General features: G+C 40.9%; 13 protein-coding genes, 1 long non-coding RNA gene and 3 pseudogenes across 27 annotated transcripts in view; 10 read left to right on the forward strand and 7 right to left on the reverse strand.

The window, feature by feature from the left end:
• Positions 1-8,764: 8,764 nt before the first annotated feature.
• On the reverse strand, positions 8,765-38,888 carry LOC310726818 (E3 ubiquitin-protein ligase TRIM39-like). Of its 3 annotated transcripts, none has more exons than XM_083542770.1 (7): positions 38,809-38,888; positions 10,515-11,104; positions 10,326-10,421; positions 9,983-10,216; positions 9,743-9,890; positions 9,567-9,593; positions 8,765-9,464 (listed from the first exon to the last, which is right to left on the reverse strand). In XM_083542770.1, exons 2-7 carry the CDS (start codon positions 11,100-11,102, stop codon positions 8,926-8,928), a joined length of 1,632 nt encoding a protein of 543 aa, XP_083398896.1. In that variant the 5' UTR covers positions 11,103-11,104; positions 38,809-38,888; the 3' UTR covers positions 8,765-8,925. The 3 variants fall into 3 exon arrangements, with proteins under 3 accessions (XP_083398896.1, XP_083398894.1, XP_083398895.1); XM_083542768.1 differs by lacking the exon at positions 38,809-38,888 and adding an exon at positions 14,179-14,303; XM_083542769.1 differs by lacking the exon at positions 38,809-38,888 and adding an exon at positions 13,396-13,765.
• On the reverse strand, positions 26,240-31,087 carry LOC310726815 (E3 ubiquitin-protein ligase TRIM39-like). Of its 4 annotated transcripts, XM_083542762.1 has the most exons (8): positions 30,244-30,461; positions 28,677-28,721; positions 27,908-28,497; positions 27,719-27,814; positions 27,376-27,609; positions 27,133-27,280; positions 26,958-26,984; positions 26,240-26,856 (listed from the first exon to the last, which is right to left on the reverse strand). In XM_083542762.1, exons 2-8 carry the CDS (start codon positions 28,717-28,719, stop codon positions 26,330-26,332), a joined length of 1,665 nt encoding a protein of 554 aa, XP_083398888.1. In that variant the 5' UTR covers positions 28,720-28,721; positions 30,244-30,461; the 3' UTR covers positions 26,240-26,329. The 4 variants fall into 4 exon arrangements, with proteins under 4 accessions (XP_083398888.1, XP_083398886.1, XP_083398889.1 ...); XM_083542760.1 differs by lacking the exons at positions 28,677-28,721; positions 30,244-30,461 and adding an exon at positions 30,920-31,087; XM_083542763.1 differs by lacking the exon at positions 28,677-28,721.
• A 3,631-nt stretch (positions 38,889-42,519) lies between the features above and the next one.
• Positions 42,520-47,419, reverse strand: LOC310726825 (E3 ubiquitin-protein ligase TRIM21-like). Its single transcript, XM_083542784.1, has 7 exons — positions 47,201-47,419; positions 44,344-44,927; positions 44,163-44,258; positions 43,820-44,053; positions 43,577-43,724; positions 43,332-43,358; positions 42,520-43,230 (listed from the first exon to the last, which is right to left on the reverse strand). Exons 2-7 carry the CDS (start codon positions 44,923-44,925, stop codon positions 42,686-42,688), a joined length of 1,632 nt encoding a protein of 543 aa, XP_083398910.1. The 5' UTR covers positions 44,926-44,927; positions 47,201-47,419; the 3' UTR covers positions 42,520-42,685.
• Positions 47,420-52,389: 4,970 nt separating this feature from the next.
• LOC310726651 (uncharacterized protein) lies at positions 52,390-68,547 on the reverse strand. The gene is made up of 15 exons (XM_083542394.1): positions 68,443-68,547; positions 65,309-65,877; positions 63,987-64,067; positions 63,644-63,877; positions 63,401-63,548; positions 63,153-63,179; positions 62,486-63,051; positions 57,632-57,731; positions 54,675-55,264; positions 54,486-54,581; positions 54,143-54,376; positions 53,903-54,050; positions 53,729-53,755; positions 52,990-53,627; positions 52,390-52,583 (listed from the first exon to the last, which is right to left on the reverse strand). The coding sequence occupies exons 1-14, from the start codon at positions 68,537-68,539 to the stop codon at positions 53,086-53,088; spliced, it is 3,459 nt and encodes a 1,152-aa protein (XP_083398520.1). The 5' UTR covers positions 68,540-68,547; the 3' UTR covers positions 52,390-52,583; positions 52,990-53,085.
• Positions 68,548-83,667: 15,120 nt separating this feature from the next.
• Positions 83,668-183,694, reverse strand: LOC310726820 (E3 ubiquitin-protein ligase TRIM21-like). Of its 4 annotated transcripts, XM_083542773.1 has the most exons (8): positions 183,571-183,647; positions 86,140-86,183; positions 85,368-85,957; positions 85,180-85,275; positions 84,837-85,070; positions 84,595-84,742; positions 84,419-84,445; positions 83,668-84,317 (listed from the first exon to the last, which is right to left on the reverse strand). In XM_083542773.1, the coding sequence occupies exons 2-8, from the start codon at positions 86,180-86,182 to the stop codon at positions 83,773-83,775; spliced, it is 1,683 nt and encodes a 560-aa protein (XP_083398899.1). In that variant the 5' UTR covers position 86,183; positions 183,571-183,647; the 3' UTR covers positions 83,668-83,772. The 4 variants fall into 4 exon arrangements, with proteins under 4 accessions (XP_083398899.1, XP_083398901.1, XP_083398900.1 ...); XM_083542775.1 differs by lacking the exon at positions 86,140-86,183 and having other exon boundaries at positions 183,572-183,694; XM_083542774.1 differs by lacking the exons at positions 86,140-86,183; positions 183,571-183,647 and adding an exon at positions 88,008-88,105.
• Positions 91,150-96,055, forward strand: LOC310726824 (E3 ubiquitin-protein ligase TRIM39-like). The gene is made up of 7 exons (XM_083542783.1): positions 91,150-91,282; positions 93,411-93,994; positions 94,088-94,183; positions 94,293-94,526; positions 94,622-94,769; positions 94,919-94,945; positions 95,047-96,055. The coding sequence occupies exons 2-7, from the start codon at positions 93,413-93,415 to the stop codon at positions 95,592-95,594; spliced, it is 1,635 nt and encodes a 544-aa protein (XP_083398909.1). The 5' UTR covers positions 91,150-91,282; positions 93,411-93,412; the 3' UTR covers positions 95,595-96,055.
• Positions 100,858-109,792, forward strand: LOC310726861 (tripartite motif-containing protein 16-like). Of its 2 annotated transcripts, none has more exons than XM_083542898.1 (7): positions 100,858-101,008; positions 107,312-107,895; positions 107,989-108,084; positions 108,194-108,427; positions 108,523-108,670; positions 108,877-108,903; positions 109,005-109,792. In XM_083542898.1, exons 2-7 carry the CDS (start codon positions 107,314-107,316, stop codon positions 109,091-109,093), a joined length of 1,176 nt encoding a protein of 391 aa, XP_083399024.1. In that variant the 5' UTR covers positions 100,858-101,008; positions 107,312-107,313; the 3' UTR covers positions 109,094-109,792. The 2 variants fall into 2 exon arrangements, with proteins under 2 accessions (XP_083399024.1, XP_083399025.1); XM_083542899.1 differs by lacking the exon at positions 100,858-101,008 and adding an exon at positions 105,797-105,848.
• Positions 130,669-138,412, forward strand: LOC310726827 (E3 ubiquitin-protein ligase TRIM39-like). Its single transcript, XM_083542786.1, has 7 exons — positions 130,669-130,796; positions 135,838-136,421; positions 136,512-136,607; positions 136,717-136,950; positions 137,046-137,193; positions 137,350-137,376; positions 137,478-138,412. Exons 2-7 carry the CDS (start codon positions 135,840-135,842, stop codon positions 138,020-138,022), a joined length of 1,632 nt encoding a protein of 543 aa, XP_083398912.1. The 5' UTR covers positions 130,669-130,796; positions 135,838-135,839; the 3' UTR covers positions 138,023-138,412.
• Positions 143,196-150,791, forward strand: LOC310726906 (E3 ubiquitin-protein ligase TRIM39-like; annotated as a pseudogene). The gene is made up of 7 exons (XR_014538363.1): positions 143,196-143,338; positions 148,268-148,859; positions 148,941-149,036; positions 149,146-149,385; positions 149,475-149,616; positions 149,764-149,790; positions 149,892-150,791. The product of XR_014538363.1 is annotated as an E3 ubiquitin-protein ligase TRIM39-like (transcript).
• LOC310726652 (E3 ubiquitin-protein ligase TRIM21-like) lies at positions 157,213-161,841 on the forward strand (annotated as a pseudogene). The gene is made up of 7 exons (XR_014538364.1): positions 157,213-157,399; positions 159,476-159,664; positions 160,166-160,236; positions 160,346-160,579; positions 160,878-161,025; positions 161,175-161,198; positions 161,300-161,841. The product of XR_014538364.1 is annotated as an E3 ubiquitin-protein ligase TRIM21-like (transcript).
• LOC310726830 (E3 ubiquitin-protein ligase TRIM39-like) lies at positions 163,538-218,955 on the forward strand. The gene is made up of 8 exons (XM_083542792.1): positions 163,538-163,560; positions 213,756-213,818; positions 216,011-216,594; positions 216,682-216,777; positions 216,887-217,120; positions 217,216-217,363; positions 217,584-217,610; positions 217,712-218,955. The coding sequence occupies exons 3-8, from the start codon at positions 216,013-216,015 to the stop codon at positions 218,248-218,250; spliced, it is 1,626 nt and encodes a 541-aa protein (XP_083398918.1). The 5' UTR covers positions 163,538-163,560; positions 213,756-213,818; positions 216,011-216,012; the 3' UTR covers positions 218,251-218,955.
• LOC310726653 (uncharacterized protein) lies at positions 163,543-178,328 on the forward strand. The gene is made up of 13 exons (XM_083542395.1): positions 163,543-163,630; positions 167,178-167,761; positions 167,843-167,938; positions 168,048-168,281; positions 168,377-168,524; positions 168,751-168,777; positions 168,879-169,418; positions 176,011-176,600; positions 176,694-176,789; positions 176,899-177,132; positions 177,227-177,374; positions 177,524-177,550; positions 177,652-178,328. Exons 2-13 carry the CDS (start codon positions 167,180-167,182, stop codon positions 178,194-178,196), a joined length of 3,267 nt encoding a protein of 1,088 aa, XP_083398521.1. The 5' UTR covers positions 163,543-163,630; positions 167,178-167,179; the 3' UTR covers positions 178,197-178,328.
• LOC310726654 lies at positions 171,760-209,798 on the forward strand (annotated as a pseudogene). The gene is made up of 14 exons (XR_014538365.1): positions 171,760-171,932; positions 192,338-192,909; positions 196,687-196,782; positions 196,892-197,125; positions 197,221-197,368; positions 197,566-197,592; positions 197,694-198,143; positions 202,317-202,407; positions 204,720-205,288; positions 208,004-208,099; positions 208,209-208,442; positions 208,538-208,685; positions 208,890-208,916; positions 209,018-209,798. The product of XR_014538365.1 is annotated as an uncharacterized misc_RNA (transcript).
• LOC310726826 (E3 ubiquitin-protein ligase TRIM39-like) lies at positions 202,936-227,607 on the forward strand. Its single transcript, XM_083542785.1, has 7 exons — positions 202,936-202,950; positions 224,791-225,374; positions 225,467-225,562; positions 225,672-225,905; positions 226,001-226,148; positions 226,285-226,311; positions 226,413-227,607. Exons 2-7 carry the CDS (start codon positions 224,793-224,795, stop codon positions 226,955-226,957), a joined length of 1,632 nt encoding a protein of 543 aa, XP_083398911.1. The 5' UTR covers positions 202,936-202,950; positions 224,791-224,792; the 3' UTR covers positions 226,958-227,607.
• A 20,513-nt stretch (positions 227,608-248,120) lies between these two features.
• On the reverse strand, positions 248,121-250,968 carry LOC310726917. The gene is made up of 2 exons (XR_014533866.1): positions 250,726-250,968; positions 248,121-249,975 (listed from the first exon to the last, which is right to left on the reverse strand). It is a non-coding gene; the product is annotated as an uncharacterized lncRNA (long non-coding RNA).
• A 4,089-nt stretch (positions 250,969-255,057) lies between these two features.
• LOC310726853 (Fc receptor-like protein 5) lies at positions 255,058-270,950 on the forward strand. Of its 2 annotated transcripts, none has more exons than XM_083542888.1 (9): positions 255,058-255,113; positions 259,147-259,182; positions 259,738-260,034; positions 261,627-261,917; positions 262,587-262,862; positions 263,161-263,267; positions 263,524-263,665; positions 263,854-263,970; positions 265,348-270,950. In XM_083542888.1, the coding sequence occupies exons 1-9, from the start codon at positions 255,083-255,085 to the stop codon at positions 265,392-265,394; spliced, it is 1,344 nt and encodes a 447-aa protein (XP_083399014.1). In that variant the 5' UTR covers positions 255,058-255,082; the 3' UTR covers positions 265,395-270,950. The 2 variants fall into 2 exon arrangements, with proteins under 2 accessions (XP_083399014.1, XP_083399015.1); XM_083542889.1 differs by lacking the exon at positions 255,058-255,113 and adding an exon at positions 257,491-257,578.
• An 823-nt stretch (positions 270,951-271,773) lies between these two features.
• sorcs2 (sortilin-related VPS10 domain containing receptor 2) overlaps positions 271,774-288,358 on the reverse strand; it is a 151,815-nt gene continuing 135,230 nt past the window's right edge. Inside the window, exons 14-27 of the mRNA XM_083542625.1 lie at positions 288,144-288,251; positions 283,969-284,089; positions 283,045-283,178; positions 282,817-282,939; positions 281,943-282,114; positions 279,143-279,329; positions 278,743-278,876; positions 277,440-277,563; positions 276,564-276,676; positions 276,271-276,393; positions 275,890-275,989; positions 273,857-273,959; positions 272,856-273,013; positions 271,774-272,712 (exon numbers count right to left, since the gene is read on the reverse strand). Coding sequence (XP_083398751.1) covers positions 272,648-272,712; positions 272,856-273,013; positions 273,857-273,959; positions 275,890-275,989; positions 276,271-276,393; positions 276,564-276,676; positions 277,440-277,563; positions 278,743-278,876; positions 279,143-279,329; positions 281,943-282,114; positions 282,817-282,939; positions 283,045-283,178; positions 283,969-284,089; positions 288,144-288,251 — 1,765 coding nt within the window. The 3' untranslated portion in view covers positions 271,774-272,647. The remainder of the gene's footprint in view (positions 272,713-272,855; positions 273,014-273,856; positions 273,960-275,889; positions 275,990-276,270; positions 276,394-276,563; positions 276,677-277,439; positions 277,564-278,742; positions 278,877-279,142; positions 279,330-281,942; positions 282,115-282,816; positions 282,940-283,044; positions 283,179-283,968; positions 284,090-288,143; positions 288,252-288,358) is intronic.

Genomic DNA, 288,358 nt, shown 5'->3' on the forward strand with positions numbered 1-288,358 from the left:
TCAGACAGACATGAAGAACTTCAGAGTGAATCAAGAATCACATCTAAAAAATTATTAGAGAAATTAAGTGAGAGGGCGCCCTCTGGTGGCCATTCGAAGCATTAAGGAGAAGGGGAGGGACAGGGAAGGAAAGTCTAACAATTTAGATTTCTACACTTTCCACACAGATTTGATGAACAAGGCAGATGATCAGAGGTGCTACATTTTTACCTCCATAACTGAGACTGGGGCTAAATAATGGATAAAGTTTCTCAGTGAAAGTCGAGCAGTGAAAGAGTAGATATGAGACTTTGCATCAACATCATAGAAGAACACTGACCAGTTTCATCAATCTTCTCCAGTTCCTGACTGAGAGTCTACTGAAGCTGAGCCAGAGCTCTCCTAAGAGTCTCCACACTCAGATGAGAGGTCATTGTGATGGAAGTCCAGTCCTGGGTGTGTGGAGTGCTGCACAGTGACGGGTAAATCTACAGTACAGCAGGAGAGAGGAGAAACACCTCAGCATGGGGACCAACCTTCTGTCATGTGCTGCATTGCTATTGAGAAACAGAAGAACTCTGACCTGTAGGAGGTGGAGGTGATACTCAGTGTGTAAGAGCTGCTCCAGATCAGTGTTTCTCCTCTTTAGCTCACTGAGTTCCTGCTCCAGATCTTCAATGACCTATTCAGCCTGCCTCTCTGCTGCTTTCTGCTTCACCTCCATCACCTTAAGCAGCTCAGTCTGGCTTCTCTCAATGCAGCCCATCAGAGCACTGAACATCTTCATAACATCTGATTTCTCCTTCTTTGTGTTTATCTAACAGGAGACAAATCGAGATCAATCATTTCATTTCATTTAGTTACTGTAAAAGACTCCCTTTTTTTACTTCTACAGAGTGTTTGATCTCCTCAATCTTCTTCAGTCACTCCTGGATCTTCTGCTGAGTCTTCACCAGTTCATTCTGAGAAAGAATTGAATCATTCATCCTCTATAGGAACAGTGTTGTGGGTTTCGTGGTCTCTCATAGTACAGAACTGACACACAGAGCACTTGAGATCAGGTGGGTTTTTCTGCAGCTCTGCTGGATTTCATCCGAACTGACTTCTTATATGGATCAGCAAGTCCAGAGATGAACGTATTCACATGTAGATCAGGACAATTGTAGAATTTCACAATTTGGCAGAGGACTAACAATATAGCAGATCGTTGTAAGCATTTATGCATTTTATTGTACCTAAATGTGGTAAATGTTTTTGGCAAAGAGATTTTTGACTTTGCCAATGGTCAAGGTTTTAAAGAACCAATTTTTCAATCAGTATGCAAAGTTATTATTGAGATACAACCTCACTTCCTGTTTGGTGGCTTTAATGTCAGACAATAAGTGACTTATTACAGTCAATCTATTTGGTGTGTTCAAAAATCTAATTATAATTTTGATGCTTGGACAAAAAATTAAAGAAGGAGTTGGAGTAAGAAATGTTTTTGTCAAAATACAAAATGCTGAAAAATCTAATTACATTTACAGCATTTGGCAGATGCCCTTATCCAGATCCAGGAATCTGACAGAATCAGTTTCAGCATACTGAAAGCCTGCACTAAACAGCTGTTTGGAAACCTTCAGCACCTATTCAACATGAGCTTTCAACAAGAAAACATATCAGAGTTGTGGAAAACATCCTGCCTGGGTCATGTAATAGAAAATCCCCTAATACCTAATTCCTTAACTATTACAAACCCATAACCCCTACATCTCATGTAATGTCTCCTAGAGAGACTTGTGCTGCTTCAGCTAAGACCTCAGCTCAGCTCTTTAATGGACACCTTGCAGTTTGCCTACCAACCAAAGGTAGGTTTGGGTGATATTTATATTATACATCAAGAGAAATTATGAATTTCAAACCCAGCCATTAGGGGGGCACAAGCCAGTGCACTCTTAGTGCCGGTCCCAAGCCCGGGTAAATGGGGAGGGTTGCGTTAGGAAGGGCATCCAGCGTAAAACATGTGCCAAATCAAATATGCGTATCACAAATGCGAATTTCATACCGGATCGGTCGAGGCCCGGGTTAACAACGACCGCCACAGGTATCGTTAGCCGACAGGGTACCGGTGGAAATTGGGCTACTGTTGGCCGAAGGAGGAGAAGGAGAGGAGGAAGACGTCTACAGAGACGGCAGGAAAAGGAGAAGTGTAGGAGAGTAGAGGTTCGGGTTGGTACTTTAAATGTTGGTACTATGACGGGTTAAGGGAGAGAGGTAGCTGATATGATGGAGAGGAGAAATGTAGATATGCTGTGTGTTCAGGAGACCAAGTGGAAAGGGAGTAAGGCCAGGAACATTGGAGGTGGGTTTAAACTGTTTTATCATGGTGTGGATGGGAAGAGAAATGGTGTAGGGGTGATTCTGAAGGAAGAGTACAGTAAGAGTGTAGTGGAGGTGAAGAGAGTTTCTGATAGGGTGATGATCGTGAAGGTGGAAGTTGAAGGGATGATGATAAATGTCATCAGTGCCTATGCTCCACAAGTTGGCTGTGAGATGGAGGAGAAGAAAGTGAATTAGATGAAGTGGTAGATGGTGTACCTAGGAAAGAACGATTGGTGATTGGGGCAGACTTTAATGGGCATGTAGGTAAAGGGAACAGAGGTGATGAGGAGGTGATGGGTAGGTATGGTTTTAAGGAGAGGAATGTGGAAGGGCAGATGGTGGTAGATTTTGCTAAAAGGATGGAAATGGCAGTGGTGAACACGTATTTTAAGAAGAAGGAGGATCATAGGGTGACGTATAAGAGTGGAAGAAGGTGCACACAGGTGGACTATGTGCCATGCAGGAGATGCAACCTGAAGGAGATGGGAGACTGTAAGGTGTTGGCGGGGGACAGTGTAGCTAGACAGCATCGGATGGTGGTCTGTAGGATGGTTTTGGAAGCAAAGAAGAAGAGGAGGAAAGTAGGGATTGAAAGAAGAATAAGATGGTGGAAACTGAAGGAGGAAGAGTGTAGTGTGAGGTTTAGGGAAGAGGTCAGACAGGGGCTTGGTGGTGGTGAAGAGGTGCCGGATGATTGGGCAACTACTGCAGGAGTGATGAGGGAGGCAGCTAGAAAAGTACTTGGTGTGACATCTGGAAATAAAAAGCAAGACAAGGAGACGTGGTGGTGGAATGAGGAAGTGCAGGAGAGCATTAGGGAAAAGAGGTTGGCAAAACAGAAGTGGGATCGACAGAGTGATGAGAAAAGTAGGCAGGAGTACAAGGAGCAATTAAGAGGATGAAGAATGGAAAGTTGGTTGGACCAGATGACATTAGAAGCCGGTTAAAAGCGTGGAGATGTTTAGGAGAGATGGCAGTGGAGTTTTTAACCAGATTTTTTAACAGGATTCTGTAAGGGGAAAGGATGCCTGAGGAATGGAGAAGGAGTGTGCTGGTACCGATCTTTAAGCATAAGGGAGATGTGCAGACCTGCAGTAAATACAGGGGAATTAAGTTGATCAGTCACACCATGAAGTTATGGGAAAGAGTAGTGGAAGCCAGGCTGAGAGAAGAGGTGACCATCTGTGAGCAACAGTATGGTTTCATGCCGAGGAAGAGCACCACAGATGCCTTATTTGCTTTGAGGATGTTGATGGAGAAGTATAGAGAAGGACAGAAGGAATTGCATTGTGTATTTGTGTATTTAGAGAAACCGTACGACAGAGTGCCAAGAGAGGAGTTGTCGTATTGTATGAGGAAGTCAGGTGTTTCAGAGAAGTATGTGAGGGTGGTGCAGGACATGTATGAGGACAGTGTGATGGCAGTGAAGTGTGCAGTAGGTACGACAGACTGGTTCAGGGTGAAGGTTGGACTGCATCAAGGATCGGCCCTGAGCCCTTTCCTGTTTGCAGTGGTGATGGACAGGTTGAAGGACGAGGTCAGACAGGAGTTTTCCTGGACTATGATGTTTGCAGATGATATTGTGATTTGTGGTGAGAGTAGAGAGCAGGTTGAGAAGAGCCTGGAGAGGTGGAGATATGCGCTGGAGAGAAGGGGAATGAAAGTCAGTAGGAGTAAGACAGAGTACGTGTGTGAATGAGAGTGATGCGGTTGCAGGGAGAAGAGGCGGAGAAGGTGGAGGAGTTCAGGTACCTGGGGTCAACAGTGCAAAGTAATGGAGAGTGTGTTAGAAAAGTAAAGAAAAGAGTGCAGGCAGGGTGGAGTGGGTGGAGAAGAGTGACAGTAGTGATTTGTGATAGTAGGGTATCTGCAAGAATGAAAGGAAAAGTTTATAGGACTGTGGTGAGACCTGCGATGTTGTATGGATTAGAGACAGTGGCATTGAGTAAAAGACAGGAGGTGGAGCTGGAGGTAGCAGAGCTGAAGATGTTAAGGTTTTCGTTGGGAGTGACGAGGATGGACAAGATTAGAAATGAGTTTATTAGAGTGACATGTAGGATGTTTTGGTGACAAGGTGAGGGAGGCGAGATTGAGATGGTTTGGACATGTGCAGAGAAGGGACATGAATTATATTGGTAGAAGAATGCTGAAGATGGAGCCACCAGGTAGGAAGAAAAGAGGAAGGCCAAGGAGGAGGTTCATGGATGTGATGAGGGAAGACATGCAGGTAGTTGGTGTAAAAGAGGCAGATGTAGAGGACAGGGTGGTATGGAGACGGATGATCCACTGTGGCGACCCCTAATGGGAGCAGCCGAAAGAAGAAGAAGAAGAAGAAGAAGAAGAGAAATTATGAATTTCAGATCCAAATGCAGCTACAGTACACAAGTTATGAGGACACCTGCCCTGTCACCATAATCCCAAATGTTCCTGTAATATTGGTATGTAACCAGGTCAATTGTCCCTTTAAACCACAGGGTTTGTTCATCCCTTTCCTCATCACAGTTTATGAAATGACCTTTTAATCCAGCTTGTTTTTAAGATAGACACAAATGTAAATGTTTCTCTCAACCAGCTCAATGTCCTGACTATGTGTCAGTCTGGTAATAGTGCTGATCGTGGTCCTCTGTCTTGTGTAGTTCTTTTTTAGGAACTCGAGCTGCGCCGCAACTCTTCAGGAATGCGACCGTGTGTTCACACACTGAAATAATGTGTGTAATTATGTCCATATTAGACACGGGCCATCACCGGCAGGGATGACGTTATGACCAGTATCAGTATTTAATCATTATTTAAATGATTGTACTGTCTTAATATATGTATACAGTAAAATTCTGTGTCAAAAGGGCCCAATCTCTTTTTTTGTTCTTTGAATAGACATAGAGTGCTCTTCGAGGAGGGTGCTCTCCCTCATGGCTCTGGCCCCGCTGTTGCTGAGGCAGGCAGCATCAGATGTCGTAGGGCTTGCAGGCAGATCTGGCAGGAGGCTTGGAGACCGGCTTGTTCCTTTCTCCCGCCTCACCTGCCGGGTTTGGAAGCACACTGTTTAGCGTTTTTTTCCCCCTAGTAGAAGAAGCGCTGCGCTCCGCCTCTCTTCATCCAAGGAGGGGGAGTATGGAGACTAGCGAGCACACCGACTCCTCCAGCCTGTGCTGTATAAAAAGCTCCTGGAGTTCGTGAATTGTGCTGCTGTCCGAGCTTAAATTGGCTTGGGCAGATAAGAAGCAGAAGCAGTTTCTAAATGCTCTCTGCGCCCTACAGCACTACCTCTACACGAAGGTCTGCCTTTTCCCTGATCTGCACACTGAGGTGTCCGGATCCTGGGACAGCCCATATGCAGCCCGCTTCTTCACCCCACATTTCTTGCTGTATGCGAATGTAGTGGGGATAAAAGAGAGCGGTTATCGGCAGATGCCTCGGGTTGAAGGGATGCTGCTGACTATTTCTCCCTGAGTGCAGAATCGTCCCTCATGCCGTTGCACTCGACTTCAGCTCTGGTTGCGAAGGGAGATGGATGAGGGGCGGCGTTTCAGCACTAGCTCCCTTGTCACTCCCAGGGCCTGCTCGGCGGGCCCATCCCCAACTTCAACTCACCACCTCCCATCGGGAGGTACAAAAACAGGGCATTGCAACACTGGTGGGAACCTAACAGGCTCTGGTAATGGAACAAGAAGTATACACTTTCCTGAGGAAACAGGCCATCAAGGTGGTCCCTCCATCAGAACAAGAGTCCATGTTCTACAGCTGAAACTTCATAGTTCCCAAAAAGGACGGTGGGTTGCGTCTATTCTGGATCTACGTCAGCTGAAGCACTCACTCGTGAGACTCAGGTTTAGAATGCTGACTCACAAGCAGGTCGTGTATTAAATCAGATCCAAGGACTGGTTTGTCACGGTAGATCTAAAGGATGCAAACTTTTATGTATTCATAGTTCCTTCTCACAAGAAGTTCCTGAGGTTCACTTTCGGGGCTGAAGCTTACCAATATCTGGTTCTTCCGTTTGGAATTGCCCTCTCACCTTCACAAAGTGTGTCAATGCGGCTCTGGTCTACATAAAACTTTAGTGCATCCGCATCCTAAATTATATCAAAGATTGGTTGATATTGGCTAGATTAAAGCAGTTAGCAGTCCGGCATCGAGATGTCATTTTTGCTCACATGAAGGGTTTGGGGTTTCAGCCGAATGACGGGAAAAATGTGCTTTCTCCATTAAAATTACTCCATGCTCCTGCCCGCATTGTCAAGTGCTTGAGCTCATGGCAGCTGTGTCCAGTGTTATCCCACTTGGCCTTCTTTACATGAGACCCCTTCAGTGTTGGCTCAGGACCTATGGGTTCTCACAGGAGGGCAACACCTGATCAAGGTCACATGGCGATACCTACGTGCCTTTAGATATTTGAAGAGATCCCAGTTTTCTATCACAAGGCTTCGTGTTGGCAGTTCCCGGTCACGCATAATGCTAATGACGGATGCGTCCATCACGGGGTGGGGAGCGGTCATTAGTGGGCATTTCAGACAAGGTCAATGGAAAGGGCCAGATCAACTGTGGCACATAAATTGCCTAGAGATGCTGGCTGTGCTTCTAGCATTAAAGCATTTTCTCCCAGACTTTAGAGATCACCTTTTGCTGATCTGTTTGGACAACACCTTGGTGGTCTCGTACATCAACCATCAAGGAGGTCTGCACTGCATTCCCTTTACAGGCTGGTGCAACAGATCCTCCTGTGGGCCCAGGAAAAAATTCCTCTCTTTGAGAGCAGTCTGTTGAGCGAAGCAGCAGACACTGTCAAGGCAGGGGTTGAGACCCGGGAAATGGTGGCTCCAACCTCATGTGGTGGAGCAGATTTGGGGGAATTTGACAAAGCCCAGGTGGATCTGTTCACATTTCGAGAGATATCGCACTGTCCCCAACTGTTCCCCCTTACTCCTCCAACCCCACTGAGGCTGGCCAACATGGCTCAGGCCTAGTCGAGGCTACACCTGTCCACCTTCCCTCTTCATGCTGCTTTCAGGAGTTCTGAAGTGAGTTCGCCATGACAGAGTCCGTCTTCTCCTGGTGGCTCTAAGGTGGCCGGGCAAACTATGGTTCGAGGACCATCCCTGGGAGATTCCTCTGAGGAGGGATCTCCTCTCCCAGGCCAAGGACACCATAGTTCACCCTTGCCCAGAGTTGGGGAGACTGTGGCTGTGGCTGTGGGGAACAGCCCAGAGGTTCCGGTCGCTCCACCAAGGTGGTAGAGACCATTCTTCACCACAGAGCTCCCTCCTCAAGAAGGTCGTATGCCGCGAGATGGCGCCTGTTCTGCACATGGTGTGAGAATCACCATTTGGATGCATGCCTCCATGGCAGGGCAGTCTCTGGGCAAAGACCCTTTCATGACGTGATTTCTTCACAGCACCTGATTGATTGATGCCATCACATTCTTTTATGTCCTCTGGTCTCCCTGCTGGAGCCTCTAAGGCTTGGTCCTCTGGAGTACCCCTCCAAGACATCTGCATTGCTGTTGGCTGGTCCACTCCGCTGACCTTCAATCAGTTCTAAAACCTGGACCTCAGTGCCAGTCTTGGCCCCTCTGTCCTTTGACCTAGCTGTGCCCATACACACTAGTCAGAACTAGTCAGTCTGGCATTAGTGGACACTCGTTCCCAAACCGTTGCGATGCAGCTGTCCACAATAAAAGCTACTCTAAAATGTGCAGTTTAATCACACAGTTTTGAGGAAGTATGCAATTGTCATGTTGACTGCATAAATTTCCACCAGAGCTGTTGCCTGTAAATTGAATGTTCATTTCTCTACCATAAGCCACCTCCAAAGGTGTTTCAGAGAATTCTCATGCAGACCATGTGTAACCACACCAGCCCAGGACCTCCAAATCCAGCATTCCCCTCCAACATTGTCTGAGACCAGCCACCCAATTGTTGCTGCTGCAACAATTGCTTTTCATTCCCAAATAATTTTAGCTCAAATTGTCAGAAACCATCTCAGGGAAGCTCATCTGCATGCTCGTCATCCTTATTAGGGTTTTGACGTGACTGCGGTTTGTCGTCGTAATTGACTTAAGTGGGCCAATGCTCACATTCTATGTTGTCTGGCACTTTGGAGAGGTGTTCACTTCACGGATGAATCCCGGTTTTCGCTGTACAGGGCAAAATGCCTTACCAGATACTGACTGGTTTTCAGTATATATGCACATTTTAGAGTGGTCAGCCTAAAACACACCTGTGCAATAATCATGCTGTCTAATCAGTATCTTGGCATGCCACACCTGTGAGGTGGATGGATTATCTCAGCAGAGGAGAAGTTCTTACTAACACAGATTTAGAAAGATTTGTGAACAATATTTGAGAGAAATAGACCTTTTGTGTACATAGAAAAAGTCATAGATCTTTAAGGTTAACTCATGAAAAATGGGGCAAAAACAAAAGTGTTCATTTATAATTTTGTTTATAATTATGTCAGAGACACTACAGGACCCAACTAGAACAACTAAACATAAACAAGTAAACATGGCATATTCCATTACATTTTATTTGTATTATGCATAAACTTAGACATTTTACCAAACAGATTAGAAATGTAGGATTAGACTTAATGAAGAGGGCAGATGATCAGTGGGGCTGAATTTGAGCCTCCATCATTAAAACAGGGGCTAAAGTATGGATAAAGTTTCTCAGTGAAAGTCTGAGCAGTGAAAGAGTAGATATGAGATTTTGCCTCAACATCATAGAAGGAGACCAGACCCTCCTCATAATCCACAAACACTCCAACCTTCTGAGGAGCCTGTTTTAAGGAGAGGTAGACAGAGGGAGAATCACAAGCCTTATATTCAGTCTTATTCCTCAGAACCACACACCAGTATCCATCTTTAGGTCTGACTATAATCTTCCCTTTCCTGTTAATCGATTCTCTTGTGACTCCTAAATCCCACTGAGTCTTCCCTTTGACCTGCACCTCATAGTAAAATCTCCCTGAGGAGTATCCCTCCTGTCCCAGAACAATGCAGTAGTTAATAAACCTCTCTGGATTATCAGGGAGAGGTTGTCGTTTATCTCCACATGTAACTTGTTTTCCATCATCAGACAGGACGAGATAAGGATGAGTTGTATCAGGATCCAGAGTCACGTCCACTGAGAGACAGAAACACAGCATACATCAGTTTTATCATCACACAGTGTGTAACAGTGAAGAGATTATAGATATAGTCATGTGATCAGTAAGAGCTCACAAACCTGCATATTGTTGAATTCTCTTGAGTTCTGTTTGGAAAATAGTTTTGGAAAATGTTAAATTGAGATTAAATACTTCATTATTATAAATAACATCAAAGTATCTTTATACATTTCAGCTAAATGTAAATATTTCTTAGAATAAATCTTCTCAGAATAAACCCACAGTAAACACTGACCAGTTTCATCAATCTTCTCCATTTCCTGACTGAGAGTCTCCTGAAGCTGAGCCAGAGCTCTCCTCAGAGTCTCCACACTCAGATGAGAGGTAATTGTGATGGAAGTCCAGTCCTGGGTGTGTGGAGAGCTGCACAGTGATGGGCAAATCTACAGTACAGAAGGAGAGAGGAGAAATCCCTTAGCATGGGGACCAACCTGTCATGTGCTGCATTGCTATTGAGAAACAGAGGAACTCTGACCTGTAGGAGGTGGAGGTGATCCTCAGTGTGTAAGTGCTGCTCCAGATCAGTGTTTTTCCTCTTTAGCTTACAGAGTTCCTGCTCCAGATCTTTAATGAACTCTTGAGCCTGTCTTTCTGCTGCTTTCTGCTTCTCCTCCATCACCTTAAGCAGCTCAGCCTGACATCTTTCAGTGCAGCGCATCAGAGCACTGAACATCTTCACAACATCTGCTTTCTCCTTCTCTGTGTTTATCTAACAGGAGACAAATCGAGATCAATCATTTCACATGAATGTATCATGATTCTTCTAATGTGTAGAATAAATGAGGTCTTCTGGAGGTTAGTTACTGTAAGAGACTCACTTTATCGACTTCTATAGAGTGTTTGATCTCCTCAATCTTCTTCAGTCGCTCCTGGATCTTCTGCTGAACTTCTGCTTGAGTTTTCACCAGTTCATTCTGAGAAAAATATGCGTCATGTGTTAAGTCATAAGTCAGATGTTATATTTCTGATCTACAAACATCATCCATCATAAATGTTCAGTCTCTCACCTTCTTCTTAACACTCTCCTCCTCTATAGAAACAGTGTTGTGGGTTTTGTGCTCTGTCTCAGAACAAAACTGACACACACACGTCTGGTCGTCTCTACAGAACAGCTCCAGGGGTCTCTCATGTTTCTGGCAGATGTAGTCCTCCAGGTTCTCCACAGGCTCAATCAGTGTGTGCTTCAAGAGTTTAGCTGTAGTTTTATGAGGCATCAGATGAGTGTTACAGAAAGAAAGGCCACAGTGAAGACAGGATTTTAGAGCCTTCAGCTTGTCCTCAGTGCAGGAGTCACACAGAACCTTCTTACTCTTGGATGGAAGCTGATCTGCAGCTCTGCTGGATTTCACCTGATCTAACTTCTTCAATGTATCAGCAAGTGCAGAGATGAACGTATTCACACGTAGGTCAGGACGATTGGAGAATTTTTCCTTACACACTGGACACTGGCAGTGTGAACTGCTGTCCCAGAACTCTTTTAAACAAATCATACAGAAGTTGTGTCCACATGGAGTAGAGACTGGATCAGTGAACACATCCAGACAGATGGAGCACTGGAGCTGATCTTCACACAGAGCACTGCTGGAGGAAGCCATGGCTGATACAGGAGATACAATTAGAGTGAATTTAGATGGCAGAACACTTTACACATTACAATCCAAAGTGACACAAACTCTATCAGTTATTACTGATTTAAGCAATTGATAAAACTCAGTGAAGTGCTGTTAGAGGAAAACAATCACTAGTGTATGTGATAAAAAGCAGAGTAACTGTTATTATCCCAAAGTTTTCCTTTAAGCGCATGTTCTGTAAGCTTCATTCTTGGAACAAACCATGTATAAAATAAGCTCTGAGATCCATGTAGTGTAAGAACAATAGAACTGCAACTTCAACTTCTGCAGAGACACTACAGTTCCAGTCAGAAAGGTAAATTCATCTAGAGATTGATCTTAATTGTGTCTTTAAGAAGTTCTGCACATTGCTCTCTCTCACAATCTTCTTGACTCTCTCATCAACTGCTCCCACTCCCCTAGGTCTAGCCAAGGTGGGAACGTAACAATCACCATCACCACTGCTCTCCAAGTCCCCCACAACAGATCAACTCCCATTATTCCACAAGCTTCTGCTTTATAAGAACAAAAGTAATCGCAATTACCACCCCCACATACTGTATCTGTCACTCCTGGCCATCAGTCTCAGCGTTCTGAAAGCCTGCACTAAGCAGCTGTGTGGAAACCTTCAGCATAGATGATATTCATATTGGACATCAAAAGAAATTCTGAATTTCAGCTCGAACTGGGGAGTGGTAGCTCAGTGGTTAAGGTGCTGGGTTTCTGCTCGGAAGGTCTGGGTCTAAGTTCCAGTATCACCAAGCTGCCACTCTTGGGCCCTTAAACAAGGCCCTTAACCCAGGGGTGCAGTTTCATGGCTGACTTTGGGCTCTGACCCCAGCTTCCAAACAAGCTGGAATATGTAAAGAAAGAATTCCACTGTGCTGTAATGTATATGTGATAAATAAAGGATATTTGATTCTCACTACAGTACAGGAGTTGTGCGGACAGCTGTCCTGTCACCATAATGTCTCCTTATATTGGTATGTAATCAGGTAAATTGTCCCTGTAAACCACAGGATTTGTTCATCTCTTTCCTCTACACAGTTTATCAAATTACCTTCTAATCCAGCTTGTTTTGAAGAGGGACACCAGTGTAACCAATTTTCTCAACTCAGATTAATAGTGAATGGAGGGTGAGGCCAGGGGAGAAAAGCAGGATGAATTACACACTGGTTGGAGATGAGTCTAATCAGTGTTCTCTGTTGCAGTGAGCAGGGAAAAGGATAAGAGGAGTGAAAGAAGGGGGCTTCTAGAGAGAGACCCCAAGAGATGTGTGTGAGAAAGGGAAAAAACACAATAAAAATACCTTATACAGTCAACCAGGTTGATGACCAGTAGGGCGGCGACCTGTTTTGACTGTATCAGGTATTTTTATTGTGTTTATTGTGAAACAGTTTGTTTTGGGAAAGAACCACAAATGGCTGGAAAAGTCAGGAGTCCCAATACTGTTGTCCATATAGTACTGGGACTCCTGACTTTTCCACACATATGTGGTTCTTTCCCAAACCAAACTGTTATTGTAAAGCTGAAGGCACACAATTGTAAAGGGTGTCTTTGGATGTGGTAGCATGACATTTTCTCTTGACTTGAACCAGGGCCTGCTCTAGATATTTGAAGGACCTATAAAATTTTATATCAGAGCCCCCCAGGCCTCCTTCCTTCCACCGTTCAGAAGAAATAAAAAGCACTTGAAACATATATAATCTCTAAATATTAATTAAACTGTAACTGAGGTCAACATTAAAAAGGAAAAAAAAAAGAAAATGTATGAAAGATCATCTACACAGCTACACTATAAAATAGTAATCTTGCTTTGATAATGTTTTTCTGATTAATATGATAACTTTAGCTTGATATTATAGTTGTATTAGAAATTACTCACATACACACACTGACTAAATCACCCAGGACTTTTAGAAATTTGTTTAGTAGTTTATTTACAGTAACACACTGACCCACTATTTATACTGTCTTGTGTTGTCTTGAACTGTTTGCACCAGGTTGCACACATGCACTTTATGTGGCGAGGACACTTAGCCCTTAGCCCTGTGTTTTCTGTTTTTATGATAATGTGTTTAATGGGTTCTGGAGAAATGTTGTTTCATTTCACTGTGTACTGCGTCAGCAATATATGGTTATAATGACAGTAAAAGCTTCTTGAGTTGACTATTTGGGATAATGAAAATTTTTTTCTCTTCTATACATTAAAATAGGGGTAAAATGAGAAGCCTGTAAAAAAGCAAGCACCGGCTTTGATGAACTAAAAGAACCAAACCTGTTCCAGCATGACAAGGCCCTTGTGCACAAAGCAAACTCCATGAAGATCTGCTTTGCATGAGTTGGAATGGAAGATCTCCTGCTATAGAGCTCTGCCCTCAAACCTATTGAACACTTTTGGGATGAATGTGAACACTGACTGAACCCCAGACTTCCTCACCTACATCAGTTCCTGAATTTACTAACACCCTTGTGTCTGAATGATGTTATTCTGTATGTACTGGTGCTTGTTGTATGTGTGTACTGCATTTTCCCCCTCAGGGTTTGCTATAAATAGACACGGGTCACGCGCACTGGGGTACAGAGTGTCGTCAGGTTTCTGGAGTTTCCCATGTCATAAAGTTCGAAAGAGTTTGGATTCATGTGTTTATTTGTTTATTTCTAATAACTAAGTGATTGTAAATCCTGCACGAAAGCTCGTTCACAATATTTCTAATAAAAACTATCAAACAGAAATGTAATTATCATTATGTAAAAAAAATAAATAAAATGGTGCCGTTAAACTGAATATGAGTTACGTGTTTTATATATATATATATATATATATATATATATATATATATATATATATATATATATATATATATATATAAAAACAGATATAACTGTCTGTTAATTTATATATATATATATATATATATATATATATATAAATATATACACACACACACACACACACACACACACACACACACACACACACTTTTTTGTCTACTTGAACATCATGTAGTTGTTATTTGACCTTTTCCTTTCTCTTTTCTCCTGATCACTGACAGTTTACCTGCTGTGGCTTCAGTTCCCTGAAGAAAGACTGCAAAAGCTTCAAACTGAAGATTGTGTCCTGCTGCAACCTGCTGAATCCTGATCTTCAAACGCATTCACGCTTTCGCATCTGCTGAGAAACATCATTATACCACGCCCCCATTTCTTCTGCTTTGACATATTACAGTTACATATCTTGGCCACAAGAGGGCAGAAAATCGCCGAATTAAATGCACAGACGCATTAATCCAGAGGCGCCACAACGATTTCCCACGAAGGACCAAAAATCCAACCTGCCTGAGGGCCGTGGACCAGAAGTAACGGTTGCATTATACTTATATTATATTAAAATTATTTTCGCCTTTGTATTGACGAGGCTCACACACCGAGTACTGTTATTTATTGTGCTGTTTAACACATTCCTGAACGTTGCATACAATAGCATTATACTGCCATCTAGTGCCCAATTTATCATGGAAAACAAATCAGTACACCTTCCTCTTTTTTTATTTTAACAGTTCATTCTTTATATCTTCATACACAAACAATATTTTGAACCTTCTTTAAAAGTAATAAAAGATAACTTAATATTTCACCATTTAACAAATCTTAGTTATCTCAAAAGAAAATTTGAGATTTAAACAAAAATTCTCCACTTAATATTTGCTTACCCCGACTTCACAGCTACACACTGATTTTCACAGCAGATCTCACACCTGAGATTGGGTGGGTTTTTCTGCAGCTTTGTTGGATTTTACCTGAGCTGACTTCTTAAATGGATCAGCAAGTGCAGATATAAATGTATTCACACGTACATCAGAACGGTTGGAGAATTTCTCCTTGGTTCACTGGACACTGGCAGTGTGAACTGCTGTCCCAGAACTCTTTTAGACAGATCATACAGAAGTTGTGTCCACAAGGAGTAGAGACTGGATCAGTGAAAACATCCAGAAAGATGCAGCACTGGATTCACACAGAGCACTGCTGGGGGAAGCCATGACTGATACAGCAGATACAATGAGTGAAATTGAACCACAGAAAACAGAATAAAAATTTAATGAACACTGAATTGAATATAATCCATAATTCTCATGATGAACTTTTTACAAAATGCATTTCAGAGTGTAAAAGGTCTGGATTATCATATGGGAAGCAGGTTGTGTAATATAATCTATATCTGGTGAAGATTGGACACAATTTGGCAGAAGGGTAACAAAATGGCAGAGCATTGTAAGCATTTTAGCATTTTAATGTACCTTTTAAAATGTAAATGATGTTGGCAAAGAGATTTTTTACCTCACCAAAGGTCATCGTTTTGAAGAACCAGTTTATCAATCAGTATGCAAAGTTATTATTAAGATACGCCCTTACTTCCTGTTTGGTGGCTTTACTGTCAGACAATAAGTGATTTGGCGTGTTAAAACATTTTTTTAATTATAATTTTGGTAAGCCTTACATTACCGATAAAGTCCAAATGTTCTGATGCCTTGACAAAAAATTCAAGAAGGAGTAGGAGTAAGAAACTTACCACCAGACGCTGTTACGGTAAAGGAATCATGAAACCACTAATCTTCATGATGATGTAATTAATAACTGTGGCAACTTCGGCCTCAAAGACCAGGCCAGGCAGACCAGGCAGTCAAAGAGCAGCAAGCAGGCGGCTCTCCGTGCTAGAGTAAAGGCTAACCCTAGACATTCTTCTTTTAAACGTCTGCTCCCTTGACAATAAATTGGATTTCATCTGACTCCTGCGGACCATGCGGGAAGGGCTCAGTGGCAGCAGTGTTTGTTTTCACAGAGTCGTTCCGGAAGCCACCATCCAGCTAGATGGGCTAACCGCGGTTCATGCTATTGCTCATCGCTACTGGTGTTCGTGACTGTAAGATGCAGGCCATTTTTATTTACCACGGGAATCCACCTTTGTTTTCATTGTCGGAGTGCACCTTCCCCCTGGCACTAATGCTAAGGAGGCACTGTGTGAACTCTACAGAGCGCTATTAGCGACCTGCAGAATGCTCACCCCAACGGATTGTTTATTATCGACAGAGCTTTCAATCATGCGAATCTCAGGACTGTGCTTCTTAAAATCCAGCATGTGGATACAGCATGTGGACATTGCAATGACAATGCACCATATCGGCTACTTAGACCACATCTTTGTTATGCCAATTCCAGCATACAGACTGCTCACCAGACGCTCTAAACCGGTTCTAAAACAGGTGAAAAAACCTGGCCAGCAGGAGCCACCTTTGCTCTTCAGGACTGTTTTTAGTGTACTAACTGGGACATATTTATGGAGGCTGCAACCAATGGCGATTCTATTAACTTGGAGGAGTACACATAATCAGTGACCAGCTACATCAGCAAGTGCGTTGATGACGTGACCATCTCCATGAACATCACTACACGCTTCAACCAGAAGCCGTGGATGACCACAAACGTGCATGCGCTGCTGAAACGAAGAGACTACGCCTTCAGAGCAGGGGGCCAGATGGCCCTAAGTACAGAAAGGGCCAAACTGTCCCATGCCATCAGAGAGGTGAAGCGCACTCACGCCAAGAGAATTCACAGCCACTTCCAGGACAGCAGAGACACCTAATGCCTGTCACAGGGAATCCATGCGGTCACGAACTACACCTGCTTCTGACCGCGACGCCTCCCTCCCAGATGCGGTGAACTATGCCTGGTTTGAGGTACAGAACAATGTGGTAGCGAGGAAGACCAACCCCTCTCCCAATGACCAGGTGCTCTGTCTAACCACAGCTAAAGTGAGGAAAACTCTATGCAAAGTTAACCCACTGAGGTCTGCTGGACCAGACAACATTTCTGGCAGAGTGCTCAGGGAATGTGCAGAACAGCTAGCGGATGTCTTTACCAACACCTTCAACATCTTCACAATATATATGCTTCCCTTAGGAAATATTATTAGAAGGCATAGAATTAGCTTTCACTGTTATGTTGATGATACCCAGCTATATATTTCATAAAAACCAGGCAATACAGCTCAATTAGCTCGGATAACTGAGTGTATTAAAGAATTAAAAAACTGGATGACCCATAACTTTCTACTATTAAATTCTGATAAGACGCAGATTTTGCTCATCGGCCCAAAAAACAGTACACAGAAGCACCAGCATTTCAACCTGCATTTAGACGGATGTTCTGTAACTACTTGTTCAAGATAAAAGACCTGGGAGTTATCTTAGACAGAAACTTGTCTTTCAAAAATCATATTAACCAAGTTACAAAAACATGTTTTCTATATCTGATGCAGAAAAGCTCGTCATCATTTTGTCACCTGCAGAAGTTCTCTGTTGACTCTGCCGTTGTTGGTCTGATCACGGATGATTATAACTGGGAGTACAGAGGACTTATACAGAACTTTGTGGACTGGTGCCAACAGGGCTGCCTCTAGATAAATGCGGGGAAAACCAAAGAACTGGTGGTGGATTTCCGTAGGCACAAACACACTTCATCATTACAATCTGTGAACAATTGATGTGAAAGGGCATTGTGAGAGTGGAATCTTACAAATACATGGGTGTTCACCTAAACAGCAAACTGGACTGGACAGACAACACTGAGGTAATTTATAAGAAATGACAGAGCAGACTCTTTCTGCTGAGGAGACTAAGGTCTTTTGGAGGGCAGGGAGAGCTACTGAAGACCTTTTTTGACTCTGTGGTGGCCTCAGCCATATTTTATGGTGTGGTCTGCTGGTGCAGCAGCATCTCTACTGCAGACAGGAGGAGACTGGACAAGCTAATCAGGAAGGCCCGCTTAGTCCTGGGGATTCATCTGGACACTGTACAGGAGGTAGGAGAAAGGAGAACACCATTGCTGTAGAACGTCTCTCACCCCCTGTATGAAACCGTTTCATCATTGAGCAGCTCCTTCAGTGATAAACTGTTACATCCTAAGTGTCTGAAGGACCGTTACAGAAGGACTTTTCTCCCTGCTGCTATTAAACTTTACAATTAAAGCTGCTCCCAATGAACCAGTCACCAAAATACACACTGTTATTATTGTTTATATGTGTAATAACATTACCTGTGGTCAATATTACCTGTAATACATGCAATATTGCCTGCAATACGTGCAATATTACCTGCAATACGTGCAAATAGCTGTACAGTGGGGCTAGAAAGTATTTAGTGAGCCACCAATTGTGCAAGTTCTCCCACTTAAAAAGATGAGAGAGGCCTGTTCATCATAGTTACACTTCAACTATGAGAGTCAAAATTAGAAAAACGAATCCCGAAAATCACATTGTCTGATTTTTAAATAATTTATTTGCAAATTATGGTGGAAAATAAATATTTTGGTCTCTTTTTGGGGGGGTGGCTTGGGGAATGACCTGCAGAGAGCTGGGACCAAAGTAACAAAGGCTGGCATCAGTAACACACTATGCCGCCAGGGACTCAAATCCTGCAGTGCCAGACGTGTCCCCCTGCTTAAGTCAGTACATGTCCGGGCCCGTCTGAAGTTTGCTAGAGAGCATTTGGATGATCCAGAATAGGATTGGAAGAATGTCATATGGTCAGATGAAACCAAAATAGAACATCTTGGTAAAAACTCAATTTGTCGTGTTTGGAGGAGAAAGAATGCTGAGTTGCATTCAAAGAACACCATACCTACTGTGAAGCATGGGGGTGGAAACATCATGCTTTGGGGCTATTTTTTTTTTTCAGGGGCCAGATAGACAGCAGTCTGAAAATGTCATCAATGACTTGTTGACGTGCCAAAGTTTCAGCATGAAGTGCCCTAAGGTCCATCCAGGGTAGTGTGCGAAAAATGGCAAGATGGCCGCTGGCCCGGAAGTGCGCACTGTGGATAACCTGAGACATCCTGACAAACGGAGACAGAGGGAGTGTCACAAGCCTTGTATTCATTCTTATTCCTCAAAACCACACACCAGTGTTCAACTTTAGGTCTGACTATAATCTCTTCTTTACTGTTAATGGACTCTCTAGGGCAGACATTGGCAAACCACGGCCCGCAGGCCACACACGGCCCATTGGGTTTATTAATCCGGCCTGCCGAACGTGACCAAATTCTATTAAAATGGGTACCGGTAAACATTGTTCAATTGACCTTTCCCCTATAATGCCCACATTTCTACTAAAGTTGTCACACTTCAGCTCCATTGACGATGTCCGTGTGCAATACTCTCTTCTTCTCTTAAGAGAGCTTAATCTAATACTCTTTAAAAACTGCGACAGTTTCTGACAAACACCGCGGCTCTATCCTGAGAATTGCCACAACAAAACTTACTCCAGACTTTGATGAACTGGCAAAAAAAGGAGTTTATTGATGCAGGCAGATCTGGCAGAGGGCTTGAAAACGGGCTTGTCCCTTTGTCCCGCCTCACCTGCCAGGTACATTGTTTGCTCTCTGGTTTGGAAGCACGCTGTTTGGCGGTTTCTCCCTCAGTTGACACAGCACTGTGTCTACACTCTTGCTCCAAGAAAGAGGAGAATGAAGACTAGCAAACCCACCATCTCCTCCCAACTTGTGCTGTATGAGGAGCTCCTGGAGTTAGTGACTAATGCTGCTGTCTTGAATTGGCTTGGCCAGACGAGAAGCAGAAGCAGTGGCAGCTAGTCAGCACTACCTCTATGCCGAGGTCTGCCTTTTCTCTGATCTGCACACTGAGGGTCCGTATCCTGGGACAGCCTATATGCGGCCTGCTTTTTCACCCCAGATAACTCGCTGTATGTGAACGTTGTGTACATTGTGCTCGACTTCGGCTCTGGTGGGCGAGGGAGATGGATGAGGGGCGGCGTTTGTTGGTGACTGCCCTGGCTCCAGGCTCACCAGAGGACATTCTAGAGAGACTAATCCCCATAAGAGACCTCCTGGCAGCCTGGAAAGGTCTGCCAAACGTGTCTTAGTGTGTCCTGCGCACTGTAGAACAAGGCTATTCGATTCAGTTCAGGTTTTGTCCACCGTGTTTGGGTTTCTTTTCACTCTGGTGGGATCTTCAGGTTGTGAAGCAGATTCAGGGGAATTTGGCAAAGCCCAGTTGGATCTGTTCGTGTCTCAAGAAATGTTGCACTGTCCCCTATGGTTTACCCTTACTCCTCCAGCCCCACTGTACACCTTTCCCCCGCCATGCTGCTTTCAGGACTTCTGAAGCGAATTAGCCGGCATAGAGTCCAACTTCTTCTTGTGGCTCCAAGAAAACCATGGTTACAGGACCTGGTAGCCCTCCCCGAGCACCATCCCTGGGAGATCCCTCTGAGGAGGATCTCCTCTCCCAGGACATGGGCATCATAGTTCACCACTGCCCAGAGTTGGGGAGACTTTGGCTGTAGCCCATAATGGGCCAGTTGCTCCACCTAGTTGGGAGAGACCATTTTCCACCATAAAGCTCCCTCATCGAGAAGGCTGATGCTGCAAAATGGTGCCTGTTCTGCACATGGTGTGAGCATCACCATTTGGATCCAGTCCACTGCCCATTTGGTTCAGTGCTGGTATTCCTCCAAGGACAGTTTGCCAAAGGGTCGGCTCCGTTCACCCTAAAAGTCTACGCGTCTGTCACTTCAGCGTATCATGCCCCAGTAGTGGGGTAGTCTCTGGGCAGAGACCCTCTCTTGATGGGTTTTCTCCACATCACCCCTGGCCCCTGGTGCGACCTAGAGTGCCTGGGTAGTACCTGACCTTCGTGTTGGAAGCTCTATTTAAACCCACACTTCGAGCCTCTTGCCAATGCATCTTGGAGGCACCCCTTTATGAATACAGCATTTATATTAGCTATTTGTTCTCTCACAAAGGTCTGAGATCTGCTGGCCCTTTCTGTGGTCCCCTCCTTTCTGTTGTTTCCTAGAACAGGTTACATTCCCAAGGTGCCCTCCGTCGTCCCATGACCCATGAGGTTACAGGCATTCTACCCTCCTCTGTTTCAGGCCTCAGACCAGAAGAAACCACCAACTGTGCCCGGTGCGAGCAATGGACTTATCGTTCAGTTCTACTCCTGGCCCCTCTGTCCTTCGACCTAGCTGTGCCCATACACACTAGTCGGGGACTGGTCAGTATGCCACACTGCCGGCATCCCTGTAGCGCTTTCTTCTCTCTTATAGAAGAGGGTGCCAGCTTCACTCCATGTTTATACATCCTGGTTGTGATGCGTCCAATTTTGACTGATTCCACACATTATTTCAGAGCGTAGACAACACAGTCATGTTCCCGAAGCGTTGTGACACAGCGTCTCGCTCTCTCAGGGAACTAGGGTTACATACTTAACCTAGAGACATTCACAATAATTATATGTTTATATGTACGTATATAGAGGCAAGATTGACATGGTTTGGTGCAGAGGAGGGACATGGGTTATCTCAGTAGGAGAATTCTGAGGATGGAGCCACCAGGAAGGAGAAAAAGAGGAAGACCAAGGAGGATTATGGATGTGGTGAGGGAAGAAATGCAGGTAGTTGGTTTGAAAGAGGCAGATGTAGAGGACAGGGGGTATGGAGACGGATGATCGACATTGGGTAAAGCCGAAAGAAAAAGAAGATTCACTTTAATACTTAAATTCTGTAAAGCTGCTTTGAGACAATGCACATCCTGAAAAGTGCTATAGAAATAAACTTCACTAGACTTGAATGCGGTGCTCAAAAAGCACATACTGTACTTATTACCAGGTGTCCACAAACCTTTGGCAATTTCAAATGTATGTAAAGTATATATATGGACATGCCCACTGTCATAAAATGGTTATGGATATTAGCTATGAAGCTGCCTCTAGAACATACTCTTATTCAGAATAAACAGAAAAATTTAGTACTTATGGTTATGTCGAGATCATGTGAAAATGAAGTTGTAGGTCCCCTGGTGGTCTAGTGGTTAAGATGCAGCGCTCCCACCGCTGCGACCCGGGTTCGATTCCCGGTCAGGGAACCATCCCCAGCCACTCTTAGTGCCGGTCCCAAGCCCGGATAAATTGGGGAGGGTTGCGTTAGGAAGGGCATCCAGCGTAAAACATGTGCCAAATCAAACGTGCGGAGGATCCGCTGTGGCGACCCCTAACGGGAGAAGCCGAAAAGAAAGTTATGTGAAAATGAAGTTGTGTTCACAAGAAAAAAAGCTATAATGCATGGCCTCTTAAGACTTCTGTACTATAAAGATATAAAATATTTCATTACAGTTAAACAAGACGGAAACAGGAAGTTCAATTCCTCAATGCTGCTCATTGTGACAAAGTGTAATATAGATTAAACCCTTGCACATATGTATATGTTCTAAATGTACTTAAAATTAATTCTTAGTTTTTAATACTCTAAGCAACATGGTCATGGACAAATATTGATGCTTTATGGAAATGTATGTTTAGTATTAGTGAATCCAAACTCAACATAGGGACACCAAACGTAACTTTTGCTATGTTTCCACACAGATGGTATTGACTGCCGGATGTGTGCGTCATGGCGGATTTTGGTGCCAGTAAAACAGATGTTTAGTGTTTAAAAAAGATTTTTCAGTGAAATTTTATATATATATATATATATATATGTATATATATATATATATATATATATATATATATATATATATATATATATATATATATATATATATATTGCAAAGAAAGATAATGCTCCCAGCATTAATGAAAAACAGGTGTCTCTTGTTACAGATCTCCCATATAAGCTCTCGTTCCCATCTCACTCGTCTCGGACCTACTTCATGGCTACAGACACCAACCTTGTTCGAGACTGACAGCATTCTCCGTTGGTTCCATGGATTACACTCCTGCAATGGATTACATTCCTTCCATGGATTACTTTCCCTTCTGTACATTCTACTCACGTTACGGTTCGTAACTCTGCATTACTTGTGTGTGTGTGTGTGTGTGTGTAGGTACTGAATAAAACATGATAGAGTTACTTCCGCTTCGGATTAGTGGTCCGTACCCTAACAGAAGGTCCGACCAAAAACTGAAAATGGGATCGCCTTCCCGCGATCCCTACCGCGATGCATTGGTAGTCAAACTCCTCTTCGGATCTTACCCGGAAGCTCGCTGCCGCTCCTCGTGGACCATGCTCACCAGGGCCGGATTATGCAAGCGGGGCTGTGCCACGCCCCCCCCGTCGGCAGGTACGGGGAGGTGCAGTCATCCCCACTGAGAGGGCCAAGATCGCCTTTTGCATCTCCCTCCTGTCTGGAGATGCACTCTCCAGAGCCAGCAGGCTGTGGAGCGCCAAGGGAGGCGATTTTGGTTCTTACGTGGATTTCATCAGACAACTCCTGGGGATGTTTGGGATGACAACGGCAGATGGTAGAGAGGTACCGCCTCGGCGTTTGTACGAGCGCGCCGTGCCGTCTTAGACTTCCGACGAGCGCGCCGCGCTGTCTCAGCGTTCCTATGAGTGCGCCGTGTTGTCTCAGAGTTCCGCTGAGGGTGCCGCTTCGCTCCAGTGTTCCGCCGAGGATGCCAATCCACTCCAGTGTTCAGACGGTTGGCGGGACCTTCCTTGGAGTGCCCTGGCCCGCCTGGTGTGGGTGGTTTTAGGGCGTCAGGTGCCGCCCCTGGAGGGGGGGTAGTGTCAGGAATCCACCTGCCATGCCCCCCTCAGCAGCTGTCACACTGCCTCGTTCTGACAGGTGTCTCTCGTTACCAATCTCCCATATAAGCTCTCGTTCCCATCTCACTCATGTCAGACCTACATTATGGCTATGGACACCGACCTTGTTCGAGACTGCCAGCATTCTCTGCTGGTTCCGTGGATTACACTCCTTCCATGGATTACACTCCTACCGTGGATTACACTCCTTCAATGGATTACACTCCGTCACTCCGTCCGAGGATTACTTTCCCTTTAGTGGCTTCTACTCGCGTTAAAGTTCGTAACTCTACATGACTCGTGTGTGTGTGTAGGTACTGAATAAAACATGATAGATTTACTTCCGCTTCGGATTCGTGGTCTGTACCCTAACATTTATATAATAAATGTGGAAAAGGTAAAGTGCTGTAAATACTTTTTGAATGCACTGTAAATATATATACACAAAAAAAAATTACAAATGTAACACTTTAATTTTTGCCCCCATTTTTTATGAGCTGAACTCAAAGATATAAGACTTTTTCTATGTACACAAAATGCCTATTTCCATTAAATATTGTTCACAAATCTGTCTAAATCTGTGTTAGTGAGCACTTCTCCTTTGCTGAGATAATCCATCCACCTCACAGGTGTGGCATGTCAAGATGCTGATTAGACAGCATGATTATGGCACAGGTGTGCTTTAGGCTGGATTATATATGTATATATGTGTATTTATTTATATTGTAACAGACTTTATTAAATGCTGTTTTGCTGCTATACTATTTCTGTATGTACTGGAGCTTGTTGTATGTGTGTAATGCATTTTCCCCCTCACGGTTTGTTATAAATAGACACGAATCACGCGGAATGGGGTAGAGAGTGTCGTCAGGTTTCTGAATTTTTCCATGTCATGTGTTGAGGATGTGTAATAAAGTTCGGTAGAGATTGGATGCTCTTGTTTATTTCTTACTAGTTACTATGTTTGGGTACCCAGAACAATTTTAATAAAATAAAATTAATTTGTGTTACGCATTTATTTTGATATACTTTGATGTGCATAATAATGGATAAAATTATCATTTTATATAATTTTAATGTGTGTATATATATATATATATATATATATATATATATATATATATATATATATATATATATAGAGAGAGAGAGAGAGAGAGAGAGAGAGAGAGTGTACAGATCAAAAGTTTGGACACACATTCTCATTCAAAGAGTTTTCTTTATTTTCATGACTATGAAAATTGTAGAGTCACACTGAAGGCATCAAGGGCTATTCGACCAAGAAGGAGAGTGATGGGGTGCTGCGCCAGATGACCTGGCCTCCACAGTCACCGGACCTGAACCCAATCGAGATGGTTTAGGGGTGAGCTGGACCGCAGAGTGAAGGCAAAAGGGCCAACAAGTGCCAAGCATCTCTTGGGGAACTCCTTCAAGACTGTTGGAAGACCATTTCAGGTGACTACCTCTTGAAGCTCATCAAGAGAATGCCAAGAGTGTGCAAAGCAGTAATCAAAGCAAAAGGTGGCTACTTTGAAGAACCTAGAATATGAAATTTTTCAGTTGTTTCACATTTTTTTGTTATGTATATAATTCCATATATAATTCCACGTGTTAATTCATAGTTTTTATGCCTTCAGTGTGAATGTACAATTTTCATAGTCATGAAAATAAAGAAAACTCTTTGAATGAGAAGGTGTGTCCAAACTTTTGGTCTGTACTGTATATATGCCATTGTTATTCTTCTTCTTCTTTCGGAGGCTCCCACTAGTGATCACCACAGCGGATCATCCATCTAGGGTTAGGGTTAGGGTCAGGCTCTTCTCAACCTGTTCCCTACTCTCACCACAAATAACAATAACATCCACAAACATCATGGTCTACAGAGACTCCTGTCTGACCTCCTGCATCAACCTGTCCATCACCACTGCAAACAGGAAAGGGCTCAGAGCCGATTCCTGATGCAGTCCAACCTTCATCTTGAACCAGTCTGTCGTTCCTACTGCACACTTCACTGCTGTCACACAGTCCTCATACATGTCATGCACCACCCTCACATACATCTTTGACACACCTGACTTCCTCATACAATACCACAACTCCCCTAACCACCCTGTCATACGCTTTCTCTAAATCCACAAACACACAATGCAACTCCTTCTGACCTTCTCTATACTTCTCCATCAACATACTCAAAGCAAATATTGCATCTGTGGTGCTCTTCCTCAGCATGAAACCATACTGTTGCTCACAGATGGTCACGTCTTCTCTTAGCCTGGCTTCCACTATTCTTTCCCATAAACCTTGAAGGTTGTGAAGAATTTGAAAACCTTATGAAGAAAATAAAAACACTTTGAACACTTTACCAGAGAAAACTACAAAATCTGCCAAAACATGGAGAGATGCCTGGCAGAGAGTGACAAATGAAATGCATAAGTGTTCCCATTGTTATCATTTTTATATCTTAAAGTCAGAGACACCACAGGACCAACTAGAACAAGAAACATGAACAAGTAAACATGAAGTATTCAGTTACAATTCATTTGTATTATGCATTAACATAGACATATTAAACAGATTCAAAAGATAGGATTAGATTTGATAAACAGGTCAGATTATCATTGGGGCTGAATTTGTGCCTCCATCATTAAAACAGAGTCTGAAGTATGGATAAAGTTTCTTAGTGAAGGTCTGAGCAGTGAAAGAGTAGATATGAGATTTTGCATCAACATCATAGAAGGAGACCAGACCCTCCTCATAATCCACAAACACTCCAACCTTCTGAGGAGACTGTTTCAAGGAGAGGGAGACTGAGGGAGAATCACAAACCTTATATTCAGTTTTATTCCTCAGAACCACACACCAGTATCCATCTTCAGGTCTGACTATAATTTTCCCTTTCCTGTTAATGGATTCTATGGCGACTCCTAAATCCCACTGAGTCATCCCTTTGACCTGCACCTCGTAGTAAAATCTCCCTGAGGAGAATCCCTCCTTTCCCAGAACAATGCAATAGTTATTAAACCTCTCTGGATTATCAGGGAGATTCTGACTTGTATCTCCACATGTAAAATGTTTTCCATCGTCAGACAGGACGAGATAAGGATGAGTTGTATCAGGATCCAGAGTCACGTCCACTGAGAGACAGAAACACAGCGTACATCAGTTTTATCATCACACAGTGTGTAACAGTGAAGAGATATAGATATAGTCATGTGATCAGTAAGAGCTCACAAACCTGCATATTGTTGAATTCTCTTTAGTTCTGTTTAAAAACAGTTTTGGAAAATGTTACATTGAGATTAAATACTTCATTATTATAAATAACTTCAAAATATCTTTATACGTTTCAGCTGAATGTAAATATTTATTAGAATGAATCTTCTCAGAATAAACCCACAGTAAATACTGACCAGTTTCATCAATCTTCTCCAGTTCCTGACTGAGAGTCTCCTGAAGCTGAGCCAGAGCTCTCCTCAGAGTCTCCACACTCAGATGAGAGGTCATTGTGATGGAAGTCCAGTCCTGGGTGTGTGGAGAGCTGCACAGTGACGGGTAAATCTACAGTACAGCAGGAGAGAGGAGAAATCCCTCAGCATGGGGACCAACGTCGTGTCATGTGCTGCATTGCTATTGAGAATTAGAGAAACTTTGACCTGTATGAGGTGGAGGTGATCCTCCTTGTTTAAGAGCTGCTCCAGATCAATGTTTCTCTTTTTTAGCTCACTGAGTTCCTGCTCCAGATTTTTAATGAACTCTTCAGCCTGCCTCTCTGCTGCTTTCTGCTTCTCCTCCATCACCTTAAAAAGCTCAGCCTGACTTCTTTCAGTGCAGCGCATCAGAGCACTGAACATCTTCACAACATCTGCTTTCTCCTTCTCTGTGTTTATCTAACAGGAGACAAATCGAGATCACACATTTTACATTAATGTATCATGATTCTCCTAATGTGTTGTATAAAGGAGTTCTTCTGGAGGTTAGTTACTGTAAGAGACTCACTTTATTGACTTCTACAGAGTGTTTGATCTCCTCAATCATCTTCAGTCGCTCCTGGATCTTCTGCTGAACTTCTGCTTGAGTCTTCACCAGTTCACTCTGAGAAAAATATGCATCATGTGTTAACTCATAAGTCAGAGGTCATATTTCTGATCTACAAACATTATCCATCATAAATGTTCAGTCTCTCACCTTCTTCTCAACACTCTCCTCCTCTATAGGAACTGTCTTATGGGTTTTGTGGTCTGTCTCAGAACAGAACTGACACACACACGTCTGGTCGTCTCTACAGAACAGCTCCAGGGGTCTCTCATGTTTCTGGCAGATGTAGTCTTCCAGGTTCTCCACAGGCTCCATCAGTTTGTGCTTCATGAGTTTAGCTGTAGTTTTATGAGGGATCAGATGAGTGTTACAGAAAGAAAGCCCACAGTGAAGACAGGACTTTAGGGCCTTCAGCTTGTCCTCAGTGCAGGAGTCACACAGAACCTTCTTACTCTTAAATGGAAGCTGATCTGCAGCTCTGCCGGATTTCACCTGAACTGACTTCTTAAATGTAGCAGCAAGTGCAGAGATGAACGTATTCACACGTAGATCAGGACGATTGGAGAATTCCTCCTTACACACTGGACACTGGCAGTGTGAACTGCTGTCCCAATACTCTTTTAGACAAATCATACAGAAGTTGTGTCCACATGGAGTAGAGACTGGATCAGTGAACACATCCAGACAGAGGGAGCACTGGAGCTGATCTTCACACAGAGCACTGCTGGAGAAAGCCATGGCTGATACAGGAGATACAATGAGAGTGAAATTAGATGGCAGAACATGTTACACATTACAATCCAAAATGACACAAACTCTATCAGTTATTATTGATTCAAGCAATGAATAAAAAGTGTAGTGCTGTTAGAGGAAAACAATCAAGACTATTGTATGTGATAAAAAGCAGAGTAACTGTTACCATCCCAAAGTTTTCCTGTAAGTGTATGTTCTGTAGGCTTCATTCCTGGAACACTCCATGTATAAAATAAGCTCTGAGATCCACGTCGAGTAAGAACAATAGAACTGCATGGTTTGTCACATGTTCTCATCTTTCTGCCTCCAAAAAAAGTTTTTTCCTCCACTTGAAAGGTCTGACCAGACCCTGCTTCCACTGACACCTGCTGCCTGTTGTCTTAAAGAAGTCTTTCAAATCTGGAAGATTTTCAGATCTGATCCAGCAGTGAAAAACACTGGCATCAACAACATGACTGATTGCATAACAGACAACATCAACTTCTGCAGAGACACTACAGTTCCAGTCAGAAGGGTGAATTCAGGCTAGAGATTGAACTGAATTTGATCTTTAACAAGCTCTGCACATTCCTCACTATCTCCTTCAACTCCCATCGTTCCACACCCTTCTTCTTTATAAGACCAAAAGTAATCACATTTACCACCCCCACATACTGTACTCCTGGCCATGTTAAGAAACAGTTGGAGAAGCTGAAGCATGGAAAAGATTCATTGGTCTGACAGAAACAGTCTCACTGTACTGAAAGCCTGCACTAAGCAGCTGTGTGGAAACCTTCAGCATAGATGATATTCATATTTGACATAAAAAAATAGATTGAACTGAATTTCAGCTCCAACTGGAAATTGGTAGCTCAGTGGTTAAGGTGGTGGGCTACTGCTTGGAAGGTTTGGGGTTCAAGTCCCTGTATCACCAAGCTGCCACTCTTGGGCTTTGAGCAAGGCCCTTAACCCACTGTATACACCAGGGATCCTGGGAAACATGTGTGAAAGGGACAATACACAATAAAAAACCCTAATATTGTCAAAACTGTTCGCCGCAAAATTGGTCTTCCTTCCCCTGAACCATTTGATCTACTACAATACTAAAAAGACAAAAGTATTGGCACACCTGACTTTTCCAGAGATATGTGGTTCTTTCCCAAACCAAACTGTTATTGTAAAGCTGAAGGCACACAGTTGTAAAGGGTCTCTTTGGATGTGGTAGCATGACATTTTCTCTTGACTTGAACCAGGGCCTGCTCTAGATATTTGGAGGACCTAGAAAAAGAGCCGCCAGGCCTCTTTCCTTCCACCTTTCAGAAGAAATAAAAAATCACTTGAAACTAATAAAATCTCTGAATATTAATTAAACTTTAACTGAGGTCAACATTAAAAAAGAATAAAGGTATAAAAGATCATCTGGACCAGCTCTTCTTCTTCTTTGGTCGACATGTCATTAGCTATGCTACACTCTTAAATAATTATTTGTTTTTATAATGTTTTTCTCAGTATTTTTATAAATGCTTTCTTTAGTAAGCTTAAGATTATAATTTTATTAGAAATTACTAACATACACACACTGACTAAATCACCCACGACTTTTAGTTATTTGTTCAGTAGTTTATTTACAGTAAAACACTGACCCACTATTTGGGATAATTAACATTTTTGTCTCCTCTATACAGTAAAATGGAAGTAAAATGAGAAGCCTGTACAAAGCAAGTGCCAGCTTTGATGAACTAAAAGACCCAAACCTGTTCCAGCATGACAATGCCCTTGTGCACAATGCAAACTCCATTAAGATCTGATTTGCATAGGTTGGAGTGAAAGATCTCCTGCTATAGGGCTCTGCCCTAAAACCTATTGAACACCTCTGGGATGAATGTAAACACTGACTGAACCCCAGACTTCCTCACGTCATCAGTTCCTGACTTTACTAACACCCTTGTGTCTGAATGATGCTGTATGTACTGGTGCTTGTTGTATGTGTGTACTGCATTTTCCCCCTCAAGGTTTGCTATAAATAGACACGGGTCACGCGCACTGGGGTACAGAGTGTCGTCGGGTTTCTGGAGTTTCCCATGTCATAAAGTTTGGAAGAGTTTGGATTTCCTCGTTTATTTGTTCATTTCTTATAAGCAAGTGTTTGTGAATTCTGCACGACACTCGGTCACAATATTTCTAATAAAATTAATCAAACAAAAATACGTTAATAAATTATGCGTTAATTGATATATATATATATATATATACACATCAAAATTAACTGACAGTAATATCTGTTAATATATATATATATATATATATATATATATATATATATATATATATATATATATATATACTTTATTATCCACAGGAACATCATGTAGTTAGTATTTGACCTTTTCCTGCTCTCTCCTGCTTTCCTCCTGATCACTGACAGTTTACCTTCTGTGGCATCAGTTCCTTGAAGAAAGACTGTAAAAGCTTCAAACTGAAGATTGTGTCCTGCTGCAACCTGCTGAATCCTGATCTTCAAACGCATACACGCTTTACTTTCGCATCTGCTGAGTGACATCATTAGACCACGCCCCCTTTCTCATGCCTTGACACGCTACAGTACATATTTCAGCCACAAGAGGGCAGAAAATCGCCGAATTAAGTGCACAGATTTATTAATCCGGAGGCGCCCAAACGATTTCCCACCAAGGACCAAAAATCCAACCTGCCTAAGGGGCCGTAGATCGGAAGTAACGGTTGCATTATACTTATATTATATTACAATTATTTTTGCCAATTTATTGACGAGGCTCACACACCGAGTACTGTTATCAAAACGATTTTATTCTGCTGTTTAACACAGTCCTGGTCGTTTCATACCGTAGCATTATGCTTCCATCTAGTGGCCATCTTATCATGGAAAACATGTATCAGTACATCTACACCTATTTTCAATTTTAACGGTTAATTCTTTATATCTTTATATCGTGAATAAGCGCATTGCATTCACAAAGGAAAAATAAATAAATAAAAAAACACATAAAGCGCATTGCATTCACAAAGAAAGAGAAAAATAATAATAAAAAAACAAGTTGGGGTAAGAGGATCGTGAGGACAGCTGAGAAGATAATTTGAGTCTCTCTCCCCTCCATCACAGACATTTACACCACACGCTGCATCTGCAAAGTCAACAGCATTGTGAACTATCACACACATTCTTCACCCACTTGCCATCAGGACAGCTATGAGAATCTCCTGATTTATAGAAAATCTCTTAGTGCTGCTAGATCAGCATATTTCTCCACCCTCATAGAAAATAACAAGCGTAATCCTAGATTTCTATTCAGCACGGTAGTTAAATTAGCAGGAAATAACTTTAAATAATAAAGTTGAAAACATCAGGCAAAATTAATATGAATCCAAAGTATTTAATAAAAAACCCTGTAGACAGCAGTGTAATTATAACAGACAATTAATTACAAAGTTTTACTCTTGTTCAAGAGAATGACTTAATTTCATTCATTTCCTCATCAAAATCATCAACCTGCATTCTCGATCCTTCGCCTACAAGTTTCTTCAAACAGATAATTCCAGAGGGAATTAAACCTGTTTTAAAATTAATAAACTCTTCCACTAGCATTGGTTTTGTACCTAAATCCTTCAAACTGCTGTTATCAACCGTCTAATTAAGAAAACTGACCTTGAACCTTGTCAGCTCTGCAAGTATAGGCCAATATTAAATCTCCCCTTTATATCCAAAATTTTAGAAAAGGTTGTGGCACAGCAGTTCTGCTCACATCTACTTAGGAATAACATTTTTTAAATGTATCAGTCAGGATTTAGGCCTCATCATAACACAGCGACAGTGCTAGTTAAAGTGGTGAATGACTTCTGATCAGGGTTTTGTCTCTTTAGTTGTTTTGCTCGAGATTAGTGCAGCTTTTGACACTAATGAACATAATATCCTGCTTGCTAGAATTAAGAATGTTGTTGGAATAAAAGGAACAGCTCGAACCTGGCTCAGGTCTTATTTAACTGATCGCTATCAGTTTGTTGATGTAAATGGTGAGTTCTCCACACTCTCTAACAGTACAGTGGTCCTTGGTGTTCCACAAGGATCTGTCTTAGGCCCACTACCTTTCTCTTTATATATGCTGCCTCTGGGTGAAATTATAGACAAACATGGTATTTGCTTCCATTGCTATGCTGATGATACACAGTAAAGGACATTAGACAGTGGATGCTTGAACTTTTTTCTGCTTAATTCATAAAAGATGGAAGTACTTTTACTAGGACCACATGCAGCTAGAAGTAATCTTTTCGATTACGTAGCATTTCTGGATAGTGTTTCTATCTCAGTGTGTACAGAAGTCAAAGACCTTGGTGTTATTATTAAGTCTTTCCTTTGAGGCTCACGTGAATAATATTACCAGGATCGCGTTCTTTCACCTTAAAAATATAAAAAATATGATGTCATTGCAGGATGCAAAGAATTTCGTTCATGGTTTTGTAACATCTTTATTAGGCTACTGTAACGCTTTACTGTCTGGGTGTTCGAGTAAGTGCATAAATAAACTTCAGTTAGTTCAGAATGCAGCAGCAAGGGTCCTCACTAGATCTAGAAAATATGAACACATCACCCCTGTTTTAATCAGTCCACACTGCTCCCAATTAAATCTCACATTAATTATAAAATACTACTACTGACATATAAAGCACTTAACACTCTCACGCCGCAGTATCCGAGTGAACTTTTGTACCAATATGTTCCTCCAAGCCTACTTAGATCAAAAGGTGCAGGCTATTTGCTGGTACCTCAAATAATGAAGACTAGCAGGGGACAGATATTTCTCTTATAAAGCCCCACAGTTATGGAACAGCCTTCCAATCAGTGTTCGGGACTCAGACACAGTCTCAGTGTTTAAGTCGAGGCTGAAAACATTTTTTTTTTTGTCAAGTCTTTTACCAGTAGATTTTCTTCTGAGGTAAGAGAACAGATCTGGAGGGATCATGGATATCGAGTGTTCGATGAACTGGGATATTTGGAAGCTGTCGTCCACTCACTCTTACATGCTCACTCATGTTTGTTGACGGTGGTGTGGTGGGTCGTCTCTTATCCCAGAGATCCTTTATGTCTGTGTTACCTTCTGGTTCTCCCGTTTAATTATGCTGCCATAGTAAGTCTTGTCGGAGTCCCAAATGCACAGTGACATTAACTTTCATACAACAACAAGGACACAATAATCCATATTCTTCTCTTTACCCCTCTTCTCTCTTTTGCTTTCTCTCTCTCTCTCTCTCTCTCTCTCTCTCTCTCTCTCTCTCTCTCTCTCTCTCTCTCTCTCTCTTTCTCACGGTCGAGTTAAACATGCTCCTGAGGTTCCAGTGACCACTGTTTCTGACACTTTTCCCTCCTCGGATTTTACCACTTCGTCCAGGTCTGCCTCTGGATAGTGTTCTCTTCGATTGTAGGCCACTCTGTGCAGCTGGGGATGGTTTCTCATCAAAGTCATGGGGTTACATGAATTTAATGAGTAAGAACAGGAGCTTTAAGGATGGATTTAAACTGTAGTTAATGTCAACAGTCTGCAACACTGACTCAGGACTACAGTTTGCTTCTGATCACATCACTGTACCCAGCAAATTTGTTTATCTGTAATAAATAGACATTTGGTGCAACCCAGATGAGGATGGGTTCCCTCTTGAGTCTGGTTCCTCTCAAGGTTTCTTCCTTATGCCATCTCAGGGAGATTTTCCTTGCCACAGTCGCCAACGGCTTGCTCATCAGGGACAAACTTACACTTATAAAAAACATCTTTTTTCATTTTATCCATCCTCATTACTCCCAATGAAAACCTTCTGTCTTTTGGTCAATGCCACTGTCTCTTAACCATACAACATCGCAGGTCTCACCACAGTCCCATAAACTTTCCATTTTACTTTTGCAAATATCCTTCTATAACCAATCCCTCTTACCACTCTTCTCCACCTACTTCACCCTGTCTGCACTCTTTTGTTCACTTTCACTCTCCATTACTTTGGACTGTTGACCCCAGGTACCTGAACTCCTTCACTTTTTCCACCTCTTCTCCCTGCAACCGCACCCCTCCACTGTCCTTCCTCTCATTCACACACATGTACTCTGTCTTACTCATACGGACTGTTTCTTATTCTCTCCAGCGTGTACCTCCAGCTCTCCAGGCTCTTCTTAACTTGCTCCCTAATCTCACCACAAATCACAATATCATTTGCAAACATCATAGTTCATGAAGACTCCTGTCTGACCTCATCCGTCAACCTGTCCATCACCACTGCAAACAGGAAGGGCTCAGAGCTGATCCTTGATGCAGTCCAACCTCCACCTGTCGTTCCTGCTGTCACACTGTCCTTATACATGTACCTGCACCACCCTCCCATACTTATTTGACACACCTGACTTCCTCATACAATACCACAATTCCTCTCTCGGCACCCTGTCTTATGCTTTCTCTAAATCCACAAATACACAATGCAAATCCTTCTAAAACTTTTCTATACTTCTCCATCAACATTCTCAAAGCAAACATTGCATCTGTTGTGCTTTTCTTTGGCATGAAACCATATTGTTGCTTACAGATGATCACCTCGTCTCTCAGCCTGGCTTCCACTACTCTTTCCCATAACTTCATGGCGTGACAGATCAGCTTTATTCCCCCGTAGTTACTGCAGGTCTGCACATCTCCGTTACTTTTGAAGATCAGTACTAGAACACTCCTTCTCCATTCCTCAAGCATCCTCTCATCTTCCAAAATCTTGTTGAACAATCTGGATAAAAACTCCACTGCTATCTCTATTATCTGTTGTAGACTTAAATGGAGAGCTATCCAGCTTAATTCAAGTAAATTATGATGTGCCACAAGGTTCAGTTCTAGGACCCCTGCTTTTCACAATATACATACTTCCCTTGGGAAATATTATTAGAAGGCATGGGATTAGCTTTCACTGTTACGCTGAAGATACCCAGCTATATATCTCATGAAAACCAGATGATACAGCTCAATTTGTTTGGTTAACTGAGTGTGTCAAAGAATTTAAAGATTGGATGATGCATAACTTTCTATAATTATATTCTGATAAGACAGAGATTTTGCAAAAACCAGTACACAGAAGCTCCAGCATTTTGACCAGCATATAGAAGGATGTACAGTAACTACTAGTTTAAAGGTAAAAGACCTGGGTGTTATTTTGGACAGTGCATGGTAGTGCAAATGACAGTATTGCGTGTCAGTTATGATAAAGAGTTTACTAGAGGTCCTAGAGCTAAGCACACTCAAAACTGTGGAGATGATAGTGGATTTTAGAAAACACCCTTCAACACTACTCTCTCTCACAGTATCCAAACTCAAATTCAAACTCAAATTCACAGTGGGCCAAAATTAAAAACTGGGACGAAGTCGTGGGCTAAACTCAATATTTATTGAAAAAAATTCACTGCAATTGTGCATGTTTTCCCTTCTCTGCAGATGTGTAATGTTGAACCTTTTCATATGGAAACAAACTTTAGTTTTGCATAAACATTGAATCTGGAACAACCAAAGTTTAATATTATAAACACATGAAAAATTTAATTTGAAATAAAACACAAATCAGTGGAATTAATTTCTTATTATGTCTCTCTTTCTTTATCCATAGACTTTCAAATTCCTTTTTAATGTAAAACTTTTTTTTACAGGCCAACAACAAAACAACCAAAATATTAATAATTTCCTTTAAAAAAACTTTCAACCAGACATTGATGCACTTGCATCTAAGAAGAAAACCAAGGCACGGACAGTTCATGCCTTGGAGTAGAAAAAGTGCATAAAGACAACATTGATTCAAGCTCAGTTTACTACACTCTGATTTACTCTGATGCACATTGGTTCAAGCCAGATTCCTGCATCGCTTCTAAGATACAAGTGCATCATGTCTGGGGTTTAGGCTCTGAGCTGAGGAAACCCTTAGGAATGAGTGAAGGTGTTCATTAGTGAGACTCCTGAGTGGTGTTTTGTTCATCTTCATCAAAGGGAACGGTTGTTCACATAGATATGTGCTGCTGAACATAGAGAGGATTTGAGCAGCTTGGGCACGGAGTTGGAGCAGTGTGTCGGGGAGGAAACATGGAAACTGTGCAGCAAACAAAGAGTTGTACTTTGACTTGAGCGTGTCTCTACACTGGAGATTAATCAGCTCCATTTAGAGGTTGGTTGGTACGCTTTCCATGTGAACCACAAACGGATTACTAAGCAGTTCAAATCTGCATTTCTGGGTTTCAAAGTCGGTAAATCGCCGGGTAAATTTATTGCTGAGTACGCAGAGTTTTTCAGCGGTCTCGACTGATGCGCCAACGCATTAACAAAGAATTCTGGGATTTGTAGTATTAGCAGTGTATGCAAAATATACTGGTGGGCCAGCATTAATACACATTTAATATGATCTCGCGGGCCAAATATAATTACACGGCGGGCCAGATTTGGCCAGCTGGCCTGAGTTTGACACCCCTGCTCTAGGTTGTTCTGACTGCACCATAGCACCTGCTGCTTCACCTCCAGCTCATATGCAGACTCCTCAACATCTTGGATGAGTCCAATGAGCATGGTGTCATCTGCAAATTTCAGGAGTTTAACAATTGGGTCACTTGATGTGCAGTCGTTCGTATAGAGGGAGAATAGCAGTGGGGAGAGGACACATCCCTGAGGATCATACAGAAGTTGTGTCCACATGGAGTAGAGACTGGATCAGTGAACACATCCAGACAGATTGAGCACTGGAGCTGATCTTTACACAGAGCACTGCTGGAGAAAGCCATGACTGAAACAGGAGATACAATGAGAGTGAATTTAGAACAGAGTAGACTTTACAGATTACAATTAAAAACGTTACGAGATAAGATTTAATTTTCCCATAATCCCAAATGTCCCTTAATATTGGCATGTAATCAGGTCAATTGTCACCATAAACCACTGGGTTTCTCTTTCATCTACACAGTTTATGAATTGACCTTCTAACGCTCAATATCCTGACCATACGCAAGGCTGGTAATGCCACTGATTGTGGTTCTCTTCCTCTTGTAGTCCACCACCATCTTTATGGTATTGGCCTCATTGAGGGGCAGATGGTTCCCCCCTTCACACCCCAATAAAGTTTTTGACAACATCCCTGTACTCTTCTTCCCTAATGCATCAGATCACATCAGAAAGTTCTGATGATGCCAGAGATCTGACCTGAATTGAAAACCTGTGGTGTACAAGGTGAAGATTATCTGCTATTTTCAGCATGCCTTCTCCCACTACATACTTAGCTAGTTCTGCTGGAGCTTATGAAGACCTACAAGATGGTATCCAAACGTTTTGTGAACAATTGTGTAACTGGTGCTATTTTGACCCACGGGTGTTACGACGTTTGACATGACATACGTTTGACATACAGTGACTGTGCAATGAGTTGCTCGATGTGTTTTGAGTGGCACGTGCAATTAAAATGCAAAACAACATAACTGGAAGACGAGAGATCAGGAAGACCATTCAGCAACTTGTGCCTGATGATCGTCGGAGAGCAATCTACATGATCTCACTTCCTCACCCATCCTAATCACCAGAATTGGCTCCTGCCATTTCACTTTACCCTCTTCTCGAAGATGAAGCGTAAAGGTTGCCATTTTGACACCATTGTGGGGATCCAGCACAAATCGCAGAAGGTGCCTGACACACTTATATATAAAAAAAAAAAAAACAACGTCCAGGACACATTCCAGAAGAACGCTGGGAGAACTGTATTAATGTGAAAGGGGACTATTTTGAAGGTGATTGTGTGTAAACATAGATAAATAAAGTACTTTCTGGTAAACAGAGTCTCCAAACTCTTTGATTCCTCGTAGGAAACTTCATGTGGTTTAAAAGCGTTCTATATCTGAGATATTTTGACCACATTTTCAGAGTATTACTGTATCAACACCAATTTTGGTTAAATATTATGATTAACAAAATCAAACACAAAATAAACACATCAAAATCAATATGAGCATTTAATATTTGTTTAAAATGTTTAATTTAAATATTGATTGTTCCTCCCCTTTTATCGTTTCACACACAGGAAACACAGTGCGCACGCACACACACACACACTAGTTTATAGATATTTATATAATTATGTATATTTAGAAAACGCCTTTATCAAGAGAGACGTCGAAAATATTTATTGTCTCAAAACACGTCACTAAAAATCAAAGAGACGGAAAAAGGTCAAGTTCACTTTCTCAAAGCTGCTCACTGTGACATAAAGTGAAAAAAAAAAGATTTATTTATTTATATACAGTTTACCTGCTGTAACTTCAGTTCCTTTAAGAAAAACTGCAAAAGCTTTAAACAGGAGATTGTGTCCTGCTGTCCAATCCTGATCTTTAAACGCATTACGTTTTCTTTCGTTTCTGCTGAGTGACATCATTAGACCACGCCCCCTTTCCCTCCTGCGTTGATTTATTACACAGTTACACATTTTAGCCACAAAAGGGCAGAAAATCACTAATTAAAGTGCGGTGACGCATCAGACCAGAGGCTCCGAAACGCTTTCACATAAAGGACCAAAAATCCAACCTGACTGAGGCACGTGAACCGGAAGTAATTCTTTATACTTGTAGTATATTCAAATAATTATAATTTATTAATCATAATATTTACAAATAAATAATAAAATAGAAATCATGACTCTGCCCAACTAATGTACTTCTAATGATTTCTAGTGCAAAGAGACATATAATACAATGAAAACGCAGAAAATAAAAATGAAATGATCCATTTAAATCACTTTTTTATGTCAACATGCTCCACGAAACTGGGTTCATTTTCATCTAAGCAACATTTATTTAGTTATTAAACTTTTCATTCCACAAGGTGATTTTGGTGCCCTGAAAACCCTTATAAGTTCAATGAACTCAAAATAGTGAATAAACACTGTTCCTCCATTTAATTAATGGATTTTCCAAAACTTGTATATTTAAGTTCACTTAACTTGCTGTTAATGTAGGCTGTACTCAAACTGTTAAGTTCACCTAACTTGGTGTTTTATAAATTGCACTTCAATATGTAACTATTTGAGCTTAATAGTTAAAGTTAACAAACATTAAACTGAATTGGAAATTAATTATAAATTAAATTGACTAAACTCTTACTACTTTTGACTGCTTAAGATTTATGCAATTATAAATAAAACATACTGAACAGCATATTTAATGTATTTATTGTGCAAAATAAAACAATATTAAATAAATACAAATAAATACTGTAATGAATATAGAACTAGGTCACAGCTACCCTGCACAACTCTGTACAGTCAAACAATAATTACATCATAGTACATACTGGAATCGAAAAGACCTGGGTAACAGGCACACTCTACAACACTGTAGGGGTGGTAACAACAGTAACAATGTCCCACAATAACTGCTGCACTACATCAATGCTCAAACTTTGTGCACTTAATCAATTTAACCAATCACACATTCTATTCTTTAATGGATAACAGATTAAACAAAGGGTTAGGGTTAGGGTTAGGGTTATTTATGTTAATTATGTTAATTTGTACCGAACATGTACATGTAACAATACTGACTCAAATTCAGCAACAATAAGACATTCATAAAAACAAACAATTTTCTTAACCAAAAAGCTGTTTTTACCAAAGACTGTACTTTTTTGTTCTTTCTCTCCCATTGACATCAGTATACACTGTATGAAATCAAACGTCATTCGTGTCTAATGCGTAAATGAGACCAAGAGAAGACACTTGCTTGTGGGAGGTCTGGCATTTTGTCCATCACCATTTGGGGTTCAAGTATTATACCTATCAAGGAATTCAAATGCAAGGAGTTGGGGGCTAAAGATTAGTGTCCTCGAATATGATCCTCACTGGCACATCAAGGATAGAATTGCGATTGATCAGTCACTGTCAAAGAACTACCAGCCATGCCTCCCTCCTTTACTCAACTTTCAACACTCTCCCTCAGCCTCTCCCTCCTACTAATCACCTACACCTGTCCTCCATTTACCCATCCCCTTTATAAGGTCCCTATTCCCCTTTACTCACCATCCGATCTACAGTTTATGACCGAAGATCATCTGGACTACCGTGCTTGTTCCCTGAGTTTCCATGCTCCTGGCTATGCTTCAAGAAGAGTAACATTTGCTACAGTCTCATCTCATGCTCTGTTGTGTTTGCATGTTTAGACCAAATAAATGACAATCTGTTTTACTCCTGGTTCCTGACACCTGGTCTATCCGTGAAAAAAAATTAAAACGTTAAAAACTTACCTCGATGGATCCCCAACTGGCTCACATCTCGGATCCAGTCAAGGATCTCGCCGCCACTCTCCGGGAGGCATTCACTCTGGTTCCAACCAGCGGGGCTTCACTGCCTGCCTCCGGCAGGCCAATAGCTCTTCCAGCTTCGTTTTCCTGGAAAGCGGCCGAGTGCGGCAGCTTTCTTCTACAAGTCAATTTATATATGGAAATGCAGCCTACCAAGCTTATTATTCCAGTGGCATTTCTCATCTCACTGCTAACCAGGAAGGCTCTGTCATGTGCGAGAGCGATATGGAGCGCCAATAGTGCCCTTACAACCTCACATGCGCTCTTCACCAGCCACTTCGCAGAGGTATTTTGCATAGCCACTGGGTCCCTCACCACGGCAGACCAACTCTTCTGTCTGCGCCAAGGGTAGCTGGTCAATAGTACAATGGCTAGTGAGTGTGTACAGTTTGTTACCACTGCAGAGTGAGAGATAAACCTTGAAGGTTGTGAAGAATTTGAAAACCTTATGAAGAAAATTAAAACACTTTGAACACTTCACCAGAGAAAACTTCTAAATCTGCCAAAACATGGTGAGACGTCTGGCAGAGAGTAACGAATGAAATGCATAAGTGTTCATCATGTGGAATGTGGAATCATCCTCATCGAATCAGAGGGGTATGGACCAGAGGAGCACTCATAGGTCCCAGACAAAACATCCTAGATGAGTTTCACCTCAATCACCCTAATCATCCTGCACCCTCTCTATCTCTATCCGTGACAATAACTTACTTTTAAAGTTTTTATTTACAAACACCACAAAATCCGTCTCCATCTTTGCCACTCTTCATCATGGGATGTTTGTGTACTTGCATTTAAAGCTGGATGAGATGTTTTTCTGACCTATTGTCTAATAGCACTAACCCAGCTGTTTCTAATATGAACAGGTAGGAGTGAGAGTAGAACACAATCAACTGATGCCTTGCCTTGAAGTACTCTGCGTTTTTGTAGTGTTTAATATTCTTTTCTTGTCATTTTTTAAATATATATTTTTTATTTATATCTGTGTAGATTCCTTGAGGTAATAACAATATCTGGGTAAAACTTCAAATGAATTGCTGCATTGAAACTGTGATTAATCTAAAACATGTTGATGGATTCAATACTTTGTTATTACACACTGCATATGATGAATATCTAATGTAACACCGGGACTGTAGGAATTAATTCATTTCATCAGGGACCTGTTCTATGTTTACTGGCAACTACATCTTAGATCAAATGACGCATCTAAGATAATGTAATCGTGATAATCATGTCCTACCTTCTTAGGTTCTCCAAATACATGTGGTTAGTAAAGCAGGGTGGAGTTGCTTGAGATAATTGCATGTTCATGTGTTGCTTGAAAAGGCTTCATGTATATATTGATATGAGAAATCATTACGAGGAAACACTGTGATTAGCTGGTCAATAGTACAATGGCTAGTGAGTGTGTACAGTTTGTTACCACTGCAGAGTGAGAGATAAACCTTGAAGGTTGTGAAGAATTTGAAAACCTTATGAAGAAAATTAAAACACTTTGAACACTTCACCAGAGAAAACTTCTAAATCTGCCAAAACATGGTGAGACGTCTGGCAGAGAGTAACGAATGAAATGCATAAGTGTTCCCATTGTTATCATTTATACATCTTACTTTCTTAAAGTCAAAGACACCACAGGACCCAGAAGAACTTGTGAACAAGTAAACATGAAGTATTCAGGTAAATTTTATTTGTATAAGGCATTAACAAGGACATTTTCCCAAAGCAGCTTTACAAACAAAGAAAGAACAGATTTTTTTACTGCATTGAAATTGAAAATTCATAAGTACGAAATAGAAGCAAAAGGGTTTCGATCTGAAATAGAAATGTAGGATTAGATTTGATGAACAGGGCAGATGATCAGTGGGTCTGAATTTTTACCTCCATCATTAGTGCAGGGGGTAAAGTAGGGATAAAGTTTTTCAGTGAAAGTCTGAGCAGTGAAAGAATAGATATGAGATTTTGCATCAACATCATAGAAGGAGACCAGACCCTCCTCATAATCCACAAACACTCCCACCTTCTGAGGAGACTCTTTCAAGGAGAGGGAGACACGGGGAGAATCACAAGCCATATATTCAGTCTTATTCCTCAGAACCACACACCAGTATCCATCTTTAGGTTGGGCTTTAATCTCGCCTTTCCTGTTAATGGATTCTTTGACGACTCCTAAATCACACTTAGGCTTCCCTTTGACCTGCACCTCATAGTAAAATCTCCCTGAGGAAAATCCCTTCTTTCCTAACACACAGACACAATAATCAAACCTCTCTGGATCATCAGGGAGATTTTGTCTTTTGTCTCCACATGTAACTTGTTTTCCATCATCAGACAGGACGAGATAAGGATTTGCTGTATCAGGATCCAGAGTCACGTCCACTGAGAGACAGAAACACAGCGTACATTAGTTTTATCATCACACAGTGTGTAACAGTGAAGAGATATAGATATAGTCATGTGATCAGTAAGAGCTCACAAACCTGCATATTGCTGAATTATCTTCAGTTCTGTTTGGAAAATAGTTTTGGAAAATGATAGTTTAAGATTAAATACTTAATTATTATAAATAATATAATATAATTATGAAAACTGTAACAATAAAACCAAAACACAAACATGGATTTAAAAAAAAAAATTCTGTTCTCAGTATGTTTATAAAATTCAGATAAATGTAATTATTTCTTAGAATGAATCTTCTCAGAATAAACCCACAGTAAACACTGACCAGTTTCATCAATCTTCAACATTTCCTGACTGAGAGTCTCCTGAAGCTGAGCCAGAGCTCTCCTAAGAGTCTCCACACTCAGATGAGAGGTAATTGTAATGGAAGTCCAGTCCTGGGTGTGTGGAGAGCTGCACATTAACGGGTAAATCTACAGTACAGCAGGAGAGAGGAGAAATCCCTTAGCATGGGGACCAACATCCCGTCATGTGCTGCATTACTATTGAGAAACAAAGGACCTCTGACCTGTAGGAGGTGGAGGTGATCCTCAGTGTGTAAGAGCTGCTTCAGATCAGTGTTTCTCCTCTTTAGCTCACTGAGATCCTGCTCCAGATCTTTAATGAAATCTTCAGCCTGCCTCTCTGCTGCTTTCTGCTTCTCCTCCATCACGTTAAGCAGCTCAGCCTGGCTTCTCTCAGTAAAGCACATAAGAGCATTGAGCATCTCCACAACATCTGCTTTCTCCATCTCTGTGTTTATCTAACAGGAGACAAATCGAGATCAATCATTTCACATGAATGTATCATGATTCTCCTAATGTGTTGTATAAAGGAGTTTTTCTGAAGGATAGTTGCTGTAAGAGACTCACGTTATTGACTTTTACAGAGTGTTTGATTTCCTCTATCATCTTTAGTCGCTCCTGGATCTTCTGCTGAGCTTCTGCTTGAGTCTTTACTAGTTCATTCTGAGAAAAAAATGCGTTGTGTTAGATTAAGAGGTCATATTTCTGAACTACAAACATTATCTATCATAAATGTTCAGTCTCTCACCTTCTTCTCAACACTCTCCTCCTCTATAGGAACAGTGTTGTGGGTTATGTGGTCTGTCTCAGAACATAACTGACACACACACGTCTGGTCGTCTCTACAGAACAGCTCCAGGGGTCTATCATGTTTCTGGCAGATGTAGTCCTCCAGGTTCTCCAAAGGCTTCATCAGTTTGTGCTTCATGAATTTAGGTGTAGTTTTAAGAGGCATCAGATAAGTGTTAAAGAAAGTCAGTCCACGGTGCAGATAGGACTTTAGAGCCTTCAGCTTGTCCTCAGTGTCACACAAAACCTTCTTTCTTTTGGATTGAAGCTGATCTGCAGCTCTGCTGGATTTTACCTGAACTGACTTCTTAAATGTATCAGCAAGTGCAGAAATGAGCATATTCACACGTAGATCAGGACGATTGGAGAATTCCTCCTTACACACTGGACACTGGCAGTGTGAACTGCTGTCCCAAAACTCTTTTAGACAAATCATACAGAAGTTGTGCCCACATGGAGTAGAAACTGGATCAGTGAACACATCCAGACAGATGGAGCACTGGAGCTGATCTTCACATAGAGCACTGCTGGAAAAAGCCATGGCTGATACAGGGGATACAATTAGAGTCAAATTAGATGTCAGAACACTTTACACATTACAATCCAAAATGACACAAACTGTATCAGTTATTACCTTGCAGCAATGAATCAAGCAATGAATAAAACTCCCTATAGTGCTGTTAGAGGAAAACAATCAAGACTAGTGTATGTGATAATTTATTGTTATATTCCAAAGTTTTCCTGTAAGCGCATGTTTTGGCTTCATTCATGGAACAGTCTATGTATAAAATAAGCTCTAAGATCCATATAGTGTAAGAACAATAGAACAACAACTGCAAGATCAACTTCTGCCGAGACACTACAGTTCCAGTCAGAAGGTGAATTTAGTGTAGATAATAAACTGAATTTGGTCTTTAACAAGTTCAGCACATTGCCCTCCCTCACTATCTCCTTCACTCTCTCATCATCACCATCACCCTAAGCAGCTGTGTGGAAACCTTCAGCATAGATGATATTCATATTGGACATCATAGGAAATTCTCAATTTCTGCTACACCTTGGGAGTAGTACCTTAGTGGTTGAGGTGTTGGGTTTCTGCTCGGAAGGCCAGGGGTTCAGGTCCCGGGATTGCCAAGCTGCCACTCTTGGGCCCTTAAGCAAGGCCCTTAACCTTTTGTGCACCAGGGGTGCAGTTTCATGGCTGACTTCGGGCTTTGACCCCAGCTTCCAAACAAGCTGGGATATGTGAAGAAATAATTTCACTGTGCTGTATTGTATATGTGATAAATAAAATCTGTTTGATTCTAGCTACAGTACAGGAGTAATGAGGACATCTGTCCTCCCCCCATAATGTCCCCTATTATAGTATGTAATCAGGTCAATTGTCCCTGTAAAACACAGGGTATGTTCATCAGTGTTCTCTGTTGCAGTGAGCAGGGAAAAGGATAAGAGGAGTGAGAGAAGTTTGCTTCGAGAAAGAGACCCCAAGAGACGTTTGTGTGAAAGGGAAAAAACACAATAAAAAGGCCTGATACGGTCAAAAACAGGTCGCCACTCTACTGATCTTCCTTCCCCTGAACCATCTGATCTTCTACAATACTATATGGACAAAAGTATTGGCACACCTGACCTTTCCAGCCATATGTGGTTCTTTCCCAAACCAAACTGTTATTGTAAAGCTGAAGGCACACAATAGTAAAGGGTGTCTTTGGAAGTGGTAGCATGACATTTTCTCTTGACTTGAACCAGGGCCTGCTCTAGATATTTGGAGGACCTAGACAATTTTATATTGGAGCCCCCCAGGCCTCCTTCCTTCCACCTTTCAGAAGAAATAAAAAGCACTTGAAACAAATAAAATCTTTAAATATTAATGAAACTGTAATTGACATCAACATTAAAAAAAGTAAAAAAAAAAAAAGAAAGATCTAGGGATAGATCATCTGGACCAGCTCTCCTCCTTCTTCCTTGGTCATGACATGTCATTAGCTATGCTTCACTATAAAATAATCATCTGTCTTGATAATGTTTTTCTCATTACTTTTATAAATTAAAAATTACTCACATACACACACTGACTAAATCACCCAGGACTTTTAGTAATTTGTTCAGTAGTTTATTTACAGTAACACACTGACCCACTATTTGGGATAATGAACATTTTTGTCTCCTCTATACAGTAAAATAGGGGTAAAATGAGGAGCCCATATAAAGCAAGCGCCAGCTTTGATGAACTAAAAGAACCAAACCTGTTCCAGCATGACAATACCCTTGTGCACAATGCAAACTCCATGAAGATCTGCTTTGCATGGGTTGGAGTGGAAGAGCTCCTGCTATAGAGCTCTGCCCTCAAACCTATTGAACACCGTTGGGATGAATGTGAACACTTCCTCACCTACATCAGTTCCTGACTTTACTAACACCCTTGTGTCTGAATGATGTTATGCTGTATGTACTGTTGCTTGTTGTATGTGTGTACTGCATTTTCCCCCTCAGTGTTTGGTATAAATAGACACGGGTCACGCGCACTGGAGCACAGAGTGTCGTCGGGCTTCTGGAGTGTCCCATGTCATAAAATGATCAAACAGAAATGTGCGCTGTGTTAATAAATTAGTCCTTTAAAAATGAATATGGATTTATATATATATGTATATATATATATATATATATATATATATATATATATATACATATATACATATATACATATATATATATATATATATATATATATATATATATATATATATATATATATATATATATATAATCTACATCAACATCATGCAGTTCTTTCCTCCTGATCACTGAAAGTTTACCTGCTTCAAACTGCTTCAAAAGCTTCAAACTGAAGATTGTGTCCTGCTGCAACCTGCTGAATCCTGATCTTCAAACACATTCACGCTTTACTTTCGGCTCTGCTGAGAGACATCATTACACCACGCACCCTTTCTCCTGCTTTGACTAATGACAGTTACATATTTTGGCCACCAGAGGGCAGATAATAGCCGAATTAGGTGCAGATAGACATTAAACCAGAGCCGCCACAACGATTTCCCATGAAGGACCAAAAATCCTCCCTGCCTGAGGGCCGTGGACCGGATGTAACGGTTGCATTATTCTTGTATTATATTAAAATTATTTTTGCAAATGTATTGACGAGGCTCACACACCGAGTACTGTTACTAGAAAGATTTTATTCTGCTGTTTTACACAGTCCAGAACGTTGATTACCGTAGCGTTATACTCCCATCTATTGGCCATTTTATCATGGAAAAAACGTATTAACACATCTTCCGCTTTTGAATTTAAACACTTAATTCTTTATATCTTCATACACAAACAATATTTGAATTGCTTCTCTCTACCAATCACTAAATCACAAGACAATGCAGATTGTACAGATTAAATAAGACCACAATACACAGAGTATCTGACAGAATGTAGATAAAGTATGTGAGTGTGTGGTAGTGCAGATAGCAGTATTGTGCATCACATAAGATGAAATTACTTTAGGACTTTTGTACAATATTCAGCAGCAATTGTGTAACATATGAGGATGAAGCTTACGACAAAACCACCTGTTACATCGAGATCACCAGAAAACAAGAAAGAAAAAAACATGAAGGAAAAAAGTTATAATGTAAGGCCTCTAAGGACTTCCATAGTTTTAGTCAGGGGTCCCTAAACTTTTTTTCTGTGAGGGCCAAATAATATTTCCTTTCTTTAATGGGGGTCTGTGAGAAAATGCCACTGGCCGCAGTTACTGGAAGTATTATTGTGGAGATTTTATTATGATTTAAAATGTATTGCCTCATAATGTTTACCTTTTTTATTCTTCACCATACAGACACATAAGCGTTACTTTCCAAAAGCTTATGAAAAGATTATTTTTACTATCATAATTAAATTTGTTCATATTTGTTGCTATTGAAATCAAAACATTTAATTATTTATGAATATTTATGTATTTGATGGGTGAAAGTGACAAATAATTAGGCTATGGAAGAGAAATTTTAGGTTGGAAGCTGACCTTGATTATTAAATACAGATATGATATAAATAAAACAATTTAAAATGACATTTTCAAAATGTGTCTATGGCATTGTCCAGAGGGACTTTCCAAATGTTGAGGTGTTTTATTTCCTATCCATGAAAGGAGTCTCCAGCGACAGAGCTCTGTAACAGTCAGAACAATAACCTCATAACAGATGAAGCAATGCATGTAGGGACGTGTGATACGATTTGTTTTTTTTTTTTCAAACCCAAACCAAACGATTTTTAATATTGATACTGATATGAATAGCAGTTTTTGAATAAATTTTTTTTTTTTTGGTTGAAAAAATGAATACAGAAGGAGAAATATTTATACTAAATACTAAATCCCTTTAGCCAATGACTTAGCAATAAATGTATTATTTAATGAATAAAAGCGGAAGATCAGATAGACAGGAACATAAAGAACTCCGAAGAGAATCAGGAATCACATCTAACTCACACACGATGGGTCAAAATGAAGTGAGAGGGCGCCCTCTAATGGGCAGTCGAAACAATGGAAGGAAAGTTACAAAATTTTAGATTTCTACACTTCCTTAGTTTTGATGAACAGGGCAAAAGATCAGTGGGACTGAATTTTTACCTTTATACCTGAGACTGGGGCTGAAGTATGGATAAAGTTTCTCAGTAAAAGTGTGGGCAGTGAACAGTAGATATGAGACTTTGCATCATAGAAGGAGACCAGACCCTCATCATAAGCCACAAACACTGTATAGCTAAATATTCAGTCTTATTCCTCAGACATACACACCAGTATCCATCTTTAGGACTGAGTATAATTTCTCCTTTCCTGGTAATAGATTCTCTGGTGACTCGTAAATCCCACTCAGTCTTCCATTTGACCTGAACCTCATAGTAAAATATCTGTGTGGAAAATCCAATTTTTCCCAAAATACAAACACAATAATGAACCCTTTCTGGATTATTAGGGAGATTCTGTCTTTTGTCTCCACATGTAATGTGTTTTCCATTATCAGACAGGATGAGAGATGGATTTGCTGTATCAAGATCCAGAGTCACGTCCACTGAGAGACAGAAAAACAGTGTACATCAGTTTTATCATCACACAGTGTGTAACAGTGAAGAGATATAGATATAGTCATGTAGTCTGTTGGAAAAATGTTACATTAAGATTAAAAACTAAACTTGCTTTCTGCTTCTTCCATTGGGGGTCACCACAGCAGATCATTGATATTCATGAACCGCATTTTCGATTTGGCACGTTTTTTTACGCTGGATGCCCTTCCCATTTATACGGGCTTAGGACCGGCATGAAGAGTGCACTGGCTTGTGCAACTCTAATGGCTGGGGTTGGTTCCCTGAGCGGGAATCGAACCCGGGTGCATGCGGTTCATGCTCCGCATCCTAACCACTAGACCACTGGGGAACCTGTTACACTGAGATTAACTACTTAATTATTATAAAAAGCTTCAAAATACTATAACAATAAACCAAAACACAACCATGGATTTATACAAAACACATTTCTGTTCTCAGGATCTTTATAAAAATTAAAAAAAAACTGACTTCTTAAATGGAGCAGCAAGTGCAGAGATGAACGCATTCACATGTAGATCAGGACAATTGGAGATTTCCTCCTTACACACTGGACACTGGCAGTGTGGACTGCTGTCCCAATACTCTTTTAGACAATTTATACAGAAGTTGTGTCCACATGGAGTAGAGACTGGATCAGTAAACACATCCAGATAGATGCAGCACTGGAGCTGATCTTCACACAGAGCACTGCTGGAAGAAGCCATGGCTGATACAGGAGATACAATTAGAGTGAATTTAGATCACAGTAGACTTTATACATTACAATATAAAACAATAACCACAAAACATTTTTATTTTTATTTGTTCCCCTCACAATCTCCTTCACTCCCTCACCATCAACACTGATTTCCAAGTCCCCCACAACAGTTCAACTCCCCTAATTCCACAACCTTCTTCTACATAAGACCAAAAGTAATCACAGTAACTTCCACAGTTGGAGATGCTGAAGCAGGGGAAAGATCCAGGACATCTGACAGAATTAGTCTCTACTGAAAGCCTGCATTAAGCAGCTGTGTGGAAACCTTCAGCAGCTCTTCTACATGAGCTTTTAAGAAGAAAATGTATCAGAGTTTTGAAAAACATCCTGCCTGGTTCATGTACCAGAAAAAAATCCCAACTCCCTCATTACTGAACAATTACAGACCCTTAGCCCCTACAGCTCATGTAATGAAGGTCCTAGAGAGACTTGTGCTGCTCCATCTGAGACCTCAGCTCAGCTCTTTAATGGACACCGTGCAGTTTGCCTATGGACTAAAGGTAGGTGTGGGTGATAATAATATTAGACATCATAAAAAAATGTGAAATTCTACTCCTCTAGTCCAAATAAATGCTGCTACAGTACAGGAGTTATGAGGACACCTGTCATGTTCCTATAATCCCAAATGTCCCCTTAATATTGGCATGTTATCAGGTCAATTGTCACCATAAACCACAGGGTGTCTCTTTCACAATTTATTAATTGACCTTTTAATGCTCAACGTCCTGAACATTCGCCAGGCTGGTAATGCCACTGATTGTGGTCCTCTTCCTTTTGTAGCCCACCACCATCTTTATGGTATTGGCCACATTGAGGGGCAGATGGTACCCCCTTCACCCCTCAATAAAGTGTTTGACAACACTTCTGTACTCTTCTTCCCTAATGCATCAGATCACATCAGAAAGTTCTGATGATTCCAGAGATCTGACCAAAATTAAAAAACCTGTGGTGTACAAGGTGAAGATTATCTGCTATTTCCAGCACGCCAACTCCCAGCACATACATATCTAGAGTTTGCTGGATCACATGAACACCTACAAGATGGTATCCAAACGTTTTGTGAATAATGGTGTAACTGGTGCTATTCTGACCCACATGTGTTACCACGTCTGTGATTTCATCATGTACAGCAAATTAGAACAAAGAACAAACTTGAATTATTCTGTATGAACTGTATTAATGTGGAAGGGGACTATTTTGAAGGTGATCGTGTGTAAGGGTAGATAAATAAAGTACTTTCTGGTAAACAGAGTCTCCAAACTCTTTCATACCTCATAGGAAACTTCATGTGGTTTAAAAGCCTTCTGTATCTGAGATGTTTTGACTATATATATATATATATATATATATATATATATATATATATATATATATATATATAGAGAGAGAGAGAGAGAGAGAGAGAGAGAGAGAGAGAGAGAGAGAGAGAGAGAGAGAGAGTAAATAGTAAATCAGTTTGTCCTGTATAATTTACATGCTACGGTGGCGGAGGAATGCAAAACACATTAACAAATTAGAAAACAAAATAACAAATGCAAAACAAATGAAAAAATCCGCAAACACATTAACAAATCTAAAAAACAACAAGTCACCAAACTGCACACTGCAGTGGACATCAGTACGAAGCTGCACATAGACTGTCTCCCTCAACCAGACACGCAGATCCCAATAGGTATGTAACCAGCAGTCATTCTGATCCTCTGAGTCTGGAATCCGACAAGAAAATCCTCTAATGTCTGTAGTCAGTATAAATCACATTCAGATTCATTCCAGAATAAATAATTGTTCCTTCATTCCTTTATGTAGTGAACAGCAAAGATGAGGCCAGAAAGACGAACAAAAAAGATACGTTGAAATGGATGTTATTTCATTTATTAACACCCACTGAACTCTTTAACTTACATTTTCAATTTTTATTTACAAACACCACAAAATCCTTCTCTATCCTTGTCTCTACCTATCATGGAATGTTTGTGTACCTGCATTTAGAGCTGGATGAGATGTTTTGTTGACCTATTAAACATGCAATAACCCAGCTGATTCTAATAAGTACAGGTAGGAGGGAGAGTAGAACACAATCAGCTGATGCCTTGCCTTGGTGTACTTTGCGTTTTTGTAGTGTTTAATACTCTTTTCTTGTGTAGATTCTTTGAGTTAATAAAAATATGCAGTTAAAATGTCATATGAACTGCTGCATTAAAACTGTGTTTAATCTTAAACATGTTGATGGATTGAATACTTTGTTATTCCCACAATGAAAGTCTAATGTAACAATTGGAGTGTGAGAATTACTTCATTTCATCAGGGACCTGTTCTATGTTTACTTAAAACTACATCGAGACAAATGACGTATCCAAGATAATGTACCTTCTTAGGTTCTCCAAACACATGTGGTGAGTAAAGCAGGATGGAGTTGCTTGAGATAACTGCATGTTCATGTGTTCCTTGAAAAGGCTGCATGTATATATTGATATGAGAAATCATGATGGGAAAAGCTGCGATTAGCTGGTCAATGGTACAAGCGCTAGTGAGTGTGTACAGTTTGTTAACGCTGCAGAGTGAGAGATAAAGCTTAAATGTTGTGAAGTAAATGAAAACGCTTCGTACACTTCACCCGAGAAAACTTTAAAAGCTGCCAAAACATGGTGAGACGTCTGGCAGGAAGTGACGAATGAAATGCATAAGTGTTCCCATTGTTATCATTTTTACATTTTACTTTCTTAAAGTCAGAGACACCACAAGACCCACTAGAACTTGGGAACAAGTAAACATGAAGTATTTAGTAACATTTTATTTGTATTATGCATAAACATGGACATTTAAAAAAACTGATTATAAATTAACAGTGCAGATGATCAGTGGGGCTGAATTCTTACCTCCATCATTAAAACAGGGGCTGAAGTATGGATAAAGTTTCCCAATGAAAGTCTGAGCAGTGAAAGAATAGATATGAGATTTTGCATTAACATCATAGAAGGAGACCAGACACTCCTTATAATCCACAAACACTCCAACCTTCTGAGGAGTCTGTTTCAAGGAGAGGGAGACAGAGGGAGAATCAAGAGCCTTATATTCAGTCTTATTCCTCAGAACCACACACCAGTATCCATCTTTGGGACTGTATGTAATCTCTCCTTTCCTGTTAATGGATTCTCTGGCAACTCCTAAATCCCACTTAGTCTTTCCTTTGACCTGCACCTCATAGTAAAATCTCCCTGAGGAGAATCCCTTCTTTCCCAGAACTATGCAATAGTTATTAAACCTCTCTGGATTATCAGGGAGATTCTGTCGTTTATCTCCACATGTAATTTGTTTTCCATCATCAGACAGGACGAGATAAGGATGAGCTGTATCAGGATCCAGAGTCACGTCCACTGAGAGACAGAAACACAGCGTACATCAGTTTTATCATCACACAGTGTGTAACAGTGAAGAGATATAGATATAGTCATGTGATCAGTAAGAGCTCACAAACCTGCATATTGTTGAATTCTCTTCAGTTCTGTTTGGAACATAGTTTTGGAAAATGTTACATTGAAAATAAATACTTCATTATTATAAAGAACATCAAAATAACTATAAATTTCAGCTGAATGTAAATATCTCTTAGAATGAATCTTCTCAGAATAAACCCACAGTAAACACTGACCAGTTTCATCAATCTTCTCCATTTCCTGACTGAGAGTCTCCTGAAGCTGAGCCAGAGCTCTCCTCAGAGTCTCCACACTCAGATGAGAGGTAATTGTGATGGAAGTCCAGTCCTGGGTGTGTGGAGAGCTGCACAGTGATGGGCAAATCTACAGTACAGAAGGAGAGAGGAGAAATCCCTTAGCATGGGGACCAACCTGTCATGTGCTGCATTGCTATTGAGAAACAGAGGAACTCTGACCTGTAGGAGGTGGAGGTGATCCTCAGTGTGTAAGTGCTGCTCCAGATCAGTGTTTTTCCTCTTTAGCTTACAGAGTTCCTGCTCCAGATCTTTAATGAACTCTTGAGCCTGTCTTTCTGCTGCTTTCTGCTTCTCCTCCATCACCTTAAGCAGCTCATCCTGACATCTTTCAGTGCAGCGCATCAGAGCACTGAACATCTTCACAACATCCGATTTCTCCTTCTCTGAGTTTATCTAACAGGAGACAAATCGAGATCAATCATTTCACATGAATGTATCATGATTCTCCTAATGTGTAGAATAAATGAGGTCTTCTGGAGGTTAGTTACTGTAGGAGACTCACTTTATCGACTTCTACAGAGTGTTTGATCTCCTCAATCTTCTTCAGTCGCTCCTGTATCTTCTGCTGAACTTCTGCTTGAGTCTTCACCAGTTCATTCTGAGAAAAATATGCATCATGTGTTAACTCATAAGTCAGAGGTCATATTTCTGATCTACAAACATTATCCATCATAAATGTTTAGTCTCTCACCTTCTTCTCAACACTCTCCTCCTCTATAGGAACAGTGATGTGGGTTTTGTGGTCTCTTTCAGAACAAAACTGACATACACACGTCTGGTCATCTCTACAGAACAGCTCCAGGGGTCTCTCATGTTTCTGGCAGATGTAGTCCTCCAGGTTCTCCACAGGCTCCATCAGTTTGTGCTTCATGAGCTTAGCTGTAGTTTTATGAGGCATCAGATGAGTGTTACAGTAAGAAAGTCCACAGTGAAGACAGGATTTCAGAGCCTTAAGCCTGTCCTCAGTGCAGGAGTCACACAGAACCTTCTTACACTTGGATGGAAGCTGATCTGCAGCTCTGCTGGATTTCACCTGAATTGACTTTTTAAATGTATCAGCAAGTGCAGAGATGAACGTATTCACACGTAGATCAGGACGATTGGAGAATTTCTCCTTACACACTGGACACTGGCAGTGTGAACTGCTGTCCCAGAACTCTTTTAGACAGATCATACAGAAGTTGTGTCCACATGGAGTAGAGACTGGATCAGTGAACACATCCAGACAGATGAAGCACTGGAGCTGATCTTCACACAGAGCACTGCTGGAGGAAGCCATAGCTGATACAGAAGATACAATGAGAGTGAATTTAGATGGCAGAACACTTTACACATTACAATCCAAAGTGACACAAACTCTATCAGTTATTACTGAATTAAGCAATGAATAAAACTCAGTGTAGTGCTGTTAGAGGAAAACAATCAAGACTAGTGTATGTGATAAAAAAGCAGAGTAACTGTTACCATCCCAAAGATTTCCTGTAAATGCATGTTCTGTAGGCTTCATTCCTGGAACACTCCATTTATAAAATGAGCTCTGAGATCCAAGTAGTTTAAGAACAATAGAAATGCAACATCAACTTCTGCAGAGACACTACAGTTCAATTCATCCTAAAGAATAAACTGAATCTGGTCTTTATTAAGTTCAGCACATTGCCCTCCCTCACTATCTCCTTTCCTCTCTCATCATCATCATCACCATCACCACTGCTCTCAAAGTCCCCCACAACAGTTCAACTCCCCACATTCCACAAGATTCACAATTACCACCCCCACATACTGTATCTGTCACTCCTGGCCAGTTTTGTGGTAGTTACTAAGAAATAGTAACTAGTTACAGTTAAAGTCAAAGTCAAATTACTCAATTACTTTGTTGATTACTTTCACCAAAAATTCATTACTGTTAAAAGTAACTTTTTAGTTACTTTTTTAAAGAACGTTCTTTAATGTTCCCATTAATGCCCTTTTATGCGTTATGGTTTATACAAACACAAAACTGATTTAAACACAAAGTAATTTTTAAACACTATATTATTTAAGTCAGACCAGCACAAACTGAATATATCACAAGGATTTCTGAAATAAATAACAAAACAAGCTAAATAATATTTTCAGAATCAAAAACTAAAGTGGCTTCTGCATCATAAAAGCTGTTGTGTTGAGCTCTTAAAAATGTTCCTTTCACAGCTAAAGTATAAAAACTATCAACAATGTAGAACAGAACACAAAACATTTTGAAATAAATAAATGAAAGCAATCTGAATTATTCAGAATCAATTTGGAGAAAGTCAGCACCAAAAAAACTGCTATCATTGACGCATGCGCGAACCGAAATCATCATCTTATTTTCTTCAATGGCGGTTTGGGAACCAACTAGCAGGATGATCTAAACAGCGTTGGTGTAGGAGACCAGGAGAACCCGTGCAAGGAATCCAAAAAGTGTTTTGTTGGTTGGCACTAGTGATGTTTTTAAGTGCAGGTTGTTTTTTTATTTGATGATTTTTTTAAAGAAGCAAATTATTTTGAGTTCTTTACTATTTAAAAATGTTAACATGTGAGTTTTTTTCAGTAAAAAAATATAAAAAAATGGGAACTTTCCATACTGAACCAATGCCTTATTTTTAATAATAAAAAAAAAAATAATAATAATTTTAACAATATTTTTATTAGATTTGATTAGATTTTTGTATATTGTAGGAATTGTTACTGAAAACATATAAAACACAAAAACCTAAATAAATACCTTTTTGTTTACTGGGACATGGTCAAATCCCACATTTTAATTTATAATAATTTAGGGTGAAAAACAGACATATCATGTCTTTATGAATAATATATGTAGTTAGGACCTATAGGAAAAAAAATATAATGCCAAATAATTGTTAATAGGAGCATTTATTTGCAAGACAAGCTTAAAAGAGTAGTAAAGAAACAATGCATAATTTTACTGTATGTAAAAATACTATTATTTGACAATAACTTCGCTTTAACCTTCATATGATTAACTGTCTTCAGTGGTAATAAAAACACTCACAATGATTACAAGAATAATCTGTAAATATTAGATATCATTCTATGTAAAAATACAAATTACTCTGTTAAATTACAGCTAATTTCTTTAAAAAAAAAAAGAACATTTCTATAATATCAAAATACAATGAATTTTTGATAAATTTAAGGACGGAACGATAAAATACAGAAAATATATGTAAAACAACAGGAATTTTGTTGTAAATTGAAAAAAGGGCAAATTTCTATAAACAAAAATACAGACATTTAACTATAAAAAAAACTTTTTTTTTTTTTTTTAACAGTGTGTATGTATTGGTGCTTGTTGTATGTGTGTACTGCATTCCCCCCCTCAGGGTTTCCTATAAATAGACACGGGTCACGCGCACTGGGGTACAGAGTGTCGTCGGGCTTCTGGAGTTTTCCATGTCATAAAATTCGGTGTTTGTGAATCCTGCATGAACGCTCGTTTACAATATTTCTAATAAAAATGATCAAACAGAAATGCACACTGCGTTAATAAATTAGTGCTGTTAAAATTAAAAAGCGTTAATATATTATCTACTCAAACATGATGTAGTTAGTATTTGACCTTTTCCTGCTCTCTCCCTGCTTTCCTCCTGATCACTGACGGTTTACCTGCTGTGACTTGAAGAAAGACTGTTAAAGCTGAAGATTGTGTCCTGCTGCAACCTGCTGAATCCTGATCTTCAAACGCATTCACGCTTAACTTTCGCATCTGCTGAGTGACATCATTAGATCACGCACCCTTTCTCTTGCTTTGACTTATAGTTACATATTTTAGCCACAAGAGGGCAGAAAATCGCCGAATTAAATGCACAGACGCATTAAACCAGAGCCGCCACAACGATTTTCTATGAAGGACCAAAAATCCAACCTGCCTGAGCGCTTATACTTGTATTATATTCAAATAGTTTTTTGTCATTGTATTAACGAGGCTCACACACCGAGTTTTGTTATCAGAACCATTTTATTCTGCTGTTTAACACAATCCTGACCGTTGCATACTGTAGCATTATACTGCCATCTAGTGGCCATCTTATCATGGAAAACATCAGTACATCTTCCCCTTTTTTAATTTTAACAGTTAATAGTTTATATCTTCATAAAATTTTTTATCTTCCTTTAAAAGTAATAAAAGATAACTCTATGTTTTACCATTTAACAAATCTTAGTTATCTCCACATAATCTTGAGATAAAAAAACTTCTCCACTTAATCGTTGCTTACCCCATTTAAAAAAAACAAAAAAAAAACATATCTTATCTGAACATATCTTCACATTTCTTCTATCAAACTTTATGTTCTTTTTATTTTTCTCTTTGGACGTTCTTTATCAGTCCCTGCTACCTTACCTCTTCCTTGCAATTCTGATTGTTCACTTAGGTTTAAATTTGCTAGGTCATGTGTGTCACTTTCCTTGATTCTTATGAATCTCCAAGGTACATTCAGCAGGTGTCTTCTGTTCTGCCTCATTAACATTCGGTAACGTGCTGTCTCTGTTTTTTCTTCCGGGTCGACAGCAATCTTACCTAAAGACCATTTTCAACATACCCTTTTAACAACTGCATTTGGGTCCTTCTTTCAGTCATCATCCCTGACGCTCATAGAGATTGAGGGGTCAACTGATAACATCTCTTTACACTTTACTTCTCCAGGAATCTGGATTAAACATCAGGCAAACAGCACTATGAGGGTCAAGTTCTTTGATGTTTCCAGTATATTCCATAAAATTCAGCCCTTTTCATATCACACAAAACACTGAGGCAGTCTACGTGAAAGAAAAGAGTACAGACCCTGAAGACCAGACTTCTTGAATTTTAGATCTTTTAATGTATGCTTTTAATATCTGTCAGCCGTGTCCAGCACCATTTTACTGTTTTTGTGTAATGCTGAAATGGCATTAAAACAGGAGATACCTGAAACTGATTAAATAGTTCTTTGCTGACATCACGTCCAAGAAGCTATAACAGCACATGCTGTGGAGATGACGTTAGATCCGAAAGTGAAGGAAGTGCTTGCAAGGATGCAGAGAGTCTTGTTCCCTTAGGGAAACAGGGTTACACAGCGGCCTCTCCGGAACCAGAAATAGTGCTTTTACCGTATATAGCCCAACTTTTCATAATACATGGACACCAGAGACAGCTGTGTTCATGTATACGACCACCAGACTCTGTTACGGTACAGGAAACATGCAACCACTAACCTGCATAATGATGTAATTAATAACCCTTGCGACCTCAGCCACAAAGACCGGGCCCATAGCATCGCAATTGGGCGGGTGTCTGTGCTAGGCTAAAGGGTAACCCTAGCGAGCTGGCTCTCCCGTCTATTTTTCTTTCAAACTTCTGCTCCCTGGACAATAAATTGGATTCAATCCGACTCCTGCAGACCATGTGGCAAGAGTTCAGAGACTGCTGCGTCTTTGTTTTACTCAATTCAGTTAATTTTTGTTTAATTCAACAGCATCTTAATCTTTCTCCTCTGCTGCTCACTTTTTACCTGCTGAAGGTTCAGTTCCTTAAAGAAAGGCTCCTCTTCCTCTTCTCTTCCTGTTCACCTGAAGTGGCTTTTATCTCTCGCTTCCTACTGGAGATTGGGTTCTGCTTAATGGATTTGATTTTGGTTATGCCCACAGCTTTAGGTTTGAGTTTCGGTTCATCATAATGCCGTCATAACAGGCCCCCATACACGCCCTTTTCTCATGCTGTCATTACAGGCTTTAGCCACTAAATGGAAACAAATTACCAGGTGAACATCATCATTTTACACGTTCTCCATCTCTGTAATAATCTGCACTGGGTAAGTTTTTCGTATTGTTTTAATTATCTTTACATAATTATATATATATATATATATATATATATATATATATATATATATATATATGTTTTTTTTTAATAGTATTATGCTGGAGAATTGTGGTGTAAATGAAATAATACAATAATAATACACTAGAAGAAAGACACATTTAAATGATTTTAAGCCTTTTATTTTGCTTTAATACATTGTTTTCTCTCAGGGATAAAAATGCTTCAGATCCTTACACACCCAATAGAGCAAACTATACTTACAAAACACTAAATGGTTTGGCTCCCATGTATCTATCCAGTCTTCTAAGATGCTGAATGACCTAGTCAAAACTTTTATCGATGGCCCCCAGTTGAAACAAATATAATCTCTGTATATTAATTAAACTGTAACTGAAGTCAACATTAAAAAACATTTCTCCCCCCATGTTTCTCCATCATAACATGTCAGGAACTGTTAATGTTATGATGTATAATGTTAATGCCTGGGACATTTTTCACTTTACCACCATTCTGACCTGGTAAGCATCTTTTCCACACCTCCAGCCTTGCAAATATATTACACAGTTGGAAAAAGAGTCAGGATTCCTTCCAGGAAAAACAAAAATATACGTTGAAATGTATTTTATTTCATTAATTATCACCCACTGAACTCTGTATACTCACTGTATAACTTACTTTTTAAGTTTTTATTTACATTTACATTACATTTGCAGCATTTAGTAGACGCAAATGAAGGAGGTACCAGTCAAGCAGCGCTGGAGGATCTCAGACAGCATGGTGCAGTGCGAGATGTGATGAGGTCACTGAGGTAAGATGGCGCTAGTCCATTTTTGGTCTTGTAGGCAAGCATCAGTGTTTTGAATCTGATACGTGCAGCTACTGGAAGCCAGTGAAGTGAGCGCAGCTGTGGGGTAATGTGGGAAAACTTGGGCTGATTGAACACAAGCCGTTGCGTTTTGGATCATTTGCAGTAGACGAATAGTGTTTAGGGACAGACCTGCCAGCCGAGAGTTGCAGTAGTCAAGTCTTGAAATGACAAGAGACTGAACAAGCACCTGGGCAGCCTGTGTGGACAGAAATGGTCAAATCTTTCGGATGTTGTAGAGAAGAAATCGACAAGAACGAGCCACATAAGCGACATATGGGAAGAAGGACAGTTCATTGTCCATAGTTACCCCAAGGTTACGAGCAGTGGCTGAAGGGGAGAGCAAAGAGTCATGAAGTGTTATTTGGATATTTTGACCTGGAGATGAATAACCTGGGATGACCAGCAGTTCTGTTTTGCTGGGGTTGAGTTTTATTTGGGGAGCACTCATTAATGAAGATATGTCTGTCAAGCATGCTGAGATCCAAGTGGAAGCTGTGGTATCTGATGAAGGGAAAGAAAAGATTAGTTGAGTGTCATCTGCATAGCAGTGATAAGAAAACCCTTTATTTACCCTGTATTTACAAACACCACAAAATACTTCTCCATCATGGAATGTTTGTGTACTTGCATTCAGAGCTGGATGAGATGTTTTTCTGACTTATCAAACATGCACTAACCCAGCTGATTCTAATAAGTACAGGTAGGAGGGAGAGTAAAACACAATCAGCTGATGCCTTGCCTTGGTGTACTTTGCGTTTTTGTAGTGTTTAATTCTCTTTTCTTGTGTAATTTCTTAAATATTACTTTTTTTTAATAGATATTTGTGTAGATTCCTTGAGTTAGAAAAAAAATCTGGTTTAAACTTTATATGAATTGCTGCATTAAAACTGGGAGAGCTCGCTAACTCCAGTTACAACAGAAATCATATAAGCACAGACAGGTTTCCAAAACTCGTGCTTTTTTATTTTTCTTGGCAACAGCGTTACGGGTTAGTCAAAGAAACTTAGAAATGAGCATCAGAAAATAATAAGCACATAATCCTCAGTCTCACACGCACACACACGCAGTAATACCGGAAGAATGCAGTGACGTGCTGTTCCCAAAATTCCGCTCTGCTCTTAAAGGAGCCACAACATATTTCACCCGTTACACCGTGTAACAGACACTCTTTTTCGGTAAAGCCTGTTTGAAGTTCATTAGTTTCAGTGTAGATACACCGAACAGCGGCTTATACACAAGGTGCAGCTTATTTATGTTAAAAATAAAAATATTTGTGAAATTCATTGCGGCTTATACAAGGGTGCACTTTATAGTCCGGAAATTACGGTACTTAGGTTCTCCAAGCACATGTGGTAAGTAAAGCAGGAGTTGCTTGAGATATTTGCATGTTCTAGTGTTGCTTGAAAAGGCAACACAATATATTGATATGAGAAATAATGACAGAGAAAGGCTGTGATGAGCTGGTCAATGGTACAATGACTAGTGAGTGTGTACAGTTTGTTTTCACTGCAGAGTAAGAGATAAACTTTAAAGATTTTGAAAACCTTGAGAAGAAAATAAAAACACATATTGTGATAATTTTTACAACTTACTTTCTTAAAGTCAGAGACACCACATGACTCACTAGAACTTTTAAAATAAAATTTTGATGAAATATTCAAATACATTTTGTTTGTATTATGCATTAACATGGACATTCTAAAAAGCAGTTTTACAAATAAGACAAGAACAAATTTATTTACTGTATTTACATGGAAAATTCATTAGTATGAAATGGAAGCAAGAGGGTTTAGTTTGAATTAGAAATGTAGGATAAGATTTGATGAAAAGGGCAGATAATCAGTGGGGCTGAATTTTTACCACTTTCATTAGTGCAGGGGCAGAAGTATGGATAAAGTTTCTCAGTGAAAGTCTGAGCAGTGAAAGAGTAGATATGAGACTTTGCATCAACATCATAGAAGGAGACCAGACCCTCCTCATAATCCACGAACACACCAACCTTCTGAGGAGTCTGTTTCAAGAAGAGGTAGACAGAGGGAGAATCACAGGCTAAATATTTAGTCTTATTCCTCAGAACCACACACCAGTATCCATCTTTAGGTCTGACTATAATCTGCCCTTTCCTGTTAATGGATTCTCTGGTGACTCCTAAATCCCACTTAGTTTTCCCTTTGACCTGCACCTCATAGTAAAATCTCCCTGAGGAGAATCCCTTCTTTCCCAACACACAGACACAAGTATCAAACCTCTCTGGATTATCAGGAAGATTCAGTTTGGTATCTCCATCATATACTTGTTTTCCATCATCAGACAGGACGAGATAAGGATTTGCTGTATCAGGATTGAGAATCACCTCCACTGAGAGACAGAAACACAGCGTACATCAGTTTTATCATCACACAGTGTGTAACAGTGAAGAGATATAGATATAGTCAAGTGATCAATAAGAGCTCACAAACCTGCATATTGTTGAATTTTCTTCAGTTCTGTTTGGAAAATAGTTTTGAAAAATGTTACATTGAGATTAAATACTTCATTACTATAAATAACATCAAAATACTGTAACAATAAACCAAAACACAAACATGGATTAAAAAAAAACAAAAAAAAAACACATTTCTGTTCTCAGGATCTTTATAAATTTCAGCTAAATGTAAATATTTCTTAGAATGAATCTTCTCAGAATAAACCCACAGTAAATACTGACCAATTTCATAAATCTTTTCCATTTCCTGATGGAGAGTCTCCCGAAGCTGAGCCAGAGCTCTCCTCAGAGACTCCACACTCAGATGAGAAGTCATTGTGATGGAAGTCCAGTCCTTGGTGTGTGGAAAGCTGCACAGTGACGGGTAAATCTACAGTACAGCAGGAGAGAGGAGAAATCCCTCAGCATGGGGACCAACATCCTGTCATGTGCTGCATTGCTTTTGAGAAACAGAGGATCTCTGACCTGTAAGAGGTGGAGGTGATCCTCAGTGTGTAAGAGCTTCTCCAGATCAGTGTTTCTCCTCTTTAGCTCACTGAGTTCCTGCTCCAGATCTTTAAAGAACTCTTCAGCCTGCCTCTCTGCTGCTTTCTGCTTCTCCTCCATCACCTTAAGCAGCTCAGCCTGGCTTCTTTCAGTGCAGCACATCAGAGCACAGAGCATCTCCTTAACATCTGCTTTCTCCTTCTCTGTGTTTATCTAACAGGAGACAAATCGAGATCAATCATTTTACATGAATGTATCTTGATTCTTCTAATGTGTTGTATAAAGGAGTTCTTCTGGAGGTTAGTTACTGTAGGAGACTCACTTTATTGACTTCTACAGAGTGTTTGATTCCCTCAATCTTCTTCAGTCGCTCCTGGACCTTCTGCCAAACATCTGCTTGAGTCTTCACCAGTTCATTATGAGAAAAATATGCATCATGTATTAACTCATAAGTCAGAGGTCATATTTCTGATCTACAAACCCAATTCCAAAAAAGTTGGAACACTGTACAAATTGTGAATAAAAAAGGAATGCAATAATTTACAAATCTCATAAATGTATATTTTATTCACAATAGAATATAGATAACATATCAAATGTTGAAAGTGAGAAATTTTGTAATGTCATGCTAAATATTTGCCAACATGTGCTCAGGAATACTTGCAGAAAACATTGTCGGTGAACACAATCCACCGTGCCATTCGCCGTTGCCGGCTCAAACTCTATAGGTCAAAAAAGAAGCCTTATCTAAACATGATCCAGAAGCACAGGCATTTTCTCTGAGCCAAGGCTCATTTAAAATGAACTGTGGCAAAGCAGAAAACTGTTCTGTGGTCAGATAAATTAAAATTTGAAATTCTTTTTGGAAAACTGGGACGCCATGTCATCCGGACTGAAGAGGACAAGGACAACCCAAGTTGTTATCAACGCTCAATTCAGAAGCCTGCATCTCTGATGGTATGGGGTTGCATGAGTGCGTGGGGCATGGGCAGCTTACACATCTGGAAAGGCACCATCAATGCTAAAAGGTATATCCAAGTTCTAGAACAACATATGCTCCCATGCAGACATCGTCTCTTTTAAGGAAGACCTTGCATTTTCCAACATGACAATGCCAGACCACATACTGCATCAGTTACAACATCATGGCTGTGTAGAAGAAGGATCTGGGTACTGAAATGGCCAGCATCCAGTCTAGATCTTTCACCCATATAAAACATATATGGCATCATAAAGAGGAAGATGTGACAAAGAAGACCTTAGTCAGTTGAGCAACTAGAAGCCTGTATTAGACAAGAATGGGACAATATTCCTATTCCTAAACTTTTGCAACTTGTCTCCTCAGTCCCCAGACATTTGCAGACTGTTATAATATGAAGAGGGGACACCACACAGTGGTAAACATGGCCTTGTCCCAACTTTTTAGAGATGAGAAGTTACTTTTTTTTTTCTTAAAATAATAAATTTTCTCACTTTAAACATTTAATGTGTCATCTATGTTGTATTCTAAATAAAATATTAAAATTTGAAACTTCCACATCATAGCATTCTATTTTTATTCACAATTTGTACAGTGTCCCAAATTTTTTATTTTGTAATCAGGTTTGTACAAACATTATCCATCATAAATGTTCAGTTTCTCACCACTATAGAAACAGTGTTGTGGGTTTTGTGGTCTGTCTCAGTACAGAACTGACACACACGCGTCTGGTCATCTCTACAGAATGGCTCCAGGGGTCTCTCATGTTTCTGGCAGATGTAGTCCTCCAGGTTCTCCACAGGCTCCATCAGTTTGTGCTTCATGAGTTTAGGTGTAGTTTTATGAGGCATCAGATGAGTGTTACAGAGAGAAAGTCCACAGTGAAGACAGGATTTTAGAGCCTTCAGCTTGTCCTCAGTGCAGGAGTCACACAGAACCTTCTTACTCTTGGATGGAAGCTGATCTGCAGCTCTGCTGGATTTTACCTGAACTGACTTTTTAAATGTAGTAGCAAGTGCAGAGATAAGCATATTCACACGTAGATCAGGACGATTGGAGAATTTCTCATTACACACTGGACACTGGCAGTGTGAACTGCTATCCCAGATCTCTTTTAAACAAATCATACAGAAGTTGTGTCCACATGGAGTAGAGACTGGATCAGTAAACACATCCAGACAGATGGAGCACAGGAGCTGATCTTCACACAAAGCACTGCTGGAGGAAGCCATGACTGATATAGGAGATACAATGAAAGTGAATTTAGATGGCAGAACACTTTACACATTACAATCCAAAATGACACAAACTCTATCAGTTATTACTGATTCAAGCAATGAATAAAACTCAGTGTAGTGCTGTTAGAGGAAAACAATCAAGACTAGTGTATGTGATAAAAAGCAGAGTAACTGTTACCATCTCAAAGTTTTCCTGTAAGCGCATGTTCTGTAGGCTTCATTCCTGGAACACTCCATGTATAAAATCAGCTCTGAGATCCACATAGAGTAAGAAAAATAGAACTGCATAGTTTGTCATATGTTCTCATTTTACTATCATCAAAATTTTTTTTTGCCTTCACTGGAAAGGTCTGACCAGACCCTGCTTCCACTGGTGCCTGCTGCCTGTTGTCTTAAGGAAGTCTATGACTAAGCAGATGTTTAAATCAACAACATGACTAATTGCATAACAGACAACATCAACTTCTGCAGAGACACAACAGTTCCAGTCAGGGTGAATTCAGTCCAGAAAATTAATTGAATTTGGTCTTTAACAAGTTCTGCACATTGCCCTCCCTCACTATCTCCCTCACTCTCTCATCATCATCATCACCATCACCACTGCTCTCTAAGTCCCCCACAACAGTTCAACGTCCCTCCTTCCACAATCTTCTTCTTCATAAGACCAAAAGAAATTACAATTACCACCCCCGCCTACTGTAACTGTCACTCCTGGCCATGTTAAGAAACAGTTGGAGAAGCTGAAGCATGGAAAAGATTAATTGGTCTGACAGAATCAGTCTCAGTGTACTGAAAGCCTGCACTAAGCAGCTGTGTGGAAACCTTCAGCCTAGATTATATTCATATTGGACATCAAAAGAAATTCTGAATTTCAGCTCAAACTGGGGAGTGGTAGCTCAGTGGTTAAGGTGCTGGGCTTCTGCTCGAAAGGTCTGGGGTTCAAGCCCTGGTATCGCCAAGCTGCCAATCTTGTGCCTTTGAGCAAGGCCCCTAACCCTCTGTGCTCCAGTGGAGCAGTTACATGGCTGACTTTGTGCTCTGACCCCAGCTTCCAAGCAAGCTGGGATATGTGAAGAAATCACTTCACTGTGCTGTATTGTATATGTGATAAATAAGGCTATTTGATTCTAGCTACAGTACAGGAGTTATGAGGACATCTGTCCTATCACCATTATGTTCACTAATATTGGTATGCAAGTAAGTAAATTGTCCCTGTAAACCACAGGGTTTGTTCATCTCTTTCCTCTACACAGTTTTGTAAATTACCTTTTAATCCAGCTTGTTTTGTGGATGGACACCAATGTAACTGTTTCTGTCAACTCAGATTAATAGTGAATGGAGGGTGAGGCCAGGGGAGGAAATCAGGAAGAATTACAAACTGGTTGGAGATGTGTCTAATCAGTGTTCTCTGTTGCAGTGAGCAGGGAAAAGAATAATAGGTGTGAGAGAATAGGGCTTCGAGAGAAAGACCCTAAGAGACGAGTGTGGTTGGGTGTGTGTGAAAGGGAAAATACACAATAAAAAGACCTGATACGGTCAAAACTGGTCGCCGCCCTACTGGTCTTCTTTTCCCTGAACCATTTGCTCTCCTACAATACTATATGGACAAAAGTGTGTGGTTCTTTCCAATACCATACTGTTACTGCAAAGCTGAAGGCACACAATTGTAAAGGGTGTCTATGTTCTGTATGTGGTAGCATGACATTTTCTCTTGATCTGAACCAGGGCCTGCTCTAGATATTTGATATTTATAAAGCAAGCGCCAGCTTTGATCAACTAAAAGACCCAAACCTGTTCTAGCATGACAAGGCCCTTGTGCACAATGCAAACTTCATGAAGATCTGCTTTGCATGAGTTGGAATGGAAGATCTCCTGCTATAGGGCTCTGCCCTTAAACCTATTGAACACTTTTAGGATGAATGTGAACACTGACTGAACCCCAGACTTCCTCACCTACATCAGTTCCTGACTTTACTAACACCCTTGTGTCTAAATGATGTTATGCTGTATGTAATGGTGCTTGTTGTATGTGTGTACTGCATTTTCCCCCTCAGGGTTTGCTATAAATAGACACGGGTCACGCGCACTGGGGCACAGAGTGTCGTCGGGCTTCTGGAGTGACCCATGTCAAAGTTTGGAAGAGTTTGGATTCTCTTATTTATTTGTTTATTTCTTATAAGTAAGTGTTACTGCACGAAAGCTCGCTCACAATATTTCTAATAAAAATTATCAAACAGAAATGCGTGCTGCGTTAATAAATTAGTGCAGTTAATATGAATATTTTATATATATATATATATATATATATATATATATATATATATATATATATATATATATATATATATATATAGTATAAATAAATATATATATATATATATATATATATATATATATATATATATATATATATATATATATATATAGAGAGAGAGAGAGAGAGAGAGAGAGAGAGAGAGAGAGAGAGAGAGATTATTTATTATCTACTTGAACATCATGTATTTAGTATTTGACCTTTTCCTGCTCTCTTCCTGCTTTCCTCCTGATCACTGACAGTTTACCTGCTGTGGCTTCAGTTCCCTGAAGAAAGACTGTAAAAGCTTCAAAGTGAAAATTGTGTCCTGCTGCAACCCGCTGAATCCTGATCTTTAAACGCATTCACTCTCAACTTTTTAACATCTGTTGAGTGACATCATTACACTACGCCCCCTTTCTCCTGCTTTGACTTATTACAGTTACATATTTTGGCCACAAGAGGACAGAGAATACCCGAAATAAATGCACAGACGCATTAAAGCAGAGGCGCCACAACGATTTCCCATGAAGGACCAAAATCAATGGGCCGTGGACCGGTAGTAACGGTTGCATTATACTTGTATTATATTAAAATTATTTTTAACATTGTATTGACGAGGCTCACACACCGAATACAGTTATCAGAACGATTTTATTCTGCTGTTTAACACAGTCCTAATATTTGTTTACTGTGGCATTATACTGCCATCTAGTGGCAATTTTACCATGGAAACACATATAAGCACATGTTCCTCTTTTTTTTATTTTAACAGGTAATAGTTTATATCTTCATACACTAACAATATTTGAACCTCCTTTAAAAGTAATACAAAAAAACCTTTATATGTCACCATTTAACAAATTTTAGTTATCTCCACGTAAACAATTTAGATTTAAACAAACATTCTGATTTTAATCTTAGCTTACCCCGTTTAAAAAAAATAAAATAAAAACTTCTCTCTCTTATTTGAACATATCTTCACATTTCTTCAATTAGTCTTTTTTATTATTTTTCTTTGTTTCTTTAAACTTTCGGTCTGTGTCTTAACATCCTTTTATTTATCAGTCCCTGCTACCTTACTTCTGCCTTGGGATTCTTATTGTTCATTTAGGTTTAAATTTGTGAGATCATGTGAGTCACTTACCTTGATTCTTCTAAATTCTTCTCTAACACACTCTCCATCACTTTGTACTGTTGATCCCAGGTACCTGAACTCCTCCACCTTCTTCACCTCTTCCCCCTGTCCCGGCACCACTCCACTGCCCTCCCTCTAATTCACACACATGTACTCTGTCTTACTCATTCATACTTTCATTCCCCTTCTCTCCAGCACATACCTCCACCTCTCCAGGCTCTTCTCAACCTGCTCGCTACTCTCACCACAAATCACAATATCACAAGACAATACATGTTGTACAGATTAATTAAGACCACAATATACTCTCAATTTCAATTCAATTCAATTCATTTTTATTTGTATAGCGCTTTTAACAATGAACATTGTCTCAAAGCAGCTTTACACAGATAATGCGGTGATTAAAAATGAATATGTTCTTTATGAGTAAGTTTGTCCCTGATGAGCAAGCCGGTGGCGACTGGCGACTGTGGCAAGGAAAAACTCCCCGAGATGGCATAAGGAAGAAACCTTGAGAGGAACCAGACTCAAGAGGGAACCCATCCTCATCTGGGTTACACCGAATGTCCATTTGTGGCGGGTATACAATGTTGCGGGGTGCAGTGATGATGATCAAAAGCGAAGTGTATTTCTGAGTCAGTGTAGGAGACTGTTGACATCAGTGTAGGAGACTGTTGACATCCAATCCAGGCAGGCCTGGATGAAGTGGGAAGATCCACGGGGGGGAGAGGGGCAGGAACAGTGGTCACTGGAGCCTCAGGAGCATGTTTAACTCGACCGAGAGAGAGAGAGAGAGAGAGAGAGAGAGAGAGAGAGAGAGAGAGAGAGAGAGAGAGAGAGAGAGAGAAGAGGGTGACAGGAAGAGAAGGATATGGATTATTAAGTGTACCTATTGTTGCATGAGAGTTAAAGTCACTGTGCAGTTTGGACTCCGGCAAGACTCGCTATGGCAGCATAACTAAAAGGGAGAACCAGAAGGCAACACAGACATGAGGGATCTCTGGGATAAGAGACGGCCCACCACACCACCATCAACAAACCTGAGTGAACACGTGAATGTGAGGGGACGACAGCGTACAAATATCCCAGTTCACCAAACACTCTATATCAATGTTCCCTCCAGATCTGAGCCTTTACCTGAGAAAAAATCTACTGATTAAAGGCTTGACTGAATAAATATGTTTTCAACCTCGACTTGAACACTGAGACTGTGTCTGAGTCCCGAACACTGATAGGAAGGCTGTTCCATAACTGCGGGGCTTTATAAGAGAAAGATCTGCCCCCTGCTGTAATCTTCATTATTGGAGGAACCAACAGATAGCCTGCACCTTTTGATCTAAGTAGGCGTGGAGGATCATACTGGTACAGAAGTTCACTCAGATACGGTGGTGCGAGACCATTAAGTGCTTTATATGTCAGTAGTAAAATTTTATAATCAATGCGAGATTTGATTGGGAGCCAGTGTAGACTGATTAATACAGGGGTGATGTGGTCATATTTCCTAGATCTAGTGAGGACTCTTGCTGCTGCATTCTGAACTAACTGAAGCTTATTTATGCACCTACTCGCACACCCAGACAGTAAAGCGTTACAGTAGTCTAATCTAGAAGTAACAAAAGCATGAACTAGTTTTTCTGCATCCTGTAACGACATCATATTTCTAATTTTAGCAATATTTCTAAGGTGAAAGAAGGCGATCCTGGTAATATTATTCACGTGAGCCTCAAAGGAAAGACTCGAGTCAATAATCACACCAAGGTCTTTGACAGCCGTACACGCTGAAACAGAAACACCATCCAGAGATGTTAGGTAATCGGAAAGTTTGCTTCTAGCTGCATGTGGTCCTAGTAAAAGTACTTCCGTCTTATCTGAGTTTAGCAGAAGAAAGTTATCGAGCATCCACTGTCTAATGTCCTTTACACATTTTTTAACATTGTTAAGCTGATCTCTCTCATCTGGCTTTGCTGAAATATATAGCTGTGTATCATCAGCATAGCAATGGAATCTAATACCATGTTTATGAATAATTTCTCCAAGAGGCAGCATATATAAAGAGAAAAGCAGAGGGCCTAAGACAGATCCTTGAGGAACACCAAACTTTACCTCAGAGAGTGTGGAGAACTCACCATTAACATCAACAAACTGATAGCGATCAGTCAAATAAGACCTGAGCCAAGAGAGAGCCGTTCCCTTTATTCCAACAACGTTCTCAAGTCTAGCAAGTAGTATAGTGTGATCAATGGTGTCAAAAGCTGCACTAAGGTCGAGCAAAACAAGTAAGGAGACAAAACCCTGATCAGAGGCCAATAACAGGTCATTTACCACCTTAACTAGCGCTGTCTCTGTGCTATGATGAGGCCGAAATCCTGACTGATACATTTCAAAAATATTATTCATAAGTAGGTGTGAGCATAACTGCTGTGCTACAACCTTTTCCAAAATTTTGGCTATGAAGGGGAGATTTGATATTGGTCTGTAGTTGGACAGCTGACATGGGTCAAGGTCAGGTTTCTTAATTAGGGGGTGGATAACTGCCAGTTTGAAGGATTTTGGTACAAAACCAGTGCTAATGGAAGAGTTTATTATTTTTAAAACAGGTTCAATTACCTCTGGAATGATCTGTTTAAAGAAACTTGTAGGCAAGGGATCGAGAATGCAGGTTGATGATTTTGATGAGGAAATTAATGAAATTAAGTCATTCTCGTGAATAGGAGTAAAACTTTGTAATTGATTGTCTGTTATAATTACACTGCTGTCTACAGGGTTACTTGTAAAATAATTTGGCTTTATATTAACCGTCTGGATTTTTTGCCTGATGTTTTCAATTTTATTATTAAAAAAGTTCATGAAATCATTAGTACCTAATGATGGTGTGCATGTGAGTGCAGTGCTTTTATTCCCTGTTAATTTTGCTACCGTGCTGAATAAAAATCTAGGATTATGCTTGTTATTTTCTATGAGGGTGGAGAAATATGCTGATCTAGCAGCACTAAGAGATTTTCTATAAATTAGGAGGCTCCCCTTCCATGCTATTTGAAATACTGTTAATTTTGTTTGACGCCATTTACGTTCTAATTTTCGAGTGGTCTGTTTTAAGGTGCGTGTATGATCATTATACCACTGTGCTAATTTTTTCTCCCTGATCATTTTGGTCTTAAGGGGAGCTACATCATCTAGGGTATAACGTAATGTTGATTCTAGGTGTTCAGTGGCCCAGTCGAGCTCTGCAGGGTCTGACGGAGATCTATCTAATATCGTAATTTCTGGAAGATTGTTAATAAAACGCGCTGTTGTAGCTGACGTGAAAGTACGCTTAACACGATAACGTGGTGAAGTAGTAATGCAATGACTGAGGCAAATTTTAAAAGAGATGAGATAATGGTCTGAAATAGCTTCAGACTGTGGAATTATGACTACGTTTTTTATTTTTAATCCAAATGTTAACAACAAATCGAGAGTGTGTCCACCACTATGAGTGGGTCCTATAACATTCTGATTAATTCCAACTGAATCTAGAATGGACACAACAGCTGCTCTTAAGGAGTCTTCCTGATGATCAAAATGAATGTTAAAATCACCAACAATTAAAGCTTTGTCTAGAGAAGTAACTAAATTTGTGATGAAATCTGCAAATTCTATGAGAAAATCAGAGTAGGGCCCTGGGGGTCTATAAATAATAATGAGTGGAATTGTCTGACTGGACCTGCTTTCAGACACTGAATATTTTATGCTGGTGTAAAGAACTTCAAATGTTTTACATTTGTGTTTAGTCTTTTGTGTGACGCTTAGATTATTATTATAAATAGCTGCGACTCCGCCTCCTCTGCCATTTAGACGGGGTTGGTGTATGTAACTATACCCAGGAGGACTCGCTTCATTTAATGCTAAATATTCATTTGGTTTAATCCATGTTTCTGTCAAACACATTATTTTAAACTCCTGGTCGGTAATAATTTCGTTTACATTAAGCGCTTTAGACGTGAGAGATCTAATATTCAGCAATCCTATCTTTAGATCAGAGGTGCTGGCTGTGCGTTTAGTCCTATTTAATTTTATGTTAATCAGGTTACTAAAACAGACTTTCTGAGAATTCCTATATGTTGGTTTCGCTCGGGGGACAGACACAGTCTCAATTTGGTGGATCCTGAGTAACGACTCTGTGCAGCTAGCAGACGGTCGGTTTAGCCTGTCTGTCTGCTCCCTGGCCTTGGCTCTAGACAGTCACTTGTTAACTAGTGCTGTTCTGAGACTATGACCTATACTACAAGAAATGAGAGCAGCACCTTCCCGAGTGGGATGGACACCGTCCCGCCCTAACAGGCCAGCCTTGCCCTCAAAAATGCTCCAATTATTAATGAAGCCCACATTATTTTTGGAGCACCACTCGGACATCCAGCAGTTCAGCGACCATAACCTGCTGTAGGCTACATCGCCACGTCGTATTGGGATGGGGCCAGAGCATATTACAGCATCGGACATTGCCTTCGCTAATTTACACACCTCTATAATATTACTCTTAGTAACCTCTGACTGTCGAAGGCGTATATCATTAGCTCCTGTGTGAAAAACTATCTTAGAGAACCTATGCTTTCCTAAGAATCTAAGCTGACCTGCTATGTCCGGCGCCCTGGCTCCCGGTATACACATGACCTGTGCTGCTGGTGCCCCTAAAGGTCTAGCTAATTTCACGTGCCTCAGAATGGAGTCTCCTAAAACCAGAGCTCTTTCAGGTTTCTCAGCGGGTGCTTCACTGAGGAGAGCAAACCTGTTGGACACGTGAAGCGGAGAGGAATGGTGCTCCCGTGGGCGAGCCTTAGCGTTAGCTTTGGCTTTGCGAATATGCTGCCGAGTCGTCACCCATTCGCCCCGCTGCAAGGGCTCTAATGCCGGAGTCGGGGGAATATTAACTTCACCTAGGGCATCCAGACTTTCCCCTGCAGAACCTGGACTGCTCTCGCACTCACTACTTCTCTCTAGACTCTGGATGCGCTCCTCTAATGCTAAGATCTTCTCCGTCAAAGAGCAAACTAGCTTGCACTTCTCACAGATAAAATTATCGCTAACAACGGAGAGAGACTGACTAAACATGTCACACTTCACACACTGAATGAACTGGATGTTCGCCATAGCAGAGAAATTACGTACCCTTAATGTGGTTAATGTACTGTGTGTTCGTAGTTCTGGTGGGAATATCCTCCACGCACTGCTTTCAAATTCTCAAACAGGAATTTACATCACTGACTCCCTCTGTCTCATCCACGTTAACCCCAAACTTCTTACTGCAATCCTCTTCTCCTTCTGAGTATACAAAGTATACTCAGTATACTTCTACAAAGTATATGGCAGAATGTAGATAAAGTGTGTGAGTGTGTGGTATTGCAGATAGCAGTATTGTGCATCACATAAGATGAAGTTACTTTAGGACTTTTGTACAATATACAGCAGCAATTGCGTAACATATGATGATAAAGCTTACAACAAACAACTCGTTATGTCGAGATCACAAGAAAACAAGAAAGAAAAATACAAGAAAGAAAAAGGTTATAATGCATGGCCTCTTAGGACTTCCATAGCTTTAACCAGGGGTCCCCAAACTTTAAAATGTGTCTATGGCATTGTTCAGAGGGCCGTTCCAAATATAGAGGTGTTTTATTTCCTATCCATGGAAGGTGTCTCCAGCGACAGAGCTCAGATGAATCAATGCAGTATCAATTGTTGATATTGATACTAATATCAATGGCAGTTCTTAAACAAAACGGACTTTTTGTTGAAAAAATGATGACTCGTAATTATAACACAATGAATAAACAGTCAGAAGGAGGAATATTTATACTAAATCCCTTTAGCCAATGATTTAACAATAAATGTATTAATTAATGGAAAAAACGCAGGACCAGACAGACAGGAACATAAAGAATTCCAAGAATCAGGAATTACATCTAACTCACACATAGTGGATTGAAATATTATTACCGAAAATGAAGTGAGAGGGCGCCCTCTGACCGGCTGTTAAAGCATTAAGGATACAGGGAGGGACAGGGAAGGAAAGTCGAACCATTTTTGATTTCTACACTTCATTATTTTTGATGAACAGGGCAGATGATCAGAATTTTTACCAGACCCTCCACATAATATATATATATATATATATATATATATATATATATATATATATATATATATATATATATATATATATATATATATATATACACACACACTTATTTGTAAGTGCACCTCATTGTAAGCGTTTTGAGCTATCACACCCAATTACACAAAAAAGTATTTTACATGCATCCCCCCTTCTAAAGTAAACGTCTACGTTTATGCTCACCCAAAAAAACATATGCTTAACATGACATATTACTGAACATGTAAATGTAATGCACAATAAACAGCAATACTAGAACATCCTTAACAGCTTTCATTCTTCCATTCACACACTTCACTCAACATCATTCTGTCCCCAAAACCACAATAATAAAGGACATTTAATACAGAACAAAGTCATCTAAATAACCAGGATGTTTCCTCACTCTACCAGCCATACTCAAACATGGCATCAAGCAATCAGCATCTGCATGCATACACAGTCTAAGTGGAGTCAGACTGCTGATTCTGTAGAGAAACACCCCTTTCTCCACCAGATAAAAATGACATAGAGGGAGTAGAACCCAGAGTTCCAATCCTAAGCATTTATCGAAGTCTCTGAACAATATCCGCTTCAAACTGTCGGCCTTGTCAGAATGTAAAGTTTCTGGAATACCTTGAGTCAACACATAGTCCTCGAATAGACAGTGAGCTACAGTCTGTGCAGATTGATTAAGAAGAGCATACAAACTAACAAACTTAGTAAAATAGTCCTCCACAACAAGCACATAACGATTGCCTTTTGAAGTCAAAGGAAGCTACAAAATGTCCATAGGTACTCTCTCAAATGCGCGTGTGGTATTCGAACCGGCCATTGGAGCACGTTGTGTTGGAATGGGACCATGATGAGTCTGACAAGCCCTGCAATACAATAATCCATCAATTATCGAAAGGCAAATGCACTCGGTCCAGAGCTTCCTCAGGAATTTAGAAACCCCTTCTAAGTGTTGTTGTGCCAGCTGCACCCAGTGTAGGACAGTCCTGAAGTCGGAGTCAGAATGCTGCTATTCCCTCAGGTTAGATGCATAATATGACAAATCATGTACACAGAGCCTACTTTGTGAAACAACGTTTAAGTCCAGTACCGACACCCGATCTACAGAAACAGAAGTTTTAAGAGGGTTGGTCGGCGTTGGCTCAGAGCCCACCATGTCATCCTGCATGCTTTCAATGCCTCGACTCATGCTATCCCAGTCAGGCACATCAGGATGTCTAGACAGAGCATCTGCATTCTGCTGGTGATGCCCGCTTTTGTGAATGATTGTCCTATCCATTGGATTCAGCTCTAAGATCCATCTCCCCATCCTACCAGTCAGATCATCATCAATGGCCATCCGTCAAATGGTCAAGAGAGGACAGTGGTCGGCGATGATGATAAATGATGAAAGTCCGATTTAGTTTTTGAATTTTCTTACTGCCCACACAATCACCCATAACTCGCGATTAAAAGTAGCCCAGCTCCTCTGTGTAGTGTTCAATACCTGGCTCGCATATGCTACCACATGTTCAAGCCCATTGTTGTCTTGTGCCAGCACTTCACTGACAGCATATTTTGAAGCATCAGTGTAGACTCTGAAAGGCAAATTAAAATCAGGCAGTGTAACAACTGAGGCAGAGGTTAACACATCCTTCAGATAATTGAATGGCAGTTCACAAAGTTGCACAAGCTGGAGGAGCTGAGCTGCATGTTTCGAAAAATATTTTACGAATCGTCTGTAGTAGGAGCAAAGTCCAACAAAAGCTCTATCTTCAGAAGGAGACTTGAGTGTTGGCCAGTTTCTCACCTTTTCTGTATTACATGGATCCGGCTGAAATCCCTTCTAGGACACAACATGGCCCAGGAAGACCACATGATCTCTAGTCAAGTGGCAAATTTTTGGACTTAATTTCAAACCTGCTGACCTAATTCTTGTAAACACTTCCTTCAAACTAGACAGATGTTACGCAAATGCTTAGCTATGAATTAAAACATTGTCAAGATACACCATACAGATGTGCTATGGAAGACCTCTCAGAACAAGCTCCATCAAGTGTAGGAGTGTCACTGGAGAGGTAGAGAGACCCATTGACATAGCCCACCAAGAGTCCATGGCCAGTTGTAAAGGCAGTTTCTCTCTGTCCTCTTCAGCAACTTCAACTTGCTAAAAGCCATTGCAAAAGTCTAATGTGATTAACCATGTTGAACCCACCAATAAGTCCAGCATGTCATCCACACAGGGCAGAGAATGAGTCTTTAACAGTTAGTGTTCAGTACAGAATTGTTCTTCAAGAGAAAGTCCCAGACCAAAAAAACAGACTGAGTGGTTTCTGGTAACACATGAAATAAATGCTGCCATGATTTAATCCCAAGTCGAATGTTAACTGCAATGGTGCCCAATGTGTCATGTATCTGACCATTTACAGCACTGGCTGCTACATAGTTCTTTTTCACAGGGCGGTTGCAAAGTGCTGGAAGAGACATGCGAAAGTCTGCACTCATGAAACTGCTATGCCTTTAATCACCCCTCTCATGTATGAAATAAGTGGCACTGTGTCAGTGGCACTAACGCAAATGTATTTCGATCTGAAAATGTGGCCATTTATAGAGTTAGTCTGTAGGCCTGTGGGCAGATCAGCTGGTGTCTGGGCCCCAACATCAGCAACAGTTCGTTTTCTGGCTGGCTCTGTTGGTCTTCCATACTAGAATATATGAAACGCACTCCACACTTCTTAGGATCATGCATGTGCCCACCCAAATTCTGAGGACTCGGACTAGGACTGCACTTCACTGGTTATAGAAAGACTTGTCCCTGCATACATGATATTGTGCATCTGGTTTATTGCTGTGCCAAAGCACTAATTTTTCAGGTGAATGGCCTCATTGCGAATCATAAGACCCTAGTGACTGGCACCCATAGCCACAGTTGCACCTGCATGTTCAACTTGACTGTGAGTAAGCTTCACTGCACTCTTCCATGCCATCAAAGGGCAGTCTACTTCGCAACTTTCGATTTTCCTCCCCACATATTTCAACAGTGGGTGTGTATTTCAAACACACACAATGTGTTTAAATAAATAATTTATTTTTGTGGATAATATCATATCAAAGCTGATGATATATCTATAGTGTTTATATATATATATATATATATATATATATATATATATATATATATATATATATATATATATATATATATATATATACAGTGGGTACGGAAAGTATTCAGACCCCCTTAAATTTTTCACTCTTTGTTATATTGCAGCCATTTGCTAAAATCATTTAAGTTCATTTCTTTTCCTCATGAATGTACACATAGCACCCCATACTGACAGAAAAACACAGAATTGTTGACATTGTTGCAGATTTATTTATATATAAAAGAAAATATATAAATTATAAAAGAAAAACTGAAATATCACATGGTCCTAAGTATTCAGACCCTTTACTGTGACACTCGTATATTTAACTCAGCTGCTATACATTTCTTCTTATCATCCTTGAGATGGTTCTACACCTTCATTTGAGTCCAGTTGTGTTTGATTAAACTGATTGGACTTGATTAGGAAAGCCACACACCGGCCTATATAAGACCTTCCAGATCACAATGCATGTCAGAGCAAATGAGAATCATGAGGACAAAGGAACTGCCTAAAGAGCTCAGAGACAGAATTGTGGCAAGGCACAGATCTGGCCAAGGTTACAAAAAAATTTCTGCTGCACCTAAGGTTCCTAAGAGCACAGTGGCCTCCATAATCCTTAAATGGAAGACGTTTGGGACGACCAGAACCCTTCCTAGAGCTGGCCGTCCGGCCAAACTGAGCTATCGGGGGAGAAGAGCCTTGGTGAGAGAGGTAAAGAACAACCCAAAGATCACTGTGGCTGAGCTCCAGAGATGCAGTCGGGAGATGTGAGAAAGTTGTAGAAAGTCAACCATCACTGCAGCCCTCCACCAGTCGGGGCTTTATGGCAGAGTGGCCTGACAGAAGCCTCTCCTCAGTGCAAGACACATGAAAGCCCGCATGGAGTTTGCTAAAAAACAGAGAAATAAGATTCTCTGGTCTGATGAGACCAAAATAGAACTTTTTGGCCTTAATTCTAAGCGGTATGTGTGGAGAAAACCAGGCACTGCTCATCACCTGTCCAATACAGTCCCAACAGTGAAGCATGGTGGTGGCAGCATCATGCTGTGGGGGTGTATTTCAGCTGCAGGCACACGACGACTGGTTGCAATCGAGGGAAAGATGAATGCGGCCAAGTACAGGGATATCCTGGACGAAAACCTTCTCCAGAGTGCTCTGGACCTCAGACTGGGCCGAAGGTTTACCTTCCAACAAGACAATGACCCTAAGCACACAGCTAAAATAACGAAGGAGTGGCTTCACAACAACTCCGTGACTGTTCTTGAATGGCCCAGCCAGAGCCCTGACTTAAACCTAATTGAGCATCTCTGGAGAGACCTAAAAATGGCTGTCCACCAACGTTTACTATCCAACCTGACAGAACTGGAGAGGATCTACAAGGAGGAATAGCAGAGGATCCCCAAATCCAGTTGTGAAAAACTTGTTGCATCTTTCCCAAAAAGACTCCTGGCTGTATTAGAGCAAAAGGGTGCTTCTACTAAATACTGAGCAAATGGTCTGAATACTTAGGACCATGTGATATTTCAGTTTTTCTTTTTTAATAAATCTGCAACAATGTCAACAATTCTGTGTTTTTCTGTCAGTATGGGGTGCTATGTGTACATTAATGAGGAAAAGAAATGAACTTGAATGATTTTAGCAAATGGCTGCAATATAACAAAGAGTGAAAAATTTAAGGGGGTCTGAATACTTTCCGTACCCACTGTATATACAGTGAGGAAAATAAGTATTTGAACACCCTGCTATTTTGCAAGTTCTCCCACTTAGAAATCATGGAGGGGTCTGAAATTGTCATCGTAGGTGCATGTCCACTGTGAGAGACATAATCTAAAAAAAAAAATTCAGAAATCACAATATATGATTTTTAAACTATTTATTTATATAATACAGCTGCAAATAAGTATTTGAACACCTGTCTATCAGCTACAATTCTGACCCTCAAAGACCTGTTAGTCTGCTTTAAAAATGTCCACCTCCACTACATTTATAATCCTAAATTAGATGCACCTGTTTGATGCACATGTCCAGGCACCTCTTAAGTTTGCCAATGACCATTTGGATGATCCAGAGGAGTCATGGGAGAAAGTCATGTGGTCAGATGAGACCAACTTTTGGGTCATAATTCCACTAAACGTGTTTGGAGGAAGAAAAATGATGAGTACCATCCCAAGAACACCATCCCTACTGTGAAGCATGGGGGTGGTAGCATCATGCTTTGGGGGTGTTTTTCTGCACATGGGACAGGGTGACTGCACTGTATTAAGGAGAGGATGACCGGGGCCATGTATTGCGAGATTTTGGGGAACAACCACCTTCCCTCAGTTAGAGCATTGAAGATGGGTCGAGGCTGGATCTTCCAACATGACAATGACCCGACGCACACAGCCAGGATAACCAAGGAGTGGCTCTGTAAGAAGCATATCAAGGTTCTGGCGTGGCCTAGCCAGTCTCCAGACCTAAACCCAATAGAGAATCTTTGGAGGGAGCTCAAACTCCGTGTTTCTCAGCAACAGGCCACAAACCTGACTGATCTAAAGAAGATTTATGTGGAGGAGTGGGCCAAAATCCCTCCTGCAGTGTGTGCAAACCTGGTGAAAAACTACAGGAAACGTTTGACCTCTGTAATTGCAAACAAAGGCTACTGTACCAAATATTAACATTGACTTTCTTAGGTGTTCAAATACTTATTTGCAGCTGTATTATACAAATAAATAGTTAAAAAATCATACATTGTGATTTCTTGATTTTTCTTTTTTAGATTATGTCTCTCACAGTGGACATGCACCTACGATGACAATTTTAGACCCCTCCATGATTTCTTAGTTTGAGAACTTGCAAAATAGCAAGTCAAGTCAAGTCAAGTCAAGAAGCTTTTATTGTCATTTCAACCATATATAGCTGATGCAGTACACAGTGAAATGAAACAACGTTCCTCCTGAACCCAGGTGCTACATAGAACAACATAAAACAAACAGTACAGAACAGAAGAACACAGGGCCGAGAACTAAGATCCTCGCCACATAAAGTGCATGTGTGCAGCTGGTGCAAACAGTGCAAAAGACAACACAAGACAGTGCAAGACAACACAGGACAGTGCAGGACAATACACAATACACAAAATATAAAATTATTGGGTGTTCAAATACTTATTTTCCTCACTGTATATATAAACTTTATTCATGAACAAGTGTGAAGGAACTAAGACAGTCTGAATGAAGAATCCTTGAAAGGAACCAGGCTTATAATGGTTCTTCTGGGTTCCACCAGCAGTAGGAATTCTGACTCTTTTCTCCAACTGTTTAATGTATATGCAGGCCTGAGGGTGTGGAAAAGATGTTCACCAGGCAAGAATGGTTGTAAAGTAAAAGTGTCCCAGCCCCATCACCCCTGGTTCCCCTTCAACCATTCCCACTTTCCCATTCCTACACAAGAGGAAGAATTTCACCCAGTGTTGAGTCTCACCATGAAGTTATGGGAAAGAGTAGTGGAAGCCAGGCTGAGAGAAGAGGTGACCATCTGTGAGCAACAGTATGGTTTTATGCAGAGGAAGATCATAACAGACACCTTATTTGCTTTAAGAATGTTGATTGAGAAGTATATAGAAGATCAGAAGGAGTTGCATTGTGTGTTTGTGGATTTAGAGAAAGCATACGACACAGTGGAGAGAGGAGTTGTGGTATTGTATGAGGAAGTCTGGTGTGTCAGAGAAGTATGTGAGGGTGGTGCAGGACATGTATGAGGACAGTGTGACCGCAGTGAAGTGTACAGTAGGAATGACAGACTGGTTCAAGGTGGAGGTTGGACTGCATCAAGGAGCCCTGAGCCCTTTCCTTTTTGCAGTGGTGATGGACAAGTGTAAAGACAGGAGTAAAGGAAAAGAAAAAAATGCAAAGTAATTGTTTACAATATTCTCTGAACAAGCATAACAAAGGGCTACATTCAGCTCTGCTCAGTATTGCTTTCACTGTCAAATAATTCCATTTCAACTCTAACTATGTATTTCACATTTATATGTGCAAAAAAATTTATATAAATGCTGAACTAAAGTAACAACATTAAAGGCAAAGCCTTTCCAAGGCACCCAAAACAAGGAAAACAGAGTGAAGAGGCTTCTTGAAGAAACACATGGAAAAAAACTGGAACTCTACGATTATTTCCTTGGTTTCCTCTAACCGAGGTGTCACATAGTCAAACTACCACAAGATTTTGCTAAGATTTTGCCTCAGATCAGTCATTCCACCCCCAAGACTCGCCAAGGGTGTCGCCACATCACTAAACCTTTGGCCAGAGGATCAAGGTACCCACCAGCAACCTGCTCTTGCAGGTCTACGTAAAGCTGCCGTATATATCATCTGACCTTTTTCCAAGCTCTAAGATGCTCTACGCTGTGGCAGTCCGCCTCAAATGCTTCTCCGCCTCAAATGCTCAAATGAGTCCTCTGCTGCCCCCCAAGCATCCACATGCCCCATCTCAAGGTCATAAAAGCCAGTCCAGGAGTTCCCTGCATTGCTCTGTATTACGTGTTTTGGTTATTGGCCTGTATTTATATATTATTATGTTTGGATCTGCCCCGCTTTCTCTGGTTATTAGATCTAAGTTATGAACTGTGCTTTTCAGACTCTGAGTCTGCATCCCTTATGTTCTCTTTTCACGGGGCTTGGATTTACACCTCCTTCATCTGACTCTGAATTTTACTGTTCAGTGTTTTATTATTGTCAAGTTATGTTGTGGCTCAGACAATTGACAGTGAACCCTGTCTTCATTTATTCATTGATTTATAACTTAAAAATGCATCTTCATTCTGAATGTTATTTTAATTAGCTGGTCAATGATACAATGGCTAGTGAGTGTGTACAGTTTGTTACCACTGAAGAGTGAGAGATAAAGCTTAAAGATTGTGAAGAATTTGAAAATGCTTTGAACACTTCACCAGAGAAAACTTGAAAATCTGCCAAAACATGGAGAGACGTCTGGCAGAGAGTGACGAATGAAATGCATAAGTGTTCCAATCGTTATAATTTTTACATCTTACATTCTTAAAGTCAGAGACACCACAGGAAACACTAAAACTTGACAAAAATGTAAACATGAAATAATCAGTTACATTTTATTTGCATTATGCATTAACATGGACATTTTACCAAGGCAGTTTTACAGACAAGAGAAGAACATAGGAGAAATGTGGGCTTAGTTTTGATGTACAGGGCAGATAATCAGTGGGGCTGAATTTTTACCTCCATCATTGAAACAGGGGCAGAAGTATAGATAAAGTTTCTCAGTGAAAGTCTGAGCAATGAAAGAGAAGATATGAGATTTTGCATCAACATCATAGAAGGAGACCAGACCCTCCTCATAATCCACAAACACTCCAACCTTCTGAGGAGCCTGATTCAAGGAGAGGGAGACAGAGGGAGATTCAAGAGCCTTATATTCAGTCTTATTCCTCAGAACCACACACCAGTGTCCATCTTTAGGTCTGGCTATAATCTTCCCTTTTCTATTAATGGATTCTCTGGCGACTCCTAAATCCCACTGAGTCTTTCCTTTGACCTGCACCTCGTAGTAAAATCTCCCTGAGGAGAATCCCTCCTTTCCCAACACACAAACACAATTATTAAACCTTTCTGGATTATCAGGGAGATTCTGTCTTGTATCTCCATCATAAACTTGTTTTCCATCATCAGACAGGACGAGATAAGGATTTGCTGTATCAGGGTCCAGAGTCACGTCCACTGAGAGACAGAAACACAGCGTACATCAGTTTTATCATCACACAGTGTGTAACAGTGAAGAGATATAGATATAGTCATGTGTTCAGTAAGAGCTCACAAACCTGCATATTGTTGAATTCTCTTCAGTTCTGTTTGGAAAATAGTTTTGAAAAATGTTAAATTGAGAGGAAATACTTCATAATTATAAATAACTTCAAAATATCTTCATAAATTTCAGCTGAATATAATTATTTCTTATAATAAATCTTCTCAGAATGAACCCACAGTAAACACTGACCAGTTTCATCAATCTTCTTCATTTCCTGACTGAGAGTCTCCTGAAGCTGAGCCAGAGCTCTCCTCAGAGTCTCCACACTCAGATGAGAGGTAATTGTGATGGAAGTCCAGTCCTGGGTGTGTGGAGAGCTGCACAGTGACGGGTAAATCTACAGTACAGCAGGAGAGAGAATAAATCCCTCAACATGGCGACCAACGTCCTGTCATGTGCTGCATTGCAATTAGAAACAGAGGAACTCTGACCTGTAGGAGGTGGAGGTGATCATCAGTGTGTAAGAGCTGCTCAAGATCAGTGTTTCTCCTGTTTAGCTTACTGAGTTCCTGCTCCAGACCTTTAATGAAATATTCAGCCTGCTTCTCTGCTGCTTTCTGCTTCTCCTCCAACACCTTAAGCAGCTCAGCCTGGCTTCTGTCAATGCAGCATATAAGAGCACTGAACATCTTCACAACATCTGCTTTCTCCTTCTCTGTGTTTATCTAAGAGGAGACAAATTATGATCAATAATTTCACATGAAGGTATCATGATTCTCCTAATGTGTTGTATAAAGGAGTTCTTCTGGATGTTAGTTAATGTAACAAACTCACTTTATTGACTTCTACAGAGTGTTTGATCTCCTCAATCTTCGTCAGTCGCTCTTGGATCTTCTGCTGAACTTCTGCTTGAGTCTTCACCAGTTTATTCTGTAAAAATTTGCATCATGGGTTAACTCATAAATCAGAGGTCATATTTCTGATCTACAAACATTATCCATCATAAATGTTCAGTCTCTCACTTTCTTCTCAACACTCTCCTTCTCTATAGAAACAGTGTTGTGAGTTTTGTGGTCTCTCTCAGAACAGAACTGACATACACATGTCTGGTCTTCTCTACAGAACAGCTCCAGGGGTCTCTCATGTTTCTGGCAGATGTAGTCCTCTAGGTTCTCCACAGGCTCCATCAGTTTGTGCTTCATGAGTTTAGCTGTAGTTTTATGAGGCATTAGATGAGTGTTACAGAAAGAAAGTCCACAGTGAAGACAGGATTTTAGAGCCTTCAGCTTGTTCTCAGTGCAGGAGTCACACAGAACCTTCCTACTCTTGGATGGAAGCAGATCTGCAGCTCTGCTGGATTTCACCTGAACTGACTTCTTAAATGTAGCAGCAAGTGCAGAGATGAACGTATTCACACGTAGATCAGGACGATTGGAGAATTCCTCCTTACACACTGGACACTGGCAGTGTGAACTGCTGTCCCAATACTCTTTTAGACAGATCATACAGAAGTTGTGTCCACATGGCGTAGAGACTGGATCAGTGAACATATCCAGACAGATGCAGCACAGGAGCTGATCTTCACACAGAGCACTGCTGGAGGAAGCCATGACTGATACAGGAGATACAATGAGAGTGAATTTAGATTGCAGAACACTTTACACATTACAATCCAAAATGACACAAACTCTATCAGTTATTACTGAATTAAGCAAATAATAAAACTCAGTGTAGTGCTGTTAGAGGAAAACAATCAAGACTATTGTTTATGATGAAAAGCAGAGTAACTGTTACCATCCCAAATGTTTCCTGTAAACGCATGTTCTGTAGGCTTCATTCATTCCTGGAACACTCCATGTATAAAATAAGCTCTGAGATCCACATACAGTAAAAACAATAGAATTGCATGGTTTGTCACATGTTGTCATCTTTCTGCCTTCAAATCCTCTTTTGTCTACACTGAAAAGGTCTGACCAGAACCTGCTTCCACTGACACTTGCTGCCTGCTCTCTTAAGGAAGTCTATGACTAAAAAGATTTTCAAATCTGATCCAGCGGTGGAAAACACTGACATCAACAACATGACTGATTGCATAACATAACTTCTGCAGAGACACTTCAGTTCCAGACAGAAGGGTAAATTTACTCTGAAGAATTGGAGAGTTGGAGAAGCTGAAGCCTGGGAAAGATTCATTCGTCTGACAGAATCAGTCCCAGAGTACTGAAAGCCTGCACTAAGCAGATGTATGGAAACCTTCAGCATAGATGATATTCATATTGGACATCAAAAGAAATTCAGAATTTTAGCTCCACCTGGGGAGTGGTAGCTCAGTGGTTAAGGTGCTGGGTTTGTGCTCGGAAGGGTGGGGTTCAAGTCCTTTTATCACCAAGCTGCCACTCTTGGGCCATTGAGCAAGGCCCTTAACCTCTCTATGCACCAGGGACCCTGAGAAACATGTGTGAGGGAAAGGGAAAATACACAATAAAAAGCCCTGATCCGGAGAAAACAGGTCGCCGCCCTACTGGTCTTCCTTCCCCTGAACCATTTGCTCTCCTACAATACTAAATTGTCAAAAGTATTGGCCAAACTGTTATTGTAAGGCTGAAGGCACACAATAGTAAAGGGTAGCATGAAATTTTCTCTTGACTTGAACTAGGGCCTGCTCTAGATATTTGGAGGACCTAGAAACATTTATATTCGAGCCCCCCAGGCCTCCTTCCTTCCACCTTTCAGAAGAAATAAAAAGCACTTGAAACAAATAAAATAATGAATAATGAATATTAATGAAACTGTAATGGACATCAACATTAAAAAAGAATAAAGGTATGAAAGATCATCTGGACCAGCTCTTCTTCTTCTTCCTTGGTCATGACATGTCATTAGCTATGCTACACTATAAAATAATCATTTGTTTTGATAATGTTTTTCCTCATTACTTTTATTAATGCTAACTTTAGTAAGCTTAAGATTTATAATTTTATTAGAAATTACTCACATACACACACTGACTAAATCACCCAGGACTATTAGTAATTTGTTCAGTAGTTTATTTACAGTAACACACTGACCCACTATTTGGGATGAATGTGAACACTGACTGAACCCCAGACTTCCTCACCTACATCAGTTCCTGACTTTACTAACACCACTGTGTCTGAATGATGTTATTCTGTATGTACTGGTGCTTGTTGTATGTGTGTACTGCATTTTCCCCCTCTGGGTTTGCTATAAATAGACACGGGTCACGCGCACTGGGGCACAGAGTGTCGTCGGGCTTCTGGAGTTTCCCAAGTCATAAAGTTTGAAAAAGTTTGGATTCCCTCCTTTATTTGTTTATTTCCTTTTAAGTGTTTTTGAATCCTGCACGAACACGCGCTCACAATAATTCTAATAAAAATTATCAAAGAAAAAATTCACACTGCGGTAATAAATTAGTGCCCGGTAATTATATATATATATATATATATATATATATATATATATATATATATATATATATATATATATATATATATATATACACACACACACACACACACACACACACACACACACACACACACACACACACATATACTTTATTATCTACTTGAACATCATGTACTTAGTATTTGACCTTTTCCTGCTCTCTCCTGCTTTCCTCCTGATCACTGACAGTTTACCTGCTGTGGCTTCAGTTCCTTGAAGAAAGACTGTAAAAGCTTCAAAATGATTTTTTCTTGAATTTTGACTGCTGCAACCTGCTGAATCCTGATCTTCAAACGCACGCGTAACTTTCGCATCTGCTGAGAAACATCATTAGACCACGCCCCCTTATTCCTGCTTTGACTTATTACAGTTACATATTTTGGCCACAAGAGGTCGAATTAAATGCACAGACCCATTAAACTAGTGGCGCCACAAAGATTTCACGTGAAGGACCAAAAATCCAATCTGCCTGAGGGCCGTGGACCGGAAGTAAGAGTTGCATAATACTTGTGTTATAATCCAATTTCCTTTTCAATTATCTTGATGAGGCTCACACACCGAGTATTGTTATCAGAACGATTTTATTCTGCTGTTTAACATAGTCCTAAACGTTGCATACCGTAGCATTATACTACCATCTAGTGGCCAAGTTATCATGGAAAACACATATCAGTACATCTTCCCTTTTTTTAATATTAACAGTTAATAGTTTATATCTTTATACACAAACAATATTTAAACCTCATTTAAAAGTAATAATCATAATTTTTAATTTCACCCCCTGTTTTTTTTCTTCCCTAAAAAATCTCTCTCTCTTATCTGGACATATCTTCACATTTCTTCTATCAGTCTTTTTGTTCTTTTTATTTGTCTTTTTAAACATTCTGTCTGTGTCTCAACTTCCTTTTCTTTATCAGTCCCTGCTACCTTACTTCTGCCATGGGATTCTGATTGTTCACTCAGGTTTGAATTTGCCAGTTCATGTGTGTCACTTTCCTTGATTCTTATAAATCTCCAAAGTACTTTTAGCTGGTGTCTTCTGTTCTGCCTCATTAACATTTCATGTGCTATTAACACTTCTTATAACCTGGGTGTTGTCTCTTTTACTGTAATGGAAATCCACCTTTTTAAATGAAATGATGCTTTGTGGGAAAATTGTATAAACTTTTTTAAAATTGCAATTTCAGGCCCTTTTGTATCTCATAAAATCTCAATGAACCACCAACCTGAAATTCCATCACCTAAGAACTTTATTATACACAATCATGCATGTTAATTTTTATTAAACAAAAGAAAGACTTGGAGAAACAAATGAACTAATCACCATATAACATCCCATTTTCTTCACCTATATATCTGGCTTTCCTGTACATCTTCATCCATCTCAGTCTTCCTCACACAGTTATTAATGTCTACCATCTGTTCTTCTGGTATTTACAGGCCAGACGATAACATGAGTTTCCATAATTATCCAGAGTTCTATAGTTCTAGAGGTATCCACACTAATCACAAATAAATTTATATACTACTGATGAGTAAACATATTACAGTCGATGATAAAATTACTCACATTAATCACCACATCAGCAAAAACTCAGATTAAACACACATAACAGCCATAATCCAATATTCCCAATTTTCCCCTCAAACACCTCTATATTAAAATAAATATTTGGTTGAGACACAATAAAATGATTGTTGCATTTGATTGTAGATGTTTGAAGCAGCACTACAAATACTAAAACACACAGTTGGTGTAAAGCTCAACTACAAACCAATGAATTTAGACATTATAAGACACTATAAGAGAAATAAACTCCCTGAGCAGAAAAAAACTCAGTCCCTCTCCATCTTAACAATAACAATAACATTGAAATTGAATCTTTTCCACAAGACCACTGAGTTCCACACAGAAACCTGTGATGTTATAGGACTATAAATGCTCCCAGAAAAAAGAAACGTTGAAATGTATTTTATTTAATTAATTATCACCCACTGAACTCTGAATACCCAACATTTATGTTCTGTAGCATGTATAATACTCTTTTCTTGTGTAATTTCCTAAATCTTACTTTATGGATTACTTTTATGGATATCTGTGTAGATTCCGTTAATAAAAATATCTGGTTAGAATTTCAGATGAATTGCTGCATTGAAACTGTGTTTAATCTAAAACATGTTAATGGATTAAATACTTTGTTATTCCCACACTGTATATGATAAAAGTCACATTTAACACTTGGACTGTAAAAATCACTTTATTTTATCAGGGTCCTGTCCTATGTTCTCTATAGCAGCTTTACAAACAATACAAGAACATTTTTTTTTACTGCACTGAAATTTTAAATTCATAAGTAATAAATACAAGTGTAACCGGGTGGGAAATGGCATTTCAGTTGTTTTGCATGTATACACCTGTAATTCCTAAAGCTGGCGATAGGGGGCCGTATTCGGGTGTGTGTATGTCTGTGTGGTGCAGATGAGGAAGTGCACATGTGCTCTTGTAAATAAACGTTTTTGACACGTGCTCAGCAAGCAGAGCGAGAGAGATGCACTCTCGGGAAAGTTGCAATGTTTGAAATGCAATCCTAAGGTATATGTGAGGCTTCTTGACAACTTTCTTTAAAATACTAAAGGGAGATGTGCATTTTATAGTTTCATTTAAAATAGGTGTTTAATTTCATTTTGTGCAATTTGTGTTAATTTCCATCTTAAGTCACACCATGCGGTGTAGGCCACTAATCAAGGATGTTATCCAAAATATGCACTAAATCTTGTTAATTAGTTCATGTGATTTGAAATGTATGTAACTGTTTGCACAGTGTACAACATAATGATGGGAATTGCAACTTTTGTGAAGTGAGTGTGGATGGTTGTCTGGAAACTCATCATCCTGTAAGTGATATACTTTTCCTACTTTCTAGTTGCATTTAGTGGGTAATATTTTATACTCATATTATTTTGTCTATTTTTTCGTATAGTATTCCCACTGCCGTGTTTTGGGTATTAAGGGTTATTGTTCTGAAGTATATGTGCATTTTTCTAAACCAGTAATCTTTATATTTTGTTTTATTTCTTTTTTGGTGCAATTTGTCCCTAGCCCACACAAGCAACAGGGTTTTGATCTGAATTAGAAATGTAGGATCATGACTGATACAGGAGATACAATGCGATTGAATTTAGATCACAATAGACTTTACACATTACAATCCAAAACATGGTCCTTCATGTGAAAGCGTTTCAGCGCCTCTGGTCTGATGCGTCCCCGCACTTCAATTAGTGATTTGCTGTAAATGTGTAACTGTGTAATAAATCAACGAGGGACGAAAGGGGGCGTGGTTTAATTATGTCATTCAGCAGAAACGAAAGTAATACGTGAAAGAGTTTGAAGATCAGGATTGAGCAGCAGGACACAATCTCCAGTTTGAATCTTTTGCAGTTTTTCTTCAAGGAACTGAAGTTACAGCAGGTAAACTGTATATAAATAAAGGGTTTAATCTTTTTTTCACTTTATGTCACAGTGAGCAGCTTTGAGGAAGTGAACTTGAGACCTTTTTCCGTCTCTTTAAATTTTAGTGACGTGTTTCAAGACTATAAATATTTTGGACGTCTCTTTCGATAAGGGCGTTTTCTGAGTGTGTGTGTGTGTGTGTGTGTTTACTTTTGCGCGTGCGTCTGTGTCTCAAGTTCCTGTGTATGATAAAGGTGGAGGAACAATAAATATTTAAATGAAACATTTTAAACAAATATTAAATGCTCATAATGATTGTATGATGTGTTCATAATTTTGTTAATCATAATATTTAATAAAACTGGTGCTGACATGTGAGAAAAACATGTGGTCAAAACATCTCAGATATAGAACTATTTTTAACCACATGAAGTTTCCTACGAGGTATCAAAGTGTTTGGAGACTCTGTTTACCAGAAAGTACTTTATTTATCTACATTTACACACGATCACCTTCAAAATAGTCCCAGTGCTTTTGGAAAGTGTCCCAGACGTCTTTTTTTTTGCCAGGCACCTTCTGCGATTCACGCTGGATCTCCACAACAGTGTTAAAATGGCAAACTTTGATCTGCATCTTTATCTTCAGTAAGAGCACCCTCTTCCTGAAGATGAAGCTGCAGATCAAAGGTCGCCATTTTAACACTGTTGTGGAGATCCAGCGTGAATCGCAGAAGGTGCCTGGCACAATCATCAGGCACAAGTTGCTGAATGGTCTTCCTGTTGTCTCATCATCATCCAGTGATGTTTTTCTGCTTTTTAATTGCACAGTCGCTGTATGTTAAACGTATGTCATTTCAAACGACTCTGTGGCAGGTTTGCCCAGTTTCATACAGAGTTTTACATTTGTTCCTTGTTCTTATTTGCTGTACATGATGAAATCACAGATGTGGTAACACACGTGGGTCAGAATAGCACCAGCAACACAATTATTCCCAAAACATTTGAATACCATCTTTTAGGTCTTCATGAGCTCCAGCAGAACAAGTTAAGTATGTACTGGGACATGGCATGCTGGTAGTAGCAGATAACCTTTACCTTCTACACCACAGGTTTTCAATTCAGGTCAGATCTCTGGTATAAGTAGAACTTTCTGATGTGATCTGGTGCATCAGGAAAGAAGAGTACAGGGATCTGGTCAAAAACTTTATTAAGGGGTGAAGGGGGTACCATCTGCCCCTCAGTGAGACCAATTCCATAGAGATGGTGATGGACTACAACAGGAAGAGGACCTCAATCAGTGGCATTACCAGCCTGGTGAATGGTCAGGACAATAAACATTAGAAGGTCAATTCATAAACGGTGTAGAGGAAAGAAAAAAAACAGTAGTTTATGGTAACAATTGACCAGATTACATGCCAATATTAAGGGACATTTGGGATTATGGAAACATAACAGGTGTCCTCATAACTCCTGTACTGTTGCAGCATTTATCTGGATGAAGGGAGCTGAAGTTCACAATTTCTCTTGATGTATAATATGAATATCACCGACTCCTACCTTTGGTTGGTAGATCAACCGCATGGTGTCCATTAAAGAGCTGATCTGAGGTCTAAGCTGGACCAGTTTCTCTATGACCTTGAATTACATGAGATGTAGGGGCTATGGGTCTGTAATTGTTCAGGAATGAGGGAGTTGGGGGTTTTCTGGTACATTAACCAGGCAGTATGTTTTTCACAACTCTGATATGTTTTCTTCTTGAAAGCTCATGTTGAAGAGCCACTGAAGGTTTTCACACAGCTGCTTAGTGCAGGCTTTCTCTACACTAATACTGATTCTGACAGATCCCTGGATCTTCCCATGCTTTAGTTTCTCCAAAGTTTCTCACCATGGCCAGTGGTAAAAGATATGTGGGGTTGGAAGATTTGATTACTTTTGGTCTTATAACAAAGAAGGTTGTGAAATGAGGGGAGTTAAACTGTTGTGGGGGACTTGGAAAGCAGTGTTGATGGTGATGATGGTGAGGGAGTGAAGGAGATTGTGAAGGGGGAAAAAATAAAATTTAAAATTGATTGTGGTTATTGTTTTGGATTGTAATGTTTAAAGTCTACTGTGATCTAATTTCACTCTCATTGTATCTCCTGTATCAGTCATGGCTTCCTCCAGAAGTGCTCTGTGTGAAGATCAGCTCCAGTGCTGCATCTGTCTGGATGTGTTTACTGATCCAGTCTCTACTCCATGTGGACACAACTTCTGTATGATCTGTCTAAAAGAGTACTGGGACAGCAGTCCCAACTGCCAGTGTCCGGTGTGTAAGGAGAAATTCTCCACTCGTCCTGATCTATGTGTGAATACATTCATCTCTGCACTTGCTGCTCCATTTAACCAGTCAGTTCAGGTGAAATCCAGCAGAGCTGCAGAAAACCCAATCCGATCTCAGGTGCTCTGTGAGGTCTGCTGTGAAAAGCAGTGTGTAGCTGTGAAGTCCTGCCTCATCTGTATGGCTTCTTACTGCAAGACTCATCTGGAACCTCATGAGAGAGTTTCTTCATTAAAGAAGCACAAACTGATGGAGCCTGTGGAGAACCTGGAGGACTACATCTGCCAGAAACATGAGAGACCCCTGGAGCTGTTCTGTAGAGACGACCAGACGTGTGTGTGTCAGTTCTGTACTGAAGGAGACCACAAATCCCACAACACTGTTTCTGTAGAGGAGGAGAGTGTTGAGAAGAAGGTGAGAGACTGAACATTTTTGATGGATAATGTTTGTAGACCAGAAATAAGACCTCTGACTTACGAGTTAATACATTACGCATATTTTTCTCAGAATGAACTGGTGAAGACTCGAGCAGAAGTTCAGCAGAAGATCCAGGAGCGACTGAAGAAGATTGAGGAGATCAAACACTCTGTAGAAGTCAATAAAGTGAGTCTCTTGCAGTAACTAACCTCCAGAAGAACTCCTTTATACAACAAATTAGGTGAATCATGATACATTCATGTGAAATAATTGATCTAAATTTGTCTCCTGTTAGAAAAACTCAGAAAAGGAAAAAGCAGATGTTGTGGAGATGTTCAGTGCTCTGATAAGCTGCATTGAGAGAAGCCAGGCTGAGCTGTTTAAGGTGATGGAGGAGAATCAGAAAGCAGCAGAGAGGCAGGCTGAAGAGTTCATTAAAGATCTGGAGCAGGAACTCAGTGAGCTAAAGAGAAGAAACACTGATCTGGAGCAGCTCTTACACACTGAGGATCACCTCCACCTTCTACAGGTCAGAGCTCCTCTGTTTCTCAATTGCAATGCAGCACATGACAGGACGGTGGTCCCCATGCTGAGGGATTTCTTCTCTCTCCTGCTGTACTGTAGATTTACCCGTCACTGTGCAGCTCTCCACACACCCAGGACTGGACTTCCATCACAATTACCTCTCATCTGATTGTGGAGACTCTGAGGAGAGCTCTGGCTCAGCTTCAGGAGACTCTCAGTCAGGAAATTAAGAAGATTGATGAAACTGGTCAGTGTTTACTGTGGGTTTATTCTGAGAAGATTCATTCTAAGAAATATTTACATTCAGCTGAAATTTATAAAGATATATTGATGTTATTTATAATAATGAAGTATTTAATCTTAATGTAACATTTTCCACAACTATTTTCCAAACAGAACTGAAGAGAATTCAACAATATGCAGGTTTGTGAGCTTTTACTGATCACATGACTATATCTATATCTCTTCAGTGTTACACATTGTGTGATGATAAAACTGATGTACGCTGTGTTTCTGTGTCTCAGTGGACGTGACTCTGGATCCTGATACAGCAAATCCTTATCTCGTCCTGTCTGATGATGGAAAACAAGTATATGATGGAGATACAATTCAGAATCTCCCTGATAATCCAGTGAGGTTTGATACTTGTGTCTGTGTCTTGGGAAAGGAGGGATTCTCCTCAGGGAGATTTTACTATGAGGTGCAGGTCAAAGGGAAGACTGAGTGGGATTTAGGATTCGCCAGATTATCTATTAACAGGAAAGGAGAGATTAAAGCCAGAAGACCTGAAGATGGATATTGGTGTGTGGTTCTGAGGAATAAGACTGAATACATGGCTCTGGAATCTCCCCGTGTCTCCATCTCCTTGAAACAGTCTCCTCAAAAGGTTGGAGTGTTTGTGGATTATGAGGGGGGTCTGGTCTCCCTCTATGATGTTGATGCACAATCTCATATCTACTCTTTCACTGCTCAGACTTTCACTGAGAAACTTTACCCATTATTCAGCCCCTGTTTTAATGATGGAGGTGAAAATTCAGCCCCACTGATCATCTGCCCTCTTCATCAAAACTAATCCTACATTTATAATTGAGATCATAACCTGTAATGTGGTTAATTTTATCATCCACTGTAATATGTTTACTCATCAGTATTATATCAATTTCATTGTGATTAGTGTGGATACGTATAGAACTATGGAACTATGGATAATTATGGAAACTCATGTTATCTTCTGGCTTGTAAATACCAGAAGAACAGATGGTAGACATTTATAACTGTGTGAGGAAGACTGAGATGGATGAAGATGTACAGAAAAGCCACATATATAAAGGTGAAGAAAATGGGATGTTATATGGTGATTAGTTCATTTGTTTTTTCCAAGTAAATTTAATTTCTTTTGTTAAATTAAAATGAATATGCATGATTGTGTCGAATAAAGTTCTTAGGTGATGGAATTTCAGGTTGGTGGTTCATTGAGATTTTTTGAGATACAAAATCCTGAAATTGAAATTTCAATCAAGTTTATTATATTTTCCCAGGATGCATCATTTCATTTTAAAAGGTGGATTTTTCGATTATAGTTGTTAGAAGTTGAACACAGATGCCGACAGAAAAGGTAATATTTTAGTGTGTGTTATGAAATTCAATATGGAGAGATAAAATCATTCTTTTTTAGTTTTAACAGCTAAAGACCTGGAAATCCATTAGATAATTGAAGGTGAACTCATCAACATCAATGCTGCACACAATACTGTGTATATATATATATATATATATATATATATATATATATATATATATATATATATATATATATATATATATATATAATACTGTGTGTATGGAAATCACATACAGAAGGGTTAAGTACGAAAAATAAGCAGAAAGAAAACACACACACAGACACACACACACACACTTTAAATAAATAATGTATTTGTTTAAATAATATATCAAAGCTGATCAGTATTATCTATAGTGTTACTGTACTATATACACATATACATATATATATAATATTTAAATTGTATTGATGAGCAGGACGGGGGTGAGGGTGTGACCATCCCCACTTTCCCATTCCTACACAAGAGGAAGAATTTCACACAGTGTTCAGTCTCTCATAGAGGAGCACATGGGCGTGTGTGTGTGTGTGTGTGTGTGTGTGTGTGTGTGTGTGTGTGTGTGTTCTATCTTACCTTCAGCTGCTTCTCCCCCAATATGGCTCAGGACACTTCAGTCTATAAGTAGAATTTAATCCACAGTCCTCCTTCTCAACTCTCTTTCTTTTCTTTCTCACGTCCTCTTTCATTTTATCTGTCTGAATCTCTCTCACTGCTTCATTCAGGGCCGTCTTTCTGCCCTCAGCTTTGCTGTTCTCTACATAAAGGAATGAAGGTGTGTGTGTGTGTGTGTGTGTGTGTGTGTGTGTGTGTGTGTGTGTGTGTGTGTGTGTTACCCGGGCAGTGTACCTCGTACACACATCTGGAGCTGGCAGATTCTCCTCCACACACCGTGCACTTTCTCTCCAACACTGTGGTGTTCTACAATAAATACATTATTCATACACACAGGGGTCAGTAATAATACCATCTCACACACACACACACACACACACACACACACACACACACACACACACACACACACACATATAACGAGAAGCAGTTACTCACATAAACAATGTCGTAGACACACTTTTCCACCGACTCGTACACCAGGGGCACAGACAGGTGATTGAAGACTTCTTTGTTCTGCTGGGATCCACAGCTGCAACACACACAACATGCATGAACATCTCATAAACAACTGCATCACCTCCAAATTCCAAACTCTCCAGGTTAGGTGTGGTACCTGGTGCACGTTAGACTGTTCCTCATGTTGAACTTGAAATTGGACTTGACTGGACATCGAGGTTCCACATCCTCTTTCCAACGTTTCCTAATGCTAAACTCCTCGATTTCACTCAAACAGAGGCAGAGAAATTCATGGGCGTCCTGCAACACACACACACACACACACACACACACACACACACACACACACACACACACACACACACACACACACACACACACACACACATATCACATCAGTCATCAGTATGTTCTCATCATGTTCTCGTGTGTGTGTGTGTGAGTGAGAGTGTGTGTGTGTTCTCCGTACTCACATTCTGTTGGTCAATGGTGAACTCAGGGTTGATCATCGTGGCTGATAAAATCAGGTCTTTGAGCAAAGAATCCTTGTCGATTTCATGTCCATCTTTCGAGCCGTTTCTCAACTCCACAAAACATCTGCAGAAGATCAGGAGGACAATTTTTATCTCCGTAAATCTATTCCTAATCTACATACTGGATATTCCCTATGATCCATTTGGTCTGGTTGGGAATCGGTGCTTTCTGCTTTCTCGAACCTGAATTTGATCCTTTAACCCTTTTAGCATGTTTTATTTTTTATGACGATCCTAAATGTGCTGCTAATGTCCCGTCTGCTAACGTGGTCTCTTTGCTAGGTTCTAACATGGATCATGATGGTTGAAAGGTCAGTGGTGTGGAGTCTGATTACCTGATCAATGTGTCGTCTACTTTGGGGAAGGAATTGTCCAGAAGGGTGGAAAGCTCTCCACAGAAAGTCTCGGCTGTAAACAGACACTGCAGACTCGCGTTAACGTAGCAGTTGAATCCGAAATTGGTCAACCTGCGAAAAAATCCAGACGTTAGACACACGTTCAGGTCTGAAGAAACCACACTGGAGCTGTGAAAACATCTCGACACCTACTACATTCCTATTCCAGTGCGTTCAGATAGAAGCCTCAAATCTTTTAACAAAACCCATCGTTCTTTTTTATTGCAAAACCCAGAAGCAAATCCACAATCCACGTACCCTTCAGTGAGCGTGTGCACTTGTGAGATGGGGGACAGACTCGGAGTCAGACTGCTCACGTGTCCCCCACGAGGAAATGCAGTCAGACTTTCCAACACTGGCGTATAGGAACTGGAAGTGAAAAGGATGGAGTTTACAGTAGACCCTCTGTAAAACACAATAAATAGAAGAGCTTCTTTGCTCTATTCTGCACGTCTGTAACTCACCTGGACTCAGATGAATCTATCTCTCTGTAGTCGTCACTGCACTCGTCATCAAAAGTCTTCAAATTCAAGTAGAACTTCGTAATTATGGACTTCGAGTCTATTTGTTTTGCTGCCATCTATCCTTCATTCAGATTTTCCTGCCCATGCACCATGGTCTCCTTCAACTCCTCCATGTTTTTGGTTTCCTCCAAAGAGTCTCTTGGTGAAGTTTCTGACCTGCAGAAGAAATCATGTGGAACGTTGTGTTCATTTCACATACAGATCTATATAGTTGGGTGTCCACATACTTATGGTCGTATAGTATAAATAAAATTAATCTGAAGTGGAGCTCACCTTCCTGTAGATGTTCCAGGCTCAGAAGGAGGAGGCGCCTTGTTCTCCTACACATCAGAAAAGGAAACACACCACATATGAGTTTATAAAAACACATTCAATGCTCTTTTTTATTTCAATCTGTGTGTTTTTTCATCCCAGTAGAAAATTCACACACACACACACACACACACACACACACACACACACACACACACACACACACACACACTCAGCTACAGGAGACCTTACCGCTCGGGCGTCGCGCTCAAAAGTGTTCGGACAGCTGTTTCAGCAGACTGATACAGTAAAAGTCGGGGCTAAAGAGCAGTGGGTCAGTACCGCGTGTTGGCCAACAGGTGAAGCTTCTTACCAACTTCAGAAACATTATTATTATTATTATTATTATTATTATTATTATTATTATTATTATTATTATTATTATTCATCTTTTTTTCATTATTATTATTATTATTATTATTATTATTATTATTAACATAATATAATATAATATAATATAATATAATATAATATAATATAATATAATATAGAATTGAACAGGATGTAAAATTCTACAATAATAATAGATGAATAATAAATTAAATGTGAAATATAAAATAATAGATTATTAACAGCAAATTGTTTATTATTATCAATAATAATAATAATAATAATAATAATAATAATAATAATAATAATAATAATCATAATCATAATCATAATAATACATTCGAATTTATTTATTTTATTTTATTTATTTTAATTTATTGTTACATGCACGGTAAAAACACGAGCTTAAACTGTCTTAGGAAATTTTTACTTTGCCCTGCTCCCTGACCACAAATAAGAAATATGAAACATACAAAAAATAATAATAATAATAATAAAATAATCTTCTTTCGGCTGCTCCCGTTAGGGGTCGCCACAGCGGATCATCATCTCCATACCCCCCTGTCCTCTTCATCTTCCTCTTTCAAACCAACTACCTGCATGTCTTCCCTCACCACATTTATTAATCTTCTCCTTGTTCTTGCTTTTTTCCTGCTTCCTGGTGTCTCCATCCTCAGCATTCTCCTACTGATATACCCCATGATCCTCCTCTGCAACTCCTTCTGACTTTTTCTATACTTCTCCATCAACACTCTCAAAGTACAAAACATCCATCAGCTTGATGATTATATAATATCTATCAGCCGTTAATTTTATTATTATTATTATTATTATTATTATTATTATTATTATTATTATTATTATTATTATTATTATTATTATGTGTGATAGAAGGGTATCTACGAGAGTGAAAGGGAAAGTTTATAGGACTGTGGTGAGACCTGAGATGTTGGATGGATTAGAGACACTGGCATTGAGTAAAAGACAGGAGGTGGAGCTGGAGGTAGCAGAGCTGAGAATGCTGACATGTTTGTTAGGAGTGATGATGATGGACAGGATTAGAAATGAGTTTATTAGAGGGACAGCGCATGTAGGACGTTTTGGAGACAAGGTGAGGGAGGTGTGATTGAGATGGTTTGGACATGTGCAGAGGAGGGACATGGGGTATATCAGTAGTAGAATGCTGAGGATGGAGACACCAGAAAGCAGGAAGTGAGGGAGACCAAGTTTATGGAAGTGGTGAGGGAAGACATGCAGGTAGTTGGGGTAAGAGAGGCAGATGTAGAGGACAGGGGGTATGGAGACGGATGATCCGCTGTTATTATTTATTTATAAATATTATGAAATAATAAATAACATTTATTTAAATATACTACAAGTATGGAGCAATAATTACTTCCGGGTCACGTGCCTCAGTCAGGTTGGATTTTTGGTCCTTCATATGAAAGCGTTTCGGCGCCTCTGGACTGATGTGTCCCCGCACTTTATTTAGTGATTTTCTGCCCTCTTGTGGCCAAAATGTGTAACTGTGTAATACATCAACAAAAGGGGGCGTGGTCTAATGATGTAATTTAGCAGAAACGAAAGTAATACACTACGTGAAAGCGTTTGGAGATCAGGATTGAGCAGGTTGCAGCAGGACACAATCTCCAGTTTGAAGCTTTTGCAGTCTTTCTTTAAGGAACTGAAGTTACAGCAGGTAAACTGTATATAAATAAAGGGTTTAATCTTTTTTTCACTTTATGTCACAGTGAGCAGCTTTGAGGAAGTGAACTTGTGAGACCTTTTTCTGTCCCTTTGAATTTTAGTGACGTGTTTCAAGACTAAATATTTTGGACGTCTCTCTTTATAAGGGCGTTTTCTAAATATATATAATTATATAAATATCTATAAACTAGTGTGTGTGTGTGTCTGGGCCCGCACTGTGTTTCAGGTTACTGTGTGTGAAACAATAAAGGTGGAGGAACAATCAATATATAAATGAAACATTTTAAACAAATATTAAATGCTCATAATGATTGTATGATGTGTTCATAATTTTGTTAATCATAATTCATTCATTCATTTTCTCCCGCTTATCCGTAATCTGGGTCGCGGAGGCAGCAGTCTAAGCAGGCCCCCGCCTTCGACTGCTGCCCAATCCTCACAGCACCGTCCCTTACGGTCCCTCCTGCAGGTGGTGAGCCCACGGGAAGGCGGCCCCACGTCACTCCAATGTCACGGACCTTGATATTTCTCTCATAAGGGACCCCCGGAGCATAAAGGGTTAAGGGCCTTGCTCAAGGGCCCAAGAGTGGCAGCCTGGCGATACCGGGGCTTGAACCCCAGACCTTCCGATCGGCAACCCAGCGCCTTAACCGCTGGAGCCACCACTCCCCCACTGTTAATCATAATATTTAATAAAGCTGGTGCTGACACAGTGATACACTGAGATTGTGGTCAAAACATCTCAGGCTATAGGAGTCTTTTAAACCACATGAAGTTTCATACGAGGTATCAAAGAGTTTGGAGACTCTTTTTTACCAGAAAATACTTTATTTATCTACGTTTACACACGATCACCTTCAAAATAGTCCCCTTGCACAGTAATACAGTTCTCCCAGCGTTCTTCTGGAATGTGTCCTGGTCGTCTTTTTTTTTAAGTGTGTCAGGCACAAAAAAAAACTTCTGCGATTCACGCTGGATCTCCACAACGGTGTCAAAATGGCGACCTTTGATCTGCATCTTCATCTTCTCTGACGATCATCAGGCACAAGTTGCTGAATGGTCTTCCTGATCTCTTGTCGTCTTCCAGTGATGTTCTTCTGCTTTTCAATTGCGCATGCCACTCAAAACACCTCGAGCGACTCATTGTACAGTCGGCATGTCATGTCAAACGTCTCTGTTCAACTGCAATGTGTCCATTAAAGAGCTGAGCTGAGGTCTACGCTGGAGCAACACAAGTCTCTTTAGGACCTTCATTACATGAAATGTAGGGGCTAAGGGTCTGTATTTGTTTAGGAATGAGAGAGTTTTTTTTTTCCTGGTATATGAACCAGGCAGGATGTTTTTCACAATTCTGATACATTTTCTTCTTGAAAGCTCTTCTTGAAAAACTGCTGAAGGTTTCCACACAGCTGCTTAGTGCAGGTTTTCTCTACACTAAGATTGATTCTGTCAGATCCCTGGATCTTTCACATGCTTTAGTTTCTCTAACTGTTTCTTACCATGGCCAGGAGTGACAGATATGTGGGGTTGGAAGTTGTGAGTTGGTCTTATAACAAATCATCCCCACTGATCATCTGCCCTGTTCATCTCATTGCATGCTAATTAAAATTGTGTCCACTTGAGGAAGGATACAACTAAAGGAGAATGTTAAATATGATATATTAATAAGGGAATAGTGTTTGTGTTTGTGTCTACACAGGTTTCTTTTCTGTAGAGAGTGTATATAAAGAGTGTATATGAAGAAATAAATATTAATATGTTTAAACTACAGCCTGTGGTATGAATACGGTCCGCCCCCATATTTGGAACGGCTCTCTGAACAATGCCAGAGACATACTTTGAAAATGTATTTTTAAATATTTTTTATTGATATATATCTGTATTTAATAATAAAGGTTGGCTTCCAATTATATCCCAGCTAAATTATACATCAGTTTCACCCATCAAACACATGCATATTCATGAGTAAGTAAATGTTTTGATTTTAATACCAATGAATATAAAGAAATGTTATGATATTAATAATCCCTTTTAAATAAACTCGTGGAAAGTAACGCTTGTGTTTGTACGGTGCAGAAAAAAATAAACTAATCCAGCATTAGGAGGCAAAATAAATACATTTAAAATTATAATAAAATCTCTACAATAATACTGCTAGTCACTCCGGCCCGTAGCATTTTCTCTTACCGAATTAAAGAAAGAGAAAAATCATTTGGCCCTCACAAAAAAAAAAAAAAAGTTCGGGGACCCCTGGTTAAATGAATAGAAGTTCTAAGAGGCTATGAATTATTAAAAAAAAAATATTTCTTGTTTCCTCTTGATCAGTACTTAATATTTTAATATTTAATATTTATTATATTTAAACTCTATTTATAAGCAAGCCAGTGGTAATGGTGTCAATTACGAAACCTTGAAAGGGAAACGGAGAGGAACTTATCCTAACCTGGGTTCCACCAGAACTAGGAATCCTTGACACTTTTTCCAACTGTGTAATGTATATGCAGAGCTGAAGGTGTGGATAAAATTTTCATCAGGCCAAAGTGGTTGTAAAGTAAAAATGTCTCAGTCCCGTCACCCCTGCTTCCCCCTCCACCATCCCCGCTTTCCCATTCCTACACAAGAAAAAGAATTTCACACAGTGTTCAGTCTCTCATAGAGGAGCACATAAGCTTTATTTATCCTCTTCTGTAGCACCGCCTTCTCAGTGGTCTGCGTGACGAATTCGTCGTTGCGGGTCATCCACTGATGATTGTCCCAGGATCAATCTGTCACATAATGTCCTGGGAAAGAGACAACCCCGACAAATACACGAAACATCAGCAGAAAATCAGGAGGACATTTCCAAGTCTATTCCCTTTTCTACATACTGGATATTCCCTATGATCCATTCTGATTCCAGTCTGGTTAGGAATTTCCCAATAATAATAATAAAAAAAAAAAAAATAAAAAAAAATAAAAAATAAAATAAATAATAATAATAATAATAATAATAATAATAATAATAACATGAAAGGCTGATAAATAGTATATAATCATCAAGATAGTGGATGCATTATTTGCTTTGAGAATGTTGATGGAGAAGTATAGAGAAGGACTGAAGGAGTTGCGTTGTGTGTTTGTGTATTAGAGAAAGTGTACGACAGAGTGGAGAGAGGAGTTGTGGTATTGTATGAGGAAGTCAGGTGTGTCAGAGAAGTATGTGAGTGTGGTGCAGGACATGTATGAGGACAGTGTGACAGCAGTGAAGTGTGCAGTTGGAACGACAGACTGGTTCAAGGTGGAGGTTGGACTGCATCAAGGATCGGCTCTGAGCCCTTTTGTGTTTGTGGTGGTGATTGACGGGTTGACAGACGAGGTCAGACAGGAGTCTCTGCGGACTATGATGTTTGCGGATGATATTGTTATTTGTGGTGTGAGTAGGGAGCAGGTTGAGACGAGCTGGAGAGGTGGAGGTACACGCTGGAGAGATGGGGAATGAAAGTCAGTAGGAGTAAGACAGTACATGTGTGTGAATGAGAGGGAGGGCAGTGGAGTGATGCGGTTGCAGGGAGAAGAGGTGGAGAAGGTGGAGCAGTTTAGGTGCGAGAGTGTGTGAGAGTAAAAGGAAAAGTTTATAGGACTGTGGTGAGACTTGAGATGTTGTATGGTTTAGAGACAGTGGCATTGAGTAAAAGACAGGAGGTGGAGCTGGAGGTGGCAGTGCTGAAGATGTTAAGATGTTCATTGGGAGTGACGACGATGGACAGGATTAGAAATGAGTTTATTAGAGGGACATGTAGGATGTTTTTAAGACAAAGTGAGAGAGGCTCGATTGAGATGGTTTGGACATGTGCAGAGAAGGGACATGGGGTATATCGGTAGAAGAATGCTAAGGATGGAGCCACCAGGAAGAAATAAAAAAGGAAGAGTAAGCAGGAGGTTAATGGATGTGGTGAGGGAAGACATGCAGGTGGTTGGGGTGAAAGAGGCAGATGTACAGGACATCGGGGTATGGAGAAGAAGAAGAATGAAGAAGAAGATGTTGGACGTATTGTATCTGTGTGTTTTATGTCTGTGCTCTTCAGACTTGAAGTTTTTATAAAACTATATGATTTAGATGCATGGTAAACTTGTTCATACGTCATACTGAGAGAAACCAATATTTTATTTGAGCATAATAAATGGAATCAACATGTATCTATGAAAGTGGATGGTTTTACTAAATGTAAAATTATAAATTTTAATATAATTGAATTTATGTAATCTGATAGTGTTGGATTAAATTAAATTAAATTTTATTTAAATTAACTAAAGAGCACTGAAATCACCTTGTGGAATGAAATGAAGTTTACTGAACTTAATAAATGTTACTTAGATGAAAATAAACCCAGTTTCGTGGGTTTCACGAAATTTCAATTTAAATTGATAATTTCATTTTTTTTATTGTTTCTGTGTTTTCATTTTATTATACGTTTCTTTGCAATAGAAATCATTAAAAATACAAATGCATTAGTTGGGCAGAGTCATGATTTCTATTTCATTATTTATTTCCAAATATTATGAAATAATAAATAACATAACATAACAATTTTTGGTTCTTCATATGAAAGCGTTTCGGCGCCTCTGGTCTGATGCGTCCCCGAACTTTAATTAGTGATTTTCTGCCCACTTGTGGCCAAAATGTGTAACTGTGTAATAAATCAACGCGGGACGAAAGGGGGCGTGGTCTAATGATGTCACTCAGCAAAAACGAAAGTAAAAAGTGAAAGCGTTTGAAGATCAGGATTGAGCACGTTGCAACAGGACACAAACTCCAGTTTGAATCTTTCTTCAAGGAACTGAAGTTACAGCAGGTAAACTGTATATAAATAAAGGGTTTAATCTTTTTTTCACTTTATGTCACAGTGAGCAGCTTTGAGGAAGTGAACTTGTGAGACCTTTTTCCGTCTCTTTGAATTTTAGTGACGTGTTTCAAGACTATAAATATTTTGGACGTCTCTCTTAATAAAGGCGTTTTCTAGATGTATATTATTATATAAATATCTATAAACTAGTGTGTGTGTGTGTGTGTGTGTGTGTGTGTGTGTGTGTGTGTGTGTGTGTGTGTGTGTGTGTGTTAAAGTTCCTGTGTATGATAAAGGTGGAGGAACAATAAATATTTAAATTAAACATTTTAAACAAATATTAACTGCTCATAATGATTGTATGATGTGTTCATAATCTTGTTAATCATAATATTTAATAAAACTGGTGCTGACACAGTGATACACTGAGAATGTGGTCAAAACATCTCAGGCTATAGGAGTCTTTTGAACCACGTGAAGTTTCCAACGAGGTATCAAAGTTTGGGGAGACTCTGTTTACCAGAAAGTACTTTATTTAACTACGTTTACACACGATCACCTTCAAAATAGTCCCCTTGCACAGTAATACAGTTCTCCCAGTGTTCTTCTGGAACGTCTCCTGGATGTCTTATTTTTAAGTGTGTCAGGCACAAAAAAAAAACTTCTGCGATTCACGCTGGATCTCCCCAACGGTGTCAAAATGGCGACCTTTGATCTGCATCTTCATCTTCTCTGACGATCATCAGGCACAATTTGCTGAATGGTTTTCCTGATCTCTCATCGTCTTCCAGTGATGTTCTTCTGCTTTTCAATTGCGCATGCCACTCAAAACACCTCGAGCGACTCATTGTACAGTCGTTGTATGTCAAACGTTTGTCATATCACGTCTCTGTTCAACTGCAAGGTGTCTATTAAAGAGCTGATCTGAGGTCTAAGCTGGAGCAGCACAAGTCTCTCTAGGACCTTCATAACATGAGATGTAGGGGCTATGGGTCTGTATTTGTTCAGAAATGAGGGAGTTGGGTTTTTTTTTTGGTACATGAACCAGGCAGGATTGTTTTAACAATTCTGATACATTTTCTTCTTGAAAGCTCATGTTGAAGAGCTGCTGAAGGTTTCCACACAGCTGCTTAGTGCAGCTTCTCTCTACACTGAGACTGATTCTGTCAGATCCTTGGATCTTTCCCATGCTTTAGTTTTTCCAACTGTTTCTTACCATCGCCAGGAGTGACAGATATGTGGGGTTGGAAGTTGTGATTTATTTTGGTAATAGAAAGAAGGTTGTGGAATGAGGGGAGTTGAAATTTTGTGTGGGATTTGGAGAGCAGTGTTGATGGTGATGATGGTGAGGGAGTGAAGGAGATTGTGAGGGGGACAAATAAAATAAAAATGTATTGTGGTTATTGTTTTTAATTGTAATGTATAAAGTCTATTGTGATCTAATTTTACTTTCATTGTATCTCCTGTATCAGCCATGGCTTCCTCCAGCAGTGCTCTGTGTGAAGATCAGCTCCAGTGCTGCATCTGTCTGGATGTGTTCACTGATCCAGTCTCTACTCCATGTGGACACAACTTCTGTATGATCTGTCTAAAAGAGTTTTGGGACAGCAGTTCACACTGCCAGTGTCCAGTGTGTAAGGAGAAATTCTCCAATCGTCCTGATCTACGTGTGAATACGTTTATCTCTGCACTTGCTGCTCCATTTAAGAAGTCAGTTCAGGTGAAATCCAGCAGAGCTGCAGAAAACCCCACCCGATCTCAGGTGCTCTGTGAGGTCTGCTGTGAAAAGCAGTGTGTAGCCGTGAAGTCCTGCCTGATCTGTATGGCTTCTTACTGCAAGACTCATCTGGAACCTCATGAGAGAGTTTCTTCATTAAAGAAACACAAACTGATGGAGCCTGTGGAGAACCTGGAGGACTACATCTGCCAGAAACATGAGAGACCCCTGGAGCTGTTCTGTAGAGACGACCAGACGTGTGTGTGTCAGTTCTGTACTGAAGGAGACCACAAATCCCACAAGACTGTTCCTATAGAGAAGGAGAGTGTTAAGAAGAAGGTGAGAGACTGAACATTTATAATGGATAATGTTTGTAAATCAGAAATATGACCTCTGACTTATGAGTAAACACATGATGCATATTTGTTTCAGAATGAACTGGTGAACACCCAAGCAGAAGTTCAGCAGAAGATCCAGGAGCGACTGAAGAAGATTGAGGAGATCAAACACTCTGTAGAAGTCAATAAAGTAAGTCTCTTACAGTAACTAACCTCCAGAAGAACTCCTTTATACAACAAATTAGGAGATTCATGATACATCCATGTGAAATTATTAATCTCGATTTGTCTCCTGTTAGAAAAACTCAGAGAAGGAGAAAGCAGATGTTGTGGAGATGTTCAGTGCGCTGATACGCTGCACTGAAAGAAGCCAGGCTGAGCTGCTTAAGGTGATGGAGGAGAAGCAGAAAGCAGCAGAGAGGCAGGCTGAAGAGTTCATTAAAGATCTGGAGCAGGAACTCAGTGAGCTAAAGAGGAGAAACACTGATCTGGAGCAGCTCTTACACACTGAGGATCACCTCCACCTCTTACAGGTCAGAGTTCCTCTGTTTCTCAATAGCAATGCAGCACATGACAGGATGTTGGTCCCCATGCTGAGGGGTTTCTCCTCTCTCCTGCTGTACTGTAGATTTACCCGTCACTGTGCAGCTCTCCACACACCCAGGACTGGACTTCCATCACAATTACCTCTCATCTGAGTGTGGAGACTCTGAGGAGAGCTCTGGTTCAGCTTCAGAAGACTCTCAGTCAGGAAATGGAAAAGGTTCCTGACATTAGTAAGTAGTTACTGATCAGTTAGAGTTTGTTTGGGCTAAAAAGATTCATACTAAGCAGAAAATAAAATTTTCTGAATTTCATAAAGATCTTGAGACCAAAAATCCATGTTTGTGTTTTGGTTTATTGTTACAGTATTTTGATGTTATTTATAATAATGAAGTTTTTAATCTCCATGTAACATTTTCCAAAACTATTTTCCAAACAGAACTGAAGAGAATTCAACAATATGCAGGTTTGTGAGCTCTTACTGATCACATGACTATATCTATATCTCTTCACTGTTACACACTGTGTGATGATAAAACTGATGTACGCTGTGTTTCTGTCTCTCAGTGGACGTGACTCTGGATCCTGATACAGCAAATACTTATCTCGTCCTGTCTGATGATGGAAAACAAGTTACATATGGAGACAAAATTTAGAATCTCCCTGATAATCCAGAGAGGTTTAATAACTATTGCATTGTTCTGGGAAAAAAGGGATTCTCCTCAGGGAGATTTTACTATGAGGTGCAGGTCAAAGGGATGACTGAGTGGGATTTGGGAGTCGGCAGAGAATCCATTAACAGGAAAGGAGAGATTATAATCAGACCTGAAGATGGATTCTGGTGTGTGATTCTGAGGAATAAGACTGAATATAAGGCTTGTGAATCTCCCTCTGTTTCCCTCTCCTTAAAACAGTCTCCTCAGAAGGTTGGAGTGTTTGTGGATTATGAGGAGGGTCTGGTCTCCTTCTATGATGTTGATGCAAAATCTCATATTTACTCTTTCACTGCTCAGACTTTCACTGAGAAACTTTATCCATACTTCTGCCCCTGCACTGATGATGGAGGTAAAAATTCAGCCCCACTGATCATCTGCCCTGTTCATTAAAATTAATGAAGTGTAGAAATCTAAAATGGTTCGACTTTCTCTCCCTGTCCCTGTCTCTCCTTAATGTTTCGATTGTCCATCAGAGGGCGCTCTCTCACTTCATTTTTTAAATAATATTTTGTCCCACTATGTGTGTTAGATGTGATTCCTGAATCTCTTTGGAATTCTTGATGTTCATGTCTGTCTGATGCTGTGTTGTTTTTTTTTTATTAAATAATAACGTCATTGGCTAAAGTGATTTTGGATAAATATTCCTGCTTCTGACTGTTCATTTATTGCAGGGGTGGCCAACCCGCGGCTCTCGAGCTGCATGCGTCTCTTTGCCTGGTTTTATGCGGCTCTTACGTTCATATCGAAGTTTGTGTTTGTGTTTTTTTTTATGTGCGTGCTTCGCTTGAGTTAAATACGATATTTTTAAGGCCTTATTGATCTTGCCCCTACTGGGAAACTTTTTTTATCTCACGCACATGAGTGTTTTTGACGAAAATACCGTAAGGAACTCAAGCGAAGTGAACAATTAAAACACAAAGCTAATTGATTACTTAAATTTTAAGTAAACAATTTGTGTCAAGTTTGCTCTCAAAATGGCAGGAAAAAATGCACAGCAAAACGTATGCAGATAAAGTGCAGATAAACACAGGACGTTTTTAACAGAATGGGAGAGTTTATATTTTTTTGTTGAACGTAATGACAATTACATTACAATGACATTAGCGCATTTTCAAATCTTCAGTGCCACCTCAGCTCACTCCATGCTAACATCCATCAGGAATTTTCAAAAGAGACTGAACTTCACAAACACAAGTTGGTCACTTTGAAAAGTCAGGCAGAAAAGCAGATACAGTTTTAACTGGTTTGGAACATTACACAAGCTAAAAAGCCATACAATGAAAATTAAAAAAATGCCTCAGTAAAACGGCTATTGAATCACAGTTGCACTCTGACCTGGAATAGCAGAAGTCCCACTACGCAACATGCATAGTAAAAGAAAAACGCTATTGTAAATGATTATATTTTTGTTTTTGGACTTGGTTGAACTGAGAGTTTGTGTGTGAGAGACAGTGCACACAATGTTCACTGTTGAAAATGACTGGCCTTAGTACTGTAGGAGTCAATTTCTGTCATTATCATGTTGGTGTGTGACATTTACAACAAATCTGGCTAAGCAGAGGTGTGTGTGTGTGTGTGTGTGTGTGTGTGTCAAGTCAAGTTTATTTGTATAGCGCTTTTCACAACAGACATTGTCTCAAAGCAGCTTTACAGAAATCAACAGTCAAGGTGAACGGTGTGCATTTATCCCTGATGAGCAGCCGTGGCGACTGTGGCAAGGAAAAACTCCCTTAGATGTTATGAGGAAGAAACCTTGAGAGGAACCAGACTCAAAAGGGGAACCCATCCTCATTTGAGTGATCATAAATATTTCACAATACAGAACACTGGAGAGTGAGAACTAACATGAGTACTGGAGTATAAGATTAGAAGTAATGTTCTTTCTCCATGCCAGAGCCTTTAAACACTCCAGGAGATCCAATGTCAAAACTCCACACATGTAGTGGGATCCAGTTGGCACTGGTACGTCTCTAGATGGTTCGGGATGTTTGCGAGTTTGGCATCTACTTCTTCAAAGGTCCATAATCTTCATGAGGTGGGACGTGACTGGAGCTGGAGCAACCTCAGGATGCCTCAGGATGGGGAGAGAAAGAGAAGCAGTGGAGAGGAATTAGCGTAGCTGCTGTTCATGATATTAACAGCACAAGTTGATAATGTGCATGTGATCAGATGTTCTGGAGCACAAGGTTATGATATGTGATGTATGTTATGTGTAGGCTTAGCTAAAAAGATATGTTTTTAATCTGCACTTAAACTGGGAGAGTGTGTCTGCGCCCTGAACACTGTCAGAAAGGCTATTCCAAAGTTTAGGAGCTAAATGTGAAAATGATCTACCGCCTTTAGTGGACTTTGCTATTCTAGGAACTACTAGAAGCCCAGAGTTTTGAGATTGCAGGAAGCGTGGCGGATTGTAGCGTGTTAAAAGACTGGAGAGATACATGGGAGCCAAACCATTTAGGGCTTTATAATTAAGAAGTAGTAGTTTGAAGTCTATTCGAAACTTAACAGGTAGCCAGTGTAGTAATGATAAGATTGGGGTAATATGGTCATATTTTCTTGACCTTGTGAGAACTCTTGCTGCCGCATTCTGAACTAACTGAAGCTTGTTTATTGATGATGCAGGACATCCACCTAGTAAGGCATTACAATAGTCTATTCTGGAGGTCATGAACGCATGGACGAGCTTCTCTGCATCGGATATAGATAACATGTTTCTAGTGACTAGGCGCCGCCCAAGTGGCAGTCTGTTGCAGCAGCTCCCGTAAAGTTTGGGCTTTTTTTATTTATTTTATAGTGTTCCGGCACTTTGTGTTTTTTTCTTTTTTAAGTGTATGCGTGTTAATTTGGAAACTACACAATGGACATGAACAAAGCCATCGATTTTGCCCTACTTTTCCTGCTTCTTTGGACTTTGTTCACAGTCGCGTCTGGAAACTCTGTTCACAGCCACGGTCCTATTGTTTACACCAGGGATCAGCTGTTAGCATTCCGCAACATGCCGATGCTACTAGAAGAAAAAACGGATATTCCCCGCGAGCTAAGTAGGAGAAGACGGGGGAACCGTGCTGGAGCTATGTGTCGGAATAAAAGGTCACGTTACAGACCAACTCTCCCGTCCATCATTATGGGAAATGTAAGATCTTTACCCAAGAAGATGGACGAGCTAGCGGCTCTTACCCGGCATCAGAGGGAATTCCGGGAGTGTAGCATCATGCTGTTCACGGAGTCATGGCTAACCAAGCTAACTCCGGATACGACCGTGGCTCGGGATTTGAGTTACTGCGCGCGGACAGAACGATGGAGAGCGGTAAGAGAAAGGGAGGAAGACTGGCAGTGTTTGTGAATAATAGATGGTGTAAAACTTGACACATCACTATTAAAGAGCAGATCTGCTGTAAGGACATTGAGCTGTTAGCCGCTAGCATGAGGCCATACTATCTGCCGAGAGAATTCTCGCATGTTATCGTGATAGCTGCGTATATTCCCCACTCTGCTGACGGTGAATCGGCATGCGATGTCCTGCATTCTGTTGTTAACAGACTGTTAACACAGAGCCCAAATGCACTTCTCATTATCTCTGGAGATTTTAATCGTGCCCCTCCATCCTCCACTCTGCCCACATTTACTCAGTATGTTTCATGCCACACCAACCACAATAAAACACTGGATTTATTCTATGCCAACTCAAAGGAGGCTTATACATCAGCAGCCCTCCCCCTCTTGGGAAGATCGGATTACAACCTGATTCATCTACTACCTGTGTACAAACCCCTTGTATGCAGACAACCAGCTACCTCCCGCACAGTGACGACATGGTCTGATGAGACCGATGAGGCTCTGAAAGACTGTTTTGAAACAACTATGTGGGAGGAATTGTGCAGTCCACATGGGGAGGATATTGACAGTCTAACAGAATGTATTATGGACTACATTAACTTCTGTGTGGAGAATACTGTACCCACCAGGACTGTACGGTGTTTTCCCAACAACAAACCGTGGATTAACCCTGATATAAAGACTCTCCTTAAAGAGAAGAAGAGGGTGTTTAAATCAGGAAACAAGGAAGAGCTGAAAACTGTCCAGAGAGAACTGAGAAAGAAGATCAGGGAAGGAAAAGCATGCTACAAGAGGAAGATGGAGGATCAGCTGCAGCAGATCAATGTCAGCGGTGTGTGAAAGGGGCTCAAAACCATCACTGGTCATAAGGAGCCCAGCTTTCAGGCTGGGGGTGACCAGAAGTGGGTGAATGATCTCAATCTATTCTTTAACAGATTCGATCAGCTACCCCCTTCCCTGCCCCCATCCAATCCCCCCTCTCTGCTTCCACAGCAAGCAGATCCAGCCCCACCTGTCTCTGCACTGCTATCAGCTCACAGACAATACACAACACACCTAACTTCCCCCCCCTGCCGATTCCCTCCAGTCTACAATCCATCCAATACACACTGCCACTTACAGAAGCCCAGGTGAGAATAGAGCTCAGGAAGATCAAAGCGAGGAAGGCTGCAGGCCCGGACGGCATCAGCTCCAGGCTACTTAAGACCTGTGCAGACCAGCTGTGTGGCATATTGCTGTACATGTTTGACCTGAGCCTGAAGCTGGGAAAGGTGCCACAGATATGGAAAACATCCTGCGTGGTGCCTGTTCCAAAGACGCCACGCCCAAAAGACTTCGGAGACGTGTCCAAAAGACTTCGGAGACTTGATGGGCTCTGGTGAGCCCATCAATGGATCCACTTCAGTTTGCCTACCAACCTGGCATTGGAGTGGAAGACGCAGTCATCTTCCTCCTAAATCAGGCTATTTCACACCTGGAAAAGGCTGGGAGCACTGTGAGAGTCATGTTTTTTGACTTCTCTAGTGCTTTTAACACCATCCAACCTGTGCTTCTGAGGGATAAGATAGTGTACATGGGAGTGGACCATCATCTGTCTGCCTGGATACTGGACTACCTCACAGACCGACCACAGTATGTGAGGACTCGTGACTGTGAGTTTGACATGATTGTCTGCAACACTGGAGCCCCGCAGGGAATGGTTCTAGCCCCGTTTCTCTTCACCATCTACACTGCAGACTTCATGTTCAGCTCAGCAACCTGTGACCTACAGAAGTTCTCTGATGACTCTGCCATCGTCGGTCTGACCACGAATGATGATGACAGAGAGTACAGAGGACTTATACAGAACTTTGTGGATTGGTGCCAACGGAGCTGCCTCCAGATAAATGTGGGGAAAACAAAAGAACTGGTGGTGGATTTCCATAGGCACAAACAAACTCTATCACCAGTGAACATTCAGGGAAGGGTCATTGTGAGAGTGGACTCTTACGAATAGCTGGGTGTTCACCTAAACAACAAACTGGACTGGACAAACAACACTGGGGCAATTTACAAGAAAGGGCAGAGCAGACTCTTTCTGCTGAGGAGACTAAGGTCTTTTGGAGTGCAGGGAGAGCTACTGAAGACCTTTTTTGACTCTGTGGTGGCCTCAGCCATATTCTATGGGGTGGTCTGCTGGGGCAACAGCATATCTACTGCAGACAGGAAGAGACTAGACAATCTGATAAGGAAGGCCAGCTCAGTCCTGGGGATTCCCCTGAACACTGTACAGGAGGTGGGAGAAAGGAGGATGGTAGCAAAACTATCATCATTGCTGCAGAACGCCTCTCACCCCCTGTATGAAACCGTTACATCGCTGAGCAGCTCTTTTAGTGACAGACTGATACATCCTAAGTGTCTGAAGGAGCGTTACAGAAGGTCTTTTCTCCCTGCTGCTATTAGACTTTACAACCAAAGCTGTTCCCAGTAAAAAGAGGGATCGTTGTGCGAACTTCCCACGCCACCCGGTAGAAGAGAGAGGAGGATCAGTCGGTGGATTTTAGTTTGAGATTGGACTTATTTTAACTAAATAAAATACAAGTTTTTGATATTAATTACCTTGTCTGGTCTGTTGGTGTCGCTGGGTAACTCCTCGAGGTGGTACGTTGTGAAGGGGAGGGAAGGCCACCCCGGCCTATGTGTCACAGGGGCCTTCCCTCCCCTTCACAACTTCCCTCCCCTTCACAACTTCACAAAGATGAGTGATGGAGCAGACACAGGTAAGGAGCCGCACAGCGGCTCCTCTTCAACCGAAGATAGGGGTTGCGGCAGGCACTGGTAGGAAATTGACAACAAGGGAAAGGGTTGCTCTTCTCACAGGACAGCATCAATCATTCGAGTGTCACCTCTTGAGGAGTTACCGATTGGACAGGCAGGATTTAAACCAGCTTAATGCCTGTCCCTGAATGCCGATGTAATTCTGTAAGCGATCTAGGAGGAGATCATGGTCTATAGTGTCGAATGCAGCACTAAGATCTAGTAAAACCAACAGCAAGATGAAGCCTTGGTATGAAAACAGGTTTTCAGATTTTTCAGGTTTTCAGAGATTTTAACTAGGGGCAGTTTCTGTGCTATGATGGGGCCTAAAACCTGACTGAAACTCTTGAAATATATTGTTCTCTTGCAAGTGGGAACATAACTGGGCAGCGACAATCTTTTCTAAAATCTTAGACATAAATGGGAGATTTGAAATTGGTCTGTAATTCGATAGCTTGTTTGGATCCAGATTAGGTTTTTTTAATGAGGGGCTTAATAACTGCTAACTTGAGGGATTTAGGGACGTGACCTAACGAAAGTGAGGAGTTAATAATATTGAGAAGAGGCTCACCAGCTGTATATAACACTTCCTTTAATAGATTAGTTGGAATGGGATCTAACTGACATGTTGTTGTTTTAGCTTTGGTAATAACATTATACAGCTCTTCCTGTCCTATACATGTAAAACAGTGTAGATGTGGAGTTGTAGGCAAGATAATGTCAGGAGATGTCAGAGGTTTGACCGCCACAACTGTTTTTCTAATGTTATCTATTTTTTCAGTGAAGAAATTCATAAATTCCTCACTACTAAACTGTAATGGAACACATTTCTCAGATACCTGATTTGTAGTTAGTTTAGCTACTGTACTGAAAAGGACCTGGGATTGTTTTTGTTGTTTTCTATGAGTTTGCTCAGGTGTTCAGCTCTAGCAGCTTTTAGCGCCTGTCTGTAGCTGAGCATACTGTCTTTATACGCAATTCTAAATACCTCCAATTTAGTGTTCCTCCATTTTCTTTCCAGATTATGGACTGTTCTCTTGAGGGCATGCGTATGACTATTATACCAAGGTGCAGGTGCTTGTTCTCTAACCTTTTTTAACCGGATGGGGGCAACAGTGCTAGTGAGGATAAGGTCTATGTTGTTAACCATTTCATCAAGATTATTAGCAGTTATGGGTTAAGTGAGAAATTTAGATAAATCGGGCAGGTTATTTATGAATCTGTCCTTAGTGGTCTGAACAATAGTCTTACCAGGTCGATAACGTGGTGAAACACGGCTAATCTGCTCTACCGGTAGTGTGTTCAGTATGAGATAATGGTCTGTGATGTCATCACTCTGAGGTAAAATATTTATATCAGTGACGTCTGCTCCATGGGATATTATTAAGTCTAATGTGTGGTTAAAGCGATGAGTTGGTCCGGTGACGTTTTGTTTAACCCCAAAAGAGTTTAATAAGTCGACAAATGATAATCCTAGAGCATCGTTTACATCATCTACATGAATATTAAAATCTCCTACAAGCAGCACTTTATCAAAATTGATCAAGATGTCTGATAGAAAACAAGCAAACTCTTGAAGAAAATCAGCGTAGGGCCCTGGGGGTCTGAACACGGTGACCAGAGCGAGTTTTCTATGTATGTCTGAAAGTACAATTTGAAGAACGAGCACTTCAAATGACTGTAACCATTCATTTAGTGAAAGAAGTCTACTAAACTTCTCAGCCCCTCGCTGGTAAGTGGGAAGAGGTCCTGACACTATGATCCTCGTTGTGGGCGATGTGCTGCATACTGTCTCCACCAGAATCTTGAAATCCCTCTTTAAGATTCACGCTGGATCTCCACAACAGTGTCAAAATGGCGACCTTTGATCTGCATCTTTATCTTCAGGAAGAGCACCCTCTTCCTGACAAGTTGCTGAAATGGTCTTCCTGTTGTCTCATTGTCTTCCAGTGATGTTTTTCTGCTTTTTAATTGCATGTGCCACTCAAAACACCTCAAGCGACTTATTGCACAGTCGCTGTATGTCAAACGTATGTCATGTCAAACGTCTCTGTGGCCGATTTGCCCAGTTTCATACAGAGTTTCAAGTTTGTTCTTTGTTCTAATTTGCTGTACATGATGAAATCAAAGACGTGGTAACACACATCGGTCAGAATAGCACCAGTAACACCATTATTCACAAACATTTAGATACCATCTAGAAGGACTTCATGAGCTCCAGTAGAACTAGTTACGTATGTACTGGGAGATGGCGTGCTGGAAATAGCAGAAAATCTTCACCTTGTACACCACAGGTTTTCAATTCAGGTCAGATCTCTGGTATCATCAGAACTTTCTGATGTGATCTGGTGCATCAGGGAAGAAGAGTACAGGGATCTGTTCAAACACTTTATTGAGGGATGAAGAGGGTACCATCTGCCACTCAATGAGACCAATACCATAGAGATAGTGGTGGACTACAAGAGGAAGAGGACCACAATCAGTGGCATTACCAGCCTGGCGAATGGTCAGGACATTATGCATTAAAAGGTCAATTCATAAACTGTGTGGAGGACAGAGACACCCAGTGGTTTATGGTGACAATTTGCCTTATTATATGCTAATATTAAAGGACATTTGGGATAATGGGAACATGACAGGTGTCCTCATAGCTCCTGTACTCTAGCAGCATTTATCTGGACTAGAGGAGCTAAAGTTCACAATTTGTCTTGATGTATAATATGAATATGAACATAATATGATATAATATGAACATGCTGAGGGAGTTCTTCTCTCTTCTGCTGTACTGTAGATTTACCCATCACTGTGCAGGTCTCCACACACCCAGGACTGGACTTCCATCACAATGACCTCTCATCTGAGTGTGGAGACTCTGAGGAGAGCCCTGGCTCAGCTTCAGAAGACTTGATTGATGAAACTGGTCAGTATTTACTGTGGGTTTATTCTGAGAAGATTCATTCTATACTAAATCAATATTCAATATTTACATTCAGCTGAAATGTATAAAGATCTTGAGAACAGAAATTTTTTTTTAATTTTTTTATTTTTTTATAAATCCATGTTTGTGTTTTATTTTTTTTTTCAGTATTTTGATGTTATTTATAATAATGAAGTATTTAATCTCAATGTAACATTTTCCAAAACTCTTTTCCAAACAGAACTGAAGAGAATTCAACAATATGCAGGTTTGTGAGCTCTTACTGATTACATGACTATATCTATATCTCTTCACTGTTACACACTGTGTGATGATAAAACTGATGTATGCTGTGTTTCTGTCTCTCAGTGGACATGACTCTGGATCCTGATACAGCAAATCCTGATATAGTCCTGTCTGATGATGGAAAACAACCATATGATGGAGATACAAAACTGAATCTCCCTGATAATCCAGAGAGGTTAACCAACTATTGCATTGTTCTGGGAAAGAAGGGATTCTCCTCAGGGAGATTTTACTATGAGGTGCAGGTTAAAGGGAAGACTAAGTGGGATTTAGGAGTCCCCAGAGAATCCATTAACAGGAAAGGAGAGATTATAGCCAGTCCTGAAGATGGATACTGGTGTGTGGTTCTGAGGAATCTCCCTCTGTCTCCCTCTCCTTGAATCAGGCTCCTCAGAAGGTTGGATTGATTGTGGATTATGAGGAGGGTCTGGTCTCCTTTTATGATGTTGATGCAAAATCTCATATCTGCTCTACAGCCGACTACACCTCCTGAGAGGCGGCGGATCACCCACACCCCCAACATGACCCATGGCAGGGCTAGCAGACAGTCCTCCTGAACCCGAACGGCAGGAGCAGCGTACTGCGGCCGTTGAAGCCTCCAGAGAGGCAGCGAATGACCCCCATCCGCAACGATATTTCGGGTGGAATAAGGGAGTTAACCGCTGGAGGGAGGCAGCGTCCTGAACACCCTGTGGCAGGGCCGACAGACTGCCCTCCAAGATGCAAGCCATCAGGTTTACGCACCACTGTCCGTACACTAGAGGCGAGGACGAACCTCAGGTCATTCAGCCCCTCCTCAGGCTTAGAGTGTTGGCAGGGGCCCCTAGGACCTCCCTACGGGAATCGGGTGGCAACGCTCTCTCACCGGGCTATTTCGCTGTGCCTGGACATACCAGGGCGAGGCTGCCGCCGAGCAGCCCCATCGGAGCAGCAAAGAACTACCAATGAAATGCCACCGCGGTCTCCTGAACCCACCAGCAATCGCCCTCACCTACAGCGTCACCAGGTCAGGCCAGGAGGGCTCACCTTGGCGCACAGAAGGAAGCTCACATCGTCCCCCATAGCAGGCCAGCCTGGTATGCCTGCAACACACATCGTGTGGAAGCAACCCGCAGCCTAACCCGCCGCGTAGCCCTACCTACCAGAGCCAAGCGGCTCTTCGTAGGCAAACCAATAGCCCCTGAGATGCTGCACTCAGGGAGAGACAGCTAGCTAGCATCTCCACCACAAGCGACATCGTCCCGTAGCCGCGCTACTTAGCTCCAATAACATTCACGCACAGCGAGAAACATCGGAAAAGCACGCGCGCACACGGGCCTCCCAGGACCCCGACACCTCGTTGCGCAGATCAGGGAAGGCGCTGAGGCAGTGACAAATGGCACAGGAAACGCTCATCCAGCTTACTGGGTGCGCGCTGCATCTGCTACACGACCGACTAGATCCAGCTCGGACCCGGCCCGTGCCACGACCTCAAGGAGCTCCACGTACAGCACAGGCTGTGAGGAGTCCGCAGGCTCGCCTGCATCCATCATCTCATCCTCCTTGGAGAGAGAGACATGCAACGCTGCACCGCCCGCACCGGGAGAAGAAGCAGCCGCCAGGCATGCTTCCCCGAATTTCCCGAAATTTCTTTCACCTCGGAGGAACAAATATGGAGCACCACGTCACACACACCGGGAAAAGGACCATTTCCAAACAAGTGCTCTCCCCGGGGAATGGGAGCTCGGTTAGCAGCCGATACCTAAAATGCTAACAGCCGATACCTTTGAGAGCCGAAGCCGCTAGGGAGAGCGCTCTCCGAAAATTCTCCCACCTCAGAGGAAGAAATACGGAGCACCGCGTCACACGCATCGGAGAAGGAACCGCCAAACGAGCGCAATCCCCGGGGAACAGAAGCTCGCCTCGCAGCCGGGATTGCATAGCCACACGGCTAAAATGCTAACAACCGATACCCTCGAGAGCCGACTAAGCACGCTCCTAAGCTAAGCAAACAACACATCGGCTGCGTGTCACCCCTCCCGAGGGGTGCGGTTGCAGGGAGAAGAGGTGGAGAAGTTCAGGTACCTGGGATTAACAGTGCAAAGTAATGGAGAGTGTGTTAGAGAAGTGAAGAAAAGAGTGCAGTCAGGGTGGAGTGGGTGGAGAAGAGTGATAGCAGGAGTGATTTGTGAAAGAAGAGTATCTGTGAGAGTGAAAGGGAATGTTTATAGGACGGTGGTGAGACCTGTGATGTTGTATGGTTTAGAGACAGATGCATTGAGTAAAAGACAGGAGCTGGACCTGGAGGTAGCAGAGCTGAAGATTCTGAGGTTTTCATTGGGAGTGACAGGATGGACAGGATTAGAAACGAGATTATTAGAGGGACAGCGCATGTGGGACGTTTTGGAGACAAGGTAAGGGAGGCGAGATTGAGATGGTTTGGACATGTTCAGAGGAGGGATAGGGGGTATATCAATAGAAGAATGCTGAGGATGAAGACACCAGAAACACTGTAAACCCGGATAAGTTGAATTTACTTAAAATAATTGAGTAAACCGGTTGCCTTAAAAAAATAAGTAACGTGTAATGAAAACCTAAGTACATTTAACTTAAAATGTTAAGTACATTACACTCAATTCAAAATTGATTTAACTCGACATGTTTTGCCAAGTTAACTCCTTTTCACAATTAATACACTTAATATCTTAAGTATAATGTACCTAGTTGTAGCTTACTTATCTTTCTTCCCCTAGTTCAGTTATCATCATTAAATTATTATTTCAGTTTTTAATCTGGTGCATTATAAATACTTATTCAGATCAAGAAATCAGATGAAACATTTGTTGAAAACACCCCGGTTATGGGGTAAAATGCTTTATTGTGAACATACACATAACAGGTTGTTTTTCTAAAAGCACAACATAAAACTAGGCACTTGGTATCAGAAGCAGTAGTGCAACGATTCAGAACACCACTTAACCCTGCAAACTGATTTTCCTCAGTTTTTGGTTTGTTAATCTGAATGAAACCAGACATATCAGTGCTAATCCAATAACATAAAATAGAAAAAGTGCATAACAGTGCAAACACAACATTTTCCTAAAAGAACAACAACAACAAAAAAAAAATAGGCACCTGGTATCTGGAGCAGTAGTGCAATAAGTTAGAACAGCACTTTACACTGCAAACTGGCTTTTTCGCAGTTTTGAGTTTGTTAATCTGAATGAAACTAGATATATCAGTGCCAATCCAATAACATAAAATATAAAAAGGGCATAACAATGCTAACAAGTTGCTTTTCTAAAAGAACAAACAATATTTCTCATATCTGGAGAAATAGTGTAACAACACCTCTTTACATTGTAAGTTGGTTTTTCAGAGTCTGAATTTTGGGTGCCAGCTCACTTTTACCCAGGTCCTACATCACCTGCTGAACAAAGCAAAAAGTGTTTTTCATGTATTTGGGATAGTCCAGGTGCAGGGCATATATCAGTCCAAAAAGGACACAGAAGGCCTGAGGAAGGTTGGCCAGGTCATCCATTACCACATTCCCTTCCAAGATGATTCCCACTTTGGACGGGTTCAGCTTAAGGTTCTCTTCACCGATGAAAAGCAATCCCACTGGAGTTTGCCTGTACAAGTCATTGTAAGCTGTATCTTTACAGAGACACAAATGTACAATCGTGTGTTAGTTAGCAAATACATTTTCGAAATGTTAACAATAAAAATACCCTAAGAAGAAACACTGTACACTGACATATAGTAAAAGACACTCTCTTCATACAAGATATGAGGCCTGGCTTGTTCAGCATCCTTTTCAATGTACAATCACAGCAAAATATTTAATATAAAAATATTTAATGTAAACTGAACCCATATTGAACCCGTATTTATAAAACAATTAATTTGCTTACAAAGCAGGTCTTGAAGAAAGCAGAAGGATTATCGCCCAAGATGACCGGAAGTCCCCAAAGACAAAGGCATCTGACGTCTGTTGGCTCAGTTGTCTAGACGATAGTGGACATTGAATAAAACACTTTATAAGAATACTGACTGTAATTTACAAAAAATGAAAAGAAGAGATTAGGAAAAATTAACTAGAAATAGGAGATCAAATTATGAGAATAGAGAATGCAGAGGTAAAAAAAAAATCATAAAAAGGAAAAGCTTCATTGGAAAACAGGACTCATGTAGATATGTTAACTTACCTTTGTCTGGCATAAAAGTTCAGCCAAAAGCTGACCAGTAAGGCCTTTCTTCTTTTTAAAGAGGTCCATGAGGCTTGGAGACAAATGGTCAAGTGTCATAGTGTTCATAGCCAAAATTTTGGAAAAGGTTGTAGCACAGCAGTTATGCTCACACCTACTTATGAATAATATTTTTGAAATGTATCAGTCAGGATTTCGGCCTCATCATAGCACAGAGACGGCGCTAGTTGAGGTGGTAAATGACCTGTTATTGGCCTCTGATCAGGGTTTTGTCTCCTTACTTGTTTTGCTCGACCTTAGTGCAGCTTTTGACACCATTGATCACACTATACTACTTGCTAGACTTGAGAACGTTGTTGGAATAAAGGGAACGGCTCTCTCTTGGCTCAGGTCTTATTTGACTGATCGCTATCAGTTTGTTGATGTTAATGGTGAGTTCTCCACACTCTCTGAGGTAAAGTTTGGTGTTCCTCAAGGATCTGTCTTAGGCCCTCTGCTTTTCTCTTTATATATGCTGCCTCTTGGAGAAATTATTCATAAACATGGTATTAGATTCCATTGCTATGCTGATGATACACAGCTATATATTTCAGCAAAGCCAGATGAGAGAGATCAGCTTAACAATGTTAAAAAATGTGTGAAGGACATTAGACAGTGGATGCTCGATAACTTTCTTCTGCTAAACTCAGATAAGACGGAAGTACTTTTACTAGGACCACATGCAGCTAGAAGCAAACTTTCCGATTACCTAACATCTCTGGATGGTGTTTCTGTTTCAGCGTGTACGGCTGTCAAAGACCTTGGTGTGATTATTGACTCGAGTCTTTCCTTTGAGGCTCACGTGAATAATATTACCAGGATCGCCTTCTTTCACCTTAGAAATATTGCTAAAATTAGAAATATGATGTCGTTACAGGATGCAGAAAAACTAGTTCATGCTTTTGTTACTTCTAGATTAGACTACTGTAACGCTTTACTGTCTGGGTGTGCGAGTAGGTGCATAAATAAGCTTCAGTTAGTTCAGAATGCAGCAGCAAGAGTCCTCACTAGATCTAGGAAATATGACCACATCACCCCTGTATTAATCAGTCTACACTGGCTCCCAATCAAATCTCGCATTGATTATAAAATTTTACTACTGACATATAAAGCACTTAATGGTCTCGCACCACCGTATCTGAGTGAACTTCTGTACCAGTATGATCCTCCACGCCTACTTAGATCAAAAGGTGCAGGCTATCTGTTGGTTCCTCCAATAATGAAGATTACAGCAGGGGGCAGATCTTTCTCTTATAAAGCCCCGCAGTTATGGAACAGCCTTCCTATCAGTGTTCGGGACTCAGACACAGTTTTAGTGTTCAAGTCGAGGTTGAAAACATATTTATTCAGTCAAGCCTTTAATCAGTAGATTTTTTCTCAGGTAAAGGCTCAGATCTGGAGGGAACATTGATATAGAGTGTTTGGTGAACTGGGATATTTGTACGCTGTCGTCCCCTCACATTCACGTGTTCACTCAGGTTTGTTGATGGTGGTGTGGTGGGCCGTCTCTTATCCCAGAGATCCCTCATGTCTGTGTTGCCTTCTGGTTCTCCCTTTTAGTTATGCTGCTATAGTGAGTGTAGTGTCTTAAACGTATAGTATCTTAAATGTGTAATATCTAAAAGCCTTAACTCATACAATTCTACAAATGGTGAAAGTCCTGAAACGGCCAAAGTTAATTACTGAACCATCTGGCCAGATGTTTTCCTTTAAGCCAAATGTATGAAAGGCCCATAGTGCTTATCTTATGAGCCGTGACTGAGAAAATGAAACGGATGGTCGTCCTTAAATCAGTATAAGCCGAAGTATAGAATATGATCCAGGATGCACATCCTCTTGGGAAAAGACCTCTGACCCGTTCTCACTGTATGTTAAGATGAATGGTCTGGGAAAGTTAGCGCTGGTACATTTGAGATATATTAAATCTGGACAAAGACAGGTTTCTCTTTAAGATAAACATTATTGCACAGTAGGCTCATATACATCTGTTATGCATTAAGAGGCGGACCCAGAGAATGATCAGTATATAATGAGTGTGCAGCCATGGATCGGGAGTCAGACTTTGAATCAGAGCGTGCTGACTCCAGGCTTGACCGGAAGGCCTGTAAAGATGCTATATTTCTGTGCTGAATAAAAATCATTATTTACACGAAATAACTGCGTCTACGGAGATTCCTTCCAACCGACAGCTACACTCCATCAAGACGACGAAATACACAACATGAGTCTTGCCGGAGTCCAAACTGCACAGTGACTTTAACTCTCATGCAACAATAGGTACACTTAATAATCCATATCCTTCTCTTCCTGTCACCCTCTTCTCTCTCTCTCTCTCTCTCTCTCTCTCTCTCTCTCTCTCTCTCGGTCGAGTTAAACATGCTCCTGAGGCTCCAGTGACCACTGTTCCTGCCCCTCTCCCCCCCGTGGATCTTCCCACTTCATCCAGGCCTGCCTGGATTGGACTGTAGTTGATGTCAACAGTCTCCTACACTGACTCAGAAATACACTTCGCTTTTGATCATCATCACTGCACCCCGCAACATTGTATACCCGCCACAAATGGACATTCGGTGTAACCCAGATGAGGATGGGTTCCCTCTTGAGTCTGGTTCCTCTCAAGGTTTCTTCCTTATGCCATCTCGGGGAGTTTTTCCTTGCCACAGTCGCCAGTCGCCACCGGCTCGCTCATCAGGGACAAACTTACTCATAAAGAACATATTCATTTTTAATCACCGCATTATCTGTGTAAAGCTGCTTTGAGACAATGTTCATTGTTAAAAGCGCTATACAAATAAAAATGAATTGAATTGAATTGAAGTGCATCCAAGAAGTTTTCTCTGAGATTTTTCCCTACCACTCTGCCAAATTCATAAGAAACCTGAAACATGGCAAACAATGCATCAGTCAATGTTCACACTATTTTAATCTGACACACTCAACACTACATGATATGTAGACACTTAACACAAATTTGATTTTCTGTAAAAAGAGCTGGCCAACAATGCACCAGCTGGCTGATGGCAGGCTTCTTTTTGACAAACTCCTTTCTGCGCAAAGCAAACGTCACATCCACCTCACAAGCTACTTTCATGTTCTGGTCATTCATCCCCTCTGGAAAATCAGGCAGGAAATTTATTTACCCTTTCTTTGGCTTCTTGATCTGTGTGTTGGGAGGATCGCCATTTGTAGTGTCACTTCCTCGCTTGCCACCATTGACAGTAACATCAAGTCGACCCAGCTGCCGCATTTTGGTTCTATTATTACCCATTTTGAACTTAAGGCTATTCTTACAAACGTTCCAGCCAGAGGGTGACCCGGTTTCTTTAGGGCATTGGTGTGTTTGCACAAAGACCTTAGCAACAGTCTCAAAATCTTCTTTCGTTGGGTATGCTTTAAATGCATACATGGTCTCAGCCAATTTCTCGAGTATGTCATGCTTTAGTTCTTTTGTGACTTTAAGAAAGGTTGCATCCCTGAGATACTGCAGGTTACCTTGGCGTAGTCTATACTCTATATCAACTTGAAATTTGGGAATTTCAAATACCTCTGGCCACTGAGAACTTCTATCCAAAGAGATGGACAGGATCTCGGTGTCTGCCTGGCTGCCTGTGTCACTACATAATTCAGAACCTCCAGGGACTGGTACAAGCTCAACGATAGGGATGATTTTGACCGTTGGTTTATCTGGGAGCTCAGACAAGTCTGTGAGGTTGCATAATTCATTATTAAATTCAGGATCTTGGTACTGTAAGGTAAAATTGTAGTTTGTTTGGAGAGTGCCTTTGAGCCAGCTAATCAAATCTTCAAGTATGTATGGTCGAGGGTTCATTGTCATCTTTCCTATATCTCCCTTGGAGATTATAACTCGCATTGTTAATTTCTGTTCCATGGCCATCTGGGGGAAAAAAAATGACAGACAGCTGTTTAGCAAATTACAAATCGTCTCAGTGTCACCATAAGCTCTCCTTGTACCCTGTATGCTGATAATGGGAGGACATCATTTAAATCTGACATCTTCAACACACACACATAGAAGTAACACTATCACAATGAAGTTGGTAAGATCTCAAATGCTCCCTGTACCATGCGGCCAATTTGTGGCAGACAAATAGAATATCTACATTAACTGCAACAATCTTGTGAATCTGGACGAATGCGGGGAGACCAGAGCATGACCCAGAAGACAGTATCATGCCTGGATGATACTTGATTCCATCTACACTGACAGTTGCCGCTTCAAGCACCGACTCTGGTGTTGTAAAGTTTTGAGCAATTGCTGCCTGCACACAGTGAGGGAAGGTGGCAAGCAAAACTGGAGTAACCTTTGACATCTCAACTGATGGTCTGAAAAATTAGCTACAATCGAGATGGTAACTGACTGCCTTCTGGTGTTTTGTAGCAAGTGTCATGGCAACAAGTTCTGAGCAGTGCGAATTACCCTCTTAAATAATTTATGCTTCCCCTCGAACCGCATTGTCCAAACCTCAGACAGGGGACCAAATTCTCTTACAAGCTGAGTATAATGTTCCACAAAGTGATGTTTTGGCCTTAAACGAAAATCTGGAAATGTTGACTGCAGCAAGCGCCTGTGCTCTGCTATCTTACAGTCCAGAAAGTTAAGTCTCTCTTCTGTACGCTTTGGTGCTACAGCTAGCTCAGTAATTTCTTTGAGAAGCATGAGAATTTCCCAAGTGTTGTCACCCTCAGGGACACAGTGACCAATAAGAAATGGAAGGAGCCTTATGAGACACCAGTTCTCGTGGCCATTTCCACCAATGGTCCCTTTACTGGAAAATCCCTTTCCAATAACCTGAGGTCGATCTGTTTTGTCACTAAATGAGTACTTTAAATACCTGATGGCCTGATTCAGCATATCTAGGGTGAAATAAGTCTTGCTTATCAGGTCTGTAAGGCACAGGGACAATTCAACTGGAACAATACCTTCCAAAATATCATGCAAGATGTCAGGAGGGTACCCACTGACCACATAAAAGTGCTCAAGATTCTCAGTTAAAGGACATGCTCCTTTCACACCATAAGCTCCAGTCATTCCTGGGTCCTTTCCCATCTCCTGCACCTGCCTGTCATGGGACTCTTTGTCTCGGAGTTGAAAGAAACCAGAACATACCTCTTGTTGTTGAGTGTCTCTACTGCTTGCCAAACAGAATCTGCAGAATTTGTCGACAGTAAAACTCTTCAGGAAACCTGCAAGAGAGTGGGCAGCAAGATTGTCAGCTGCAACATACAAGACTGTACCTTTCACACTGGCACCTAGTTGCTCCAGGTAAACGCCATTCTGCTCTAATAATTTTAGATCATAGATCAAAGGTTGGAAAACTTTTGCATAACCACACTCCTTGACTGTAGAGGTATTGCACAGTAGAGCAAGTTGGATAGAGCTGAGGGTTGACCGATATTTTGAAGGTATGTTTGCAATAACCCAGAATACTGCACACATCTTGTGTTTTAGCTTTGATGTTCCCAGAGGATTCAAAGTCATCAATGTAAAGTACAAGAGCAATTGTGAACTCATCTTTTGCAAGAAATGGATTTTCAGTAAAGTATTGCCCATCAGCATATGATCTGGATTCCTGAGGGACATGTACTTTTTCTGACATAGCTTTGTCTAAAACATCGGTTTTGTTAAGCAACTTCTGTAGCATAGGAACAATAGGAACATATGCAAGAGTTTTTTTGCCTTTCTCCACAACATATTCAATTGGATTTACCAGTGGAAACTCTCTACGCACATAGGCTGCTCTTTTTTTGGCAGTTCCTAAAGGTCCATCTTTAGAACAATGTGTCATCATGTTACTTTCTGACACAGCACTGATAATCTCTTTAATAACAGTCTCATCCATGTCAGCACAATATTTGTTTAATATGCCCCTGACTCTGTGTTGTACAAGTGGTTGTGAAAGCTAAGTGATTTGACGGAGCTGCTCTATCACATCTTACACTGCACTCTCTGGTATGTGCAAAACAGTGTGCATCTTTAGTAGTAAAGATGCCAAATTGTGCTCAAGCTGTTTTTCTAAATCGTGCAGATCACATTGTTACCTCATTCAACTCTTCTGTGTCCTCAATATCATTAGCATCAGACATCTGCTCTTGTGAAGCATTACTGTCATGGCTTATAATATTGTCACCAACAATTTCTGATTTAAACCTCTTTGAGATCTGTTGTTTGTGTACTTTACTCTTGTGTGCTTTGAATGTGGAGTAAACACTGCTTTCAAAATTACAGTCTTCATAAGGGCATCTGACTTTATGATTTACTTTTAGATGTGCACGATGCAGGTGAGTGAAAAAGTCACTCTCTGAACAAGACTCTGTAAATCCACATGACAGACAACTAAACTTAGTTGGTATATCTGTACTTTGTTGCTGATCTGGAGTTTTTGTGTGAATGCGGGACAGGTGAACTTTTAGTGCATTTAATGATTTAAATGTGCACAGACATTCCTGAAGTAAACAAGGAAAAGCCTCAGTTCTGGTATAACCTCCGTGTTTTAGCCTGTAATGTTTAAACAATTGTGCTCTTTTTTCACAGCTAAAAGGACAATACTTGCACTTTCAAACCATTATTTCTTTATACCAAACCGTTTCTTTAGACTTAACTCTAATAATTTTTCTTTATTTTCCTGCAAATGAGCAAACATTAACAACATTTACCTTATGGAACATAAAAGACTGGAAAAGTCTAAACACTGACATCACATTTATTATTTTCCTAGTTTACGGCGAATTAGGGTATTCATATACACATCTTAAGATACACATATTCGCTTAAGTTGTCTTAATGGAACTTACCAGATACAATAGGCCGCGGTAAACCGCGTAAAAAACAGCTGCACGTGTTCCCGCTATCTTCTTGGAAAAAATGCCGCTTGCAGCCAGCCAGGTGAAAGCCTAAAGGCAGTGAAACTGTTTAAAATCGTGTGTTTACTGCACACGATCAGCAACTCACGCGAGAAAGTGATCTAGCGTTAGATATCGATTAGTTGTGGATAAAAAGCTAACGAACCGGTAAATGGTAAAAAAAAATTTCCACCGCTGCCCCAAAACCCCTTCCCCCACATTTAGCTAAATATACATTACACAGGTAAGTTAGCCAGTGTCTAAAAATGCCCGTCAAATGGCAAAAGTTTAAATGAGGTTTTTACAACTCTCGGAGTTATACTCACATTCCAGTTCCTCGCCAGCAGTGCCTGAATCCACACAACCGCAACAAAGACAGAAAACTTCGACTCAGTACGTAGCTGAAATAAGTTTTGCACTGTTTTTGTTTTGTATTATATGTCTGTATGTATTTGTGTGTAAGAGCAAGCTGCAATAAAGACTGTTAAAATAAGGAAAACACACACACTGATACCTTGAGCAACTGCTCATTACTCTGTTAATAGACAGTTGTCACAACTGGGAAGAAGAGGTGTGGTCTGTTCAATAACTTTTCAATTTAAGCTCATTGTACTTCAAATTATTTGCACTATGCCAACAAATTAGTAGAATATACTTAAAATTATTAAGTGATGTCATCAAACGTTTTTGTTTTAGTGTATTATGCTTGAATATTTAAGTAGAAACTAACTGTCTGGGCTAACAGTGAAGGAGGAAAAGAGGAAGACCAAGGAGGTGGTTTATGGATGTGGTGAGGGAAGACATGCAGGTAGTGGGTGTGAAAGAGATGATTTAGATGCATTTTAAACTTGTTCATACGTCATACTTCGAGAAACCAATAGATTATAGGATACATTATTAAATGAATCAACATGTATCTATGAAAGTGGAAGATAATGAATGTAAAATTATACATTTTATTATAATTGAATTTTATAATAATCTAATAGTGTTGAACTACATTAAAACAGTTTACTACACTCAAAATGTGTAACTGTGTAACAAGTCAATGCGGGACGAAAAGGGGCGTGGTCTAAATATGTCATTTAGCAGAAACGAAAGTAATACGTGAAAGCGTTTGAAGATCAGGATTGAGCAGCAGGACACAATCTCCAGTTTAAATCTTTTGCAGTATTTCTTTAAGGAACTGAAGTTACAGTAGGTAAACTGTATATAAATAAAGGGTTTAATCTTTATTTCCTTTTATGTCACAGTGGGCAGCTTTGAGGAAGTGAACTTGTGAGACCTTTTTCCGTCTCTTTGATAAGGGCGTTTTCTAAATTTGTGTGTGCGTGCGTGCGCGTGTGTGTGTGCGTGTGTGGGTGTGTCTGCGCGCGCACTGTGTTTAAAGTTCATGTGTGTGAAACGATAAAGGGGGAGGAACAAACAATATTTAAATAAATTTTTTTAACAAATATTAAAAGCTCATAATGATTGTATGATGTGTTTATAATTTTGTTAATCATAATATTTAATAAAACTGGTGCTGACACAGTGATACACTGAAAATGTGGTCAAAACATCTCAGATATAGAAGTCTTTTAAACCACATGAAGTTTCCTACGAGGTATCAAAGAGTTCAGAGACTCAGTACAGAAGTACAGAAAGTACTTTATTTATCTAAGTTTACACACGATCACCTTTAGAATAGTCCCCTTCCACAGTAATACAGTTCTCCTAGCGTTCTTCTGGAACGTGTCCTGGACGTTTTTTTTTTTTTAAGTGTGTCAGGCACCTCCTGCGATTCACACTGGATCTCCACAACGGTGTCAAAATGGCAACCTTTGATCTGCATTTTCATCTTCAGGAAGAGGGTGAAGTGAAATGGCATGAGCCAATTCTGGTGAGTAGGATGGTGTGGAAGTGAGATCATGTGGATTGTTCTCGGACGATCATCAAGCACATGTTGCTGAATGGTCTTCCTGGTCTCTCGTCGTCTTCCAGTGATGTTCTTCTCACTCAAAACACCTCGAGCCACTCTCTGCACAGTCACTGTATGTCAAATTTATGTCGTGTCAAATGTCTCTGTGGCAGATTTAGCCAGTTTCATACAGAATTTCAAGTATGTTCTTTGTTCTAACTTTCTGATGTGATCTGGTGCATCAGGGAAGAAGAGTACTAGGATGTGGTCAAACACTTTATTAAGGGGTGAAGGGGGTACCATCTGCCCCTCAATGCGACCAATACCAAAGAGATAGTGGTGGACTACAAGAGGAAGAGGACCACAATCAGTGGAATTACCAGCCTGGCGAAGGGTCAGATCATTGAGCATTAAAAGGTCAATTCATAAACGGTGTAGAGGAAAGAAAAAAACAGTGGTTTATGGTGACAATTGACCTAATTACATGCCAGTATTAAGGGACATTTGGTATTATAGGAACATGACAGGTGTCCTCATAACTCCTGTTCTGTTGCAGCATTTATCTGGACTAGAGGAGCTGAAGTTCACAAATTTTCTTGATGTATATTATGAATATCACCGACTCCTACCTTTGTTTGGTAGATTAACAGCAAGGTGTCCCTTAAAGAGCTGATCTGAGGTCTAAGCTGGAGCAGTCTCTCTGTGACCTTCATTCATGAATTGTAGGGGCTATGGGTCTGTAATTGATCAGGAATGAGGGATTTGGGGTTTTTCTGGTACATGAAACAGGCAGGATGTTTTTCACAACTCTGATATGTTTTCTTCTTGAAAGCTCTGTTGAAGAGCTGCTGAAGGTTTTAACACAGCTGCTTAGTGCAGGCTTTCTCTACACTGAGCCTGATTCTGTCAAATCCCTGAATCTTTCCGATGCTTCAGTTTCTCCAACTTTCTTACCATGGCCAGGAGTGACAGATATGTTGGGTTGGAAAATGTGATTTCTTTTGGTCTTAGAAACAAAGAAGGTTGTGAAATGAGAGGAGTTGAAATTTTGTGGGGGACTTGGAGAGCAGTTTTGATTTTGATGATGGAAGTGAAGGAGATTGTGAAGGGAACAAATAAAAATAAAAATTCTTCTTCGTCTGCTTTCGTCTTCTCCCATTAGAGGTCGCCACCGCGGATCATCCGTCTCCATACCACCCTGTCCTCTACATCTGCCTCTCTCACACCAACTACCTGCATGTCTTACTTTACCACATCCATGAACTTTCTCCTTGGCCTTCCTTTTTTCCTCCATCCTGGTGGCTCCATCCTCAGCATTCTTCTACCAATATAATTCATGTCCCTCCTCTGCACATGTTCAAACCATCTCAGTCTCGCCTCCCTCACCTTGTCACCAAAACATCCTACATGCGCTGTCCCTCTAATGAACTAATTTCTTATCTTGTCTATCCTCGTCACTCCGAACGAAATCCTCAACATCTTCAGCTCTGCTACCTCCAGCTCCGCCTCCTGCCTTTTACTCAATGCCACTGTCTCTAAACCACAACATTGGAGGTCTCACCACAGTCCTATAAACTTACCCTTTCATTCTTGCAGATACCCTTTTATCACAAATCACTCCTACCACTCATCTCCACCCACTCCACCCTGCCAGCACTCTTTTCTTCACTTCTCTAACACACTCTCCATTACTTTGCACTGTTGACCCCAGATACCTGAACTCCACCACCTTCTCCACCTCTTCTCCCTGCAACCGCACTGTACCACTCCACTGCCCTCCCTCTCATTTACACACATGTACTCTGTTTTACTCCTAATGACTTTCATTCCCCTTCTCTCCAGCGCGTACCTCCACCTCTCCAGGCTCTTCTTAACCTGCTTCCTACTCTCACCACAAATCACAATATCATCTGCAAACATCATAGTCCAGGGAGACTCCTGTCTGACCTCGTCCGTCAACCTGTCCATCACCACTGCAAACAGGAAAGGGCTCAGGGCCGATCCTTGATGCAGTCCAACCTTTACCTTGAACCAGTCTGTCGTTCCTACTGCACACTTTACTGCTGTCACACTGTTCTCATACATGTCCTGCACCACCTTCACATACTTCTCTGACACACCTGACTTCCTCATACAATACCACAACTCCTCTCTTCGCACTCTGTCGTACGCTTTCTCTAAATCCACAAATACACAATGCAATTCCTTCTGTCCTTCTCAATACTTCTCCATCAACATTCTCAAAGCAAATAAGGCATCTGTGGTGCTCTTCCTTGGCATGAAACCATACTGTTGCTCACAGATGTTCACCTCTTCTTCTCTCAGCTTTGCTTCCACTACTCTTTCCCATAACTTCATGGTGTGACTGATCAACTTAATTCCACTGTAGTTTCTGCAGGTCTGCACATTTCCCTTATGCCTAAAGATCGGTACCAGTACACTCCTTCTCCATTCCTCAGGCATCCTCTCACCTTCCAGAATCTTGTTAAACAATCTGGTTAAAAACTCCACTGCCAGCTCTCCTAAACATCTCCACGCTTCTACCGGTATGTCATCTGGTCCAACCGACTTTCCATTCTTCATCCTCTTAATCGCTGCTCTCACTTCCTCCTTACTAATCCTATCCACTTACTGCTCCACCAACTCCACATCATCCAACCTTCTCTGACTCTCATTTTTCTCTTTCACCAGCTGCTCAAAATACTCCCTCCACCTTCTCAACACACTCTCCTCACTATTTATCACATTTTTATCTCCATCTTTTATTGCTCTAACTTGCAGTACATCCTTTCCAGCTCGGTCCCTCTGCCTAGCCAACCGGTACAAATCCTTTTCTCCTTCCTTAGTGTTTAACTTCTCATACAGCTCCTCATATGCCTTTTCCTTGGCTTTTGCCACATCCGTCTTTACCTGCTGCCGCATCACCTTGTACTTCTGCCTACTTTTCTCATCACCCTGTCTATCCCACTTCTTTTTTACCAACCTCTTTCCCCTAATGCTCTCCTGCACTTCCTTATTCCGCCACCATGTCTCTTTGTCTTCCTTTTTATTTCAAGATGTCACAACAAGTACTTTTCTAGCTGCCTCCCCTTTCACTCCTGCAGTAGTTTCCCAATCATCCAGCACCATTTTATCACCATGGAGCCCCTGTCTGACCTCTTCCCTGAACCTAACACTACACTCTTCCTCCCTCAGTTTCCACCATCTTATTCTTCTTTTAGTCCTCACTCTCCTCCTCTTCTTTTTGGCCTCCAAAACCATCCTACAGACCACCATCCGATGCTGTCTAGCTACACTGTCCCCTGCCAGCACCTTACAGTCTCCAATCTCCTTCAGGATGCATCTCCTACAAGAACATAGTCCACCTGTGTGCACCTTCCTCCACTCTTATAGGTCACCCTATGATCCACCTTCTTCCTAAAATACGTGTTCACCACTGCCATTTCCATCCTTTTAGCAAAATCTACCACCATCTGCCCTTCCACATTCCTCTCCTTAAGGCCATACCTACCCATAACCTCTTCATCACCTCTGTTCATTTCACCTACATGTCCATTAAAGTCTGCCCCAATCACCAATCATTCATTCTTAGGTACACCATCTACCACTTCATCTTACTTACTCCAGAATCTTTCCTTACCCTCCATCTCACAGCCGACTTGTGGAGCATAGGTACTGATGACATTTATCATCATCCCTTCAACTTCCAGCTTCACGTTCATCACCATATCAGAAACTCTCTTTACCACCACTACACACTTACTGTATTCTTTCTTCAAAATCACCCCTACACCATTTTTCTTTCCATCCACAAAAGGGTAGAACAGTTTAAACCCACCTCCAATGCTCCTGGCCTTACTCCCTATCCACTTGGTCTCCTGAACACACAACATATCTACCTTTCTCCTCCCTATCATATCAGCTACCTCTCTTCCTTTACCAGTCATAGTGCCAACATTTATAGTACCAACCCGAACCTCTACTTTCCTACAGTTCTCCTTTTCCTGCCGTCTCTGTAGACTTTTTCCTCCTCTCCTTCTCCTCCTTTGGCCAACAGTAGCCCAATTTCCACTGGTACACTGTTGGCTAACGACACCTGTGGCGGCCGTTGGTAACCCGGGCCTCGACCAATCCAGTATGAAATTCTTAATCGTGACCCGCATATTCGATTTGGCACATGTTTTACGCTGGATGTGTTCACGGCTTGGGACCGGCACTGGCTTGTGCCTCCCTAATGACTGGGTTAAATAAAAATAAAAATTAATTGTGGTTATTGTATTGAATTGTAATGTGTAAAGTCTATTGTGATCTAATTTCACTCTCATTGTATCTCCTATATCAGTCATGGCTTCCTTCAGCAGTGCTCTGTGTGAAGATCAGCTCCAGTGCTGCATCTGTCTGGATGTGTTCACTGATCCAGTCTCTACTCCATGTGGACACAACTTCTGTATGATCTGTCTAAAAGAGATCTGGGACAGCAGTCGACACTGCCAGTGTCCAGTGTGTAAGGAGGAATTCTCCAATCGTCCTGATCTACGTGTGAATACGTTCATCTCTGCACTTGCTGCTCCATTTAAGAAGTCAATTCAGGTGAAATCCAGCAGAGCTGCAGAAAAACGAACCCGATCTCAGGTCCTCTGTGAGGTCTGCTGTAAAAAACAGTGTTTAGCTGTGAAGTCCTGCCTGATCTGTATGGCTTCTTACTGCAAGACTCATCTGGAACCTCATGATAGAGTTTCTTCATTAAAGAAACATAAACTGATGGAGCCTGTGGAGAACCTGGAGGACTACATCTGCCATAAACATGAGAGACCCCTGGAGCTGTTCTGTAGAGATGACCAGACGTGTGTGTGTCAGTTCTGTACTGAAGGAGACCACAAAACCCACAACACTGTTCCTATAGAGGAGGAGAGTGTTAAGAAGAAGGTGAGAGACTGAACATTTATAATAGATAATGTTGTAAATCAGAAATAAGACCTCTGACATGAGTTAACACATGATGCATATTTTTCTCAGAATGATCTGGTGAAGACTCAAGCAGAAGTTCAGCAGAAGATCCAGGAGCGACTGAAGAAGATTGAGGAGATCATACACTCTGTAGAATTCGATAAAGTGAGTCTCTTACAGTAACTAACCTACAGAAGAACTTTTTTATACAACACATTAGGAGAATCATGATACATTCATGTGAAATGATTGATCTCGATTTGTCACCTTTCAGAAAAAGACAGAGAAGGAGAAAGCAGATGTTGTGAAGATGTTTAGTGCTCTGATGTGCTGCATTGAGAGAAGCCAGGCTGAGCTGCTTAAGGTGATGGAGGAGAAGCAGAAAGCAGCAGAGAAGCAGGCTAAAGAGTTCATTAAAGATCTGGAGCAGGAACTCAGTGAGCTAAAGAGGAGAAAGACTAATCTGGAGCAGCTCTTACACACTGAGGATCACCTTCAGCTCCTTCAGGTCAGAGTTCATCTGTTTCTCAATAGCAGTGCAGCACATGACAGGACGTTGGTCCCCATGCTGAGGGATTTCTCCTCTCTCCTGCTGTACTGTAGATTTACCCGTCATTGTGCAGCTTTCCACACACCCAGGTCTGGACTTCCATCCCAATGACCTCTCATCTGAGTGTGGAGACTCTGAGGAGAGCTCTGGCTCAGCTTCAGGAGACTCTCAGTCAGAAATTGGAAAAGATTAAAGAAACTGGTAAGTGTTTACTGTGGGTTTATTCTGAGAAGATTCATTCCAAGAAATAATTACATTTAGCTGAAATGTATAAAGATATTTTTATTTTATTAATAAGAATTAAGTATTTAATCTCTGTAATCTATGTAACATTTTCCACAACTATTTTCCAAACAGAACTGAAGAGAATTCAACAATATGCAGGTTTGTGAGCTTTTACTGATCACATGACTATATCTATATCTCTTCACTGTTACACACTGTGTGATGATAAAACTGATGTACGCTGTGTTTCTGTCTCTCAGTGGACGTGATTCTGGATCCTGATACAGCTCATCCTGATCTCATCCTGTCTGATGATGGAAAACAGGTACATGATGGAGATACAAGACAGAATCTCCCTGATAATCCAGAGAGGTTTGATACTTGTGTTTGTGTGTTAGGAAAGGAGGGATTCTCCTCAGGGAGATTTTACTATGAGGTGCAGGTCAAAGGTAAGACTGAGTGGGATTTAGGAGTCTCCAGAGAATCTATTAACAGGAAAGAAGATATTACATACAGCCCTGATGATGGATACTGGTGTGTGGTTCTGAGGAATAAGACTGAATATAAGGCTCTGGAATCTACCTCTGTCTCCCTCTCCTTGAAACAGGCTCCTCAGAGGGTTGGAGTGTTTGTGGATTATGAGGAGGGTCTGGTCTCCTTCTATGATGTTGATGCAAAATCTCATATCTACTCTTTTACTGCTCAGACTTTCACTGAGAAACTTTATCCATTCTTCAGCCCCGGCACTAATGATGGAGGTAAAAATTCAGCCCTGCTGATCATCTGCTCTGTTCATCAAAACTAATGAAGTGTAGAAATGTGAAATGGTTCGACTTTTTCTTTCTGTCCCCCTCTCTCCTTAATGCTTCGATTGTCTATCAGAGGGTGCCCTCTCACTTCATTTTCAGTAATAATATATCGTCCCACAATGTGTGAGTTAGATGTGATTCCTGATTCACTCTGGAGTTCTTTATGTTCCTGTCTGTCTGATGCTGTGTTTCTTTCATTAAAAAATTAAGTCATTGGCAAAAGGGATTGAGAATAAATATTCCTCCTTCCGACTGTTCATTTATTGTGTGATAATCAAGAGTCTTCATATTTTCAATTTACGTAATATTTCAGGAGTTGTGCACATGATCATTCCTGCAGGTATGAATTAGTGTAAGAGTTGCTTTATCAATAGTAATAGAAAGTACAGGGGAAACACCCAATTTAGAGACACAGGCAGGTTCTAGATTTCAGGTTCAGCTATTTACAATTTTATTTACAACACAAAAACATTGTGAAAGTGTTTAGGGGCCTTTTTAAGGACTTTTTTTTTTTGCCAAAATCTTTCCCCAAATAGAGGCTACTAGCTTTAATTGAGGCTTGTTTTTGTCTGAGCACCCCCACATAACCAGACCTATTAATAATGAACAATTAGCAATTTATGTTGAAAACAAAATCCCTGACATGGAGTAAATAAATATTGTAGAAAACAAAAGAAAATAATGGCAGAAAATTATTCCTTTAAAAAAGTCAGTAAGTTTTCTCTTTATTACTCTAAATTTCATAGCTGCTTCACATAGCGGCGCCAAACAAGCAGTAAATGATATCACGTGTATGGCGGTTTTTAGATGTGTGTTTGAATGACATGACAACTATTTAAATAAACATGAATGATTGTATATAATTAATTTACGAAATGTACCATATCCTAACTCCTTGAATGTAATCAAATGTGTAATTCATATATATTTTACTAAAATTATCTTAGGGACCCCTCTAAGTCTATTTTTTACTTGTCATGTGGGGTCCCAAATTCTTTATTAGGTGGTCCTGGTTCCACCAGCCCCCCTCAATATGAGCGCTGGTCGTATCGCATGTCCCTATTTGCGTTGCTTCATCTGTTATGAGGTTATTGTTCTGACTGAAACAGAGCTCTGACACTGGAGACTCCTTCCATGGATAGGAATTAAAACACCTCCCCATTTGGAACGGCCTTGTGAACAATACCATAGACACATTTTGAAAATGGAATTAAAATATTTTATTGATACATTATCTATATTTAAAAATTAAGGTCGACTTTCAACCTAAAATCTCTCTTCCATAGCTTAATTATTTGACAGATTCACCGACCAAACACATGCATATTCATATGTAAGTAAATGTTATGATTTTAATAGCAACGAATATAAAAAAAAAGTAATTACGATAGTAATATGCTCTTTTTATAAGCTCTTGGAAAGTAATGCTCAAGTGTATGTAGGGTGCAAAATAAAAAAGGTAAACCAATCTAACATTAGGAGTCAAAATAAATACATTTATAATCATAATAAAATCTCCACAATAATAGAAGAATAGAATAGAATAGCCTTTATTTGTCACATATACATTAGAGCACGGTGAAATTTGTTCTTTGCATATTCCAGCTTGCTTGGAAAATGGGGTCAGAGCGCAGGGTCAGCCATTAAACTACGCCCCTGGAGCACAGAGGATTAAGGGCCTTGCTCAAGGGCCCTTAAAACTATGAAAGTCATAAGAGATTATTTTATCTTTATTTCCTGCTTGTTTTTTTCTTTCTTGTTTTATCATGATCTTGACATTAGTTGTTTTGTCGTAAGCTTCATCCTCATATGTTACACAGTTGCTGCTGTATATTGTACAAACGTCCTAAAGAAACTTCATCTTATGTGATGCACAATACTGCTATCTGCACTACCACACACTCACACATTCTGTCATATACTTTGTATATTGTGGTCTAATTTAATCTGTACAATCTGTATTGTTTTGTGATTTTGTGATTTGTGGTAAAAGTCGGTTCAAATATTTTTTGTGTATGAAAATATAAAGAATTAACAGTTAAAATTAAAGAGGGGAATATGTACTGATATGCGTTTTTCATGATAAGATGGCCACTAGATGGCAGTATAATGCTACGGTAAGCAACATTCAGGACTGTATTAAGAAGGCAGAATGAAATCGTGTACTCTGTGTTTGAGCCTCGTCAATAAAATGGCAAAAATAATTTTAATATAATACAAGTATAATGCAACAATTACTTTCGGTCCACGGCCCTCAGGGAGATTGGATTTTTTGTCCTTCATGGGAAATCGTTTGGGCTTGTCTGGTTTAATGCGTCTGTGCATTTAATTTGGCGATTTTCTGCCCTCTTGTGGCCAAAATATGTAACTGTAATAAGTCGAAGCAGTAGATAGGGGGCGTAACCCAGCCATTATGGATGCACAAGCCAGTGCACTCTTAGTGCCGGTCCCAAGCCCGGGTAAATGGGGAGGGTTGCGTTAGGAAGGGCATCCAGCGTAAAACATGTGCCAAATCAAATATGCGGATCACAAATGAGAATTTTATACCGGATCAGTCGAGGCCCGGGTTAACAACGACCACCACAGGTATCGTTAGCCGACAGGGTACGGGTGGAAATTGGGCTACTGTTGGCCGAAGGAGGAGAAGGAGAGGAGGAAGACGTCTACAGAGACGGCAGGGAAAGGAGCAGTGCAGGAGAGTGGAGGTTCGGGTTGGTACTTTAAATGTTGGTACTATGATGGGTAAAGGGAGAGACCCTGATATGATGGAGAGGAGAAAGGTAGATATGTTGTGTGTTCAGGATACCAAGTGGAAAGGGAGTAAGGCCAGGAACATTGGGGGTGGGTTTAAACTGTTTTATCATGGTGTGGATGGAAAGAGAAATGGTGTAGGGGTGATTCTGAAGGAAGAGTACCGTAAGAGTGTAGTGGAGGTGAAGAGAGTTTCTGATAGGGTGATGATCGTGAAGGTGGAAGTTGAAGGGATGATGATGATGATAAATGTCATCAGTGCCTATGCTCCACAAGTTGGCTGTGAGATGGAGGAGAAGGAAAGATTCTGGAGCGAATTAGATGAAATGGTAGATGGTGTACCTAGGAAAGAACGATTGGTGATTGGGGCAGACTTTAATGAACATGTAGGTAAAGGGAACAGAGGTGATGGGTAGGTATGGTTTTAATGAGAGGAATGTGGAAGGGCAGATGGTGGTAGATTTTGCTAAAAGGATGGAAATGGCAGTGGTGAACACATATTTTAAGAAGAAGGAGGATCATAGGGTGATGTATAAGAGTGGAGGAAGGTGCACACAGGTGGACTATGTGCTATGCAGGAGATGCAACCTGAAGGAGATTGGAGACTGTAAGGTGTTGGCAGGGGACAGTGTAGCTAGAAAGCCAAGGAGAAGGCAAATGAGGAGCTGTATGAGAGGTTGGACACAAAGGAAGGAGAAAAGGATTTATACCGATTGGCCAGGCAGAGGGACTGAGCTGGGAAGGATGTGCTGAAAGTTAAAGCAATAAAGGATGGAGAGGGAAATGTGTTGATTAGTGAGAAGAGTGTGTTGAGAAGGTGGAGGGAGTATTTTGAACAGCTGATGAATGAGGAAAATCAGAGAGAGAGAAGGTTGGATGATGTGGAGTTGGTGAAGCAGGATGTAGATAGGATTATTAAGGAGGAAGTGAGAGCAGCGATTAAGAGGATGAAGAATGGAAAGTCGGTTGGACCAGATGACATACCGGTAGAAGCGTGGAGATGTTTAGGAGAGATAGCAGTGGAGTTTTTAACCAGATTGTTTAACAGGATTTTGAAAGGTGAGAAGATGCCTGAGGAATGGAGAAGGAGTGTGCTGGTACCGATCCTTAAGCATAAGGGTGATGTGCAGACCTGCAGTAACTACAGGGGATTTAAGTTGATCAGTCACACCATGAAGTTATGGGAAAGAGTAGTGGAAGCCAGGCTGAGAGAAGAGGTGACTATCTGTGAGCAACAGTATGGTTTCATGCCAAGGAAGAGCACCACAGACACATTATTTGCTTTGAGGATGTTGATGGAGAAGTATAGAGAAGGACAGAAGGAATTGCATTGTGTATTTGTGGATTTAGAGAAAGCGTACGACAGAGTGCCAAGAGAGGAGATGTGGTATTGTATGAGGAAGTCAGGTGTGTCAGAGAAGTATGTGAGGGTGGTGCAGGACATGTATGAAGACAGTGTGACGGCAGTGAAGTGTGCAGTAGGAAAGACAGACTGGTTCAGGGTAAAGGTTGGACTGCATCAAGGATCGGCCCTGAGCCCTTTCCTGTTTGCAGTGGTGATGGACAGGTTGACGGACGAGGTCAGACAGGAGTCTCCCTGGACTATGATGTTTGCAGATGATATTGTGAATTGTGGTGAGAGTAGGGAGCAGGTTGAGAAGAGCCTGGAGAGGTGGAGATATGCGCTGGAGAGAAGGGGAATGAAAGTCAGTAGGAGTAAGACAGAGTACATGTGTGTGAATGAAAGGGAGGGCAGTGGAGTGATGCGGTTGCAGGGAAAAGAGGTGGAGAAGGTGGAGGAGTTTAGGTACCTGGGGTCAACAGTGCAAAGTAATGGAGAGTGTGTTAGGGAAGTAAAGAAAAGAGTGCCGGCAGGGTGGAGTGGGTGAAGAAGAGTAACAGAAGTGATTTGTGATAGTAGGGTATCTGCAAGAATGAAAGGGAAAGTTTATAGGACTGTGGTGAGACTTGTGATGTTGTATGGATTAGAGACAGTGGAATTGAGTAAAAGACAGGAGGTGGAGCTGGAGATAGCAGAGCTGAAGTTGTTGAGGTTTTCGTTGGGAGTGACGAGGATGGACAAGTTTAGAAATGAGTTTATTAGTGGGACAGTGGGACATGTAGGATGTTTTGGTGACAAGGTAAGGGAGGCGAGATTGAGATGGTTTGGACACGTGCAGAGGAGGGACATGAATTATATTGGTAGAAGAATGCTGAGGATGGAGCCACCAGGTAGGAGGAAAAGAGGAAGGCCAAGGAGGAGGTTCATGGATGTGGTCAGGGAAGACATGCAGGTAGTTGGTGTGAAAGAGGCAGATGTAGAGGACAGGGTGGTATGGAGTCGGATGATCCGCTGTGGCGACCCCTAATGGTAGAAGTAGAAGAAGAAGAACAAGAAGAAGAAGAAGTAGGTAGGGGGCGTGGTCTAATGATGTCTCTCAGCAGATGCGAAAGTAAAGCGTGAATGCGTCTGAAGATCAGGATTCAGCAGGTTGCAGCAGGACACAATCCTTAGTTTGAAGCTTTTACAGTCTTTCTTCAAGGAACTGAAGCCACAGCAGGTAAACTGTAAGTGATCAGGAGTAAAGTAGGAGAGAGCAGGAAAAGCTCAAATACTAACTACATCATGTTCTAGTAGATAATAAAGAATATATATATATATACAAATACCGGGCACTAATTTAGTAACGCAGCACGCATTTCTGTTGCACACCTACTTACACAAATAAACACATAAATCCAAACTCTTCCGAACTTTATGACATGGAAAACTCCAGAAGCCCGACGACACTCTGTACCCCAGTGCGCATGACCTGTGTCTATTTATAGCAAACCCTGAGGGGGAAAATACATTACACACATACAACAAGCACCAGTACATGTCAAGTCAAGTCAAGTCGAGTTTATTTGTATAGCGCTTTTCTCAACAGACATTGTCTCAAAGCAGCTTTACAGAAATCAACAGTTAAGGTGAATGGTGTGTATTTATCCCTGATGAGCAGCCGTGGCGACTGTGGCAAGTAAAAACTCCCTTAGATGTTATGAGGAAGAAACCTTGAGAGGAACCAGACTCAAAAGGGGAACCCATCCTCATTTGGGTGACATCAAGAGTTTGATCATAAATCTTTCAACAGTACAGAACACTGGAGAGTGAGAACCAACATGATTACTGGAGTATAAGATTATAAGTGATGTTCTTTCTGCAGTCTTATACAGTCTATATGCTTAGTAGCTCCTAGTTTTATGAGCTCAGCATTTGTGATCATCAGAGATCCAGCATCAGCTTCTCCATGCCAGAGCCTTTAAACACTCCAGGAGGTCCAATGTCAAAACTCCACACATGTAGTGGGATCCAGTTGGCACTGGTACGTCTCTAGATGGTTCGGGATTTTTGCGAGTTCGGCATCTACTTCTTCAAAGGTCCGTAATCATCACGAGGTGGGAGGTGACTGGAGCTGGCCAAACCTCAGGGTGTCTCGCGATGGGGAGAGAAAGAGAAGCAGTGGAGAGAAATTAGCGTAGCTGCTGTTCATGATTTTACCAGCACAAGTTGATAAAGTGCAAGTGATCAGATGTTCTGGAGCACAAGGTTATGATGTAAGACGTGTTATGTGTAGGCTTCAACAATAAAAAGATAAAAAGATATGTTTTTAATCTGCACTTAAACTGGGAGAGTGTGTCTGAGCCCTGAACACTGTCAGGAATACTATTCCAGAGTTTAGGAGCTAAATCTGAAAATGCTCTACCTCCTTCAGTGCTATTCTAGGAACTACTAGAAGTCCAGAGACATACAGCATATCATCATTCAGACACAAGGGTGTTAGTAATGTCAGGAACTGATGTAGGTGAGGAAGTCTGGGGTTCAGTCAGTGTTCACATTCATCCCAAAGATGTTCAGTAGGTTTGAGGGCAGAGCTCTATAGCAGGAGATCTTCAACTTCAACCCATGCAAAGCAGATCTTCATGGAGTTTGCTTTGGGCACAAGGGCCATGGGTAATGCTGGAACAGGTTTGGGTCATTTAGTTCATCAAAGTCGGTGCTTGCTTTATACAGCCTTCTCATTTTACCCCCATTTGACTGTATAGAGGAGACAAAAATGTTCATTATCTTAAATAGTGGGTCAGTGTGTTACTGTAAATAAACAAATTTCTAATGAACAAATTACTAAAAGTCCTGGGTGATTTAGTGAGTGTGTGTATGTAAGTTATTTCTAATAAAATTACAATCTTGAGCTTACTAAAGTTAGCATTTATAAAAATAATGAGAAAAACACTATGAAAACAAATTATTATTTTATGGTGTAGCATAGTTAATGACATGTCATGACCAAGCAAGAAGAAGAAGAGCTGGTCCAGATGATCTTTCATACCTTTATTCTTTTTTTTTTTCTTTTTTAATGTCGACCTCAGTTACAGTTGAATTAATATTCAGAGATTTTATTTGTTTTAACTGCTTTTTATTTTTTCTGAAAGGTGGAAGGAAGGAGGCCTGGGTGCACCGATATAAATCTTTGTAGGTTCTCCAAATGTCTAGAGCAGGCCCTGGTTCAAGTGAAGAGAAATGTCATGTTACCACATCCAAATACACCTTTTAAAATTGTGTGCCTTCAGCTTTACAATAACAGTTTGGTTATAGGAGTAGGAGATCAAACGGTTCAGGGGAAGGAAGACCAGCAGGGTGGCAACCAGTTTCGACTGTTTCAGGTATTTTTCCCTTTCACACACATCTATTGGGGACTCTTTCTCTCTCGAAGCCCCCTTCACTCACTCCTCTTATCCCTTTCCCTGCTCACTGCAACAGAGAACAGTGATTAGACACATCTCCAACCAGTGTGTAATTCTTCCTGCTTTTCTCCACCAGCCTCACCATCCATTCACTATTAAGCTGAGTTGAGAGAATTGGTTAAATTGGTGTCCATCTCCAAAACAAGCTGGATTAGACATTCATTTGATAAACTATGCAGAGGAAAGAGATGAACAAACTCTGTAGTTTACAGGGACAATTGACCTAATTAGTATATATATATATATATATATATATATATATATATATATATATATATATATATATATATATATATATATATATATATATATATATATATATATATATATATATATATATATATATATATATATATATATATACAGTGAGGAAAATAAGTATTTGAACACCCTGCTCTTTTGCAAGTTCTCCCATTTAGAAATCATGGAGGGGTCTGAAATTGTCATTGTAGGTGCATGTCCACTGTGAGAGACATAATCTAAAAAAAAAAAAATCCAGAAATCACAATATATGATTTTTTAACTATTTATTTGTATGATACAGCTGCAAATAAGTATTTGAACACCTGTCTATCAGCTAGAATTCTGACCCTCAAATACCTGTTAGTCTGCCTTTAAAATGTCCACCTTCACTACATTTATTATCCTAAATTAGATGCACCTGTTTGAGGTCGTTAGCTGCATAAGGACACCTGTCCACCCCCATACAATCAGTAAGAGTCCAACTACTAACCTGGCCAAGCCTAAAGAGCTGTCCAAAGACACTAGAGACAAAATTGTACACCTCCACAAGGCCGGAAAGGGCTACGGGGAAATTGCCAAGCAGCTTGGTGAAAAAAGGTCCACTGTTGGAGCAATCATTTGAAAATAAAAGAAGCTAAACATGACTGTCAATCTCCCTCGGACTGGGGCTTCATGCAAGATCTCACCTCGTGGGGTCTTAATGATCCTAAGGAAGGTGAGAAATCAGCCCAAAACTACATGGGAGGAGCTGGTCAATGACCTGAAAAGAGCTGGGACCACCGTTTCCAAGGTTACTGTTGGTAATACACTAAGACTTCATGGTTTGAAATCATGCATGGCACAGAAGGTCCCCCTGCTTAAACCAGCACATGTCCAGGCATGTCATAAGTTTGCCAATTACCATTTGGATGATCCAGAGGAGTCATGGGAGAAAGTCATGTGGTCAGATGAGACCAAAATAGAACTTTTGGGTCATAATTCAATAAACGTGTTTGGAGGAAGAAGAATGATGAGTACCATCCCAAGAACACCATCCCTACTGTGAAGCATGGGGGTGGTAGCATCATGATTTGGGGGTGTTTCTCTGCACATGGGACAGGGCGACTGCACTGTATTAAGGAAAGGATGACCGGGGCCATGTATTGCGAGATTTTGGGGAACAACCTCCTTCCCTCAGTTAGAGCATTGAAGATGGGTCGAGGCTGGGTCTTCCAACATGACAATGACCCGAAGCACACAGCCAGGATAACCATGGAGTGGCTCTGTAAGAAGCATATCAAGGTTCTGGCGTGGCCTAGCCAGTCTTCAGACCTAAACCCAATAAAGAATCTTTGGAGGGAGCTCAAACTCTGTGTTTCTCAGCGACAGGCCAGAAACCTGACTGATCTAGAGAAGATCTGTGTGGAGGAGTGGGCCAAAATCCCTCCTGCAGTGTGTGCAAACCTGGTGAAAAACTACAGGAAACGTTTGACCTCTGTAATTGCAAACAAAGGCTACTGTACCAAATATTAACATTGACTTTCTCCGGTGTTCAAATACTTATTTGCAGCTGTATCATACAAATTAAAAGTTAAAAAATCATACATTGTGATTTCTGGATTTTTTTTTTTTTAGATTATGTCTCTCACAGTGGACATGCACCTACGATGACAATTTCATCCCCTCCATTATTTCTAAGTGGGAGAACTTGCAAAAGAGCAGGGTGTTCAAATATTTATTTTCCTCACTGTATATATGTATATATATATATATATATATATATATATATATATATATATATATATATATATATATATATATATATATATATATATATATATATTAAATGCTGTAATATGCTGTATATTTATCTGTACTACTTGCACAATTGCTATTTTTTGCACTTCTGGTAGATTTAGCATTTTGTTGCTGAGTACCTGTACTATACAATGACAATAAAGTTGTATCAATCTAGATAGCTAGCTAGCTAGACTAAATTCACCCTTCTGACTGGAACTGTAGTGTCTCTGTAGAAGTTGATGTTGTCTGTTATGCAATCGGTCATGTTGTTGATGCCAGTGTTTTCCACCGCTGGATCAGATTTGAAAATCTTCTTAGTCCAAGACTTCCTTAAGACAGCAGGCAGCAGGTGTCCGTGAAAGCAGATTCTGGTCAGACCTTTTCAGTGGAGGCAATGAAGGATTTGAAGGCAGAAAGATGAGAACATGTAACAAACCATGCAGAACATTTGACAAACCATGCAGTTCTATTGTTCTTACTCTATGTGCATCTCAGAGTTTATTTAATACATAGAGTGTTCCAGGAATGAAGCCTACAGAACGTACGTTTAGAGGAAAACTTTGGGAAAGTAACAGTTTTATTCATTGCTTGAATCAGTAATAACTGAGTTTGTGTCATTTTGGATTGTAATGTGTAAAGTGTTCTGCCATATAAATTCACTTTCATTGTATCTCCTGTATCAGTCATGGCTTCCTCCAGCAGTGCTCTGTGTGAAGATCAGCTCCTGTGCTGCATCTGTCTGGATGTGTTCACTGATCCAGTTTCTACTCCATGTGAACACAACTTCTGTATGATCTGTCTAAAAGAGTTCTGGGACAGCAGTTCACACTGCCAGTGTCCAGTGTGTAAGGAGGAATTCTCCAATCATCCTGATCTACGCATGAATACGTTCATCTCTGCACTTGCTGCTCCATTTAAGAAGTCAATTCAGGTGAAATCAAGCAGAGCTGCAGATTAGCTTCCATCCAAGAGTAAGAAGATTCTGTGTAACTCCTGCACTGACGACAAGTTGGAGGCTCTAAAGTCCTGTCTTCACTGTGGAGTTTCTTTCTGTAACACTCATCTGATGCCTCATAAAACTACAGCTAAACTCTTGAAGCACAAACTGATGGAGCCTGTGGAGAACCTGGAGGACTAGATCTGCCATTAACATGAGAGACCCCTGGAGCTGTTCTGTAGAGATAACCAGACGTGTGTGTGTGTCAGTTTTGTACTGAGAAAGACCACAAAATCCACAACACTGTTCCTATAGAGGAGGAGAGTGTAGAGAAGAAGGTGAGAGACTGAACATTTATGATGGATAATGTTTGTAGATCAGACATATGACCTCTGACACATGATGCATATTTTTCTCAGAATGATCTGGTGAAGACTCAAGCAGAAGTTCAGCAGAAGATCCAGGAGCGACTAAAGAAGATTGAGGAGATCAAACACTCTTTAAAAGTCAATAAAGTGAGTCTCTTACAGTAACTAACCTCCAGAAGAACTCCTTTATACAACACATTAGGAGAATCATGATACATTCATGTGAAATGATTGATCTCGATTTGTCTCCTGTTAGATAAACACAGAGAAGGAGAAAGCAGATGTTGTGGAGATGTTCAGTGCTCTGATGCGCTGCATTGAGAGAAGCCAGGCTGGGCTGCTTAAGGTGATGGAGGAGAAGCAGATAGCAGCAGAGAGGCAGGCTGAAGAGATCATTGAAGATCTGGAGCAGGAACTCAGTGAGCTAAAGAGGAGAAACACTGATCTGGAGCAGCTCTTACACACTGAGGATCACCTCCACCTTCTACAGGTCAGAGTTCATCTGTTTCCCAATAGCAATGCAGCACATGACATGACGTTGGTCCCCATGCTGAGGGATTTCTCCTCTCTCCTGCTGTACAGTAGATTTACCTGTGCAGCTCTCCACACACCCAGGACTGGACTTCCATCACAATTACCTCTCATCTGAATGTGGAGACTCTGAGGAGAACTCTGGATCAGCTTCAAGAGACTCTTAGTCAGGAACTGGAGAAGATTGATGAAACTTGTCAGTGTTTACTGTGGGTGATTCTGAGAAGATTCATTTTCAGAAATATTTACATTTACCTGAAATTTATAAAGATTTTTTATATTATTTACGATAATTAAGTGTTTACTCTCAATTTAACATTTTCCAAAACTATTTTCCAAACAGAACTGAAGATAATTCAGCAATATGCAGGTTTGTGAGCTCTTACTGATCACATGACTATATCTATATCTCTTCACTGTTACACACTGTGTGATGATAAAACTGATGTACGCTGTGTTTTTGTCTCTCAGTGGATGTGCCTCTGGATCCTGAGACAGCAAATCCTTATCTCGTCCTGTCTGATGATGGAAAACAAGTTTATGATGGAGATACAAGACAGAATCTCCCTGATACTCCAGAGAGGTTTGATACTTGTGCCTGTATGTTAGGAAAGAAGGGATTCTTCTCAGGGAGATTTTACTATGAGGTGCAGGTCAAAGGAAAGACTGAGTGGGATTTGGGAGTCGCCAGAGAATCCATTAACAGGAAAGGAGAGATTAAATCCAGACCTGAAGATGGACACTGGTGTGTGATTCTGTGGAATAAGACTGAATATTTAGCCTGTGATTCTCCCTCTGTCTCCCTCTCCTTGAAACAGGCTCCTCAGAAGGTTGGAGTGTTTGTGGATTATGATGAGGGTCTGGTTTCCTTCTATGATGTTAATGCAAAGTCTCTTATCTACTCTTTCACTGCCCAGACTTTCATTGAGAAACTTTATCCATTATTCAGCCGCAGTCTCAGTTATGGAGGTGAAAATTCAGCCCCACTGATCATCTGCCCTGTTCATCAAAACTAATTGTACATTTCTAATAAAAAAACAACAACTGTCTAAATCACAAAAAAAGCCCTGTTGATATTTTCTAACATTAAAGAGTTTAATAATTTAAAATTTAAAAGCAGATTCACATTAAATAAAAAAATCTGAATTAGTAGAGTTGTTTTATTAAAATGTAAAAAGTTTTTTTTATATGGTTTTAATGTTCATGTTTATTAAACATGATATGTTGATTATAATTATCCACTGCACACGTACATCTGAAATATGTCTGAGAAATCTAAAATCTGAGATCTGGGCATCTGGAGTATACAATTTGCTGTAATGATCTCATTTCATTATAATGGGCTCAATATTTAGTATAATGTTTAAATATAAATTCCAGTGCAGATTTTATTACAGAGTTGAAGACCGTTTAAAATCATGTAGTTTACTGGGTGATTTGCGTCCATCTAGTGGCTAAAACGTGTCAACATGAGAAAAGGACGTGTATGGGTGCGATTGTTATGACGTCATTCATCTCAAACTCAAAACTGTGGCATAACCAAAATCAGATCCATTCAGCAGAAGCTTGAAGCGAGGGTTTAAATCCTGTGCAGGTGAAAAAAGAAGGAAAAAGAAAGAAGAGGAAAAGGAGCAAAAAGAGTCGAAACAGAAGGAAAAGAGAAATAGAAATTAGTAAGTAGTGCTACACATGTGACATCTTAGAGTTTTTATTGATTTGTAAGGTGTGGAAGTTTGCTGTGTTATTGGAGATTATTTCAGTTTTGAAGAACTATTCAGGATCTGCCAGTAAACTAGAAGTGTGGTTTAATGATGTCCCGCAGCAAAAACAAAAAAAGAATGTTTAAATGTGTATCATAATCATTCATCGCCTGTTTTTGCAGTCTTTTTTTTTTTTTTTTTAAGAAACTGAAGCCACAGCTGGTAAAAGGTGAGAAGCAAAGAGAGGAGAGTGAAAGATGCTGTTCAATTAGACAAGAATTAACTTCAGAATGTGAATAAAAAAATAAGCAAACGAATGCAAATGTACAATATGATAAAATATTGTTATAAACAATTTTGTTGTATTCAGTGTAGGAAATAAAGCAATCATTCATTTTCAGCTTTAACTCACTTTAACTGTGACTTTCATCCAATATCATATTTTTCATGATCCACTATCTTGTTCTATACCAGGGTTGGCAACCCGCGGCTCCGGAGCCAAATGCGGCTTTCATCCCTCTTCTGCGGCTCCCTGTGGCTTTGGAAAATAAATAATGAGTATTTAATTAAAATATATTTTATTTTAGTTTGTTAGTTTTTTAAATTTAATTCTAAATTTGAAGATTTTGGTGATCTTGTAAAATCTAAATAAAACGTGTTAAAGTTTTTTGTCACTCTTCATATGCGTCACAACCGCTAATGTGCGACACCCACCGGCACGCCACTTCTTAAACTTTTCGACCCCAGGTAGGCCAACTATGGAGAATTCTAAGAAAAGAAAAGTGTCTGAAGAAAACAGAACGTTTAATGCTACGTGGGCAGATTCATATGCTTTGAAATAGTCCTTTTATTATTCAGGTTGACAGCTGACTGCTTGCGCCAGTAAAAGGATGACGGCACACAGAAGAGGACGGCATTTTTTGTTTGCTGCCGGTGGATAATTTATGTTCGGCGTTCTTTTCATAAATACAAGAAGGACTCAAATAGACATTGAGTATTTTACTTGAAAGTAACCTTCAACTCAGTCTTTTTTTAAGGATTTAAAAAATTTTTGTTGCATGCAGAAATGTAATTTCATTCTCTCTGCAGTTCATTGATTTCATAAATGCAACCCATTATGGTTTGATTATACATAGCATAAAGGCAAAAAAAACCCGTTACATGCAGTGTTATTTCAATTTAAATGTCAAAAGGGTTTTGTGGCTCCCAGTGTTTTCTTTTCTGTGGGAAACAGGTCCAAATGGCTCTTTGTGTGGTGAAGGTTGCCGACCCCTGTTCTATACTATACTCATAAGCACCTTCTATTCAACATTTAACGAAAAAACAATAAATGTGTTCGGTTTACAATTATTTATCTTACCTCAGGAATCTTTGACCTCAAATGTGGTTCAGTTCAGTTTTATTGTATTGCAGTTAAAACAGTGGACATTGTCCCAAAGTAGTTTTACAGCAGGAAATCATTTACAAATATACATTTATGAATCAGTCCATATAAGTTTACCTGTTTAGTCTATCTATAATGTGTGATCCTGTGATGACAGTAGCAAGAAAAAACTCCCTGAGGTAATATGAGGAAGAAACGTTGAGGGGAACCAGACTCAAACTGAAATCCATCCTCATTTGGTTGACACCACACATTTGTTCATTACATTTTCATCATTGTTGAGGTTAATAACTGTTCATGATGGAGACTTGAGAGTAAAACTCTTTCTGATGATTGAAGCCCTAAACCATTGTATCAAACTGTTTATATTAGTTACAGTCCAAATTCATCTTTAGAGTTCTTAATTATAACCCTGATCAGTAACTTCATGGATCTTTAAAGTGTTCATGTGCAACCATCTTCAGCAGCAGTGAGTGATCTCAATGAGTGGGCTGTAGATTTTCAGAAATCAACCAGGGGTTTGTGATTCACAAGTTGCAACTGCAACCTGATCTGCATCAATACATTTAATTCTGACACTCTTTTGATCAAGGCATTGTACACCTTCATTAACCTGTGAGGTGAAGGCTGGTGTTTGATAGCAAAACATGGAAGCGCCAAATTCGCTGCTGTTTGATTGCTACATTTGATTGGACATTTAGATAACTGGTTCTTCTGTTTCAGGCATCTCCTGTTTTAATACCATTCCAGCATTACACTGAAACCGTAAAATGGTGCTGGACACAGCTGACTGATAGAACACTATGCAGCATACATAAAATAACCTAAAGTTCTTCAAGAAATCTGCTCTTCGGGGTCTGTGCTCTTTCCCGTTCTCTTGACTGCCTCAGTGTTATTTGTGATATGGAAAACTTATCCCTCTTATTGCTGTTTGCCATGTCCTATGTGAATTGTCTCCATGCAGATGCTGATGTTTGGTCCAGATTCCCAGAGGAGTAAAGTGTAGAGGAATGGTTATCAGTTGACCCCTTTCTAGTTACCCAAATTCCTTTTCTAATCTCTCTGAGTGTCAGGGAAAATGACTGGAAGAAAGACCCAGATACTACACAGACAAGAATGTCCTTGAGCTGGGGCACAAGGAAGGTTGGGTGCCAGCGGCAGGCACAGCGGAACTTGAGGCGAAATTCCTTGAAGGTCGGGAAAGCTTTCTAGTGGCTGCTTCCAGGGTCAGGTCTCAGGTTGGCACCCAGGCTTTCTGGCCGACATGATGAGGCGGGTCTCTGGGACAGAGAAACAACGTTGGAAGTGAAGCGGCATCCTCAGCACGGCTCGGAAGTGGAGCTGCATTCTCAGCATGAAGGGCGGATTCTGAGACATTTTCTGTCATGCAACAGGTTAGGACCATGGCTGACGGGCTGGGGTGGGGGTTTCTCGGCAGGGCAGACAGGTCAAGATATCCACTCTGCAGCACGAGAGCTGGGTGAAACCCCCAGCCAGACAGGAAGGCTGAGCAATGCTCTTGGCTGAAATTTCAGGCTGGGTGACTTCCCCTGTGAGGCCTTTAGCATGCAGAGGGACAGCTGTCTCAAATTCTCATCCAGGGTCTACTGGCATGCCATAGATAAAGAATGATATGCCCTAAAGTACTCCTTTCTCGGCTGGGGGCTGAGCTTCCAGAGATCGATAACCCTGGGTGTGTCTATTACTTGCCAGTTTAAGGCATGGCAATCCTAACGCTTTAGTGCATCCGCGGGATCCATGTTTAGCCAGATTATTTTTTGTCAGGAACACGGGCGCAGGGTCGAGGCCAGATTATACTCTCAGGAAAGTGGGCACAGAGGCAGGGTTAGATTACACTGTCAGGGATGATGACTGGAAGAAGGACCCAAATGCAGGACAGTCCTGGGGTATGGTAACAATGGTCTTTAATAAATGTAATAGGCAGGTGAAAAACAAAGAAAGTAACGCTGCAAAACTGTAGACCAAAACCGAGTCTAAAAAAAAAATCCTAAAGTCTAAGAACTGGCAGACAGAGCAATGCAGGAAAGGAAATTTGAGAATTCAAACACAGTCTGAAATCGAAATATCGGCAAACAGATCGATAAAGGGCAGAACAGAAGCACAAACTAAAAAACAGATCAAAGTCCAGACCAGAAACAGGGCAGAATCAGGTCAGGGTCAGGAACAGGAACCAGAGCAAGCAGGGTGGCAAGAATAATCCCAGGGCCATTAAGAGATAGTAAGATAATTTGGCCACGCGTAAATGTCTTTTGTGTCCTTTTGTGAAACCAGAAGTCAGTGCCACAAGGCCGGAAGACCCTGACAATGAGATTTGACTCCAAATATCTCGACATTTTGCTGTCAATTTGTTCAAGGGAGCCTAAACCTTTAATTGAGAATCTCGATGGGCAGGTGGCAACAGCTGGACTGAGAGTGGAGTCCGCATGGTGGGAAGTTTTGGGGATTCCAGAAGCGATCCAGAAATAAAGGAAGAAGCAGCAGGAATTGACAACAAAGGGAGAGGAGATAATGAGTGGAATATAGTTAAAAACAGGTAAAGAAAGAAAAACTGGTCAGTTTACAGATTTTGATAATGAAAAAGAAGTCACCAAAAGCAATAACTGACGAGATAGGACAGATTCACTGTGCGAAAACGTTTAGAGACTGAAAACTGTTATTGTTCTGCAAAAAAAACGGGCAGCAGAAAAAAGCACTTGGGATAAAGACGGTATTAGGAAAAAAGGTTCAATTGTAGAAAAGAAGAATTGGGTAAGAGGAGTGATGTCTGGAATTCCAACTGATGTATCAACAGAAAGAATCAAAGAGAGCAACTCCTGAGCAGTAGTCAAGGAGGTGAGAAGACAATATATATATATATATATATATATATATATATATATATATATATATATATATATATATATATATATATATATATATATATATATATATATATATATAAAAGACTAAGAGAGAAAGGAAAGCATTTCAGTGATGATTTTTTTGATGAGGAAAAAATACCTGTAAAGATTTTATTGGGCTATGTGAGTTATGCGGTCCATCTATTTATACCGTTTCTGTTAAGATGTTATAAATGTTAAATATATTTTTATGTAGCAGCAGTTTGTAGAGGGAAGCAAATTTGCGCAAGGTGCGGCAAGGTTTATGATTATGGCAAATGCGAACAAGCAGTAAACCCCAAATGGTGTAACTGTGGGGAGAGAGCACATTGCAGGGTACGGAGGATGCCGGGTGAAACAGAAAATAATGAAAGTCATTACAAAATGTCAGAATAGAAGAAGGAATATCAGAGGCCCTGACAAAAGTTTAAAATGAAACGAGTCAAAGATAATGAAAAAGCTGCAACTAAATGTAAGGAAAATAGCATAGAAGAAACTGAGAAGGATCCACTGAGGGTAGATAAAATCTCATTTGTAGCAATCATAGCTGAAGTAGTAAATTGTTCAGCTCAAACATAAAAAGAAGGATGGAGAGAATCATACTTATTGTGAAAGCAGCTGAAAAAAGTATTTGAAGTTAGAAGAAATCAGTATGGAAATAATAAATAATATAATTTAGGCACAAACAGGAAACTCACATACAGTATGTTGTGGCTCTTAATGGTATTAACAATATTGCAACTGAATGCGAGAAGTCTTGCTAATAGGCAGGAATTTCAGAAATTCATCCTATTTTAAGATAAATGTCCAGATATAATATGTATTCAAGAATCTTGGCTTAAATGGTTACATTTTACACTACAGGTTTATATTGCAATTCATCGAGACAGACAAAGTGGAAATCATTGGGGAATAGTCACTTTTACTTAACAAGACATATGGCACAATGTCGTAGAGAGAAATCAGGTTTAATATAGTTACTGTGTTGGTAAGAAAACAAAGTTCCCTTTCAGGAACTCGAGCTGCATCGAAATGCTTTGGGAATGAGGCTGCATTGTCCATGCACTGAATGATGTGTGTAATCAGTCAAAATTGTTGGCAAGCTGTCACTGGCAGGGTGACGTCACGACCGCGAAATATAAATTGCATATGGAGTGAAGCCGGCATCAGCTTCTGTTTGTTTACAAAGTGCTCTGTGTAAATATAATGTTGTTTTGTCTGTCTATCAAAAAAAAGGCATTGAAGAAAACCAAGCACACTTTTTGGCCGTGTGTCTCTTCCTGCCCCCGTGGTATCAGGGGGGGATACACACAGCCTTTGTGTGGCTTGTTTCGGAGCAGAGCACACTATATTGCCAGCATTGTGCTCACATGCCCATGCGATCGCACCGCTCCCGGCGGGCACTCTTCAAAAAGGGTGCCCCCACTCCCCACGGTTCTGGTCCCGCTCTCGCTAAGGCAGAGCAGCGTTCTGGTTCCTGAGGTTCGCTGCTGGACCTCGCAGAATGTTTGGAGACAGCACTCCCTTTCTTATACCTCCTCTGCCCGGTCCAGCTATAGTTCACAGCCTTTGGAAGCACGTCTTTCTGCAGATTTTTCCCCCTGCCATGAAAGCATGCAGCTCCGCCTCTCTTTCTTCGAGGAGGGGGGGCTTTTGCGAATACGTTAGCGAGGAGCTCCCAAAGGTTGTGACACGTGCTGTCTAGAAGTTGGATATAGCTTGGCCAGCCGATGAGAATAAAGCCCCTCTGTCCAGTAAACTTGACGAGCGCTTTTTGCTCCCATAGTCACAGCCTACATGTCAGGGTCATGACTGTTTTTTCCCTGGCCGAGGGCACCGTTGCACCCCAGAGTCTGCTCCAAACATCTGCAGAGGGAGTCACTCAGTCTCTGAACTCCACCAAAGGTGTCGCTCAGCTTCTGATCTCCACCAAGGGTGTCACCCAGCCTCTGATCTCTGCCGAGGGCGTCGCTTCACCTCAGTTCTTCACAGAGGGTATCGCTCCACCTTAGTTCTTCACAGAGGGTTTTGCTCACCCACTGTTCTCTGCCGAGGGCGTCGCTCCCCTCCAGACCTCTGCAGAGGATGTCGTTTGGCTTCTGTTCTTCTATCTGACCATGATAGAACAGTTTGAACCCACCCCCAATTTTCCTGGCTTTACTTCCCTTCCACTTGGTCTCCTGAACACACAACATATCTACCTTTCTCCTCTCCATCATATCAGCTATCTCTCTCCCTTTATCAGTCATAGTACCAACATTTAAAGTACCCACTCTAACCTCCACTTCTCCTTTCCCTGCTGTCTTTGTAGATGTCTTCCTCCTCTTTTTTTCCTCCTACCCTGTTGGCAGTCGTTGATAACCCGGGTCTCGACCAATTCAGTATGAAAGTCTGATTCGTAGCACAAGTTATTTCAATCAGTTAAAGAATGCTGTATTAAAAACTATTCACTTAGTGAGATACTAGATGGAAGTAATAATAGAAATAACAAGAAATGTTTTAGATATTTGATTGGTACAGGACTGAAGAATATGATCCAAAATGTATTTATTCCAGTGGTGGGCCTTCAGGGCCAGCAAAGCCTTCTCTGCTGGCCTAAGCACTATCAGAAGTACTGACTTACATTTACAACATAAATTCGAATATTTGCACCATGAAATTTTATTAGTTTATTCCCTACAGTTCATTTTCTTTATTTCATAGCGTTGCTCTTGGCTGCACTGCTTCCAGTAAGTGTATGTTAGATTTTTTTTGTCCAATCCGTATTCAGCCACTATGTGCTGCCATGTCAATCTAATTTGCCCAGAGCCTTTAAAGTCTGTAGTGCTGTCCTTTTATACTATAGTCTCCTTAAGAAATAGCTCTGTTTCTTTAACCAATCAGATTTCATATTTGCCTCACAGTATTCTGGTACCGCTCGTATTTACTGGTCTGGAAGTGAAGAACAAACCCTTTCCAGGGCTGAGACAAGCTAGCTAGTATTGGGGTGCAAACCTACAGTTTCCCTCTGACCAACCTGTTTGACCAAATTGTGAGAAAAATGCTGTAACAGTACTTAATACACGGGTACTCAGAAAAGCGTCAGCATTTTCTGTCCTCTGATTGGTTGGTCAGAGGAAAACTGTTACAGCCAAGTTTGACTTGCAAAACACGTGTGTAGCTCTGCACACATTAATACATCTAAATTAGACTTTTTTTTGCCTATGGAGGAAGAGAAATTGATTTGGTCACGGACATATTTAAAAATACATTTTAAAGAAAAGCTAGGAGGTCTGCACCCCCGAAGCAAGCTAGCTTGTCTCAGCCCGGGAAAGTGTTTGTTCTCCACTTCCAGATCAGTGAATACGAGCGGTACCACTGGATGGTGGACTGGTGTAAATTATGAGTCTGCATCTCTGGTGAGTAGGTTGTATTTTATTTAAATTTTTTATATTTTTGTCATGTTATTGGACTAATATTGATTCTGAACTGCTCCAGATGATGTAGGTGCACAGTTGGGGTTATAGTGTAAAGGTTTATAGTCTTATCGGGGTTTATTGCTTTAGTAAAATGGTTTTCACCTCCATATGTAAAATGTCTCTCTCTCTGTAATGCCAGGTGATGTTATATTGTGTTTTTGTATTGTATTGATGGTTTCTATAATTGCAACGTGACAGTGGTGGTATTAAGGGGTGGATTAACTCGATGAAAGTCCCCATTTGAAGGCCCATGTGCCAAATGCATGGCCCGCCACTGATTTATTCAGATATTAAAGTAAGTAAGGTGTAAAGAACCTTTTATTTTCTTTTGTGCAAACAATTTCAACTCCATATTCCAATCCAGTAGGTGGTGGAATATGCAACTTAAAGTTGGTTTGCCAACCGCTATTTAAACAACAGAAGAAGAAGTGTAATTTTTGTTTCGAAGAATTTTTGTCTAATGCTTTTACATTATTTTCAGTGAAGGACATATCACATTAAGGAGAAGCTCATTCAAGAGACTGATCATTACTGATATGTTTTTTATTAAATGATAATTTAGTAAGTAATGTTTTGTAATCTAATTTCACTCTCATTGTATCTCCTGTATCAGTCATGGCTTCCTCCAGCAGTGCTCGGTGTGAAGATCAGCTTGAGTGCTCCATATGTCTGGATGTGTTCACTGATCCAGTCTTTACTCCATGTGGACACAACTTCTGTATGAATTGTCTAAAAGAGTTCTGGGACAGCAGTTCACACTGTCCAGTGTGTAAGGGGAAATTCTCCAAACGTCCTGATCTACGTGTGAATACGTTCATCTCTGCACTTGCTGCTCCATTTAAGAAGTCAATTCAGGTGAAATCCAGCAGAGCTGCAAAAAATCCACCCAATCTAAGGTGCTCTGTGAGATCTCCTGTAAAAAAGAAATGTGTAGCCGTAAAGTCCTGCCTGATCTGTAAGGCTTCTTACTGCAACACTCATCTAGAAACTCATGATAGAGTTTCTTTATTAAAGAGGCACAAACTGATAGATCCAGTGGAGAACCTGGAGGACTACATCTGCTAGGAACATAAGAGACCCCTGAAGCTGTTCTGTAGAGACGACCAGACATGTGTGTGTCTCAGTTCTGTACTGAGACAGACCACAAACCCCACAACACTGTTCCTATAGAGGAGGAGAGTGTTGAGAAGAAGGTGAGAGACTGAACTTTTATGATGGATAATGTTTGTACATCAGAAATATGACCTCTGTTTAATGAGTTAAGACATGATGCATATTTTTCTTGCAATGCACTGGTGAGCAGAAGTTCAGCAGAAGATCCAGGAGCGACTGAAGAACATTGAGGAAATCAAACACTCTGTAGAAGTCAATAAAGTGAGTCTCTTACAGTAACTAACCTCCAGAAGAACTCCTTTTTACAACACATCAGGAGAATCATGATACATTTATGTGAAATTATTGATCTCGATTTGTCTCCTATTAGAAAACTACAAAGAAGGAGAAAGCAGATGTTGTGAAGATGTTCAGTACTCTGAAACACTGCATTGAGAGAAGCCAGGCTGAGCTGCTTAAGGTGATGGAGGAGAAGCAGAAAGCAGCAGAGAAGCAGGCTGAAGAGTTCATCAAAGATCTGTAGAAGGAACTCAGTGAGCTAAAGAGGAGAAACAGTGATCTGGAGCAGCTCTCACACACTGAGGATCACCTCCACCTCATACAGGTCAGAGTTCCTATGTTTCTCAATAGCAATGTCAAGTCACGAAGCTTTTATTGTCATTTCAACTATATATAGCTGATGCAGTACACAGTGAAATGAAACAACGTTCCTCCTGAACCCAGGTGCTACATACAACAACATAAAACAACAGTCACAGAACAGAAGAACACAGGGCCAGGAACTAAGATCCTCGCCACATAAAGTGCATGTGTGCAACTGGTGCAAACAGTGCAAAAGCAGTATATAACAGGACGTTGGTCTGCATGCTGAGGTGTTTCTCCTCTCTCCTGCTGTACTGTAGATTTACCCGTCACTGTGCAGCTCTCCACACACCCAGGACTGGACTTCCATCACAATTACCTCTCATCTGAGTGTGGAGACTCTGAGGAGAGCTCTGGCTCAGCTTCAGGAGACTCTCAGTCAGGAAATGAAGAAGATTGATGAAATTGGTCAGTATTTACTGTGGGTTTATTCTGAGAAGATTCATTCTAAGAAATAATTACATTTAGCTGAAATTTATGAAGATATTTTGATGTTATTGATAATAATGAAGAATTTAATCCAAATGTAACATTTTCCAAAACTATTTTCCAAACAGAACTGAAGAGAATTCAACAATATGCAGGATTGTGAGCTCTTACTGATCACATGACTATATCTATATCTCTTCACTGTTACACACTGTGTGATGATAAAACTGATGTACGCTGTGTTTCTGTCTCTCAGTGGACGTGACTCTGGATCCTGATACAGCAAATCCTTATCTCGTCCTGTCTGATGATGGAAAACAAGTTTATGATGGAGATACAATTCAGAATCTCCCTGATAATCCAGAGAGGTTTGATACTTGTGTCTGTGTGTTGGGAAAGAAGGGATTCTCCTCAGGGAGATTTTAATATGAGGTGCAGGTCAAAGGGAAGACTGAGTGGGATTTAGGAGTCGCCAGAGAATCCATTAACAGGAATGGAAAGATTAAAGATGGATACTGGTGTGTGGTTCTGAAGAATAAGACTGAATACGTTGCTCTGGAATTTCCACGTGTCTCCCACTCCTTGAAACAGTCTCCTCAGAAGGTTGGCGTGTTTGTGGATTATAAGGAGGGTCTGGTCTCCTTCTATGATGTTGATGCAAAATCTTATATCTACTCCTTCACTGCTCAGACCTTCACTGAGAAACTTTATCCATTATTCAGCCCCTGTTTTAATGATGGAGATGAAAATTCAGTCCCACTGATCATCTGCCCTGTTCATCTCATTGTATGCTAAGTAAAGTTGTGTCCACTTTCGGAAAGATACAAAAATAGGAGAATGTTAAACATGATATATTAATAAGGGAATAGTGTTTGTGTTTGTGTCTAAACAGGTTTATTTTCTGTACAGATTGTTTTTTAGAAATAAATATTAATATGTTTAAACTACGATCCGTGGGACGAATGCATTCCGCCCCCATATTTGGAACGGCTCTCTGAACAATGCCAGAGATATATTTTGAAAATGTGATTTTAAATGTGTTTTATTGATATATATCTGTATTTAATAATAAATGTTGGCTTCCAACCTAATTATTTGTCAGATTCACCCATCAAACACATGCATATTCATAAATAAGTAAATGTTTTGATTTCAATACCAATGAATATAAAGAAATGTCATGAAATTAATAATCCTTTTTAAATAACCTCTTCTGAAGTAACGCTCGTGTCTGTACGATGCAGAACAAAATAGCAAGCATTAAAAGGTTTTCGTTGGGAGTGACGAGGATAGACAGGATTAGAAATGAGTTTATTAGACGGACAGGGCATGTAGAACGTTTTTGAGACAAGGTGAGGGACATGGGGTATATCGGTAGAGGAATGCTGAGGATGGAGCCACCAGGAAGTAGTAAAAGAGAAAGACCAAGGAGGAGGTTTATGGCTGTGGTGATGGAAGACATGCAGTTGGTTGGGGTGAAAGAGGCAGATGTACATGACATCAGGGTATGGAGAAGGATGATCCGCTGTGTTGACCCCTAATAGGAGAAGCTGAAAGAAGAAGGAGAAGATGATGGTGGACGTATTGTATGTGTGTATTTTATGTCTGTGCTCTTCAGACTTGAAGTTTTTATAAAACTATATGATTTAGATGCATGTTAAACTTGTTCATACATCATACTGAGAGAAACCAATAGTTTATTGGAGCATAATGAATGGAATTAACATGTATCTATGAAAGTAGATGATTTTGTTAAATGTAAAATTATAAATTTTTGTATAATTGATTCTATGTAATCTAATAGTGTTGCATTAAATTAATACAGTTTACTTCACAACTAAACAGCACTAAAATCACCTGGTGGAATGAAATGAAGTTTACTGAACTAAATAAATGTTACTTAGATGAAAATAAACCCAGTTTCGTGGCACGTGTTGACTTAAAAACGTGATTTAAATGGATTATAATTTTTTTTATAATTTATTTTTATCCAAAATGTGTAACTGTGTAATAAGTCAACGCAGTACGAAAGGGGGCGTGGTCTAAAGATGTCACTCAGCAGAAACGAAAGTAAAAACTGAGAGCGTTTTGTAGCAGCCCTTGGCGTCGATAAATGAACAGAGAGTCTCTATACGGGTGTATATCATTTATTGTGACACGTCTTCAGTTCACGAGTCGTACTCTTCAACATGAACCATCATCATCATCATCATCATCACCAAAGATCACCGTGAAACTTAAATTAAAGAAAGAAAAATACACATAATCAAAATGTAAACAAATGACATACTAATGACATCCACGCTATCGCTCAGAACACATGCAGAGATAAAACCAACAGCTAACCAAAAAGACACATGCTGTGAACATGCGTATCATAGAAAAATTTCTCCAATCAATCTCATCCCGAACACAGGTTCCACCTACACACACGCAACCCTGCAACATGAACAACGGTTCAAACAAACGAAAACCCAAAGGCCACTTACACGTTTGAAGATCAGGATTGAGCAGGTTGCAGCAGGACACAATCTCCAGTTTGAAGCTTTTGAAGTCTTTCTTCAAGGAGCTGAAGTTACAGCAGGTAAACTGTATATAAATGAAGGGTTTAATCTTTATTTTTTTTTCACTTTATGTCACAGTGAGCAGCTTTGAGGAAGTGAACTTGTGAGACCTTTTTCCGTCTCTTTAAATTTTAGTGACGTGTTTCAAGACTATAAATATTTTGGACGTCTCTCTTGATAAAGGCGTTATATATATATATATATATATATATATATATATATATATATATATATATATATATATATATATATATATATATATAATATCTATAAACTAATGTGTGTGTGTGCGCGCGCGCACTGTGTTTAAAGTTCCTGTGTGTGAAACGATGAAGGTGGAGGAACAATCAATATTTATATAAACAATTTTTTTTTTTCAAAATTGTAGATTTTTAACAAATATTAAATGCTCATAATGATTGTATGATGTGTTTATACTTTTGTTAATCATAATATTTAATAAAACTGGTGCTGACACAGTGATACACTGCATGGGCGTAAATTTCATTTAACAGTAGGGGGCGACAATATACAATTTCTCATGAGCAATTTTTGAAGGGGACACAAATAATACAGTCAAATTGTACTTATAAAGACACAGTGTCCCCACAGTGTCCCCACCACGTGTCCTCACAACTTTGCTTGTATCATTAATATTGTAGCATGGAGACTGCTTCATTATGGTTATTTTAAAAGTTTTTCTCAGGTTCAATGACAAAGCAAAACAAGGAATTAAAAAAGGTTTAAAAATAATTTTTTAATGAATTAAGACACTTAAGAACAGAATAGAAATTGATTATAAAAATACAGTGGGGTCAGGTCGGACGTTGCACAGTGCTCATTTAGTAAATGCACAGATAAGCAATATGCTAATTGTGGCCGTTATTGTTAAGTTAACATTATGCCAAGTCGTCCCAAATAAAATACTGCATGGGAAACGGCTTTGGCGTGTTAGTGTCAGTGCACTATGCTATAAGCTATTGTAAACAAGCTAACGTTAACTGGATAAGTCATTATTTAATCGCTAATAGAGCAGATTCATGGAAAATTACATCGGTATTCAGCATTTTTGCCGCAACTAATTTATGAATCTGGATCAACTACATTAAAGAGAATCACTTTAATTAAAGTGAATAAAATACCCTGGTTAATGGAGTTGAACATTAATTGGGCCACAGACACACACCTGACTCGTGTGTGTAGAGAAGGTGAGATGAACTGGGAAAGCAAGCAGTGGGTCAAACCACTGTGAGGAAGGGAAGGGGGAACTCAACTGTTTTTAAATGCAGCTTTTGTGTTTGTTTGTTTTTTTCTACTTACACAATTATTTAGGTATATATACATATATTTTTCACAATAAAGAGTGAGATTTTTTAAATAATTTTTGGATGGGGGGGCATGTCCCCTCCGTCCCCACCGGGATTTATGCCCATGTTACACTGAGAATGTGGTCAAAAAATCTCAGGCTATAGAAGGCTTTTAAACCTTTTGAAGTTTCCTACGAGGTTTTAAAGAGTTTGAAGACTCTGTTTACAAGAAAGTACTTTATTTATATACGTTTACACACGATCAACTCCAAAATAGTCCCCTTGCACAGTAATACAGTTCTCCCAGCATTCTTCTGGAACATGTCCTTGACGTCTTTTTTTTTTTTTAGAGTGTCAGGCACCTTCTGCGATTCACGTTGGATCTCCACAACGGTGTCAAAATGGCGACCTTTGATCTGCATTTTTATCTTCAGGAAGATGGTGAAGTGAAAGGGCAGGAGCCAATTCTGGTGAGTAGGATGGGTGTAAGAAAGGAGTTCCATTCAGTTGTATTTCCACGCTTCACCACTAGAGGCAGACATACAGTTTACCAAGCATTACAAGTTACCTATGACATCACAGTGCACCGTTCTCCATCAAGAGAATAAAAGGCCAGAACACCAAGCAGCAGTCTTCATTAACCAATGGCCATTCACCATCGTGCAACCTTTCACTCAGCACTGACCATTCAGCAGTGATCACTCAGCAGTGGCCTTTCAGACAGCAAGAATCAACTCATATATAATCAATTCTATACCCAGTAAAGTTGAGTGTTCTGAATCCTGTACCGTGTTTTTACTGACACGCTAGGGCGAGTACAATCCCCTGATCAGTGCACGCCAGATAGTGAAAATCCTTATATTGTACTTTAAGCTACAGAGGAAAGCATTCTAACATTGGGTAAGAATCAGGCACAAGTTGCTGAATGGTCTTCCTGATCTCTCGTCGTCTTCTTCTGTTTTTTAATTGCATGTGCCACTCAAAACACCTCGAGTGACTTATTGCACAGTCGCTGTATGTCAAACGTATGTCATGTCAAACGTCTCTGTGGCAGATTTGCCCATTTTAATACAGAATTTTAAGTTTGTTCTTTGTTGTAATTTGCTGTACATGATGAAATCACAGATGTGGTAACACACGTGGGTCAGAATAGCACCAGTAACATTATTCGCAAAACGTTTGGATACCAACTTGTAGTTGTTCATGTGATCCAACAGACCTAGTTATGTATGTACTGGGAGGCCGCTTGCTGGAAATAGCAGATAATCTTCACCTTGTACACCACAGGTTTTCAATTAGGTCAGATCTCTGGTATCATCAGAACTGTCTGATGTGATCTGGTGCATCAGGGAAAAAGAGTACAGGGATGTGGTCAAAAACTTTATTGGGGGGTGAAGGGGGAACCATCTGCCTCTCAAAAAGACCAATACTATATAGATGGTGGTGGACTACAAGAGGAAGAGGATCACAATCAGTGGCATTACCAGCCTGGCGAATGTTCAGGACGTTGAGCATTAAAAGGTCAATTCAAAAACTGTGTAGAGGAAAGAGACATTCAGTGGTTTAAGGTGACAATTAATCGGATTACATGCCAATATGAAGGAGACATTTGGGATTATGAAGAGAACATGAAGGGTGTCCTCATAACTCCTGTACTGTAGCAGCATTTATCTGGACTAGAGGAGCTGAAGTTCACAATTTTTGTTGATATATAATATGAGGTCTAAGCTGGAGCAGTCTCTCTAGGACCTTCATTACATGAGATGTAGAGGCTATGGGTCTGTAATTGTTTAGGAATGAGGGAGATAGGGTTATCTGGTACATGAACCAGGCAGGATGTTTTTCACAACTCTGATACATTTTCTTCTTGAAAGCTCATGTTAAAGAACTGCTGAAGGTTTCCACACAGCTGCTTAGTGCAGGTTTTCTCTACACTGAGCCTGATTCTGTTAGATGCCTGGATGTTTTCCATGCTTCAGTTTCTCCAGCTGTTTCTTACCATGGCCAGGAGTGACAGATATGTGGGCTTGGAAGTTGTGATTTCTTTTTGTCATAGAAAGAAAGAAGGTTGTGGAATGAGGGGAGTTGAAATTTTGTGGTGGATTTGGAGAGCAGTGTTGATGGTGATGATGGTGAGGGAGTGAAGGAGATTGTGAGGGTAACAAATAAAAATTAAAATTGATTGTGGTTATTGTTTTGAATTGTAATGTGTAAAGTCTATTGTGATCTAATTTCACTCTCATTGTATCTCCTGTATCAGCCATGGCTTCCTCCAGCAGTGCTCTGTGTGAAGATCAGCTCCAGTGCTCCATCTGTCTGGATGTGTTCACTGATCCAGTCTCTACTCCATGTGGACACAACTTCTGTATGATCTGTCTAAAAGAGTATTGGGACAGGAGTTCACACTGCCAGTGTCCAGTGTGTAAGGAGAAATTCTCCAATCGTCCTAAACTACGTGTGAATACGTTCATCTCTGCACTTGCTGCTACATTTAAGAAGTCAGTTCAGTTGAAATTCAGCAGAGCTGCAGAAAAACCGACCCGATCTCAGTTGCTATGTGAGGTCTGCTGTGAAAAGCAGTGTGTAGCCGTGAAGTCCTGCCTGATCTGTATGGCTTCTTACTGCAAGACTCATCTGGAACCTCATGATAGAGTTTCTTCATTAAAGAAGCACAAACTGATGGAGCCTGTGGAGAACCTGGATGACTACATCTGCCAGAAACATGATAGACCCCTGGAGCTGTTCTGTAGAGACGACCAGACGTGTGTGTGTCAGTTCTGTACTGAGGGAGACCACAAACCCCACAACACTGTTTCTATAGAAGAGGAGAGTATTGAGAAGAAGGTGAGAGACTGAACATTTATTTGTAGATCAGAAATATAACCTCTGACTTATGAGTTAACGCATGATGCATATTTTTCTCAGAATGAACTGGTGAAGACTCAAGCAGAAGTTCAGCAGAAGATCCAGGAGCGACTGAAGAAGATTGAGGAGATCAAACACTCTGTAGAAGTCAATAAAGTGAGTCTCTTGCAGTAACTAACCTCCAGAAGAACTCCTTTATACAACACATTAGGAGAATCATGATACATCAATGTGAAATCATTGATTTAGATTTGTCTCCTGTTAGATAAACACAGAGATGGAGAAAGCAGATGTTGTGGAGATGCTCTGTGCTTTGATACGCTGCATTGAGAGAAGCCAGGCTGAGCTGCTTAAGTTGATGGAGGAGAAGCAGAAAGCAGCAGAGAGGCAAGCTGAAGAGTTCATTAAAGATCTAAAGCAGGAACTCAGTGATCTAAAGAGGAGAAACACTGATCTGGAGCAGCTCTTACACACTGAGGATCACCTCCACCTCCTACAGGTCAGAGTTCCTCTGTTTCTCAATTGCAATGCAGCACATGGCAGGACGTTTGTCCCCATGCTGAGGGGTTTCTCCTCTCTCCTGCTGTACTGTAGATTTACCCGTCACTGTGCAGCTCTCCACACACCAAGGACTGGACTTCCATCACAATGACCTCTCATCTGAGTGTGGAGACTCTGAGGAGAGCTCTGGCTCAGCTTCAGGAGACTCTCAGTCAGGAAATGGAGAAGATTCCTGACATTAGTAAGTAGATAATGATCTGTTAAAGCTTGGTTGGTCTAAAAAGATTCATTGTAAGCAGAAAATAAAATTTCCTGAATTTCATAAAGATCCTGAGAAGAGAAATCCATGTTTGTTTTTATAAATCCATGTTTGTGTTTTGGTTTATTGTTACATTATTTTGATGTTATTTATAATAATAAAGTATTTAATCTCAATGTAACATTTTCCAAAACTATTTTCCAAACAGAACTGAAGAGAATTCAACAATATGCAGGTTTGTGAGCTCTTACTGATCACATGACTATATCTATATCTCTTCACTGTTACACACTGTGTGATGATAAAACTGATGTACGCTGTGTTTCTGTCTCTCAGTGGACGTGACTCTGGATCCTGATACAGCTCATCCTGAACTCATCCTGTCTGATGATGGAAAACAAGTTACATGTGGAGACAAAAGACAACCTCTCCCTGATAATCCAGAGAGGTTTAATAACTATTGCATTGTTCTGGGAAAGGAGGGATTCTCCTCAGGGAGATTTTACTATGAGGTGCAGGTCAAAGGGATGACTGAGTGGGATTTAGGAGTCGCCACAGAATCTATTAACAGGAAAGGGAAGATTATAGCCAGACCTGAAGATGGATACTGGTGTGTATGGCTTAGGAATAAGACTGAATATGCGGCTTGTGAATCTCCCTCTGTCTCCCTCTCCTTGAAACAGTCTCCTCAGAAGGTTGGAGTGTTTGTGGATTATGAGGAGGGTCTGGTCTCCTTATATGATGTTGATGCAAAGTCTCATATCTACTCTTTCACTGCTCAGACTTTCACTGAGAAACTTTATCCATTCTTCATCCCATGCACTCATGATGGATGTAAAAATTCAGCCCCACTGATCATCTGCCCTGTTCATCAAAACTAATAAAGTGTAAAAATTTAAAATAGTTCGACTTTCCCTCCCTGTCCCTCCCTCTGTCCTTAATGCTTCGATTGTCGATCAGAGGGCGCCCTCTCACTTCATTTCAATAATAATATTTCATCCCACTATGTGTGAGTTAGATGTGATTCCTGATTCTCTTTGGAGTTTTTGATGTTCATGTCTGTCTGATACTGTGTTTTTTCATTAAATAATAAATTCATTGCTGAAAGTCATTGGCTACAGGGATTTAGTATAAATATTGATCCTTCTGTCTGTTCATTTAATCTGTGATAATCAAGAGTCTTCAATTTTTTTCAAAGTAATATTTCATGAGTTGTGCACATGATCAATCCTGCAGGTATGAATTAATAAAGGGTTGCTTCATCAATAGAAATAGAAAATCCAGTGGAAACACCTAATTTAGAGACACAGGCATGTTCTTTCTTTCAGGTTCAGCTATTTATAATGTAACACAAAACATTGTAAAAGTGTTTAAAGACCTTTTTTATTAGTTAAAATGGACATCTTTTGAGAGCAAACTCAAATATGTTCTGGATTTTGGCCAAATTCTTCCACAAATAGAGGATACTAGCTTTAATTGAGGCTTTTTTTTTTTTTTTTCGTCTGAGCCAGGCCAGGCCTATTAATAATGAAAGATTAGTAATTTATGTTGAATATAAAACTTAATAACTTAAAACTAACTTTAAAACTAAATAAATATTGTTAAAAGACAGAAAATGAAAATTATCCCTCAAAAAAGTCAGTACGTTTTCTCTTTATTACTCTCCATTTCATAGCTGCTTCATGTAGTGGTGCTGCACAAGCAGTAAATGATATCACGTGTATTTAGATGTGGATGTGTTTGAATTTTATCTACCATATCCTTACTGCTTGAATGTAATCAGATGTGTAATTCAAATTTTTTTACTAAAATTATCTTAGGGACCCCCCTAAGTCTATTTTGTAGTTGTCATGGGGGTCCCTAATGCTTTATCAGGTGATCCTGGATCCCCCCAGCCCCCCTTAATTCGAGCACTGGTCATATCAAACGGTCCTACTTGCGTTGCTTCATGTTATGAGGATATTGTTCTGACTGAAACAGAGCACTGACACTGGAGACTCCTTCCATGGATAGGAAATAAAACACCTCCACATTTGGAACGGCCTTGTGAACAATCCCATAGACACATTTTAAAAATGTTATATATTTTATTAATATCATATCTGCAACCTAAATTTCCAACCTAAAATCTCTCTTCTGTAGCCTAATTATTTGTCAGATTCACCCACCAAACACATGCATATTCATAAGTAAGTAAATGTTTTGATTTCAATAGAAATGAATATGAAAAAATGTCATTATGATAGTAATAATACTCTTTTCATAAACTCTTAAAAAGTAACGCTCATGTGTCTCTAGGGTGCGGAACAAAATAATCAACTAATCTGACATTAGGAGGCAAAATAAATACATTTAAAATCATAATAAAATCTCTACTACTGCTAGCCACTGTGGCCCATGACATCTTTTTACAGTCCCCATTAAAGTAAAAATTATTTAGACCTTACAGAATAAAGTTTGGAGACCCCCTGGTTAAAACTATGGAAGTCCTAAGAGACTATCTATTATAACTTTATTTCCTTCTTGTTTTTTTCTTTATTGTTTTATCGTGATCTCGACATAACAAGAAGTTTTGTCGTAAGCTTCATCCTCATATGTCACACAATTGCTGCTGTATATTGTACAAAAGTCCCAAAGTAACTTCATCTTATGTATTGCACAATACTGATATCTGCAATACCACACACTCACACACTTTATCTACATTCTGTCAGATACTCTGTATATTGTGGTCTTATTTAATCTGTACAATCTGCATTGTCTTGTGATTTTGTGATTTGTGGTAAGAAGTAGTTCAAATATTGTTTGTGTATAAAAATATAAATAATTAACTGTTAAAATAATAATTACAAAAATTGTAAGATGTACTGATAAACATTTTCCATGATAGTATGGCCACTAGACAGCAGTATAACGCTACGGTTAGCAACGTTCAGGACTGTGTTAAACAGCAGAATAAAATCGTTCTGGTAACAGTACTCGGTGTGTGAGCCTCATCAATACAATGGCAAAAATAATTTTAATATAATACAAGTATAATGCAACCGTTACATCCGGTCCACTTCCCTCAGACAGTTTGGATTTTTGGTTCTTTATGGGAAATGGTTGTGGCGGCTCTGGTTTAATGCGTCTGTGCATTTAATTTGGCGATTTTCTGCCCTCTTGTGGCCAAGATACGTAACTGTAACGTGTCAAAGCAGAAAAATGGGGGGCGTGGTGTAATGATGTCTCTCAGCAGATGCGAAAGTAAAGCGTGTATGCGTTTGAAGATCAGGATTCAGCAGGTTGCAGCAGGACACAATCTTCAGTTTGAAGCTTTTACAGTCTTTCTTTAAGGAACTGAAGCCACAGCCGGTAAACAGGAGGAAAGAAGGGAGAGACCAGGAAAAGGTCAAATACTAACTACATGATGTTTAAGAATACAATAAAGTGTGTGTGTGTGTGTGTGTGTGTGTGTGTGTGTGTGTGTGTGTGTGTGTGTGTATATATATATATATATATATATATATATATATATATATATATATATATATATATATATATATTATTATTATTATTTTTTATATTATATTATTATATTAATTTTAACGGCACTAATTTATTAACGCAGTGTGCATTTCTTTTTCATTATTTTTATTAGAAATATTGTGAGCCAGCGTTCGTGCATGATTCACAAACACTTATAAGAAATAAACAAATAAACGAGTGAATCCAAACTCTTCCGAATTTTATGACACCTGAAACTCCAGAAACCCGACGACACTCTGTGCCCCAGTGCGCGTGACCCGTGTCTATTTATAGCAAACCCTGAGAAGGAAAATGCAGTACACACATACAACAAGCACCAGTACATACAGCATCATTCAGAAACAAGGGTGTTAGTAAAGTCAGGAACTGATGTAGGTGAGGAAGTCTGGGGTTCAGTCAGTGTTCATATTCATCCCAAATAGTGGGTCAGTGTGTTACTGTAAATAAACTACTGAACAAATTACTAAAAGTCCTGGGTGATTTAGTGAGTGTGTGTATGTGAGTAATTTCTAATAAAATTATAATATTAATCTTACAAAAGTTAGCATTTATAAAAGTAATGAAAATAACATTATCAAAACAAATGATTATTTTATGGTGTAGCATAGCTAATGACATGTCATGACTAAGGAAGAAGAAAAAGAAGAGCTGGTCCAGATGATCTTTCATACCTTTATTCTTTTTTTTTCTTTTTTAATGTCAACCTCAGTTACAGTTTAATTAATATTCAGAAATGATATTTGTTTCAAGTACTTTTTATTTCTTCTGAAAGGTGGAAGGAAGGAGGCCTGGGGGGCTCTGGTATAAAATTTTCTAGGTCCTCCAAATATCTAGAGCAGGCCCTGGTTCAAGTCAAGAGAAAATGTCATGCTACCTCATCCAAAGACACCCTTTACAATTGTGTGCCCTAAGCTTTGCAATAACAATTTGGTTTGGGAAAGAACCACATATGTCTGGAAAAGTCAGGATTCCCAATCACATTTTGATCATATTGTATTAGAGGAGAACAAATGATTCAGGGGAAGGAATACCAGTGACCTATTTTGACCGTATCAGGGCTTTTTATTGTGTATTTTTTACCTTTCCTTGAGCACAGAGGGTTAAGGGCCTTGTTCAAGGGCCCAAGAGTGGCAGCTTGTTGATAACATGGTTTGAACCCCCGACCTGCCGAGCAGAAACCCAGCACCTTAACCACTGAGCTACCACTCCCCAGTTGGAGCTGAAATTCAGAATTGCTTTTGATGTTGAATATGGATATAATCTATGCTGAAGGTTTCCACACAGCTGCTAAGTGCAGGCTTTCAGTACACTGAGACTGATTCTGTCAGGCCAATGAACATTTCCCATTCTTCAGCTTCTCCAACTGTTTCTTAACATGGCCAAGAGTGACAGATGCAGTATGTGGGGGTGCTAATTGTGATTAATTTTGGTCTTATGAAGAAGAAGGTTGTGGAATGATGGGAGTTGAACTGTTGTGGGGGACTTGGAGAGCAGTGGTGATGGTGATGATGATGACAGAGTGAAGGAGATTGTGAGGAAGGGCAATGTGCAGAACTTGTTAAAGACCAAATTCAGTTCATTCTCTAGACTGAATTTTCCAGTTAACATCAGTGGAACTGAAGTAGAGCAAGTCTCCAGCTTTAATTTCTTTGGAGTTCACATCTCTGAGGATCTGTCCTGGCACCAGAACACTTTAGCTCTGGTTTTGAAGGCACAACAACGAATGTACTTCTTGAGGAGTCTCCAGAAAGCTCATCTCTCCCCAGGGATTTTTTTAGTTTCTATCACTGCATCAGCGAGAGCACCCTGACCAACTCCATCACTGTATGTTACGGAGGCTCCACTGTGTGTGAATGTAAAGCCCTGCAATGGCTGGTCAAAATAGTCTGACGCATCACTGGCACCCAACTACCTGCCACTGAACACCTTCCCCACAGCAGATCTCTGTGCAGAGCTCACAACATTTCATTTACATTTACAATTGCGGCATTTAGCAGACGCCCTTATCCAGAGCGACAAACAAAAGTGCTTTAAATCTCTAGTAATGAATAAATCTACACTGGTACGCAATATTACAAACTTAATATAAATATAACTCAAATTCTACAAACTTGGAAAGTGCTAAATTAGGTATTTCAGGAAGAGGTAGGTCTTCAGTCGTAGCTTGAAGATAATCAGGGACTCTGTACGGACATCTAGGGGAAGGTCATTCCACCACCTCGGTGCCAGAACAGAGGAGAGCCTTGAAGTGTACTTACCTCTCATTCTGAGAGAAGGTGGTACCAGTCAAACAGTGCTGGGGGATCTCAGACAGCGTGGTGCAGTGCGAGATGTGATGAGGTCACTGAGGTAAGATGGTGCTGGTTCATTTTTGGCCTTGTAGGCAAGCATCAGTGTTTTGAATCTGATACGTACAGCTACTGGAAGCCAGTGAAGGGAGCGCAGCAGTGGGGTGGTGTGGGAGAACTTGGGCTGATTGAACACAAGTTGTGCAGCTGCGTTTTGGATAATTTGCAGTGGACGAATAGCGTTCAGGGGAAGACCTGCCAGCAGAGAGTTGCAGTAGTCGAGTCTTGAAATGACAAGAGACGGAACAAGCACCTGGGCAGCCTGTATGGACAGATATGGTCGAATCCTTCCATATTGTAGAGAAGAAATCGACAAGAACGAGCAACATTAGCGACATGTGGGAAGAAAGACAGTTCATTGTCCATAGTTACAGCAAGGTTATGAGCAGTGGCTGAAGGGGAGAGCAGAGAGTCATGAAGTGTTATTTGGAGATCTTGACCTGGAGATGAATCACCTGGGATTCATCCCCAGGTGATCATCAAGGACAACATCATCAAGGACTCTTCACATCTCAGTCACAAACAGTTTAACCTTGTTCCATCAAGAAGGAGATACAGGAAAATATGCACCAGAACCAGCAGGTTCAGGGACAGTTTTTTTTCATAATCATCACACTACAGAACTCTACACTACACCGCTAGATCACTGTATAAACACTGTATTTACACTGTATATCACATCTGTAGAATTATACATACAATGTACATATTACATACTTTATTTTCACATTCATGTATGTATGTGTATATAATATGTGTATTTATATATAGTGGACTTGTTTATTCAGCTTGCACATTTCTTTTTTTTAATGCCATAATCTTATAAAGTTCTACTTTTGCACTTTTCTTTTTTCAATAGCCATAGCCTTAGAACCATTTACCTGTACTTTTCAACAATGTCTATCTGTCTATCTATCTATCTATCTATCTATCTATCTATCTATCTATCTATCTATCTATCTATCTATCTATCTATCTATCTATCTATCTATCTAAACTAAATTCATCCTTCTGACTGGAACTGTAGTGTCTCTGCAGAAGTTGATGTTGTCTGTTATGCAATCAGTCATGTTGTTGATACCAGGGTTTTCCACAGCTGGATCAGATTTAAACATCATCTTAGTCATAGACTTTCTTACGACAACAGGCAGCAGGTGTCAGTGGAAGCAGGTTCTGGTCAGACCTTTTCAGTAAAGGCAAAAAAAGGATTTGAATGCAGTAAGATGAGAACATATGACAAACTATGCAAATCTATTGTTCTTACTCAACGTGGATCTCAGAGCTGATTTTATACATTGAGTGTTCCAGGAATAAAGCCTATAGAACATGCGCTTACAGGAAAACTTTGGGATTTCCTCCAACAGCACTAATTCCTCCAACAGCACTACACTGAGTTATTCATTTGGGATGGTAACAGATACTCTGTTTTTTATCACATACAATAGTATTGATTGTTTTCCTCTAACAGCACTACACTGAGTTTTATTCATTGCTTGAATCAGTAATAACTGATAGAGTTTGGGTCATTTTGGATTGTAATGTGTAAAGTGTTCTGCAATCTAAATTCACTCTCATTGTATCTCCTGTATCAGTCATGGCTTCCTCCAGCAGTGCTTTGTGTGAAGATCAGCTCGAGTGCTCCATCTGTCTGGATCTGTTCACTGATCCAGTCTCTACTCCATGTGGACACAACTTCTGTATGATCTGTCTAAAAGAGTTCTGGGACAGCAGTTCACACTGCCAGTGTCCAGTGTGTAAGGAGAAATTCTCCAATCGTCCTGATCTACGTGTGAATACGTTCATCTCTGCACTTGCTGCTACATTTAACAAGTCAGTTCAGGTGAAATCCAGCAGAGCTGCAGATCAGCTTCAATCCAAGAGTAAAAAGGTTCTGTGTGACTCCTGCACTGAGGACAAGCTAAAGGCTCTAAAATCCTGTCTTCACTGTGGACTTTCTTTCTGTAAGACTCATTTGATGCCTCATAAAACTACACCTAAACTCATGAAGCACAAACTAATGGAGCCTGTGGAGAACCTGGAGGACTACATCTGCCAGAAACATGAGAGACCCCTGGAGCTGTTCTGTAGAGACGACCAGACGTGTGTGTGTCAGTTCTGTTCTGAAAGAGACCACAAAACCCACAACACTGTTCCTATAGAGGAGGAGAGTGTTGAGAAGAAGGTGAGAGACTAAACATTTATGATGGATAATGTTTGTAGATCAGACATATGACCTCTGACTTATGAGTTAACACATAATGCATATGTTTCTCAGAATGAACTGGTAAAGACTCAAGCAGAAGTTCAGCAGAAGATCCAGGAGCGACTGAAGAAGATTGAGGAGATCAAACACACTGTAGAAGTCAATAAAGTGAGTCTCTTACAGCAACTAACCTCCAGAAGACCTCCTTTATACAACACTTTGGGAGAGTTATGATACATTAATGTAAAATTATTGATCTCAATTTGTCTCCTGTTAGATAAACACAGAGAAGGAGAAAGCAGATGTTGTAAAGATGTTCAGTGCTCTGATATGCTGCATTGAAAGAAGCCAGGCTGAGCTGCTTAAGGTGATGGAGGAGAAGCAGAAAGCAGCAGAAAAGCAGGCTAAAGAGTTCATTAAAGATCTGGAGCAGGAACTCAGTGAGCTAAAGAGGAGAAACACTGATCTGGAGCAGCTCTTACACACTGATGATCACCTCCACCTCTTACAGGTCAGAGTTCCTCTGTTTTTAATCGCAATGCAGCACATGACAGGACGGTGGTTCCCATGCTGAGGGATTTCTCCTCTCTCCTGCTGTACTGTAGATTTACCCATCACTGTGCAGCTCTCCACACACCCAGGACTGGACTTCCATCACAATTACCTCTCAACTGAGTGTGGAGACTCTGAGGAGAACTCTGGCTCAGCTTCAGGAGACTCTCAGCCAGGAAATGAAGAAGATTGATGAAACTGGTCAGTGTTTACTGTGGGTTTATTCTGGGAAGATTCATTCTAAAAGATATTTACATTCACCTGAAATTTATGAAGACATTTTAATGTTATTTATAAAAATAAAGTATTTAATCTAAGTGTAGGATTTTCCAAATTAATTTTCCAAACAGATCTGAAGAGAATTCAACAATATGCAGGTTTGTCAGCTCTTACTGATCACATGACTATATCTATATCTCTTCACTGTTACACACTGTGTGATGATAAAACTGATGTACGCTGTGTTTCTGTCTCTCAGTGGACGTGACTCTGGATCCTGATACAGCAAATCCTTATCTCGTCCTGTCTGATGATGGAAAACAAGTTTATGATGGAGATACAAGACAGAATCTCCCTGATAATCCTGAGCGGTTTGATACTTGTGCCTGTATGTTAGGAAAGAAGGGATTCTCCTCAGGGAGATTTTACTACGAGGTGCAGGTCAAAGGGAAGAGTCAGTGGGATTTAGGAGTCGCCAGAGAATCCATTAACAGGAAAGGAGAGATTATAGTCAGACCTAAAGATGGATACTGGTGTGTGGTTCTGAGGAATAAGACTGACTATAAGGCTCTTGAATCTCCCCGTGTCTCCCTCTCCTTGAATCAGGCTCCTCAGAAGGTTGGAGTGTTTGTGGATTATGAGGAGGGTCTGGTCTCCTTTTATGATGTTGATGCAAAATTTCATATCTACTCTTTCACTGCTCAGACTTTCACTGAGAAACTTTATCCATACTTCTGCCCCTGTTTTAATGATGGAGGTAAAAATTCAGCCCCACTGATCATCTACCCTGTTCATCAAATCTAATGTAATACCTACATTTCCAATCTGAACTTGTATTGTTTGTAAAACTATTTTGGTAAAATGTTCATGTTTATGTATAATACAAATAAAATATAACTGTATATTTCATGTTTACTTGTTCCTAAGTTCTACTGGGTCCTGTGGTGTCTTTGACTTCAAGAAAGTAAGATGTATAAATGATAACAATGGGAACACTTATGCATTTCTTTTGTCACTCTCTGCCAGACGTCTCGCCATGTTTTGGCAGATTTTGAAATTTTCTCTGGTGAAGTGTTCGAAGTGTTTTAATTTTCTTCATAAGGTTTTCAAATTCTTCACAATCTTCAAGCTTTATCTCTCACTCTTTAGTGGTAACAAACTGTACACACTCACTAGCCATTGTACCATTGACCAGATAATCGCAGCTTTTCCCATCATGATTTCTCATATCAATATATACATGCAGCCTTTTCAAGCAACACATGAACATGCAATTATCTCAAACAAATCCATCCTGCTTCACTAACCACATGGGTTTGGAGAACCTAAGAAGGTAGGACATGATTATCATGATTATATTACATTGGATGCGTCATTTGATCTCGGATGTAGTTTCCAGTAAACATAGAACAGGTCCCTGATGAAATGAAGTAATTTCCACACTTCCAGTGTCGTAGAAACTTTATCCGTACTTCAGCACCTGCACTTATAGGATTGTGGTGAGACCTGCTATGTTGTATGGTTTAGAGACACTGGCATTCACTAAAAGACAAGAGGTGGAGCTCGAGATAGCAGAGCTGAATAGGTTTTTGCTGGTAGTGATGACAATAGACAGGATTAGAAATAAGTTTATTAGAGGCACAGTGCATGTAGGATGTTTTGCGAACAAAGTGAGAGAGGAAAGATTGAGATGGTTTCTACATGTGCAGAAGAAGAATGCTGAGGATGGAGCCGCCAGGAAGGAGGAAAAAAGGAAGGCTAAGGAAGAGGTTTATGGATGTGGTGAGGGAAGACATGCAAGTAGTTGGTTTTAAAGTGGCAGATGAAGAGGGCAGAGTAGTATGGAAATGGTTGATCTGATGTGGCGACCCCTAATGGGAGAAGCCGAAAGTAAAAAAAGAACAACAATAACATATCACATCAATACCCTGTCGTAACTCCGAGCCCGTCTCCGAGCCGACACATCGTGGGTGGATTCTTCGTTCCAGAAGATTCCCAATGTTGCTCACTTAATTCTGAAAAGACAAACATGTAATAGATATAAACAGCCAATGAAGGATCCTCAGTCTTGGATGAGTAAAAGCAAAACTTCTTTATTCAATACACGTCCCAATGAGCCCATAGAAGGTGGGTACTTCATCACATCAAAATGCTCAAGCACATAAAAATGACAAAGCACACATGCTGTTTGCTTGCGCTCATATTTATACCCTGAAGACAACTGGTGTCTTTAGTTTTTTTCTAATTTCTTCATCTCAGAAATTTCCCTTTATTTTTCTGATTTTGCCCTCTTTTTTCAATTCCCCTTATCTTTGGCCTTGGTCTTTTACTCCTTTCCTGTGGTTCTATATTTGGAGTTCCTGCTCTCCTCCATTCCCCTTATTTTTGGCCTTTATCTGGTTTGATAAAAAAATAAATAAAATGAATGTGTATAAGGCCTTTATTCTCTCTGAGTCTAAGCATACATTGCTTCAGTCTTTTTGAGTGTGAACAACAATTTTGTGGCCTATTTTGCCTTCCTGCATCTGCAATGGGTAAGTTTTATGCTTTTATTCTTTTTAAAATGCTGTTTGCTATTCTATTTTGAATCTAGCTATATCAGTGTATTAGATTGACTAATAATATATGTTTGACTATATTACTTTACTTGATTTTACAAGTACCTGGTTATACTTCATTTGTATTTTCTGAACTGATTGTTACAGAGTGTGTTGAACTTCACAGGAGATAGAATTTGCAAGCCAGTAACTCTTCCATGCACCTATCAATTTTATGTTTTTGTCACTGTGATCTTACCCTGTTTAACCCAGCCATTAGGGGGGCACAAGCCAGTGCACTCTTAGTGCCAGTCCCAAGCCCGTGTAAATGGGGAGGGTTGCGTTAGGAAGGGGATCCAGATTCTGGAGTGAATTAGATGAAGTGGTAGATGGTGTACCTAGGAAAGAACAATTGGTGATTGGGGCAGACTTTAATGGGCATGTTGGTAAAGAGGTGATGAGGAGGTAATGGGTAGGTATGGCCTTAAGGAGAGTAATGTGGAAGGGCAGATGGTGGTAGATTTTGCTAAAAGGATGGAAATGGCAGTGGTGAACACTTATTTAAAGAAGAAGGAGGATCATAGGGTGACGTATAAGAGTGGGGGAAGGTGCACACAGGTGGACTATGTTCTATGCAGGAGATGCAACCTGAAGGAGATTGTAGACTGTAAGGTGTTGGCAGGGGACAGTGTAGCTAGACAGCATCGGATGGTGGTCTGTGGGATGGTTTTGGAGGCGAAGAAGAAGAGAAGGAGAGTGAGGACTGAAAGAAGAATAAGATGGTGGAAACTGAAGGAGGAAGAGTGTAGTGTGAGGTTTAGGGAAGAGGTCAGACAGGGGCTCGGTGGTGGTGAAGAGGTGTTGGGTAATTGGGAAACTACTGCAGGAGTGATGAGGGAGGCAGCTAGAAAAGTATTTGGTGTGACATCTGGAAATAGAAAGGAAGACAAGGAGACGTGGTGGTGGAATGAGGAAGTGCAGAAGAGCATAAGGAGAAAGAGGTTGGCAAAACAAAAGTTGGATAGACAGAGTGATGAGAAAAGTAAGCAGGAGTACAAGGAGATGCGGCAGCAGGTAAAGAGGGATGCGGCAAATGCCAAGGAAAAGGCATATGAGGAGCTGTATGAGAGGTTGGACACTAAGAAAGGAGAAAAGGATTTGTAGCGATTGGCCAGGCAGAGGGATCGAGCTGGGAAGGATGTGCTGCAAGTTAGAGCAATAAAGGATGGAGAGGGAAATGTGTTGACTAATGAGGAGAGTGTGTTGAGAAGGTGGAGGGAGTATTTTGAGCAGCTGATGAATGAGGAAAATCAGAGAGAGAGAAGGTTGGATGATGTGGAGTTGGTAAAGCAGGATGTACATAGGATTAGTAAGGAGGAAGTGAGAGCAGCGATTAAGAGGATGAAGAGTGAAAAGTCGGTTGGACCAGATGACATACCTGTAGAAGCATGGAGATGTTTAGGAGAGATGGCAGTGGAATTTATAACCAGATTGTTTAACAAGATTCTGGAAGGTGGGAGGATGCCTGAGGAATGGAGAAGGAGTGTGCTGGTACCAATCTTCAAGCATAAGGGAGATGTGCAGACCTGCAGTAACTACAGGGGATTTAAGTTGATCAGTCACACCATGAAGGTATGGGAAAGAGTAGTGGAAGCCAGGCTGAGAGAAGAGGTGACTATCTGTGAGCAACAGTATGGTTTCATGCCAAGGAAGAGCACCACAGATGCATTATTTGCTTTGAGGATGTTGATGGAGAAGAATAGAGAAGGACAGAAGGAATTGCATTGTGTATTTGTGGATTTAGAGAAAGCATACGACAGAGTGCCAAGAGAGGAGATGTGGTATTGTATGAGGAAGTCAGGTGTGTCAGAGAAGTATGTGAGGGTGGTGCAGGACATGTATGAAGACAGTGTGACGGCAGTGAAGTGTGCAGTAGGAAAGACAGACTGGTTCAGGGTAAAGGTTGGACTGCATTAAGGATCGGCCCTGAGCCCTTTCCTGTTTGCAGTGGTGATGGACAGGTTGACGGACGAGGTCAGACAGGAGTCTCCCTGGACTATGATGTATGCAGATGATATTGTGATTTGTGGTGAGAGTAGGGAGCAGGTTGAGAAGAGCCTGGAGAGGTGGAGATATGCGCTGGAGAGAAGGGGAATGAAAGTCAGTAGGAGTAAGACAAAGTACATGTGTGTGAATGAGAGGGAGGGCAGTGGAGTGGTGCGGTTGCAGGAAGAAGAGGTGGAGAAGGTGGAGGAGTTCAGGTACCTGGGGTCAACAGTGCAAAGTAATGGAGAGTATGTTAGAGAAGTAAAGAAAAGAGTGCAGGCAGGGTGGAGTGGGTGGAGAAGAGTGACAGGAGTGATTTGTGATGGTAGGGTATCTGCAAGAATGAAAGGGAAAGTTTATAGGACTGTGATGAGACCTGCGATGTTGTATGGTTTAGAGACAGTGGCATTGAGTAGAAGACAGGAGGTGGAGCTGGAGGTAGCAGAGCTGAAGATGTTAAGGTTTTCGTTGAGAGTGACGAGGATGGACAAGATTAGAAATGAGTTTATTAGAGGGACAGCGCATGTAGGATGTTTTGGTGACAAGGTGAGGGAGGCGAGATTGAGATGGTTTGGACATGTGCAGAGGAGGGACATGAGTTATATTGGTAGGAGAATGCTGAGGATGGAGCCACCAGGTAGGATGAAAAGAGGAAGGCCAAGGAGAAGGTTCATGGATGTGGTGAGGGAAGACATGCAGGTTGTTGGTGTGAAACAGGCAGATGTAGAGGACAGGGTTTTATGGAAACGCTAGATAAGACTGATTAAAATATTTTTCTCACCAACCCCTTAACCCGCAATCCAATGGCTTAACGGAAAGGAGTGCAGATCATGAAACTTCTAATAAAATAAAAAAAAGCCACTGAGACACGGGAAGATCCATACCTGGCTGTTCTTAACTTCAGAGCATCTCCATTGGAGAATGACCTTCCACTGGTGGAAAAGCTCATGAATAGGAAAATGCAGACAAAGGGTAGAGAGTACAGTACATTGAATTCTCTGAATGAGAGGCAGATAAAACACTACAATAAAACAATCAAACCACTGAGCCCTCTGGCTCAGGAATAAGTAGTACAGGTGAGATGTGATGGACAGTGGGGACCGCTGGTCAAAGTGGTAAAAGAGACACCACCCAGGTCATAAGAAGTGTTAACAGCACATGGATTGTTAATGAGGCAGAACAGTAGACAACTGCTGAACGTACCTTGGAGATTTATAAGAATTAAGGAAAGTGACACACATGACCTGGTAAATTCAAACATAAGTGAACAAACAGAATCCCAAGGCAGAAGTAAGGTAGCAGGGACTCGATGAACAAAAGTGTTCATCATCACAAATATTGGGTCAGTGTGTTACTGTAAATAAACTACTGAACAAATTACTAAAGGTCCTGGGTGATTTAGTCAGTGTGTGAATGTGAGTAATTTCTAATAAAAGTATAATCTTACGCTTACTAAAGTTAGCATTAATACAGTAACACACTGACCCAATATTTGGGATGATGAACACTTTTGTCTCCTCTATACAGTAAAATGGGAATAAAATGAGAAGCCTGTATAAAGCAAGTGCCGACTTTGTTAAACTAAAAGAACCAAACCTGTTCCAGCATGACAATGCCCTTGTGCACAAACTCCATGAAGATCTGATTTGCATGGGTTTAAGTGGAAGATCTCCTGCTAAATAAGGTTTTCCCCTCTTAAACCTATTGAACACCTTTGGGATGCCAGATAAACAAACACCAAAAAGTTCTAAAGTTTGGTCTTTTAAACATTAGATCACTTGCACCCAAAGCACTGATTATAAATGAGATGATCACAGATAATAATCTCGATGCACTCTGTCTCACTGAGACCTGGATTAAACCAGGTGATTATATGGGTCTAAACGAGTCGACACCGTCAGGATATGTTTATAAGCATGAGCTCTGTCAGAATGGTCGTGGGGGGGGGTGTAGCAACCATTTATAGTGCCTCTCTTAATGTTAGTCAGAGATTAGGATTCAGCTTTAAATCATTTGAAGTGCTCGTTCTTAAAGTTGTACTTTCAGTTATCCATAGAAAACTCGCTCTGGTAACCGTGTACAGACCCCCAGGGCCCTACGCTGATTTTCTTCAAGCGTTTGCTTGTTTTCTTTCAGATCTCTTGATCAATTTTGATAAAGTGCTGCTTGTAGGAGATTTTAATATTCATGTAGATGATGCAAGCGATGCTCTAGGATTATCATTTGTTGACTTATTAAACTCTTTTGGGGTTAAACAAAACGTCACCAGACCAACTCAACGTTTTAACCACACACTAGACTTAATAATATCCCACGGAGCAGAAGTCACTGATATAGATATTTTACCTCAGAGTGATGACATCACAGACCATTACCTCATACTGTACACACTACCAGTAGAGCAAATTAGCCGTGTTTCACCACGTTATTGACCTGGTAGGACTATTGTTCCAACCACTAAGGACAGATTCATAAATAACCTGCCTGATTTATCTCAATTTCACACTAAACCCATAACTGATAATAATCTTGATGAAATAACTAACAACATAAACCTTATCCTCACTAGCACATTAGACACCGTTGCCCACATCCGGTTAAAAAAGGTTAGAGAACAAGCACCTGCACCTTGGGTTAGGGTTAGGGTTAGGGTTAATAATAGTCATACGCATGCCCTCAAGAGAACAACACGTAATCTGGAGAGAAAATGGAGAAAAACTAAATTGGATGTATTTAGAATTGCGTATAAAGACAGTATGCTCAGCTACAGACAGACGCTAAAAGCTGCTAGAGCTGAACACCTGAGCAAACTCATAGAAAACAACAAAAACAATCCCAGGTTCCTTTTCAGTACTGTAGCTAAACTAACTACAAATCAGGGCTCTGAAAATTGTGTTCCATCACAGTTTAGTAGTGAGGACTTTATGAATTTCTTCACTGAAAAAATAGATAACATTAGAAAAACAATTGTGGCAATTCAACCTCTGACACCATCTCCTAAGACAGTGTTACCTTCAACTCCACAACTCCACTGTTTTACATGTATAGGACAGGAAGAGCTGTATAATGTTATTGCCAAAACTAAATCAACAACATGTCAGTTGGATCCAATTCCTACTAAATTACTGAAGGAACTGGTGAACCTCTTCTCAATATTATTAACTCTTCACTATCGTTAGGACATGTCATTAAATCCCTCAAATTAGCAGTTATTAAGCCCCTCATTAAAAAACCTAATCTGGATCCAAACACGGCATCGAATTACAGACCAATTTCAAATCTCCCATTTATGTCTAAGATTTTAGAAAAGATTGTCCGTGCCCAGTTATGTTCCCACTTGCAAGAGAACAATATCTTTGAAGAGTTTCAGTCAGGTTTTAGGCCCCATCATAGCACAGAAACTGCTCTAGTTAAAATCACTAATGACCTGTTTTTAGCTTCAGACCAAGGCTTCATCTCACTGTTGGTTTTACCAGATCTTAGTGCTGCATTCGACACTATAGACCATGATCTCCTCCTAGATCGCCTACAAAATTACATCGGCATTCAGGGACAGGCATTAGGCTGGTTTAAATCCTACCTGTCCGATCGTTACCATTTCGTAGATTTAAATGGCGAGCTATCCAGGCTAATGCAAGTAAATTATGGCGTGCCACAAGGTTCAGTTCTAGGACCCCTGCTCTTCACAATATACATGCTTCCGTTAGGAAATATTATTAGAAGGCATGGAATTAGCTTCCATTGTTATGCTGATGATACTCAGCTATATATCTCATCTAAACCAGGCGATACAGCTCAATTAACTCGGATAACTGAGTGTGTTAAGGAAATAAGAGATTGGATGACCCATAACTTTCTACTTTTAAATTCTGATAAGACTGAGATTTTGCTCATCGGCCCAAAAACTAGTATACAGAAGCTCCAGCATCTCAACCTGCATTTAGACGGATGTTCTGTAACCACTAGTTCAACGGTAAAAGACCTGGAAGTTATTTTAGACAGCAACTTATCTTTCAAATATCATATCAACCAAGTTACAAAAATAGCCTTCTTTCACCTTAGAAATATTTCTAAGTTAAGAAACATGTTGTCTATATCCGATGCAGAGAAGCTCGTCCATGCGTTTATGACCTGCAGAATAGACTACTGTAATGCGGTACTAGGTGGATGTCCTGCATCATTAATAAACAAGCTACAGTTAGTTCAGAATGCGGCAGCAAGAGTTCTTACTAGGTCAAGAGAATATGATCACATAACCCCAATTCTATCGTCCCTACATTGGCTTCCTATTAAGTTTCGAATAGACTACAAACTATTACTTCTTACTTATAAAGCACTAAATGGTTTGGCTCCCATGTATCTATCCTGTCTTTTAACACGCTACAATCCGTCACGCTCCCTGAGATTTCAAAACTCTGGGCTTCTAGTAGTTCGTAGAATAGCAAAGTCCACTAAAGGTGGTAGAGCATTTTCACATTTAGCTCCTAAACTCTGGAATAGTCTTCCTGACAGTGTTCAGGGCTCAGACACACTCTCCCAGTTTAAGTGTAGATTAAAAACATATCTTTTTAGCAAAGCCTACACATAACACACATCACATATCATAACCTTGTGCTCCAGAACATCTGATCACATGCACATTATCAACTTGTCCTGTTAATATCATGAACAGCAGCTACGCTAATTCCTCTCCACTGCTTCTCTTTTTTTCCCCATCCCAAACACCCTGAGGTTTGGCCAGCTCCAGTCACCTCCCACCTCGTGATGATTACGGACTTTTGAAGAAGGAGATGCCGAACTCGCAAACATCCCGATCCAATTGGATCCCGCTACATGTGTGGAGTTTTGACATTGGACCTCCTGGAGTGTTTAAAGGCTCTGGCATGGAAAAGCTGATGCTGGATCTGTGATGATCACAAATGCTGAGCTTATAAAACTAGGAGCTACTAACCATATAGACTGTATAAGACTGCAGAAAGAACATCACTTATAATCTTATACTCCAGTAATCATGTTAGTTCTCTCTCTCCAGTGTTCTGTATTGTTGAAAGATTTATGATCAAACTCTTGATGTCACCCAAATGAGGATGGGTTCCCCTTTTGAGTCTGGTTCCTCTCAAGGTTTCTTCCTCATAACATCTAAGGGAGATTTTCCTTGCCACAGTCACCAGGGCTTGCTCATCAGGGACAAATTCACACCATTCACCTTAACTGTTGATTTCTGTAAAGCTGCTTTGAGACAAGTCTGTTGTGAAAAGCGCTATACAAATAAACTTGACTTGACTTGACTTGATTATTAAAGTAATGAGAAAAACATCATTAAAACAAATTATTATTTTATATTGTAGCATAGCTAATGCCATGTCATGACCAAGCAAGAAGGAGAAGATCTGGTCCAGATGATCCTTCAAACCTTTTTTCTTTTTTATCTTTTCTAATGTTGACCTCAGTTACAGTTTCATTAATATTTAAAGATTTTATTTGTTTCAAGTGCTTTTTATTTCTTCTAAAAGGTGGAAGGAAGGAGGCCGGGGGGTCTCAGATATACATTTTTGTAGGTCCTCCAAATATCTAGAGCTGGCCCTGGTTCAAGTCAAGAGAAAATGTTTGGTTTGGGAAAGAAACACATTTGTCTGGAAAAGTCAGGAGTCCCAATAATACATTTACCCATATAGTATTGTAGGAGAGCAAATGGTTCAGGGGAAAGAAGACCAGTAGGGTGGCAACCAGTTTTGATCGTATCAGGTCTTTTTATTGTGTATTTTCCCTTTCTCACACAACTCTCGGGGTCTCTCTCTCTCGAAGCGCCATTCTCTCACTCCTCTTATTCTTTTCCCTGTTCACTGCAACAGAGAACACTGATTAGACACATCTCCAACCAGTGTGTAATTCTTCCTGCTTTTCTCCCCTGGCCTCGCCCTCCATTCACTATTAAGCTGAGTTAAGACATTGTTCCCCATTTGGGAACTTTGAGTTGCGTCGAAACACTTTGGGAACGCCCCCATGTTGTCCGCGCTCTGAACCACGTGAAATCTGACCAATAGGAGAGTCGTGACATCATCGGGGAGCGACATCACGCAAACCAGGAAGCTTCAAAATGGCTGCACAGTGGTAGTGACGCCGGCTTCTGCTAGTTCAGGTAAGCGTTGTTTATGTGTGATTCTGTTTGAGTGATGGCTAGCAGTCCCCATTTCATCACAGGGAAGGATACACACGATCGGAGTGTTGTTTGCTTGGAAGTGGATCATGCTTAATCGGCTCTCGAGTGAGATGATTATTTGCATTGTAGCCGCATGGCTATGCGCACGCTTTGCTTCGCTTCCGGCACTGGCCCCGCTCTTGCCGAGGCACTGTGCCGCTGTTTGGCGATGCTGTAACGGCGGTCGTGAACAGATTCCAGAAGTCTAAAAAGCAGTCGGCTGCGTTTCAGCAGTACCTCTCTCACCGATCTCATAGGGCTGTTTGGCGGCAGCCCCAGCCCGGTCCTTTCAGGCAGCGTGAAGCCAAGAAACAGAGCATTGCAACCCGATTTCCGCAGGCAGGGTCTAAGGGCCCCCAGTGACCAAGAAGGAGCAGGCTGACCTGAGGGTCACCCTTGCCTCCAACAAACGGGCTGTGGTGCGTAGGTCCTGGCAGCCTACAGGGGGCCAGTCTTTTAGCCCTGCCACGAGACATGCTTCAGTGAACAGCCTCTATCCAGCAGTTTGCTTCCCGTCTTTTTGCCTGAAAGATCGTTGTGGATGTTGGAGATCCGCCACCTCTCGCGAGGTGTCATCGGCTGCAGGGCACTGCTCCAGCAGCTCTGAGTGGGTCAGAAGCCAGCCTCTAGGGGTTGGTTCCCCTGAGGAACTTTCTGACAGCTTGGGAGGGGCTGCCAGAATTCTCCTAGTGGGTCCTGCATACTGCAGAGAAGGGCTATGCGATTCAATTCGTGTCTTCTCCTCCCCAGTACAAGGGGTTGTGTCCCACCCTGGTGGGACCTGAGCAGGCTCTGGTCCTGGAACAGGAGGTGCGCATTTTCTTGGGGAAACAGGCCATCGAGGTTCGAAAGTCAGGCTACTACACCCCGTACTTCGTTGTTCCGAAGAAGGATGGCGGGTTGTGTCCCATTTTGGATCTTTGCTACTTTAACCACTTATAAGGGTCAGATTCAGGATGCATACTCTCAAAGAGGTCGTGTCTCAGATCAGGTCTGAGTACTGGTTTGTCGCGATAGATCTAAAGGACGCATATTTCCACATTGCCATCCTTCCAGCAAACAGGAGGTTCCTGATCTTTGCTTTCGGGGGCGAAGCTTACCAATATTAGGTCCTCCCGTAAGGCCTATCTTCACGAAATGCGTGGACGCAGCACTGACCCCGCTGCGGCTCCAGGGCATCTGCATTTTGAATTCTATCCACAATTGGTTAATATTGGATGTATGAAGAAATTGGGGTTCAGACTGAACTTGGGGTTCAGACTGAAATTGGGGTTCAGTCTAAAATTGGGGTTCAGACTGAACGCCGGGAAGAGCGTACTTCCCCCAGTAGAGAGAACCATTTTTCTGGGCATAGTTTGGGACTTGGCCAGGTTGCGGGCATGGTTGTCTCCCGCCTGGATCGAAGTCATCCTCATTGCAGTCAGAAGGGTAAGAGAAGGCCAGCCACTCACTGTGAAGCAGTTCCAGAGGCTGCTGGGTCTCATGGCGGCACCGTCCAGTGTAATCCCACTCGGCCTCCTCCACATGAGGCCCCTCCAGTGGTGGCTCCGGAGCAGAGGGTTCTCCCCCAGAGGGAATCCATGTCGTACCATCAAGGTCTCGCTGCGTGCCCTTTGATCCTTGGATGTGTGGAAGGAACCAAAGTGTTTTGATGCAGCTTGAAGTTCCTGAATGGGGAACGTCTCTAGTTTACATATGTAACCATAGTTCCCCGAGGGAAGGAGATGCTGCGTGTCCGTGCCACACTTCCTGTATCCCTGCAGAAGCCGGCGTCGCTACCACCGTGCAGCCATTTTGCATCTTCCTAATTTACGCGACGTTGCCCGCCGATGATGTCACGACTTGGCTATTGGTCAGATTTCACAAGTGGTTTAGAGCGCGGACAATGAGTGGGCGTTCCCAAAGCATTTCGACTCAGCGTCTTATTCCCTCTGGGAACTAGGGTTACATACGTAACCTAGAGTCGTTACATTGGCGTCCATCTTCAAAACAACCTGGATTAGAATGTCATTTCATAAACTGTGTAGAAAAAAATAGATCAACAAACCCTTTGGTTTACAGGGACAATTGACCTGATTACATACTATATTAGGGCACATTATGGTGACAGGACCCATAACTCCTGTACTGTAGCTAGAATTAAATATCCTTTATTTGTCACATATACATTAAAGCACAGTGAAATTCTTTCATCACATATCCCAGCTTGTTTGGAAGATGGGATCAAAACGCAAAGTCAGTGAAGAAATGGCACCACGGTGCACAGAGGGTTAGGGGCCTTGCTCAAGGTCCCAAGAGTGGCAGCGTGGCAATACCAGGGATTGAACCACCGACCTTCCAAGCAGATCAACACGTTTGTATTTTCACGTCTTGACTACTGTAATGCTTTGCTGGCTGGAGTTCCTAAAGCTACCCTAAGTAAATTGTACAGTTGGTACAAAATTCAGCTGCCAGAATTCTGACTAGGACCAGTGCAAGGGAACACATCACACCTATCCTGGAAAAAATGCACTGGCTACCTGTTAGTTTTCGCATTGAGTTTAAAATTCTCATGCTCACTTATAAGGCAAAACTCAAAATCTGTGTGAGCTGTTAACCCCTACACACCATCACGTGCTCTACGCTCCTCTGAAGCTGGTCTTTTAACTACCCGAAAAACACGGCTAAAAACGGTGGGTGATCGGGCTTTTTCTTCTTTGGCTCCCAAACTGTGGAATTCCCTGCACTCGGAGATTAGGAATGCAGAATCCCTGGGTGTTTTTAAATCCCATCTAAAAACGTACTTTGTGAGGGTAGCTTTTTTGTGACTTCTTTGTGTTTTTATTTATTGGGTTTTTATTTTGTTTGGTTAGTTTTAGTTCTGTAATATATGTGTTTCTTATAATTTTATCTTTTATGTCAAGCGCCTTGAGAAATTTCTTTTGAAGGCGCTATACAAAATAAAGTTTATTATTATTAACCTAGCACCTAGACTAGAAAAAACATTTACTTATAATCTTATACTCCAGTAATCATGTTAGTTCTCTCTCCCCAGTGTTTTGTATTGTTGAAAGATTTATGATCAAACTCTTGATGTCACCCAGATGAGGATAGGTTCCGCTTTTGAGTCTGGTTCCTCTCAAGGTTTCTTCCTCATAACATCTAAGGGAGTTTTTCCTTGCCACAGTCGCCATGGCTGCTCATCAAGGATAAATTCACACCATTCACCTTAACTGTTGATTTCTGTAAAGCTGCTTTGAGACAATGTCTGTTGTGAAAAGCGCTATACAAATAAACTTGACTTGACTTGACTTGACCTTAACCATTGATCTACCACTCCCCAGTTGGAGCTGAAATTCAGAATTTCCTTTGATGTCAAATATGAATATCATCTGTCAGACCAATGAACATTTCCCATGCTTCAGCTTCTTCGACTGTTTCTTAACATGGCCAGGAGTGACAGATACAGTATGTGGGGGTGGTAATTGTAATTACTTTGGTCTTATGAAGAAGAAGCTTGTGGAATGATGGGAGTTGAACTGTTGTGGGGAAATTGAAGAGCAGTGGTGATGGTGATGATGATGAGAGAGTGAAGGAGATTGTGAGGGAGGGCAATGTGCAGAACTTGTTAAAGACCAGATTCAGATAAATCTATAGATGAATTTACCCTTCTGACTGGAACTGTAGTGTCTCTGCAGAAGTTGTTAATGTCTGTTATGCAATCAGTCATGTTGTTGATGCCAGTGTTTTCCACTACTGGATCAGATTTTACCATCTCCTCAGTCATAGACTTCCTTAAGACAACAGGCAGCAGGTGTCAGTGGAAGCAGGTTCTGGTTAGACCTTTCCAGTGAAGGCAAAAAAGGATTTAAATGGCAGTAAGATGAAAACATGTTACAAACCAGGCGGTTCTATTATTCTTACTCTAGGTGCATCTCAGTGCTGATTTTATACATGGAGTGTTCCAGGAATGAAGCCTACAGAACATGCACAGGAAAACTTTGGGATGGTAATAGTTACTCTGCTTTTTATCAAAAACACTAGTCTTGATTGTTTTCCTCTAACAGCAGTAGACTGAGTTTTATTCATTGTTTAAAACAGTAATAACTGACAACGTTTGTGTCATTTTGGATTGTAAAGTGTTCTGCCATCTAAATTTAATATCATTTTATCTCCTGTATCAGTCATGGCTTCCTCCAGCAGTGCTCTGTGTGAAGATCAGCTCGAGTGCTCCATCTGTCTGGATGTGTTTACTGATCCAGTCTCTACTCCATGTGGACACAACTTCTGCATGATCTGTCTAAAAGAGTTTTGGGACAGCAGTTCACACTGCCAGTGTCCAATGTGTAAGGAGGAATTCTCCAATCGACCTGATCTACGTGTGAATATGTTCATCTTTGCACTTTGCTGCTACATTTAAAAAGTCAGTTCAGGTGAAATCCAGCAAAGCTGCAGAAACACGCACCCGATCTCAGGTGCTCTGTGAGATCTGCTGTGAAAAGCAGTGTGTAGCCGTTAAGTCCTGCCTGATCTGTATGACTTCTTACTGCAAGACTCATCTGGAACCTCTTGATAGAGTTTCTGCATTGAAGAAGCACAAACTGATGGAGCCTGTGGAGAAACTGGAGGACTACATCTGCCAGAAACATGAGAAACCCCTGGAGCTGTTCTGTAGAAACGACCAGACGTCGTATGTCAGTTCTGTTCTGAGACAGACCACGAACCCCACAACACTGTATTTAACTCTAAGAAAATAGTAAATAAATTTATCCTTTAACTCCGCCCCCATACGGTATAGTCCTTTAACCCCGCCTCCATACAGTATAGTCCTTTAACTCTGCCCCCACTAGTTAGTGTGACGCACACCATGGAAAAAAAAAGTCATGTCGCTAAATGCTCTGAAATTGTACAAGGTTCTTAAGGAAAGTAAGGGATAATTAAGCACCTAGCTGGAACGGAAACAAGGTACTATGTTTGATTGTTTAATGTGTATATGCATTATTATGTGGGTTAATCTATTTAACTGTGAATAAGTGTTTTAATGTGTTGTTATCACTGTCACATCTGTGACACATTGTGACATCACAAAAGGGTTTCTTATAAATGGCTATTCATGTTTATGTTTGTAAGAGCTGATTGTATTATTTTGTTATTTATCTGTTCTGTAGCCCTTACGGTGTTTCACTAAGAAAAGGTTTTTCATCAAGGAAAGGTAGATTTTGTGTTTCCCAAGGAAAGGCTGACGGCTGAACACAAAATAAAGGCTTTTTGAAACATCAGTACGCTTCACCATTGTCTGGCTGGGGGTTAGCTACAAACACTGTTCCATTAGAGGAGACTCCATTAGAGGAGGTGAGAGACTGAACAATTATAATGGATAATGTTTGTAGATCAGAAATATGACCTTTGATTTATGAGTTATATGACCTTTATTTATGAGTTCCCCTAGGAACCTAGAGACGTTCCCTTTCAGGAACTCGAGCTGCATTGAAATGCTTTGGCAATGAGTGTCCAATCACGCCAGACTGACCAGTCCCTGCCTACTGTGTGTCTGTCACCACAGCTAGAGAAGGACTGAGGGGCCAGGAGTGGCACTGCGATCTAGGTTATAGAACCGCACAAAAGGTCAGTGGGGTGGACTGACCTGCGTGTTACATAGGTCTTGGGGGAACTCTAGAGGACCCAGACTCTGAGTCAGCCACACTCTGGGTGGAGAGAGCTCTGACCCCGAATGGAGCGGGGAGACCAGAGGACCCATAACATGTGATCGCATCAACAATGCACCTGCTCAGAGCCTGCTTATCAGCAAGGAGGCCTCTCTTGGGAGGGCTGTAGCAGACAAGCAGCTAATAGGTCCTTCTCCAAGGACCCGTCCCGTGGACGTAGGTGTCCAGTGCGCACACCAGACAAAGCCGGTCCAGTTTCTCCTGGTCTGGGGCCTGGAACGGAGGAGGAGAGAATGCCTGTAATCTTATGGGTCGAGGGCACCTTGGGGATGTAACCCCCTGTACAGGGGTACAGGAAGGCACCAGCCATACCTGGAGTAAACTCCAGAAGGGAGGGGGGCCACAGAGAGCACCTGCAGGTCCCCTAACGTTTTGATAGAGCAGATGGCCAACAAGAACGAGGTTTAAATTGAAAGGTGCCTAGAAGATGCCTCGGCTAAAGGCTCGAAGGGGGGGGTTCAGAAAGAGCCCCCAAAACGACGGCCAGGTCCCACCCACACACTCTAGGTTTCACTGGGGGCCTCCGGGTGCCGCAAAGAAAACGCGTTACCATCGGGTCTTGCCCAAAGATGGCCCCGGCCATGGGGGCATGATAGGCCAAAATGGCAGACGCGTAGACTTTTAGGGTGGCCAGAGCCAACCCCTGGCGAACCATCCCTGGAGGAATTCCAGCACTGAACCAACCAGGCAGTGGACTAGATCCAGCTGGTGGTGCTCACATTACAAGCAGAACAGACGCCACCTGGCGGCATACGACCTCTTCTTGGAGGGAGCTCTGGAGCAGAGAATGGTCTCTACCACCTCGGTGGAGAGACCAGAACCTCAGAGCTGTGCCCCCTGAGGGGCCGCAACCTCCAAAGCTCTGGGCAGGGGTGAAATATGGCACCCCCTAGCTGGGAAAGAAGATCCCTTCTCAGAGGAATCTTCTACGGAGGATGCTTGAGGAGAGCCACCATGTCTGCAAAACATAGTTTGCGCGGCCACCATGGCGCTACCAGGAGGAGACGGACTCCGTCCCGGCGAACCCTCTCCAAAACTCCCAGAAGCAGTGTGACGGGGAAGTGTACAGACACAGCCTCGGCCACACCTGAGATATGGCTATTCCCCGGGTCTCAACACCCGCCTGGACAGCTGCATCCGTCGTTAGCATTAAGCGACGACCGGGGACTCCAAGCACAGGGCCTGGAGATAGGAACTGGGGATCTCTCCAAACAGCTAAGGCACGTAGGCATCGCTGTGTGACCTTGATAGTGCGGAGGGGGTTGCCCCTCCATGAGAACCCGTGGGTCCTGAGCCACCACTGAAGGGGTCTCATGTACAGCAGGCCAAGTGGAATCACACTGGCGCAGCTGCCATAAGCCATCTAGCAGTGTCTGGAACTCTCCAACCTGCAGCATCGCTCCATACCTGTGTACTTCCCGCCCCGTAATTCTTTGTTTCTGTTTTATTTTTATTTTTTTATACAATGTCGAAATGGGCCGGAGGGGCCATGCCCATGACCTTGAGTGTACAAGTGTACAAGTCTGGAAAGGACGGGAAAATCCCGACATGAAAGTTGCGACCTGGTGTCAGAAAAGTGCTCGTCCAGCTGGACGGAGGGACTTTTCTGCTCATGAGGCAGCCAAGTTATGTAGTTCGGTCAGGGCCTACATACATAAATATACACACACATATATATATGAATAAACCTTTAATTATTATTATTTTACTACGATGAGTGAGAGGAGTGCTCTCCAGGAGTGGAGCGATCGCACAGAAAATGCGAGCAGAATGCGCGCAGCACACTGAGCGTGGCCAATATGCGCAGATCATTCACACAATGTGCAGAGAATCTAAGCCGAAAATGCGCAGAATGCGAGCTAGGCTCATTAAGCTATGGAGTTAGGGGCGGAGCTAGTTCGCTTCCCGAGGGATGCGACCTAGCTCAGCCCCCAACTCCATAGCTTAATGAGCCTAGCTCGCAAAGCAACCCCCCCCCCTCCTTTTTAGAGAAAGAAAGGCGGTGCTAATGCTCTTGCCGCAGGAGGAAGAATCCGCCGAAAGGTGTGCTTTTGAGCGTTATTTATTTTAAGCATTTTAACTTACTACGAGGAGGAAGAGCAGAATGTGTGCGGCACCAGGAGCGCGGCGCAATATACGCAGATCATGCACAGAATGTGCAGAGGATCTGAGCCGAAAGTGCGCAGAATGTGAGCAGCTGCATCCCTCGGAAAGCGACATAGCTCCGCCCCCAACTCTATTGCTCTATGATCCTAGCTCGCAACACGCCCCCCTCCTCCTCCTTAGAGAAAGAGAGGCAGAGCTAATGCTCTCGTCGCAGGAGGAAGAATCCGCCGAAAGGCGTGCTTCGAGCCTGCGAGCGAGTGCTGGACCAAGCAGGTAAGGTTGGAGAAAGGGACAAGCCCCTCTTGAAACCCTCTGCGAGGTCCATGCGAGCCAAGGAACTCTCCTCGGAGAGAGCCGCTCGGGAGCGGAGCGATGTCATTGACATGCAGCCGGATCTCTCGAGAACCGACTAGCGTGCTCCACTCCCGGGAAATACATATATATCCTTTTCTCTTTTTATTATTTTTTTTCTGACAAACAATCTGACAGACAACACAACACACAGAGGGCTTTCTGAACAACAGAAGCTGCCGCTGTCCTCTCTCATATGTGCTTTATACTCCTTGTCGTGACAGCCAGCGTCCAATTTTTGACTGATTACACACATTATTTCAGAGTGTGAACACTCAGGCGCGTTCCCAAAGCGTTTTGACGCAGCTCGAGTTCCTGAAAGGGAACACATGATGCATATTTTTTCTCAGAATGAACTGGTGAAGACTCAAGCAGAAGTTCAGCAGAAGATCCAGGAGTGACTGAAGATGATTAAGGAGATCAAACACTCTGTAGAAGTCAATAAAGTGAGTCTCGTACAGTAACTAACCTCCAGAAGAACTCCTTTATACAACAAATTAGGAGAATCAAGATAAATTCATGTGTAATCATTGATCTTGATTTGTCTCCTGTTAGATAAACACAGAGAAGGAGAAAGCAGATGTTGTGGAGAAGTTCAGTGCTCTTATACACTGCATTGAGCAAAGCCAGGCTGAGCTGCTTAAGGTGATGGAGGAGAAGCAGAAAGCAGCAGAGAGGCAGGCTGAAGAGTTCATTAAAGATATAGAGCAGGAACTCAGTGAACTAAAGAGGAGAAACACTGATCTGGAGCAGCTCTTACAAACTGAGGATCACCTCCACCTTCTACAGGTCAGAGTTCATCTGTTTCTCAATAGCAGTGCAGCACATAACAGGACGTTGGTCCCCATGCTGAGGTGTTTCTCCTCTCTCCTGCTGTACTGTAGATTTACCCGTCACTGTGCAGCTCTCCACACAACCAGGACTGGACTTCCATCACAATTACCTCTAATCTGAGTGTGGAGACTCTGAGAAGAGCTCTGGCTCAGCTTCAGGAGACTCTCAGTCAGGAAATGGAGAAGATTCCTGATATTAGTAAGTAGTTAATGATCTGTTAGATCTTGGTTGGTCTGAGAAAGATTTATTCTAAGCAGAAAATAAAATGTTCCAAAATTAATAAAGAACAGAAATGTGTTTTTTTATCAATCCATGTTTGCATTTTGGTTTATTATTACAGTATTTTGATGTATTTATAATAATGAAGTCATGAATCTTAATTTAACATTTTCCAGAACTTAAGAGAATTCAACAATATGCAGGTGTGTGAGCTCTTACTGATCACATGACTATATCTATATCTCTTTGCTGTTACACACACTGTCATGATAAAACTGATGTACACTGTGTTTCTGTCTCTCAGTGGACGTGACTCTGGATCCTGATACAGCAAATCCTGATATCGTCCTGTCTGATGATGAAAAACAAGTTACATGTGGAGAAAAAAGACATTATTTTATAATGATAAATTCCAGAGAGGTTTAATTATTGTGTCTGTGTGATGTGAAAGGAGGGATTCTCCTCAGGGAGATTTTACTATGAGGTGCAGGTCAAAGGGAAGACTGAGTGGGATTAAGGAGTCGCCAGAGAAGCCATTAACAGGAAAGGGAAGATTATAGCCAGACCTAAAGACGAAAACTGGTGTGTGGTTCTGAGGAATAAGACTGAATATGTGGCTCTAAAATCTCCCTCTGTCTCCCTACTCTACTCTTTCACTGCTCAGATTTTCACTGGGAAACTTTATCCATTTTTTAGCCCCAGTCCCAGCCCCAGTGTTGGAGGTGAAAATTCAGTCCCACTGATCATCTGCCCTGTTCATCAAAACTAATGAAGTGTCAACATTCGACTTTCTCTGCCTGTTCTTCTTCCTCTCCTTAATGCTTTGACTGCCCATCAGAGGGCGCCCTCTCACTTTTCCAGAAATAATATCTCGTCCCACTATGTGTGAGTTAGATGTGATTCCTGATTCTCTTTGGAGTTCTTTATGTTCATGTCTGTCTGATGCTGTGTTTTTTCATTAAATAATAGATTCCTTGCTGAAAGTTATTAGCTACAGGGATTTAGCATAAATATTCCTCCTTCTGACTGTTTATTTATTGGGTGATAATCTTGTCTTCCTGCAGGTATAAATGAATTTAAGAGTTGATTTATCAGTAGTAATAGAAAGTACAGTGGAAACATTAATGTGTTCGATCACTTGTACATGTGGTGTGCTTCTGTCTCAGGATCACTGCATCATCTGGAGCTTCTGGAAGAATTTTTTATAAACCAGGAAAGTTGATCAATTAAAGAAGAAATGGGATGAAATGAGAAATGGATTTCAGAAACTGTACAGACTCACAGAAAAACAAAACAAAAAACACTTTTTATCCAAGAACTGCCATCAGTATTGATATCAACAATCTCTTGGTATGGGATCGAAAAGAAAATAAGTCGTATCCAGAGCTCAAACTGAGTCAAGTTTTATGAGGGGTCCCCAGTTGTTTGGGTGGGGGTGTGGGGGGCTTTCTATCGGATTCAGATATTTATAATGTAACACAAAACATTGTGAAAGTGTTTAAGAGCCTGTTTAAGGACTTTTTTTATTAGGTAAAATGGCCATCTTTCGAGTGCAAACTCAAATATGTTCTATGTTTTACCTAAATAGAGGATACTATCTTTAATTGAGGCTTGTTTTCATCTGAGCACCCCCACATAACCAGGCCTATAAATGATAAATAAATTAGTAATTTCTGTTGAGAACAAAACCCCTGACATGGAGTAAATAAATATTGTAGAAAAACAGAAAGTGAAAATGACTCCTTAAAAAAGTCAGTAAGTTTTCTCTTTATTACTCCCCATTTCATAGCTGCTTCATGTAGCGGCGCCTAACAAGCAGTAATTGATATCACGTGTATGGCGGTTTTTAGATGAGGGGTTTGTTTACATTTTGAAGACACATGACAACTATTTAAATAAACAAGCTTATATCACATGAATAATTGTAAAAAATTTTGTTCACGAAATGTACCATATCCCTAACTGCTTGAATTTAATCAGATGTGAAATTCATATATTTTTGCTAAAATTATTTTGGGGACCGCCCTAAGTCTATTTTTTACTTGTCATGTGGAGTCCCAAATGCTTAATCAGGTGGTTCCAGATCTCCCCAGCCCCCCCTAAATTTGAGCGCTGGTCGTATCACACGTCCCTACTTGCGTTGCTTCATCTGTTATGAGGTTATTGTTCTGACTGAAACAGAGCTCTGACACTGGAGACTCCTTCCATGGATAGGAAATATAACACTTTCACATTTGGAACGGCCCTCTGAACAATGCTATAGACATAGTTTGAAAATGTAATTTTAAATGTTTTATTGATACATTATCTATATTTAAAAATGTCCCCTGGTGGTCTAGTGGTTAAGATGCAGCGCTCCCACCGCTGCGACCCGGGTTCGATTCCCGGTCAGGGAACCATCCCCAGCCACTCTTAGTGCCGGTCCCAAGCCCGGATAAATTGGGGAGGGTTGCGTTAGGAAGGGCATCCAGCGTAAAACATGTGCCAAATCAAACGTGCGGATCCGCTGTGGCGACCCCTAACGGGAGAAGCCGAAAAGAAACTTATCTATATTTAAAAATTAAGGTCGACGTTTAACCTAAAATCTCTCTTCCGTAGCCTAATTATTTGTCAGATTTGTCACCAAACACATGAATATTCATAAGTAAGTAAATGTTTTGATTTCACTAGAAACGAATATGAAAAAAATGTGATTATGATAGTAATAATCAGTGTTGGGCAACGTTACTTTTAAAAGTAGTGCATTACAATATTGAGTTACTCCCTAAAAAAGTAACTAATTAAGTTACTTAGTTACTTTTTATGGAAAGTAATGCGTTACATTACTTTTGCGTTACTTGTATCTCTTCCACGCTTACAGGTGTAACAGGTGTAATATAGATAATTGCCATTAAGAAATCAGTTATATTAGGGCAAAAGACATGTCTTAAACATTTAAAATGCCTAATAAATTCTGAGAACAATAAGATGATCGACTACATTTCCAGTCGCTCTTCTGTACACTGCTTTGCAATCTGCCTTCGCCATCAGGAATGTAACTATCATTCGTGTATATAAGGTTAAGGGTGTGGGCTGCACACCGGTGATGTGGAGGGAGAACATACATTTCGCTGTCATCTCATAAAACCTCGTACAATTCCGTAAATATGACCTCGTCCTCGTCTACATCATTCTCTGCTTCATCATCAGCTTAAAACATTCTGAACGCTTTTACAAAGTTTGCGCTTTTATCAGTGACCGTGGCAGTTTATCTTCCCACAAAGAGCAAATGAGCTGTGAATTTGCTTATTGTCTCCGCTGCGATAGCATCGTACATGTGTCTCCCAGGGAGAACTTTTATTCTGAGCAGTCTATAGAGCTGCAGTGGTGGAAAGTCGGCAAAAGTTTTCTATATTTCTGTCTTCATGTCCATACATGCAACATTGCATACTGTTGCTATATTTAACATTACACACACACACACACACACACACACACACACACACACACATCTGTAGTGCTGTGCTTTGCATTGCAGATGTTTTTTTTTTTTTTTTTAAGTGGTATTTTTTGCAGGTTTTTTCACCAACACATAATCTACACTTAACCTTTATTCATTTCTCCTTTTCCTCCACTATTTCAAATTAATAAGAATACTTCCATCACAGTAATGTAATTCTCTGGTTTGCCATCTCCGCTTCTGACCAGCTTCTGTTCCCGCGGCTCGCACGTATGACTGCGCGTATTCTACGTGACTACGTTCATTTTCATTCAGTATTTATTTTTTTATGCAAAATAATTTAACTGAAAAGTAACTCGCATTATTTTTTTTTAAAAAGTAAATCAGATATTAATGTGTACATTTATAAAGTAACGCGCTACTTTACTCGTTACTCCAAAAACGTAAAATTATTACGTAACGCACATTACTTGTAACGCGTTACCCCCAACACTGGTAATAATGCTCTTCTTATAAGCTCTTGGAAAGTAACGTTCATGTGTCTGTAGGGTACAAAATAATAAACTAATCTAACATCAGGAAAAAATATAAATACATTTAAAATCATAATAAAATCGCCACAAATACTGCTAGTCACTGCGGCCCGTGGCATTTTCTCTTACAGACCCCATTAAAGAAAGGAAAATAAAATTTGGCCCTCACAGAAAAAACATTTGGTGACCCCTGGTTAAAACTATTGAAGTCCTAAGAGGCCATACATTATAACTTTATTCCTTCTTGTTTTTTTCTTTATTGTTTTATCATGATCTCAACATAACAAGTTGTAAGCTTTCTCCTCATATGTTACACAATTGCTGCTGAATATTGTAGAAAAGTCCTAAAGTAACTTCATCTTATGTGATGCACAACACTGCTATCTGCACTACCACACACTCACATACTTTATCTTCATTCTGTCATATACTCTGTATATTGTGGTCTTATTTAATCTAGATTTCATATTGTTACTTATGGTGAGAGGCGGTTCAAATATTGTTTGTTTATGAATATATAAAGAATTAACTGTTAAAAATAAAATAGGTGTAGATGTACTGATACGTGTTTTCCATGATAATATGGGCACTAGATGGCAGTATAATGCTACGGTATGCAACGTTCAGGACTGTGTTAAACAGCAGAATAAAATCGTTCTGATAACAGTGCTCGGTGTGTGAGCCTCGTTAATACAATGGCAAAAATAATTGCAATATAATACAAGTATTATGCAACCGTTACTTCCGGTCCACTTCCCTCAGGCAGGTTGGAATTTTGGTCCTTTATGGGAAATCGTTGTGGCGCCTCTGCTTTAATGCGCCTGTGAACTTAATTCGGCGATTTTCTGCTCTCTTGTGGCCAAAAGATGTAACTATAATAAGTCAAAGCATTAAAAAAGAAAAAAGGGGGCGTTGTCTAACGTTGTCACTCAGCAGATGCGAAAGTTAAGCGTGAATGCGTTTGAAGATCAGGATTCAGCAGGTTGCAGCAGGACACAATCTTGAAGCTTTTACAGTCTTTCTTCAGGGAACTGAAGTCACAGCAGGTAAACTGTCAGTGATCAGGAGGAAAGCAGGAGAGAGCAGGAAAAGGTCAAATACTAACTACATGATGTTCAAGTAGATAATAAAGTATATATATATATATATATATATATATATATATATATATATATATATATATATATATATATATATATATATTTTTTTATGGCACTAATTTATTATCGCAGCATTTCTTTTCATTTATTTTTATTAGTAATATTGTGAGCGGGCGTTCATGCAGGATTCACAAACACTTACTTAAAAGAAATAAACAAAAAACGAGGGAATCCAAACTCTTTGACATGGAAAACTCCAGAAGCCCGACGACACTCTGTACCCCAGTGCGCGTGACCCGTGTCTATTTATAGCAAACCCTGAGGGGGAAAATGCAGTACACACATACAACAAGCACCAGTACATACAGAATAACATCATTCAGACACAAGGGTGTTCGTAAAGTCAGGAACTGATGTAGGTGAGGAAGTCTGGGGTTCAGTCAGTGTTCACATTCATCCCAAAGTTCAGGCATTGTCATGCTGGAACAGGTTTGGTTCTTTTAGTTCATCAAAGCCGGCTCTTGCTTTATACGGGTTTGGCATTGTATCCACATTTTACTGTATAGTGGAGACAAAAATCTTCATTATCCCAAATAGTGGGTCAGTGTGTTACTGTAAATAAACTACTGAACAAATTACTTAAAGTCCTGGGTGATTTAGTCAGTGTGTGTATGTGAGTAATTTCTAATAAAATTATAATCTTAAGCTTACAAAAGTTAGCATTTATAAAAGTAATAAGAAAAGCATTATCAAAACAAATTATTATTTTATAGTGTAGCCTACCTAATGACATGTCATGACCAAGGAAGAAGAGCTGGTCAAGATGATCTTTAATAACTTTATTCTTTTTTTCTTTTTTAATGTCGACCTCAGTTACAGTTTAATTAATATTCAGAGATGATATTTGTTTTAAGGGCTTTTTTTCTGAAAGGTGGAAGGAAGGAGGCCTGGGGGCTCCAATAAAAAAATGTCTAGGTCCTCCAAATATCTAGAGCAGGCCCTGGTTCAAGTCAAGAGAAAATGCCATGCTACCACTTCCAAATACACCCTTTACTATTGTGTGCCTTCAGCTTTACAATAACAGTTTGTTTATAGGAGTAGGAGATCAAATGGTTCAGGGGAAGGAAGACCAGTAGGGCGATGACCAGTTTTGACTGTATCAGGCCTTTTTATTATGTATTTTCCCTTTCACACACACCCACACCTGTCTCTCTGGGTCTCTCTCTCAAAGCCACCTTCTCTCACTCTTCTTATGCTTTTCCCTGCTCACTGCAACAGAGAACACTGATTAGACACATCTCCAAGTGTGTAATTCTTCCTGCTTTTCTCCCCTGGCCTCACCCTCCATTCACTATTAATGTAGGGTTAGGGTTAGGGTTAGTTTAGAGAATCAGTTACATTGGTGTCCATCTTCAGAACAAGCTGGATTAGGTGGTCAATTGATAAACTGTGTAGAGGAAAGAGATGAACAAACCCTGTGGTTTACAGGGACTATTGACCTGATTACAGAGCAATATTAGGGGACATTATGGTGACAGGACAGATGTCCTCACAACTTCTGTACTGTAGCTAGAATCAAATAGCCTTTATTTATCACATATATATTACAGCACAGTGGAATTCTTTCTTCACATATCCCAGCTTGTTTGGAATATTTGGAGGTTGGTGATACCACTCCCCAGTTGGAGCTGAAATTTAGAATTGCTTTTGATGTCCAATATGAATATCATCTATGCTAAAAGTTTCCACACAGCTGCTTAGTGCAGGCTTTCAGTACGCTAAAACTGATTCTGTCAGACCATTGAATCTTTCCCAGCTCAGCTTCTCCAACTGTTTTTTACAATGGCGAGGAGTGAATGTGGTAATTGTGATTACTTTTGGTCTTATGAAGAAGAATGTTGTGGGGGACTTGGAGAGCAGTGGTGATGGTGATGACGATGAGAGAGTGAGGGAGATTGTGAGGGAGGGCAATGTTCTAAACTTGTTAATGACCAAATTTAGTTCATTCACTACACTGAATTCACCCTTCTGACTGGAACTGTAGTGTCTCTGCAGAAGTTGGGAAGAAAAAACTTTGGGATGGTAACAGTTACTCTGCTTTTTATCACATATACTAGTCTTGATTGTTTTCATTTAACAGCACTACACTGAGTTTTATTTATGGCTTAAATCGGTAATAAATGTTTGTGTCATTTTGGATTGTAATGTGTAAAGTGTTCTGCCATATAGATTCACTTTCATTGTATCTCCTGTATCAGCCATGGCTTTCTCTAGCAGTGCTCTGTGTGAAGATCAGCTCCAGTGCTCCATCTGTCTGGATGTGTTTACTGATCCAGTCTCTACTCCATGTGGACACAACTTCTGTATGATTTGTCTAAAAGAGTTTTGGGACAGCAGTACACACTGCCAGTGTCCAGTGTGTAAGGAGAAAGATGTAAATATGTTCATCTCTGCAATTACTTCTACATTCAAGAAGTCAGTTCAGGTGAAATCCAGCAAAGCTGCAGATCAGCTTCCACCCAAGAGTAATAAGGTTCTGTGTGACTCCTGCACCGCGGACAAGTTGGAGGCGCTAAAGTCCTGTCTTCACTGTGGAATTTCTCTCTGTAACACTCATTTGATGCCTCATAAAACTACAGCTAAACTCATGAAGCACAAACTGATGGAGCCAGTGGGGAACCTAGAGGACTACATCTGCCAGAAACATGAGAGACCCCTGGAGCTGTTCTGTAGAGACGACCAGACGTGTGTGTGTCAGTTCTGTACTGAGACAGACCACAAAACCCACAGAACTGTTCCTATAGAGGAGAAGAGTGTTGAGAAGAAGGTGAGAGATTTAACATTTATGATGGATAATGTTTGTAGATCATAAATATGACCTCTGACTTATGAGCAGTGTTGTGCTAGTTACTAAGAAATAGAAACTAGTTACAGTTACTAGTTACTTCATTCAAAAAGTAACTCCGTTACTTTGTTGATTACTTACACCAAAAAAGTAATGCGTTACTGTTAAAAGTAACTTTCTGGTTACTATTTTAAAGAACTTTCTTTAATGTTCCCATTAATGCCCTTTTATGCATTATGATCTATACAAACACAAAACTGACTTAAACACAAAGTAATTTCTAAACATTATTTTATTTCATTCAGACCAGCACAAACTGAATATATCACACAGATTTCTGAAATAAATAACAAAACAAGCTGAATTATATAAACGTAAACATAATGCATTTTATAATGCATAAAATTAGTGTTTGAACATATAACAGAAATGTCACTATGGCTACTAAACTAAACATTATTTTTAACAAACAAATATTTTTTTATAACAAATATGTGCTTATTTATTTGAAACAACAAAAGGTGCTTACTAGCAAGGACCTGAATGAATGTTTAATTTGAGTTTTACCCTTCAAACCAGTGGTTGTACTGCATGCGAAGTCTCTTAAACCTTTGGTCAATCAGCTTGTTCCTCTTTGGAGACAGTACCAGACTTCCCATGCTGAAAAGTCTTTCAACAGGTGCACTGGATAGAGTAGCTGCATTTTTTTCAGAGAAATTTCCTTTATTGTGGGAAATTGTTTAAGAATCTCCATCCCTGTTTCGGCTGTTCTCAAGCAGGTCAAACAGAAAACGTCCTGCATCTTGAAGGAGCTTGAGTCTGTTGTTTTCGGAGACACAGGCATTTTGGCTGCTTGCTGAACAGGGCCAGGGTGAGAAATAAGCATGTGACACTCTGCTGTGAGCATTCCTTTGACCATCTATTTTCTTCCCACAGTGACACAGATATGAAAGCTGTACACCACTATGTGATTTTTTTACCTATAGATATGAGTAATAAAATCATTTAAACATCACAAAAACACAGATTAAGAAACTAAAAATATATGTGCAACTTATTGGACAAAACTAAAACTTGCAAAAGGAATTATGGTAATATTACTGTTTATTTTTCATCCGGTGGGTAGGTGCAGTACAGTGTGTGTGTGTGAATAGAATCAACCATTATTTTTTTGCACTTTACATTCTTTCCATTTCTTACGCTATATTGGTGCTTGCTCAGCTAAAAATATTAATGTTTACATCTATAAACTTCTTTTGAATATTGATTAATGTTTCTTACCTGAACTATGGCATCAGGTAGGCCAGTTGCAATAATCAGGTCTTCATTTATCTCTAGTAGCTTCGACATCAAAACGTCTATTGTGGGCAGTAGGGTGCCATAGTAACAGTTTTCTTCTCCTTGAAGGATATCCAGAGCAACTGTGAGAGGCTTCATGATGGCACAGTATTTCCTCAGAAACTGAAACTCCCTCTCACCAATACATTTTAGCTCTAAACGATTAGAGATGGTACTCAAGTCAGTCATGGGTATTTCAACTATTCTCGCCACAGCATCATAAAATGAATTCCACCTTGTGGATCATGACACAAGCAATTTTTTGCCAACCAAATTCTGAAGCCAAAGTCGACCGGCTAGCTTTACTCCACAGTGCTGTGCACTTGGTGGTAGCACTTCTGTAGATTCCTTTAGTCCCAGGATTTGAAAGCAGCCACTTGTCCACATCAGAGCATGAAATTAGGTTAAGTGTGTGAGAGGCACACCTCTGGTGTGGTGTTAAAACAAACCCCTCCTCTGTGGAGGTGTCAAGCACGTCTGCAACATTTGTGAAGGTAACCTCTTCATTCTCTTCATCATAATCATCATCATCAGAGAGTGATTCCGGCTGATACATTTGAAAGGCTTTTACAAAGTTAGAACCGTTATCATTAACCGTAGCTGTAACTTTCGTTGACAGTCCATATAATGAATAAATGTGATCAATCTCAGCAGCAATGACATCATACGTGTGTCTACCTTTGATCCTTTTACAGGCCAACGCAGCTTTCTGGCGCTAAAGAGTAGCGGTGTTTATCCAGTGGGCTGTCATGCCGAGGAAGATTTTGTTGTGGACAGACTAAATCTTTGCGATGTAGTGTAGCCCCTCAAATGTTGTCTTCAGCTCACTTTCCATTTGTGAATATTCTTTATCCAAGTAGATGGAAAAAGTTTTTCGTCCCATTTGCTGTGTGCCGCCTGAACATTTTATCATGCTAACGAGCTGCCTGAAAGCCGGTGACTCCACAGTAGAGACAGGTTGCATGTTTTCAACAACATACCGTGCAATAGCTTTGTTGACCTGTCCCTGGCTAACAGTCTGGTTAAAATCATAGTTGCTGTTGTTTGGCTGGAGGGGCTTGACTCACTTCAGGTGTTAGGTTAGGGTTAGCGTCTAGCTTTGTCGAGGCATGTAGTTTCTGGAGGTGCTTAGACAGATTGGAGTTACTGTTTATAGCAGTTGATAGGACTTTTGAACCAGAAAGACACAGCTTACATTTGAATAATTTTTTTTTTTTTCTGCTTAACTAAACTGAAATAATGAGCATATTTCCACTTTATTTGAAAAGTAACGGGTTACAGTATTAGTTACTGTCAAAAGTAACTGCGTTACTGCCCAACACTGCTTATGAATTAACACACGATGCATATTTTTCTCAGAATGAACTGGTGAAGACTCAAGCAGAAGTTCAAGAGAAGATCCAGGAGCGACTGAAGAAGATTGAGGAGATCAAACACTCTGTAGAAGTCAATAAAGTGAGTCTCTTACAGTAACTAACCTCCAGAAGAACTCCTTTATACAATACATTAGGAGAATCATGATACATTCATGTGACATGATTGATCTCCATTTGTCTCCTGTTAGATAAACACAGAGAAGGAGAAAGCAGATGTTGTGAAGATGTTCAGTGCTCTGATATGCTGCATTGACAGAAGCCAGGCAGAGCTGCTTAAGGTGATGGAGGAGCAGCAGAAAGCAGCAGAGAGGCAGGCTGAAGAGATCATTAAAGATCTGGAGCAGGAACTCAGTGGGCTAAAGAGGAGAAACACTGATCTGGAGCAGGTCTTACACACTGAGGATCACCTCCACCTCCTACAGGTCAGAGTTCTTCTGTTTCTCAATAGCAATGCAGGACATGACAGGACGTTGGTCCCCATGCTGAGGTGTTTCTCCTCTCTCCTGCTGTACTGTAGATTTACCCATCACTGTGCAGCTCTCCACACACCCAGGACTGGACTTCCATCACAATGACCTCTCATCTGAGTGTGGAGACTCTGAGAAGAGCTCTGGCTCAGCTTCAGGAGACTCTCAGTCAGGAAATGGAGAAGATTGATGAAACTGGTCAGAGTTTACGTGGGTTTATTCTGAGAAGATTCATTCTAAGAAATATTTACATTCATCTCAAATGTATAAAGATCCTGAGAACAGAAATGTTTTTTTATCCATGTTTGTGTTTTGGTTTATTGTTACAGTATTTTGACGTTATTTATAATAATTAAGTATTTAATCTCAATGTAACATTTTCCAAAACTATTTTCCAAACAGAACTGAAGAGAATTCAACAATATGCAGGTTTGTGAGCTCTTACTGACCACATGACTATATCTATATCTCTTCACTGTTACACACTGTGTGATGATAAAACTGATGTACGCTGTGTTTCTGTCTCTCAGTGGAGGTGACTCTGGATCCTGATACAGCAAATCCTTATCTCGTCCTGTCTGATGATGGAAAACAAGTTACATTTGGAGACAAAAGTCAGAATCTCCCTGATAATCCAGAGAGGTTTGCTTATTGTGTCTATGTTCTGGGAAATAAGGGATTCTCCTCAGGGAGATTTTACTACGAGGTGCAGGTCAAAGGGAAAACTAAGTGGGATTTCGGAGTCGCCAGAGAATCCATTAACAGGAAAGGGCAGATTATAGTCAGACCTAAAGATGGATACTGGTGTATGGTTCTGAGGAATAAGACTGAATATAAGGCTTGTGATTCTCCCTCTGTCGCCCTCTCCTTGAAAGAGACTCCTCAAAAGGTTGGAGTGTTTGTGGATTATGAGGAGGGTCTGGTCTCTTTCTATGATGTTGATGCAAAATCTCATATCTATTCTTTCACTGCTCAGACTTTCACTGAGAAACTTTATCCATTATTCAGCCCATGTTTCAATGATGGAGGTGAAAATTCAGCCCCACTGATCATCTGCCCTGTACATCAAATCTAATGAAGTGTAGAAATCTAAAAAGTAAAACGGCTTTTCATGGTTTTACTGACCATGGTGTAATTGCATGCTAATTAAAGTTTTGTCCACATGAGGAAAGATACACAAAAAGGAGAATGTTAAACCTGATATATTTATAAGGGAATAGTGTTCCCTTTCAGGAAATTAAGCTGTGTCGAAAACGCTTTGGAAACGTTTTGCATTGTTCATGCTCTGAATTACGTGTGAAATACGGCGAATAGGCACCCAAGGCTGACTAAGCAGAAGGCATGGAGATGCATTGAGTCCTCTCCAGCCTCCCCTGCTAGGCCAAGCTCCTGTTCCCAGAGGGAAAGCTCTCGCTGCGGCGGGCCTTTCTTCCTCCGAGGAGGGACAGTTTTCGGATGCTATCGGGCCCACGGACTCCTCACAGCCTGTGCTGTTCGACGAGCTCCTGGTGGTAGTGACACGGGCCGTCACTAGGCTTGGCCTGAGGAGAAGCGAAAGCAATATATTCCCTATGGGGAGATATTCAGGGTTGAGTAGACGCTTGCTGGCTATCTCTCCCCAGGTGTTGCATCGCTGAAGGCCCCAGCCGTACGCAGCAGCAGGTCAGGACGCAGGCTGCGGAGCCTGGGGAAAAAGCCTGGATCAGTAGTTTAAGATCAGTTTAAGTAGAGTCATCACAAGTATGAACCGGAAGAGTTATTTAAGGTGGAACATACGAACTCAAACAGCATAGATATTCAAAGCACAAGTAGAAACATAGGTAAAAAAAAATCATATAAAAAATATAGAAAAATATAAAAAATGAGAAGAGTAATAGGGTAATATGCACAAGACATTGTCAGATAATATATAATGTAAGTTGCAGGGAATTGTATATGAAATCAAATCAGATGTTTCTATGAGAGCATGAGCTTAAGATGCAGGCAGTATGAGAGTAAGACAGAGTAAAAGACAAAAGCTATGAAAAATAAGAATAACATTTGGAGAAAAGAGTTTTTAAACTAAAGCCCTGGATTGTAAAGCTAGGAAAAATAACTAGACAAGGTGTACACAATACAAAGATTGATTTGCAGACAGAGGAAAAAACCCAGACGAGATTTTAAGAAAAGGTTGAGTATTGCATGGGATGATCTGTTGCATTGTTATTTTCTGCAAAATATCAAGAGATATTTTTTGTAATTGTAGGGTGGTAGACGAGACTTCCACGAAAGAGGAAGATTTTCCCTGAATGTGCATAAGCAAATGGGTGGATTATACAAACCCTCGTAAAATGATTTGTGTATGTAAATTGTTAGGGAGGAGATATTCGACACAATATGTAAATTTTACTAGGTGTGAGATATAAAAAGTAAGGAATGTTTATATTAATTTCACACTCGCATTTGAAGATAATGGTTTTCCCCCAATAGCTACATGGGAAGGGGCTTAATTGACTGCAATAAAGATGATTTGCTCCTTCTCATTCGTGACTAGAAGATGTCTTCATTTGTTTTGTTTATGTATTATTTGAAGTTTTGAAACTAATTGGTAATTATTGATAAACCACTTAACTAATACGTCTGGTCGAATATGGGGCCTGAGATCCGACAGTCCTCAGACTTCAGTGCTTTTCAGCATAGACATATAAAATACATAGACGCCTCATTGGCTGCTGGATTGTATTTATTTATGATCGTACTGTTGTAATAATAATAATAGTAATAATAATAATAATAATAATTAATAATAATAATAATAATAGTTCATATTATTATTATTATTATTATTATTATTATTAGTAGTAGTAGTAGTAGTAGTAGTATAAAGAATTGGAAAAGCTCACACTTGTCTTGTCTTGTATATTTTGGGCTTTTTTATTCTTGGTTAAGAGTTGTGGACATAGCCATAATATAATATAGAATTGAATATAATGTAAAATACTATAATAATAATAGGTGAATAATAACAAATAAAATTCGGAATATAAATAGCACAATACAGTCAATAACAACAAAATTAATTCTGTTTATTCAAAAAGTATTTGTTACATACAAATTCATACAGAGTACAACATGTAGTGGAATGTTTTTTTACGACTGTACAATATGTAAACATTAAAAATAGAAATAGAATTTAAAGATAAAAATAAAGATAATAAATAAAAAGTATAAAGTATAAGCATATTAAAAAGTATAGTATAACTAAAAAGTATGAAAATAAGGTTAAGAATAATATAATATAATATAATATAATATAATATAATATAATATAATATAATATAATATAATATAATATAATATAATATAATATAATATAATATACACAAATTGCCAGAAAGGGATGGATGTGTATGGCAGATATACACAGAAGTACAGATTAAAGTGATCCAGTGTGATTTGTAAATAAAGTGTCCATGTGCAGTATAATGTGACAAAGTGACACTGTGCTGTGACAGTCCAGAGTTAAAATGCAAGTCCAAAGTTAAAAGAGGTGGATTAAGTCGGATAAATCCCTACTAAAGGCCCAGGTACCAAATGCATGGCCCACCACTGGTGTACACGGAGTACAGCACAGGGCTCAGAACACAACCTTGAGGAGCTCCAGTGCTGAGGGTGAGGGAGAATGAGGTGTGTTTGCTCACCCGTATGGCTTGTGGTCTGTCTGTCAGGAAGTTGGAGCTCCATTGACACATCAGCAGGCTGAGTCCAAGAACCTCCAATGCAGAGATGAGCGTGGAGGAAATTATGGTCTTAAACGCTCAACTGTAGTCCACAAACAGCATTTTTACATAATTCCCATTTCTCCGGTCTAGGTGGCTAATCGTTGTGTGGAGAAAATGTGCGTTGCGTCATCAGTAGAGAGGTTCTGGTGGTATGCGAACTGTATTGGATACAGTGTGTCTGGTAATATCGCAGTGATGAAGTCTGACCAGTCTTTCAAAGCACTTCATCACTACGGAGGTCAGGGGTACAGGGTGGTAGTCGTTGAGGCAGGCGGGCTGGGGCTTCTTCGGTACAGGAACAATGGTGGACTGTTTGAAACTTCAGGGGACAACAGACGAGGGAGAGTTTAAATATCTCAGTGAACAGCAGTGCTAGCTGATCAGAGCTGGCTTTTAGAACCTGACCTGTGATGCCATCTGGTCCTGCTGCCTTCCTGGTATTCACTCTCCTGAATTCCTATCTCACGTCATGCTCTGAGATGGTGAATGTGTTTACCTCTCCGGCTCTCTCAGTGTGCATGCTGTTTGTGCCGCTAGCACCGCTAGCATGGTAATTTAAACCAATAGTTTATTGGATGCATTATTAATTAAATCAACTTGTATCTATGAAACTGGATGATTTTTTTGAATGTAAAATTATTAATTTTATAATAATTGAATTTGTATAATCTAATAATGTTGGATTAAATTAATACAGTTATTTTCAATCATCTAAACAGCACTAAATTCACCTTATGGAATAAAATATGGTGTACAAACCTTAATAAATGTTACTTAGATGAAAATAAACCCAGTTTTGTGGAACCTGTTGACATAAATTAGTGATTTAAATCCCTAATTTATTTGTTTACTTTGTTTAATTTGTCTCGTTACAAAAGGTTTACTGGCGGAGTTATTTTGTGTTTTGTGCTGCATTGTCCTGTGTTGTCTTGAACTGTCTTGTATTGTCTCTGCACTGTCTTGTGTTGTCTTTGTACTGTTTGCACCAGGTTGCACACATGCACTTTATGTGCCGAGGGCACTTACTAGTCCTTAGCCCCATGTTTTCTGTTTCTGAGATTGTTGTTTTTTAATGTAGCACCAGGGTTCTGGAGGAACGTTCCTCCACTGTGTACTGCGTCAGCTATATATGTTTGAAATGACAATAAAAGCTTCTCCACTTGACTTTTATTTTTTATGTGTTTTCATTGTATTATAAGTTTCATCGCACTAGAAATCATTAAAAAATATAAGTGCAGTAGTTAAGCAGAGTCATGATTTGTATTTATTTATTTGTTTCGAAATATTATAAAAAAAATAAATGATTCCAACATTTATTTGAATATACAAGTATAAAGCAAGAGTTATTTCCGGTCCACGTGCCTCGATCAGGTTGGATTTTTGGTCCTTCATGTGAAAGGCGGCCAAAATGTGTAGGAGAAATTGGGGCGTGGCCAAATGATGTCACTCACCAGAAACGAAAGTAAAGTGTGAAAGAGTTTGGAGATCAGGATTGAGCAGGTTGCAGCAGGACACAATCTCCATTTTGAAGCTTTTGCAGTCTTTCTTTAAGGAACTGAAGTTACAGCAGGTAAACTGTATATAAATAAACGGTTTAATCTTTTTTTCATTATGTCACAGTGAGCAGCTTTGAGGAACTGAACTTGTGAGACCTTTTGCCGTCTCTTTAAATTTTAGTGACGTGTTTTAAGACTATAAATATTTTCGACGTCTCTCTTGATAAGGGCGTTTTCTAAATATATATAATTATATAAATATCTATAAACTAGTGTGTGCGCGTGCGTGTGTGCGCGTGCGTGTGTGTCTGCGCGCGCACTGTGTTTAAAATTACTGTGTATGAAACGATAAAAGGGGAGGAACAATCAATATATGAATGAAACATTTTAAACAAATATTAAAAGCTCATAATGATTGTATGATGTGTTCATAATCTTGTTAATCATAATATTTAATAAAACTGGTGCTGACACAGTGATACACTGAGAATGTGGTCAAAACATCTCAGGCTATAAGAGTCTTTTAAACCACATGAAGTTTCCTACGATGTATCAAAGAGTTTGGAAACTCTTTTTTACCAGAAAATACTTTTTTTTTATCTATGTTTACACACGATCACCTTTAAAATAGTCCCCTTGCACAATAATACAGTTCTCCCAGCGTTCTTTTTGAACGTCTCCTGGACGTCTTCTTTCCAAATTTTGTCAGGCACCTTCTGCGATTCACGCTGGATCTCCACAATGGTTTTAAAATGGCAACCTTTGATCTGCATCTTCATATTCGGGAAGAGGGATAAGTCAAAGAGTAGGAGCCAAATCTGGTCAGTAGGATGGATGCAGAAGTGAGATCATGTGGATTTTTCTCGGACGATCCTCAGGCACAAGTTGCTGAATGGTTTAGACATTTTTGGGGTTTAAGCTTGTTGAAGGGGTTCCTGAGCTCTCTTTATCTTTCAGTGATGTTCTTCTGCTTTTGAATTGCATATGCCACTCAAAACACTTCAAGCGACTCACTGCAAGTTTCATACAGAATTTCAAGTTTGTTCTTTGTTCTAATTTGCTGTACATGATGAAATCACAAACGTAGTAACACACGTTGGTCAGAATAGCACCAGTAACACCTTTAGTCTTGAAACTTTTGGATACCATCTCATGAACATCTGTTCATGTGATCTAGCAGAGCTAGTTATGTATGTACTGGGAGACTGCATCCTGGTAATAGCTGATAATCTACACCTTGAACCCCACAGGTTTTCAAATCAGGTCAGATCTCTAGCAGAACTCTCAGAACTTTATGATGTGATCTGTTGCATCAGGGAAGAAGAGTACAGGGATGTGGTCCCATCTGCCCCTCAATGTGGCTAATACCAAAGAGATGGTGGTGGACTACATGAGGAAGAGGACCACAATCAGTGGCATTACCAGCCTCTTGTATGATCAGGACATTGAGCATTAGAAGGTAAATTCGTAAACTGTGTAAAAAAATGAGAAACCAAGTGGTTTATGGTGACAATTGACCTGATTACATGCCAATATTAGGGGATATTTGGGATTATGGGAACATGACAGGTGTCCTCATAACTCCTGTACTGTAGCAGCATTTATCTGGACTAGATGAGCTGAACTTCATATTTTTTCTTGATGTATAATATGGATATGAACCACACCTACCTTTGGTTGGTAGATAAACTGCAAGGTGTCCATTAAAGAGCGAACCTGAAGTCTAAGATGGAGCACTACGAGTCTCTCTAGGACCTTCATTACATGAGATGTAGGGGCTATGGGTCTGTAATTGTTCAGGAATGAGGGAGTTGGGGCTTTTCTGGTGTGTAAACCAGGCAGGATGTTTTCCACAACCCTGATACATTTTCTTCTTGAAAGCTCATGTTGAAGAACTGCTGAAGGTTTCCACACAGCTGCTTAGTGCAGGCTTTCAGTATAATGAGACTGAATCTGTCAGACTAATGAATCTTTCCCATTCTTCAGCTTCTCTAACTGTTTCTTAGCATGGTCAGGAGTGACAGATATGTGGGAGTGGAAGTTGTGATTACTTTTGGTCTTATGAAGAATGAGGTTGTGGAATAAGGGGAGTTGAACTGTTGTGGGGGACTTGGAGAGCAGTGTTGATGGTGATGATGGTGAGGGAGTGAAGGAGATTGTGAAAGGAACAAATAAAAATAAAACATGGTTGTGGTTATTGTTTTGAATTGTAATGTATAAAGTCTACTGTGATCTAATTTCTCTCTTATTGTATCTCCTGTATCAGTCATGGCTTCCTCCAGCAGTGCTCTGTGTGAAGATCAGTTCCAGTGCTCCATATGTCTGGATGTGTTCACTGATCCAGTCTCTACTCCATGTGGACACAACTTCTGTATGATTTGTCTTAAAGAGTATTGGGACAGGAATTCACACTGCCAGTGTCCAGTGTGTAAGGAGAAATTCTCCACTCGTCCTGATCTACGTGTGAATACGTTCATCTCTGCACTTGCTGCTCCATTTAAGAAGTCAGTTCAGGTGAAATCAAGTAGAGTTGCAGAAAAACCCACCAGATCTCAGGTGTTCTGTGAGATCTGCTGTGAAAAGCAGTGTGTAGCTGTGAAGTCCTGCCTGATCTGTATGGCTTCTTACTGCAAGACTCATCTGGAACCTCATGATAGAGTTCCTTCATTAAAGAAGCACAAACTGATGGAGCCTGTGGAGAACCTGGAAGACTACATCTGCCAGAAACATGAGAGACCCCTGGAGCTGTTCTGTAGAGACGACCAGACGTGTGTGTGTCAGTTCTGTACTGAAGGAGACCACAAAACCCACAACACTGTTCCTATAGAGGAGGAGAGTGTTCAGAAGAAGGTGAGAGACTGAACATTTATGATGGATAATGTTTGTAGATCAGACATATGACCTCTGATTTATGAGTTAACACATAATGCATCTTAGAATGAACTGGTGAAGACTCAAGCAGAAGTTCAGCAGAAGATCCAGGAGCGACTGAAGAAGATTGAGGAGATCAAACACTCTGTAGAAGTCAATAAAGTGAGTCTCTTACAGTAACTAACCTCCAGAAGAACTCCTTTATACAACACATTAGGAGAATCATGATACATTCATGTGAAATTATTGATCTCGATTTGTCTCCTGTTAGATAAACACAAAGAAGGAAAAATCAGATGTTGTGAAGATGTTCAGTGCTCTGATACGCTGCATTGAGAGAAGCCAGTCTGAGTTGCTTAAGGTGATGGAGGAGAAGCAGAAAGCAGCAGAGAGGCAGGCTGAAGAGTTCATTAAAGATCTGGAGCAGGAACTCAGTGAGCTAAAGAGGAGAAACACTGATCTGGAGCAGCTCTTACACACTGAGGATCACCTCCACCTCCTACAGGTCAGAGTTCCTCTGTTTCTCAATAGCAATGCAGCACATGACAGGAGGTTTGTCCCCATGCTGAGGGATTTCTTCTCTCTCCTGCTGTACTGTAGATTTACCCGTCACTGTGCAGCTCTCCACACACCCAGGACTGGACTTCCATCACAATTACCTTTAATCTGAGTGTGGAGACTCTGAGGAGAACTCTGGCTCAGCTTCAGGAGACTCTCAGTCAGGAAATGGAGAAGATTCCTGACATTAGTAAGTAGCTAATAATCTGTTAGAGCTTGGTTGGTCTGAGAAGATTCATTCTAAAAAATATTTACATTCAGCTGAAATTTATAAAGATCTTGAGAACAGAAATGTGTTTTTATAAATCCATGTTTGTGTTTTGGTTTATTGTTACAGTATTTTGATGTTATTTAGAATAATGAAGTATTTAATCTCAATGTAACATTTTCCAAAACTATTTTCCAAACAGAACTGAAGAGAATTCAACAATATGTAGGTGTGTGAGCTCTTACTGATCACATGACTATATCTATATGTCTTCACTGTTACACACTGTGTGATGATAAAACTGACTTACGATGTGTTTCTGTCTCTCAGTGGACGTGACTCTGGATCCTGATACAGCGAGTCCTGATCTCGTCCTGTCTGATGATGGAAAACAAGTATATGATGGAGATACAAGTCAGAATCTCCCTGATAATCCAGAGAGGTTTAATAACTATTGCATTGTTCTGGGAAAGGAGGGATTCTCCTCAGGGAGATTTTACTACGAGGTGCAGGTCAAAGGGAAGACTGAGTGGGATTTAGGAGTCGCCAGAGAATCCATTAACAGGAAAGGAGAGATTATACTCAGACCTAAAGATGGATACTGGTGTGTGATTCTGAGGAATAAGACTGAATATGATGCTTGTGAATCTCCCTCTGTCTCCCTCTCCTTGAAACAGCCTCCTCAGAAGGTGGGAGTGTTTGTGGATTGTGAGGAGGGTCTGGTCTCCTTCTATGATGTTGATGCAAAGTCTCATATCTACTCTTTCACTGCTCAGACTTTCACTGAGAAACTTTATCCATTATTCAGCCCCAGTCTCAGTTTTGGAGTTGAGAATTCAGCCCCACTGATCATCTGCCCTGTTCATTAAAACTAATCATACATTTCTAATAAAAAAAAAAACAACAACTGTCTAAATCACAAAAAGCCCTGTTGATATTTTCTAACATTAAAGAGTTTAATCATTTTAAATTTAAAAGCAGTTTCACATTAAATTAAAAAACCTGAACTAGTAGATTTGTTGTATAAAAATGTAAAAAGTTTTGTATATGGTTTTAATGTTATATCATGTTTAATGTTCATTAAACATGATATGTTGAGTATAATTATCCACTGCAGTTTAATCATTACTCACTAAGCACAGATACATCTGAAAAATGTCTGAGAAAACTAAAATCTGAGATCTGGGCATCTGGAGTATACAATTTGCTGTAATGATCTCATTTCATTATAATGGGCTCATTATTTAGTATACATACTTTCTTTCGGCTTCTCCCATTATATGTAAATATAAATTCATATTTCCAATGTATTTCACATGGTAGGTGTACGTTCAATCTAGGGTTTTAACTTCCTGCCATATTTCATTGAACATCTATCAGGATCATCAGGAGACTCTATAAAGTAGTAAATGGTGTATTTTTGCTAATGAAGAAAACTGGGATGACATTGATAATCATACAATACTGAGGTGTTTTTAATCAATTATTTTTGAATGTATGTGTTAAGATCTGATGCCTGTTTTTCCCTGACAAAACATTATATATTTAAGCAAAATAAATGGTTTAAAAATAAATTAAATGTGTTTCCAACACTGTTGATTTCAATCTACACCACATTTTCCCTCATAATCTTTTCAAAAAAATTGAGATAATTAGCTAAAACAATACTAAAAACGTAGCCAGTGCAGATTTTATTACAGAGATGAAGAGCGTTTAAAATCATGAAGTTTACTGGGTGATTTTTGTCCGTCTAGTGGCTAAAACGTGTAATGACAACATGAGAAAATGACGTGTATGGGTGCGATTGTTATGACGTCATTCATCTCAAACTCAAAACTGTGGCATAACCAAAATCAGATACATTCAGCAGAAGCTTGAAGCGAGGGTTTAAATCCTCTGCAGATGAACAGGAAGAGAAGAGGAAGAGGAGCAAAAAGAGTCAAAACAGAAGGAAAAGAGAAATAGAAATTAGTAAGTAGTGCTACACATGTGACATCTTAGTGTTTTTATTGGTTTGTAAGGTGTGGAAGTTTGCTGTGTTATTGGAGATTATTTCAGGATAAGGTTTGAAGAGCTATTCAGGATCTGACAGTAAACTAGAAGTGTGGTTTAATGATGTCCCACAGCAAAAACAAAAAAATTATGTGTAAATGTGTTTCATAGTCATTCATCTCCTGTTTATGCACTCTTTTTTTTCAAGAAACTGAAGCCACAGCTGGTAAAAGGTGAGCATGCTGTTCAATTAGACAAGAGTTAACTTCAGAATGCAGGGAACATAGACTTCTCAGCAGGAAATCTTGGGGCAGAGGGACAGCTGTCTCAAAATGTCATCCAGGGACTACTGGCATGCCATAGATTGAGAATGATATGCCCTAAAGTACTTCATTCTCTGCTGGGGGCTGAGCTTCCAGAGATCGATAACCCTGGGCGTGTCCATTACTTGCCAGTTTAAGGCATGGCAAGCCCAATGCTTTGGTGCATCCGCGGGATCCATGTTTGGCCAGATTATTTTGTCAGGAACGCGTGCGCAGGGTCGGGGCCAGATTATACTGTCAAGAAAGTGGGCACAGGGGCAGGGCCAGATTATACTGTCAGGGATGATGACTGGAAGAAGGACCCAAATGCAGGACATTACAAGGGTATGGTAAAAATGGTCTCAGCCTCTGATCTCCGAAGAGGGCGTCGCTCCACCTCAGTTCAAGTCAAGTCAAGTCAAGAGGCTTTTATTGTCATTTCTACTATACACAGTGGTACACAGTACACAGTAAAAACGAGACAACGTTCCTCCGGAACCCTGGTGCTACACTAAACAATAACATAAAACTACAACACAACACAAGCTACATAAAGTGCATCGAGTGCAACCTGGTGCAAACAGTGCAGACAAAAAACAGTACAGACAGACAACACAAGACAAGACACAAAACCAAGATAGCGCCGACCAGTAAACCTACTGTATACTTGGTTATACAGTACTGTGAACTGTAAAAACTGTACCCGGGAGTGAATATAAGAAACACAGTGTAGTGCAAAAATACAGCAGCAGTCAAGAGGTGCAGAAGACAGCATGTAAACAGTGTAGTATAATATGATAAAGTCGAAGGTGCAAAAAAAGCATGTAAACAATATAATAGTCGAAGGTGCAAAAGACGGCATTTAAACAGTAATACAGTGAAAGGTGCAAAAAAACAGCAGTTAAACAGTGTAGTACAGTCAAGTATAAATAATAAATAGATGATGGTGAAATGGATTGAGATGAGTGATAAGTGTGTGTTAAGTGTTAAGTCCAGGTTGTACAGTTTGATAACACACATTTGAGTGTGTGTGTGTGTGTGTGTGTGTGTGTGTGAGTGAGTTCCCTTCAGTTCTGTGTATTAAGTAGCCTGATGGCTTGTGGAAAGAAACTGTTGCACAGTCTTGACGTGGCAGGAAGTAGAGACGCTGCTGGGCTTTCTTGTTGTTGAGTGACCAGGTGAGGTTGTCCGCCAGATGAACACCAAGGAATTTGGTGCGCTTGACAATCTCCACTGAGGATCCATCAATAATCAGTGGAGATTGGTTGCTCTGTGCACTCCTAAAGTCCACAACCATCTCTTTCGTTTTGTCGACGTTCAGAGTCAGGTTGTTTGCTCCACACCCGGCAGTTACCCGTTGCACCTCCTCTCTGTATACTGACTTGTCGTTCTTGCTGATGAGACCCACCACCGTCGTGTCATCGGCAAACTTGATGATATGATTTGAGCTGAGCGTTGGTGCAGAGTCGTGAGTCAGCAAAGTGAACAGCAGTGGACTGAGCACACAGCACTGGCGGGCCCCAGTGCTCAGTGTGGTGGTGCTGGAGATGCTGTTCCCGATCCGTACTGACTGAGGTCTTCCAGTCAGGAAGTTCAGGATCCAGTTACAAAGGAAGGTGTTCAGGCCCAGTAGGCTCAACTTCTCAATCAGGTGCTGAGATATGATTGTGTTGAATGCTGAGCTGAAGTCAATGAACAGCATTCGTACATATGAGTCCTTGTTATCCAGGTGGGTGAGGGCCAAATGAAGGGTTGTGGAGTGGAGAGGAATTAGCGTAGCTGCTGTTCATGATATTAACAGCACAAGTTGATAATGTGCATGTGATTAGATGTTCTGGAGCACAAGGTTATGATGTGAGACGTGTTATGTGTAGGCTTTGCTAAAAAGATATGTTTTCATGTTTTTAGTGGACTTTGCTATTCTAGGAACTACTAGAAGTCCAGAATTTTGAGATCTCGGGGAGCGTGATGGATTGTAGCGTGTTAGAAGACTGGAGAGATACATGGTAGCCAAACCATTTAGTGGTTTATAAGTAAGAAGTAGTAGTTTGTAGTCTATTCGAAACTTAACAGAAAGACAGTGTAGGGATGAAAAGATTAGGGTTATATGATCATATTTTCTTGACCTTGTAAGACTCTTGCTGCCGCATTCTGAACTAACTAAAGCTTGTTTATAAATGATGCAGGACATCCACCTAGCAATGCATTACAATAGTTTATTCTGAAGGTCATGAATTCATGGACGAGCTTCTCTGCATTAGATATAGACAACGTTTCTTAGCTTAGAAATATTTCTAAGTTTAAAGAAGGCTGTTTTTGTAACTTGGTTGATATGATTATTAAAAGACAAGTTGCTGTCTAAAATAACTCCCAGGTCTTTTACCGTTGAACTAGTGGAATTTTGTGTTTTGTGTTTTGTCCTGCATTGTCCTGTGTTGTCTTGAACTGTCTTGTATTGTCTCTGCACTGTCTTGTGTTGTCATTTTGCACAGTTTGCACCAGTTTGCACACATGCACTTTATGTGCCGAGGACACTTACTAGTCCTTGGCCCTGTGTTTTCTGTTTCTGTGATTGTTTTTTTATGTTGTTTTATGTAGCATCAGGGTTCAGGAGGAACGTTGTTTCATTTCACTGTGTACTGCGTCAGCTATATATGGTTGAAATGAAAATAAAAGCTTCTTGACTTTACTTTTATTGTTTGTGTTTTCATTGTGTTATGAGTTTCATTGCACTAGTAATCATTAAAAATATAAGAGCAGTACTTAAGCAGAGTTATGATTTTTTCTAAATATTAAAAATTAATTAATAATATTATTAATTATTAATAAATAAAGTTATTTCCGGTCCACGTGCCTCATTCAGGTTGGATATTTTGTCCTTCATTTGAAAAGTGGCCAAAATGTGTAACTAAAATAAATGCAGGAGAAAATAGGTCGTGGCCAAATGATGTCATTCAGCAGAAACGAAAGTAAAAAGTGAAAGCGTTTGGAGATCAGGATTGAGCAGCAGGACACAATCTCCAGTTTAAAGCTTTTGCTAGCTTTCTTCAAGGAACTGAAGTTCATTCATTCATTCATTCATTTTCTCCCGCTTATCCGTAATTAGGGTCGCGGGGGCAGCAGTCTAAGCAGGCCCCCGCCTTCGACTGCTGCCCAATACTCACAGCACCATCCCTTACGGTCCCTCCTGCAGGTGGTGAGCCCACGGGAAGGAACTGAAGTTACAACAGGTAAATTGTATATAAATAAAGGGTTTAATCTTTTTTTCACTTTATGTCACAGTGAGCAGCTTTGAGGAAGTGAACTTGTGAGACCTTTTTCCGTCTCTTTAAATTTTAGGGACGTGTTTCAAGACTATAAATATTTTGGACATCTCTCTTTTTATAAAGGCGTTTTCTAAATATGTATATATATATATATATATATATATATATATATATATATATATATATATATATATATATATATAATTATATAAATATCCATACACTAGTGTGTGTGTGTGTGTGTGTGTGTGTGTGTGTGTGTGGGTGTGTCTGTGTGTTGTGTCTGCGCGCGCACTGTGTTTAAAGTTCCTGTGTATGAAACGATAAAGGTGGAGGAACAATAAATATTTAAATTAAACAATTTAAGCAAATATTAAATGCTCATAATGATTGTATGATGTGTTTATAATTTTGTTAATCATAATATTTAATAAAACTGGTGCTGACACAGTGATACACTGAGATTGTGGTCAAAACATCTCAGGCTATAGGAGTCTTTTAAACCACATGAAGTTTCCTACGAGGTATCAAAGAGTTTGGAGACTCTGTTTACCAGAAAGTACTTTATTTATATTCTTTATTTATCCCTGATATTTATTTATCAGAATGGTTTAGACATGATTGGGGTTTAAGCTCATAGAAGGTCTTCCTAAGCTCTTTCCATCTTCCAGTGATGTTCTTCTGCTTTTCAATTGCATTTGCCACTCAAAACATCTTGAGCGACTCATTGCAAGTTTCATACAGAATTTCATCAGTTACACCATTAGACTCGTTTGGAAACCATCTCATAGGTTTTCATGTGATCCAGCAGAACTAGTTATGTATGTACTGGAGAACTGTGTGCTGGAAATAGCAAATAATCTTCACCTTGTACACCACAGGTTTTCAATTTAGGTCAGAACTCTGGCATCGTCCGAACTTTATAATGTGATCTGTTGCATCAGGGAAGAAAAGTACAGGGACGTGGTCAAATCTGCCCCTCAATGTGGCCAATACCATAGAGATGGTGATGGTCTACAAGAGGAAGAGGACCAAAATCCGTGGCATTAAAAGCCTGGCGAATGTTCAGGACGTTGAGCATTAAAATTCATAAAATGTGTGGACGAAAGAGACATCCAGAGGTTTATGGTGACATTTGACATGAATACATGCCAATATTACGGAACATTTGGGATTATAGGAACATGACAGGTGTCCTCATAACTTCTGTACTGTAGCAGTATTTATCTGGACTAGAGGAGCTGAAGTTCACAATTTTTCTTGATGTATAATATTAATATCACCAACTCCTACCTTTGGTTGGTAGATCAACTGCAAGTTGTCCATTAAAAAGAGCTGAGGTCTAAGATGGAGCAGTCTCTCTATGACCTTCATTTCATGAGATGTGGGGGCTATGGGGCTATAAATGTTTAGGAATGAGGGAGTTGGGGATTTTGTGGTACATGAACCAGGCAGGATGTTTTCCACAACTCTGATACGTGCTCATGTTGAAGAGCTGCTGAAGGATTCCACACAGCTGCTTAGTGCAGACTGATTCTGTCAGACTCCTGGATCTTTCCCATGCTTCAGTTTCTCCAACTGTTTCTTAGCATGGCCAGTAGTGACAGTTATGTTGATGTGGAAGTTGTAATTACTTTTGGTCTTATGAAGAAGGAGGTTGTGGAATGAGGGGAGTTGAACTGTTGTGTGGGACTTGGAGAGCGGTGTTGAAGATTGTGGTTATTGTTTTGGATTGTAATGTGTAAAGTTTATTGTGATCTGAAATTCACTTTCATTGTAGTCAAGTCAAGTCAAGTTTATTTGTATAGCGCTTTTCACAACAGACATTGTCTTGTTTGTCCTGTATCAGCCATGGCTTCCTCCAGCAGTACTCTGTGTGAAGATCAGCTCCAGTGCTGCATCTGTCTGGATGTGTTCACTGATCCAGTCTCTACTCCATGTGGACACAACTTCTGTATGATCTGTCTAAAAGAGTATTGGGACAAGAGTTCACACTGTCAGTGTCCAGTGTGTAAGGAGGAATTCTCCAATCGTCCTGATCTACATGTGAATACGTTCATCTCTGCACTTGCTGCTCCATTTAAGAAGTCAGTTCAGGTGAAATCCAGCAGAGCTGCAGAAAAACGTACCCGATCTCAGGTGCTCTGTGAGGTCTGCTGTGAAAAGCAGTGTGTAGCCATGAAGTCCTGCCTGATCTGTATGGCTTCTTACTGCAAGACTCATCTGGAACCTCATGATAGAGTTCCTTCATTAAAGAAGCACAAACTGATGGAGCCTGTGGAGAACCTGGAGGACTACATCTGCCAGAAACATGAGAGACCCCTGGAGCTGTTCTGTAGAGACGACCAGACGTGTGTGTGTCAGTTCTGTACTGAAGGAGACCACAAAACCCACAACACTGTTCCTATAGAGGAGGAGAGTGTTGAGAAGAAGGTGAGAGACTCAACATTTTGATGGATAATGTTAGTAGTTCAGAAATATGACCTCCGACTTATGAGTTAACACATGACGCATATTTTTCTCAGAATGAACTGGTGAAGACTCAAGCAGAAGTTCAGCAGAAGATCCAGGAGCGACTAAAAATGATAGAGGAAATCAAACACTCTGTAGAAGTCAATAAAGTGAGTCTCTTACAGTAACTAACCTCCAGAAGAACTCCTTTTTACAACACATTAGGAGAATTATGATACATTTATGTGAAATCATTGATCTCGATTTGTCTCCTGTTAGAAAAACACAAAGAAGGAGAAAGCAGATGTTGTGAGGATCTTCAGTGCTCTGATACGCTGCATTCAGAAAAGCCAGGCAGAGCTGCTTAAGGTGATGAAGGAGCAGCAGAAAGCAGCAAAGAAGCAGGCTGAAAAGTTCATTAAAGATCTGGAGCAGGAACTCAGAGAGTTAAAGAGGAGAAACACTGATCTGGAGCAGGTCTTACACACTGAGGATCACCTCCACCTCCTACAGGTCAGAGTTCCTCTGTTTCTCAATAGTAATGCAGCACATGACGGGATGTTGGTCCCCATGCTGAGGTGTTTCTCCTCTCTCCTGCTGTACTGTAGATTTACCCGTCACTGTGCAGCTCTCCACACACCAAGGACTGGACTTCCATCACAATGACCTCTCATCTGAGTGTGGAGACTCTAAGGAGAGCTCTGGCTCAGCTTCAGGAGACTCTCAGTCAGGAAATGGAGAAGATTGATGAAACTGGTCAGTGTTTACTGTGGGTTTATTCTGAGAAGATTCATTCTAAGAAATATTTACATTCAGATGAAATTTATAAAGTTATTTTGATGTTCTTTATAATAATAAAGTATTTAATCTCAATGTAACATTTTCCAAACAGAACTTAAGAGAATTCAACAATATGCAGGTTTGTGAGCTCTTACTGATCACATAACTATATCTATATCTCTTCACTGTTACACACTGTGTGATGATAAAACTGATGTATGCTGTGTTTCTGTCTCTCAGTGGACGTGACTCTGGATCCTGATACAGCAAGTACTCATCTTGTCCTGTCTGATGATGGAAAACAAGTTTACCATGGAGACAAAAGTCAGAATCTCCCTGATAATCCAGAGAGGTTTAATAACTATTGCATTGTTCTGGGAAAGGAGGGATTCCCCTCAGGGAGATTTTACTATGAGGTGCAGGTCAATGGGAAGAATGAGTGGGATTTAGGAGTCGCCAGAGAATCCATTAACAGGAAAGGGAAGATTATAGCCAGACCTGAAGATGGACAATGGTGTGTTTTTCTGAGGAATAAGACTACTTTTTTAGCCTGTGATTCTCCCGCTGTCTTTCTCTCTTTAAAACAGGCTCCTCAGAAGGTTGGAGTGTTTGTGGATTATGAGGAGGGTCTGGTCACCTTCTATGATGTTGATGCAAAATTTCATATCTACTCTTTCACTGCTCAGACTTTCACTGAGAAACTTCATCCATTATTCAGCCCCTGTTTTAATAATGGCGGTAAAAATTCAGCTCCACTGATCATCTGCCCTGTTCATCAAAACTAATCCTACATTTCTAATAAAAATAATATATTCAAATCACAAAAAAATCCCTGTTGATATTTTCTAACATTTAAGAGTTTAATCATTTTAAATTTAAAAGCAGTTTCACATTAAATAAAAAAATCTGAATTAGTAGATTTGTTGTATAGAAATGTAAAAAGTTTTTTTATATGGTTTTAATGTTCATGTTTTTTAAAGATGATATATTGAGTATAATTATCCACTGCAGTTTAATCATTACTCACTAAGCACACGTACATCTGAAATATGTCTGAGAAATCTAAAATCTGAGATCTGGGCATCTGGAGTATACAATTTGCTGTTATGATCTCATTTCATTATAATGGGCTCTATATTTAGTATAATGTTAAAATATAAATTAATTTTTCCAACATGTATTTCACATGGTAGGTGTACATTCAATCAAAGGGTTTCAACTTCCTACCATATTTCATTGAACATCTATCAGGATCATCATGAGACTCTATAAAGCAGTAAATGGTGTATTTTTGCTAATGAAGAAAACTGGGATGACAGTAATCATACAATACTGAGGTGTTTTTAATCAATTGTTTTTTGAAAGTATGTGTGTAGATCAGATTTTTTTCCCTGACAAAACATTATATATTTAATCAAAATAAATGGTTTCAAAATAATTTAAATGTGTTTTCAACACTGTTGATTTCAATCTAGAACACATTTTCCCTCATAATCCTATAAAAAAATAAAGATAATTAGCTTAAACAATACTGAAAACGTAGCCAGTGCAGATTTTATTACAGCGATGAAGACCGTCTAAAATCATGAAGTTTACTGGGTGATTTGTGTCCATCTAGTGGCTAAAACGTGTAATGACAACATATCAAAAGGGCGTGTATGGGTGCGTTTGTTATGACGTCATTCATCTCAAACTCAAAACTGTGGCATAACCAAAATCAGATCCATTCAGCAGACACTTGAAGCGAGGAAAATAAAGCCTCTGTAGGTGAACAGGAAGAGAAGAGGAGCAAAAAGAGTCAAAACAGAAGGAAAAGAGAAATAGAAATTATTAAGTAGTGCTACACATGTGACATCTTACTGTTTTTATTGGTTTGTAAGGTGTGGAAGTTTGCCTTGTTATTGGAGATTATTTCAGGATAAGGTTTGAAGAACTATTCAGGATCTGACAGTAAACTAGAAGTGTGGTTCAATGATGTCCTGCAGCAAAAACAAAAAAATAATGTTTAAATGTGTTTCATAATCATTCATCGCCTGTTTTTGCAGTCTTTTTTTACTGAAACTGAAGCCAGAGCTGGTAAAAGGTGAGCAGCAAAGAGATGAGAGTAAAAGATTAACAAAATGCTGTTTAATTAGACAAGAATTAACTTCAGAATGTGAATTAAAAATTTAAGCAGACAAATGCAAATGTACAATATGATAAAATATTGTTATAAACATTTTTTTTGTATTCAGTGTAGGAAATTAAGCAATTATATATTTTCAGCTTTAACTGTGACTTTCATCCAATATCACATACAGTACTTCATGATCCACTATCTTGTTCTACACTATACTCATAAGCACCTTCTATTCAACATTTAATGAGAAAACAATAAATGTGTTCGGTTTACAATTATTTATCTTACCTCAAAATCTTTGACCTCAAATGTGGTTCAGTTCAGTTTTATTGTATTGCAGTTTAAACAGTGGACATTGTCCCGAAGTAGTTTTACAGCGGGAAATCATTTACAAATATACATTTATGAATTAGTCCATATAAGTTTACCTGGTTAGTCTATCCATAATGTGTGATCCTGTGATGACAGTAGCAAGAAAAAACTCCCTGAGGTGACATGAGGAAAAACTTTGAGGGGAACCAGACTCAAATAGTAATCCATCCTTATTTGGTTGACACCAAACATTTGTTCATTATATTTCCATCATTGTTGAGGTTATTAACTGTTTACTGATGGAGACTGTTCACTGATGGAGACTTGAGTGTAAACTCTTCCTGATGATTGAAGCCCTAAACCATTGTATCAAACCGTTTATTTTAATTACAGTCCAAATCCATCTTTAGAGTTCTTAATTATAACCCTGATCAGTAACATGGATCTTTAAAGTGTTCATGTGGAACCATCTTCAGCAGCAGTGAGTGATCTCAATGAGTGGGCTGTAGATTCTCAGAAATCACCCAGGGGTTTGTGATTCACAAATTGCAACAGCAACCTGATGTGCAAGAATACATTTAATTCTGACACTCTTTTGATCAAGGCATGGTACACCTTCATTAACCTGTGTGGTGAAGGCTGGTGTTTGATAGCAAAACATGTAAGGGCCAAATTCACTGGTGTTTGATTGACACATTTGATTGGACATTTAGAGAACTGTTTCTTTAGTTTCAGGCATCTCCTGTTTTAATGCCATTTCAGCATTACACTGAAACAGTAAAATGGTGCTGGACACAGCTGACTGAACACTTTGCAGCATACATATGTGATCTGGAAAACTTATCCCTCATAGTGTTGTTTGCCATGTCCAATGTGAATTGTCTTCATGCAGATGGTGATGTTTGGTCCAGATTCCTGGAGGAGTAAAGTGTAGAGGAATAGTTATCAGTTGACCCCTTTCTAGTTACCCAAATAATTTTTCCAATCTCTCTGAGTGTCAGGGATTATGACTGGTAGAAAGACCCAAATACTACGCAGACAAGAACGTCCTTGAGCTCGGGGCAAAAGGAAGGTCAGGTGCTAGCGCCAGGCACAGCGGAACTTGAGGCGGCCCGCCACCAGGTAGAATGTCTTGAAGGTCGGGAAAGCTTTTTGTTGGCTGCTCCCAGGGGCAGGTCTCAGGTTGGCACCCAGGCTTTCTGGCTGAAATGATGAGGCGGGTCTCTGGGGCAGAGAAACAACATGTGCAGTGCTCGGTAGTGGAGCAGCGTCCTTAGCGGGGCTCAGGAGTCGACCATGAAGGATGGATTCTGAGACATTTTCTGTCATGCAGCAGGTTCTCATGTGGCTGAGGGACAGCTGTCTCAAAATGTCATCCCGGGTCTACTGGCACGCCATAGCTTGAGAATGATATGCCCTAAAGTACTTCATTCTCTGCTGGGGGCTGAGCTTCCAGAGATCGATAACCCTGGGTGTGTCCATTACTTGCCAGTTTAAGGCATGGCAAGCCCAATGCTTTGGTGCATCCGCGGGATCCATGTTTGGCCAGATTATTTTGTCAGGAACGTGGGCGCAGGGTCAGGGCCAGATTATACTGTCAAAAAAGTGGGCACAGGGGCAGGGCCAAATTATACTCTCAGGGATGATGACTGGAAGACCCAAATGCAGGACGCTACAAGGGTATGGTAAAAATGGTCTCAGCCTCTGATCTCCGAAGAGGGTGTCGCTCCACCTCAGTTCTTCACAGAGGGCGTCGCTCCGCCTCAGTTATTCACAGAGGGTGTCGCTCAGCCACTGTTATCTGCCGATTGTGTCGCTCCGCTCCTGTTCTCCGCTGATGGTGTCGCTCCACATCTGGTCCTCTTCAATCCTTGGTGAGGCGGGCCTGTCCAAGCCTTCCCTCTTCCAAGCCTCCTCCTTCAACCCTGGATGGTGGCAAGACCCTCCTCGGAGTGCCCTATCCCACCTGGCATAGGTGGGTTTGGTGCATCGGGTGCTGCCCCTAGAGGAGGAGGGTAATGTCAGGGATCCATCTGCCATGCCCCCCTTGGAGGTTCTCACACTGCCTCTCTCTGCCGTGCTCAGCGTTAAACGCCGACACCTGTCACTCGTTACCGGTTCCCATTAATAAGTTCCAGTTTCAACCTCACTGGCTGTCGGTTCTAAATGGTTATCACAGTGATCTACAGGACTCTGTACCGCCAGCATTCCCCGCTGGTCCCTGCTCCAGACTCCGACTCTAAGGATTCTACTCCTTGTCAGGATTACACACGCGATTCCGGATTATCCTTACCCTACAGATTATACTTTCTTCTCGGATTATGCTTTCCTTTAATACCCTGTTACGGAATGTACCTACGTTCAGGACTCTACATGCTTTGCGGTGCGTACTTTATCTCAAGACTTGCGTTTGTGTGCCGAAGACTAAAAAAAATATGATAGAGTTACTTCCGCTTCCTATGCGTCGTCACTTCCATGACAGCAACAAAGAAAAGTGTCCATTGTTGGGATGGCTGAGGTCCTTTACAATCTTCCAGGCCCTGGCTCGGCACCGCGTGCTGTAGATGTCCTGCAGGTCAGAAAGCTTGATGCAGATGGTATGTTCAGTTGGACGTACCACCCTCTGGAGGGCTCGCCAGTCCTGCATGGTGCAGTTTCTGATCCAGGAAGTGATGCTACCCATCAGGACGCTCTCGTTAGTGGAAGTTTAAAAAGTCCTTAGCACCTGAGTGGGTAGTTTAAACTCAGATGGTACAGATGCTGCCAGCCTTCTTCACCAGGGTGTTGATGTGACAGGACCAAGACAGGTCCTGTGTGATGTGAACAACTAGGTACCAGAAACTGTCCACTCTCTCCACTGGGGTCCCGTTGATTTTTAGCAGTTGGTATGACCGCTCCTGCTTCTTGCTGAAGTCCACTATAAACTCCTTAGTCTTGCTGATGTGTAGGAGAAAATTGTTCTTCTGGAACCATATCTCTAGGTTTTAAATCAACTGTAGGTAGGCCATTTTATCGGTGTTGGAGATCAGGCCCACCACAACAGTGTCGTCAGCAAACTTGATGATGATGGTGTATTTGGAAGTGGCCACACAGTCATATGTGTACAGTGAGAACAGCAGGTGGCTCAGAACACAACCCTGGGGAGCTCCAGTCCTGAGGGCGAGGGTGGATGAGGTGTGTTTTCCCAAGCATGCAGCTTCTGGTCTGTCTGTCTGGAAGTTTGTGATCCATTGACACTGCGGCAGGCTGTGTCCCAGGACCTCCAACTTAGAGGTGAGCGTGGAGGGAATGCATTTGATGGTCAGTATTTCCAGATTTGGTGTGCAGGAGTGTCAAAGAGAAACAATGCTCGTGCTGTCGCACCAGTGGTTGTTTACCATCAGACACACTCCACCTCCCCTTGACTTCCCAGTGTTCTGTCCATGCAGTGAACTGAGAAAAACTCGGCTGGCTGGATTGCGTGGACAGCCCCAGCCTCAACCTAGCACTTTCTACCGGCAAGTGCAGAGACACAGTGTAACAACATGCTCTCCCCCTGTGCATGATCCTGCATGGCACCCTGAAATGAAACGTAGAATTAGACACTCTCCTGAGGAAGGAGGCCATCGAGGTGGTCCATCCATCGGACAGAGAGTCCGGGTTCTAGAGCCGGTACTTCATGGATCCCAAAAAGGACAGTGGGTTGCATCCTATCCTAGATCTACGTCAGCTGAACCGCATCCGTATCAGGGCATCCGTATCCTCAACTTTATCGACAATTGATATTAGCTTGATCAGAGCAGTTAGTGGTCCGGAATCGAGATGTCGTTCTCGCTCACATGAAGGAACTGGGGTTCGGCTGAATGCCGGGAAGAGTGTGCTTTCTGCATCACCGAGAACCACCTATCTCGGCGTCAAGGGCAGTCACTCACTGTCAGGCAGTTTCAGAGACTGTTTGGGAAGTTCTCTTCACCTCCACTACACTCTTACTGTACTCTTCCTTTAGGATGACCCCTACACCATCTCTCTTTCCATCCACACCATGATAGAACAGTTTAAACCCACCTCCAATTTTCCTGGCTTTACCTCCTTTCCATTGGGTCTCCTGAACACACAACATATTTACGTTTCTCCCCTCCATCATATCAGCTTACGCTCTCCCTTTACCAGTCATAGTACCAACATTTAAAGTACCCACTCTTACCTCCACTCTCCTCCACTTCTCCTTTTCCTGCTGTCTCTGTAGACATCTTCCTCCTTTTCTTCTCCTCCTTTGACCAACAGTAGGCCAATTTTCACCGGTACCCTGTTGGCAGTCATTGGTAACCCAGGCCTCAATCGATTTGGCATGAAAGTCTGATTTGAAGTTATTTCAATCAGTTAAAGAATGTGGTATTAAACACTATTCACTTAGTGAGATACTAGAAGAAAGTAATAATAGAAATATCAAGAAATTATTTAGATATTTTAATGGTACAGGACTAAAAAAATAGGATCTAAAATGAATTTATTTCAGTGGTGGGCCGTCAGGGCTAGCAAAGCCTTCTCTGCTGGCCTAAACACTATCAGAAGCATTGACCTACACTGGCGATCAGAATTAGAGAACAATTTATAAACAATTGAACAATTCTGAAATAATGTCATCTTCACTGCTCAACAGTTGAATGAGTTTTTGTCCTGTCTGTACCATGCTACCAGAACACCTTTTCCACAAAATAACTAAGGCATTTAAAAAAAAAAAAACATTATTTTGCAGAAAACACACTGATCAAAATTTGAGAACAACAATGACTGTAGCATGGAAAAAGATTACAACAAAATTTTCTGAAGGTTACAACAGTCAGCAATTAGTAGGAAGTGTACAGGCCTCTACTTCAGCATCTGTGGCCACAGGACAGCACTAGTCTCTCACACTGCTCTGGTGTGATGTTGGTCCACTCTTCTTCCAGTCTCCTCCACAGTTCGGTGACTGTAGTGGGTTTCTTGGCCATAACTTTGTCACCAAGGATTTTCCAGAGGTTCTCTATTGGGTTGAGATCAGGACTCTGGGCAGGCCATGTCATTATTTCAATGTTTTCAGTTTCAAGGAACTGCTTTACCCGTTTTGCTGTGTGACATGGAGCGTTGTCCTGCATGAACACTGCAGGCTGATTGGGTGATGAACGCATGGAAGGAACCATATGTTGTTAAAGAAGGTTCTGATAAACATTTGCATTCACTCTGCCATGTAGCTGTATAAGAGGCCCAACTCCTACTGCAGAAAACATTCCCCAAATCATGACACTTCCTTCTCCACTTTTCACTGACTTCTTTACACACTTTGGGTTCAGTCTTTCTCCAGTTTGTCACCGAACATAATGTTTCCCATCGGACCCAAATAAATTAAACTTGCTTTCATCACTGAAGTAAACTTTGGACCAGTTCTCCTCTGTCCACACAACATGCTTAGTCTAGCCTAATGAGAGGTTTGGTCACTGCAGAGTGGGCTTTCAGTCCAAATGCTCTTAAACGTCGAGACACTATATGACGAGACAGATCCTTACCCTGTTCAGCACTGAACTGAAGAGCAATTCCAGCTGCAGTGTGGAAACGATTGCCCATTGAGATCCTCCGCAGTATCCTGTCCTCTTTTGTATTTGTCTTCCGTAGACAACCAGACTTCTTGGTGGACTTGAATGAGTTTGTGATGTTGTAAAGATTCAATATTCTTGAAATCACAGATTTGGAAGACCAACTTGTCTTGCTATGGATGATAGGGTCATACCTTTGGCCTTCATCTAGACAACCTGCTGCCGGAGGCTTTCAGTCACTTTAGAATGGCCCACCATCTTGCAGAGTCAGTGAAACTGGAAGTTAGGCTGCCAGTTAAATAGGGGTTGACAGATAATCAAAGAAATTAGCAACAGGTACCAGATTAACACCAATAACTGGGGGGTATCTGAAAGTGTTCTCTAATTTTGATCAGTGTGTTTTCTGCAAAATAATGTTTTTTTTTTAAATGCCTTAGTTAATTTGTGGAAAAGGTGTTCTGGTAGCATGGTATAGACAGGACAAAAACTCCTTCAACTGTTGAAGAGTGAAGATGACATTATTTCAGAATTGTTCAATTGTTTATAAATTGATCGCCAATTTTTGATCGCCAGTGTATATTTACAACATAAATTCTAATATTTGTTTCATGAAATTTTATTAATTTCTTCCCAACAGTTTATTCTCTTTATTTCGTAGTGTTTCTCTTGGCTGCACTGCTTCCAGTACGTGTATGTGGATTTAGATTTTTTTTGTCTAATCAGAATTCAGCCTCTATGTGCTGACATGTCAATCTAATCTGCCCAGGGCCTTCAAAATCTGTAGTGCTGTCCTTTTTTACTATAGTCTCCTTAAGAAATAGCTCGGTTTTTTTAACCAATCAGATTTCATATTCGCCTCACAGGGCAGCTAGCTGGCACAGAATAGCGTCAGATTTTTCTGTCCTCTGATTGGTTGGTCAGCGGGAAACTGTTACAGCCAAGTTTGACTGGCAAAACACGTGTGTAGCTCTGCACACATTAATACATCTGAGTTCGACTTTTTATGCCTACAGAGGAAGAAAATTTGATTTGGTCACGGACATACTTAAAAATACATTTTAAAGAAAAGCTAGACATCCTGAGGAGGTCTGCACCCCGAAGCTAGCTAGCGTGTCTCAGCCAAGGAAAGGGTTTGTTCTCCACTTACAGACCAGTGAATACGGGCGGTACCACTGGATTACATCCTCTAAAAAGCAGTGTAAATTATGAGTCTGCATCTCTGGTGAGTATGTTGTATTTTATTTACATGTTTTATGTTTTTGTCATGTTATTGGACAAATGTTGATTCTGATCTGCTCCAGATGTTGTAGGTGCACAGTTGTGGTTGTAGTGTAGAGGTTTGGAGTCTTAACTGGGTTTGTTGCTTTAGTCAAATGTTTGTCCCCCTCTATATGTAAAATGCCTCTCTCTCTGTAATACCACGTGTTGTTATATTGCGTTTTTGTATTGTATTGATGGTCTCTTTAATTGCAATGTGACAGTGGTGGTATTAAGGGGTGTATTAACTCTGGGAAAGTCCCCACTGAAGGCCCAGGTACCAAATGCACGGCCCGCCACTGATTTATTCAGATATTAAAGTAAGTAAGGTGAGAAGGAACTTTTTTTTTTGCGCAAACAACTTCAACTCCATACTCCAATCCATTAGGTGGTGGAATATGCAACTTAAAGTTGGTTTTCCAACCGCCATTTAAACAACAGAAGAAGGAGTGTAATTTTTGTTAATCTAATGCTTTTAAATTATTTTCAGTGAAGGACATATCACAGTAAGGAGAAGCTCATTCAAGAGACTGATCATTACTGATATGTTTTTTATTTAGTGTTAATTTAGGAAGTAATGTTAAGTGTTTTGTAATCTAGTTTTACTCTCATTATATCTCCTGTATCAGCCATGGCTTCCTCCAGCAGTGCTCTGTGTGAATATCAGCTTGAGTGCTCCATATGTCTGGATGTGTTCACTGATCCAGTCTCTACTCCATGTGGACACAACTTCTGTATGATTTGTCTAAAAGAGTATTGGAACAGCAGTCCACACTGCCAGTGTCCAATGTGTAAGGAGGAATTCTCCAATCGTCCTGATCTACATGTGAATACGTTCATCTCTGCACTTGCTGCTCCATTTAAGAAGTCAATTCAAGTGAAATCCAGCAGAGCTGCAGAAAAACCCACCCAATCTCAGGTACTCTGTGAGATCTGCTGTGAAAAGAAGTGTGTAGCCGTGAAGTCCTGTCTGATCTGTATGGCTTCTTACTGCAAGACTCATCTGGAGCCTTATGATAGAGTTTCCTTCTTAAAGAAGCACAAACTATTAGATTCAGTGGAGAACCTGGAGGACTACACTTGCCAGAAATATGAGACCCCTGGAGCTGTTCTGCAGAGATGACCAGACGTGTGTGTGTCAGTTCTGTACTGAAGGAGACCACAAATCCCACAACACTGTTTCTATAGAGGAGCAGAGTGTTGAGAAGAAGGTGAGAGACTGAACATTTATGATGATAATGTTTGAAGATCAGAAATATAACATCTGACTTATGAGTTAACACATGACGCATATTTTTCTTAGAATGAACTGGTGAAGACTCAAGCAGAAGTTCAGCAGAAGATCCAGGAGCGACTGAAGAAGATTGAGGAAATCAAACACTCTGTAGAAGTCAATAAAGTGAGTCTCTTACAGTAACTCACCTCCAGAAGAACTCATTTATACAACACATTAGGAGATTCATGATACATTTATTTGAAATTATTGATCTTGATTTGTCTCCTGTTAGAAAAACACAAAGAAGGAGAAAGCAGATGTTGTGGAGATGTTCAGTGCTCTGATATGCTGCATTGAGAGAAGCCAGGCTGAGCTGCTTAAGGTTATGAAGGAGAAGCAGAAAGCAGCAGAGAAGCAAGCTGAAGAGTTCATTAAAGATCTGGAGCAGGAACTCAGTGAGCTAAAGAGGAGAAACACTGATCTGGAGCAGCTCTTACACACTGAGGATCACCTCCACCTTCTACAGGTCAGAGTTCCTCTGTTTCTCAATAGCAATGCAACTCATGACAGGCGGTTGGTCCCCATGCTGAGGGATTTCTCCTCTCTCCTGCTGTACTGTAGATTTACCCGTCACTGTGCAGCTCTCCACACACCCAGGACTGGACTTCCATCACAATTACCTCTCATCTGAGTGTGGATACTCTGAGGAGAGCTTTGGCTCAGCTTCCGGAGACTCTCAGTCAGGAATTGCAGAAGATTGCTGAAACTGTGAAACTGTCAGTGTTTAATTTCCATTAAATTTTTATTTGTATTGCGCTTTTAACAATGACCATTGTCTCAAAGCAGCTTTACACAGATTATGTGGTGATTAAAAGTGAATATGTTCTTTATAAGTAAGTTTGTCCCTGATGAGCAAGCCGGTGAAGACTGTGGCAAGGAAAAACTCCCAGAGATGGCAAGGAAGAAACCTTAAGAGGAACCAGACTCAAGAGGGAACCCTTCCCTATCTGGGGTGCACCGAATGTTCATTTGTAGCAGATATACGATGTTGCGGGGTGATGATAATCAGAAGCGAAAAGAAGTCCTAAATCAAATGTAGCAGACTGTTGACATTAACTACAGTCCAATCCATTCTTAAAGCACCCGTTTTCACTTAGAAATATCATTGAACCACCCAAGGCATTGATGAGAAACCGTCCCAAGCTGCACAGAGTGGCCTCCAGTCGAAGAGAACACTGTCCAGAGGCAAGCCTGGACAAAGTGGGAAGATCCATGAAGGGGAGAGGGGCAGGAACAGTGGTCACTGGAACCTCAGGAGCATGTTTAACTCGACCGAGAGAGAGAGAGAGAGAGAGAGAGAGAGAGAGAGAAGAGAGAGAAGAGGGTGACAGGAAGAGAAGGATATGGATTATTATGTGTCTGAGTGAACATCTTAAAAGTGAGGGGACGAGAGCATACAAATATCCCAGTTTACCAAACAATCTATATCCATATTCCCTCCTGATCTGCACCTTTACCTAAGAAAAATCTACTGATAAAAGACTTGACTAAATAAATAAGTTTTCAACCTCAACTTGAACACTGAGACTGTGTCTGAGTCCCGAACACTGATTGGAAGGCTGTTTCATAACTGTGGGCTTTATAAGAAAAACATCTGCCCCCTGCTGTAGTTTTGATTATTTGAGGTACCAACAGATAGCCTGCACCTTTTGCTCTAAGTAGGCGTGGAGGATCATACTGGTAAAGAAGTTCTCTTTCAGGAACTCGAGCTGCGTCGAAACACTTCGGGAACACACCTGACTGTTCATGCTCTGAATAACGTGTGTAATCAGTGGGCCACACGCTGCGATACGGAAGCCGAGGAGCTTTCGGAGGTTGTAACGTGTGCCGTTGCCAAGCTCGATATAACTTGGCCGGCTCATGAGCAGGAAGTGCTTTCATCTAGTAAATTAGATGAGCACTTTCTGACACCCGTGTCACAACCTCCACGTAGGGGTCTTCCATTTTTTCCCGATCTACACACCGAGGTGTCTAGGTCGTGGGTTAAACCTTACTCAGCCTGCCCCTTCACCCCCACTTCTACTGTGTATTCCCACATTTTTGGGTGGAAAGAATATGGTTATGAGGCTATGCCTCAGGTTGAAAAAACACTTGCCACCTATCTCTCTCCTGGAGTCGTCTCTTCCCTTAAGACACCGACATTTCCCACAAAGCCCCTAAGCAGCACTTCTGCACTCGTGGGTAAAGCCTATGCTTAAGCAGGTCAAGCTGCTGCTTCCCTACACACCATGGCGGTGTTGCAGGCATATCAGGCTGACCTGCTGCATAAATTGGATGTGGGGGGTGCCGTAGACGGCCTTTTGATGAGCTGTGCCGTACGGCGGATCTGGCTCTAAGAACCACTAAGGAGACCGCTAGGGCCATTGGCCGGTCTATGGCTGCCCTGGTGTATACAGAAAGGCACCTGTGGCTCACACTGTCAGACATGTCTGATAGGGACAGGGCGGTATTGCTGGACGCTCCCCTAACTCTGTCTCCGATTCGGTGGTTGAGAGGTTTCAGGAAAATAAGAAACAGGCGGCGTCATTCCAGCGTTACCTCCCACGTCGCTCACAGGGGGCTGCTCGGCAGGCTCAGCCACAGCCGCAGCCCTCTGTCTCCCATGGGGAGGTTCAGATAGCAGTGTCGCGACTCGCTCTTCCCCTGTGAGGAATCCTGCACGGCGCTTGGCTCTGAAGCCTCGTGAGGTGACAGATCTGAGGACTGTCATCTCTAACAGGAAGGCTTCGGCAAAAAGATCCTGACACGGAACTTTCTGGGGATCTGGCTGTGGAGGGGCGTGTCACACCGCTTTTTCCGGTGCCCGCCCTGTCCCAGCCCCCTCAGGGACCTGGTCCGTTAACCCTGCCACCCTCTGTGCTTCAGGGTACGGCCAGCTCCAGCGAGCTCTCTCCTTGGTTTCCACCCGGCATCGCTGTGGTCCAGGAGGTCTCACCTCCCCTAGAGCCGTCTCAGGGTGTTCCGGAGGTCAGTCTCGAGAAGCTCATACCCCTGAGGCATTTTCTGGGAGCTTGAAAACTCTTCCAGATGTGTCTCGGTGGGTCCTGCGTACTGTAGAGTGGGGTTACTCGATTCAGTTCGAGTCTCCTACACCCCGTGAAAACTCTGGTGGGATGCCAGCAGGCTCTGGTCATGGAACAGGAAGTGGACACTCTCCTGAGGAAGGGGGCCATCGAGGTGGTCCCTTAATCAAAACGAGAGTCCGGATTCTACAGCCGGTACTTCATAATTCCCAAAAAGGATGATGGGTTGCGTCCTATTTTAGATCTACGTCAGCTGAACTACTCTCTCATGCATCTCAGGTTCAAGATGCTGACCCTCAAGCAGGTCATGCTTCAAATCAGATCCAAGGACTGGTTTGTCACGGTAGATCTAAGAGACGCATACTTTCATGTGTCCGTCCTCCCTTCTCACAGGAGGTTCCTGAGGTTCGCGTTAAGGGCCGAAGCTTACCAATTTCGGGTTTTTCCATTTGGCCTTGCCCTTTCACCCAGTACCTTCACGAAATGTGTGGATGCGGCTCTGGTTCCCCTAAGGTCTCAGGGCATCCGCATCCTCAACTACATCAATGATTGGTGGATCCTAGCACAGTCAGAACAGCTGGAGGTCCGGCATCAGGATGTTGTTCTCGCCCACATGCAGGCTTTGGGGTTTCGGCTGAACACCGAGAAGTGTGCTTTCTCCTTTACAGAGAACCATCTATCTTGGTGTCATATGGGATTCAACTACTTTGCGTGCGCAGCTTTCTCCTGCCCGCATTGTGGCCATCCTTGCGGCCGTCGGGAAGGTCAGAGTAGGGCAGCCTCTCACTGTCAAGCAGTTCCAGTCCACTTGGCCTGCTGTACATGAGGCCCCTTCAGTGGTGGCTCAGGACCTGTGGGTTCTCACGGAGAGGCAATCCCCTCCGCACCATGAAGGTCACGCGGCGGTGCCTACGTGCCTTAGATGTTTGGAGAGCTCCCCGGTTCCTATCTCTAGGCCCTGTGCTGGGAGTCGGTCATCGCTTAATGCTAACAACAGATGCGTCCCTCACGGGGTGGGGAGCGGTCATGAGTGTTCGCTCCGCCAGAGGTCTGTGGGAGGGGCCCCATCTACTGTGGCACATCAATTGCCTAGAGATGCTGGCCGTGATTCTAGGTCTGAAGCATTTCCTCCCACTTCGGTGTTCTCTTACATCAACCATCAAGGAGGTCTGTGCTCGCGCCCCCTGTGCAGGCTAGCACACCAGGTCCTCCTCTGGGCCCAGGGGAAACTCCTTTCTGTGAGGGCAGTTTACATCCCAGGCCAGTTGAACGAGGCAGCAGACACCCTGTCGAGGCAGGGGTTGAGGCCCGGGGAATGGTGGATCCACCCCGATGTGGTGGAGCAGGTTTGGGAGAAATTTGGAAGAGCCCAGGTGGATCTGTTCGCGTCTCTCGAGACGTCGCACTGTCCCCTCTAGTTCTCCCTTACGCCTCCAGCCCCCCATGTCTCAGGTGTGGCCGAGGCTGCGTCTGTACACTTTCCCCCCATCGCGCTGCTTCCGGGATGGAGTCAGTCTCCTCCTGGTAGCTCCAAGGTGGCTGCGCAAACCATGGTTCACGGACATGGTGGCTCTCCTTGAGCACCTTCCATAGGAGATTCCTCTGAGAAGGGACCTCCTTTCTCAGCTGGGGGGCCGTATTTCACCCCCGCCCAGAGCTGTGGAGGTTGTGGCCCCTGAGGGATTCTCCACTCCACCATTCTCCACTCCAGAGCTTCCTCCACTAGGAGGTTGTATGCCGCCAGGTGGCGTCTGTTCTGCTCGTGGTGTGAGCACCACCAGCTGGATCCAGTCCACTGCCCAGTTGGGTCAATGCTGGATTTTCTCCAGGGACAGTTCATCAAGAGGTTGGCTCTGTCCACCCTAAAAGTCTACGCGTCTGCTATTTCAGCCAATCATGCCTCTGTGGCCGGGCAATCTCTGGGTAGAGACCCTTTTGTAACGCGTTTTCTCCGTGGCACCCGGAGGCTGAGGCCCCCGGTACAGCCTAGAGTGCCTGGGTGGGACCTGGCCATTGTTTTGGGGGCCCTTTCTGAGCCCCCCTTCGAGCCCCTAGCCGAGGCATATTGGAGGCACCATTCTATCAAAACCGCATTCTTGTTGGCCATTTGCTCTATAAAAAGAGTAGGGGACCTGCAGGCCTTGTCTATAAAAAGAGTAGGGGACCTGCAGGCCTTGTCTGTGGCCCCCTCCTTCCTGGAGTTTACCCCAGGTATGGCTGGTGTCCTCCTTTACCCCCGTATGGGTTACATCCCCAATGTGCCTCGATCATCCCACGGCCCTTTAGGCTACAGGCATTCTATCCTCCACCATTCCAGGCCCCAGACCAGGAGTAGCTCAACCGGCTCTGCCCGGTGCGTGCTCTGGACACTTACGTCCACAGGACGGGTCCTTGGAGAAGGTCCAATCAGCTGTTTGTCTGCTACGGCCCTCCCAAGAGAGGACTGCCCGCTAATAAGCAGACTCTGAGCAGGTGGATCGTTGACGCTATCAGGTCATCTTATGAGTCCTCTGGTCTCCCCGCTCCCCGCTCCCTTCCAGAGCTCACTCCACCCGGAGCATGGCTGCCTCTAAGTCTTGGTCCTCTGGAGTTCCCCTCCAAGACATATGTGACGCTGCGGGTTGGTCCGCCCCACTGACCTTTGTGCGGTTCTATAACCTGGACCGCAGTGCCACTCCTGGCCCCTCGGTCCTCATCGCCTACACACTGGGCAGGGACTGGTCAGTCTGGCGTGATTGGACACTTGTTCCCAAAGCGTTTCGACGCAGCTCGACTTCCTGAAAGGGAATGTCTCTAGGTTACGTATGTAACCCTAGTTCCTTGAGGGAACGAGACGCTGCGTCTCTGTGCCACACCTCCGGCATCCCTGCAGCGCTTCCTTCTCCCTTTCAGAAGCTGCCACTGGCTTCTCTCATATGCGTTTTATACTCCTGGTCATGACGTCACCTCATCGGTGACGGCCAGCGTCCAATTTTTGACTGATTACACACGTTATTCAGAGCATGAACACTCAGGCGCGTTCCCAAAGCGTTTCGATGCAGCGTCTCGTTCCCTTAGGGAACTAGGGTTACATACGTAACCTAGAGACGTTCACTTAGATACTGCGGTGCGAGACCGTTAAGTTCTTTATACGTCAATAGTAGTATTTTATAATCAATGCGAGATTTGATTGGGAGCCAGTGTAGACTGATTAAAACAGAGGTGATGTGGTCGAATTTTCTAGATCTAGTGAGGACTCTTGCTGCTTAATTCTGAACTAACTGAAGCTTATTTATGTACTTACTTGCACACCCAGACAGTAAAGCATTACAGTAGTCTAATCTAGATGAAACAGAAGCATAAACTAGTTTTTCTGCATCCTGTAACGACATCATATTTCTAATTTTAGCAAGGCGATCCTGGTACAGTGGAACCCCATTGTACGAGCAAAATTCGTTCTTGAAAATTGCTCGTGTGTCCATTTGCTCGTATGTTCAAATTGATTTTCCCCATAGGAATGAATGTAAAAGTGATTTAATCCGTTCCGAGATCTCATCCGATCGCTTATTTCTGCATTTAAAAACTATTTGTAGCCTATTTTTAAAAACAAATACACCTGCTAGTTTTCTGGTTCAGCATGTAAAACAAGAAGAAAGTTTTACTCTCGTTAAATATTATTGCTTCAGCTTTAAACCACAGAGACGCAATGCCATGAGTTGATTTTTTTCTCTTTAGATAGGAAATGTGAAGTTTGATCAGATGTTGAGCAAGTGATACGTCATTAACTAAGCGACTGATGTGACCCTCCGCTGAAACGGGGAACCGGCAGTGTGGGTTTGCTCGTGCCTTCGAAATTTGCTCGTGAAACAGGGTAAAATTTGGCGAGCGAGGTTGCTCATTTCTCCGTTTGCTCGTACTATAGGTTGCTTGTACAACGGGGTTCCACTGTAATATTATTTACGTGAGCCTCAAAGAAAAGACTCAGGTCAATTAGAACACCAAGGTCTTTGACAGTTGTACACGCTGAAACAGAAACACCATCCAGAGTGCTACGTACTCGGAAAGGTTGCTTCTAGCTGCATGTGGTCCTAGTAAAAGTACTTCCGTCTTATCTGAGTTGAGCAGAAGAAAGTTATTAAGCATCCACTGTGTAATGTTCTTTACATACTTCTCAACATTGTTAAGCTGATCTCTCTTATCTGGCTTTGCTGAAATATACAGCTGTGTATCATCAGCATAGCAATGGAAGCGAATACCATGTTTATGTATAATTTCACCCAGAGGCAGCAGATATAAAGAGTAAAGCAGTGGGCCTAAAACAGATCCTTGCAAAACACCAAACTTTACCTCACAGAGTGTGGAGAACTCACCATTTACATCAACAAACTGATAGCGATCAGTCAAATAAGACCTGAGCCAAAAGAGAGCTGTTCCCTTTATTCCACCAACGTTCTCAAGACTAGCAAGCAGTATAGTGTGATCAATGGTGTCAAAAGCTGCACTAAGGTCGAGCAAAACAAGTAAAAAGACAAAACCCTGATCAGCGGACAATAGCAAGTCATTTACCACCTTAACTAGCATCTCTGTGCTATGATGAGGCCTAAATCCTGACTGATACATTTCAAAAATGGTATTCATAAGTAGATGTGAGCAGAACTGCTGTGCTACAACCTTTTCTAGAATCTTGGAGATAAAGGGGAGATTTGATATTGGACTGTAGTTGTACAGCTGACATGGGTCAAGGTCAGGTTTCTTAATTAGGGGGTTGATAACTGCCAGTTTGGAAGATTCAGGTACATAACCAGTGCTAATGGAAGAGTTTATTATTTTTTAAAACAGGTTCAATTACCTCTGGAATTATCTGTTTGAGGAAACTTGTAGGCGAGGGATTGAGAATGCAGGTTGATGATTTTGATGTGGAAATTAATGAAATGAAGTCATTCTCATGAATAGGAGTAAAGCTTTGTAATTGATTGTCTGTTATAATTACACTGCCGTCTACAGGGTTACTTGTAAAATAAATTGGATTTATATTAATCGTCTGGATTTCTTACCTGATGTTTTCAACTTTATTATTAAAAAGGTTTATGAAATCATTACTACCTATTGATGGTGTGCATGTTAGCGCAGTGCTTTTATTTCCTGTTAATTTTGCTACCGTGCTGAATAAAAATCTAGGATTATGCTTTTTATTTTCTATGAGGGTGAAGAAATATACTGATCTAGCAGCACTAAGAGATTTTCTATAAATTAGGAGGCTCTCCTTCCATGCTATTTAAAATACTGTTAATTTAGTTTGATGTCATTTACGTTCTAATTTCCAAGTGGTCTGTTTTAAAGGTGCGTGTATGATCATTATACCACTGTGCTAATGTTTTCTCCCTGATCATTTTGGTCTTAAGGGGAACGTTCATTCTAGGTATTCAGTGGCCAAGTCGAGCTCTGTGGGGTCAGACGGAGATCTATCTAATATCGTAATTTCTGGAAGATTATTGATAAAATGTGCTCCTGTAGCTGACGTGAATGTACGCTTAACACGGTAATGTGGTGAGGTACTAATGTTATGCCTGAGGCAGATTTTAAAAGAGATGAGATAATGGTCTGAAATAGCGTCAGACTGTGGAATTATGACTAATTCTTTTATTTTTAATCCAAATGTTAACAACAAATCGAGAGTGTGTCCACCAATATGAGTGGGTCCTAAAACATTCTGATTAATTCCAACTGAATCTAGAATGGACACAACTGCTGCTCTTAAGGAGTCTTCCCGATTATCAAAATAAATATTAAAGTCACCAACAATTAATGATTTGTGTAAAGAAGTAGCTAAATTTGTGATGAAATCTGCAAATTCTATAAGAAAATCAGAGTAGGGCCCTGGGGGTCTATAAATATTAAATTAATGGAATTGACTGACTGGACCTACTTTTGGACACTGAATATTTTATGTTGGTGTAAAGAACTTCAAATGTTTTACATTTGTGTTTAGTCTTTTGTGTGACACTTAGATTATTATTATAAATAGCTGCGACTTCGCCTCCTCTGCCATTTAGACGGGGTTGGTGTATGTACTATACCCAGGAGGATTCGCTTCATTTAATGCTATATATCCATTCGGTTTAATCCATGTTTCTGTCAAACATTATTTTAAACTCCTAGTCGGTAATAGTTTTGTTTATAGAAAGCATTTTTGATGTGAGAGATCTAATATTCAACAATCCTATCTTTAGATCAGAGGTGCTGGCTGTGCATTCAGTCCTATTTAATTTAATGTTAATCAGGTTACTTAAACAGACTTTCTGAGAATTCCTACATTTTGGTTTCGCTCGGGGGACAGACACAGTCTCAATTTGGTGGATCCTGAGTGACGACTCTGTGCAGTTTGCAAACGGTCGGTTTAGCCTGTCTGTCTGCTCTCTGGCCTTGGCTCTGGATAGTCACTTGTTAACTAGTGCTGTTCTGAGACTATGACCTATACTACAAGAAATGAGAGCAGCACCTTCCCGAGTGGGATGGATACCGTCAGGTAACAGGCCAGCCTTGCCCTCAAAATTGCTCCAATTATTTATGAAGCCCACATTGTTTTTGGAGCACATTGTTACTCGGAAATCCAGCAGTTCTGCGACCATAACCTGCTGTAGGCTACATCGCCACGTCGCATTGGGATGGGGCCAGAGCATGTTACTGCATCAGACATTGCCTTCGCTTATTTACACACCTCTATAATATTACTCTTAGTAACCTCTGACTGTCGAAGGCGTATATCATTAGCTCCTGTGTGAAAAACTATCTTAGAGAACATATGCTTTCCTAAAAACCTAAGCTGACCTGCTATGTCTGGCACCCTGGCTCCCGGTATACACATGACCTGTGCTGCTGGTGCCCCTAAAGGTCTAGCTAATTTCACGTGCCTCAGAATAGAGTCTCCTATAACCAGAGCTCTTTCAGGTTTCTCAGCGGGTGCTTCACTGAGGAGAGCAAACCTGTTGGACATGTGAACAATCAACAGCAGGAAACATCAGAGCTCACAGTGCCTGTTTACTGTGGGTTTATTCTAAAAAGATTCATTCTAAGAAACATTTACATTCAGCTGAAATGTATAAAGATCCTGAGAACAGAAATTTTTTTTTTTTTTTTTTTAATCTATGTGTTTTGGTTTATTGTTACAGTATTTTGATTTATAATAATGAAATATTTAATCTCAATGTAACATTTTCCAAAACTATTTTCCAAACAGAACTGAAGAGAATTCAGCAATATGCAGGTTTGTGAGCTGATCACATGACTATATCTATATCTCTTCAGTGTTACACACTGTGTGATCATAAAACTGATGTACGCTGTGTTTCTGTCTCTCAGTGGACGTGACTCTGGATCCTGATACAGAGTCACGTCCACTGACTCTGTATCTGGATCCTGATACAGCTCATCCTTATCTCATCCTATCTGATGATGGAAAACAAGTTACATGTGGAGACATAGAACAGAATCTCCCTGATAATCCAGATAGGTTGGGGACAAAAGTTGGGGAAAAAAGGGATTCTCCTCAGGGAGATTTTACTATGAGGTTCAGGTCAAAGGAAAGACTGAGTGGGATTTAGGGGTCACCAGACAATCCATTAACAGGAAAGGAGAGATTATAGCCAGACCTGAAGATGGATGCTGGTGTGTATGGCTGAGGAATAAGACTGAATATAATGTTTGTGATGCTCCTCCTGTTTCCCTCTCCTTGAAAAAGGTTCCTCAGAAGGTTGAAGTGTTTGTGGATTATGAGGAGGGGCTGGTCTCCTTCTATGATGTTGATGCAAAATCTCATACCTACTCTTTCACTGCTCAGACTTTCACTGAGAAACTTTATCCTTACCTTAGCCCTTGCACTAATGATAAAGGTGAAAATTCAGCCCCACTGATCATCTGCCCTGTTCATCAAAACTAATGAACTGTCGAAATCTGAAATGTATCATGGCTTTTTTTTTTAATGGTTTTAGTGTCCATGGTGTAATTGCATGCTAATTAAAGTTGTCCACATAAGGAACGATACAACAAAAGGAGAATGTTAAAAATGACTTCTTAATAAGGGAATAGTGTTTGTGTCTACACAGGTTTTGTTTCTTCTGTACAGAGTTTTATTAGAAATTAATATTAATATGTTTAAACTACAGCCTGTGGGATGAATACGGCCCGCCCCGACATTTGGAATGGCCCTCTGAACAATGCAATAGTGTAATTTTTTAATATATGTTTAATTTATATTATATTTGTATTTAATAATTAAGGCCGGCTTTTACCGTCAAATTTCTCTTCCGTAGCCTAATTGTCAGATTTACCCACCAAACACATGCATATTCATAAGTAAGTTAATGTTTTGATTTCAATAGCAACGAATAAGAAAAAAATGTCCATATGTGTTACAAATCACCAGGCAACAGAAACTGGGAGTAAAACGCGATGTAGTTTTATTGATCTGAAAGAGTCAAACAAAGAAAACTAATAAACAAGAGTGCAGGAAAAAGGGAACTTAACTAGAGCGGGCGTAATGAGGAGCACAGGACCACAGGGAAGCACAAGATTGCAGGGAAGCACAGGACCAGTAAGGATCAGAAAAATAAGGAGGGTCTGCCTCCTGTCCAGGTGGCCCGAGCCCAGGACCTCATGGACTGAACGCACCAATAGCTGACGGCAGGTATTTGGGACAAATGTCCTTCCTTTAGAGCATTCTTGTGGGGCAGGTTCCCAAGGGGTTGCAGTTTTGATCTCTTAATTGATGTTCCAGACTATGGAACTGAGGATGAGATTGGGGGAATGACAGGTTCCGGATCCGTGGGGTCATCTCGGGCATAGATTCTTAAGAGGGCATCAGCTTTACCATTTTTGCCAGGACGATAGGTAATCGCAGAGGTAAAATGCGTGAAGAATAACGCCCATCTGGCCTGACAGGGGTTTCGACAGGGGTTTTGCTTCCCGGAGGTATTGGAGGTTCTTTTGATCGGTGATACTGGTAAATGGTTGCGTCACCCTCTCCAACCAGTTCCGCCACTCCTCCAGAGCCAGTTTGATCGGCAAGAGTTCTCGATTACCAATATCATAGTTTTGTTCGGCGTGAGAGAGTTTCTTGGAGTAGAAGGCGCAGGTTTGGAGGTGTGGAGGATTACCCGTATGGTGGGACAGTGCAGCCCCTACACCTGTTGAGGCGGCGTCCACCTCTACTATGAACCACCAATTTTAACCGTCAATTTTGAAATTTGGGTTATCTCTGAGGTGATCTTGACTGTACTCACCAAAGGATGTGGGGATCTGACAGGGCACTGGCTTATAAAGTGACCAGAATCACCACAATATAGGCATGCTCCAGCCGTGAGGCAGCATTCTCTCCGCTCTTCGATAGCCGCTGGATACTGAACTGCATGGATTCTGGTTCGGGGTTGAAAGGGACGGTTGGGAGGAGTGGTGGTTCAGCCTCACGTGATTGACAGGGGCCAGCCACTGAGAGACGCATATAGCTTGCTGGATGAATTTTTGTAGGCCCAGCACGTCTTCATATATTGCCTTCACCATCTTGATGTTCTGATTTAGCCCCTGGCGATACGTGCCGAGCAGGGCGGTTTCAAGGCACCTAGTGGCGGGCAATGTGCGGAATTAGAGGCTATACTACGTTAGTGAGGAAAAACCCTGGTGGTGATTAAAGAGTTGGTCGGCCATTGTGAGTGCATGCACTGAACACCTCAGCGAAGTGACTGGTAAAATAAGAGTATGAAGTGATAATGACACTATTGGCATTTCATATCGCTCTGGCCCATGACAGAACCTTTCCAGTTAGCAGCAAGATTAGAAGTGATCGGTGAGGAATTTGGCAAGCTGCATTTTAATGTAGAGATTGACTTGTTGAAGGAAGCCGCTGCACTCATACACTTTGCCGGGGCAGGAAGCCGGAAGTGCCATTGGGATGCCGGAGGCAGGCGTTGCAGCCATGCTAGCAAGGAGCCGGACCGAACGCCTCCCAGAAAGCAGCGACGAATTCCTTGTCTGAATCCGCTATTAGAGTTGGTTGGGGATCCATAGAGGTTAGTTTAGGTCCGATCATCTGTCACTGGGAACCGGAAGTAAAACAAAGTGTAGTTTTATTGATCTGAAAGAGTCAAACAAAGAAAACTAAAAAACAAGATTGCAGGGAAAAAGGAACTTAACTGGAGCGGGTGTAACGAGGAGCACAGGACCACAGGGAAGCACAGGATCACAGGGAAGCACAGGATCACAGGGACGCACAGCAGCAGTAAGGAGTCTGTGTAAACTAGGGTAAATGTAGGGTAGATCAGACGGCAATTGAATGGAGAGAGAGCTCTTTTTAAGGGGCCTGATTAGGGGAAAATAGGTGCAGGTGATTAATAGGTGGGAGAGGCTGAGCGAGAGTGTTGAGAGTTTGAGGGGGGTGCAGCTGGTGGTTTTATAATAAGCTCTTGAAAACTAACACTCATGTTTCTGTACGGTGCAGAAAATAAACTACATTAACTACAATAAATACATTTAAAATCATAATAAAATGTCCACAATAATACTGCTAGTCACTGCAGCCTGTGACATTTTCTCTTACAGAATTAATGAAAGTTATAGTTTACATCCTTGAAATGGTCTATAATAATTAGGTTTGGAGAACCTAATTAGCAAAGACATTGGATCATGGATGTGTTATTTAACATTGTAGTTAGAATTGAATGTAGAGCAGGCTACTGCTAAAATGAAGTTTCACAGTCCCAGTGCTAATGTACATTTTATATTTTTAATTAAAACAGTTTCAAAGCAGCAATTCATGACATTTTGAACAGAATTGTTTTAGTTCATATGCAAATGCTAAAGCCAGAGCTGCTCTGGGTGTCTGAATTCAAGATAAATGAAATACAATCCATTTCAATTTCTCGTTTCTCGTAAAAAAATACTTGTCTCTGCAATCAAAGATTCAATTTCAAAGTTATTTAACATGAACATTGTCCCACAGCAGCTTTTCAGAATAAATAGTTTATAAATATCAAACCTAAAAATATACCTAAAACTCTTGAGATGGTATGAGGAAGAAACCCAGACATGACTCAGACCCAGAAGGGAATCTGTCCTCATCTGGACAACACAGAATGTCCACTTGTATTAGAGCAGTTAAAATTTAGTGCTTTGATTTCAATTCTTTCATACTGACTACAGGATGTTCAACATGCACGTCATGGTAAAGACTATCTGAGAATTTGAGAATTAGAAGTGTTTTTCTCCACAAAAATAAAAACAGTACAGTGGTCTTTTAAGATGGGTTCCACTACATACAGGCCTTGCAAGGGTCCATCAAAGAAGTTAAATCCTCGTGCTGTGACGCATGAGTGCTGCAGCATTGCTTTGGAGGTTGAAGAAGCAGAAGGTACGATTGTCAGTGTTTAGACCACATGCTGCACCCTGCAACAAGTCAGTTTGCAGGCCAATGTCCCAGAATGAGCCTCTTCTGAAGCTGGCTTACAAGAAACCCTGCAATCAGTTTTCTGAAGACAACCTGTCAAATATGCATGAGTTGCTGGAACCATGTCCTGTGGTCTAATGAGACTATGGTAAACTTGTTTGGCTTAGATTGTGTCCAGCATGTGTGGAACACCTTAGTGAAGAAGAAGGCCGTCTTCAGACGACCTTGTTTCGTCCGATGTCTTGGGAGTAAGAGGCGGAAGACTGAAGAGGCAAGGCTTCGCCAACCTGCCCTGAGTGGGTGGAGGGGGTCTGGTGGAGGGAAATAGAGGAAAGGCACAATAATCCTGGGGCACCAAGGAGACAGTCGCTCCACCCCCGAGCACCTACCCAGTGGCAGTTCGCCTCAAGCCCCGGTGTGTCAGCCGCTGGTGGCGAACTGCCACTGGGTAGAATGCCTTGGAGGTCAGAAAAGGCCGGATAAAGCATGGAGCAAGCCGCCAGGTGGCTGCTCCAAGCACTTTCTGTGATGAGGCAAATCAACGCCATTTGCAGATGTTTGAGGCAGAGCGACGCCCTTTGCGGAGGTCTGAGGTGGAGTGATGCCCTCTGCGGTGGTCTGAGGTGGAGCGACACCCTCCGCGGAGGTCTGAGGAGGAGCAGCGCCCTTGGCGCGACTCTGAGGTGGAGCGACTGCCTCCTCGGGGCTCAGGGGCAGAGTGACTGCCTCCTTGGTGCTCGGGGGTGGAGCGACTCTCTCCTTGGTGCTCAGGGGTGGAGTGACAGCCTCGTCATGGATCGGGGGCAGAGCCACGGCCTCCTTGAGGATCGGGGGCAGAGCAACAGTCTTGTCTGGGTTTGGGGGTGGAGCGCCCCCCCCCAAGAAAATAACCCAGGCAGAGCAACACCCACTAGTGGTACTCAAGAACTGAGCGGCACCCACAGCAAGGAATAACGGCTGGGCGATGCCCCCAGTGGGGCTTCTAGATAGGGGATTTGGTAGGCTGCAAACGAACCTCGGCTCCTGGTAAAAACCAGTATAGCCTGAGCATAAGAATCAGAATCAGAATCAGGTTTATTGGCCAAGTGTGTTGACACACACAAGAAATTTGGTTCCAGCTGTTAGTGACTCCAGGGTAGTACAGACATGAATAAAAACTATACATGACAAAACAGACAAGACAAGTCAAATACAGACTATACAAACAATACAGAGAATGTTAGACAGTATAGACAGTGTGGGAAATAAATAGGGATACAGCTCAGTAATATACATAAAGTGTGAGAGTGCATGGTAGTGCAAATGACAGTATTGTGTGTCAGGTATGAGTTTACTATAAATCTTTGTACAATATATAGTAGCCATAGTGTGTGCAATATATACAGATCATGTGATGACGTGCAGTTCTTAGATAGATATGAGCAGGGAATATAATTATGGTCAGTTGTTAGTGAGTGTGATTGCTTGGGGAAAGAAACTGTTCCTGTGTCTGGCAGTTTTGGTGAACAAAGTTCTGTAGCGCCTGCCAGAAGGGAGGAGCTGAAAGATGTTGTGTCCAGGGTGTAAAGGGTCATTAATTTTTTTTTTCTGCCCGGTTTCTGGTTCTTGTATGGTACAAGTACTGGAGAGTGGGCAGGGGAGCACCAATTATTTTTTCTGCTGTTTTAACTGTTTTCTGCAGTCTGTTTCTGTCCTGTTTTGTTGCTGCTCCAAACCAGATGGTGATTGATGAGCACAGGACAGATTGCATCAACAGCTCCTGTGGCAGACTGTACTAATTGGCGTAGAAAGTACATCCTCTGCTGGGCCTTTTTTAGAATCGAGTTTATGTTGGATTCCCATTTTAGGTCTTGGGACATGGTAGTTCCCGGAAACTTGTAGTTCTCCACAGATGACACAGGGATTTCAGATATTGTGAGGGGGAGTAGAGTTGAAGGGTGTTTCCTAAAGTCCACGATCATCTCCCAGTCTCACCTGTTGTTTCCTGCCTGTCAGGAAGCTGATGATCCATTGACACATGGTAGGGGGTATAGTGAGGTTTAGGAGTTTGGAGTGGAGAATTCACAGAAATATTGTATTGAAAGCCGAACTAAAGTCAACAAAGAGAATCCGGGCATATGATCCTGGGCAGTCAAGGTGTTGCAGAATGTAGTTTAGCCCCATGTTGACTGCGTCATTCACCGATCTGTTTGCTCGGTATGCAAACTGTAGGGGATCCAGCAGCTGTTCTGTCACCTTCTTTAGATGGGCCAATACCAGCTTTTCAAAGGTCTTCATGATGACAGATGTCAGAGCGACAGGCCTGTAGTCATTCAGTCCAGTAATGGAGGGTTTCTTTGGGACCGGGATGATTGTGGAGAGTTTAAAAAAGGAGGGAACCTCACACAGCTCCAGTGATCTGTTGAAGATATAGGTGAAGATGGGAGCCAGTTGGTCAGCACATGCTTTGAGACAGTAGGGGGAGACACCGTCTGGGCCGGGAGCTTTCCTTGTCTTCTGTCTCTGTGAGAGCCAATACACATCCTCTTCACAAATCGTGTGCGCAACTTGAGTGCTGAGAGGAGTTGTAAAAGGGGTTCCCAGAGGTGTGATGGGGCAGACATTGGGCTAGGTTGGATGAGAGGTGTGAATATATTGTTCTCAAACCTGCAGTAGAAGGTGTTGAGGTCGTCAACCAGGTCTTTGTCTGCTTCAGTGGGAAAGGGGTGGTCCCCTGTAGTTTGTGATATCTTGCAGGCCTTTCCACACTGATGCAGGATCGTTAGCTGAAAACCTGCTTTTCAGCTTTTCAGAGTAGCTACTTCTGGCTATTCTGATCTCTTTAGTCAGTTGGTTCCTAGCCTGCTTGTACAGTGTTTTGTCCTCCCCTCTGTAGGAGAGTTTTTTCAGTTTGGCTGTAAACCATGGCTTATTGTTACTCCAGTGCCCCCAGACGTCTGCAGTCCAGTCCGGGGCCTTCCCTTAGTGGGGGAGGTGATAATGTTGGTCGGCCTTTGAAACACCAAGCACCTCAGCTAAGTGTCTGGTAAAAAGGGAGTCTGCACTGATGTCCCGATTGGCGTTCCACATCGTGCTGGCTCATGATAGAGCTTTCCCATTTAGTAGGGAGATTAGGAACGCGACCTTGGAGCCTTTGGTGGGGAATCTTGAAATTTTCATCTCAACGTAAACACTGACTTGTTGCAGGAAGCCGCTGCACTCGGCCGCTTTGCCGGATTAGGAAGCCTGAAGTGCCTTTGGGCTGTAGGAGGCGAGCTGTGCTGCCACGCTAGTGTGCGCAGGAGCCGGTGCGAACAGGAGCAGTTGATTAGTAGGAGTAGGGCAGGTGTAGGTGATTAGTAGCAGGGAGAGGCTGAGTGAGAGTGTGAGCATGGGGAGGCATGGCTGGTGGTTCTCTGACACAACTCTTTACATGTTTTTCTTTTCTCCATGCTCAGTGTGACACACAACACAAAGGTTAAATGAACGTTTCTCCATTTTACCTGGTTGTAAGTGTGATTTCTATATTGCCCACAGCTGTTACTTGCCACAGGTGTGTCTAAATACAAATTACAGGAGCATCACATGCTTGAAAAGCAATTATTTCTTACAATTTTGACAAGGTGCCAATCCTTTTGTCCATTCCATATTTGAGTTCTGTGTAAAATCTTATCAAGTTTGACTTTTCTTTGTTTTTTTTTTTGTTTGTTTTTTTGTGTGTGTGTTGTTGCGCCGCAAACAAAAACGATAAGCATGTGAATACCAAAAATATTTGCGATTGGAACAATTTTCTGAGAGAAGTGTTGTATTTTATTGTTGTATTGTAATTGCAAAGGTGCGATATTTTTGGTAATGACAGTCTCTCTCACTTCCTTTAGCATCTTTATGCTTGTACACAGGAAGTGGTTAAGCTGTACCACACACACACCACAGCTCATTGACTCAGTTAGTCAGTCAGTCAGTCAGTCGTTAGTGGGACAGGATGAAGTGCAGTCCACTCCTTGTAATGTTTTGTGAGTAAACGTTCTTTTCATGTCTTCATTCAAATGGCTGTAAAGTTGTTTATCTGCAGTCTGAATGTCCTGAGTGATGAGTTAATTGAGTGATCAGGACATTGTGTGTACTTTAACATGCCTGCTCAGGTGGATCAGTGTATCTGAATAACAAATGACTAACAGTCCAATAGGTTTGAGTATTTGTCTAAATTACAGGTCTCAAATCATGCAATGAGTCTGTTGGAATCTGTATCTCTGTCCTGCTATAATCTGACATGATCTCTAAATGTGCTGAAAGAAAATGTTAGTCATTTTCTTGGTGTTGTGGTGAGTATTGTGATACTCTAGTGGTGTTTCCTAAGAACATCTGTATGTGCTATTTTTGTTACTATGATGGCCTTTGAAGGGGAAACCATCTCCTAGCAACAATTTTACTGCCGAACACACTAACTAATGCACAGCCTTAGTGTAAGGCCTGAGAGTTGAGATCAGATGGTTATTTTCTGTATTAAGTTGCAAAAAAGGGGGGAGGAGGTGTAAATGTTGACTTGTGAAAGCGAGAACTGACACGCGCTGCAATCTTTTTTTAAAGCCAGACTTGCTAAAAAAAGAAAGAAAGAAAGAAAGAAAGAATGAAAAAAAGAAAAAAGCCTTTCACGAATAACAATTTCTAAACTTACCTTTATCCAGAGTAACTTACAATTATATCATACATACAACTGAGCAGTTGTGGGTTATTAAGGGCCTAGCTCAAGCGCCCAGCAGTGGAAGCTTGGTGGTGCAGAAATTTAAACTTGATTTTCCAGGTAGACATCATAACCCATCTTAAGTGCACACTGTGCAGTTTTGAATAGTGCTTTGTTATTGTTGCTTGTTAAGACCAGGACTTAAACCGCGGTCGTCAGGTTAAGAGTCTAACACTCTAGCAACGTGCCAGCGGGAGCATCTCAGGACTCAAATGCAGAGGATGAGCCAGAAACAGCAGTGCTGATGAGATGTTCGTTGAGGATGGGGAAAAGGGAAAAACATAGGGTAACAAAAACATGATTGGAACAATTTTGTGAGAGAAGTGTTGCATTTTCTGACAAAATTGCAAGGGTGCGATATTTTTGTCCATATATATATATATATATATATATATATATATATATATATATATATACATACATACATACATACATACATACATACATACACACTTACCGGCCACTTTATTAGGTACACCTTACTAGTACCGGTTTGGACCCCCTTTTGCCTTCAGAACTGCCTTAATCCTTCATGGCATAGATTCAACAAGGTACTGGAAACATTCTTCAGAAATTTTGGTCCATATTGACATGATAGCATCACGCAGTTGCTGCAGATTTGTCGGCTGCACATCCATGATGTGAATCTCCCGTTCCACCACATCCCATAGGTGCTCTATTGGATTGAGATCTGGTGACTGTGGAGGCCATTTGAGTACAGTGGACTCATCGTCATGTTCAGTCTGAGATGATTCGCTCTTTATGACATGGCGTGTTATCCTGCTGGAAGTAGCCATCAGAAGATGGGTACACTGTGGTCATAAAGGGATGGACATGGTCAGCAACATTACTTAGGTAGGCTGTGGCGTTGACACGATGCTCAATTGGTACTAATGGGCCCAAAGTGTGCCAAGAAAATATCCCCCACACCATTAAACCACCACCACCAGCCTGAACCTTTGATACAAGGCAGGATGGATCCATGCTTTCATGTTGTTGATGCCAAATTCTGACCCTTCCATCCGAATGTCGCAGCATAAATCAAGACTCATCAGACCAGGCAACGTTTTTCCAATCTTCAATTGTCCAATTTTGGTGAGCCTGTGCGAATTCTAGCCTCAGTTTCCTGTTCTTAGCTGTCAGGAGTGGCACCCGGTGTGGTCTTCTGCTGCTGTAGCCTTCCCACCTTAAGGTTTAACGTGTTGTGTGTTCAGAGATGCTCTTCTGCATACCTCAGTTGTAACAAATGGTTAGTTGAGTTACTGTTGTCTTTGTATCAGTTCGAACCAGTCTGGCCATTCTCCTCTAACCTCTGGCATCAACAAGGCATTTGCGCCCACAGAACTGCCGCTCACTGGATATTTTTCCTTTTTCGTACCATTCTCTGTAAACCCTAGAGATGGTTGTGCGTGAAAATCCCAGTAGATCAGCAGTTTCTGAAATACTCAGACCAGCCCGTCTGGCACCAACAACCATGCCATGTTTAAAGTCACTTAAATCACCTTTCTTCCCCATTCTGACGCTCGGTTTGAACTGCAGTGTATATATATATATATATATATATATATATATATATATATATATATATATATATATATATATATATATATATACACTTATGTTCCACTCATACACTTATATACCACACACACCACAGTTTATTGACCCAGTTAGTCAGACAGTAAGTCAGTCATTAGAGGGACAGGATGGAGCGCAGTCCACTCCTTGAAATGTTCTGTAAGTAAAAGTTATTTTCATGTATTCATGTCCTGAGTGATGAGTTAATTGTGTAATCAGAACATTGTGTGTACTTTAGCATGCCTGCTCAGGTGGATCAGTGTATCTGAATAGCAAATGACTAACAGCATAGGGTGAGTATCGAGTATGTGATATTTGGAAATATATAATACAAATTAACAACTGAAAATAACAATAAACCAAGTCAATGTAACAACCTATAAGTCATGAAGCAAAGGAAATGAAAAAAAAGACAAGGAAAACTTTCTGTAGGAAAAACACTGAGCAAGATTGGGGAACAAAACTTGGCAATGAGTCAGCATGTGACAGCGGCTAGGTATACAAAACCCAAATGTGCAAGGCGTAAATAGTCCATGAGTTGGGAGAATGAAAGGTAGCCCATAACTGACATCTATTGGTGGCACAGGAAAATACACCCTGACAGTTGCTTGTCAAAATGTACTAACCTGATCACTGTGTCACACTGTAGGATCTCAGTTGTCATAACTGTAAGACAGTCAAAAACTGAAGCAGCACAAGAAAAAGACTAGTTCGAACTTTGACGTCATTTAATGGTGGCACATTCAGACCCACGTTCTCTCGCTAACAATAGCTAGCAGTAAACAAAAACAATCTGTTGCGTTTTGTTCATGCTTAATAAAAAAACATCATGCAGACACACCTTTTCACTCCATAACTCAATAAATTTCTCTTCTTTCTGTATTTGTTTTGAATTTTGATGTGGTTTGAAGATGTCACGCTGCTTGCATCACCAGGTTGGACATTTCTGTTGGTTCTAGGTTTGGCGTTCATCGTAGGAGAAGTCACGCTGCAGGAAAGTGTTTGAAATATTTTGCCGGAATTTCATCGCAGGAAAAAATCCCAACAGCCATTAATTCTCTGTTGTTAAACAAACTAGTGTTCAAAGACTACATATTTTAGCTTCAGATCATAGGAATTGTATCATTTGTCACAAGATGGTCCAAATCGCATGCACAGTGTGCACCTGGATTTACACCTTCAATTGCTGCTCTGTGGGATTCCCAGCTAGTAACTGGGGAGGCCATGGAAATAAAGGAACATGACCACCACGAGCAGCCTAAAATGTTCAGATAAGGCAGGTTCACTGTATACATCATAAAAACAAATCCTGACTTGTCATTTTGTCAGTGTCATTCCCTTCTACACCCTTGAGGAGCTAGGTTTTTGGTTTTTAAACCCCATAATTTGCCATAATTTGTTCTTAACATTGCATATTTATATAATTAGAGCGATGCTAATACGATCTCATTTGACTTGATTTATTGTAATGTAGTATAGTAATAATAAAAAACACCAAGTAGCCATTGTTGGGCCCCTAAACAAGGCCCTCAACCTTCACTTGCTCAGGTGAATAAATTAAATAAAGTCACACTAGATAATAGTGTCTGTCACACGGTGTAAATCTGAATGTAATAATAAAATAAATCTGAACCAAAAATATATATTTTTTGAGCATTTCAAATCTCGTGGGTTTTTAATCATTGCATCTGAAATGTGCTAATTTCCCCTTTCTGTTCCCTTTGTAGTGCTGATCGTGTGTATACGAGTGCCATGTGTCCAAGGTGATTCCTTTCATTTACTATTTAATTTGTGTCCATTAGTTTGGACATTACTATGCAGAATTTGTCTCAGTGTTTTGGAGTCTTATCAATATTCTTTTAAATCTGCAAGGAAAGACCATCCACATCATGAAAAATAAATCCTGATCAGATCAGGCATCTGTTTTGTTATCTTTAGCTGTACAGCTCCAAAGGTGATATGTCAGTGTCGGAATCAACCAGAAACTTCACTGCATAGACAACAGCACACTTTACTTTTAGGGCAATAGGAAGATGCTGTTATCCAGAGCAACTTACAATTACCCTCACTAGAACTAGCATTCACCAACACCACTATGATCACAATACTATCTCCACCATCTTCTCACAGCCGTCTTCACTCTCAAAATCTTGATTAATTGAAACAGAAGAAGAACATATTTTAACTAATGCTCTTCTCAGAAGACATTCCCTTCTAAGACCTAAAGGACCAGTGTCCCATTCCAGATTACACTGACCTCACCTCTGCACATTGGGAAGTCTTCATGTATATTCTATTAACGCCAGAATGTTTTACAGGGAAATCGAAAGCTGTGGTTTTGATAAAGCCTGATACACATGTGTTCAGAGGAGAGAGGGTCCTTTTTAGATGTGACATACAGGATAGAGGAGACACTGAGTGGACCAACAGCTGGTATAAGAATAATAAGACACTCCACACAGAGGGAAAAAAACTGTTCTTTACAGACAGCACAATGCAGGAGTTCGGCATCAGTTCTATAAAGGATTTGGACAATGGGAGCTACGCCTGCAGAGGACACCGGAGTGACTCTCAGACTTCAGATGTCAGTGATGATGTTATACTGACTGTATCAGGTACGCCCAGATCTGGAGTTGGTATAATTGTGTAACCCTCTTACTATAGGGCAGGGGGCGCTACAATTGTATATAATTGTATGCTGGAATAATTGTGTTGAATGGATCATTTATTTTCTTCTGCATTTGAAACTGGAACTGAAATGGATAATTGTGGAATTATTTCTGGAAATACATAATATGGATAAAGGTTTGCATACTCCTAACCATGTGCTTTTTTAAACATAAAATTCCACATTTTGTCCCAATTTGATCAAGATTGTCAATTTCCAACCCATGGAAAGCAGTTCTGTATCATGTCTGACCCCGGCTTTCCACTGGGATCAATAATTTTACAAGTTGTCAGGGGGGTCAAAGGTACCTGTAGTCCCTCCTCAGTCAGCAAACTCCATGTTGCTTGAAGGCTGCTGCATTAACCAATCAGATTGCGATTTGGCCACTCCAAGGCCCTCTAAAAGGTGTCCACAAGTTCCCATTTTCCCTTCCTTTGATTGGATGGTTAGAGAGTTTACTAATCAGTCCTGCAACCCGCATCTGTAGCAAACTGCACAAGCTTCAATGTATTCATGTGGATTTAATAGCTGTTTTTTCATTCCACAATGTCTGACAGATGAGAAGAAATCGATTTCGGTGCAGATACACTTAAAACAACATTAACAAGACAGACTTCTAAAGAAAAGCTGGATGTCTTGTTCAGCTTTTTTATGCATCATTCATACTTTTTATTTTTTTTTCCGTAGAATTTGCACAAAAACAAACATTTTGCCTTCATTTCAAATACCTGGGAAAATCACATAGCATGGGAAAAATGCAGGGAAAACCATAGGTGATTTGATGAGGTTAATATTGATGCTCCTGCTAGAGATGATATATGCGGAGGTGCAGTTGTGGCTACAGTGACAGGAGATGTGTTGAATGGTGTTCATTGGGTTATAAATACAACAAATTAAAATGATACAACCGGCATAAAAACTGATATTTTCTAAAAGTAATAATAAACGTGAATCCACTGTGTTGTTGTTTGTTCCTTTGTTCATTTGGGGGTTTTAATTTAGCGGTAATGTATTATGTGTTTGTGGCTGGAGCCACCCCTTTAAGAAGGTAGCGAATGAAGGTATGACATGTGACCAAGGCATCATGACATGCATCAAGACTGAGTCATAGACAGATGTGGCGGAGAGAATCCGGGAATTTTCCAAAATAAATATCATTCAAAATCAGATAATAAATAAAAGGAAATATGTAAGTTATGTACTCTTTCTGTGCGGCCCGGTAACAATTGACCCATGGACCGGTGCCGGTCCGTGGCCCAGGGGTTGGGGACCACTGGTCTAGAGGATGGCATGTTCAAACAGCACATTATGGTCAGGGGTCAGCAAGATTTTAGCCTATATAGTGTAGTTTCCATGCTGAATCAAAAAAGTAATTTTGCCCGCTAAATAAAATCGTTTCATAAAATATGATAGAGGATCTGATTAGTGTTTGAAACGTTATTTGCAATGAAATTAAATAATAGTTATATTCCTAGCAAGATTTTTATTGTGAATGAATTTTATGTACAGATTTCTAAATTTGTATTTCCTATTTGACAGAGAAAGCACATGTAATACTAGGAGTATCTCCACAGAGCTGGCTGACTGAAGGAGACTCTGTGACTCTTAGCTGTGAGGTTAGAAACTCCTCTCCAGGCTGGACATTCAGCTGGTACACTGCCGTTCCTTACAGACAAATACGAAACAGTCGTGGTGATATTGTGTATGGAAACTCATATACACTCAGTCCTGCTACTCTCAACCACACTGGAGTTTATGTGTGCGAATCAAAGAGAGGAGATTCAAGCTATTACAGAAGTTCCAGCAACCAACAGCCAATATGGATCACTGGTGAGCAAAAGAGAGTGTCAAACATTAGACATGTGAACCTAATGTTGTTAATACACCAACTAGGCATAAGATTAAGACCACCTGCCTATCGTGTTGGTTCCCCTTTTGCTGCTAGAACAGTCTTGACCTATCCAGCATCAACAGCATGAAATTCTTCAGCAGTTTGAGCCACAGGAGCTTGTCTGTTGGCTCAGACCACGCGGACCAGCCTCCTCTCCCCACGTGCATCAATGAGCCTTGGCCACCCATGAAGTTGAATAAATAACCAGTGACATATGCATTGTTTTGGTTTATTCCATCCATTAGACATTAAAACTAGTCGGAATATAATAGAAAAGCATGTATCATATACCATCCTTGAAGGACAGTAATCTGGTTATTCCACAAGTCCACCAAGGCTATCCTTATACTTATAGGTGGCCGTTTTTTTTCCCATACCTCAAATACAAAGATCTGGAGCAACCCTGGTTCTCTGCCTGTCCATTATGAGGACTTTGAAGTGAAAGCCAGTGAGTGCTTGATCTTATTGATGGTGTAGAAGGCAGAGGGATTTGATAATTTTGCTAAGTCTGATGCTTCCTTTAATACAGGGGTTCAGACTTATTGTAGAACCCCCATGTATTTTCAGTGCATGTTTTAACATATGAATTGTAATGTTTTGTCTTTAAGGTAAATCTCCTCCAGTCTCTCTGATCATCAAACCCAACAGAGCTCAACACTTTACAAAAGGCTCCCTCTCACTAAGGTGTGAGGACCTGAGTAACTCTACTAGATGGATCGTGGGACGGTACACACAGAGAGAGGCGGAGCCAGACTGTGTATGGTGGGGATTAGTCACAGAATCTACTTGTAAAATCAACTCCCTCTCCACATCCAACTCAGGAGTGTACTGGTGTGAGTCTGAGTCTGGAGGCATCAGTAATCCTGTTAACATCACAGTGCATGGTGAGTCTTCACATAGAGTGTTTATCGGGGAAGTGGTTGATGATCGGAAGGGTGGTGGTTCAGGCCCCAGTATTGCCAAGCTGCCAATTAGGGCCCTTGAGCAAAGGTCCTTAACCGTCTATGCTCCAGGGGTGCTGTATGGCTGAACCTGAGCCCTGACCCCAGCTTCCTAACATAGCTGGGATTTGTGAAGAAAGAATTTCACTGTGCTGTAATTTACATGTGACAAGTAAAAAGTACCTTTATTCCTGACTGTTGGAATCCCATTGTCAAGTACATGTAATTCTCTGTGTTCTAGATGGTGATGTGATCCTGGACAGTCCTGTCCATTCTGTAAACGAGGGACATCCTTTAATTCTTTACTGCTTATATCGTAACACAAACTCCCTAAACCAACAAGCTGATATCTATAGTCAAGTCAAGTCAAGTCAAGTTTATTTGTATAGCGCTTTTCACAACAGACATTGTCTCAAAGCAGCTTTACAGAAAACAACAGTGAAGGTGAATGGTGTGCGTTTGTCCCTGATGAGCAAGCCGTGGCGACAGTGGCAAGGAAAAACTCCCTTAGATGATATGAGGAAGAAACCTTGAGAGGAACCAGACTCAAAGGGGAACCCATCCTCATATGGGTGACATCAAATAACACAGATAGATGGGTGACATCTATAAAGATGGATCAGTCCTCCAGAACCAGATTACAGGCGAGGTGATCGTCTATAATGTCTCAGAGTCAGATGAAGGTATCTACCACTGTAAACACCCAGACAGAGGAGAGTCTCCGAAAAGCTGGGTCTCAGTCAGACGTGAGAAATCATTTTAGCTTTCATTTACATAATTCTGTAAGATTCAGTATCTGTCTATAATGCTTCTATAAAGTTTAGTACTTAGCTTGTGTAAACCATGTACTGATTTATATACCATTATATTCTATAGTTCAGCATGAATAGTGTTATCATCATTATTTTGATCAATTTATTTATTTTTACATCAGGTCTATCACATGTACAAGCTCCATTCTCAGTCCTCATGCTGATCAGTAACATAGTGAAAGGCTCTCTGTATCTGCTGGTCACCATCATTCTGCTGGTCAAATGTTACAAAGCTCGGGGTAAGAACTCTTTCCTTAATACACTTCATTCCACATCCTGAGCATACCAGCATTACAAGGTGTTATCAAAAAGTTTCAAGACTAGCTCCGTTTACAAGAAAGAACTTTATTTATTTACATTTACACACTATCACTTTCAAAAGAGTCCCATTGCACAGCAATACAGTGCTCCCAGTGTTCCTGCCACTTCTAAAATGCATACTGGAAGTCTTTTTTTCAAAGCATGTCAAGCACCTTCTGTGTTTTGCACTGGATCTCTGCAATGGTGTGATCTTTGAGCTGGATCTTCATCTTTGGGAGGAGGTCCGCAAAAGCCAAATCTGGCAAAGAGGGTGGATTCAAAAGTAAGATCACTTGATTTGTTCTCCGAAGATCATCATGCACAAGTTGCGGAACAGTTTCAACATTTTCAGTGGTTGAGGTCGTTGATGGTTTTCCTGATCTCTCATCATCTTCCAGTGATGTTCTTCCGCTCTTGAAGCGCGTGTGCCCATTAAAACACCTCGAACGACTTTTTCCAACATCAGCATATGCCAAAAGTATGTCATGTCAGACATCTCTGTGGCAGATTTGCCCAGTTTCACACAGAATTTCACGTTTGCTCTTTATCTCGAAATGTTTTGATACCACCGCATATACTGTATGGCCAAAAGTTTGTGGATACGTGACCATAATGTTTGCATGTGCTTTGTTAACATCAAATTAATTTAGCTCCCATTTGCAGATAATCTTCACATACTTCACTGGATTTTGGGGTGTGGAGATTTGTGCCAATTCAGCCACTAGGGTGTTAGTAGAGTCAGGTCCCAATGTAGGTAAGGTAAGTGGGTGTGGGGTGCAGTCAGCATTGAGAGTTGAGGTCAGACCTCTCTAGCATGTCACTGAAGACCTACTCTATCTCATTGGGGATGTAGTTGCTCAGTGGTTAAAATGTTGCCTTCTGATTGGAAGGTCATGAGTTCAAAGCCCAACACCACCAAGTTGCCACCGCTGTGTCCTTGACCAAGGCTCCTAACCCTCAGTTGTATAAATGAGATAACTGCTAAATGTCATAAATGTAATGTAAATCATATCTTAATAAATCTGGCTTTATGCACAGATTAGTCTTCTAGTTCAAATGAAGGGAAACATTTTTTTCTAGCGTATCAGATGACATCCAATAAAATTGGATGTCTCCGAATATGGAGGAACAGTTTGGTGGAAGAACCACATATGGCTGGGAAAGGCAGGTGTCCCAATACTCCTGGCCATACATTGTATTGTACTGCGGTTCTGAAGATGAATGAATGAACAATTTTTTTTTTTCACTCGAAAACACACTGCTTGCTTGCATGTAATAAAAAACTGTAATGAAATCCCTGTATGCACCCTTAACAGGTCACAGTAATGAAGACAGGATGGAGAACAGAGTCGAAGAGGACTGATTTCAGCTAATACTGATCACTGATCTTTGTCATGTTAGCATCAAAGGAGCTTAGCATTTGTACACAATTCCTTGTTCTCACTGGATTTGTTCAGCCTGTGAGCGTTCCTTATGAGGTGAACATTAACGAGCATGTAACTGCTCGTCTAATGCTCGTCTAATGCTAACTACTAAGTAGTAGTTAGCAAAGCGACTGACTCTCCTTATTGCCTTAAGGTACTGAGGCTTAATGAAACTTAATGGAACTCCACATATTCTAGAGGTTATTAGAACAGCAAAAGAGCCCTGAATATGGAATGGCATGTTCACTTGGTCCACAAACTTATGTACATAGAGTGTCAGCTGGGATACTGACTTTGTGCTTTCAAACTATTTGATAGGTTGATGTATTGGACTGATGCATTGCTGTTGATATCCGCCATAATTGATTCTTAAAATAGCAGGCTCCTCACATTAATCTTCAGTTGCCAGGCACTGTGGAATGCTTTGACAGGAAACCTTCTATAGAACCCACTGATTTATAATACAACTATTCCTTTTGTACCTCATCAACAGGGTAATAATAGTAACATCATTAGATGTGGTCAGACCATGGTTGTTTATCTCTATGTGCACTTTTAGGCAGTGATATATGATTTCATTCAGACAATATGGGCTTACCATGAAGATCCAACGATGATTTAAACCTCGTGCTCATTAATATGCTAATCAAACAACTGGATACTTTTTACTTTTTTTACTAAGATAAAAATAAATGAATAAAAAAACAAACCATCTCTGATGGAATGGGGTGCATTAGTGCATACAGAATGGGCAGACTGCACATCTGAAAAGTATCTATCAATTCTAAAAGGTATATACAGGTTTAGAGCAACAAATGCTTCCGTCCAGACGGCTTTTTTCAGTGCAGGCCTTTAGTATAACTTCATAGTAAAAGAGTCCAGGTGCTGAACTTGCCTGCCTGCATTCCAGACCTTTTACCATTAAAAAACATTAGTACATCATGAAACAAAAAATAAAACAAAGGAAACCCAGGACTGTTGAGCAGTTTGACATTAATGGGACAACATTAATCTTTCAACTGACTCCTGTAGTTCCCAGACATTTATTACATTAAGGCTGTTGTTGAAAGGAAATTGGATGCTATACAATGGTAAACATGGCCCTGTCCCAAATTTTCGGAGACAATTTCTGGCCAATAAATTAAAAATTACCTCATTTTTAAGTTTTTTCCCCATCAATTTAAACTTTTGACATGTTTTCTATCTTTGATTGTAAATAAAATGAGTTTACACAGGTTTGTCTGCTTGAAGCATAGCATATATTAAACCGTTCATTCAATTATTTTTTTTTGGTGTGAACTTTTCTCTTTTTGGATATTTTGCAATTGATTATTGATATTTCTAATCTTTGTTAGTTGAAAAAAAGGTTGTAAACACTGCACTCTAGTGGCGTCACTTCGTGGGTGCATTGTGGGTGATGTAGTTTATGGACAATGTCCTCTTTAAATCAGCAAAGACCTTATTTGAGACAATCAGGCACATTTAAAGCTCCAACATGTCTTGAGTTTGATACCTGTGCCTTAGGGCATCCTTGTGCTAAGTCTTTCCCAGATAAGCCACACCCACATGAAAAGAAAAAAATAAATAAAAGAAATGTAATTTACAGACCAGGCCACCTTTTTCAAATTGCTCCATGGACCAGTTTTGGTGTCCATTGTAGGTAAGGTGTACAGGAGTTAACATGGGCTACATGGCTTCATACACAGCAAACTCTGATGCTCTGTCCTGATTTCTTTCTATCAGAGCCAACATCAACATTTTCAACTAATTTTCTCTGTAGGATTGGACCAGAGATTCTAGCCTTCACTTCTCTGGTTCTCCAGGTGTTCTTGTTGGAGCACTTTTGGTAGATACAAATCACTGCATATTGGCATAAACTTCAAAAGACAAATGTCTTTGGAGCACCTTTGACAAGGTTCAAATTATGATGTCTAGACAGCTGGACAGTGACATTACATTGTCTAGACTTGCAGACATCATAATTCTGCAATGGCTGCTCTTATACTCAGTTAAAAGGTTATTAAGGTAACCTGATTAAGTTATTATTATCAGGGTGGGCTGGGTCTAGTGGGTTTACTGTAGTGGGTTGGGTCTACTGTAGTGATGCACCCAGGAGCGTTCTCTTTGTTGTTGTTGATTATTATTGTGTTTTATTAAACAGATCCAACGATTAGAACAAACCTTTACAGTAATGCGTGTGCGTGTTTTTCAGCGGTTCAGTGTAGTTCTGCATCCCAGGTCATTTACACACACAAAAATAAAATAAAACAAACAAACAAACAAAGATGAAAAACAAAACCCTTTGAAACATTTTTCCATCTGAAAACCAAAAACCTTGTTTCTTTTCCTCCAGCAAGCGCGCAACGTCCTTTTTTCAGCTCTGAACTACTGTTAAGCCAAATATGTGCATAAAGTGGTTTAAAAAAAAAAAAAAAAGTTTCTCTGTCAAAAATATTCCCTTTTTCTAGCATCACTTTGGAGCTAGAATGGTATGAAGTAGAGTTTTGGAAGAAAAATCCAAGCAGGTTCAGAATGGTGAAGGAAAAGCTGACCTCGGTCTCGCATTGTAATTCAAACAAAATTGCTCATTTGACGAAAAAGTAAAAAAAAAATCTGAATCCAGTGATGAGCTCTAAGACAAAGGAGTTCCTGGAGTTCATCCAAGTTCCTGGATTTGATTTGTAGAAAATCCCCCAAATGAACGAGCAAATAATAAGCGGTTGTGTACGGAGCGGAGGAGTTCAGCGAATTAACATTATCGCATGTGAAAAATTTGGACGTAGCGAGATGAAGAAATGTCAGCGCTCACCCAGGAAGATACTCGAGCTACGTGCAGTTACAGCATACAAACATGGAGGACACGGACTCCAACTACCAGCAAACACTTTCCTTAAACTCTCGGTAAGTAGTTGGTATATTGATACATTTAGAGGAGGCTTTGTGTTCTGGTGTGTATCGATAAGTTCAGGAGTCTGTGACATGTTTCAGACTCTCCACCGAGCAACTCCAAGGCTCCACCAACATCCAGGCCATAGCTGAAGGACCTTTTAGGGATGGGAGGAGTGCACTGAGCAGTCATGTTACAGGAAGTAAAAATGGTCCTTGGGTGTTAATGAAAGCGTGAGTGCTGTGGATGTCTCGTCATTCTGAGCCATGGCCATAGATGAAGGACCTATTAGGGATGAGATGATCATGAGATCCCACAAAACCTCCCCATGGTTGAAGTTCATGTCCTCCATAACTATGGAGCTGACGCTGGAGCTGGTCTACCTGACTGAGAGCTGACATTGAGCTTCATTAAAGACCAGTGTGAGAAATAATGTTCAGAATTGAAGCCATGTTGGCCTTTAGGGAATGTCCTGAAGCTCCGCCCACTTCCGAAAGGCGATCAGGAAACTGCACGATTTGGCCTTTTGTGTGAAAACTGTATCTGCGGAAGGGACTATGTACAAATGGAGGTTCTATACACACACACACACACTAACTTTTATATACACAAGCCTATTAAAATGGTAATTCTCTTCACATATTGCACAATAAAATCTCTGCATCTAGAACAAAGATCACACCTACAAAATTCCAATCCTCCAGTAAATTATGGACTGAGCTGTAGATCATCAGGTTGCTACGGGTTAATTCCATTTCGTTTCATCGTTCTTTTCAGGTTTTCCTGGCACTGAGACAAATGTAAATGATATTAAATAAAAAAAGATACATTGCAGGGCGAAATATATTCGAACACCCGACTTTTCCACCCACATGTGGTTCTTCATCAAAACGTTTCCAAAAAAGTCAAAGGAACAAAGTCGTATCGGACGTCTTTGGATGCAGTGGCAAGAAATTTTCCCTTCACTTGAACGAGGAAGCCCAAACCTGTTCCAGCATGACAATTCAAACCCTGTGCACAAAGCCAGCTCCATGAGGATCTGCTGTCTATGAGTTGGAAGTGTGTGGAAGATCTTCTGCTGTAGATCTATAAACACTATTGAGATGAATGTGAACGCTGATTGCACACACAAAATCTAGTGGGACATTTTCCCAAAAGAGTGGAGGTTATTGTAACAGAAATGTGAAATGGGATGTTCAAAAAAGTCTGTTTTTGTATCGTTGGGTGTCGACAAAGTTATTGGCATAAAATTTATCTTTTTTTACGGTGTTTTGTTATAGTTCCCGCAATAAAATAAAACAGATAACAAAAAAAGAACAAACACACAAAAAGATATGTTTTGTGAACACCCCCCACAACACATGCACACACAGACACAACAAAACAACAGACCACAAACATAAATACAATGTTTTGTGAGAGCTTCAAGTTTTAGTTCTATAAAGCAAAAAACAAACATGTATTTTTGTACACAAGCAAATACACAGAGACTAAACAAACAAAAAAAACCCTCTGTATATGGCATGGAATGACTTTTTGTTAAAGTCCCCACAAAACAAACAAAAAAAATTAAAAGATAATAACTTTCGATTGGTTTTTGTTATTGTTCGAACCCAGCCCCAAACAAACAAACAAACGAAAACAATCATAATATGTCTTGTAGTGCTCCAGTTCTCTAACATTTATATGCAAAAACGAAGAAATAAGTGAACAAATAAGGGTTGTGGTGTTGTTCTTGAAGGTTCTATCACAAACAGGAACAAACCAACCAAACAATCAAATAAGCAAACAACCATTCAAACAAACAATCAAATAATCAAACAAACAAACAATCAATTAACAAACCAAAAACACTTACCCATAACCAACCAAACGAATAGCCAATCAACCACACAAACAAACAAACAACTATTTAATCAAACAAATATACAAAGAACCACCAACCAACAAACCAAACAATTGACCAAGCAAACAAACAGCCAACCAAAAAAAAAAACCAAATAGCCAACTATAGAATCAAGCAACCAAACAACTAAACAAACAAACAACTAAACAAATAATAAACAATAAACAATCAAACAATTAACCAATTAACAAATCAATCAAGCAAATAAATAACCAATTAACTAACAAACCAAACAAACAAATAACCAACTAACTAAATAAACAAACAACAAATAATTATGACACAAATAGCCAAGCAACTAAACAAATAAACAAAAATTAAATGTCTCATGATTTTTGTTTTAGAGCTATAAAGTTTTAATGCGAAAACAAAAGAAATGCGAAAAAATCTTTGATCATTTTTGTTGTTGGTGTAAAAATAAACAATCAATAACACAAACTAAACAAACAAACAAACAAAGATTGAGTGTTTGTTTGGAGGGATTTTTTTTTAGCTCCGTGTAAACGGGCTAACAAAACTAAATGAACAAACAGACTGAAAACCAAACAACCAAAAACAACCCAAAGCTAATTTCGTTTGTAAAGCTATTTTTGTTTATAGTTCCATATGAAGCCATCCAACAAACAAACAAACAAAAACAGCTTGTAAGTTTTTTTTGTTCTAGCATTATAAAGTTTATACACAAAAGAAAACAAATAAAAAGGTTTTTGTATAGTCGTCTCCCTAAACAAAGACCAAAAACAAGAACAAACAGACAAACAAATACTACTTTTATATGTCTTGGGGCAGATTGTTGTTAGTGTTGCAAAACAAAGCAAACAAATGACCGAACAAAGAAACAAACAAACAAAATGGTTTTGTGAGTGCTTTTGGCTTTAGTCCCCGTCCTGCTTCCGTCATCCGAAAAATCCCCACAAACAAACAAAATACAAACCCTGCTGCATTTCTCCTGAATAGAACAATCTACACGGTTTGGCCAAAAGTATTGGGACACCCACCATTCCAGCCTTATATGGTTCTTCCCTCACAATTGTCCAGGACGTCTTTGGATGCCTGAAATTTTACCTTCACTTAAACTAGGAGACCCTGTTCCAGCGAAACAATGCAAACCCTGTGGACAAAACCAGCTCCATGAAGATCTGCTTTCAATGGGTCTGTGTGGAAAATTTGAGCTATAAACCATGAGATGAATCTAAACGCTGACAGAACCCCAGGCCTCCTTACTTCATCTCACCTCCATCAGTACCTAACTTTACTAACACCCTCGTCTCTAAATGAGCATAGATCTCAACAAAATATAGAGGAACATCTTCCCAGAAGAGTGGAGGCTATAAGAGCAGGGAATGGAGATTCAATGTGGAATGAGATGTTCAAAAAGAAGCACATAGCAATCTTATGGTCAGGTGTCCACAAACTTTTGGCCATGCAGTGTAAGTGAGGAAGATCTTTCCATCCGTTTGTGGACAGAATCACGTGAAACGTTATTGCATCAGAAGCTGAGAATGTGGATGAAAGGAGAAAGAAGTGACAGACAGAGGAATTTATTGTCTAGGGTTCCCTTTGGCTGTATGTATAAACATGGCTACTTCTGAACATCATTCACACACACACACACACACACACACACACACACACACACACACACACACACACACGCAAACCACCATTACCACCACAGACATCTAAAAAAAGGTGACCTCTGGGTTCCGTAGTGGACTCTCTGAGACAGCCAATCAGAGTGCACTGAGCAGTCATGTGACAGGAAGTAAAAATGGTCCCTGGGCGTCAGTAAAAGCGTGAGTGCTGTGGACGTCTCGTTGTCCCAGGAGACAGGAAGGAGGGAGAAAAGGGAAGGAGACGGAGAATGGACTGACCCGACATGGTGTGTGTGTGTGTGTGTGTGTGTGTGTGTGTGTGTGTGTGTGTGTGTGTGTGTGTGTGTGTGTGTGGGTGTGTGTGTCTGGCAAGAATTAAGAGGAAAAAAAAGAGAGAGAGAGAGAGAGAGAGAGAGAGAGAGAGAGAGAGAGAGAGAGAGAGAGAGAGAGAGAGAAAGAGGGATGATGATAGATGATGAGATAGATACTTAGACAGACAGACAGACAGACAGACAGATGAGTGAGGGATGATGATAGATAGATAGATAGATAGATAGATAGATAGATAGATAGATAGATAGATAGATAGATAGATAGATAGATAGATAGATAGATAGATAGATAGATAGATAGATAGATAGATAAGTGAGGTGTTGCTGTGCTGATGGTTAACATGTGCAGTTTCCCGTTTCCTCCTGTCTGGGCGTGTTAGGGTCATAAGTGGGCGTGGCCTAAAAGCCGTTGTCCATTCAGGTGTGCAGAGTTAAAAGCAGCCTCCTTCCTGGTGGGCAGCGCTAAAGAGCATCAGCTGCTCAGGTATCCATGGAGTTCCCTCGATGTGATGCTCAGCACGACGCCCGAGTGATTACCTTCCAAACAAAACAAAAACAATCCTCATTTACAGCACACCGTAACCATAGCAACGCCGCTACCTATACAGACGAATGAACGAAATCAGGATGGTGGATCTTCTGAGCTTGGATGTTCTACCATCCCATTCTGAGGGCCGTACCTCGGCCGTTCCCCAGCGTCTGAGAGTCGAGGTCGTCGTCGATAAACTCCTCCCCCTGGATGATGTGTTGCGTGTCGTCGCTGTGAATGACGGGGCTCGTCATCTCCTGCTCCTTCTCGTTGTGCATCTGGGCATACACGTTACGTCCCGGCAGCTTCCTGCAACCAGAGAACAACTCGTTAAGGTGCCCGGGGATTTCCGAGTCTCCGTTGCTATGGAAACGATATCGCATTAGAATCGGGGCGTTTCATATAAACTGGTGCTATGGAGCTGCATTATACTTTGTGCTGTTCCTATGGGGAAACTAATCAACACCTCCTGACCAATCACAATCCAGAATTCAGCAGGCCAAAAGTTTGTGGACAATGACCAGAAGATTGCTGTTTGCTTCTTTTTCAAAAATCCCGTTCTAAATTGAGACTCTCACAGTGACCTCCACTGTTTCAGGAAGATGTTCTACTAAAAAAACCTTCCTTTCGGCTTCTCCCATTAGGGGTCAACACAGCGGATCCTCTGCATGTTTGATTTGGCACGTTTTTACGCTGGATGCCCTTCCTAACGCAACCCTCCCCATTTATCCGGGCTTGGGACCAGCACTAAGAGTGGCTGGGGTTGGTTCCCTGACCGGGGCCGCAGCGGTGAGAGCGCCGCATCCTAACCACTAGACAACCAGGGACTGGGAAGATGTTGGGAAAAACACCAATTATATTGATTGAATAAATGCAAATAAATGGAAAAGTTTTTTAGATTAAAAAAATTAATTTAGATTTGTGTGTGTTTTACGTTTAATTTTTAATTTTTTAAAGTTCAATTTTTTCAAGTTTATTAAAAAAAAATAAAAAATGTGTTTAAACTGCGGGGCAGAGACTAAACAACCTTGCCGTCCATCATTTAATACGTTCCTGCGGAAACTCGGATTGTAACTGTGTTCCGCACACAAAAAGTGAGAAAGTTCGGTACGAATGTGTGCACTGTTACACCACTATACGATAGAAATATACCTTTTAAACTTGTAGACGAGAAAGAGTCCTGTGGTGATGAAGGTGATGAGAAGAACGCCGGCCAAAGCCCAGAACCCAGGACTTGCGGCACCGATCCGAGAACCTGTGGACCAAAACACACACATACACACAAACGTCACACTAAGTATTTGTGATATTTGTAATTGATCTTACAGCATGCAGATATACCCATCACCCTTAATCCCACACACACACACACACACACACACACACACTTTTTTTTCCAACTCTGTCATGTATTTCTATCTTCATGCAGTTTGATTCACACAAAGAGTGAAAACAGTGTAGTACACAGCAGTGAACGCACTACACAGAGCATGTAGTAGAGAAAAAGTAGATCCACTCGGTAAATTATTACACCAGTAAAAGTAAAAGTGTCCCTTTAAACTTTCACTTGAGTAAAAGTACAAATGTTTTTGCCTTCAAATGTACTTAAGTATCCAAAATACTATGATTTATTATAACTATAATGTTCCTGTTATTATTTTTATCACAAGACTCTTTACTTAATCCCCTCAGCGACCGTCACTGGATGAGTGAAACATGTTCTCAGAGCAGACCACATTTGGAGACATTTCTGAGCTTCCTTCCAAGTATAAACATGAACCTAATCTATTGCACAATTAAGTACACGTCATTGTGCAAAACCTCGGCTGATTGTAGCCATAAAATGTATACAGCATCTATATTCTTATAATATATGACTTTTAAATGAGGCTTTAAGCAGCACTGGAGATACTAAACTCAGATCAGGACCTTTTCAGTACAATCACAGAAAACCTTCATAACATCACCTCAATTACGGAAACTGAAGCAATAAGTGCTGTTTAACTCCACTAATATGCAGATAAAAGAAATCTTGTTGCTGTGTGTGTAAAAGCACAGCAGGAAACAGTATAACCTGAGTGATATACAGATATGAACCTGTTTCATTTAATACATTATCCTTAACTCTCCTCATAACCAGAAGAGTGATAGAGCTGCATAGCTTTTTTTCTGAATTGGGCTCCTAAAGGTTTAGACTTTTTCTGTCATGCCTAAACATGCCCTCTGCCTAAACCCACCACCACTAGATGGCACTCAAAACACGTTTAAAACAGAGGTCCTTGTGAGATGATTATGAGGGGGCCTGGGGTGCAGTCAGCATTCACATTCATCTCAATAGTATTAGAGCACTATAGCAGGTGATGTTCCACACACTTCCAACCCACGGAAAGCTGATCTTCATGTAGCTAGCGTTCAGCACATTGTCATGCTGGAACAGGTTTACGTCTCCAAGTTCAAGTCATAGTTATGACTGAAGACTCTGGATCTAAGCCTGAGGACATCTCCAAATGCTTAGATCTTCACTCAATAAGAGAAGTTTCAAAGTTTAAAAGAATATCCTGAAGACTTTACTTTCCTCAGCGCTGATATTCTAACCGGATTTTGAGGACCAATGCTAACGATCCAGCTCCAGTTAGAAGATCAAAGAATGGAGGATAAAAAGGAGAAGCTTGGTGGAGATAAGAGATAAAAAAACACCCACCGCTTGCTGCTGCTCTGGACGACATGTCACTAGTTACTCGCCCTTAAAACACACACCAGTAATGATTTACACCTCGGTGATCAAGTGTGGTGGGAAAAAAAAACGCTTTTTAAACAAAAGTTGTTGGACACCTGACCAGAATGTGCTTCAGAGTGCTTTTCCAATTTAACCATTTTGCATGCAATGAACTGATGCTGAGATGTTTTGGGGGGTTAAAACTATTCAGGTGAAATCAGTATAATATAATTTGATCAACATGTAAATATTAAAAAAAAACTGTAAAGACCCTACATAGTGCACAAAGACCAATATAGTTCTTATTTGGACTCATAGGGTATTAATAATGGTGTTCCACATGCCACAAAGTGCACTAGGTCCAATACAAGTCTTATTTGGACTCAAAGGATTAAAAAAAACCTAAAAAAAAACTTGATACTCAAAAACATGGTGAAATATTATGAACATTGGTGTGGTGTTACAGTACCTGCATCAGGATTGGTCAGGGTCACGAGCACTCTGAGTCCACCTCGCACGAGGAAGCTGATGTTACTCTCTCTCAGAGCCTGCTTTATGGTGGACAAGCGCTAGAACACACACACACACACACACACACACACACACACACACACACACACACATTAGCTTGCCGTTTGTCGCTAGGGTTGGTTGCTTTTTCCTAGAATCCCAAAGTAGATATCATAATATCGTGGGACATGTGTAAAACAACCTATTAGTATTAGTTTACACATAATATTGTACTGCAGTGACACCCAGTGCATACACCAGGAACTGCACCTGCAAAACTATCTTCATAACACCAAAAATCACTACAGAGAGCGGGTTGTGGGTGCGTTTCCACAGATACCTTATCTGCAAAACCAGTCCTTGCGGTGGGCGTGTCCTCCGTTGGCAACAAGTATAAATCCGCTCTGGTTGGTAGCCCTGGCTTCACCATGGCAACCATGGAGTCCTGAGGAAGTCCTGTGATCTGGAAAACATCCGAGAACCTTTAGGACATCGGAACACGTACAGTATAATGCTGCAATGTGTACGAGGCTTTTAAGTATGAAAACATTGTGTGTGTTTGTGGGTGTGTGTGTGTGTGTGTGTGTGTGTGTGTGTGTGTGTGTGTGTGTGTGTGTGTGTGAGGAGAGAAACCTTGGCCAACATCTTGGTCACCACATTCCCTACATCCTCTCTCCAATCTGGGATGTTTGGATTGAAGCGGTCCAAATTGGGACTGAAGCCAAGAGGAATGACGTGGAAGTGATCTGATGGATTGACAGAACAAAGAGACAACAATAAACACACAAATTCTCTTTATGGCCAAAAGTTTGTGGACACGTAAACCGTAAGATCAGTATGTGCTTTTTTTGGTCTCCATTCTTTGCTAAGTTCCACTCTTCTGGAAAGATGTTTGTTGAGATTCGTGCTCATTCATGTACACTAGTGTTAGCAATGATACAGCACACTCAAGATGATGTAGGTGAGATCAACTGAGGACATTCATATGTACAATAGGGTTGGAGCTCTATAGCAGGAGATCTTTCACACACTTTCAACCCATGGAAAGCATTTGTTTGAGCAAGAAGCACATAAGAGTAAAAAAGTGACATGTCCCAATACTTTTGGCACTGCAGTATATTCCATCTAGGAGACCCAAATCTGTTCCAGTACCATGAAGATGAAGAGCTTTACATGGGTGGAAGATCTTCACCAACCCTACTGAGATGAGCACGAACACTGACTGCACTCCAGGAACGTCCTCACTTCATCTTTTTAACACTTTTGTGTCTGAATGAGCTACAAATCTCCAGATTCAAGATGATACAGAACAGGATGGATGTTTGTATGCAGGTGGAAAAGAGGAGGAACGTGCACCACTAGAAACATTGATTCTTAATTGAACCCTGGGTTGAAAACCTCAGCCGTTTGAAATATCTAAGAACATTTGTAGATAGTGTTATGGGAACGTATGTACATGTGTGAATGCTGAAAGTAAGACATACAGGATATAAATAAACTCCGTCTCACCGTAAACCCGTACGGTTTTGCTGTCCTGCACGGTGGAGCGGCCGTTAGAAGCCTGAACCGTCACGGAGATCTCACCCACTTCCGAAAAACTCGTCAGTATGCTGTTCTCCAAAGTCAGCCTCGGCTGTGAGGGACAAAAAAAACACACACAAAAAATACAATATTGCGTTTTCATGAGACCTCAAATAATCTGCTAAATATATTATCATAAAAAAATCATAATAATAAATCAATCAATTAAATATGATAAAAAATGAAAAGGCACCTGTAGGTTTAAATTTTTTACACTTTTATCTTTATAGTAAATTATTGTATTTATTTATAAACCTTAAAAAAGTTTTTTTTTTTTTTTATCAGAATTTTTGTTATTTTCCATTTTTAACTCATATTTTGTATTTTTTTTACCGATTTATTATGGGCTCATTTTCATGATTGATTCTTTTTAGTATTTAAATGATTTGTTTATTTTATTCAATTAATAACACATAAATAGCATATTTCTTACTCTTTTTTTATTTGCCAAATCTTTTAATTTATTTAAAGAATTTACATAATTAGTTACAAATAACTAACACATTTTTACTCCTTTATATTTGTCATTTGTATAAATATTTTTTTTAACAAAATCCTATTTATAATCGATTTAATTTTATATTTTTTAATTGAATATATATATTTTTTTTTTTCTTCTGTGCTCCCAGGATGTCACATGTCTACGTGTATATATACCATATTTCACACAATTTATTTCTCAACAAAATAAATACATTTTGTTTTTACTCCTAATTCAAAAAAATTCTCAAATTGAAAGAATAAAAAATATATATTATATTTAATTCGTATTCACAGTTTATTCTTTTTTTATTTAATATCATATTTATGAATTTTATATCATAGCTCATGTATTATTTATTTTTAATTAATAATTTATAATACTATATTCATTATTTATTACTTTTTTTCACACGTGTTCCCAGGATGCAACATCTCTACATTTGTACTTATCGTATTTTAGACAAATCTTTTATCAACAGGTCATTTTCATATGATTTCTTAAACATAATGCATATTTTAATAATACTCTTTTTTTTTTAATTTCCACACAATTTTTATTCAGAATATGTTCATTTTCAGATTTTTGTATTTATGTTTTAATGATTCCTTCATTCGCTCCTGGAAAGGATTTTCTCCTCTCGGTAATAAACACAGGTTTCACGAGCTTTCGGAAAGCAGCGTTATGAGGACGTCACTGAAAAACTGTAACTGAACCTGATTCATCGATGAAATAAAAACAAAAGTCCACCTGTACTTCATCGCCAATCCACCAGTAGTACACGGTGAGGTTCGAGTTCTCAGGAAGCACCACAGCTGACAGGTTCACTTCCTGTTTCCTTCCTGCAATGGGCACCACTTCCAGATGGACTTCCTGTAGAGGCACTGAGAAACCCGACAAGAACATGTTACCTTCACGTTGATACGTCTGAGACCAGCAAGGCAAGTGTGCAGTAAATATTCCACAACATCTCTGAGGGATAAGAAACTAATGATGTGTGAGGAAACATCAGCCACATTGTGTATTCTAACGTTCCCATCAAACACCACATTCTAGCTCAATATCTTCAGTGTTTCAGCGCTCCCTGCTGGCAGAGCATTATGGAGAAAAACCAGGATGATCAGGAAGGAACCCGAGTAACGTGACTCACGTGCGACCCGGATGTACAACGTGGCCTGATCGTGACCTTCGCTGTTCTCCGCCTTCACGCTGACCCGATAAAATCCCGGCTTCTCGTAGCGATGCTGGATCGGTTCATCCGTCACCGTCAGGTTCTGATAGATCGCACGGACTCCGTCAGAGAGGTCCACCTGGTACCGGGTACTGCTGGTATCACCCTGAGAGAGAGACAGAGCGAATTATATTCATCCTTTTTGTATAAAAGTAAAAAATAATAAATATAAACATTAGATTTTTTACATCAAATATTAATATATAATATATTTCTTTATCAGTTGTTCATTTGATACATATTTATTGTCTAATAATATTTGTTTTCCTCACACACAATGAAGTATTAATTTAGTAGAATCTATTGAATGTATTTTTTGGTTGGAGGAATGAAGAAAGATTTCTATATGAATATTTTTGTTTATAATTTATTTGAACACAATTAATTTCCATTATTTTGTCTGTATTTGATTCTATTTTTTTATTTGTTTGTTTTTAATCATATATTCCTGAAGTCTAATTGCCCCAAAAATGCATGTTTGTCTTGTGTGCTTTATTTATTACATTTTTTTTTTCCCAAATGTTTTGTAGTGTCCTACTATGGATTTTTAAAACATTATACTCTTATTTTGTACCTGTAGTTTTTTTTTTTTCACACCATATCTTTTGAACTAGAAAAGGATTTATACCGATTGGCCAGCCAGAGCAACCGAGCTGGGAAGGATGTGATACAAGTTAGAGCAATAAAGGATGGAGATGGAAATGTGTTGACTAGTGAGGAGAGTGTGTTGAGAAGATGGAGGGAATATTTTGAGCAGCTGATGAATGAAGAAAATGAGAGAGAGAGAAGGTTGGATGGTGTGGAGATGTGAAGCAGGAAGTGGATAGGATTAGTAAGGAGGAAGTGAGAGCAGCGATTAAGAGGATGAAGAGTGGAAAGTCGGTTGGACCAGATGACATACCGGTAGAAGCGTGGAGATGTTTAAGAGAGATGCAGTGGAGTTTTTAACAAGATTGTTTAACAAGATTCTGGAAGGTGAGACGATGCATGAGGAATGGAGAAGGAGTGTGCTGGTACCGATCTTTAAGCATAAGGGAGATGTGCAGACCTGCAGTAACTACAGGGGGAATTCAGTTGATCAGTCACACCATGAAGTTATGGGAAATAGTAGTGGAAGCCAGGCTGAGAGAAGAGGTGACCATCTGTGAGCAGCAGTATGGTTTCATGCCGAGGAAGAGCAACACAGATGCCTTATTTGCTTTGAGGATGTTGATGGAGAAGTATAGAGAAGGACAAAAGGAGGTGCATTGTGTATTTTGTGGATTTAGAGAAAGCGTATGACAGGGTGGAGAGAGGAGTTGTGGTATTGTATGAGGAAGTCAGGTGTATCAGAGAAGTATGTGAGGGTGGTGCAGGACATGTATCAGCAGTGAAGTGTGCAGTAGGAACGACAGACTGGTTCAAGGTGGAGGTTAGACTGCATCAAGGATCGGCTCTGAGCCCTTTCCTGTTTGTTTCCTGTGGTTATGGACAGGTTGATGGACGAGGTCAGACAGGAGTCTCTGTGGACTATGATGTTTGCGGATGATATTGTGATTTGTGGTGAGAGTAGTGAGCAGGTGGAGAAGAGCCTGGAGAGGTGGAGGTACGTGCTGGAGAGAAGGGGAATGAAAGTCAGTAGGAGTAAGACAGAGTACATGTGTGTGAATGAGAGGGGGGCAGTGGAGGGGTGCAGTTACAGGGAGAAGAGGTGGAGAAGGTGGAGGAGTTCAGATACCTGGGGTCAACAGTGCAAAGTAATGGAGAGTGTGTTAGAGAAGTGTAGAAAAGAGTGCAGGCAGGCTGGAGTGGGTGGAGAAGAGTGATAGCAGGAGTGATTTGTGATAGAAGAGCATCTGTGAGAGTGAAAGGGAAAGTTTATAGGACTGTGGTGAGACCTGAGATGTTGTATGGATTAGAGACAGTGGCATTAAGTAAAAGACAGGAGGTGGAGCTGGAGGGAGCAGAGCTGAAGATGTTGAGATGTTTGTTGGGAGTGACGACGATGGACAGGATTAGAAATGAGTTTATTAGAGGGACAACACATGTAGGACGTTTTGGAGACAAGGGAGGTGAGATTAAGATGGTTTGAAAATGTGCAGAGGAGGGACATCAGTAGAAGAATGCTGAGGATGGAGACACCAGGAAGGAGAAAAAGAGGAAGACCAAGGAGGAGGTTCATGGATGTGGTGAGGGAAGACATGCAGGTAGTTGAAAGAGGCAGATGTAGAGGAAAAGGGGGGTGGAGACAGATGATCCGCTGTGGAGACCCCTAATGGGAGAAGCCGAAAGAAGAAGACGATTCGATGTATTTTAAATAAAAGAATAAAAAAAATATTTTTGGCAAAATTTCTTTGGGTCATGCTGGAAATGCAATGCTACCGCATCCAATCTTATACAATTGTGTGCCTCCAGATTTTTGGTGACAGTTTAAGGAAGAACCACATATAAGTGAAAAAGTTGGTGTCCCAATAGTTTTTGGACAATATGATAAACACATTAATTAATTATGATTATTGATTATTATTTGAATCATCACATGGCACACATTACAGCATCAGATTAAAGGAGGGGGCGTGGTCAATAATTTGAAGAAGGGGCTATAGATTAGAAAATAAATATATACTACATACACTGTATATTCCATCATCAATGCACACACACACACACACACACACACACACACACACACACACACACACACACACACACACATAGACATAGACACACACATACACACCCGCTCCTGATGGACCATGAAGGTGATGTCATCACCAGGCGCCACAGTGAGCATCTGCCCCTTGATGCCCAGCTGGAGGCCTCTAGGGGGCATCAGAGGACAGACGTGCTGCTTTCTGCTCTCCTCTTTATTCATCCCTCCTTCACACACGTTGGAGATGAGCTTACGATAGCTGAGAAACACACACACACACACACACACACACACACACACATGCTGAATGATTTAAACACATCTAATGCTTTTTCTCATTAGTATTCAGTACAGATCCTTTGATGTTCCCATATAGAATCAGCTTCATGTGTGTATGTATGTATGTATGTATGTATGTATGTATGTATGTATGTATGTATGTATGTATGTATGTATGTGTTGGGGATTGGGGATTTTGTGTGAATCTGTGTGTGTTAGTGTATGTGTGTATGCATTTTGTGTGTGTTTGTGTGTATTGGTTTAATGATAGATGTTGTATGTATAATTGCTGGTGTGTGTTTGTGTGTATTGTGTGTCATGTGTTAGATGTGTAGTTGATGTGGGTTTTATATGTATGTGTTTGTATTGGTGTATAAGTAGACGTGGGTGGGTGTGTGTGTGTGTGTGTGTGTGTGTGTGTGTGTGTGTGTATGCTGTTAGTAGGATATAAGGCCTTGTTGAGAGCTTGCTATGCTGCAGTCATGCTCTGTTTACTATGTTTACTACACCTCTCTCTTTCTCTCTCTCTCTCTCTCTCTCTCTCTCTCTCTCTCTCTCTCTCTCTCTCACACACACACACACACACACACACACACACACACACACACACACACACACACACAGACATGCAGATCTTGGGATTTGTGTAAATGTAGATGTTTGTGTGTGTGTGTGTGTGTACCCGGTGCTGGTCTGGTAGGTTTGTCCCAAATGGCAGTTTTCGGGCGGAACTTCCGGATCGTGCCAAAAGTCATGGGTACAGCGATCACCCTCTGCCTTCGGGCTGCGCTCAAATCCATAATCACTACACACACACACACACACACACAACCACACACACACATTTATATCTGCATTTAATCTTCTTATATATATTTTATTATTTCCTGTTTTTCTTTTAGCTGCCTACCAGCTAAAGTCTTTCTCGGTGCACTGACAGGGTTTAGCCGTTAGTGCAGACGTGTAGCTCTTCCCTTTAACGCACAGAGACGACTCCTTCCTTCTTCTGTATATTCGCTGCTGTCCCATGATGCAACTCTCTCCCTGAAGAAGGACAAAATAATGAGAACCCTTAGACAGGAAGTGGACAAAAGAAAGGAATTAAAAAGAGAGGAAGACAGACAGGTAATCAAAGAAACAGACAAATAAACAGAGAGACATGTAATAAGACAGACAGACAAATGGAGATGCAGAGAAGTTGAATACAGATAGATAGAGGAATACACAGACATAGACAGACAGAGACAGGGGAGGTGTGAGAGACAGGAAGTAGAGACAAACAGGTTTATGTTGTGATATAGTCAGGAAGTAGAGACAGAGAGGTATGACAGAAACAGGAAGTACAGACAGACAGGTATGAGGTGTGACAGACACAGGAAGTAGATGTAGACAGGTGAGGTGTGAGAGAGACAGAAAATAAAGGCAGACAGGTATGTGGTGTGACAGAGACAGCAGATAGAGACAGTCAGGTATGAGATGTGAGAGAGACAGTCAGGTAAGAGACGTGAGAGAGACAGACAGGTATGAGACGTGAAAGAGACAGACAGGTATGAGACATGAGAGAGACAGACAGGTATGAGATGTGAGAGGGACAGACAGGTATGAGACGTGAAAGAGACAGACAGGTATGAGACGTGAAAGAGACAGACAGGTATGAGATGTGAGAGAGACAGACAGGTATGAGATGTGAGAGGGACAGACAGGTATGAGACGTGAAAGAGACAGACAGGTATGAGACGTGAAAGAGACAGACAGGTATGAGACGTGAAAGAGACAGACAGGTATGAGATGTGAGAGAGACAGACAGGTATGAGATGTGAGAGGTGTTAGATACCTGGAGGTTTGTGAGTATCCATGAGTCGTAGTCATCCTCATTACACTGCTGAGGAAAAGCCTGCCGGAAATCCACCTTCACCAACTCCCAGTCTGAACGATAGCTAATGTGACCAAACACACTACACACACACACACACACACAATGCAGTGAATAAAACACATCTGCTCATGCACACGTGAACAGAGCCAGAGTGAACAGCGCTGTTAAATGTTTCTTCAAATTGTTGTTTGAAGGAAACAGCAGCCACATGAGGGCACTCTGGGCTTAAGATTGAGGGCTGAAACACTTACAGGTCTGAGGTGGGACTGAGACGGAGACAGAAACATTGACTAAAGCTGAGGTTGAGACAGAGACTGAGACTTAGGCTGAGGCTGAGACTGTGGTATAGACCAAGGCTGTTAAGTTAAGACTAAGGTGACACTGACAGATAAACTAAGGTTGAGACTACAGGTGAGGCTGAGAACAAGACTGAGACTGAGACTGAGGCTGTGACTGAGGATGAGACTGAGACTGAGAATGAGAGTAAGGCTGAGTTACAGGCTGATGTTGACACTGAGACTAAGGTTGGGACTAAGGTTGGGTCTAAGGTTGTGACTAAGGATGAGGCTGATACTAAGCCTGGGGCTTAGACTGAGATTGAGGCTCAGAATAATCCTAAAACTAAGAAAGAAGCTTAGACTTGAGGCTGAAACTAAGCCTAAGGCTGAGACTGAGGTTGAGGCTGAGACTGAGGTTGAGGCTCTGACTAAGCCTAAGACTAAGGAAGAAGCTGAGACTTAGCTTGAGGCTGATGTTGAATGAGGTTTAGGCTGAGAATGATACTAAGGCTGTGACTAAGGCTAAGATTAAGACTGAGTTTGAAGCCGATACTAAGGTCTCAGTAAAACTGAGGGTGAGTCTGAGTCTGAGGTTGAGACTGAGGCTGAGGCTGAGGCTGAGAATGGGACTGAAAATGGGGCTAAGCCTGAAATTGACAACAAGGCTGTGTCTGATACAGAGATTAAAGCTGAGGCTGACACTGAAGTTGAGAATGAGGTTGAAGCTGAGGCATATGTTTAGGCTAAGGCTGAGGGTGCTCTTTCTGTGAAACAAATCATCTTTCCTAAGCACCACATCAACAAAAGCAAGAAGATCTCCTCAAAGCTTCCCCTTTTCTGCCTACACACGGCTACAGTTTGAAAATAAACATGGCTAGCTCATGTTTTACGATACAAAATGTCTACAGTGGAAATGTTATGTATTTTCATTTGAAGTAGCAGTACAGTAGGAACTGTAGCTCAGTGCCAAAACATCTCCAAGCCAACGTTTCTGCGCTTCTCTTTCCTTTAAAATGACTACTGAAGTTTCAGCCAAAACATCGCTCGACCGCCTGCTGCTGAACTGCCAGATATCTGCTATGAATCCTGTAAATTATTTCTCACATATTTCACTGAATGTTACAACATAGCACTGGTGAAGTCTGTATCCTGATTGGGCTGAAAGCTTTCCTATAAGAGCAGCCCACTCAGCAATTTCCATATAATAAATACAAAACACCTGACCATGAGATTGTTTTATCATCTCGTCACACATTTAGTCTCTATTTGCTGTGCGAATAACCTCCACGTCTCTGGGAAGATGTTCCACCAGATTTTGTGGAGACTTAAGCTCATTCAGGTACAATGGTCTCAGAGCTGGAGGTATTTCAGAAAAGCAAACAGACACAAGCTCAAGTTGAATCTGTGAAAGCTCAGGAGCTAACTGATTGCTGCTTTGATCACGCCAGATGTTGATTTGCTCCTGGAGCAGTGCAGCTTTTAGAGCGCTAAATGTTTCTTCAAGACGTGTTTTATCTTCCAGATGGAGACTCTGGTTTACTTAAGAGCAGATGCAGATAATTAGTAAAAGGCAGGCGGATTGAATGGGGAATGAATTTGATGGACGAATTGGGAAAATGGAGTCAGGTGGTGGACTGATTTGGGAAAACCTGATAGACAGTTTGAGGTGGAGATGTAGGAAGGAAAAAAGATAGCTGACCAGAATGGAACAGCGTGGAAATGTGGGACTGGTTATAATGTACAACAGATAAACAGGTGATGGTGATGGACAGACAGGCAGAGATGCGTATCAAATGGAATTGGGGGACAGGTCAGGAAAAGGGACAAGCAGATGATGCAAATGGTGAGGGACAGACAATAGATATGAGAATCAGATGGAATTGGAGGCAGTTGAGGAGAAGAAAAGATAGATAGAAATGATAGTGATGGACAGACTGGTAAATGTGAGAACCAGATGGAAAAGTGGAGGAGAAGGAAAAGCAGATTGAGGTGATAGTGAGGGACAGATGGGTAGAGATAACAACCTGTTACAAAGATAAAACAAAAAAGATGATTTGTCAAAATGGCTAATTAATGGTGAAGGACAGGTGAATCACAGAGAAAGACAAATGGAGGTAATTGACAGACAGGTAGAGTTGAGGGAATTGAGGGATACATAAAAGATTTGTCCTAATGAATTAATGGAGGTAAGGGATGAAAGAATAGGGGAGACAGGAGAAGACAGGAGAAAGTGATGGACAAACAGGTAGAATTGAGAAGTGAATGGAAGTGAGGGGTGAAGATGTGAGGACAAATGAAATTGAGGTACATTTATAGCTAATGAACAAATGCTTGTTAATGACCAGACTGGTGTAGATTTTCCACTAACGAGTGTGTGAGGAATGGATGAAATTGGGTGGACAGGGGTGAATAGGTCGATAGAACAGACAGATAAAGATTCTGAGCAGATGTTGAATGTAACAACCAAGATGAGTTTTAGGTTTCAATTAAATATAAGTGAATGTGCAGGTTATGTATCTTAAGTGGTGGACATGACAGGGGACAACAAGTGAATTACTAGACCAATGGGGGAAAAAAACAGAAAGATAGAGACAGTTTGCCCATAAAAGAGCTAGTGGTGTGGTCAGGGTTGTGTCTCCTTACTTCTTGACCTGCTAGCTGCTTGACCTTAGTAGAGCTTTTGGCACCATTGACCAATATATCCTTCTTGCTAAACTAGAAAATGTTGGGTTAAAGGGAACAGCTCTCTCCTGGCTCAGGTCTTATTTAATTGATCGTTATCAGTTTATTGATGTAAATGGTAAAGATTGGTGTTCTGCAAGGATCTGTCTTCGGCCCACTGCTTTTCTCTTTATATCTGCTGCCTCTGGGTGAAATTATACATAAGCATGGTATTTGGTTTAATTGCTATGCTGATGATACCCAGCTGTATATTTCAGCAAAACCAGATGTGTTCTGCTGCTATAGTGAGTCACGCCATTCCCAAACTGCACAGTGTCCTTAACTTTTATACAAAAATAAGTAGACTTAGTTCTCTCTCACAATAAGTAGTTCTCTCTCTCGGTCAAGTTAAACAAGCTCCTTAAGTACCAGTGACCACTCTTCCTGCCCCTCTCTCTTTAGATCTGCCCACTTTGTCCCGACCTGCCTCTGGATGGTGGACTCTTCAATTGAAGGCCACTCTGTGCAGCTGGGGATGGTTTCACATCTACTGCCTGGGGATCTATACAATTACGGAGTAACACAGAAGCTTTAAGGATTTGGATTTGGACTGTAGATAATATCAACAGTCTGCTACACTGACTCAGGACTACAGTTTGCATCTGATCATCATCACTGCACACCTTAACATTGTTTAGCTGTAATTAACAGACATTCGGTGCAACCCAGATGTGGATAAGGTTCCCTCTTGTGTCTGGTTCCTCTCAAGATTACTTCCTTTTACCATGTCAGGAAGTTTTTCCCTGCCACAGTCGCCACCGGCTCACTTATTAGAGACAAACTTACAATTGAAATGAAGTGAATTGAAGACTAATAAAAAGAGGTTGATATGAGGGACAGATTCGTGGAAACAACTAAAAGTGAGGGGAAATGAAGGTAACATTTGGAGATCAGCAAGAGTTTGTATTTGAGGTAAACTCTAGATATCTGTTAGTAAGGGGACAGAAAATGGACAGGCAAAGGCGTAAGTCCTGCAACTGTGTTGGATCTGGGGGATGCTAATTGAGGAATGAAAGACAGGTAAATGAGCTTGGAAGGTTTTGGAGATAAGGAACTTCTGAGTACAGGAGGTAGACAAGGCATGTGAGGATCAAAAAGAGATCCCACAGGTAAGGAACAAAGGTCAGGACTCACGTCATAACCAGCGTCTCATCTCCGGGTTCACTGAGCAAGCCGTCCACGAACACCGACGTGCTGGTGAAATTGTGGATGCTCCACGTATGTCCTTCATCCACACTAAACCTGCAGAGACATAACATCTTAGATCAGTGAATTTTTTTCTTTCCGAAAATGAAAACAATTATTTCACCCCGCCAACTTGATCTGTCTTACATGATTATACTGCACTG

Source organism: Silurus aristotelis (genome assembly GCF_946808225.1).
Source record: "Silurus aristotelis genome assembly, chromosome: 5".
In the NCBI taxonomy this organism is placed as follows: Eukaryota; Metazoa; Chordata; class Actinopteri; order Siluriformes; family Siluridae; genus Silurus; species Silurus aristotelis.

What these genes read in the sequence shown, in the direction of transcription:
- LOC310726818 (XM_083542768.1), bottom strand. Translation starts at nt 14,275, where the DNA reads ATGCGTTTGAAGATCAGGATTCAGCAGGTTGCAGCAGGACACAATCTT. An exon ending in ATCACCTCCACCTCCTACAG is followed by an intron (nt 9,891 to 9,982) that starts GTCAGAGTTCCT and finishes TCTGTACTGTAG; the next exon opens with ATTTGCCCATCACTGTGCAG. An exon ending in GGAGAAGATTGATGAAACTG is followed by an intron (nt 9,594 to 9,742) that starts GTCAGTGTTTAC and finishes TTTTCCAAACAG; the next exon opens with AACTCAAGAGAATTCAACAA.
- LOC310726815 (XM_083542760.1), bottom strand. Translation starts at nt 31,052, where the DNA reads ATGATGTCACTCAGCAGATGCGAAAGTAAAGCGTGTATGCGTTTGAAG. An exon ending in ATCACCTCCACCTCATACAG is followed by an intron (nt 27,281 to 27,375) that starts GTCAAAGTTTCT and finishes GCTGTACTGTAG; the next exon opens with ATTTACCCGTCACTGTGCAG. An exon ending in GAGAATTCAACAATATGCAG is followed by an intron (nt 26,857 to 26,957) that starts GTTTGTGAGCTC and finishes TCTGTCTCTCAG; the next exon opens with TGGACGTGACTCTGGATCCT.
- LOC310726825 (XM_083542784.1), bottom strand. Translation starts at nt 44,925, where the DNA reads ATGGCTTTTTCCAGCAGTGCTCTATGTGAAGATCAGCTCCAGTGCTCC. An exon ending in AGGAGAGTGTTGAGAAGAAG is followed by an intron (nt 44,259 to 44,343) that starts GTGAGAGACTGA and finishes TTTTTTTCTCAG; the next exon opens with AATGAACTAGTAAAGACTCA. An exon ending in ACTCTGTAAAAGTCAATAAC is followed by an intron (nt 44,054 to 44,162) that starts GTGAGTCTCTTA and finishes GTCTCCTGTTAG; the next exon opens with ATAAACACAGAGATGGAGAA.
- LOC310726651 (XM_083542394.1), bottom strand. Translation starts at nt 68,539, where the DNA reads ATGCGTTTAAAGATCAGGATTCAGCGGGTTGCAGCAGGACACAATTTT. An exon ending in ATCACCTCCACCTCTTACAG is followed by an intron (nt 63,549 to 63,643) that starts GTCAGAGATCCT and finishes GCTGTACTGTAG; the next exon opens with ATTTACCCGTCACTGTGCAG. An exon ending in AGGAGAGTGTTGAGAAGAAG is followed by an intron (nt 54,582 to 54,674) that starts GTGAGAGACTAA and finishes TATTTTTCTCAG; the next exon opens with AATGAACTGGTGAAGACTCA.
- LOC310726820 (XM_083542773.1), bottom strand. Translation starts at nt 86,182, where the DNA reads ATGAAGCCTACAGAACATGCGTTTACAGGAAACATTTGGGATG. An exon ending in GAAGAAGATTGATGAAACTG is followed by an intron (nt 84,446 to 84,594) that starts GTCAGTGTTTAC and finishes TTTTCCAAACAG; the next exon opens with AACTGAAGAGAATTCAACAA. An exon ending in GAGAATTCAACAATATGCAG is followed by an intron (nt 84,318 to 84,418) that starts GTTTGTGAGCTC and finishes TCTGTCTCTCAG; the next exon opens with TGGACGTGACTCTGGACCCT.
- LOC310726824 (XM_083542783.1), top strand. Translation starts at nt 93,413, where the DNA reads ATGGCTTCCTCCAGAAGTGCTCTGTGTGAAGATCAGCTCCAGTGCTGC. An exon ending in AGGAGAGTGTTGAGAAGAAG is followed by an intron (nt 93,995 to 94,087) that starts GTGAGAGACTGA and finishes TATTTTTCTCAG; the next exon opens with AATGAACTGGTGAAGACTCG. An exon ending in TAAGAAGATTGATGAAACTG is followed by an intron (nt 94,770 to 94,918) that starts GTCAGTGTTTAC and finishes TTTTCCAAACAG; the next exon opens with AACTGAAGAGAATTCAACAA.
- LOC310726861 (XM_083542898.1), top strand. Translation starts at nt 107,314, where the DNA reads ATGGCTTCCTCCAGCAGTGCTCTGTGTGAAGATCAGCTCCAGTGCTGC. An exon ending in ACTCTGTAGAAGTCAATAAA is followed by an intron (nt 108,085 to 108,193) that starts GTAAGTCTCTTA and finishes GTCTCCTGTTAG; the next exon opens with AAAAACTCAGAGAAGGAGAA. An exon ending in ATCACCTCCACCTCTTACAG is followed by an intron (nt 108,428 to 108,522) that starts GTCAGAGTTCCT and finishes GCTGTACTGTAG; the next exon opens with ATTTACCCGTCACTGTGCAG.
- LOC310726827 (XM_083542786.1), top strand. Translation starts at nt 135,840, where the DNA reads ATGGCTTCCTTCAGCAGTGCTCTGTGTGAAGATCAGCTCCAGTGCTGC. An exon ending in ACTCTGTAGAATTCGATAAA is followed by an intron (nt 136,608 to 136,716) that starts GTGAGTCTCTTA and finishes GTCACCTTTCAG; the next exon opens with AAAAAGACAGAGAAGGAGAA. An exon ending in ATCACCTTCAGCTCCTTCAG is followed by an intron (nt 136,951 to 137,045) that starts GTCAGAGTTCAT and finishes GCTGTACTGTAG; the next exon opens with ATTTACCCGTCATTGTGCAG.
- LOC310726653 (XM_083542395.1), top strand. Translation starts at nt 167,180, where the DNA reads ATGGCTTCCTCCAGCAGTGCTCTGTGTGAAGATCAGCTCCAGTGCTCC. An exon ending in GAGAATTCAACAATATGCAG is followed by an intron (nt 168,778 to 168,878) that starts GTTTGTGAGCTC and finishes TCTGTCTCTCAG; the next exon opens with TGGACGTGACTCTGGATCCT. An exon ending in GAAGAAGATTGATGAAACTG is followed by an intron (nt 177,375 to 177,523) that starts GTCAGTGTTTAC and finishes TTTTCCAAACAG; the next exon opens with ATCTGAAGAGAATTCAACAA.
- LOC310726830 (XM_083542792.1), top strand. Translation starts at nt 216,013, where the DNA reads ATGGCTTCCTCCAGCAGTGCTCTGTGTGAAGATCAGTTCCAGTGCTCC. An exon ending in GGAGAAGATTCCTGACATTA is followed by an intron (nt 217,364 to 217,583) that starts GTAAGTAGCTAA and finishes TTTTCCAAACAG; the next exon opens with AACTGAAGAGAATTCAACAA. An exon ending in GAGAATTCAACAATATGTAG is followed by an intron (nt 217,611 to 217,711) that starts GTGTGTGAGCTC and finishes TCTGTCTCTCAG; the next exon opens with TGGACGTGACTCTGGATCCT.
- LOC310726826 (XM_083542785.1), top strand. Translation starts at nt 224,793, where the DNA reads ATGGCTTCCTCCAGCAGTACTCTGTGTGAAGATCAGCTCCAGTGCTGC. An exon ending in AGGAGAGTGTTGAGAAGAAG is followed by an intron (nt 225,375 to 225,466) that starts GTGAGAGACTCA and finishes TATTTTTCTCAG; the next exon opens with AATGAACTGGTGAAGACTCA. An exon ending in GGAGAAGATTGATGAAACTG is followed by an intron (nt 226,149 to 226,284) that starts GTCAGTGTTTAC and finishes TTTTCCAAACAG; the next exon opens with AACTTAAGAGAATTCAACAA.
- LOC310726853 (XM_083542888.1), top strand. Translation starts at nt 255,083, where the DNA reads ATGAAGTGCAGTCCACTCCTTGTAATGTTTT. An exon ending in TGTTAACATCACAGTGCATG is followed by an intron (nt 262,863 to 263,160) that starts GTGAGTCTTCAC and finishes TCTGTGTTCTAG; the next exon opens with ATGGTGATGTGATCCTGGAC. An exon ending in CCCTAAACCAACAAGCTGAT is followed by an intron (nt 263,268 to 263,523) that starts ATCTATAGTCAA and finishes TAGATGGGTGAC; the next exon opens with ATCTATAAAGATGGATCAGT.